Source organism: Melanotaenia boesemani, chromosome 5 (assembly GCF_017639745.1).
Source record: "Melanotaenia boesemani isolate fMelBoe1 chromosome 5, fMelBoe1.pri, whole genome shotgun sequence".
NCBI lineage: Eukaryota > Metazoa > Chordata > Actinopteri > Atheriniformes > Melanotaeniidae > Melanotaenia > Melanotaenia boesemani.
The window spans coordinates 32,455,344-32,743,701 of NC_055686.1; the positions used below are offsets into that span (position 1 = coordinate 32,455,344).

The window sequence follows — 288,358 nt, forward strand, 5'->3', positions numbered from 1 at the left end:
AGATGCATTTAGGTTCAAGCCAAAGAAGCTCATTTCAAGAAGCAGGCAATTAAAGATTAAAATTCAACACTGACCTTATTGATTGGACATTTTGTCAATCTTGTTATGTATTTATTCATTTTTTAAAGAATTGTTGTTTGTCTTGAACTCTTTGAAAAGGATTAAAACGAAGCCTGCTGAATAATTATTGGTATTGTTTGTTTAATTTATGGATCCATTTTCATTTACATATAACGCACCTATTTATGTATGTATATATGGCTTTCATTTTACTATGCCCTAATTTTCAGTTTTTTCCCTTAAAATCTTAACCTCAAGACTGTTCGACATACAAGTTGACATGTATAAGAAATTTATATGCTAATAAAATGTGTTCATTTTCACAGTAAAGTTTTGTTTAATGTTTATGTACTTTATTAGATTTGTTGTTTTCTGCATCTAAATGTCAAAATAACAATGGTCACTGTGAATCATTATCTTAAATGTCTGAGTAGTTTCATGGTTATATTTGCGAAAACAAATGTAGGATTTTAAACAGATCACTCTGATATATTTTTTTAACAATTAAAGAAAGCAACTTTTCCGTTGAACAAGCGTCTCCTTGAATTTGAACCTTATGTTGAAATCTTTAACCGGAAGTGGTGTCTGTCATTGCTGCCAACTTGCCTCCTCTGAGTAGAGCGAGAAACGGACTGTCGCTTGAGAGCAAGAAGACGAGCGAGGTTTGAGAAATAAATAAATAAATACAGAAAAGCTGAAATGGTGTAAACGCAAGCGAGTCCAACCCGAGTCAGGGGGAGAAACGAGGCGAGTGGACGCAGGAGGATTATAGTTGTTAGAGTAATTATTGTTAAAGTCACTAAACTCCCGCTTTTTGATGCTGTCCTCACGGAGGTTTGAGCCAATAACGGACTTATTGGTCGGCTGAACCATGCTGAGGCTGCTGCTCCTGAGTTTGGCGTTCAGTTTTCAAACTGGTAAGACTGCATTTATTTTCGTCTCTTTCTGAGCGATGAAAACGGTTTTAATAAGAAATTAAATGCAGATTTAAAAATCTCTTATAGCCGACCTATCTAATGGTTTTCAGTCTGAAATGTGTGTGTGCTGTGGAGAGGAAAAGGCATGTAACGTGATTTCATAGTATTTCCATTTGCGCCGCAGCAATTGATCACCTTTTACGCGTGCGCCGCTGCGTGTTCTGCACCGCAGAAACGGATTGCCACAGTTTTTTAATTTCATGTCGAAAGTATGCGCACGAGCGGGTCTGTATGTGTGAGTGAGAGAAGAAGACGACCTGTGCACGCGCGCCTAACGGGCTAAATGACCTTTTGCATATTATAGAGAGTCGGACTGGGGTGGTGAGGCGCTGAGGACGTGACGGGAATGACAGTGATTGACCGGCTGCTCTACATGCCAGCAGCACCTCCACGCTGCTTTGGCATCTGAATGGCTTGTCAGTCAGGGAGACCACCTCCTTTTTACTCTCGCACACCTGCTTCCTATCCTGATGTCCTGTACCTGTGAACAGCTCAGTTTTATCAAATGCACTTTACACAGGAAGGTATGCAGCAGGAGTATCGGTGCATGTGCCCCCCCGCCTTTCTTTATATAGGCCTACCTGTGGGGTGCCAGGTATAGGCTAGGCTTATGATAATCACAGCTGTAGCCGAGTTGCTAGGAGACAGGAGGCTGTGGGGAAGAGGAGGAGAGAGGATGAATGTAATTTCTCTAAGCTACCTGTTTGATTTGGGAATATCTGCATGTCCCCCCCACCGCTTTGTCTTTTTTCCTATTGTCTACTGGCTGCTGCTGCTGGCCGGTGTCCACCACTCCATCATAGGTAGGGGGCGTGTTCGAGGAAGGGAAGGTATAGGAAAGGGATGATGTCACCATGTCTGCCAGGCTTGTTGTATCGCACCGTTTCGCTCAGCATCCACCCAAGTGAGCGTTGACAAGGGTTCACATAATCTTACAATAAAATCCACAAATCCACCCCCCACCCACCCCCCGTCCTCCTCGAGACCCCCTGTAGTTATTGTCACATACCCATGTTTGTCTACTAAACCAGTCACACAGACACAGCCTATTACATCTGTGTCCTATTGTCTTTTGTTGCACTGTTACATCTGTGTAATCCGTTATTACTCCGTGTTGCGTTCTTGAAACACAAAGATATTTGCGCTCAGAGGTTTTCCCCAAGACAAGATTAGCGGGGCTGAAAATAGGTCTGATTTTGCTCCTAAGATTTAAAAATGATGTAACACATGAATTCACACATGTGATTGTTGTATTGTCCCATGAAAGCATTAGAGGATGAGATGTAATCTGCAGAGGAGGGAAATTATTAGTTTGAGTTTTGGAGTGTTTTTAAACCAAAGCAGCCCATACTTATTTCTTCTGTATTTTATTACCCATAATGTGCACATATGCAACTGAATGGTTATTAGCGGCATCACAGGAATGACTGATTTAATACCCCAGTCTTGGACATATCACCCTGGTGGCGAGTTCCAAGCAAGCGCCACCATTAGCACAGCTGTTAAATGTTACTGCATAATCAATCACTGCAAATTCTCTCCTTTAACTAAGTAATGAGTGGTAGAGTCTTGACCCTGTGCGCTGCACCTAACCTTGTCTTTGAATTAACATTTAAACAATCATGGAAAGGATTGCACAAACAAAGAAAGATGCCTTGTTCTGAGAAGTAGCCATGGATAACTCGTCCGTTGTAGTGCACAAAGCTCAGCTTTTATGAAATGGTTGCGGTGGTAAACCCTAGCTGGAGCTCACTCATGGAGAACTTGACCTGTCCACGTCCCCTTAACCTCATCCTGGTTTTAGAAAGCAAAAGGCATCCTACAGCACATGAAGAAGGGCGGAGTAGGCGGCAGAGCGGGTGGCGGAGTAGGCGGTGGAGCGGGTGGCCTGTACATTCGCTGTTGTTGCCCTGCAGCATCTGAAAACCAAACTTAACAACTTTTTTTCCTGTAACGCTAGGTCACGTTACAGCTGAGTTTTGCTTTATGGCACCCCGTCACACGCTAGCAACTGGATATCAACACACTGGTGTGCTCCTCAGTGACAAAAATCTGCCATAGTTCAATAGTGCTTCTTTTATTTTGTTGAAGTTCCTGCAAATCATAAATCCCCGGGTTTCAGCCAGCCTGTTTAGACGGATACGGAGCCTTTTGTCCTTATTCTGAGTCGGTTTTATGCATAATTTCCTCTGTTTTTGGGGTCCTTCCAGATGGAGCAAACGGATTAGTACTACTGGAAACCACGGTGCATAACTGTTAGGTAACTCACATTTTATAGTTTAACTAATGCTAGGACAATGAATGATAGCAACAACAATATCATACATCAAGTCTTGGGTCTGTACTCTGTGTCGGCGGATACCTAAACCCCTGGTGTCAGAGTCGGTATTAGACAGAAAAAAAATTTATAGAAACATCCCTAATAAATAGGCTTTTAAGTAAGTAAGTAAAATGCATTTATAAAGAACTTTTTACATATAAAAACCCTAAAGTGCTTAAAAAAATATATATAAATATGTGAAATCATCTTGATTTATTCATGATAGCAGAAGAAACATAAGCCAGTTGTGTAACACTAAATTCATCATAGTAAATTCAAAGACCTGCTATTTCCTCTTTATTTCAGTATATGGTCAGAGCCTGGTCTAGAAATGCTGACTCGGACAGAAAGCCTCCAGTGCAGGTGTTCAGTTTGTGAGTTCTGTCTAGATTTTTTATGCAGATCCAGGCCGTGAACTGCTGCTGCTGCCGGTACTCTTCGCTCCGGCTCTGAATCACACAGTCGTGAATCACCAACCTCAGACGGATTCCTGCCAGTTGTGCTCAGCAAAGGAAATATTCACATGTTGGAAGAGCCAAACACATTCGGGGGGCTTTTTACACCCAGAGAAAGAAGGGTTTCCTCCGGGGTTGTTTGATCCACCACTATATTTGTCATTTTAATGACATAAAAAGAGACCACAGTAGCTGAAATATAAATGAAACATCAGGAAAACCTCATAAAGAATATAGTCCAGTTTTAAAACACTACTGAACTCCAATGAAATTCCCATTTTGTCCCATTTAGCTTTGATTAATACACACAGATACTGGTAGTACATGAATCCCATTAGCATGCATGAAGAACTGGGTCGGTTCCTGTTGGTCACTGAAAGATGGGGGACATATTTGGCCATGGTAACCCATAAAACTGCACCTGTGAGAATCAACTCAGGTCCCACCTACTATGACTCAAACTTGTCAAGCTCCTCTGAGCGCGTCACCTCTTATAGAACTATTTATGGTGGCACAATGCTTTCTGAAAGTCCTGCACCAAGGCTAACGAACCGTTTTGCGGTGCTACACTGAAGCCGTTCCAGCTCAGAGTGTAGATCTGGAGTGACACATGTAGCGAGGCAGAAGTCTGTTTTTAATTTGGATCCCAGCGAGCTGGATGCAGCTCTGCAGCATCTCGCTGTTAATATGCGAATTCGGGTCATGGTCATAGTGAAACTGAATGAAGCCTATTTACCGCAAAGCATCTCTAATTGACATTAGCCGCTGAAAGCAATCACTGAACCAGCTGTAAAGCTCCACATGGGGACAGGGTCTGTAATGATATAATGTACGTTTTTTCGCCAGTTGTCCTCCATTGGGCTCCATTCAGTCGAGAAATTTTTGGCATGGCTATCCTGGCGGGTGTGACATGATGATTGCCTCTCTGAGCTGATATGTTTGTTTAAGGGCATTCCTTCACCTGCGAGTGTCCTATGATGCTTTTTTAAGTGGAAAGGCGGTGAGCCTCTGAAAACCTAGTGGAGCCACAGAGGTAGATATTTCATTATCAAACTTGCAGTCAGAGATAAATTCAATCAGAAGTGTACACATTTCCTTCCAGCGAGTGTTTCACAAGTGAAGCCCCAGGATTTAAAGACTCTGTAATCTGATTGTGTGTGACAGGCTGGGGGCATGCAAGTTAAAAAAGAAGAAGAAGAAAGAAAAAAGAAGTGGGGGGGGGTTCTTGTTTCTTTATGCAGACCCCACTTCGTGCAAAAGAGGAACACTTTATCACATCTGACTGAATCTGTTGGCTGTGTTTTCCTAAACTGCATGGCCACATTCTGCAGCGGGGGACAGTTTGGGGGTGACGGAGGAGGGAAGCAGTTTGGTGGAGAAGTGGATCACGAGGAGGAGAACAAAGATGAGTAGAGTTATGGGCAGCTGGGTGAAAACCCGACCGAGAGCGATTGGACTTCTGTTTTGGTTGTTTGAGAGTTGGGTTGAGGAGGAGGGGTAAGTTGGGGATTGTAGTGTGGAAGTAGGTTCGGGTGGATGAAAAGAAAAAGTGAGGCAGGACAGAGAGGGATGAGGACGAAAGAGGAGGAGGAGTTGGGAGGCCAGTGGCCCAGAGAAAGGAGCTATTACTCAGGCTTGACTGCTCCCTCAGTAGGGACAGTGTAGCTGCTCATTCAGACAGAATATGGTCGTGGCCAGTTCAAAGGCTACATTTGTGTTGGAATTGTGAGCGACTGAAGCCACATCAGAGGTGCCAGCAGAGCTCATCCCCTGCCCCCATCCCTGCTGAGCTGGATCTGTTCTGGACTAGAGTCCCCTTTGCAGGGGGCGGCATGAGATACGTACAGTACAGAAGATCTTTGCACACATTAGGAAGCAGCTGTAGCAACATGTAGCAGACCAAAATGATGAGGAGAAACTCATCTAAAAGACTCTACCAAGCACTGACATCCAAACCAAACAGTTCAAGCCCCAAGCAATTATACGGGAATGTAAACAACACCGTCCACTTTAGAGCTTTTGCAAATTCATCCACTTCAAGCAAACCACAAAAACAAGGAGTCATATGAAAGCAGAGACTCTGCTGATTACAAAAGCCTCGTTTTTACCAACGGGTGCGGGTCGGGACGGGACGTTTGGGGTGCAGATATGGTTTGTAAACTGTAATATCGCTGCGTTTCCACAGCCAACTGTAACCTCTCTAGAGAGGCGGAGTATCAGCCGGATAGTGATAGATGCCTCAGCTATGTGATAGCATGACGCCAATGCAGCGCCTTCCTTAAAGTAGAACCAAAACATGACTTAGAAACAAAGCGGCCATTCAACAGTTTGTTTCTTTCTTCTTGGTGGTGCTTCGTAACGCCATTTTAAACAGAGATTTAATCAACAAAATCAGGAGCCGTTCCTGCTTTGTTTTTATGCCAGGTCACACATGTGACTGTTTTTCAACAAATCAATGGCTCACGTTGTGTCAAACTCCACCCTTTCAGGTCAGATCGGTTAGATTTGTACCCCAACAGAAGGGTCCTAACAAAGTAGGATGGGTCAGATATTAGGGTACCCTTCTTCCAAGTTTTCGCATGTGGAAACGCAGAAAGTTTTGTTCCGTCCCGTCTTGAACCGTCATTCATCTGTTGGTGAAAACAGGGCTAAAGATGTCTGCCTCATCACTGTAGGACAGAAACTCTGGGAGCTAGCAACGTGAATTTGGGGGCTATCCCTGGATCCTCCTGACTCTGACCATTGATAGAGGTGTCCATCATCATCATCATCATCGTCATCATCATCATCATCAGCCGATGGCTTCATGAGATATTTACCTGCATAACGCCTGTATTTAAACACCTGGAAACCTGCTCAGGTTCACTTTTACCTTCTACTGCAGCACAGTTCCTCATCAGATATTACTTTACTTGTTCCTAGGATTACTTCACTCATTCCTAGCACTACTTTACTCATTCCTAGGATTACTGTAATCATTCCTAGGACTACTTTACTCATTCCTAGGACTACTTTACTCATTCCTAGGATTACTTTACTCATTTCAAGGATTACTTTACTCATTTCTAGGATTACTTCACTCATTCCTAGGACTACTTTACTCATTCCTAGGATTACTTTACTCAATCCTAGGACTACTTTACTCATTCCTAGGATTACTTTACTCATTCCTAGGATTACTTTACTCATTCCTAGGACTACTTTACTCATTCCTAGGATTACTTTACTCATTTCTAGGATTACTTTACTCATTCCTAGGACTACTTTACTCATTCCTAGGATTACTTTACTCATTCCTAGGACTCCTTTACTCATTCCTAGGATTACTTTACTCATTTCTAGGACTACTTTACTCATTCCTAGGATTACTTTACTCATTTCTAGGATTACTTCACTCATTCCTAGGACTACTTTACTCATTCCTAGGATTACTTTACTCATTCCTAGGATTACTTTACTCATTCCTAGGACTACTTTACTCATTCCTAGGATTACTTTACTCATTCCTAGGATTACTTTACTCATTCCTAGGACTACTTTACTCATTCCTAGGATTACTTTACTCATTCCTAGGATTACTTTACTCATTCCTAGGATTACTTTACTCATTCCTAGGACTACTTTACTCATTCCTAGGACTACTTTACTCATTCCTAGGATTACTTTACTCATTCCTAGGATTACTTTACTCATTCCTAGGATTACTTTACTCATTCCTAGGACTACTTTACTCATTCCTAGGATTACTTTACTCATTTCTAGGATTACTTTACTCATTCCTAGGACTACTTTACTTATTCCTAGGATTACTTTACTCATTCCTAGGATTACTTTACTCATTCCTAGGACTACTTTACTCATTCCTAGGATTGCTTTACTCATTTCTAGGACTACTTTACTCATTTCTAGGATTACTTTACTCATTTCTAGGATTACTTTACTCATTCCTAGGACTACTTTACTCATTCCTAGGATTACTTTACTCATTCCTAGATGAGCTTGGTTTCTGTTCTTTCACTGAAAGTAATGTGGTTTTCTTTTAGAAGGAGATAAACATTAGCATTTTTTACTGTGTTCTGTGTGAATTTACTCTGACACAGTAACACATACCTTAATTCTGACACTTGTGTAGTAATCTTAGGTGTCTCAGCTTTTTTGGACCCAGATTAAACATACATCTCTTGAAGATGTGAAAATCTACTTAATTTATTTTGGGGTTGTAATTTTAGACAGGAATCAGAACAACAGGCCTCGTGATTAAGAGTTTAATTATCATTAATCTGTGTTAACTGGTAACTTTCTTCTGCACTTTTTCGACTCTTTCCCAAAATTACCCCTTTTCTGCTTACCAAAGTGCATTCCTTCTCCCTCTCTGTCCCCTCCTGGACTTTTTTTTTTCACTAGGACCCCCTCCCCTTCTCCACCTCCTCCACCACCACCAGCAGCATTACTTCTTCTCTTTCCATCTACCCCTTCCTCTTCTCTGGCTGTCTAATAAGTTCCAGATGTGGTTATTGCATTCCTCTGGTCGGTGGAGAGAGAAAGAGGAGAGAGGAGGCGGGGAGGGTGCATGAGTTGGGGGAGGCTGTGGGGGGAGGGGACAGGAGGAGAAGCACATGAATTAAAACAGGGAGCACATGATGAGGAAGATGAGCCCGTGTGCTGTGGCACACGAACAACTCATGGTAACGGGAAAACATGCACACGCCTTCTGTGCTTGAGAGTCTTGTAACCTCAAAAGTTTTGGGACATTCTCTTTTTCCTCCTCCTATTTTTCCCCCTCCTCCTCTTCCTCGCCCCCTCCCTCTGCAGGAATGTGGCCGACGCTGATGATGTCACTTCATTTCTCCGATCTCCCAGTTTTCTCTGCTCCTCGGCAGGGGCAGGGGCTGAGACAGAGAGATTTGACTTGCTACATCCATCTTCCCTTTATGATAACAAGTTAGGGTCAGCCGTCTAACTAAATCGGTTACCGCAGCACCGCAACGCTCGCCGTCCCCCTTGTCATGTAATATAGAAGCCTGCAGGCTAAATTGCTGCGGACCACAAATAATGACTGAGCCTCATCTTGTAGCAGCAATAACCATCAATGGCTTTGAAGTCTAGTCATTAAAGCAATGCTTTGCAGATGCAAGGTTTAGCCAAAGACTGATTCTTTCGACTTAATACTGTGACCTCGAGGCACAACTTACCTTAAACCCAGTGTAAACCAGTTGGTAAATGCAGATCAGACTAAAGGCTCATTTATGCTCTGCGCTAAATATACATACAGATGGAGCCTTTTTATCAGTCTTCTGTGTCATCAACGTGCATATTTTGGTCTGTTTTCAGAGAGCTTTTAGAAGTCAGATGTAGCAAACTGAGAAAACCACTGGAAACTGAGGGGGCAGTGTTGTGCAGTGTACGTAAAAGAAAAAAGGAAGAAGAAGCTGTACATATTTAATGGCCCCACAGACCCACTGTCTACTGTTCTGCCTCTTTTTATATATTTTCCTGAGAATGTACATATCATGATCTCGTCCACTGTCACCATGTTTACTGTCAGAAACTGACATAAGGACTCAGAAGCAAACTCTGCATTAACATATATATATCTTTCATGTATGTAATGGAACATAAATTAGGTTTAGATTAATTTAGTTGATGGAAAATACACACTGAAGCCTCACGAATGAGGACTGTTGTTGTCTCCATTCTTTAGGAAAGGCTTTTTATAAGACTTTAGAACCTGACTGGACCTATTTGCTCCCATTCTGTAGTATTATGGAGATGGTCCGTGGTACCTCAAGTGGAACTGAGGTCTAGTTTAACCCAAAGGAGTTTTGCAAACTCTTTCACAATAAACCTAAAAATAATTTCTTAATGGTTGGAAATAAACATGAAAGTGTCTTTGGCCAACAACTTGCTCTTAATTATATGTGTTTATCATGGCTGCAGAACGGCATGGGGACAAATTTGACTGGATTCAAGTTCTCTGCGTTGTTGGTTTAATGGCCTGACACACAGTACCATCTGGATCCTGACCAGTGTAGTACACAAGCAAGAATGTGAACAATTAGCTACACAACCGCGAGGATAAAAGCCAAGTAGATTCTCAGCTTAAGGTTTTGTGAAAAGTGTAGTTTCTGTTAGCTAAGCTAAAAGTGATCACTTGGTGTAACTTCACCTGGAGTAAAATAACACAAATGTAAACAATTCTGCATCCTCTTCCACTCATTTCAACCATGTCCTCTACTATGTTTTTAGTGGGACCAATTGTTCACTTCAAAGCCCTTAAACACTGATTTACTCATTGCATCTGTTGCTCATTATAATCATTGAGTAAAAATGAAAGCACAGCTCGTCTGTGAGCACATTTTGATTTAGTTCAAGAACCAAACACCTTCCAGGAGATCTGCAGAATTTGTTGCAAAGGAAGTGGCAGCCAAAGGCTTTTATTATGGTGGAATCAGTTAACAGAAAAAGTATTTTTTTTTTGTGCAACAATAAACAAGAAATTTCATGATCATGACCAGGAGTATCATAACGTCTCAGTACTGATGTTACACTGAGAAAACATTGAAATTTGAAGTAGTAACATTGTTTGTTTGCAGTGTTTCAGAGAATCGATTTTCATTAATTTTATAAAAAAAAAGATCAAATTTTAAAAAATGCTTTCTATTGATATTACATATAGCTTTTTTTGTGAATGCTCATGGCAGCAATTAATTATGTAGTTAAAATCTGATTAGCAATTGTCTGTATGACCAAAATTACATATCATGATATTTATCCTCCTATTCTCGTAAATTTGCATATATACTTAAATGTATATATATATATATATATATATATATAGAGAGAGAGAGAGAGAGAGAGAGAGAGAAATAATTTTATTTTTAAGTTTTTTTACTATAATTTATTTAGTATAAGGAATTTATTTAATATTATTTAATTACATTTATTTCTCTTTTTTTTCCTTGTGTTACTTTTTTTCCTAATTTTTCCTAAATCCTTATTTATTTTGTTTTTATATAATCATAAATAAATTAAGGCCATAAAGGGTTATATTTCATGAAATTAGATAGTATTCTATCTTAGTTTTTCCACATTCATGATTGGGTATTGACCACAGAATTACTGCAGTAGATTAGCTAAGAATCGTTTATTCCATTGTCATGAAAATTGTGTAGAAAAAATATTAAGAAAAACATTTTCATGTCTTGATCCCGGCCCTGAGTATCTTTCTGCAACTGAACCGGGTCTTGGGTGTATGGATTGTGATGGTGCTGGTGATCTCCATCCACTGTCTTGCTTGCTGTAGACAGCAAACACATCTACAAGTGAAATCTGATTAAGGGTCGTCTGGATCTTAGTTTCATGCATGTTTGGTTTTTCAAAGCATGTTTACAGCGATGTTGGTGCATCCACCTGCTTGTGTTGCTGCCTTAGGCGACGACTTTAGCTTTATCTTTGGCAGGTTTTTGGTAACTAGTGGTTTGATCCATGTCTGACCTTTAAAAACCAACAGAAAACAGATACAACTCTTTTTTCTCATCAGCGCTTCAGCGTCTGCTACAGCTTAACTACTCAACGTCACCAATATAGCTGCTCTGCTTGCAGACAAGTTTAGTGGTGCAGCAGTGAAAAAAGTCCCCCTCAAACAGGTTCTCACTGCACCATGTTCCCAGTGGTGTTAGGCTGTTTAAACTGGTGGGGGTTTTTTTTAAAAGGATTTTAAGATATTCCTGCATTTTTGTGGAGTATAACATGAATTTCTTTGTAGAAAACTTGCAAACTCCGTGTGAAAAGATGACCCAAGGCATCTGCTCTGAGGTAGCTAACCGCTGCTCCAGTGTCCTGTTGTTCTTTATCTTCAGGTTACGTCATGTTGTATTCATGCCATATTGGTAAAGACTTCACAGTGTAGTGGTCTATATCCTTGAGCCTGGATGATCTCACCCCAGCCTCAATGCTTTCTAGCCTTTTAATGTGTTTGCTATCAGCCTCCTCTTCAAAGCGACAGTTAGCACTGGTGGTGATATTGCCACGGGGCTCTGTATGAATATTGCTGCACTTCAGGAGGTCAAGGCCTGAGCTTTTATGGGATGGTTTTAGTGACAGATGACATTGCGAGAGGCTACAGTACATACCAATAAAATTAGATTGCATCGGATTGAATTAAAGCAGACCTTGGAAGGAGGAGATTTATCGATGGGACACTACTTGTGAAATAGTCCTGCTGGATTCCATCTACTGCAACCTGATGGTTGCTTAAAGGTGGAGCTGCTTCAGGAATGGGGTAGCTGGTTACAAACGATGGGGAACCACTGCTGGGAATTATAGATTCATTATGATATTGATTGTTCCAGCTGCATTCAGTGGCAACTCACGTGCTGCGAGCTACATGCTGAACTGTTGCAGAGAAGCAGCTTGATATGTATTTTATCCCCTTGTTCGAGCTTATCCAGAGGACAGCTATTGTTAGTTCTGGTCACCCTTGGTTACAGCAGAGTATTCTTTGTCTCCCGCTCCGCATGTTGGGTGCACAAAGGCTTGTGGATTACCAGCGATGGGCCTCGGCTTTCCGGAGCTTGGACTATATTCATGTGGCCGTAATGTGTCAGATGCCTTGTTGGTGAATTATCATATTACCCACCACTGATCCTGGGGTTGCTATGGCCACTGTGTCTGTCATTGTGTCAGTGGTCCTCACTGGCTGCAGCCATGGCAATGGTGTCTGTAACAGAGGTACAAAATAAAGCTCTTTAGATGTGATGAAATGAGTGCATGAGAGGAGCCCCGGAGAATGGGGGATAGCATACTCACACATTCATGGAAAACTGGCATGCACACCTACACAGGAATGATTTTCCTTCCGACCCATTCAAAATAAACCCGTTTCCACAGCAACAATTTAGATAGTAGTAAAGGGAGGGAGTTAAGATTGAAGGAAACAGAGCTTTGAAGGGAAAAAAGGTGGAAAGTGGATAAGTAAGATGCCTGCTAGACAAAAAGAAGCAAACAGGAAATGAAAAAAACAAAAAACAAACACAAGAGAGCTTGCTAACTGCGAGTTAGGAGGAGGGGGGAGGACGGCAAGGTGAGGGGACGGAGGAAGGGAGTGAGCGGGAAGACAATGCAGCAAACAAAGGAAGGAGTCTCTAGGTCTTTCTCGCTCCTTCTCCTCCACCTCCAGGGAGACACCTTTGTGTTTGACTGACACGGTGTCAGAGAGCTCAGCGGGTCGCCTCCTTTCACTCCTGCCCTCCTCTTGCTCGTTCCTATGCTGCCGTCGTCATGGTGATGGGTTATTATGGCCATCCTGCCAGGCGGCCATGTTGTCAAGAGGAGACAGGCACAGGTGGTAGAGTTCGCACAGACGGGTGAATAGTTTGAGAATCTACAGACACTCCTCTCGTGCACAAAGGCAGTTTTACTCCAAAAATTCTGAGCCATTTTTTCTGCTATTTTTGGTCTGCCTGTTTTTTTTTTTTTTTTAAAGTAAAATTGTAGAACCTCAACCCTTTTAGACACAGTCAACATCCAGACATATTTTTCAAGACACCCTAAGTTGTCAGATTATGAGGCTAAAATGATGTAAAATGAATGTATCAATAGATATAGCAGCATAAAGGCCGATCAGAAGAAGAAAACTGAATTCATTACTAACAGAACTTTGTAGAAATAACACACAGATCAACAGTGACCAAGCCTTTTGTCATCTGCACGTCATTCTCTCAAGTCTTGGTTTTCAGGAGAAAAAATTATTAGCATTGAAACAAACACACAACAAAAACTTTCCATATTTCCACTTTTTCCTCATTTCCAGTTTTTCCTGCTATTATTTACCTGCTATCCTCACTAAACCAACTCCAGCTCAGCTGCTTTGTGGCGCCAGCGTGCATCAGAAACGTCTTCTTGGCTTTATTCCAGCCATAGAGGAGCATTATTTTTCTTCTTTTCACACACGCTACATCTTGTGGCTGGATTGTAGACCTCCTGGACGTGATAGAAATGCCTGGAAAACTTCTGTAGATCACCTAAAGGGAAACTATCCATCACACTTTATCCCACAGAGTTACACACTACTGTTCCTGAGACACTGTTGGCACACAGGGACGCTGGCCATCTAGTGGAGTTTAAAGGGTTAAATTCAAAAGGTCTTTGGTTGATTAATCTGGTAATTAATAAAGTCATTTCAATTTTATATAAATTTGAAGTGAATATGGGAAATGTAAAGTAACGTTTTTTATGCACATTTCATTATAATAATTACGTACATTCACCCTTCATTTCCATCTATATTACTACATGTATCCAAATCAGCTTTCCAGGAATAAAAACATTTCATTTCATAAATTAAGTGCAAACTCAGAAAAAATCTAAATGTCTGCATATGAAGAAGAGCTGCCAATGAGCCGACATGTATGTCATGTACAGCAAACATGGAAAGGTGGAGTCCGTGCTGCATGACTCCTACGGCTGCAACTTTGTCCTGAAACAATGATGTCATCCTCTATCACACCTCGCAGCTCGGTGTCTGTGGACCTCGCCGTCTCTTTGTTCTCCATATTGCTACCCCCCCCTCAACCGCATCCCATTTTCAGAGCTTCACAGCACCGACGTGTCGGCCACACGCAGCGCCGATATGGAATTAGACAGATAACAAAATCAATTTGGAGCATACTTAGTAATAGTGAAAAGAGTGAGGACCGAGAGAGGAATGAAGCGAGACCAGCGCTGGCTGCTTGGCTGTTACTTAAAGAGGTGGAGGGAGGATGAGGTCATTGAAAAATCTTTTCTCTTTTTTTTTCTCAGAAAAATGGATGTACCAAACACAAGGGAGGGTTTCATCAGACATACAGATGCACATTGGCAGACTCACTTGCAGACACGCTTGGACAGAAAACTTTTTTTTGGGCAGTTATTTTACACGTCAGCTGTTGCTATGGTGATGCAAGTCTGTGATCCAGCTGGAACAAGGGATTGGCTGGAGACGAGCGAGAGGAAGGCAGGCGGACTTTGGTGGAGGGGCATAGAAGGGTACGGAGAGATAATTAAATGGATGCATAACAATCCATACAAATGACATTTTATTTAATAGTGTCTGATTCAATGATATTGAAGGGCTACCAGTGGACTTTTCCCAAAAGCATTTACCACATGGCATCACTACCCACAATCCCATTTCCTGTCCCGTACAGCAGGCTGATGCAAGCATGCATTTAAAAGGTGAAAATGAAGCGTTCCCATTTAACGCTCAGAGCATATCTGCAGCACGCTCACCTAAAATAGCTCCAAACATCTTTGCAAGCGTGTACCCGTTTGGTCATATTCAGTAACAAATTGACGGTTTATTAACATTAAAACACCATCACATGACGTGAGAGCTGCTCGGGGGGGGCTCAACTCATGTGGCTGTTCGGTGAATGAGTGTGCTGCTTGCCTTTGGCTTTTGTGTCTGCTTTAACAAGAGGTTGGTGTCTCAGTGTCTGCCGGGGCTGTTGTCCCCAGTCCCAGATTAATCCTAATCCCTTTTCCAACTTTGACTGGGGTTGCACTTAATCTGGGACCAAACTGAGACCCATTCCCAGCGGAGACGAAGATGCTCAGCTGGCTCGGTGCTTCGCTCCAAGTTGTGGCGTGATCCATGTTCAGGAAACCGCCTCTGTGTGTTGATTACATGTTTGGGGTTCAGAGTGGTTGTGTTTGTGTGTGTGTTGACAGGAAATGGTTAGCCCGTGTGGTGAAGGTTAGGTCATCCATGCTGCCCGTTTTTGTTTTGCGTGTGCATCTGTGTGTCCATGTGCATGTGGTCATGGTCGTGGCCCTTTTGTGACCATAGTCTTTTAATGTGGACGGGGAGCTCGGAGTCTCTCAGTGGTGTCTTGGGGATCGGTGACTCAAGGAAATCAGGACACACTCTAAATTTGTCACTGCAGCATAACCCACATAATGAAAGAATACAAGCTCCCTCACACACTCTCCCCTGCTTTGCCTTCGCTCAGACTATGTGTGTGTGGATCTTCTTTAAACACACAGACACGTACACCCATGTTGACAAGTGTTAACCGGATAATATGGAAATCAGAAGGCGATGAGCACATGTTTAAATGAGTCAGTGTTTTCAGTCCTCAGCCTTTGCATGGGTGTTTTCTCTGCAGATAGTGTAGCCTCCACTCAGGAGCATTCAGTTCGGATTATGTTGTTACGGTTTACGGAGGCAGTTGAGGGAATACCTCCAGCTAGCATCTGAGATGGTGGAGGAAAGGATTTGTTTGCCCTCAGGCTGCTGTCGAGGTTGCAAGGTAGTTCAAACCCAGCTAAATTCTCTAGACACTATATACATCTCTGAAAGGGCTTTTTAAGCTTTTTATGCTGGTAATAACCCACACTGTACTATTTTGGAAATCCAAGTTTTGTCAAATTACTATCAAGATACATCTCTATAATACCTATCTTTATCTTTGTTAGAGGGCATTTCAACAGCTTTTACGTAGTTTTAAAACATCTTATGCTGATTTGGTCTTATAATAGACCTGAAATGTTATACTTCTGCTTTTTCAGCTTGATATAAAGTAAATATCATATCAGTTCCAGGCCACTTTATTAGCTCCACCTGTTCAGCTGCTTGTTAACACGATGAGCTAATCAGCCAATCACATGGCAGCAACTCAACGCATTTAGTCATGTAGGACGTGGTGAAGACGACTTGCTGAAGTTCAAACTGAGCATCAGAATGAGGAAGAAAAGAAGATTTAAGTGGCTTTGAACGTGGCATGGTTGTTGTCTGAGTATTTACACACAACCATCTCTAGGGTTTACAGAGAATGGTCTGAAGAAGAGAAAATATCCAGTGAGCAGCAGTTGTCTGGACCAGAATGTCTTGTTGATGTCAGAGGAGAATGGGCAGACTGTTAGCGATGACAGAAAGGCAACAGGAAGTTAAAAAAGCACTGGTTCCAACCAAGATCTGCAGAACAGCATCTCTAAACACACAACATGTCCAACCTTGAAGCAGATGGGCTACAGCAGCAGAAGACCACACCGGGTGTCTACTGTCAGCTAAGAACAGGAAACTGAGGCTACAATTCACACAGACTCACCAACACTGGACAATAGAAAATGGAGAAATGTTGCTGGTCTGATGAGTCTCCATTTCAGCTCCACATTTAGATGCTAGGCTCAGAATTTGGTGGAAACCTGAAAACATGGATCCATCCTGTCTTGGATCAATGCTTCGGGCAGCTGGTGTAATGAGGTGGAGGATATTTTCTTGGGCTCCTTCCTACGAACGTGGCCTGGTTTAACCACCACAGCCTACCTGAGTATTGTTGCTGACCATGTTCATCCCTTTATTACCACAGTGTAGCATCTTCTGATACTACTTCCAGCAGGATAATGCTCCATGTCGCAAAGCTCAGATCATCTCCACCTGCTTTCTAGAACATGCGATGAGTTCACTGGACTCCAACGGCCTCCACAGTCACCAGATCTTAATCAGATCACATCAAAAAGTAAACTCAGGGAACTTTGTGTTTGGTCATAAAGGAATTTAAATAGAAAAAGACGAATTTTAATTCTATTTTTACTCAATCGGCAAAGAGAAGCTTAACCTGAAGAAATAGGACTTCTCTTGTCAGTCCTCTTGCTTACAGCCCTGTAACCCTAAAGGTTTCAAACGTAAGGATCAGTTTTCCTGCATCACTTTGAAAGATGTTCCTCCATTTATCAATATTATGAAAGGTGAAAGAAGACAGGTATAGTGAACTGTTTTAAAGGATGTGTGCCAGGTAGGTGTGCCAGGTAGGCGGTATACAATATTATAGCCCTATTTCTCTCCTAAAAAAAAATAAAAAATAGAAACATTGCCTCTAATGTCTATTGGACTGGTCGCTGTGAGTACAGAAGATATGAAGTTAGGAATATGTAATACCTGTAAATACCTGTAAAATTCTGGGTTTTGGCTCAGCTGTAAATGAACTTTTGTTTTTATTTTCTGAAGTTCAAACAGCTGTTCTCTAATGTGCTTTTATATTTGGTAGAAAGTAAAGAGGTGAAAAACGTTTCTGACACATAAACTGGTACATAACAGAAGATAAACTATTTTATTTTAATTTTAACTTTTGTTTATTTGTTCATTTTGTTTATTGTTATTTGCACTTAAATAAAATCGTGAAAAAACATCAGTAAAAGAAACATGTTAATGAAACATGTTAAAAAATGTGAAGGAAGGTTCAAAAAGCCCAAAGACCTTAAACGCAACCCTCCCCATCTTAAACTTATTTCTAACTATACTTAATACTCGACACCTCCGTCCCCACCCCACACCCCTCCTGACTGACACACAGACAGAATCCACAACGCTGATGTGCATTTCTTCTTCTCATACACATATACATAAAATACAACATTAAACAGAACATATTTAAAAAAGTAATAATTCATTCAATCATTCATTATATTTTACCACTTCGTCCATTAAGGGTCGCGGGGGAGCTGGAGCCTAACCTAGCTTTTCATCAGGTGAGAGGCAGGTACACCCTGGACAGGTCACCAGTCCATCGCAGGGAAATAATAATAAAAATAAAATAAATTAAATACAAGACACAGTGATATAAAGGTGACTAGAGCATTTGTTGGGATTTTTTGAGCTTGGTCTTGAAGATTCTGTTAGATTTCTTATGTCACTGCACAGCACCCTGATAGACAGAAGAATTTAGCAACGGAGGTCCTTCAGAAAGGAAATCATTTCTCCTCCTTGAAAAATTCAGTTTTACATATTGCACTTATTAGTTTCACACACACATTCATCCACCATTTACACTCCGGTTAACGTATTGGAGGAAAGGTTGGGCTCAGTATTGTGCTCAAGGGCACTTAGGCCCTGGTTCCACTCATGGGTCTGTCTCGGTACGGTACGGGTTTGTACGCATTGTTTTGCATTTGCACAGGCACAAAGTGGAACTGGTGGAATAATATCAAGCGTCAGCCTCTGCCTTTAAAATGTGAAGTCTATGCGTAAGTGTAAAAAAATTGCATTTCACCCCTCATCCGCTAGGGGCTGGCTCCAAAACAGAGCAAATCCCCATAGATTCCTATGTTAAAAAGACCAACTTGACAGCAGAAATAAACATGTTTAAAGGCAAAATATACAAAAAAAAAAAAAGTTTATGTTTAATAGCTCAAGTTTGCCTTTATGACAACTGTGAGGGGGTTGAATTTTTTTCTAACTCATCTGTTTGGATCTTATTTATTCTTGAAATTCGGCAATATTAGGGGCGTGCCATTTTGATTGACAGGTGTCAGAAGGGCCGTCAGCGCTAGCTCCGTTGGCTAGTGGCTTGCATTAAGGAAATAAATTATTTCGAGTTACATGTGAACTTACCAATTTAAAACTTTCTACAGCGATATCTGGCAGCAAAGCGTTAGAGTGCAGCACAACCACGGTTTTCAGCCGGCTATCTGCTTAGCTTTAGCCCGCCTACCTCCATTAGCCGGTTAGCTCGGGATTAGCTCGGTTAGCTTTTAGCTACAGGCAGCTTGGAGTTTGATGGGTGTCAATCATCCACCCCCCCCTCACAGTCCCCCTCTCAGCTCCACCTCTTTGCCCATTTTTGGATTTTCCAGGAATGACGACACGCATGACGCTGCCAAGATGGCGACGGTGGGAACCTTCCAATGAGCTTCAATTCAGCTCTGCAGAAACCTACGGGTGACGTCACGGTGGCTCCGTCCATCTTTTATATACAGTCTATGGAAAATATCCGATCTGACCTGTCCTACTTTTTTGGAGCCTTACATTGTGGTCCCTACTTTAGCAATCTGACCCTAAAGGGGTGAAGCTTGACATTCTGCAATGTGTTGACTGGTCGAAAGAGTCATCACTTCCTGTGTGACTCAACTCTAAGAACAAAAAGGCAGCAACATGTATAACCCTCTGTCACCCCTTTAAAAAAATTCCTTTTTGCACCCTAACACACATAAATGTGCTTAGGTGCGATTAAGGGTTAAAGATACCGTGATGTTTTTTTAGTTATTCAAAGCCACTTGACAAGAAGAAAGAACACAAACTGCTGGATGTTCATGGTTCTCCTGCATTGTTTCTGTGTTGTGGTCCTCTTCGTTATACTTCAAGGATGCCGGTGCACCGCTATGACAATTTGCTACTTAGCTGATGCATCTTATTACTAACTTGCCGATACGCCGCCTACCAGCTATGGGTACGTTTGGTTGAGACACAACAGAGATCAGGGTTTAACAAACCAAACCATCCTGTACTGACCGGGACGTGTAGTCTGAGCAAACGGAGATCGAACCACCCTTCACTTCCTCCTGAGCTGTTGCCACCCATAAAGTTGACTGTGATTGATTATAGAAATCATGAATCAGATACTATCAGAATTAAATAGAATCTGAATTTGAATTAGAAAACGCTAATCAATCTCTTAACGCTTGCTGGTAATGTCACTGCATCCTGCGTCCATGACATTTAAATTCCACAGCAAAGAAGATTTAATTGATAAGCAGACTGACTGGATGCTCCAGTTTGTGATTCCTTTTTCTCAAGATTTGCAGTGAAACACTTCATAACCATCTCATCTCTGCTACCTTTGTTGCTTTGTTTACGCTCATTCATTGGTTCACCCGCTGAATTGGGGCATTCCTCAGGGAGCAAATTAAGGTGTAAATTTTTGGAGGTAGTTGAGCACTGAGTTATTCTAGGTATGCATGCTGCAAAGCGCCATCTGCATCCGATTCCCTCTTCCCTTTGTATCCTCACACACACACACACATCCTCTTTATCTTCAGAATATTAATGTGCTGCACTGTCAGGAACCATTGTTGTGATTTGGTATGGAAATCTTTTCTGCATGACTGGTTTCTTTTGTTTTTATCAGGCATATTCTACCTCTGCAAATCACGCTAAACATGACATGATAGGGGAAGGAGGGAGAAAGTGCATGCCTACATTTGGCTGAACGTGAGAGATGGGGACCACGGGTCATGTCGGGGGAAGTGGGAGGTAGGGAGAAGAGGCATATGGCAGTTGTTAAAAAAAGACAGAGATAGGAACCTTTGGAGAAGAGCTTGAGGGCTCCAAGGGAGACTTGTGAGGGCACAAGAGAGGTAGATCGTGAGGGTAACGGGAGGGTAAAAAGACTGAAAAAAGTAAAGAGGACAAGTGAGAGATGTAAATGGCAGGAGGTGAAGAAAAAAGGAGAGAGGGAAAAAGTGAGAGAAGAGAGATGGGTGAATGAGGGAATGAGAGAGATGGAGGGAGAGAGTGCTGGAGGGGTGATATTTAATGTGATAAATGAGTTGTGACAGTCCGCCTCTAACCCCCTTCCAACCAGCAAGGAGGAGGAACACAGAAATAGAAAGCATTATGGGTAAAAGGACATATACTCCATTATATATGTATATAGAAAGAAAACAGTGTGTACGTACTGTAGGAAAGGAGCGGTATAGGGAAATCAGTGCAGGCAAAAAGGACCTTCATAGACAACATTATAGATGAACAAAGTGAAGGAGGAGAGTGGGGTTGCATACATATAGCCTGTAAAAGCAGTGAGTGAAGCAAAGTAATTTGGGTAAAGGACATCCAACCTTATGGAGAGAGAAGAGGAGTAAGGGAGGGGAGCAATGCAGCAGTGGGTTAATGATCTACTGTATGAGATTCTTCGAAATAACAAGTTGGAGAGGAGGAAAAAAGGAAAATGAAAGCCAGAACCAAAAGTAAATCCTCCCCAGTGATTGCCTCTCGTCTATTTTACTCGTGTCGTGCCTTTAAGGGACTGCTAATTACAACTTGTTATCACACAGCGTGGAGCGGTAGGAGGGGTGGGCTTTTTTCTTCTGTTCGTCTTATATTGGATGGTCGGTGGGCCAGCTGCTGTGACCCTGTCCAGTAGACAATGACAGCCACTGTAGTGGGTTTTTTGGGGAGTGGAAGCCTGGGAGATGACTCATAGTGAGGAATGAAGAAACAGAGGGAGACAAGAGGGAGGGCCACAGACTTTTGAGGGAAATAAAAAAGTCAGGAGCGAGAAGAAACGGGGTGTTGAGCCGCCCTGTGGCTGAAGTTGTCTGTTTGATCTCCTCTGAGTCAGCTTTACCGTCTCCTCCACTTCATTCTTTCCCTTTCTTCTCCAACTCTGTTCTTATTTCCTCTTCTTTTGACGCCTCTGCCTCAAACTGGCTGGCCATTACTCGTCTGTGATGCTCGGTTATTGGCCTCAAGCCGCAGATCGAGCAAAAAGTGGGAATTATGTCATTCTGTTGCTGCTGGGGGAAATTTTTTTATCAGTTAACAATAAAAATGTTATAACATAATTCTAAAGCAGTTCATTGGTAACATGCATACAGTGAGAAAGTCCCTAACTTATCCTCTCTTTCTTTTCGTTTCCCTTTCAACCACCAGTAAGGACAGCGAGATTCTCTCAGGAGCCGGCAGACCAGTCGGTGGTGCGGGGCCAGAGGGTGATCCTGTCCTGCGTTGTCTTCAACTACTCTGGCATTGTTCAGTGGACCAAAGATGGCCTGGCTCTGGGCATCGGAGAGGACCTCCGGGGTGAGACGCCACACCGTCCCCAGGCTGCCTTCACTCTGTCGAGCATGAGACTTTGATGGTTTTCTGTAAAAGCTGATATGTTTGGATTGAAACTGCTGACGGGCAGCTTTTTACTCTACATGTTTTTTAAGCTCTTGAAGCTGAAATTTTAGAATATAAAAATATTCTGACCATTTACTCATATTTTCAAGCAGAGGCTGTAGAGTTATCCTTTGCCATGGTACCAAGCTTAAACTAAAGGCCAGCAACTTAATGCCAACACCCAAGAAAAACTGGACATGAACCAACACAGCAGGGCCTTGACCTATATGCTAATGCCATCGACGTGAATAGCAACCACAGGACCAACAGTTATGGTGTTTGGCTGCACAGAACATGCTTTTCCCAAACTGGGTCCTCTGTAAAACACTGCAAACTAAATACTAGTTAGCATGAGAAACTGAAACAGCTGAAATCAGTTAATAAATTATATATGAAAATGAAACATGCTGGGGGGAAAAAAAGCCTAATGCACGTCTTACATCTGATAAAAAAAGACACAGTGGAGTCAGCTGACTTCGGCTAAATCTCCCGTCTAGAAGCTCCTCCAGCATGACGGTGTAGATGGATTTAGAATTTTAACTAATCTAGGACTAAAACTAATAACTATTTTATTAATGAATTAATTTTCTGATTAACTTCTTGATTATTTGATTGCTTTGTCTAAAAATCAATGTCATAATCAATTTTGCTTTTTATTTCCTCAACCCTCAGATTCTCACATTTGGGAAGCTGGAATTTAAACTAAGCATTTTGTCTCCCAGAAAGTGTGGAAGCTGTGCGAAATGTAAATTAAAAACAGAATGCAATGACTTGCAAATCTGGTAAATACATGTTTTATTCCCAGTAGAAGAAAAACAACATGTCAAACTGCTGAAAAACTCATGGAAAATACTAACCCATTTTGAATCTGATGGCAGCAACACGGTAAAAAGTTGGGACAGGGGCAACAGAAGGCTGGAATAGTAATTGGTGCAAATCAAAAGCAACTGGAAGAGCATTTGATAACTAAGTAGGTTAACTGGCAACGGGTCAGTAACATGACTGGATATAAAAGGAGCGTTTCAGAGAGGCAGAGTCCCTCAGGTGGACAGAGTTTCACCAGTCTGAGACAAACTGATGCTAAAAATTGTGGAATAATTTCAGATCCCACCATCTACAGTTTATAAGACCATCAGGAGGAATCTCTGTGCGCATGGGACTTAAAACTTAATGAAAAGCTGTAAACTATAATGCAAAAATGAAATTAGTTCTATAATTGATTTGTGTAGCAACATCAAAATTGAATACTGTTTTTGCTAAGTCTGACCTATTTCGTGTATAAAACAGTCAAATTGTTCAAATCAATTTTTAATGTATTATCAGTAGTTTTGAATGTTGTACTGGAGCTGGCCATTTAACTGGATCCCCACTCTTATCCCTGCATACTTGTCTCAGGGAAATGTATGCTCTAACTAGCAGTGAAGCTAGTTAGCAATATGGCTGCTTTTAAATTGCGATTGGGCTTCTTCCAGCTGACGTTTTGCACCATGGACCAAAACAGTTGCCTAACAATTTAACTGGTGGCTTATCAGTCCATTTTCATTACCACGAAGAGCTGTAAATCAGACAAATTTACTGGTCTTTACCTTTAGAAGTGCTCTATGCTTTATATTTTTACAAAAAAATGCACGTCATCCTATGTGGTAACCTTTGTAGTTACCAGCTTCTTCTTCTTCTGTTCTCCATTATCTTAATTTGATTCTGGGTCAAAGTCTGGGACAGCAACCGTTATTGATTTTCACCAAGTGTGACAATTGACATTTAGATTAGATGCTAACTTGTAATAACTGGTTACAGTCAATTGTTATCTTAAGAAAATAAGAAAAGGTAGATATTCCCTAAGATACTGGAAAAAATGAACTTATCACATGAAAACGAGCTTTGTGATCTTGAGATAATGGAATAAATAACTAGTGATCTTGAGATAAAGGCATCAAAAATAAATTATAGTAAATTATAAATAATCCCAAATCAACAAAATTACATGTCTTTAAAACCTAGTATTACTTTACTGATGATTTTATTTTCAGAGCGGCCCCCACTCTAATCAACAGGAGTAAATCTGGCTAGCAGCACCATAATAACTGATGGAAAAAATATTCTTAGTATCCCTTAACATTTGCTCCCAGGAGCCCTCAGTGGTGTTAGACTTTAAAGCACTTCTGTGTTGGTTTCACATCCAGAAACATGATGAGAACGTCTATGTCTCATATACAGTCCATGTTCCAGAAGGAACATTGCTGTGCAATATAATAGAGGGATGAGGATGGCAACCTGCTGCATTTTTTAATATAAATGGCTAATTTCTTCCATTCTACACCAATGGAACCATTACAATAAAACCGTTATTGCCACTAGGCTGTGCTAAATGCTGCAGACTGGAAGTCTAAGTAAAGGATCTTAATTTTTCTCCACCACTGCACTTGAAGAGCGGCTAGAATGATTAATCAGACAAAGTAGTTTGATTCATTTTCACTTGGTCAAATAGTTTATTAATTAACCAAATGCCGTTGGTAATATTTGCCTCATGGTGCTGGAAATACCTCTTTTGAACATCAGCGCAGTGTTGGACGATATTGCGTGTTTGCAAGCGCGGTATCTAATGTATGCTGACAAATCGCTCTCGCAGCTGAATGTACTTACAGCCAGACTGAGTAAGCAGAGCATGAGTTAAGAGGGGCCTACTGTCGTGTTACGGTCATGTGACACCTTATATGCCACAGCAGATACCCCGTCACATCCTATTTGTGGTGAAATGTGCACATATTTAGGTTGACGCTGCGTTGGCCCACCTCCTGCACGTTTGACGGGAAATTTACGACTCCCCTGGGCACATTTTTGCACACCGACACCCTTCAGTTCGGTCAAGGAGCATCAGATCATCACCTCTGTCAGAGAAGCTTGGCAGACACTGGCTAATATCTGCTGTTCATTGAGGGCGGTGTGTTCTGTAAAGCACCTTACTGTTCTCTCTTAGCTGTTTCCCCGTATCTCTGGTGGTTTTTCAGTTTGATTTTGTCCACTTCGACAAAATTTGGGTCGAATGACTCATCTCATCGCTAAGTTACAACATTTGCAGAATTGCACTGATTAGGCCAGAGGGACTGATGCAGGGGGGGTGTTGTTGAGCAATTACTGGTCAAAACATGTGGGCATATTTTTAACCGATTGGCCTCGAGGGCGGTAAGGGGGGGCTGCATCATTCTTTTCATGTGCTGGCTTTGTATTTGCTATTGTTTGCCTGTGGAGACTGGCTGTTTTCTCAGTTTTCTGTGGTTCACTTTTTCCTTTCTCCACGGTGATGTGCTTTCTCCTCTCCTTCTTTCTCTCTGTCATGGCATCCCTCTGTGACCTCCTCATATAAGATCCCTTGTTCCTTTCTGTCCCTATTGCTCTCCTCTTTCGTCTTTCAGCTGCCTTTGTTGCGCTGAGCCCTCTCTTATACTCTTCTTTTAACTTGTCGGCCTCCTCTCTCATCAGCTACTTTCTCTTAAACTTCCTGCACTCATCTTCACATCCCTTCTTTCTCTTCTTCTGTTTGTCCTTCTCTTTGCTCCCTCTTTAGTTTAATTATATTATTACTGGAATGGTCTGTTACTTGAAGCCAAGGCTTTTAAAAATCATGTACACAGTCCTCTGTGTATGTGTGTGTACTATCTGTGGATAAATATACCCCCCTCCCCCCCTCATGTACCCTGATTACTCTACTTTTCATACGCTTCCTTGCCCCTCAACATTTGGCATGCAAATGCATGGATATGAAAGGCATGCACATGCACAAATGCACACAAAAGCAAGGACACACAAGGTTAGGCAAAGCTGCAAAGCTCAGCTCAGCTCAGAGGCAGCACATGTGAAACGGCAGCTGAGAGTTTCACATGTGATCCACGCCAGGGCAACAAACACGAATTCTGCACCGCGGACTTGAGTTGATTCGAGTTCTCTAAAACGCCACTGTCATAATGCACCCCCCCCATCCAACCACTGCTAGAGGAGAGCGTGGACGCCACCTGATGGCGAGAATGCACAGCAGTGACACAGCTGGACTGCGTGCTGGATTGGGGGAGGGGAAAGGCTGTGTGTGTGATTGTGTGTGCACGGTCCAGTGTTTATTTTTGTGCACATCAGTCACATCATGTGGCAGCGCATCTCTCTCGTGTCCTTTAGGCGGATGCTAAAAAGGACATATTTTTTTACCTTGTTGGTGACACAGTTCTGTTGTTTTCTAAACAGCATGGTGAAGCGTAACAATCTGCATGGTGTCGCAGACCACAGGGGTGTGTGTGTGTGTGCGTGTGTGTGGGGGGCTTAGGCGTGGGATATATTTGTATGAGGTGAATGTGAACCACAGATGTGCCTGTTTTAAAGACATGTGAAATTGAACTTTTGTTTTTGCTTCCTAAAACTTATCTGTGTGTCCCAGCCTGGCCCAGGTACCGCGTGCTGCGAGTCCAGGAACTGGGTCAGTACAACCTGGAGATCCTGTCAGCGGATCTGTCCGATGACTCCCTGTACGAGTGCCAGGCCCCCGATGCCGCCCTGAGGTCCAGGAGGGCCAAACTCACCGTCCTAAGTATGTTTGTGTTCCTGTGTGAGAGTCCATATGGCTGTGGGAGTTATATGAGCCTGTGTGTTTTTAACCACACTCTCTCCCGTTGCTTCAGTCCCCCCAGATGATCCAGTGATTGATGGGGGTCCAGAGGTCCTGCTGAATGCGGGGGAGTCCTACAACCTGAGCTGTGTGTCTCGAGGGGCTAAACCGCCTTCAATGATCGAGTGGCTTAAAGATGGCCTGCCTGTGGAAGGAGCTGTCAGTACCACCGTGAGTTAAAAAACCTGCACATGTATACACATTAAACACACACATTTGTCAACTCTTTTAGCATTGTATGGGCATTATTAGCCTCAAAACTACATGTCTGTCCTCTAATTACCAGGAGGTGCTTCCAGACAGGAAGAGGGTGACCACACGTAGCTACCTTCCCGTCCAGCCCGTTGACACCGACACGGGGAGGAACTACAGCTGCATGGCCTCCAACCTGGCCATTCCCACCGGCAAAAGCACAACCGTCACCCTTAACGTGCACCGTAAGACACATTGCTTCTGAATTCGAGGCTACATTTCTTTATTGATTAAATTATTTCTTTTAACTATTCACTCAACGGCCACTTTATTAGGTACACACTGGTACTGGGTTGGACCCCTTTTTCCTACAGAACTGTCTTTATTCTCGGTGTCATAGATCCAACAAGGTGTTGGAAACATTCCTCAGAGGTTTTGCTCCATATTAACATGACAGCATCACACAGTTGCTGCACATCCATGATGAGAATCTCCGGTTCCACCACATCCCAAAGCTGCTCTGCTGGACTGAGATCTGGTGACTGGAAGCCGTTGGAGTCCAGTGAACTCATTTTTATGTTCTAGAAAGCAGGTGGAGATGATCTGAGCTTTGTGACATGGTGCATTATCCTGCTGGAAGTAGCATCAGAAGATGCTACACTGTGGTCATAAAGGGATGGACATGGTCAGCAAGAATACTCAGGTAGGCTGTGGTGATTAAACCAGGCCACATTGGTACTAAGGAGCCCAAAGTGGACCAAGAAAAATTCCCCACACCATTACACCAGCAGCAGCCTGAAGCATTGATCCAAGGCAGGATGGATCATTGCTTTCAGAGATGGTATTCTGCACACATTGGTTGGAACCAGTGGGTGTTGGAGTTACTTTTTTACTTTTCTATCATGTCTACACTCAGACCAGTCTGTCTGGTCCATCTGATTGACTAATTAGATTTTTGTCAATCAGCTGAATTGGTGTACCTAATAAAGTGGATAGCGAGTGGACCTGGATGAAATGTAAAGAAAAAAAGTGTTTTATGATGTTATAATTTTAAGCGTGTCATAAATTGCTGTTTTTATATTTAGGACAACAATGAATGGTAGTGTGAAATGTGTAACATCTGCCTGCAGATAAGGGCTTTTAAAGCTGTTATTAAATAATGCATGGCAGCCATTTTGCATGGGATAGTCCTCTGAATAGCAGCATGCATTAAATAGTAAGTTTATGTGCGTGTCTCTCCCTTCCAGATCCACCAATAGTGACCTTGTCCATTGAGCCTCGTTCTGTCCTGGAGGGGGACAGAGTCACCTTCACCTGTCAGGCTCATGCCAACCCTCCCATCATGGGCTACAGGTTTGCTTCCTTCTCTTTTCTTTCACGCTGCAGTACGAGCAACTCGTCAACTTCAAGTTATCATAAGAAAACAGAGTAACACAGTGTGTGTGAATCGTAGGTGGGCTAAGGGTGGCGTGGTGCTGCAGGGCGCCAGGGAGAGTGTGTTCACCACCAAAGCCGACCACTCCTTCTTCACCGAGCCCGTCTCCTGTCTGGTTTTCAACGCTGTTGGAAAGACCAACGTCAGCATTTTGGTAGACGTTCACTGTGAGTCACCCGGTTACTCACCTTGTTTAATCACACACATCAGCCTGGAGTCAGAGGGAGGAAGTTCTCCGTTGTTGCATCACAACAAAAACTAAAAATCACACAATGTCTCTCTCAATCTGTCTCCAGTTGGTCCAATCTTGTTGGTGGAGCCGCAGCCAAAAACAGTGGATGTGGACTCTGATGTCACCCTCAACTGCAAATGGGCCGGAAACCCGCCGCTCACCCTTACCTGGTTTAAGAAGGGTTCAAACATGGTAAGAAGCTTACTGGTGACAAACAGCATCCTGTTATGGAGGAGAAGTTAACCAGACATGTCTTCTTTTTTTAATTTAATTTGTAAAGGTGGATCAAAGTTTGATTAGATGATAGATAACTGTACCCACCCCTGTTAACATTTCAGGTTTTGATGATGTTAAAAAACTAAACAATAAATCATTTCAAAACTATTCCCACTTTTAAAGGACTTATAACCTGTACAGTTCAATTAAAACGCAAACGGATCTGTCAGAGAAAAATATAGAAAATATAAAAAAGCTTGTCGCATGTGTGAACTAGCTGATCGTTTGTTTTTTAGCTGCTTGATTATAAATTACAGAATACCCATGAACTAAATAAATATGGCTGTAAAATAATAAAAATGTAAATGCTTTACACAGTAATAGATGTGACATTAGCAGAAAAAACCTCCTTGAAATAAACTCTTTGAATAAAACATTTCTCATATGTTTGTATTTAGATCTACTTTGGGATTTATCTCACAGCCTCATTTATTAATTTAAAGCATTTATTTAATTATTGAGTTTGGATCCAGATGATGTTCCATACTTTGACTTTTTATTGAGCTGGTTGAGTGAGACCAGAACTAATTACATGACTGTTACAGCACGGCGAGGTAAATCTCCTCTGTGGTCGGCTTGTTTCAGGTGTTTCTCTCTGGGTGGTTACATAGTTAACTATAATTTTCCCACACATCCTTTCTCTGATGGATTTGGTTGCTAGGCAACTATAAAACCCTTGTGATGGGTTAAAGCTGATGTGCATGTTAGGGTCAGAATGGCGTCACATAAATTGTTATATGAAGAACTTATGCAGGTGGAGTACACTCAGAACAATCAGCCTCCCCAATGTTGATTTTTATTTAGTTTATACTATTTGGTTTATTTCCTTGTTTATATTTGTGCTTGTTTTTTTTTCACTCCCCCTCACAGGTTCTGAGTAACAGCAACCAGCTGTATCTGAAGTCGGTGAGCCAAGCGGATGCTGGGCAGTACGTCTGTAAGGCCATCGTCCCACGGATTGGAGTAGGAGAGACCGAGGTCACGCTCACGGTCAACGGTCAGGGAAAATCCAGTTTAACGTTCTTCTGCTTGTAGATGGGAAACTTGTGTTTTTAAGAATGCTGCTTTGGTTGGTCACTGAAAAACGCAGCATGACGGCATCCTGAGCATTTTTTTAAATCATTCAAAATGATTTTTCCCATTTATTTAATTTGATCTTATTTTATCACATTTTCATCAATTTTAATTCAATTTTATTAGATTTTTTCAGTTTTATATTATTTATTATTTTTTTCTATTTCATATTTATTTTATTTAAATTTAGTTAAGTTTAATGAAATATATATATTTTTATCTGATTTGAATTTGTTGTATTTTACGTTATTTTATTTGATCATTTTTTGTTTGATATATTTTTTTTATTTGATTATTATTTTTAATAAATTTGATTGTTTATTTTATTTTATTACTTTTTAACTAATTTCTTATCCAATTTTGTGCAATTATATATTATTTGTTCTATTTTACTGTATTTTTTTATTTGATTTTCATTTTTATTTTATTTTATTTTATTTTGGGAGAACTCTCTTACATGTTCCCTGCTTTTTGTCCCAACAGGTCCACCCATCATCTCCAGTGATCCGGTCCAGTATGCTGTGAGAGGGGAAAGAGGAGAAGTGAAATGCTACATAGCCAGCACTCCTCCTCCAGATAAGATAGTAAGCCAAAAAAAAAGATGGGACAATGATTAATGAAAGCTTTCGCATTTTTATTTTATTCAGACTAGAACAATCCAACCGAGCTTTGACCGCAGGTGGTTGCATCTTTCAGTCTAACAGCAGTTTGTGTTTAAATCTCACTCCTTAGTGGCTCCTCTCCTGCATGGAGGATGCTGTTAGGCCCTGTCCCCTTTTCTTTCTGAGTGGTGACTCAGCCTCCAACTCTCCCAGAATGTTCCTCCATCCCATCACATAAACATACCAGGACTAACACTGAGCTGTCCGCTTTTAGCTCTGCGTCAGAAAGCAGGCCGGAGAAACGGTAGCGGTGGTAGCTCCTCGGCCCCCCCAACCCCCGCCTAAGTGACTGATCCATCCTGACTCGCTGTGCGCGCCCCTAATGCAAGTGGCGACAGTCTGGAATGGAAAGAGATTTATAAAATATAAAGGACCGGGGAGGAACAGTTGTCCCTGTAAACGCCACAGAGAAGGAGATTCTTCTTCTCTGCTATAAGTGGGCAGATTATAGGAACATGTGGGCTTATGCATAATTAACTCCCCCTAGTACGGTACTTCAGTGCTGAATAATAAAGCTGCTTTTAGTGACTTTAAAGGTGGAGAATGAGCAATATTCTTGCCAGCTCAGTCACCCACTGTGCAGTTTGCATGTTTGCGTGAGTTTAAATTTATGTGGACTGTTGCATTTGATGGCGCCTGTCATGTTATTTTCTAATGTGTATGCATTAAAAATACATTTCAAAGTATACACACCTGTTTCTGTCTGTGGTGTTAAGGAAAGCTGTTTGTGCAGCTCCAAAACATGCAAACAAGTTGAAAACTTCCACTTGAATAAAATTTTGTGGTTTTGTGTAGACTCTGTAGAGTCCTCATCAAATGGATCCATTCACAAGGGTTGGAGCTGCAACATATGGTCTGAAATGATGCATAAATGCTGCCTCAGAATGTGAAAAACACTGGGGAAAACACGGCACAAAGTGGTTAAAATGCAGAGAATGTGGCACATGTTGCATGAGAGCATCATTGAATCCACTGAGTTTCATCCCACATCCATCCCGGGTGTGATAAATCCGTGGCAAACCGCTGATTGGATGTTGTGTTTGCGTGTGCGCTGCAGGTGTGGGCGTGGAAGGAGAACGTGTGGGAGAAGGAGAAGGGGACGCTGCTGGAGAGGTACACGGTAGAGCAAAGCAAGCCGGCGGCTGAGGGCGGCGGCGTCCTCTCCACCCTCACCATCAACAACGTGATGGAGTCCGACTTTCTTTCCACGTACAACTGCACGGCCTGGAACTCGTTCGGCCCGGGCACCATGATCATCACGCTGGAGGAGACGGGTGAGCTAAATCCTCTTAATGTGTAAAAACGGGCCTGTTATTAGAGGAAATCTTGCTTTTGTCGTCACTTTAACTCACTGCTTTATCTCTACAGAGGACGTTCCGGTGGGGATAATAGCTGGTGGGACGGTGGGATCCACCATCCTCCTGTTCATCTTCCTGCTGGTCCTTGTTCTTATCTTCTACCGGCAGCGCAAAGGCAGTGAGTCATGCTCTCCGTATGCTTTGACACAGATTCAAAAATAGATGTATTTGTGCTTTTCATGGAGGTTCACGGCTTATACTCTTTGCTTAAGCCGCTGCAAACCAAAGAAAAACCAAACACCTCCAGTTTTCTTACCGGCTGTACGGCTGCAGGTCCCCCTCCGAGCTCATGAAAACACTCTTGACTGACAAGTGTGTGTTCTACATCTGAATTCATTCTGCCCGTGTTTTGCTTTCAGGCCGGCGCGGGGTCACGTTGGGCAAGCCGGACATCAAGGTGGAGACCATAAACAAGGAGACCCACAGCTTGGAGGAGGACTCCGGCAGTGTGTCCACAGCTTCGCGCATGGTCAAGGCCATGTACTCGGTGAGCAGCCGCGGGATGTTTGTGTTTGTCTTGGACTCGCTGCCTGTAGTTGTAGAAAAAATAGCCTCAGCATAACTCTGTAACCTCTCTCTATGCTGAGCTGTACCTTCTTGACTAAAAACAAACACATATTTCCTCTTTAATAACTACTTTTTTTTAACTCTTTTAATTCCATTTCTCTTTCCTCTCACACTCTGTTGCCTCCTTCCCTGTTCTGTTTCGTTATGGCTCCTTCTTCTCTCCTTTTTTTTTCCGTTTTGTTGTTTGACGGTTTAGTTTCTCCCCTCTGTGTCCTTCTCTCCCTCCAATCAGCCTTTTAAAGATGACATAGAGCTCAAGTCTGACCTCCGCAGTGACACCCTGGACACCCGCCAGGAGTATGACCTGAAGGTGAGATCATCCAGATGAAAGAATGAGTCAGTAGCATCAGTTCAGAGCAGATTTCTCTCTCTTTCAAACTGATTTTACAGTCAGTTTTTATTTTGGGAATTGAGAAATTGTGGAAAGTCAAAGCTTTCTCTTTCCATTCTGCTGACATGAATCATTTATACATTTTGACATGGTAAGGTTGGGCTTAGGTGATGAATGCATTTTCACCCGTGAAGCTGCCAAAATGTTCTTCTGAATAATCTGTGAGGGCACACAGACCTGCCCCCTTCAGCTGGAGTGCTGCCTTGGATCACTTTGAAGAAACATGAATCCACTGCAGGAGGTGGTTAGATCACCCTGAGAAATGCCTCAGCCAGACTGCTTTTTTGTTTTTTTCTTTTTTTATGTTCATTTTAGTTGCTGTTTTCCCTACTTTCTGTAATACCAAAGCAGTGAAACATAATTGGATGGGAGAGACCAGAAGGGATTCACCATGCTGAGCAGTCCAGGGATGAAACAGCTAAATAATAGTTTTAGATTTTTACTGTTGAGTTGAGAAAAAACGAGTGAAGACTTAGTTAAGTTTGAGCTAACATGACCGCAATCAGCCTGCGGTCATGTGAGAAAGAAAGTACATCCTCCTTTAAATCTAAGGATTTATATGTTAGGACATATTCAAAATGATCTGGTCCTTATTAGGTCTTAAAATGAGGGAAATAAAACCTCAGATAAACAACACATGACATTATCACATTATTACTCTGTGTCATTATTTATTGAACAAAAACCGAGTCCAGCCCATGATTCAGCAGCTTGTAGAGCCACCTTTCACAGCAGTAGCTGTGATCATCATCTTCTGTGCGACGTCATCAGTCTCACATCGCTGTAGAGGATTTTTGGTCCGCTCTTCTTTACAACGATGCTTAAGTTGTTTTTAAGGGTTTGTGGCATTGGTTTGGTTTCTGCACAGCACCCCTAGCGTCCCACCACAGGATTCCAGTCAGGTTGAGGTCTGGACTTTGGATCATGCCAACAGCTTGAATTTGTTCTTTTTTTAGTCGTTCTGTTGTAGATCTGCGGCTGTGTTTGGGATCTTTGTCCTGTTGCATGACTCTGTTTCGGCCAAGCTTTAGCTGTCAGACACATGGAATCACATATAGAATACTTTGGTATCCAGAGGAGTTCATGGTCTGCTCAATGGCTGTAAGGTATCCAGCTCCAGATTATCCTCCTCCACCAGTTGGTATGAGGTGGTTGTGTTTGGTTTTCTGGAAGTTTATGGTTTGTTTAGATCAGGGATCTCCAACTCTGGTCCTCTTGAGCTGCTGTCCTGCAGGTTTTGGATTCTACCCTGATGCAACACACCTGACTCAAATCACTGGGTCATTAACAGGCTTGTGCAGAGGTGTGTTGTAGTAGGAGACATCTGAAACCAGCAGGACAGTAGCTCACGAGGACCGGAGTTGGAGACCCCTGGTTTAGATGCTACTTTGCCAACATAAACCGTGCTGCCATGTTGTTTTTAGAGAGACTAGACTTTCTCCTGCAACCCTTGTTGTCTTTTTCTAATTGTACTGTGGTGAACTTTAACATTTAATATGCTAACTGAGGCCTGGAGAGTCTTTTTTTCCCCCAGTTTCTCTGAGCATTGCACGGTCTGACTTTGGGCTAACCTTCCTGGGACATCCACTCCTGGAAAGTTTGTCAACTCTTCAATGTTTTCCACTTCAATTCAGTTTAGCTTTATTTGTAAAGCGCCAATTCACAATGTAATCTCAAAGCACTTTTGCACACCAAGTCCAATTCAATCCAGTTCATAATAGTTAATTTATAATCCAGTTAAAACCTGTTAATATATGATCCACATTAGTCCAATTTAAAATTTACTGTTCATATCAAGCCAATTCATAAAAAGTTAAAAAATTGAGTTTTTTTTTTTTTTTTTTTTTTATTCTTTATATATACACTACCTTTCAAAAGTTTGAGGTCACTATATATATATATAAACACACACACACACCCATACATACACATACCCCATATATATGTACACATATATACATGCATATATACATACATACATACAATAATATACTGTATACCTAATATAACATCGACCTTCACATACAGTGTGTACACCCGTGCACATACAAAATAGAAAAAGAAAGAATAAAAACGTAGCTAAGGAACAGAGGCATTGCATTGCATCCGTCCTCCATCCTGAACATGCTCACGGCCGCATTGTTCTCCCTGTAGAATGATGGTCTCTTCTCACTTAGTTTGGAAATATCATGAACTTTAACATGTAACATGCTAACTGATGTCGTGTTTGGGCTGAACTTACTTGCACATCCTCTCTTGGGAAAATTAGCATCTCTCTTGAATGTTTTCCTCTTAGTGAACAATCTTTCTCTCTGTAAAATAATGAACTCCAGACAGTCTGGAAATCTCAGGTTGATGGGCAGCAATATTTGCTTCTCTGAGATCATTGCTGATGTCTTTCCTCCTTGGCATTGTGACACCACACACCTCAAACTGTTAAAACTTCTGCTTCTATAGAAGTTGATCACGATGATGATGATCAGTTAATCAGGCTGCTACCTAAACTCTTAATTCCTATGGAAGCAGTGAGGGTGAGCCTAGTTTTTCACATCTTCTTTTGCCTTTTTCGCTCATTTCTTGTGAAATAAATAATGACACAGTGAAATATTTCATGCACCTGGTGAGAAGCAGGTATGACGTCCTTATTTGTAAACATTAGAACAGATGAGGGATGAATTTTTCATGACTTTTTCACCCCCAAGAACGTTTTTTGTTGATGTGTTGTTGGAGCTGCTTTAAAGAACATGACTTCAGCCTGACCTCTCACCATCAGGAAACATTCTGTATTTTACAGAAATCTCATCTCTGACATTTTTCTTCTTGCGCTCTCTGCTTTTTGTTTCTCGCTGTCATTTCCCTTCAGGACCCCACTAACGGCTACTACAACGTGCGAGCCTCTACCCACGATGAAGTCCACCCCACCCCTCGTTCCACCATGCATTACTCTGACTACCGCTCCCCTGGAGGAACTCCAGGGGGGGCGGCATCCATCAGCAGCAGCACCGGAGGCTCTGGAGCCACTGCCAGCGGAGGAGCCCCCGGTCCCCTGACATCCCCTGGGCGCCCGCAAGCCTGCTACGACCCTCGACCGCCCTCCAGACTCTCCCACATCAGCTACGCCCAGTTCAACACTTTCACCCGTGGGGGCCAGAACCAGCAGCCCCCAGCTAACCCAGCCCCTGCAGCCAGTGACTTCCCCGGGGACTGTAGCCTCCTGGACTCCACTTCCCAGCTGGCCTACGACAACTACGGATACCCCTCGCACTACCAGACCTACCGCATGGGTTTTGCACCGTCCAGCCTGGCCCCTCTGGAGGCCGGCCCCTCTTATGAGATGTATGGGGTGGGATCTGGAGTGCCTAGCCCTGGGGTCGGAGTCAGCCCTGGGGGTCCAGCCCCTTCAGGGTCAGAGACTGGACTAGGGAAGTACGGCAGCTCCACTCGCTTCTCCTACACCTCACAGCACTCCGACTACTCCCACAGCCGGCACACGCAAAGAATGCAGACTCACGTGTGAGATGCGTGACCACCTCGCGGTCTGAGCGGAGCACGAGGAGGCATCTTATAAATAGCGTTGCACATAAAAACACACACAGTCACTATTTGACATTTACACTTTCCACACTATAACACACCCTACTAGACACAAAAACACACAAACACGCAAAGCCAGAAAACAACACCCGCGAGACAGGGAGAGGCAAAAGAGAGTGAAAATGAAGACGAGAGGAGTGTGGGATGGAAATTCCCTCATTCCTGATGTGTTTGTACATCCAAGCTCTGAAAGAGTGGACAGCGAAAGTCACAATCAAGACTGGATAAGAGAGATGCAGATCTGCGGAGTTCGTAGCCTTTCGCTAAGACTGACATTAGAAAACCATGAGCGGGAACGTCTTAACGCAAACTGTCCAATCGGGATAGGAAGAAACCTCAGCCAGTGGGAGTCATTTCTGGCCGCCATTTTTTATTTTTTCCTTTTCTTATTCAGTGATCATAGAGCACATATATGTTATATAGTGTCCCAGAAGGCCCATGTGTACAGTCGGTTGAAGGGGAAGGGAAGCGTGTTTTTTTGGGGGGTAGGACTTCATTTTTGCACTGCATCTACGGTATTCATGCTTTGACATCCCTTATCTATTATCTCCATTATGTCTTCTGTTTATTTGCACACCTGACTTAGAGCTTTGTATTCTATTTTTTAAACATTACAGAATTATTTTTGTCGATGTAAAAACATGTAAAAGCGTACGTATGGACCAAAAGTTTGAACATGAGCGCACATAACTGAGACGGAGTGCAGAGTCGTGCCAACCGCGGATGTATCTCTCATCAGAAGGCTGCATCAGTGTTAAAAATGTAAAAACAAAAAAAAAACAAAAACTAATAAAACCCAGTGCCAAGTGTTCATGTCGTTCTTCACCTCGGACTGTGTATATGCAGTAGAAAATCCTTCTATTGGCGGATGTTGCTTTATAAACCAGGCTGGGGCAGGGCTTGAGGCATTTTTTTTTTCTTATTTAGTTTTTTTTCTTCAAGCTCTGGACTTCAGGCCTGGTGCAGATGGACAGTAAAAGAACATGGATGATGGGTTTAGAGTGGCCTTATAGAGGAGCATGTCATACATTTCCATTTTTGAGTCATTCCTCATTGTCTGTCTGCCAAAAAAACGGCCAGAGGAGAATGTGTTCGGAGAGGTTTAATGAAGGCTTGTTCACAATATTGACATGTAGTAGTGTGTGTGTGAGTGTGTAAGTGTGAGAAAACGAGATAAAAGGGGTGCATCAATTTGTACAGTGTGTTTGTATAGGAGTGTGAATGACTGAATGCATGCACACGTATGTAATACGTGTGCATGCATGTCTGTGTTTAAGTGTGCAGGTGTGTTTCTGTACATGTCCATATCATTTCTCCCACAATCCTGTTACAGTACTTTTATACCTCTGGTAGGACTGTATCCTGTATTATTGTGTCTTTGAATTTAGGAAAAAATCCAATGTTTATCTTATTGTACTGTTCGTAGCAGAGAAAACTTCAACAGATGTACAACGAACATTATCAAACTCATTTTTTTATTTCATTATCTTCAATATTTTTTAAAAATGGTATGTAATTATTTTTCCACAGTATTACATAAATAAAGCACTGTTTTTTATAAGATGCTGAGTTTGTCTTCTTTACGAAAGATGTTTGTTTTAGTATACTTTATAGGGTTTAACGCCTGGTGTCGTATCAAGGTACTTCTGGCCTTTATTTATTTTATGTGTTTATACCTAGTTCTCTTTTATTTATTTATTTATTTATTTGCCTTAATTAACTCATATTTATGTATTTATTTTTATATGATTTATTATTAATCTTATTGTCACTGATTTATTTAATTCTAAATTAGACTTCATTTTGCTTAAGTCTTTACTTTTTCTCCTGATTTTTTTCCCTGTATTCTTTTTTTGTTTTTAAAATTGTAAATAAATTCAGGCTTTAAAGGTTTATTAGAAGAATATTTATACCCCAATCCCCAGGAGTTAGGATATAAAATATAAATAAAAACAGAATTTAATGCTTTTTTGATGGCAACAAATCTCTAAAAGCAAACACTTGTGGTGCAGTTTATCTAAAATGTATAGATAAAATAAATTTGTACTATATATTTAATAGGTATATGTATGAATATCTTATTATATGTAGTATGTTGTATACATAAGAAAACAATTGTTTCACTGGATAAGCATTAAGTTCCTTCTACTCCCCATAAAACAAAAAGTTTAAGAATATTATTTTTAATTGTTGCACAACTTTTAGACCCAGTTTGTTCCAGATGAACATCTCTTCATCTTTACATCTGAGAGACTCTGCTTCTTTCAAATGCTCATTTTGTACCCAGCAATGCTACTGACTTGTTGCTAATTAACCCAGTTGTCCAATGCTTCTCCAGTTACAAATCTACAACAGGATGACTGAAAATGAAGAGAAGTGTTGCAATGGTCCAGTTAAAGTCCAGACCTTAACCTGACTGAAATGCTGTGGTGGGACTTTGACAAGGCCATGTATAAATACAGTATATGCAGCAAATCTCAATTAACTGAAGAAATATTTTCAAAAATTGGACCCAAATTTCTCCTCAACCATGTGAGACGCTGATAACGTCACACAGAAAACTGTTACTTCAGGTTATAATAAAAAGTGATTTTATAAGCTGTTGAAGGACAAACTGACTTAGGTTTTTGTTAAACAGATAATCATAGACAGATAATGATATATATATATATATATATATATCACTTTTAAATGGAGCCACATTTTGTATGAAAAGTGCATTTGTAGGAGCAGCAGAGAGGAATGTGTAGGTTGTGCCTATAAAAAACTCACCAGGTTTATAAAGAATATGTTTTTCATACGATTTAAGAAGTTGTTTGCTTTTAGCCAACAGGTGGCAGCATCCTCTCCCACTGAGTTTCTAAATATAAAGAAGAAGAAACTCCTTTACGTCATCAGCCGGAGGTTGTCTAACAGCCAAGATGGCGGCGACAATGTTGAGGTCGCTGACCAAGCTAGGACGTCCTTCAACAAAATTAATAATAGGCAATAATGTGTTGAGTCCTGGCTGTACGGTCCTGCAGAACAGGTATGTGAACAAACACCCTGAGCGTGACATTTGGTTAGACCTTTATTCAGTTTGCTGTCTCAGCCTGAGCTCTGCACAACTTTGCAGGGACAAATGCTAATGCTAGCATGATGCTACATAAGCCAACGTCGTGTCTGTTTAAACTTGACAAGTCTACCACAGTTGGAGTTGTCACCGTGAATAGAAACATTTTTCTAAAACAGTCAGTCAACTAGAAAAGGGTCGCATTTATTCCTTGGCTGATTAAGCTTTTTTGGTGTCCAGTCGGCTCGTTTCTAGCTTCTGGTAAGATGTGATGGGTTGTCAGTTTTTACCTCACCTCACACATATTTTCAAAGAAAAGCGTGAACTGCGTCTTTCTGAGTGTCATTAATATAAAATCCTATCATTATGAATGAGAGATTTACATTAATAAAGGTGTTTCAAGTCTTTATTGAGCTTAGCTTTCTAAATCCCTGTAGTTTCTATGGGTTTTATGTCAGAAAGCCAAGGTGACTTAAACATATTACACAAGGTTTGTTATTGTATTACGTTACCATGTGTCGTAATGTAAAATCTAAGTTAATCTAGTTTTATTTAAAGACTTTTCATACAGAAATGCAACGAAAACGGTTTTACACAGCAGAGAAATACACGAAAAGAAATTAATATTAAGTGTAAAACCTATTAATTTAATGTGCAACAAATAAATAAAAAATAATTCAAAAACGGTAAATCAAGACTCAAAATTGGAAAAATATTCTCTCAGAATTTGGCTTTTCACATGACATCTTTTGATCAGTGTTCATGTTTGTTGCAAATTACACACAATTTTGGTAACTCAATTAACTTTATCACCAGAGTGACTTGTGGAAATGATAAGCACTGTTTTATGTACAAAGATTTGACAAACTATTGGAAGCACCGTGTTAAATAATAAATTAGTATTTGATTTAAACAGTCATTTGTGGCAGCAATAATTACTTAGATCTGTATTTGTCTTTGTACAATACAACAAAATTGAAGTGTCAACCCAAAGGTATATATATATATGCACACACACACATATGTGCAATATGTACAGTATGTGTATTGTCTCAGCAGCTTTTAAAACATTTATTGCAGTATGATAAAAGCTGTTTTTAGTCTGTCCTCATTTTGAGGCTTCAGAATCATCTGTGTGGAAGTGGAGTGATTTAGTGTTGTTGTGTATCCAGCTACGCAGACTGCCTTCACAGACGCTCTGGGTCTGACACGCTCCCGGTGTGAGTTGACATGCCGCAGAGGTTGAAACAAAACCCGAACACGGTGCACATGGACTCTGTGCAAATTGGCCGTTAGGTAGCTCATAAACTAGTAGGACTAGGCAACCATGTAAACAAACTCCACTTAACAAGAACAAAACAAACTGTAGGTAAAATCAACTCACATCTTTTGCAGTACACATGCTCTCTGTTGTGGTTTGAGATGGACAAGGGTTTGGTGACTGAGCGTGCCTGGGTCTGAGTTTTTGACTGGTTGGGAGGAAGTAATGACTGTAGTATTACGCTGCATGATATGCTATAAAAAGAAGGAAAGGAAACTTTTTCTATTGAACTTTTTATCAACTTTAGTGGAGGAACTGACTCAGCAGCCATGGCAACACAAAACACATGGAAGTAGGAGGAAGGACATGTATGACGATGTTTGAAATGGACATCCCTATTTGCGTACGTAAGGGAGCATAAACTGTCAAAATATTCATAGATAAGGAGGAAAAAGGGGTGTTTGGTGGTTCAGATAATCCTCCATCTCATGTAGAAAATATATTTTTGCACAAACACTGAACTGAAGCCGGAATTTAACAGATTAAATCACAATATTCGTCAGAAAATTGCAATAAATTTTTTTTTCTTTTGAAGAATCTTTCAGGCCTAGTAAGAAGAGACTATTACATTGTCATGAGATTTTTAGTTTATACAAAAAGAAAACACTTGAATGTCCACAGTGTCTTAATCTTCGCCCTGAATCTGTCTTTCTCCACAGATCTTATCAGAACCAGGTCTTTTCATTGATTGGTCATCTCCATCCACCTCTTCCTCTTTTATTGTAGTCAGTACATATAGCAAACACATGTACCAATGACATCTGACTTAAGTGTCCTCCAACTTTTGCCTGAGGATATGGAAGATGCTGATCTTAAATTCAGACATTTGTGGTACTTTAAAGTTTGTGTCTCCAGCTAAGATGGTTCAGGAAATTGCTTGTGTTGCCGCCTCCTGTCATAACGTCATCTCAACAGCACTTTCAGTAACTAGTAGTTTGGTCTACATCTGACCTTTTTATAACCAACGTATCTCCAGACAACAGACAGAGCTCCTTTTTTCTGTGTCATCATGTTCAAAGTCTGCCACAGCTTCACTTTGCTGCTCAACATGTCAAATAACGCAGCTACTCTGCTACAGATTTAGTGGTGTAACAATGAAAAAGGTCCCCCCTCAAACAGCTGCTCTGCTGCAGGTTTGCTGGTGCAGCAATAAGAAAGGTCTCCCCAGCTGCACCACATTCCCAATGTTGTTCAGACCGTTTTAACTGATGTTTGTGGTATGAGAGACATTCATATGAGAAAAAGAAAAACCAATTTCCTTTGTGAACCAGTATCCCATCCAGCATTACCTCCCAATGACTCTAATAGCCTTTTTTGTGAAGGTGAAAGTATGTTCAATCACAAATATGTGACACAAATTTTAAAATGATTTTTGGTGAAAAGCATTTTCTAGTAACAAGCTGTAAACAGACTCAAACAGTAAATTGGCAGAAGAACCCATTTGTAAAAGAGGCTGCTAGAAACGTTATGGTTTATTGTTAATACACTTGGCACTGGTACTGCGTGTTTTGCTGTCATATGACTGTATGTCTGTATACGGCATGTTTCCTGTATTAGCTGGATCTGATAATCTGTCATCAGGCTGGCAGCCAGTGTATAGCCCAAATGATGGGCCTCTTCTGTCTGCATCACCCACAGATTTAGATTAAAACTTCTCATCATCAGGAACCAGAGAAGTGTCCCCTAACTCGCACTTGAATCATTAGGTTAATGGTCTGGGATCTTGGCAAAGATCTCTGTAGGCTGGAAAGTCACCACCAGCTACTTTCTGCTCACATTAGCAACATGTTTACTGTTTTTTTACAGGCAGAAACAATGGCAGCCAGACGTGGAGTGGATGGAGCATTATGCTGGGGCTGTGATGTACCCCACTGCTCTTAATGAGAAATGGAAACCACCTCCATGGAATGGTACACACACAATAAAGTTATGCATAAATCAGGATTCAAAGCACGTGATTCGTTTTTATAGTCGATCTTTGTATGTTTAAACATATTGTGACAAAGGAGACGTTTTCTGTCCAATTTCTGTAAGAAAAAAATTTTTTTTTTCATCCTTTTCACCATTATTTCTTCATCCTTCAGACAAAGATCCTCCTGCAGAGAAGGATGTTTCCAACTTGACCATTAACTTCGGCCCTCAGCATCCTGCAGCTCATGGCGTGCTGCGTCTGGTGATGGAGCTGAGCGGAGAGTCGGTCAAGAAGTGTGACCCCCACATCGGCCTGCTTCATCGCGGCACTGAAAAGTTAATTGAGTACAAGACCTACCTGCAGGTACTGAACCAAAGGCACAAGTTTGTGCAGATTTTTCTTATCAGCAGACGTCTGTTAGATACCGATGACATGACAGAGTGTATGTGTGACTCTCTTCTCCCTCTCCCGTTGCTCCTTGAATCATGTCAGGACTGTTGGTGATGAGCTGATCGGCTTTTCTGTGCCAGCTCTGTCTCTCTTGTTGTTTGTTAATCGTTTAGCTTATGCTGAGGAGGAGGAGACTAGCAGGATATTGATGTAAAACAGTAGCCCGTTTTAATTAGATAGTCCAGATTAAACAAGAGGATTTCTTCTCTAAATCATTGGTGTTGTACAGATGTTGGATAGGGAGGTTTACCTTTTAGGAGCCATGAAGGTAAAATATGAACAGGTTCTGACCAATGAGAATTTTAAGGCCTAAATTTTAGTAAGTAATTAGGTAGTGCGTGTAATAATTTGAAAAAACAAACAGCCAATGATGTTTTTCAGCGTTGATGTAGAACAGCATGTAGGAGTTCATCACTGCTGCTACAGTCATGGAGTAGATCTATAATTCTGTAAACGAGTGGTGGTTTAACTTCGCTGTCACACGTTGCAATTTCAGCCTTTGTCAGACGTGATGGAAGTCAGATCAGATGTAGTGATCAGTGATGGATGTTCCTCCATCTGACATCAGCTTGCATCCATTGCTGGCTTGACTGTACTTAGGCCTCCCAGTACAGAGCAGCTACTGGTTACTGAATATTTGACCCAGTTACACTCATTGCTTATTTCACAATATTTGTGAGTCTAGATTTAGACTGAACTGTTAATGTGCTGAACCATGCAGCCGTACCGTATCTGATAATGCTACCAAGAACAGCGTGATAGAAAATGAGCATGAGCTCAGGTCGGACTCCAAACAGCCTAAATCTGCATTACAAATGAAGCCTTGCCCGTCTGCAGCACAGATAATTACCATGGTCACTCCTGCACAGGGTGTAGTATATTCACTCTGTCAATGATTACTTGGAAATCTTTACTTTTGGATATTAGAAGCATCACGTGTGAGGACCATATCGTAGTCACATGGAGTATTACTATTACCATGTGAAAAAGCCATGGATTAAACAGGACGTTGGTGTGTGATGTGTTGTGTTCGATAATATTTCAGATCAATTATAGCGCCGACCATTGAGAAACATCTTAAAAATGTTCAGGCTCAGGATTTTTTTTTGCCATCACATCATGTGTTGCTTAATTCCTGAAAGTTCCTCTTTTGTTTTTTCCCCTCCTTCAGGCTCTGCCCTACTTTGACCGTCTGGACTATGTTTCCATGATGTGCAACGAGCAGGCGTACTCTCTGGCCGTGGAGAAGCTGCTTAACATCCAGGCTCCACCCCGCGCACAGTGGATCAGAGGTGCTGCTCACAGACAGCTTTTTCCACTCACTGCTGTTCATTCAAACATTCATTTAGGCAATCTAAATTTAGATTGCCTAAAATAAATGTTTTAATTCAATAATAATAATAATAATAATAATAATAATAATGAATAGATGTTATCTGGGGTTCCCTCTGTGTGCCAGCAGCTCAGCTGGTGTCTGCCTAGAATTGTTTTTTAAATTTATTTTTTTCTTTTCATTTGATCAATTTAGCAGAAAATTTGACTGAATGGAGGAAAACAAAGGTGCCAAAATAAATTTCCCAAGAGGCTGTTAGTCTTGTTTTATGTTTAATGAACAGTAAAAACGTTTTCATGTTTTAAATGTTTTTTTTTGGGCTTTTTATTAGTGAATCACTGATTATTTAATCAAAATATGTCCATAACCTTTTTAGTTAGTTTGCCAACAAAGCAAAGCCGCTGAATACCTGAGCTCCGCCTTGGTGGAGTTGTATTTATGAATATATATTCAGGTGTGTTGGAGCAGGGATACATGGAAAACCTGGGGGATTGCGCCCTCGTAGGACCGAATGAAGTAGCCCTGCTCTAAACGCTGGTTGTGTTCTGCGCTGTGTTTCTAGTTCTGTATGGAGAGTTGACTCGCATCCTGAACCACATCATGGCCGTCACCACACACGCCCTCGACATCGGTGCCATGACGCCCTTCTTTTGGATGTTTGAGGAAAGAGAAAAGGTCAGTACAATGCCACATCAGTCCTGGACTGTGCTCAGATCGGATCATTTTCAAACAATTGTTCACATTTGTTTGACTCTTAACAGCCTGACAGCTGTTCTCTACACAGCTTTACTTTATAGGAGTAGATTCACACATGGCCAATGGAAAAAGATTCTGTCCTTCACTTGACGAAGAGTTGGTAGAATAAACGCCATCAGTCACTAGGGACGTTGAATTTAATCATTTCTACGATGCGTCGTAATGCAGATGTGGCGTGATCCATGTTGGAAAACTGTAAAAACTAAAGCTCTGTTTCCACTGAGCGGTTCGGTTCGACCAGTGCAGTCCAGGAAGCTATAGTTGTGTGTTTCTATTATAAAATGGGCCCATACAACTGAACCATACAGCGCCATTTATGGGCCTCCTTCAGTTATAGGTCCATAGGAAAATGCTATCGTACGGTTAAGGCGGAGCTACTGGAATCTAATGATAAAATCCATTGATTGGCAGACAAAAACGTCACCGCCCACGACAAAAGCAAGCGCGAAACAAACAGTGTTGCTGTTCAGTTCATGGTTCAGTTGGAAAGACGATAGGAAAAGGATGGCTTCAAACAACAGTAAGGTCGTACAATGCAGCATTTATCGTTCGTACAAAGAACCAAAAGCTAAGCAGAGCAAAAACGAGCTGATGATTGGTCTCCATTGATGTTTGTAGCATCACATTTGTTGTCGTCGCACTAGTATGACGCTACGCTGGACATTTAAACCTAGGTCTAAACCCTGCATGCCAGTAGCAGAGTTGCAGTGGAAATGCTGACCTGAACTGGCCGGACCATTAAAACAAAGATGTCTTATTAGCAGCTCAAAAAAATCCCTGGATTCTCCAGATTCTGACTTATATGGCATTATTATGTGTTTATTATGTTATATGAACTGGGCTTCTATCCTCTGGTTTTCACTTAAGGTAATTTGGTTTTCTCTTTGGGGGAGATAACCATTAACATTTTCTACTGTATTCTAGGTGAATTACAAGATACGTGTTACTCTGAAACAGTAACACTTATCTTCTGTAGTAACCTGACATGTCTCACCTTTCTGTAGAGAACAAGATTATACATACAGCCCTTGTAGTCATGGAGATATACTGCATTTATTTGGGTTTGTCAAACAGGAAGCAGAAAAAAGTAGGTCTCGTGATGAAGAGGTTAAACACTATTTTCCTAGTCTTCATCAATTTATATGTCGTAATGAGTAAAATTCCCAACTGAACTATTGAAATGTTACTTTACGTACTCTTTCCTTATTTTATTTCTTTCTTTAGTAACTCCCCCTTTATTGCTCTTTGATTGTTTCTTGAGTAAAAGAAGATTTAACATTTTTAGTTTAAATCTTAATTATAAACTTAGTTAAAAACATCTTGTTGGTGGTCTTTAGAGCCTTAAATGATCTTGACAGTTACTTTGGTTCGAGCCAGGAAATTAATAAAAAGCCTAACTCTGCTGAAAAAAACGCAAACCTGTCAGTTAAATAATTTAATCACAAAGCCAAAGAAGTTGTTTCTGTTTGTGTCCTTGTAGATGTTTGAGTTTTATGAGCGAGTGTCTGGAGCCAGGATGCATGCAGCATACGTCAGGCCTGGTGGTGTTCATCAGGTAGGAGAGTGTGTTGGATATTTCTCATAATCAGACCTCCTTATGTGGTCAGTGTGGAAATAATTTATTTATAAATCAATAAATGCTGCTTCTCATTTATCTGTTCCAGGATATGCCTCTTGGACTGATGGATGACATCTATGAGTGGTGCAAGAGTTTCTCTTTGCGAATCGATGAAGTTGAAGAGGTAAATGACACCAGATGTGACTGTTAAAACCTCGGTGGTTAGATGTGACTCAGCAGATTTGCTAAATGCAGCGTCATGTTGGGCTTTGCACAGATGCTGACCAACAATCGTATTTGGAAGAATCGTACTGTGGACATCGGGGTTGTCACGGCTGAGGAGGCCCTCAACTATGGCTTCAGGTAAATCCTTGTATTGGATAAATGGCATAAATGCTCACAAATGAAGTTAAATTGTTTTAAAAGGTGTTTTTACATGAATTTTTGCTATAAATCCTGTTTACAGTGGAGTGATGCTGCGAGGCTCAGGAATTAAATGGGATCTGAGGAAGTCCCAACCCTATGACAAGTATGATGAAGTGGAGTTTGACGTGCCAATTGGAAGCAAAGGAGACTGCTATGACAGGTGAAAGCATAATAAAAGACCCCCCCCCCGAATTATAAGCAGTTAAATTATTAGCTGTTCAGAAAGAGACATGCTGTTTGGCTTGGTTTCTGTCCCTGAAATTGGCTCCACTGATTATTTACATAAGGTACTAAATGTCTTGCACATAAATGTCAAAATCTCAGTGGCTTTCCCTTTATTGTTTATAACTTTTTATTTGTTTTATTTCATTTGGTGATCTATTCGGCTGTGTTGTAGCAAGTGGCATGACTTTTTGCAATGACTTTTCTTTTAGTCAGATCTTTCGAAATCCATGGTCTTTTTCCTTCGTCTTTTTTTATGCTCTCTGGATGCATTTTGCACCCTCTTGTGACCTTCATTGCCAAAAATATCCATGCTCAGTGTTCAACAATCTTAAGGCTTTTTGGACCCTTTAAATGCCAGTTTAATTATTTGAATGATTAATTATTCATTAAAATTTCTTATTTTTCCTGTAGTGTCAGAAATGCCCTCTGGGGATCTTCATAGCCTAAAGTACCCCAAAATACCCCATTGACTTCTGTTAAAACATTTTAATTTAAAAGTCGTTCCAATTTAAAGCCATTCTTTTTTTTTTTTTATATGTCAGCGTTTCAATTTAAAGAAAAGTAGTGATATTTGACATTTTTACTGGATTCCATCAGATTAAACTGGTTTCCTAATGTTTTCTCCTAATGTTTACCAGTTATATTATGGAGCTGTAGGACTACCAGGAGTTTATTTTATTTCCGGTGTACACGTGAAATTATTTCCTAATCAACACTTTAATAATCAGAAATTATTTCAAACTCACACACAATCAAATCACTCTTAATGCCCCTTAGTAGCTCCATAATATAACTGGCAAAAATTCAAGAATTTCTTGCATTTCCCTACAATTGGGCATCAGTTGAATCATTACATTACAGTCACTTTTTAGCAGACGCTTTTATATACAGTGGTTAGCCAGTAGTGTTAAGGGTCTTGCCAAAGGACCCAACTGGAAGGTGTTATTATTCGTCTTTAGGGGAATCGAACTCCTGCATGGTAGACGGATGCTCTACCAACTGAGCTATCCAGTCGAATCATGTGGAATCCAGTAAAAATCATCACTAACTTTTCTCCAAATGAAAGGCTGACATTAAAGAATGAGTGTTTCTAATCTGTGATGACTGTGAGATTAAAGTATGTAGTTTGTAGCATATTTTGCCACGAAAGTCCCCAGAGGGAGTATCTGATGCATAAAAAATACAAATGCAATGGAAACAGTTTTGCTTCTAATCTTTGACATGGTCAAGCCTCTAATCACCGTCAAAGCCCTATCGCCCTGTTATTTATTATTATGGAAAATAATAGTTTTTGTTATGTGTGTGTGTGTGTGTTTTTAATATAATAAATTATCCATCTGGTATTTCAAGGGCTACAATCCTACAAATGTCATTTTTTCATGGATTTGTGAAACTGAGCGTGCATCAATTTGGGCCCAAAATGATGCCTTGGGGAACTCCACGTGATCTTCTATTGAGTAGATATAGTTGATACGAAGCAGTCGCTGTCTTTCTTGTAGGAATCAAACCAGTTCAGAACCAGACCAGAGATTCACACCCATTGTCTAGGACAAATCTGCAGGAAGTCCCACAGCAGTTATCTCTTAGGATCTGGATATCTCCAAACTACAAGTGACCCAGATCTCAGTTCTGTGTTTTAATGTCCCCTGGCACCTGTACTATAAAACAAGTTTAACTAAAACAAACAATGGAGATCTCTCCAAGGCGTTCTATGATACTGAAAACCCTGGATTTCTGAGTCTTTATATGTATGTTGATGTAAAATGGGTGGAGCTGACAGCAGATGACCAATCACAATCATTTATTCCTGACAGTGGACAATCTGTGGAGTTAGCAGTCTCTGATTTAGGCTCCTCTGGCAATGCATTTCTGATAAAGATGAGTGAAAGTCAATCACAGAGCAGGTTCGTGCTCTAGCATCAGTTGCGTGTTGATACAACCCGAATAAATAATGAAACAGCTGTATAATAGCGGAAACCATCAGTTGCCCCTTAAGTTACCTTGAAAAGCCACAAATCTTAATTTGTAGAACTGGCCCTGAAACGTATAACACAACCGCTACGCACACAACTCATCATGTGATCCTCGAGTCATTTATCAAGCCTGGATGTGGGCTGGTTATCTGTTACATCAGCATTTATAACTCCCAGTCGTTTCTCTCTGCATGCATATGTGGTCCAGGTATCTGTGCAGAGTGGAGGAGATGAGGCAGTCCCTGAGAATCATGCACCAGGCGCTCAACAAGATACCGGAGGGGGAGATAAAGGTGGATGACGCCAAAGTGGCCCCACCAAAGAGGTCGGAGATGAAGGTGGGAAGAGCTTCCTCTCAGCTTTATTTATATATATATATATATATATATATATATATATATATATATGTGTGTGATTGTCTTGCTACATATATCTCATACCTGCTCTTTTGTTAGAATTCCATGGAGTCTCTGATCCACCACTTCAAACTCTACACAGAGGGCTACCAGGTGCCCCCAGGGGCCACATACACAGCTGTAGAGGCTCCTAAGGTAAGAAAAGGCCCAATAAATTAATATATGTAAGACCTTTGACATACACTCACAGGTCATTTCGTTAGTTAAATCTTGCTTATTTGCCATATAATTGGCTGATTAGCTGTTTGTGTTAACAAGTAAATAAACCGGTGAACCTTAATAAAGTGGCCAGTCAGGCTAAAATGAACTATAGTTTCCATTTCAAATGTTCCTCAATAAATGTGACTGGATTCTCCATGAATTTTTCTGTGGCAACTTGTCTAACATTCTTGACAGTGTATTTAGTTTTTGTTGTCCCTTTGTGTGGCCTTGCAGGGGGAGTTTGGCGTTTACTTGGTTTCAGACGGCTCCAGCAGACCTTACCGCTGCAAGATCAAAGCTCCTGGATTTGCTCACTTGGTGCGAATTTAAAACTTCACAGAATGCTGAAATGTTAAATACACTGGTTATCAATTATTTAGCAATCTTAACGGCTTTTTCTTAAGGCTACATTTACTTCATTAACTACATTTTCTTAAGTAATATAGAACATTTTTGAACATGCACAGAAACTCTTCTCACCTTCCTCTTCATCTCTTTAGCTCATGGGTACATGAAGTGTAGTTGAGCAGTCATTTGAATTTTGGTTTGCAAGGCTAAAAAAGTCTTTTACGTTGCATAAACAAACTATTAGAGGAGCTAGCATGTTGACTTTAGGCCACAACCTCATGAATAATGAAAATTGACTTTATATGAGCTCATCTAGCAGGCACAGTGGTTGCTGGTTGTTGTGAATGCTAATATGTTTTTTTTTTTTACCTCTTTCCAGGCTGGTTTAGATAAAATGGCCCAGGGACACATGTTGGCTGATGTGGTGGCCATTATAGGTAAGAAAATTATTGTTGTTTTTACAAAACCTGTTCCAGAAAGAGTTGTGATGCTGTGTGAAATGTGAGTAAAAACATAATACAATGATTTGCAAACTCATCAGCCTATAGTTACTTTCCAGTAGAAGATAAACAACTGAGATATTTTATCATTTCATGGGAAATACGAGCTGATTGTGAATCTGATGGCAGCAACACGTCTGTAAAAAGTAGTTCCAGGGTGATGTTTACCATTGTGTAGCATCCCCTCTTCTTTTTAACATCTGTCTGTAAACATCTGGGAAGTGAGGAGACCAGTTCTGGAGTTTTAGGAGAGGAATGTTGTCCCATTCTGGTCTGATGCAGGATTCTAGCTGCTCTACAGTGCTGGACCTGGGTTGCTGGATTTCTGCTTCCATGATGCTCCAGATGTTGTGTATTGGTGAAAGATCTGGACTGCAGGCAGGCCAGTTCAGCTGCCGTGTGAAGCCATGCTGCTGTGATGGATGCAGGATGTGGTTCAGCATTGTCTTGCTGAAATCTGCAAGGTCTTCCCTGAAAGAGACGTTGTCTGGATGGGAGCAGATGTTGCTCTAAAACCTCCATGTACTTTTCAGCATTGATGGAGCTTCACAGATGTGAGTTCAAGGAAAAACTTAAAAAATAGCAGCAGCAAAATAGAACGGGTCTGCTGTGGATACGTATTTGTAGGAAACTCTGAAATAGGTAAGAATTATGTAGCGTGTTGACAGTCGAAATGCTCCGAACAACAAGTTGTTCACGCAGATATTTGATCAAATTTGTTCAAATCTATTTAGTCTTCTTTTTCTGAATTAGTACACGTGCCAAAACATGTCAACAGTGTTAAAATCATATTAAACCTTTCCATCATGTAAACACACAACCGATGGATCCCTTTATTTAGTGTCCATGTACACATGTCAGCTGGAATCTCTGATTAGATTCATTTCTATTTGATAGATTAAATATTTTTCCATGTAAGCCTAGCTAGTGATTTCTGGACCTTTTCCTGAGCCCATGCAGTGATTTCCCGTAGAGAATCATGTCTGTTTTTTAATGCTGTGCTGCCTGAAGGCCTGAACATCACCAGGATCAAGTTTTGAACTTCAGCCTTGTCCCGTACATACAGAGATTCCTCCTGATTCTCTGAATCTTATGATAATATCATACACTGTATATGGAGGGATTTTCAAAAATCTGAGACATTTGTCTGAAATTGTTCCACAATGTTTTGTCTAAGATTGGTGAGCCTCTGTCCATCTTCCCATCTGAGAGACTCTGCCTCTCTGAAATGCTCCTTTCATACCCAGTCATGTTACTGACCTGTTACCAATTAACCTAATTAGCTGTTAAATGCTCCTCCAATTGTTCCTGATTTGTACCATTTAATTTTCCAGCCTTCTGTTGCTCCTGTTCAAACCTTTTTCAGACGTGTTGCTGCCATCAGATTCACTATCAGCTCATATTTCCATGAAATAGTAAAATGTCCGTTTCACCATCTGATGACGTCTGTGGTCTAATAGGAAGGAAATATTGCATTCTGTTTTTATTTACATTTCACACGATGTCTCAACTTTTTGGAGCTGCTGTAGGAAGTGAATGCAGAAGTTTTTTTTTATTCACTCGTTCCTTCATCTCTTCATTGCAGGTACACAGGATATCGTGTTTGGTGAGGTTGACCGTTAGCATAGCGCTGCTGACAATGAAGAGGCTTCTTTCTCTGTCACATGTCGCGCTCTTCCTGTTTTCACTCTAGTTTTCAACAGAAGTCTCTGCTTTATCATCATTAATGTACAACGTCCTAATAAATATTTTATCTCTGAAACATAAGACTTGATTTGTTTTCAGTGACGTCGTGTTGGTTGTAACGTTTTTCTCTTGACGGCTTCATTTCCTCGATCTGTTTGAATATTAAAACATGCCAGCAGCAGTGTCTTTTTTTTTTTTTCCTCTGGTTTGGTATTTAAAGGGGGAGTGGTCTGACGAGATCTGAGACAAGTGGACTTAGAGCTCCGACCACAACTTCCCCTCTTTGGTGTGAAGTATGCAATACTTGAGTCTTCACCAGAAGGCAGAGAGGAAAGAACACAGCAACAGGTCGTCACGTTTGCCGTCTGCTGAAGGAGCAGCTTGTTTGAACCCACGTTGAGACTCCGTCGCGATGACCGTGTCGGGTATGAACCCAGTACTGGTGGCAGTTCCTCTGTGGATGAGCTTTGGCAGAGCAGGTGAGTTGGAATGAAAAGTAAAAATAAAGTTTTATAGGTGGTGGCGTTTCCAAACAGTCTAACTTAGTCAATATGATCAGTAACACCTGCGATGTGTGTACGGTTAACCAGGATTAAAAATAAAGAAACTTTCCACTTTCCAGCTGCATGAAGTTAACCATATTAAATAATGTTAAGACATGTTTATCTCCAGGATATTCAGTGTTTTTGTCAGAGGGCAACACGTTGGTTAAAAACAGCGAACTTGTTCGACATTTGGCCTGATTACGTCCGTTGTAGGCAGCAGAGATGCAGCCGCCACAGCAGTTCCTGTGAAAAGAGAAACTGACCCCGTTGGCTTGTTGTAGCTTGTGGTGATGGACACACATGGTGTGTTTGACCACAAACTGCTGCAGTTATTAGCACACTTTTCATGCACATCCTTTACCAAACATACAGGTTCAGTTCCATCTAAGCCAAGTTAACGCTGCTATGTTTTTTGAAGTTGTATATTTGAATGCACTGGAAAAGAAAAAAAATTTTAAATGTGCACCAAGATTCAAAATTGCTTATTTACAAATAACAAACCAAAAACAAATGGAGATAAGTAAAGTTTATCTGTTTTTAAAGTGCACTAATTTGGTCATTTTGTGCAAATCAGTTTTCTCATGAAACAGATCAGGTTTTTTAATAGTAATTATCATTTACAATGATAAAGATTTGAAAAAATTTTTGTGTGTCTGGGTGTGTCAAACAGGTTTGTAAAGTATGTGAGATGTTGCACCTAAAGTATTTCAGTTTTTACTGTAAACCACAGCAGACCACCCACTTGAGGCAAATTCAGTTGGTGGCTGTTAAAAAAATTTAATAGAAATGTATAAATTCCCTATTAAAGCAAAGTATTAGGTGACAATGTCATTACTTAGAAGATTTGTTTTAATTTTGTTAATTTTGTGGCTTTAAATTGGTGCAAGAAGGAGAAAATACAGTAGTTTTTTAAAAAACTTGGTTTAACAAAAACAAAAGCAAAAAAAAAAAAGGTGTGATGAGCTGGAACATGTTCACATATTAGTGACATGTTCATCTGACACTATTACTTATTTTGAGGGGGTTTACTTCCTTTAAACCTGCACTGTTTGAGTCTTGCGGAAACTAAAGGAGATGTTGGTGCAGATACCAGACAGCACGTCGCATTTATGGAGGAAAATTACCAGCTGAGGAGAGCTCAGTCCAAACATTTCAACCCATTCGTTGGATTTGAAAGATGTTATGTTTGATTATCTTAACCGGGCCAGGTTTTCAGGGTAAAGTTCAACCAAATATAGAGTGGACCGAGTCTGAAAGTGAGTAGTAATAGTGGTGAAAAATCATGAGACTTTTAAAGAAGTGAATCATTTCCTTGAATTTATTTAGGGAAAAGAAAGTGGGTAAATGGCCTGTACTTATATAGCGCTTTTATCTAAAGCACTTTACATGTACATCACATTCACCCATTCACACACTGATGGTGGAAGCTACCATGCAAGGCGCTCAACCATGACCCATCAGGAGCAATTAGGGGTTCGGTGTCTTGCTCAGGGACACCTTGACAAGAGTTCTCTGGGCCAGGATCGAACCGGAAACCTTTGGGCTGCAGGAAGACCACTCTACCCACTGAGCCATGCTGCCTTTCTCCCATAGGAAAGGAGAAGAATGTACTTATGTAATGAAAAGTCCAAAGAATGTGCTTTGAGTTTTTAAAAAGGGAGTAAAGATAATGACAGCTTATTTTTTTCTTAATCTGCACACAGCCACCCACCCACATCACACTCTAATCAGCCTGTAGCAATCAGGTGTCTGAGCTGAAGTTTCTCATCATTTGGCCAACCAGAGCTTGTTGCATTGCCTCAGCTTTTGGTGCATGGTGCGCAGGTGAAGTGAAAGTTTCAAGACTTTTTCTTCTCAAGTTAAATTTAACATAAGTTTGACCTCACCAACAGTGAGTGAGATTTAGAGGTGAAGTTTTTCTTTTATTTCAAGGATGTACGTTTCTTTTTTTTTAATCTTATTATGTCCACTGCAAAGATATTGCAGGTTTTCCCTCATAGGGCCTGCAAATGACATATTTTTAGTATTTTATCTGACAGCATCTGTAGGGGGTTCACAGAGGAAATCTGTTAAATCTCTAAAACGTGATCCTTCACCTACTTTACCTTTCCTGCATTATCAGCAAGATTTAGTTGACTGTATAAAAGTATGTGATCCTAAAAAGTCCCATTTTACTCTTCTGATGGGAGTTATTGATCTATAATCCCTGATTTCCACTTTTAGTCTCCATAGCATTGTAACACATACAGTTTGCTTCATTGTTCCAGGAATGGCTGCAGGCTTTGTAATCTAAGATGGTGACAACGCTGTTGCCTAATAAGGCAGTTGTGCAGAAGCCCATGCAACGGCATCACCGTCACAGTCGCTTTTTAAAAGTGGAAGTCCAGTTCCAGGAGTCTGAGTCTGCAGCTGCTTTCAAATCCGTTTTTTAAACATTTTTATTTAATAAACAACCTCAGTGTTCAGTTTCTGATATTTAGCCGATATCTTTAATATTGTGAACATCAATCTTGTCTAATCTTAAAACTATGTGTAGGACAGTTTGTGACATTACCAGATAAGGTAATAGGTGCTCTTCTTGGGTTAATGTCATTTTCTTGTTCCCTCAGCTGCTCTCGCCGAGCCTGAGATCTGCTACATACTGGATGGCATCTTGTTTCTGTACGGCATCATCCTGACGGCTCTCTACTGCAGGATCAAGGTTTGCACTGCAGACACCGGCTTTACCCAAGCCCGCAACAGCATGAATATCACTTTTTCTTTTTTAAGAGTTAGATTTTAATGTAATGAATGATGGGCACGTGCAAAACTTAATAGATGATAAATTAAAGAAATACAAGTTAAATTAAAAGTTTAATTAACTGTAAATAAAAATTTAATAAAAAAGTAACAGCTAGAGTAAACTTAAAAATGAAAAGTAAGTTTAACTCTAAAATTAAAGTTAAAAGATAAACAAACAAAAAAAAGGAAAATAAAAATGTAAAATTTTAAATAATTAAACAATTAATTTAGATTAAAAAACAAAAATAAACCCAAAAGAAAAATTTAAATCTAAATCAAAGAAAACCAAAATAAACAAAAGCAAAAAATTCACTAAATAAAATGACAAGAAAAAAGGAAAAGTTTAAACAAACAAAATGAAAATTTAATTAAAAAATTTAAATGAACAAAAGACAGAATTAAACTCTCATAGTAAAAGGACGTGCAACAACAGGTTCTACATAAAAATAATCCAACACATTATCTGGGACGGAGTGTAAAATAGGTTGTGACGTGTCGTAAACAAACAAACGTGAAAACCTTATTACTTCCGTCTTCACTGTAGCTCTGTGGATGCAGCCATGAGTCTAAATTTAGCTTTCTCAGCTGCACGAAGGGCATGTTTGTTATGATCCTGAGCTCAGAGTGAAAAGGGAATTAACCCATGAGAAACCTGTGTGATCCAATTATTACCTCCACCAAGGCCGAGGTCATGTGTTCAGCAGAGCTCACTCAACGCGTTGTGGACGTGAACAAATGCTTAACTTTTAAATTAAAGATGCCACAAAATACTGGTCATGGCATTAAATACAGTTTTAGAAAGCCCTTTATCTAATTTAAAAACTGATTATTTTAAAATTTTGTGGATCACACACACACATTTTAAGTCATTTTCGGCTGCATCCACTCAGGCCTTCTGTATGTTTCACTCATCGGTTCATGAATTTCCCTGCAAGGGATTAATAAAGTATTTCTGATTCTGATTCTGATTATCTGGTTGTATGAATACAGTTTCAGATTGTTTCTCCACGTTTCAAATGTCATTTACTTTCCATAAAAAGAAGAAAACATGCATTAAATAACAGTGGATGTAGCAGCAATATCCGAGTCATAAATGCTCCTGTTAAGGCAGCATTTAGTTAATATTGACTTACTTTAATGGACGTGTTTGCCTCAGACGTTTTTAGAGGATGGCTGGTGCTCAGTGCTATAACTATGTCAGTGAAGTGAATTAATTTCTGTAGATGAAGTGACAATGAGTAGTAAATGTGACTAATGTGTTGAAGTTTTACTTATCTTAATATTTTCCTCTACAGATCTACAGTGCTAGAGAGGCTAACGCTGGAAAAGGAAAGCCAAAGCAGGTAAACATCATTACTACTCGTGTGGGTAGCAGATATACACTCATCGGCTACTTCATCAGGCCACATAAGGTGGTGGCATAGATTCAACAATGTGGTGGAAACATTCCTCAGAGGCTTTGCTTCATACTGACATGATAGCATCACACAGTTGCTGCACATCCATGATGAGAATCTCCAGTTCCACCACATCCCAAAGCTGCTCTACTGAGATCTGGTGGCTGTGGAGGCCGTTGGAGTCCAGTGAACTCATCGTCATGTTCTAGAAAGCAGGTGGAGATGATCTGAGCTGTGTGACATGGTGCATTATCCTGCTGGAAGTAGCATCAGAAGATGCTCCACTGTGGTCATAAAGGGATGGACATGGTCAGCAAGAATACTCAGGTAGGCTGTGGTGGTTAAACCAGGCCACGTTGGTACTAAGGGGCCCAAAGTGGGCCAAGAAAATATCCCACACATCATTACACCAGCAGCAGCCTGAAGCGTTGATCCAAGGCAGGATGGATCCATGTTTTCATGATGTTTCCACCAGATTTTGAGCCTAGCATCTGAATGTGGAGCTGAAATGGAGCAACGTTTCTCAATCTTCTATTGTCCAGTTCTGGTGATTCTCCTCTGACCTCCGACATCAACAAGACATTCTGGTCCAGACAACTGCTGCTCACTGGATATTTTCTCTTCTTCAGACCATTCTCTGTAAACCCTAGAGATGGTTGTGTGTGAAAATCCCAGTGAATACTCAGACGAACAACCATGCCACGTTCAGTCATTTAAATCTCCCTTTTCTTCCTTATTCTGATGCTCAGTTTGAACTTCAGCAAGTCGTCTTCACCATGTCTACATGACTACATGCATTGAGCTGCTGCCTTGTGATTGTGTTATTCAGAAATTAAGTAATGGCCTGTTAATAAAGTAGCTGATGAGTGTATATAAAAGACCACGGCACCTGGATTTTTCCATCAGCAAATGTCTTGCTAAACTTGATGATTTTTTGCAGCATTTTTTGCAAGTTAAACTTTAATAAAACCACCAGAGACGAAACTAATAACTTCAGCTTCTATAGATTCATTTTCCCCCCAGTTGGCTTGTAATTATAAATAGTTTAACATTTTGGTTTCCGATCACCAGCCACAAACTGCGCTCAGTCCTACCTTACTTTACGCACTTCTTTTGTCTTTGTCTCTAGCAGCCTGAAAGCTTTTCCTCACTACCCATGTTTTCTTACGGTTTCTAACCTTTTTTCTTTTCCTTTTCCATCAGAACGTTGAAGAAGGCATATATACGGTAAGTTTTATTCAATGTGAGTGTTGTAAAAGAGAGGAAAAGGCAGCAGAAGCAGTAAAATCCTCTTTGCTTTCTCCTCAGGGTCTGACACCTCATGCCACTGACACATACGAAACTATCGGCATGAAGAAGTGAAGGAAAGGAACTAGTCCAGTCTTCTTTCAAAACCCTTTATTTTTTTTCTTGTATTTAAAAACTGCACATCACACTGCTTTTGTATACAAGCATCTATTTCCCCATTTGCTTTTGTAGAACATGTACTGGACATTTTTAGGAGGACAGAAAAAGAGAAGTGGAGCTAAAACCTGGCAGATCTTTTTTAGAAATGCTCTGCTCCTCCTGTAGAACATACTTTTCCTTTCTTGTTACACATATTAAATTATTTCTTTTTTATTGTGATAAATATATATCTTTTATAAACATATGAGTAGAGGTTTGAAATGTCATGTTGTTGTCCGGACCGACATGCTGACTATGCCCCCTCTCTCTCACCGCCACCCCTCCTTCTCACCGCCACCACAGATACTTCCTCTTTAGGCCTTTTTGAAAGAAGTCTGTTTTTTGTGAGAAAGTCTATGGGCTTTAGACACATCGTGTGCCCTTTAAGTTTAATTCAAGACGTTCAGATTTTCATGTTAAAATAGGCTAGTTTTATGTTTGTACCTCAGAGTTTGTGGAAAAGATGGCCAGATGTGAAACTGACTGGGTGGAAGAGGAATCAAATGTGTTTTAGTTGAAATAACGCAGTGCTTTTTCACACCACATGATGGCAGTGATGGTGTCTATGGTGTGGACACATGTCATGGAGCTGTTACATGCATACACAAAACTTATAAGATGTTTTATATGCACATTAAAGATGGCCTCCTTTGAAATTAAAGCAGATGTCTCATTGAGATTTCTTTGTGAACTGAGCTGTTGCATTTTTCCAGCCTCAATAGGAAATAACTGTTTAATCGAGTGTACCAATTTGACTCAGATCAGATAAAGAAAAGCATGTCAAAGAGAAAAGATTAGTTTGCATCCAAGTAAAGAGAAAAATGAGGCAAAAAGCCGAGGAATTAATTTATGAGGTAGCGTGAGATCACTTTTCCTGTGCATTTGTGAGATTTAACGGACAAAACCAAGGCAGGTGAGTTTATTCTTGTTTTAAATTATGATAACTTTCATTTTGATCTTTTATGGGTTCATTCATTTTCTTTAAACCTTTTGTTTCGGTCTGGGTCTTCCTGTTTATGATGTTCAGTGTGTCATCTGGATGCAGTTTAAACAGGTTTTTGTGCCTGCTGTTTTCACCTGCCTCTCCTCTGAGCAGAACAAGTAAAGACGAGAAAATAACTGTCATGTTGCCTCAAACAAACCAGAAAGGCGACTTAAGTGTGTGTGTGTGTGTTTGCAGGTGAGAGAGAGAGAGACAGAGAGACGGAGGGAGGGAGGGAGGGAAGGAGGGAGGTGTAGCATAAGCAGGTGTATCCCACACAGGTAAAGCTGTGCCTTCTTTTTTTACTGAGTGCGAACATGATGGCTTTACTACACTGAAGGACTCAACTATACAGATACAAAACTGACTAATTTTGCCCCCTGGACACCACCCTAGGAAGGTTCTAAGATCTCAACGGAACAAAACACCACCAAGGATGATCTAGCTGCACGAGGAATGAGAGCGCCTCGTGCTGTATTGCCTGTTATTTAAGATCATATTACCTGGACTGATGAGCTTTAGTCCTGCACTGGAATTTTTCCAACTTGTGCACAGTTAGCAGCGACTGCTGAGGAGGATGACATCTCTGCTGAACAGACTCTCACTCTGTCTCTGTGTGCTTCAGATCATTGGTAAGATTAAGCTTTTCATAAAATGAAATATTCCTATAACTCTGTGGTATAACTCTTTAATGCCTCAGCAACAGTCTGGAGGTCTGAGTGTGTTGTGAATGGTCATTATGAACTAATTAAAACCGATAAAGATAAGCACATTTGAATAGCAGTTTGACATGCATATTCATCAGCTAGTTTCTGTTAAGTACGAGGCCTACCCCAGCCATCCAAAAAAACACTTGTGGCGTTGTCTGACATTTCAGGAAAAACAGGTTGCAGTTGCTCCATCTCACTCCTGATTCATAGAAACTGCGTGAACCGTCCCAGCAGGGGTGTGTTTGCATGCTACTTAAAATCAAGCTTCAGTTCTTAATCCCCTAAAAACACATTTGTGTTCCTAAAAATAAACAATAAAAAAAATCCATGTAGGTAAAGTTTTGGCAATGAAAAAGCAATGACCTTAAAATGACTCCAATATGACTCAACGTTTTCCTCTCTTATTGGTGTAAATATGTGTTTAAGGATCACCAGCTGTTCACTGTTCAGTCCACGTTGCCTTTTACATATTTTTGAATGCACACAACTCTTCAGTGTTGAAGTGTTTATTACACAGCATCATACTGTTCTCTAACAGGATGATTAACCACAAAAAAAAGAAGTGTCTAAACCGTGAGTCAACCTCTGAATGTTCTGTTTCAAAGACGACTTCTGTCTAAACAGTCCTCTTCATCATTATGTTCACATTTTGACATCTTCAGACCAAGACCACACCTAACATAAGTTATTGAGACATGGACATTTTTATGTTGTGATATACCCACCACTTGTTAGATTTTGTTGAAATACCTAAAAGTTGAAACACACAAACACACACACACACACCTTGAGCTATTGAGCAGGAAGCTGACTGACTGGGAGCGGTAGGTTGTAAATAGTGTTGATGTGGAAAGTGAGTATGAATAAATAACTTTAGACTTGTTGTCATTTACTTTTTGAATATCTTCATGTACGTATGTCTATATGTGGTGGAATACCCTTCTTCTTGTTTTCTTTTGTTTACTTGTTTATTCTTTGTATGTTTAAAATAAACCATAGACCAACCCACCAACATGACTGCAATAGTAGCAGCTAATGGCTAGCAGTATTGCACAATTTTGCTCTACAAGGAGAGAATGTAGTTAATGTAGTCATGAGTATCAAGCTCACTGATGTGTTCATGCAGGTGCAGAAACATTAAAATTTAGGTAAGAAAGCATTTTACTTTGAAGTTGTCTGTATTCAAATACAGAACATGCCAATGTAGTAGAAGAGAAAACATGGAAGTCAGATGAAGCCAAGCAAGCTAATTAACATACGTAATCCAGCTGCATTTAGCTGCTTTTCTCTGTTTAGGAGACTTTAGCTGAACTACATTACAGTTTAGCAACACTGGTGGCTAATGGGTAGCTAGAGCTTGCATCTCCAGTCCCAGCAACAAGCAAATGGCTGCAGGTTATGTGGCGCAGCTTATTCCTGGCCTAGTTGTTCATTCCAGTGGAATGCTAGCACTGTGCTAGCTACAGAAAGTTTAGCTATTCCTTTCTCAGATCTTAAACCATATTCTTATTTCATCGCAACACATGCTAAATTGCTAAAAGGCTCCACTCCACTGATAGTAGAGTGCTCCTATTATATTTGTGAACTTTGGAAGGTAGCTGTAGCCCCCCCCCAATCTGAACCCTATTGTCCATGATATGGTTATTGGTTTACGGCTGTATGGAAAAAGACCTACATACTATGCAAAATTTTTTTTGCTTATTCTTATCTATTATTAACCCTTTATATGCTAATAAGGTGAAGTTACATTTACCAAAATAAACTAATTAATGAAGCTTTAGTATAGTGAAACATTTCTATTCCATCTATAAAGGCAGGATAGACTGAAGGCTATTCCAGTAATGCAGCACAGGCAGATTCCTCTGTAGGCTGAAACGTCAAGGTAATAAACAGACACACACATACCCATGGAAAAAAACACATCTGTCTTCAAAAACCACTCACCAGCTCTGACGGTAAATACATGAATCACTGCCTTTCCAGTGGCACCCTTTCTCAATTCAGGGAATTAATCAGCTCCTGTGAGAGTTGCTAGTATGAAACTCACATTAAAAGATCACTTGTCATGTTAGATTGGTGCAATCATAGTTTCTCAAGTTGGACAGTTTGTGCAGTTAGTGTTGGTTTTAATGGTTAGTAATGCTTCTAAGAAAACCAGTGTGCATTGACAGTGGTTGTTATATTCCAGTGGGATATATTTGACAGAAATGTAAAATGACTTTAATGACTGGTGTCGATGTAGTGCTGGGTGGTATTGTTACAAAATTTTACCGGTTTCACTGTATTTAATTGTATTTTTTTCTTTTTATGCACGACTGGGTGTTAACCACATTCCCATGACAGTGGAATATGCTATTCTTAGCCATTAGTCTATTCCACTGTCATAAGAATTGTACATTATAAAATAAAAAACAAAACAAAACCTTGTCCATGGTATCTCTAGCAAACACACCTGTGACATGTGGGTTGAGTGTCCTCCAGCTTTTTCAGTTTAACCTGAGGATATGGAGGGTGCTGATCTTAGTTTCACACATTGTTGATACTACAAAGCACATCTGAAGCGAAGGTGATGGAGCTAATTGCGGCCTCTGGTGACAACTTTATCTCTACATCGTTTGCAGCAAATAGCTGTCTAATCAGTTGTCTGGTCCATCTCCAGACAACAGGTACGGCTCCTTCTTTCTGTCATGTTCAACTTCAATGCTTCACTTCCTGAACTTTCTCAGTTCATTTTTAATGCTCAGCATCTCCAATGACACAGCTGCCCCTTTGCAGGTTTAGTGGTGCAGCAGTGAAAAAGGTCCCCCCTCAAACAGTTTGCTGCTGCGTCATGTTCCCAGTGTCGTTGAGGCCATTAGTTTTCAAACTGGGGGTCATGAAATAATTTCAGGGGGTTGCCAGATGTTTTTTTTTTTAATATATAGCCTACATTTATCAAAAAAACTTGGGATTTTTTAATTTTTTTTTTTACCAGGGCTGTCCAAATTAAACTTATTGAGATTAAATTAAATTATTGGAGAGATGAATCTTTGAAATTAACACGTAAGTTTCTTAACACAATAATGCTTAAACAACAAAGTTACTACACATGCCATGTTAAAAATCAGAATTTTGCATTATCTATGAAAGAGATACTGATTATTGGGCAGACTACGTAGGGTCCAGTGTCCCCCGTAGTCTACACACTTGGAAGTCTGCTTAACGTTCGTGAAATTGGACAGCCTATCTAGCCAAGAAGAATTTCCCATAGCAACAACACAGGAGACTTAAACCTCTGAAATTACTCTTTGCATATCATAGAACACTTCAGTAAACCTTAACACCGACTGGGTAGTAATGTTAAAAAAAATGTTTGAGGCTTTGCTGTTTTCCAGCTGGTAGACACTTCCTTAACCCTTAAAAATCGACGAATATCAAATATTGCAAAATTTTAATGTCACCATTTAACAAACATGTTTTCAATGATCTTGATTTTGTCACGTTTCTACAAAGGTGTAGTTAAAAAAAAGTACTCTTGTGAGCTCTGTTGCTCATTCACCATCGTCTTGTGTGCAATGAATTCTGGGAGAAAAAAGGCCTTGAAGGAAGCATCACCAGCAGCCTTCATTTGAGGCCAAACGAAAGGCGGATTTGTAGGGTGGATTCGGAGGGGACAGTGCTTGCCGCACCGTAATGTTTCATGTAGCCTATGAATCTGCCCTTCGATGCCCTTCATGCGCACACCCTGAATTGGGACACAGCTAGAGTCTCTATGGTTTTTACAACCATCATAGTTTGTAAGTAGATTGTGATAATGTATAGTAGACAATGGTGGCCTGTGAGGTCAATAAATACATCTTAGCTTTTCTTCTTCCTTTTGATGATCTCATGTGAGCTATAATGTGCAGCACTGCATTTGCAAAATGAATGCAGAAGATGAACTGAAGTCGCTGTCTGTATTGTCATCATTTGCCCCATTGGTACCAGATATCCCATGTCTGGGACGTGACAGATGAATATATCATTTGTGCACCTACACACATTATACAGCATTGGAAAGCTTAATTCAAAGTAAGTTTTCCTCTAATCACTCAATAGTTAATACAAGCAGTTTGATAACATTTTTAATACTTGAAAATATGTGCACGTCTTAACTTGAAAAGGTCAAAAATGCATGTAGGTCATAATGAAACTAAAGCTGCACACATAGACAGTAAAATATGAGAGAGAGAGAAAAAAAAACAAACAAAACAAGTAATAGAGCTTTTACCAGGAATTATATTTTAAATGTAAATGTATTTCAGCTGGGATACATACAGGAGGCCTTTATTCTGTTAAGTTATGGATCTATTATTTGTCTGAGATTGAATTCATTTTGCATGAAAATATCTAATGTTCTTTCTTTCTTTTTTTCTTTTATTTTTTTTTGGCCATAACCCTTATTTGTGCTATATGGGCATAGAACTCTCTGGCACACAAAACAAAACAAAACAAAACAAAAAAAAGAAGTCACCAGTAATGCACCAGCTGATGAGCAGTAACATAATAACTCGGACAAACATGACAAAATAAGCAAAAAGTCCACCAACCTGCATTCTGTTTCATTTTAGTAGCATGCCTCCAGGAAAAAAGCTCTGCATGGTGGTGTGGTGGTTAGCACTGCGGCCTCACAGCAAGAGGGTTGCTGGTTTGAGCCTCTGCTGGGGGGAGGTTCGAACAGTGGTCTTTCTGTGTGGCATTTGCATGTTCTCCCCGTGTATACATGAATTCTCTCTAGATATTCTGGCTTCCTCCCGCTGTCCAATGACATGCATGTTAGGTTAATTGGTCTTCTAAATTCTCCCTTGGAGTGAGTGTGAATGTGAATGTGAATGGTTGTTTATGTGTTGGCTCTGCCAACTGGTGGACTGGTGACCTATCCAGGTGTACCCTGCCTCTCACCTGCTAAATGCTGAGTTAGGCTCCAGCTTCCCTGCGACCCTTCATGGACAAAAATATCCACCTGATAGGTGCAACAGGCTCGTGAAGCTTAACAAATAAATGCAGATGCAAGTCTCCTCGGTGTGTGTGTGTGTTTATTTAAAGCTGGCCTAAACAGAGACATGATAAAGAAAGAAAAAATAGAGAGATGCTTGTGGTTTATACCACTGTGCTGCCACGTGGCAGCATGAGACACACAATACGGAGTGTATGCAGACTTATTCAGCCTTTGTTTTCCAGCCCTTTGACTGTTTGCGTAGTCCAGACACTGATGTAAACTCTGAGGTGAAGTTTGCTTTCAGAACTAGTTAAACTACATATCTGCAGTGGTTCTCATCTTCTCTGATACACATCCTGTTTTCTATCTCCTACTTCTTATCTGTCTTCAGTGTGTGGCTTAAAAATCCTTCTTTGCTCCCCTGAAGTCGAATGAGGTGGGGAAGTGAAATTCCCTTCTTGCCGATATCAGAGGATCTGGCAGGTTAAAAAAAAACAACTTAAACTTTGGCTGAAATCCACACAAGACTGTAACCCTGATTAAATGCCTCAGCTTACTTACACTCAGGGCTTATTTTTTGTAAAGATGCTGGTGTAACTAAAGTAAGGCCTTTTAACATTATTATTAACTATTTATGCCTTACAGTTTCTATTTTTTACTCCTGTGTTATTTAGACTAAATTCTTATGCTGTATTTATAGCTTCTTACTGTCTTATTTGTATTTGCCTTGTTATTAAAATGCCCAGGGACTGCAGATGCAAATTAGCTTTAAGCTAACTCCAGTGCAATCATGTGATTGTGCATTGTCCCTGTCAAATAAGCAATAAAATAAAATAAAAAATGAAATGATGATATTTCTCTTTCTCAACATGTTGTGTTCAATTAAGTCAAGCATCATTGTCACTGTATGTCAAGTAGCAGCAAGTCCTTGATGTATAAGTAGATCGGTTTATTTTTGTGTTTTAGTGACAGCGATAAAAGGAGAGTTTGTGGATCTCCCTCCAAAGAATTCCTTACAATCCTTGGCGGAAGAGGAGACTGTTCTGCCTTGCCGCTACCAGCCCAGTAACGGCAATGTGGTGGTGCAGGTCACCTGGTTTAAGAAGAACCGTGATGCCACCAAAGACCAGATCATCACTGCTCATCGTGAGAACGGACAGACAGGTGGGTTCACTGGCACCGTGGTCTCTAGCTTGATGTTTTATGTAGAGGAAAATATAGTGAAAGTTCAAATCTTCACTTTGAGAAATGTCTCCTTTATCGTCACACCCAATCTTACCATTTACGCTCATTCTACCAAGCCAAGTTTCTGTTTGTCAGTTTCAGCCGAGGTGAGTTTGGAGGATTTGTTTCTGTCTTTGCAGAACTTAAAAAGCTTTAAGGCAAATGCTAAAAACTGCGAGGGGAAATATTTCCAGACTCTGATCTTTCAAAGCTTATTTGTGTTGTTGTTTTTCCTTTGTAGTGATTTAAGAGTTAAAACTTACAGCAGATGTGAGTGTGCAGCATGAGACTGCAAGCTAAATGCCCACAGTGTACTTTAATGTAATTTAATGTCAGGGTGCAAACTTGCACATTGAACTAAAAGAGACAAAAGAAACCCTGGGGTCTGTTTGGAAACTCAGTGGACTTATTGTTTGAAGTCACTTCCTTACATTTACTCTTTGACAGTCTCTCTCTCTCTTTCTCTCTCTACTCGTTTTTTCCCCTCCCCCTCTCCATCTGCAGGGTTTGGGTTGTGGGCTCAACGCGTGCGCTTCAAAAGCAGCGAACCTACCGTGGACTCAACCCTGGTCATCATGAGCACAGGGCTCTCTGATGAGGGGATGTACATTTGTCACATCAGTACCTTCCCATCTGGCAACTTTGACAATGAGATGTCCCTCATTGTTTGGAGTGAGTTTTGCTGTAGAGTAGAAAAAATTATGAACCCAACATGAATGATGTGTTGTATGCCCTTTATTTCTCAGGTATTTTCTGGAAAAGTTAAACATTTACAACAGTTCATAATGTAAAAATCACTGGCACAAAGAAGTAAACATTTATTTGTACCTTTAACCAATTCATTAGAATAATTTCTGTTACAATTCCTATTAAAGCTTCAATCTATTTAGCTCTTATCCATCCATCCATCTATCCATCCATCCATTCATCCATCCATCCATCTTCTATGACCGCTTTTTCCAATGCAGGATCGCAGGGGAAACAATCAATAGAAAATTACGTTTTTTTTTTTCAAATCTGAATCTTTTATTTGGCCCTTTAACAAAATGTAAAATTAAAAAATAATTTGCATTTATGCAGGGTATATGTACTGTAATGTCAGAATTATTGAGGTGCAAAAAGTAACCAGAGGGCAGAAGACGGCTATCATATTGTATGCATCAGGGTTCTGAGCCGAGTTTTTACCAGAAAGAGATGCAATAAGTCTCAAAAACTGTATGTATCAAATATAATACTGTAGGCAATAAAGGGTTAAGGATCCAAAGTTTGTTAAGGAAATAATTTTATATTCTAGATAATACACAGATAAAAACTTCAACATATAGCTAGTTTTGAGCATACATTTTCAATTTTTCTGCCTTGGCTTTGGCTTCAGGCAACAAATCTTACAAAATGTAGAAATGATTTATTTGCAATTGAAATTTTTTGCATTGTTCAGATATAACTTTATCAATCTGAATTAAAACTGAAATGTTCCTGAAAATATACCATAAAAATCGTACATATTTAATGATACTTGGAGCAGGTTATGGACCAGGGAGTTTAGGTTTACGGTAGGATTCAATTCAACTTGTATTTGATACATACAGTCTCTGAAACCTATTGCATTATCATACATTAAAAACTTTGTTTTAGTTCTTTTCCAGAGAACACTATTAAAGATACCTGTAAAATACTATTATTATTTTTTTTATTGCTGGAACAGATGATGGTGTGTTGGTGATATAAAAGCAGTTTGGACTTTATTTCGTGGGGACTTTAGTGTTTCACAAATCTTAACAAATTCTCCAAAGCACTGGATATATAACCTGAAACTGTTGACGTTGTAAAGTTGTTTAGATAGAAAATTTATGGACTGCAAAATTGTAAGAAAAAGGACATAAATGTTTCTAAATCTCACAATATAAAACCAGTACAAAAAGTTAATTAAAAGATATTGTGTGAATTGTGCTACACTGTTGATAAATGTGAGGTTTATTCACTTGTTATGAGAAAGACTTTGAGATCTTTTTTCTCAATGATCAAACACTGTCACTTTCACCCTTCCAGCCATTCCCATTTCCTCCTTGGATCCTGTTGTTGTGGTGGAGGGGCAGGCCTACCGGCAGGTTGCCTCCTGTCGCTCCATAGGCCACCCACCACCCCACCTCTCCTGGGACACTGAACTAAACGGCCAGTCCATCAATCGTTCCTTAGACAACGGGGCGGTCTCTACATACTTCTCCTTGCACCCCCTGAGGAGCATGAACGGCAAAAAACTGGACTGCCTGGTGTGGCATCCGGCTTTTCCAGGCCCACGCAGGCTAAAAAACAACCTGGTAGTACACTGTGAGTGGTCATTAAAGTTACACAAAGGCAGTTCAGCACAATAGAAAGGAGAGCTCTTTCCTGTCATAAACACTGCCTCCTTTTTTCTTTCTCTTGTCTTCACTGATTAAAGCTTGTAAATGACTTCTTCTTTCTTCCAGTCCCTCCAGATGCCGAGGTGTCAGGATACAATGGAGACTGGTTTGTTGGTTTGGAGAATGCTGTCCTGACGTGCGCGAGTGGAGGAAACCCCAAACCGCACAGTTTCACTTGGTCCAGGTAGAGCAGCACACTCCTCCCTGTCTCACTGTCTGGTGTTCGTATGACTAACTGTCTGAAATGTGTGGTTGCTGATACTTTTCTTGGAACTACCAGTAATAATGCCAATTACTTGTCAAGTGAGTTAATGAATTGCATGCAATGCAATGTGCAGTGTCTTTAAGATTTATATTACAACATTCATTAATAAGTCTTGTGATTTCATATCCTCAGTAGAAGCTACAGACGGTAATTTTGAGTTTTTATGAAGTCTGGAGCTCAGCACCACAGAAGCATTTCATGAATCAGAGTTAGGGTGTTGTCATGCAAGGCTTCTTAGTTACATGAACTCGGGTTATGGTCATTTTGTGGGATGTGTTGTCAATATTTCATGAATTACAACTAAGGTTTGATATGTAAGCATTTCAACCTGAAGTTAAGGGACAAGTGTGCGGTGTTTGTCCAACAGCAGAGCTAACGAGGGAGTCTGTTAAGTCTTTCATTGATATTCACAGAAGTGCATTTCAAGAACTGTAATAATGTCAGGAAATAGTGGTGAAAATAAAGGATGCTCGCAACGAAATCTAGATGTCATTTAGGAAAAAAAGTGGACTGGAAAGGCTGAATCAGGAGTAAAATGCTTCATCTAATGTCTGGTTGAATGGAAATATTCCCATACCTACAATAGTGCCCATAACAACAGGTTACAGGATTTGGCACAAATAAGTTTTGATAATGAAGTATATTGATTCAGGGTGTTCATATAGAACCAGTTAGCAATGCAGTTTAAAGAGAAACTAATACAGTCCAATTACTCCAATTAAACTCATCGGCTACTTTATCAGGTCCACTTTGCTGGTACCGGATCGGATCCCATTTTTCCTTCAGAACTGCCTTAATTCTTGGTGTCAAAAATTCAACAAGGTGTTGGAAACATTTTGAGAATCTCCCATTTTACCACATCCCAAAGCTGGTATTGGACTGAGATCTGATGGCTGTGGAGGCCGTTGGAGTCCAGGTAACTAACTGTCATGTTCTAGAAAGCAGCTGGAGATGATCTGAGCTTTGTGACATGGTGCATAATCCTGCTGGAAGTAGCATCAGAAGATGTTACACTGTGGTCATAATGGGATGAACATGGTCAGGAACAATCTTTAGGTAGGCTGTGGTGGTTAAACCAGGCCACGTTGGTAACAGTTGGTACCCCATCTTAGCTGACAGGAGGCACCCGGTGTGGTCTTCTGCTGCTGTAGCTCAGTTTGAACTTCAGCAAATCGTCTTCACCTTGTCTACATGACTAGATGCATTGAGTTCTTGTCATGTGATTGGTTGATTAGTTATTTGTGTAAACCAGCAGCTGAACAGGTGGACCTGATAAAGTGGGCAGTGAGTGTAAATCTTTCAAAATGAACATTTGATGATGAAGTGGATGAATTGTGTAATCTTTCCTGTACCAGGATGGAGAAAAGATTCACTTAGATGTGCAGTCATCCGCTTTAACTTACGTTTTGTTGAAGTTGGGAAAATCTGTTTGTATTTCAGATTTCTCTTTTTGTGAAGCATTATTCTCTGAGGGTCTGTGGACCAGAAGAATTCATACTTGTTTACATAAAAATCTCCAGAGTACTCCCTCCTTTTAAAGTCCTACATCAAAACCATGAATTAAATTTTAAAATGATCAGTTACTATACAGTGTATAGTGTATAGTATGATATGTACACCTTGAGTAAAAATAGGTTTTGACAGCACTGCAGAGGAGGACCCTTTCCACTTGACTTCACCAAACAAGCCCTGACATTGTCACCTCCTGATCCTGCTGCCTCAATGGAAACTGACAGATCTACATATTGCGTGTGTCACATAACATGCTGCGCACTGCTGCCCGGCTCTTAACCCAGATGAGGGTTTGACTCACATGCCTGACTTCTTCTGCTTGAGTCACACGGTGTCTCTTTAAGACCATTTTCTTTGCCACATTAGATATTCTCAGGGTGTGGTACTTGGAAAAATATGTGCCATGAAAAGAGACAGGAGAAGAGTGACGGCTCTTGGTGAAGTATGAAAGGTGACAGCTGGGCCCAAAGGAGGGAAATCCACACAGCAGGGCCGCTTTTGCAGCTGAAGTAAAATAAAAATCGATTATTTTGTTTTATGGCCAAGTGAAATGCCTTGTTATTGATCACAAACACATCTTGAGAAAGAGGTTTTGTGAGTAATGCTCAGACACACGCCATCTACAAAATCATATCTCTGGTTACAGTCAACCACACTGACTCACTTCACATGAACACACACTCGAGCTAAAGCGCGCAGCTACAGCAGCAAGAAAACCTGTTATCATTAATGGCAGCAGGTGAAGTCATGCTAATGTCACAGTGTCATGTTGCGGCTTGCGCCAAAAGCAGACAGATGAGACAGTTTCACACGATGGCGGGAGGAAGGAGGGGGTGAGTGGAAAAGAAAAGGAAAGGGTGAGTAGTAAGGAGAGAGGTGAACTAGTGGGAGCAGGCGGGATAAAAAAAAAGGGGGTTAGAGGAGAAAGGGGAAGCAGAAAAAGGTGTGGATTTGTGTGAGATGTTATCAGAGTGAGATGCAAATTTGAAAAAGTAAGTTCCTCTTTCACACTTGTGATAGGGGCTGTCTGAAATAGGTGCTGTAGAAACACTCAGAGCATGTAACGTGAAGTTAAAAAAAACAACTAGAGAACACTTGAGCAACATATTCCACAGAAGTTAAAAGACTGAGTCATAAATCTATTATATAAGAATTATTAATTTAATGAGAATTTAAGCACATTTTCTTCTCTCACTTGCTTCTAAAAGTGAGGAAATTACTGCTGTGGGTACAAAGATGATGCATTTTTTGTAGCTGTTGTTTTTTTCCCTATACGAAGCTATTTCTTGAAGAAAACACTTTATGTTCGATTGTCTTTTTGTGCACAACATCCCCGTCTGTTTGCCGTCATGTTTGTTATCTGGCTGGCACCTTGTGCAGTAGATTCCTGAACATGTATTTCTGCACATGCAGTTATTTTATTTATCTCTGTACTTCTGGTTTGGAGGCTTCCAGCCACTGCCTAACAATGAAGTATACAGTAGGCTACTGACTTTAGTACAAACAGCACTATGCAAAAGAATTGAGTCACATCTCATTTTTAATGATTTATTTTTGCTTCTAAATATCTAGATTCTTTTGTAATCTTTTAAATATGGGATTAAGGGATGGTTCTCCAGGATTTTCAAGATTTTCTTTGGACATTTGCTGCATATTCAACCTGTACCTGAGAATTTTTAAAGGATTTTTTTGTACAGCTACTCAACGCTGAATCAATAATGTATTAAAAAAGAAAAAGCACAAGAATGAACCAGTTGTGTTGACACATCACAGAGAAATTTCACTTTACTATAAAATGCTCTTTAAAATCAGTCTTTTAAATAAATCACATCTAGAATCTTATACTCTGGACTGAAATTCTTTTGTGTTTGTTCTGCTTGCAGACTGGGAGGACATCTTCCAAAAGATGCCATTGCCGACCCTAACGGATCACTAGTATTTGGGCGACCCCTCAACTCCTCAGATGAAGGCATCTACCAGTGTGAGGCAGTGAACGAAGTGGGAAAAGCGAAGGCGGAGGTGGAGATTCGTCTGACAGGTAGACAGACAGAATCAGACTTTTCACGGTAATGTCAGTTTATATTTGTTTATGTATTCCATTTAATTTCTCCCTACACAGACACCCAGCGAGAGCAAACACAAGTCAACAGCATGATGATGATCATGCTCGGGGGTGCAGCCGGTGGGCTGCTGCTTCTGATGCTCACCATTATCATCACCCTCACATGCTACCACAAACGCAAGAACAAGAGACTGAAGCAGGAGCTGAATGACAAAAGGTACGAGATAACGTGTTAATTAAGATGAGATACGATGAGATGAAGTTAAATAGCCTCCACAAGGCAGATAAAACCAAGAGAAACTCCATTAACGAAGCAAGTCAGGGCTATTAAGCATATTACAGCTGACAGTATCAACATGACACTAAAGCACAATGACAAGATGTGCATGTAAAAGTGGAAAATTCAATAAATCACTGTCAGCAGAGACAGAAAAAAATATGTAACATGAGAACTTTAACTTGTAGTAACACATAATTCACACTAGAACTATATTTAATTGTCTAATTTCTTATTTTTTTCTTTTTGCCGTCACAGGGAAGAAATAAGCACTCTCTCCAGGCAAGCTTCTTTCAGGAGGGTGAACTCTTACAGCACTGATGCTAGAGGAGCGGTACTCCAACTTAATTACCATCCCATCCTTTATGTTTCCTGTTGTCTTCATGCATCAGGGTTTACATTCTGAGGGTCTTTGGTTCCATAGCTTAATATTGTAGCAGAAACATGCTAACTATCATCAGTCATTTTGGAAGTCTTTTAAAGGGTTAGTCTGTCTTTTGATCTCATACCATGTGTTTGTTTGAACTGCAGACAGAAGAAAACATCCCCCTAAAGGTGGAGGGAACCCTGAGGACCAGTCTGTCTTCCCTGGGGGTCAGTCTACGTATCTCTCTAAATCTGCATGCAAGGCCAGGGCCTGGGACTGAGGCTTTACTGTCCAGATGCCAGAGGGCTAAGTTCTGAGCTTCAACAGTTCAAATGTGAATGTAGTGCATCATAGATAATGATATTAACACGCTGTGTTACTGAGGATATCTTCAGGCAGCTCATTTCTTTTTCTATGCTTCTATGACTCTTTCATTTCTTTAAGCATGCTGATTTCTCTCTATGCTCTGCATGGGACTTGGAGTAAGAGCTGGAGTGTTTTTACTCTAGAAAACTGACTCTGCACTTATATACTGCATGTCTCTTAATCTTAAACTTGATTAGCTTAGCTAAGCATTTAGACTGGAAACAAGAGGCGTTGGTTACACTGGCTCATTCCAAAACAACAAAATCTGCAATCCAGCAGTTGTAAAATGACCTAACTGACCAATTATATCATGTTTGATATAAAGCTGATTGTTTTAAAGGAAACAGAGGTCAAAACTCTAAAATAGCTCCACCAGAAGGGGCTAATAGCTAGCTATTTCCTGTCTTTTTCTTAATTTAAAAGGATATTGATTTGTTTATTTATTTATTTATTTTTTTTGTGGTGTTGTATGAAATACTTATGAGTTGTGTTTTATCTGCAGTAGACGGGAGTCAGAACACTCTGTTTAGAGAATCTCTGCTGTCCTGACAGGCGAGCTAACAGCTAAGTGGAAAGTAGCCAACAGAAGAACACATTTTTAAGTATTTAAAACAACTCTGACCTTTAAATTATTCATAGAGGTTTGAGCAGGAAGTACGTTGTGGATATTTGCACCTTGTGACTTCTGCAGTAGACGGTTGTTTGCATTTCCTGCAGAACGTCCTGAAGCAACAAGGTTTGCAGTGCATTAAAAAAAAAGTCCAGTTTAGAGAATTGTGTGGCTTTATAGGCCCAGTTTGAGGCAAAAGTGACACCTTTAACATATCCATGACATAGCTCTCCATCAAAGCTGCTGTAGTTTAGGTTGTTTTAGATGGTAAGAATATTAGTTTTTCTTGGCGGCTTCCTTCTGAGTGCCTTTTACCAGGTAAAATAAACCCACAAAAAGAAAAACAAACAAACAAAAAATCCCTTTAAGCTGTTCAACCACTGGTTAGCTTCATGGTATACAGACATGAGCAACACACTCCCATTTACAGTTTAAATGACTACCTTTAACGAACAAATAACTAATAAATAACTACACTTTTTGGCTATTAGATTTTTAACATGCCTTCATTTTTCATTACATAAAACTGCTGCTCACTATCACATATGTAAAAATGACATTTTTAGACTGATTAAAGTTTTATAAATTTTTCATTGTAGCAAACCAACAATTTGCAAATAAAGATGTTTAAAAGTAATATTCTTCTATTATTAGATAAAAAATGGCTATAAAGAGACTAGAAAGGGATGGAGGGAGGTGCTGCACTGTGGACAGTCCTGCTACAGAACTAAATTTGAACCACGTCTGATCATTATTGTCTAAAGACACTTCTTACATTCACATTTTTCATATTTGGCGGCGCTGCTAAAATGATTCATTTTAGGCATCTTTGCATGTGTCCATTTCATGTTGATATTATTCCATGTCCAAAAAGTTTAGGACCCAGATAAAACAAAGTAATTTACTTTAATTTAATTTATTTTGGATTTTCAAATTTCTTTTATTTATATTAGTTTTATGTTTTAGAATATACTTGTTTATGCCCAGATGCCAGCTTTGCATTAATCCTCATACACAGTCTGTATAAAATCCATTAGTTAAGTGCACAATTCTCTCTTTGTAATTGTGACAACTACTAAATTAAGCTATAGACATTTTTCCAAGGATTAGAAGAAATCACAAGGGAATATTTGAATATTTCAGATGCATGAAAAGTGCAGTTTTGTGATGTTTTTATATATCTTTTTTGTTTTTTAGTCGGCCTACAGAGTAGATTGTGTACATTTTGTTGTAACTGTGCAAACACAACATTACTGATGCTGATAATTTGGGGCTTTACGGTAAATCGGCCAGCTGGTTCCTTCTGTTTCCGGTCTTTCTGCTAAACTGATATAAGTAATAAAGTTGCTGCTTTTTTCCACCAAGTGCACAGTTGGGAAGCATGCTTTTAAAAATGCCAGTGTGTGACTATGAGCCTACTTTTAGACAAGTTAACTACAATAATTAGTAAATATTTTATTTTAATTTGTCCTGTTTTAAATAATAAATGCTCTAAGGAGAAACTCACTTTAAAGGAAGAGAAGGAAACATTTCTATCTGATCATCTAATCAGTGTATTTTCTCTGCAAGCCGGAGCAGCCTCACTGCCGTGACAGCAGATCTACGATCTCAGGTGGGCGGGGAGGAGGGGGAGCGTACGACTCCCTGGGTAGACCAGTCCTGTACAACAACTCCCGGAGGGGAAGAGACAGGTTTCTGGATAGAGAAGAGGATCATCGGCTCAGAGTGGAGACATATGTGAGAAACAGCAATATGTCCTTGGTAAGTGTGTTGTTTTTGGGCATGCCCAAGCTTGATTTCACCAAACTGTAGAATTCCTCTCACCCAGCTTACTAACCTCTGAACACATACCCGATGATAATGACGCAGTTATTCACGTCTGGTCTGTGTCATTGCAGCAGGAAAGCCGTTTCCACCCTCCTCTCATGCCGTCACCCTTCCCTCCACTGCACTCCACTGAGATTTTAAGACACCTGAATGGCAGCGCCCTCATCCCAGTGAATGGAGGCTCACGACAAGGAAGTATCACTAAGAATTACCTTCCTCCTCCCATGAGCAGCAGCTACCCTCCACTACCAGACGACGAGGATGAAGTCGATGAAGGCTTGGGCGGGCCTGCCAGTCAAGAGCATCCTGATGATCAAGTCAGTGAGGCCAGCTGTTCTAATGTGTCCACGGCAACCAGCACTCAAAGCTCCAAACTGAGGATAGCAATGCCCATTCTGGAGAGTCCCCACAACACCATGATCCACAAGGCCCAGATTGTTTAACAGGTGGCAGCAAAATGACAAGTTAAGCTACAGAACTGGGTGGAGAAAATCAGTCTGCACCTTGACTAAAATGCTGCATCTTCTATTTTCTGTACTAGGTACCAACAGATTGCACATAGTTTGGGGATCAATGTAATATTGTATTCCTCTGGATTATAAGTACAGACAGGGACAAATTTCCGCTGCAGCTATGGGATTTAATCACCTAGCTTTCACAATACAGATGTTGGTCTAATCAGCTGCAGCTGACAGGTGAATGTGACACACCTTGTGAGGGGAGATATCGAAAGCGCTCAGACACATGAGGCAGAAAAAGGACCGTGGGAACGATGATAAATCACACTAAAGATTACCACATCTCATGTTCTTTTTTTGTGATCAGTGGAAGAGTAGCCAAGCTTTTGAGAAGCTTCTTTACACAAGAGTGATTGGGGTCTGATCCAAATCTTTGCCCTGTGCATCGCTGACTACACCTGAAACATACGTACCTCCCTATAATGTCTCACTGTCTCTCTGTCTTCACCTCATGCACTGAAACAAATGGAAATCTTTGCTCTGCATGTGTAGTGGTCTGTAAATCTGTACAAATGTGCATATGAAACCTTTTTTTTTTTTTTTTTTATCAAGGTCATGCTCTGAAATATTTTTGTAATATAGTCCAGATAATATGTTTCTAGCTGTTAGGTCACACCCATATCTTTCATATTTTGGACAAAAATTGACATTTTACAAATGAATTTTTACCTCTTCTCACATGCAAAGTGGGTGGAAGCTGGACAAGATGACATATCTTCTTCCACGGCCTTGCACACTGTTTTATGCGGCTGGATTTCAACACGCATCTAAAGTTGCCACAACCACGGACATGCTGCATCAACACACTACTGGTGACAAGCTGGAGTTTTTCAGCAATACCTTTCCAAGAGTAATGTGACATGAACTTTAATACCAAGGCAAAACCAAGCATGTATTTTTATAAGATATTCTGAGAATTGTTGGGTTCTGTTGCAATCCAGATGTGCCAAAGGAAATTTTCTATTCAAATTTTAAACAAATATGAAGTATTAATATGTTCTCTACCCATGCTATTCTGATACTGACTCATTATATCTGCTGCAGACATGTTTGCTCCCGAAATAAGAGTCAAATACCGACTAATCTTTTAATGTTTAGATAAAGGAGAGTTGGTGACTGACTCAAAGTCATAACTACAGCACACAGCAGTGAAGAGCTGACATATGGTTGGGTTGTTTTTGAGGCAGGCAGTGCCTCCTCGTGGGTAGAGTTGGAAATGACAGGGACCTGGATGAGCCTATCAGTGGTTATGCATTATTCACTATGATTCTGGAGATCTTCAGGATCGAGTGTCATTATTTGTGTTATTACTTGTCATTATTTATCATTATTTGGGTCCTTGCATGGGCAACTGTGTTGATGGGTAAAAATAAATGTGCATGCTCTTTTTTATATATATATATATATATATAAAGGTACACTCAAATGTCCAAACATTTGGATTTGCCTTTTGAGCTACGAGTTTTTTTTCCTCCCCCCACATTGTAGAGTAATACAGAAGACATTAAAAGTTTGCAATAAATTTTTCAAAGTTGCAAAGTAGCTAGTGTTTGCTTTCACAACAGTTTGCTTGCTGCATCATGAGGTTTTTTTAAATGGGCCCACAAATGTTAATAATATCGTGGGAACGCCTTCATGCTCTGACCATATACTGCAAATAAAACCTTCCTTTATATGTTTACATGACTGCTTTTCAGACAGAGCGCTGAGGTTTTCCGGTTATTAACTGAATAAAAAACCAAAAAATAGTCTCCCATAGGCTCAGACCAGAAAAGACAACGTGAGATGTGATGTTGTGGTAGCCATGCTGGTAAGTAACTGTCAAAAAGCCAAAGTAGGCCAAGAAAATATCCCCCACACCATTGCACCACTGGCAACCTGAAGCATTAAACTAGGCAGGATGGGTTCAGACCACACCGAGTGGCACCTGGTGTGTCTTCTGCTGCTGTAGCCCATCTGCTTCAAGGCTGGCGTGTTGTGTGTTCAGAGATGCTGTTCTGCGGACCTCAGTTGGTCAAGCAAATCGTCTTGACCCTGTCTACATGACTAAATATATCAAGCGGCTGCTGTTAAATGATTGACTGTTTGGCTATTTGTGTTATCAAACAGGTCGACCTGATGAAGTGGTGAGTGTACAATTCTTAGTTTCACTGTTAAAGGCGCTTGCGTTAGCCTGTTGTTCATATAAGTGACGTTTACACATTTTGGTGCTTTCTAGGGCTGCATTCATGTGCTGAACCAGTCACCGAACTAGAAGTTTTACTGTGGAACTACTTTGCTTTCAGACTGTGGGAACTTTGTATAATTCTTTTCATTTATTTTAGGTCGTCTGCCATTTTTTTCTGTTTTTGTCAGTGTAGTTCATAGAAGTTATTTTGATGAGTCTTTTAGACCTCCAGCCTCAGGAATGAAGCTTTCCCAGTATGTCTGATACTATCTGTGACACAACACTGCAGTGACTGATCCAGAAATGATTGTTTCTGACCATGTAAGTATCAGGTTGTTGCTCTAATCATTTTGAGGCTTATTTAATCTTTTTAACCTTTAAATTTTTTTTTCTTTTAACTTCACTGTTACCCTCATGGGAATACTCCATGCTGGGGGCTTTACCTGCTTGATCCACAGGGTCATTGCTATATATATATATATATATATATATATATATATATATATATATATATATATATATATATATATGTGTGTGTGTGTGTGTGTGCGCGCGCGAGAGAGAGAGAGAGCGAGAGAGTAGATTTTAAATCATTGTTATATTATTTTCATATACAAAGCAGTCTGTGCTGCTTCTGCATGAAAAGTACTTCATAAATAAAATCTGATTTTATTTGACGATGGGTCGAGTGTACAACGGCCCATTGATACACATCGATACTTCAACAACTTTTTTAACGTTTTTATCGTTAAGCTTATTACTGTATACGTTTAAGCCGTTGTTGTAAATAAATAAATAAATAACTAAATAAATAAAATTTGTGGATGCCTCCGCTCGGAAGTGTGTAATTAATGAGGTCATTGAGAAGGAGGAAACAGAACTCGACAGCTAAGATGGCGGAGGAGCAGCAGGAATCATCACAGGGAGAGATCGAGGGTGAGAAAATCAGTCATAACACAACATATCCATCCCAAAGCGCTGCCATTTCTTTGATAAAAATAAAGCCTATATTTATTCTAGCAAGTGTCGAGCGTTTCAACTGTTGCCCTCTGTTGTGTTTGAGGTCACTGACTTGCATCGATTGGGACCAGTCAGAGGCCAGAGCTTCTTAGCTAACGTTAGCAAACCACCACTGCTACACAAAGAGAAAAAGAAAACGCTTCTTTAGTTATTTATAGGGAAACGGTGCTTGACAGTTAGAAAGTGATATACTTTAGGGATCGCTTAAATAATTTGTTTACTATTTGAGACGGGATTTGTTATAAATTCGACTCCGTTACGACGTTTTTTACCCGCGCCAAGAAATTGTTTTTGTTTTCGAGCTAGCCAAAGTGTAGCTGACTGACGGTAGCCAGTGTTGTGGATAAATTTGTTTCCATGTTATTTGGTGACTACGGGTAGAATTTTGATATGGTTGCCAGTAGCAACATGAGTTACTGACTGTAGGAAGGAAAATGTGTTGGGCTTTGTTTTTAATACTTGATTGCCAACATTTAAATTTAATTTTTGCATTTTAATAATACAGATTGTTCAGCCACATGTTTTATAAATACTTCTTGAAAGTCAGAGTTACTTGTGAATGCAAAATCAAGACTCATGTGGTTCAGATTTTTTTTATTATATGAAATTTTTTTGATTGTGCAGTAAATGTTCAAAACCCATTTTTCCTGCATAACTGAAAGTAGAACTGGTCAATATGGCCAAAAAGTGATCATGCTATTGTTTTCTATAATAAACTGTTGATTTTGATAACTTTTTTTCTTATTTAACTACTGGCAGTTAGAGAGTGAAACTTGGTGAGTTCAGGGTTAAGCATAAAAAAACAAAACAAGCTTTTTCAAGGCAAGTAGAAAAAGAAATACACTTATTCACACCTATTTAAAGTAGTGAGATATAAACATTGCTCAACAGTTTACAAATATATAAAGCAAAATAATTCAAACCATATTGAAACATACAAAGACTGAGAATACTATACTTGCTTTTTAACCTGACGTTTCCAAATTCAACCAGCTCCGTTGTGAGAGTATATTCTTGTCTACACACTTGTTACAACAGTATTCCACTAGGGGGCGCATTAGAGAACTTTGGATAGAGTTGCTAAGTTTTCTCGAATGTAAACAAAACAATCATGGAGACAATAGAAGACGTTAGTGTTTGGTTAAATTAGTCTCAGTAGACCTGTGTTTGATGAAATTGCTGAGCCATCCCGGATGAACTGATGACTGGTGAAAAAAACGCCCCATCAGCATCGTTTCCACACCGTTTCTCCATCATCATCATCCTCTGTGCACCATCTCAGACTTGTTTCCACTTACTCTTAGCACGTTAAACACTCCTAGCCTTCAGTGTCGCCATCGCTGGTGTATGAATGTAATTGAATGTTCTGTGGTGGTCGGAGGAGGCTGTAGGCGTGAATTCTTCTTCTTCTTTTTATTATGCTTATTATTAGCATTATTATTATTATTATTATTATTATTAATTTAAATGCTAAAAAAAAAATGTCGATGCACATAAAAAACTGTCTATGTGTGGACATGGATCTATATCACTTTGGCCATAAAGTATCACCAACAGCAAAATATGCAGAGCCTTTTTGGCTGACATTGACATTGGTCTTGGAGGATAACTCCCTCGCTGCGTTATGGCCAGCATCGCTTTCACTGCCCTTGTCTCTGGGTGCATTCACACCAGGATAGTCCACTAGACTCGGTCCGATTGAGGACTCGGTTTAGTTAGGGGTGCAATATTCTTCCAGACAGAGATTGCGTTCATGCTGCACAATTTAAACAAATCTGATCCTTTAAGGAGTCATCACCTGGAGAATTTTCAAGTTAAATCATGTGTATTAGTGTTGGACCGATATGTTAACTTCCCTGAAAGCCTTTCTTTTTGAGTTTTTCAGGCTATTTGAATAAGCCAGTCCCTGACTTTAGGCGTGAAATGATAAAATGACACAAAGTAGGGCTGCAATGATTAGTTGACAACAAAAATAGTCGACAATGAATTTACCCGTTGACTATTGTAGGCAAAAAAAAAACAAAACAAAAAACTACAGTGAGACATCGTCTTCTTCTTTATCTCTGCTGAGAGTTGCACATGCGCAATTAAGTCTGCCCGGGGAAAAAAATGGCGGCTGACCAGGGAGCAAAACGGCAGCAGAAGACGTAAAAAGTCACCACGGAAGTATGTCTGCTGTGCTCGAACATTTAAAGAGGAGGAACGCTGGACTTGCATAACAACCTCATGCAAGATTTCAAAGCTGAAAGTGAAATAAGAGCCAGTCGTTTTAATAGTCGGTGACTAATCGACCATCAGAATAGCCATTAGTTGCAGCCCTGCATGAGACAAAGTATGAGCAAAGGGTGAGAACAAGGTTTATGTTTGATTTCTTTTAATACGTTTTCAAAAAATATTTAAAGACACTTAGAGGACAGTGGATGCATGAAAAGACCAGGTGATGACACCTTTAAATAATGTAGGCCACTCTCTGCCAGAGGTGCACCAGGAATCACTGAAGAAGAAGAGAAGACAACCAACGAAGAAGAAAAGTTGTTTAGCTATTGGTTAATGCAGAAAAAATTCAGTTTCTAATACATAATGGCAAAACACAGAGCTGCATCCGATCCTAGCAGTCTTCGGTTGACCTTATTTCTATCCAAACTTTTCCAGAATTCTTCCACATCTGACCGCGAGCCATTTCTGCTGTCCAGATCCACCTATCGTCCCACACATGCTGATTTTTATGCTGCATGCTGAACCCTTGCACTTTGTTTTGTAGTCTGCTTCCTACGTTTGAGCCGAGACCAGTGTTTGTAGGCGCACTGATGGTGCATTCCAGTTGTCTCGGAATGCCGAGTGGCTGAGTCATTACCAGGTAGTTGGTGTTCCAGCTGCACCAACAGCCTATTTGTGAGCGTCTACAAATGCCGCATAAAACTAGAAAGTCACAAAGCCATCGTAAAAATGCAATGCCAAAAGAAATGGTACTGGGCGCGGCCATCTTTAAATCTGGTATCTCGGGTTCATCTGAAGCTTGTTAGTTCACCGTTCACTTCATCATTTCTGGCAAAAAATTCTTTGGAATTCTGAGTTCCGAGGTCATCTGAAAAGCACCACATGTCTGCTTCATTGATTCAAATCAGAATTGGTTTGCGATTTATGATCCAAACAAAGCGGCATTTTCGAGCAATGGGACTGGGATTTGTATCAGAAAGGTCTGCTTCCTGAGCAGACTGCCGTTCATGCTGCACAACTCAAACGAATCGGACCCTTTAAAGCTGTCCGTCGTTCCTAGCTTTACTTCTAGACTCAGAATGCCAGTTATAAGAATTTCTGCCATACGTGATCAAGTAAATATGTCCAAAACTGTTCATTGTAAACCACCTGAATTTTTCACTCATCATGATCATGTGATCAAGCAGCTCTAAGTGAGAGCTGCAAGTATTTAGTGCAACCATTGACTTTTTTTGCCTCTTTTTTATTACAGCTATCGACTTTGTTTTCTTTTTGTTTTTCTTTCTATTTGCTACTTTCTGTCATTTGTACATCTAAAGCACTTTCAACATTGAATCACTGCAATGTGGAAATGTTTTTTAATGTTCACTAAATATTTAATAAAAAGTTATAGATCACTTGTTTTTTTTTGTTTAATTTTCGAGTTCCTGCTTTCAGGGCTCGAAAGACCACTAGTAAGCTTGTGCATGTAAAATTGGGGTGGTGCATGTAATTTTTGCCTGCATGTGCACCTGTGCTTATTTGGAAAAAGACTTTGATTCAGTCACTATATTAAGTGATTAATCAAACCCCTCTAGCAATGCTTTTTTTTTTTTTTTTTTTTTTTAAGCGACTGGCGACACATCTAGCAACTTCTTTCCTTCCAGCTGCAGTCAGAGCAGACGTTCACCTCTGCACCACGCCCAGCCTGAAAATAAAACGAGCATACATACACAAAGCTGCCTGGCTTATACGCTCAGATGTGAATGTCCATTAACGCAGACTGTAGACAAAAACATTTAAAAAGAGAAAAATGTTTTACTGTAAAATGTTGTAGACTATTAAAAATGGGGCTGGGCACATTGATGCATCGTTATGGCTTTAATGCGTTTATTACCCCGAAAATTATTTTATTGTGTGTTAAGGCAGTTTTTATTTTTTCAGTGCGTTCCTCGATGACTCTGACTGCACAGAGAAGGTGCAGGTCTCAGTTGGGTTGGGTGGGGGGTCGGTTCCCGATGTACAGAGATAATTTTACAAGATTACTACGTTTAAATCTTTTAAGATATTAAGTTTTAAAATAGTTAAAATAACGTTTATACAGGTTAAAAATGCCATCGCTTTTACTATAAACGTTGAATAATAATCTAGCTCTGAATTATCACTGAATTTTGTAACGTGATTAATTTTGATTGTTGTCAAGCACTAATTAAAAAACCAAAACAGACTTAAGAAACCGAAAACACTTATGTGTTTTAATTTTTTATTACATTTTATAAGATTAAAAAATGGTTGTGCACCTAAATTACTTTTGTAATAATGTTTTTTTGTTTTTTTTTGCACCTGTGCACTTTCTAGCCCTGTGCTTGTGAACCCCTCCTAACCTGCTGGCCTTGTCTTACAGGAGTGAACTGCCTCGCGTACGACGAGGCCATCATTGCTCAACAGGATAGGATTCAGCAGGAGGTAAAAATTTATTTCTTTGCTTTTTTAACAGCCAGGTCAGACTTCATTTTGACAGCTGACATAAACATAGCTTACCTTTCAGCTGCAGGATCAGCAACTCAGAAGTCAGATAGCTGTTGGTTTGTGGACACAGCTGGAAACATTTCCATGCACTGCAGAACTTAATGCAGGTTTTTCATTCTGTTATAGAAAAATAGAAAAACTGCTGCATTGTAAGTCACACAAAACCTGACCTTTTTATATAAAACTGCACAATACATATAGAACTGCAGTGGCATTGCTGCACAGTCTACAGTTTGCCAAAACGCTCTCCACGAGGTCGGCTGCCTCTGCATGCACTGATTGTGACTTTCTGTTTGCAGATAGCCAACACTAACCCTTTAGTGTCGGATAGACAGGACCTGTCGGTGCTGCAGAAAGAATACGCGGAGGATGACACAGTTTATCAGCTCAAGATCAAGGTGAGTCACCGCCTGTTCTCGGGTTACTGCACCCACATCCAGCTGCACCTCTGCCTCAGTCAGAGTCTGTTTTACCCTGAAGACGGCCTGTTTTCTCTGTTCTCCAGTGTGGCTTTGTGTTTGATTTTTATGTGTGGTTTTCTCTGCATCTTTTTTTTTTTCCGTTTTGTTGCAGGACCTTTACAAAAAATACTCGTACATTCGGAAGACACGACCGGACGGAAACTGCTTCTATAGAGCGTTCGGATTCGCACATCTGGAGTCCCTGTTAGATGACAGCAAAGAACTTCAGAGGTGAGCGTGATCACAGCTTCAGTTTAATTCAGCTTTATTTAGCAAAAAATTCACGACAGCCATCTGATTTCACACTTTTACAGAAACAGTCCAGTCTAATTAATTATAGTCCCATTATAATCTAAGCAATTTATGATCCACATTAGTCCAGTTTATAATAATTGTGTTCATATTAACCAGTTTGTAAGAATAATGACCTAGCTAAGGAAACCAACGGATTGAATCAAACATTCTCTTTGATTCAATACTCCATCCTGAGCTGCACGAGGAGACAGTGGAAGAGGAAAAGCAGAACCATGGAGGGCAGCCATTAGCCCGGTCCCGTTGGGGGTGGAGAGGAAAGGAAAGACGGGTCAGCAAGCACCATAAATCTGAGCCAGGGATACCTGCAGAGAGAAAACAAGAGAAACAAAGATTAATGACAATGTTAGATAGGAGGTGCTCAGTGCATCATGGGATGTCCTCCAGCAGTCACCAAGCCGGCCTGAACTAATCTTATACGTAGTGAGGGTGTCTGCTTCCTGAACCCAGACTACAGATAGTTCTTTCAGTCATGCAGCTCCGGTTCTTACTCCGTTCTAGAGTCTCAGAACTTTTGGTGCTTTCTGGCGCACCGTCCCGCATTCACACCAGTTTAACCAGAACCAGTGGGAGTAAACTTCATCATCTTGGAAATTTGGGCCTAAAGGTTGATGCTTAAGTCATCAGGCTCCGTTGTAAGGTGTGGTTTCCCAGAATACCAAGGGAATTTCATAAGGTAACAGGGAAGCTTCAAGGGAAGCTTAGATAAATCTAGCCTGCTGAAATCTTAGATATGTTACCGGCAACATAATGCAGCAACATTCATGCTTTACTCTAAAATGTACTCTTCATTAATGATTCGTCTTGAGTTAGTCTATATGAGCTTTATTTTCAGCAGTTGGACTGTAGTCAACTCTGTCTTCACCTATGGGACTGGCATGGATCCCTGGCCTAACAGACTGAGCTGATATTCTACTTTTAGAACCTCTAGGAACCACAAGTAAACCTGCTGTCTTTAAGTGAAGTTTGAAGTTCTCTGTTGGGAAAATACGGAGCTGTGAGATCTTTAAGATTCAGCGGCGCTCGGTCACTAAAGCCCCGTTTCCACCAACGGGACCGGCTCAGGACTGGGCGGTGTGGTTCAGTAGGCCCTGATCTGTGTTGCATTTCCTTACCTGGTAGGTGACGTATAAGCCAGACAGCAATAGACGCGTCTGCTATGTAATAGCGTGATGTCCGCAGTGCAACGTCTTCTTTGAATTATAACAAAGAAGACAGCAAAACAGAAACAACGGAGGAAAATGGTGGCCATCCGGCATTCACACGTGGGTCAAGCTCCACCCTTTTGGGTCGCCTCGTTAAGATTAGGACTAGACTTGGGTGATATTGCCAAAAAATGATCAATATTGCGCATTTGTTTTCTTTTCGGGGCAAGGGGGTTTCAGGTTCCCTCTCTAGAAAAGGTTATGCTGTCTTAACAGGGTGGTGGAAACAGTCGCGTTCTGTGAGAAGGAACCGGAGCATTTGTCCTGCTCTGGTTACACCGAGAACATCTCGGGAACGCACGCAGCTTAACAATGAATCTACGTCATTGTCACTCTGAGGCAGGATGTCCCTCATTTAGGCAAATGTGATAATACTTACTGTATTTATTTGTCATAATTTGACAGATCTGACATGAATATGCATACAGCCACTCATTAATTCAGCCTGTCCTTTTTTTCTGTGTTCAGGTTCAAAGCAGTTGCAGCTAAAAGTAAACTGGACCTGGTTAACGAAGGTTTCACTGAGTTTACCATTGAAGACTTTCACAACACAGTGAGTGTCCCCCCAAACCTCAGTCAGTCTTTTTCTTGTGGTTTAAATTTGATTTCCTTTTACTTTGATTTATTTTTCTATTTTTGTGTATTTTTATATACATTATATGTTAATTGTTATTTGTTTATTGCGTTTTATGTAATTTGGGGGTTTTTCCTCATTTTTTTTTTTTTTACTGTAATTACTTTATTTTTATATCGTAAATAAATAAATTCAAGCGTTAAGGGGTCTGTGTGATTTTATTCTTTGATTAATCTGGATGTTCATAGCGCTTTGTTCTTATAGGATGTTTTGGATGTTTCCTGGTGTATTTTTCTCTTTGTCTTGGCTTCTACTCATAAAAGTTGCCAGGAAGTTATGATTTTGTCCAGCTTGCTAATGATGCTGCAAACTTGACTGATTATCTAAAAGACTGGTCTCCTCCTAGTTCATGGACTTAATCGAACTGTGTGAGAAACAGCCGAGCCTGCAGGAGCTGCTGAACTCCTTCAACGACCAGAACGTGTCGGACTACGTGGTCGTGTACCTGCGGCTCCTCACCTCCGGCTACTTGCAGCGAGAGAATGGCTTCTTTCAGCATTTCATTGAGGGAGGACGCTCCGTCAAGGAGTTCTGTCAGCAGGTGGGGAAAGCACTTTTTCTAGGAGTCTGTCGCCTAAAACTAAAACATTTGCCTAGACATGTGCTTTGTGATGAACAGAAATTAACTTCTGCTCTCGTTTTGCCTCAGGAGGTAGAGCCGATGTCTAAAGAAAGTGATCACATTCACATCATCGCCTTAGCCCAGGCCCTGAACGTTTCCATTCTGGTGGAGTACATGGACAGAGGAGAGGGAGGAACTGTCAATCACCACGTCTTCCCTGAAGGCGGAGACCCACGCATCTTCCTGCTCTATAGACCAGGCCATTACGACATCTTGTACAAATAACACTCCCGCCCACTGCCCTCTTCATCCTCCTGCAGCGCCCTGCAGCGGCACATTCAAGGATAACGTCAGCAGCCGCGTTGATGAAGAATACATCTTATGTACGAGATTATACTCATTTATTTGGAAAAATAAATTTAAAAAATCACATGACATGCCTCCCTTACCCCACTTGCTCCCAAACCCCCAAAGTTATCCTCAGTTGTCACAAAATGGTTAACTTAAAAAAAATAAAATTAACTAAAAAAAAAGTTTGGAAAAATAGAAGTGACTCCAGTCATTTAGAGTTGTACAGGTTTTTTTTTTTTTCTTTTGTGGTTGTAAATGTTATCTACTTGCTTTGTTTGATTCTTTTCCTTTGTTACACTGCGTTTCATTGAGTTTTATTAAAGCGATTTACATCTTATGGGTTGTCATGTTTTTTACCCCCAAGATACATAGATGGAGGTTTGTCTGTACATGTATATGTGTGTGTCTAGATTATTTCAAACACTTTACAATATTTACATCTATTTCCCTCACCTTGTTTATGGAAAGTAGTAGGTTAGGAGTATAAACTTCTATGTCCCCATCCCATTACTGTAAACACACCACTCACTTTAACAGTTTAATTCCCCGTTCTCCTCCTGCATCACAATAACCGACTTAAAGTAACTCATTTATACAATAAAAGAACAAAAACGAGAACATTCCAATATTTCTGGCTTTAAACACTGTCACTGCAATCCTTGATTAAACTACTCTTCAAGCTTTATTTCTAATTCAAATTGATACCTTTTTTGGGACAAAAGATGGTAAATGTTTTTACTTTGCTTTTTCTGTTAAACTTCCAAATTTTTACCTGATATTGAAACACATCCTTTGTAAATATTTGCTCTTGACACCCTGCGTTTTACATGAAGTTGCCCTCTGAAATTATACCCTGCTTTCTCTGAAAACAAATTATTTTTTCTGGTTCGACATATACATTTTCAAATGCACTAATGCAAAAGAAAGAGAACTTGAAATCAGCAGACTGATTTATAATAAGTGTAAACAAAATTCCTGCATGTTTTGTGCACTTTATGCTTGAAAATGATTCCACTAAAAACATCGCTAGGTTTGGTTAGTGTGTTTTTCTTTTGCTTGCTTTGCGTACACGAGGACTTTGTTGACATTGCAAAAATTTATGCAGTTATGACGTACAAAGATCGTCTATATAAGCGAAGATTCGTTCTTGATAATGCTTCGTTTGCCTTTAGCCAACCCCTTAATACCTTCAAAACCGCTCAGAGTGAGACTTCTCATTTGAGCTTTGGAGACAACCTTCCAACATGTCTCCGTTTGCAAAGTCGTTGACTCTGTCAAGGAGAATATTATCTGCGTGTGTACGGCACCACTCGTCTCTGACAAGTACGTCCAAACCTCTTAAAAATGCGAGTTTGTTTTTTTGAATGTTAACGTTGCAGTGATGCACGCGAGTGTTGCTACAGGCGGCTAGCGGCTAAGTTAGCAACGGTGGGCTAGCTTAAAGTTGAGCAAAATGCTACCAGCTGACACCGAAAACTTGACTATCATAGAAAAGTACCATTTAGCAGAGACGTTACACTTAACTGCAACTCATGCAGTTGTTAATATATTTCCATTGACCAGGTATGCATTTTTATTTTTTTATTTAACCTTTATTTAACCAGGTAAAAAAAAAATGTTTGAGAACCAGTTCTCATTTGCAAACATGACCTGGTCAAGAGGCCCCAGCAGGAATAAATAACGTACATATATGCATACACAGGACCACAATGCATCTACTTTGCTTGTTCTTAAAGGTCAAGTATTTAGTCCATGATTGCTGTAAACCTGCTTTTTCTTTTGGCAGGATGCATCTAATGAACTGACAAACGTTGTGACTTGAAAATATCTTTTAAGTGAATGGATTTTCTTCATGCTTTTCAGTTTTGGTTCTTATGGTTTTGGTGTAGCTTTCAGTTGGCTGTATAAGAGAAGCACATGCTCCTTTTCTACTGCTAATCTTTATAATTCATCTACCTGTTTTTCTGCACAGCTGAGCTGATTGAAAACATGGATAAGAAATCGACCTGGGATCGCTTCTACACCGAGAGCAGCAGCAGAACCGCCACCTTCAGAAACTTTGAGTGGTTCTTTGGTTTTGATTCTGTCCGAGACTTTATCATGCCCCTATTGCAGACCACGTCCCACCCAGACACAGCACTCCAAATCTTAGATATGGGCTGCGGTACATCTGCATTGGGCCCCTCTATTTACAGAGACTCTGTCTTCCCAGTACGGGTCACTTGTGCTGACATTTCCCCTGTAGCTGTGCGACTAATGCAGCAACAGGTTGGATCGAAGGCCATTCAGCCTCACAATCTGTCCTCGCAGCTTGATTTTGTAGAGCTTGACTGCACACAGCTGGACAAGCACTACGGTTCTAACAGTCTGGACCTCATTATTGACAAAGGTACCACTGATGCCTTGTTGAGGTCCAAGGAGGGGAAGGGTAAGGCCGCCTTGGTGCTGAAGCAGTGTTTACAGGCGTTGAGGAGTTCAGGATCTCTTCTCCAGTTCTCAGACGAGGATCCTGATGCCAGGCTTTTGTGGCTGGAGACAGCTGCACAGCATCAGGGGGTAGCAGCAGGTGTTGGAGTGCAGGAGGTTGGGGAGCTAAGAGGAGTGTGGTACTACTGCTACCAAGTGACTCCTCATCCTGTTGAAAAGCAGTAATTTCCTGCTGGACGGTCCTCGTATCTGATGAGTAAATGAACTGTGTACGACTTCAAGACAACAGATAGCTGTACACATTACCTGTAACAAACAAAGCTGTTACCCAGATTTACCCAGAACATTACTATCACATTTACATGCTAACTGTAAATCTACAGAGCTGTTTGATTCATTAATAACATAAATAAAATGTACATTTTACAATGAGCTTATTTATTTCAGGGGATTTTATTTAATAAGTGGTATTTGTTTCATGAGACTTATTTTCTGAGTATATTTATTTACAGAGTATGCTATCAACGAAATAAAAAGTGCATTGAAATAAATTAATTTTGCACAGAAAGTAAAGATGTTAGTGGTTGGTGGATTATTTGTAATGATGCTTCTTGACAGTAGATCTAAACAGATGGAAATTCAGTTATTTTTTTAAAATGGGGCCACATCCATCCATCCATTTTCTGCTGCTCGAGCCACAGTTATAAGAAAAACGCATTAGTAGGATGAGCAGCAGTGTTGATTAGGGAGCTGGAAAAGATTTTTTAAAATGGTTTTCATTAAAGTCTTATTTATATGCCTTACCTAATGACAAAACAATTACTATTTAAAAGTATAATCAAACCTTTAAATGAACATTATGACATTTGGAGTCGATATCTCCACTTTTTTCTGACGCTCTTGTATTTGAATCCCTCTCTTCATCTTTCTCTCTCTTCAGGTTGTCATTGTAAATGAGAACAAGTTCTTTTTGACTCACCTGGTTATAAATAAAGGTTACTACTCTCTCTCTATCTGGCCTGCACCCCTACACCTCCTGTCTCTTGAGAGTCTGCCCCCCTTCCTTCAGTCACATAAAGGTGTGATCCTAGTCTGTCCTGCATGTGATATGATTGCCAGCTCATCAAAATAAAGTCTTGCCCCTTCTAAAGATCTGGCTCTACCTCTTGGGACTCAGCTCTTCTTGTTGACCAGAAAGAACTGGCTCGTTTGTAAGCAACACATCACTAGTTTTGAGCTTCTGACAGACAGTGAGCAGTGACCCTGCCACAGCGGTCAGTTGGTGTCAAGCATGCCGTGTTGGACTGATCTGGATAGGACCTTATGGGATAGGGCAACCTCAGCCTGGTCTTCTGCAAACCAAGTTGTAGCATTACTTGGAGTGAGGCCTGGTACCATCTCCACATGAAAGGCTGCATGAAGCTTCCATGAATCTGCCATAATTGCTCTTCACCTTCAGGCTTATTTGCACTGGCGTTGGCAACGTGCGCACTGGAACTGGACATGTGGAGGAAGGTTATGTTCAGCAATGAGTCCAGATTCTGTCTACAGCATCATAGGGTGATGAAGACAGAAAGCACTGTGCTGATGGCTGTACCAGTACGGTAACAGCTTTTGGTGGAGGCAGTGGTGGAGTCGGGCGGGATCTTCCTCACTGGAAAAACAAGGCTTGTCATCCGTGGAGGGAATCTCGATGCAGAGAGATATGGAGATGAGATTCTGCAACCCAGTGCTGATCCCATATCTCCACAGCCTGGCGCCATTGTGGCCTGTGCAGGGGTCTTCATACTATCAAAGCCCCTGTTTAATGAACGAAGTGTTAAGCTGCTAATATGTCATGTTTCTTCAGACTTCAGACAATCCAGTAAACATCACCAAACAAGAGTCAACAGCAGAATCAGCTGTTTGGCAGAGAAACCCACAAACTCAACTCTGCTGCTCATTCCACAAGTGCATTTTTATTACTAATGTAGCTCCGTTTAAAAGGGAACTTTCAATTTATTGCCAAGAAGCTTTGTTACACCAAAGAAAATATCCACCAAACCAAATACTGTCTATGAATGTATAAAGTTCATCATTTCTTGCTGTCTGCTGCCATCTAGTGGCCACCAGAGGAAGGCAGCGTGAACGAATTCCTCGGTATTATACAGTTGAATAAATTTCACTAATACAGTTAAATCAATTCAGTTTAAGTAAATTCTTTAATAAAATTAAATGAAATTTTGTAATAATTAATAATAATGATTAATGTGGGTTCTGTATAATGTTTCATTCATGTCAAAACTTGTGCAAGAGAAATTAGACTACGCATATCTGTTTCACTTTGTTTATTTTAATGAAAGTAAATACAAAGATTTATGGCTTATAAAGAATATTAACCTTCCACCAGATGTGTGATTATTTTCTCCCTGACTTACAAACTTGATCAACTTTTCAATTAGTTCAGGTGAAGAGTGAAGATTTAGTGCAAAAAGACGTACACCGCTGCATTTCTGTCGCCATTTAAAACAAGCTGAAAAAGGTTACTGGATCCTCTCCGTCCTCTTCCTCAAGCTGGGCATCCACACAAAAAGATGGTGGGATCAGTTCTTGAGGATTTGGTATTCCGAGGACGTTGTTGAAAAAGCTGCAAAACAGATTGATGAATACATCAACATTACATGTGAAAGACACAAAAATATGCATGTTGGAACCGAGAGATTTTACAATGTAAAGGACTGATTAACCATTTCTATCTGCTTCAGTAAAAACCCTTTGAGGGTAAAGAAATGGATAATGTGCAGTCAGATTGTTGTTCGCTATGCGAAGAAAATGCAACATAACATCGATATGCACACACAGTCCACTTTATCAGGTCCACCTGTTTAATTAGGTGTTAAAACAAATATCTAGTCCACCAATCCCATGGCAGCATTTAGCTTTGTACACATGATGAAGACGACTTGCTAAAGCTCAAACTGAGCATCAGAATGAGGAAGAACAGGGATTTAAGTCACTTTGAACGTAGCATGGTTGTTGGTTTGAGTATTTACTGATATTGTCACACACAACCATCTCCTGGGTTTACAGAGAATGGTCTGAAGAAGAGAAAATATCCAGTGAGCAGAAGCTGTCTGGACCAGAATGTCATGTCAGACTGAATGGGCAGACTGGTTGGAGATGATAAAAAGGCAACAGGAAGTTAAATCAGCACTGGGTGTAGGTAGGATGCAGCAACTGTGTGATGCTATCATGTCAATATGGAGCAAAACCTCTGAGAATGTTTCCAACACCTTGTTGAATCTATGACACCAGGAATTAAGACAGTGCTGAAGGATAACTGGTCAAACCTAGGACTTAAAAGGTGGAGCTATTCAAGTAACTGGTGAGTGTAAATCATGTGTTAATGGTTTGCATGTGGTTGGAATGCAGAGATGTGTTTTCAACAGACAGATTAACTAGACGTGAGCGAGCACTCTGGTATGAACATGACTGACAGAAACATCCTTCGTGAACTGACCTGGTCACCACCCATCCACTTCTATCGGTGTGAAACAGAGTGCTGACAGGGATGCATCCAAACTCAGTGGTGGTGCTCAAGTACTTTGCTGTGGAAACAGAAGTGGATCACAAAAAGAGAGCTGAGGCGGAATAACTGGTCAAACAAGAAGTACAAGCAGGAAGAGAGGAAAGTCATGCGCCACCTTAGACCACATGACTGTGGAGATTTTTTATTTTGTTGTTTCACTTCCTCTCATTGTACCTGTTCCCCCCTTCTTCATCTGCAGCTCCCCGGTCCATGAGTTGACCAGAAGTCCCTGCCCAGGACCAGAGGAGCTGCCCAGCACGGCCTGCCCCAGCAGGGAAGCATTCCTTGGGACTGCAATTGGGTGGAACTTTGTATTCAGCCGCTTCTTGCAACATGTGTGGTTCCTGTAGTTTATCTTGTACAACACTCCCTAGAGAACAGATATCATTACAGTGATTTATGCTTTAGTTGACTCTTTAAATTTAACTGTTTTTGTTATGATTACCTGTCTGAAGAGTAGAAGGGCATCAGTGTGAAAAGTCTTGTTGTCGTAAGATCCAAACTCTCTGAAGTGGATGATCTTTCTCAGTGCATCATAACTGAACTTAGCGAAGGCAGACAGCTTCTCACTTTGGGTCATCTTTGAATTGGAAGAAGTTTTTTTTTTTTTTTTTTATAAACAATGATAGTTTTTGCTCCATATTTATTTTGATGTTGAACAAAAGAGAGAAGACTTACCACAGAAAGGCTTCCAGTCAGCAGTGGTGGAGATGCTGTCAAAATGAGCAGAAGTCAGTATCCTCACTGCTGAGATTCCTCCATATAAACGTGTGTAACATCTGTACTTACCGCACGGCTGTGGTCTTTGAGCCAGGCAGCACACTGACAAACACACCAGCAGAACCAGCGCTCTCATGTTGTCAAAACAGTTTCCTCTGCAGCAGTGGCAATGATCTGCGAGCTCACTTCCTTATAACAAACTGGTGACATTCCTGGTCTGCAGCCACTGCCGGGTTTTCTTTGATTCGTCAGCAGAGCCTACACCAACCCTGACTGTGTATATTTATCACAGAGACTATTTATAATGACGTTGCAGGTCCTGGTGACTCAGCTGGGAGATATTTAGTGTTTAAATCTGGTCTGATAAGTACACGAGTCCCCGTTGTCTCATTTTTAATATAGAGGAGATGATCTTTACATAAATGGATATAGTTAACCTTATAATGTTTTAGACATAATCAGAGATACCTCATCCTTCAACCCGAGCGTCTGATTTCCAGATAATGTTCACTTCCTGCATCATTAACAGTCCGTGTACAACCTCAGTTCCAAAAACAGTTAGGAGGCCATGTAAAATGTAAGTAAAAACAGAATGTAATGATTTTTAAATCTCATGAAATATTTTTTTTTTATTCCCAATAGAAGATAAACAACATATCAGATATTGAAACTTAGACATTTTACTATTAATAGAAAAGATGAGCTGATAGTGAATCTGATGGCAGCAACACGTCTGGAAACAGGAGCAACAAAAGGGTGGAAAAGTAACTGGTGCAAATCAGAAACACCAGGGGGATGATTTGACAACTAATCAGGTTAACTGGCAGAAGGTCAGTAACATGACTGGGTATAAAAGGAGCATTTCAGTGAGGCAGAGTCTCTCAGATGGAAAGATAGACGGAGGCTCACCAACTTCAGACAAACTAGAATTGTAGAATAATTTCAGAAAAAAATGTTCTTTTTAACACTGCAAACATTTCTAAGATTCCACCATACAGTTCAAATGATCAACAGATTCAGTAATCGGTACGAATCTCTGTAGAAATGGGACAAGGCTAAAGGCTAAAGGTTCATTGCTAGATGCTTGTGATCTTTGGACCACATGGAATATCTGCTCCCATCCAGACAACGTCTCTTTCAGGGAAGGCCTTGAAGATTCCAGCAAGACAATGCTGAACCACATCCTGCATCCAGTTTTCGAGGAATGTTTTCAAGACCTAAACTGTGAAGAATTAAGGCAGTTCTGAGGACAGAAATTATGGAACAATTTCAGATGATATTATATACTCCCCCCCCCAAGAGAATTAGGGAGAATCTCTGTGTGCTTGGGACAAGGTTGAAGGGCATCCACTGTGAAGGCGCCATCATGAGATTTAGGTTTGACAGATTTGCAAACATTGTGTTCTGTTTTTAATTCTATTTTACAGAGCATCCATACTTAATTTTTTTAAATGAAGTTGTGGAGACAGTTTAAAATGTCCCTTTTGGATACTGAACTAAGAAAAGGATAAATCTTTATTGTAGAATAAAATTGCAAGTGCTACATCTGAAGGTATACCAAACACATACAAATAAGGCTGATGATGAAAGACCCTCAGAGATATGGGTTCCCACAAAAAGGTACAGACCATCCATCCATCCATCCATCCATCCATCCATCCATCCAAGCCACCCATTCTGACTCAGGGTTGGATGAGGGTACGAGGCTTTTCTGCCCATTTCCTTCTTGGGAACAGCTGTGTGTTATTACAAAAGCCCAAAGCAGGTGTGACCTGCTGTATTTAGGCTTTATAAATATATAAAAAAAACACGATAAACTTCATCTTCTCAACATCCATTTCTTTGAATTTGTGTTTTTTATAAAAATGTGTAACAAAAACAAATTCTTGTTTTGCGCTAAATATTTATTAATAATCAGTGTAAATGCACCAAATCATGGTTTATATAGAAAATCCATCCACAACAGACTCAACACAGAAATTTGATCCACAAACAGCTTCAAAAATTGTCAGTAAAAAACATGATCTAGCGCTACAGCTGTAATCATCACATCAAACCACATTTCTGGAAACAGCCTTGTGTTTTAAAACAAGCTGAGGAAGCTCATTAGATGCTCCCCCTCCTCTTCCTCCAGCTGGGAATTCTTACAGAATGCCGGCGGGGTGAGATCTTGAGGATCTGCCAGTCCGATGATGTTGTTAAAGAAGCTAAAAAAACACAGATAATTCATTAGCATAGCCACTGAGCTTCAGAGATGTTTAGGAGATGGTTGTTGAAGGTTTTTATAAACAGCATCCGGCTCCACTTTGTAAAGAACAGGAGCTTATCACTACGTTAATTCAATGAGCACTGATCCAAGTAGGAAAATATCAATAAACATGGATAGTCATTTATGAAAGAAAATATGAAATTGTTTGCACTTTCTTTTTGTTTTAACCACAATTTCCCATTTTAATCTGATGAGGAAAATGCTGATATCCAATAAAAAGGTGAGTAACTGTGACTGTACAGTAACAGACTGTACTATCTTGGTTATTCTAACTTCTAAAATATTTGATTTGAGACTCTAAATACAAAAAAGGTTTACATTATATCCTGAGCTCAACAATCAAAATGCAGTTCAGTTTATTTTTGTTGAAAGATCAGATTGTTTTTTATTTAAATGTCTGATTAAACTCAGGAAGAAAATAAGATTTTGTTATTTTGGTGATGTGATCAGAGTGGAAGTGATCGTGTTAAATCAACACGTGATATCGTCTCATATCGATCGCTGGTCTGAATCAAGCTGAAATCGTATTGTGGCAGAATTAAAAAAAAATTGTATTCATTTTGAAACTTTCACAGAAGAACAAACACGCTCACAAAACATAACAATAAAGTGAAAAAAAGAGAAGAAAAACATATAGAAAATTAAGTGAAATAAAAATGAGAATTAATAAAGGGGTGTTGGCACAGTCTAACATACAACTAATGGGAGAATGCACAAATAAATTAAAAATAATAACTTTTAAATTTTACTTCAAAGCTAAGAGTTAGAAGATACATAATATAATATAATATAATATAATATAATATAATATAATATAATATAATATAATATAATATAATATAATCTTTTATTGCTAATATAATATAATAAAACAAACAGTAAGTAAAAAATATATTAGAGTAGCATTTACTGATCACAAAACTCAAATTAGTCAAGATGTAAGACTTTAATAATCAGCATGTAAAACTTTTTTGTTTTAAGTTTCTGTAAATGGTAAACTGTATAAAAATCTATATTAATTTAATGGGTCAAAAAGGTTTAATCGATGACTTTCATTGTGTTGTCATTTCATTCAAATGTGCATTAAGTCAGTGGTTCCCACATCGACATCAATGTCAAGCCGCCCTGATCCCACCACACGCACCTCGATGCTTACAAAGAAACATGTGAAGAAATGTGCGATGAAATAGTCTTTAGTTTCCTGGCTGCTACTTCGTTAACAATAGTTAAACCATATCAGTTGCAGAAGGAATCAATCCCTCTGCTACAGTGTGATGCATCTAGAAACTGCAAACTGCTTCAGGTGAGTTGAGCTTTCGATGAGACGGATGCTCCTTTAGCTAAAAAACTTCTGTATACGACAGGTGAGTCGTTTATTTCTAAAGTAATCAACAGGCTTTTCTTTGTGTTCAGGATCAGTTTGAGGACCACTGCACTGAGTCAATAAGTCAGCATGCACAATACCAGATTGGGATCATCTGCACTAACCTGGCCACCACCCATCCTTTTCTGTCCGTGCTGAACAGAGTGCTGACAGGAACGCATCCAAACTCTGTGACAGTGCTCAGATACTTTGCTGCAAAAGCAGAAGCAGATCACAAGGTAACCGAGGCAGCACAACCAGACAAACATGAAATGCAAACGCAGGCAAAGTCACGCCACTGTCACCACTTTAAACACATGATTTATTTCCTCTTACTGTACCTGTCCCCTTCTTCATCTGCAGCTCCCCGGTCCACATGTTGACCGTGACTCCCTCCCCAGGAACAGAGGAGCTGCCCAGCACGGCCTGACTTATCAGGGCAGCGTCCTGTGGGATGGCCAGTGGGTGGAAATCTTCAGTCAGACGCTTCTTGAGGCATGTACGGCTCCTTTCGTTTATCTTGTACATGACACCCTGGAGACCAGAACGTTGTTGTAAACATGATCTCATGGTTGTACATGCTGGGATATCATTGCTATGTAATTACCTGTCTGTAAAGCAGGAGCACGTCAAGATGGAAAGTGTCATTGTGATAAGTTCCCAACTCTTTGATGCGGATGCGTTTTCCAATGGCGTCATAACTGTACTTGGCAAAGACCAGCAGCTTTTCGTTTTGGGTGGACTTCAAGATGGAGAAAAAGTATTTTAATGAAAATTACTGCTCCACACTGGTCAAATACCCAGAAATCCACTGGTTAACTGGTGGTGAACGGAGACATGTTGAATGTTTAAATCAGGAAGAGATTTAGACTTACCACAGAAAGACCTCCAGACATCATCTGTGGGGATGCTGCAACATAATAAAAACAGGATTTTTAATCTTATACTACAGACATCTGATGGTTACTTAATCATTCTACATTCCTGATGTGAGAAATGTCCCACAGATCTGTACTCACAGCATGGCTGTGGTCTTTGAGCAAAGCAGCTCACTGACAAACAGACAAGCAGGACAAGAGCTTTCATGCTGACGATCCTCTGAAGCAGTGGCAACGATCTGAAAGACCCCGTCCTTAAATACGAATCAGCAAGCTTTCCAGTTTACATCCAGTACAAGTAACAAAGAGACTCTTTGTAAGGGTGTGAAGGTGGTGTGTCCCGGGGACTGAACTGGGGGATATTCTGTGTAAAATTGGGCTGATTTCAAGATTTGGGGATATAACTTATGTACGTCATGCATGGTTTTTTACAACTTTGGTGTGGTTGCTTGGTCACCATTTAGTCACATTACTGTCTCAAAGTGGCAAATTAATTGGAAAGAGGGTTCAATACACATGTGGATGAGTTATTTTAAAATAAACTTTATTTTTTTATTTATTACCCTTTTCCTGCCGAGCATCATGGAAAGCAGAAAGATGCTCTGGCAGCTGTGTGGTGACAAACAAACTAATTATTTCATTTGTTTGCTGCTGAATTACATACTATCAGTGCTGGACCTGATCAAGGGAAAAGAGTGAGTGAAAAGAAGTAAAGAGGAAATAAAGAAAAACAAAGAAATAATAACAACAACAGCAATAACTATACAATCAAAACCAAACAGAAAAACCAGACAACCAGCTGCTACACCTGTAGAGAAACCTTGTTAGACAACACAGCAGACAATCATCAGGAGCACCTTCAGGAATTCTAAAATGTTTATTCTCAGTGATTTAGGGGTTTTCTTTGGCTTTTCTTTTGTTGGGTTGCGTGTACTACTTATGAATAATCTTGTACCTGGAAGAAAGCTTACAGATTGCTTTAATTTAGGAGAATCAGGTGGTTTCCTGACAGACAACGTTAGGTTAAACCCTTCTTAGAAAAGAGCCACCAAAAGTCCCAATGTGCAGTGAGTCCATTAGATGTTCTATGCTACGCTGTTGCAGCCGGGGGCAGTTTCCTTACTATGCCGCCGCATCGACTTTGTGCAACAAAGAAAATATAAACCAGTGCAAAAATCCACAAAACAGCTCCTAAATTAATTTTTCAAATGAAATGGAAAAAAACCAACACTTTTTAAGCAGTAAAGGGAAATTATAGACAATATAATTATAGGTTATATATCTACAATTGATATGTTTTATTGCAGGGACCCCAACTCTGGTCCTCAAGGCCCACTGTCCTGCAGACTTACCATGTGTTTGATGTTAGTGCGCATTTGGCCTCTCAGTTAGTAATTTTTGGTTTTAGTTCGCCCTTAGGAAACCATCCAGTTCACTAAACCCAGAGCATTCTGCAGATAAAGTTGTCTTACCAGAAAAGATAAAACAAACAAACAAACAAAAAACTAAAAGAAACTGGTAATTACTAGAAAACGGAAATAACTCTTCTTTATAAATTACTTCAATCTCTGGAAATATTTGGGATATATAATCAGGGAAAATAAGGGACGAGTATAAGAGCAGCAAACTAGAACATCTGTGGTATACAATCCAGTGTGCTGGATCACCAAACCCACCTTAAAACACAGATGAGAGGTTAGTCACTGTAACATGAAGCTAACAGTACAATTTTTGAAGTTGTGGGAATATTCATTGTAGTGCTTGGACGTTGCTTCTGGCATCCCCCAGGGGTCAGTATTAGGTCCAAAACTGTTTATATGAATGACATGTAAAGTTTAAAAATGTTTAAAAAGTTTACATTACTTTGCAGAGGTTTGGGGCAATACTTACAAATGTACAATACAATCACTCTCCATACTGCAGAAAAGACCCATTCATCATTCCGGTTACAGAGATCACACAAATTCTTAAATTAAAAACATTAAAATTCATTGACCTGCTTCACTTTCAAACAGCACAAATCATTTAGAAAGCAACACACAATCTACAGATGTGGGGGTTATAATCAGAGGGGGGAGTTGAACGTAAAACAACATTAAAACGTTTTTGTGTTTCTGTTTGTGAGGTTGTGTTTTTATTGGATTTTATTTGTCATTTGTTTTGATTGGTTTTTATTGTGTTGAGTTTAGCTGTTCTTATATGTCATGTTTTTATTTCTATTTCTATTCATTTTACTTGTGTGCAGCACTTTTTTCAGCTGTGGTTGTTCAGGAGAAAATGCTATGAACTGCAGTATTAGTATTTAGTGTTAGTAAAATTTCTCTGTGGGTCCAGATGGATTTTGGGTTACATTATGTTAAACATATTTACTAATCTGAATAAATTTTCACATTCATCTGCAGGTTTTCCGAATTCAGTAAAACAAAGAAATCCTCCAGAGGAGAGGGGCAGAGCTTTTGTCAGTAGATTGGAGCTGTTAATAAATGCTGGTGGATAAAGGGTGAGTACAGATTTTAGATCCCTTGGATGTTATAAATGCTGGGTTCAAAGCAGACCAGACGGCAGATCACTCATTACAACTAAACATCAAAGACTTGAGACTTGAATTGGACCTGCAAAAAATGAGGTGAACATCTCTGATGTCTATATAAGCTATACCTATATCTATTACATAATCAGAAAGTCAGAGGATGCAGTGAAGGGTACTGTCATTGCAGTTGTGACCATATATGGAAACGAACTTTAAACATTTGGATTTGAACAAATTCTTTTATTGTGCTTTCATGAGAAAAAGGATGAAATCATCAAGTTTTTTCAATATGAAATGTAAAAAAATGTAAAAAAAAAATCTAAGAGATGCTGATTTTAAAAATCTAATTGAAATGATCGATATGGTGAAGTGATTGATAAAACAGATTTTGAGAAACTTGGAAATGATCTTTAGTTCTTTTAAAGAAACAGGCTGTGGAAGTCTTTTGGCTCTTCTCCGCTCTTTGTCTCTGCATCTGCACAGAAGTCTGGAGGGTTGAGCAGAGCAGGGTCTTCAAGCCCAATCACGTTGTTGAAGTAACTGAGGAATAAAAAATAAGTGACTATGGAGTAATTTGGCTTCAAATAGTTGTATTAGTTGCTTTGATGCTGACACTAACCTTATTACCACCCATCCCAATTCCTTAGTTTGATAGCTTGTGCTGACAGGAATGCATCCAAATTCAGTGACTGTGCTTATGTACTTTCCTGGAGAGACAAGAGAAAGAAAATTTGCTCTTAAAGAGGGAAGTAATGAACAACCAAGACAGCTGTAAACATTAAGGTGCTCTCTCACCTGATTTGTCTGGCAGATCTCCCATCCAGGTGTTGACCAGGAGTCCTGCTCCAGGTGCAGACGAGCTGCCCAGAACAGCCTGACCCAGCAGGTTTGCATCCTTCGGAATGGCCAGAGGCTGGAAGTCTGCTTTCAGAGGCATCTTCTTGCATGTGTGGTTATGATAAGAAATCTCATACATGGCACCCTGATGGACAAGTTGTGGGGGAAAAAAAAATTTATTTCATAATTGTTATTTTTTAGACTTAGCCCTTTTATGCATAATTTCTTAAAAAAAACAAAACAAAAACAAAAAACAAACAAAACAAAAAAACAAACAAACAAACAAAAACTAACAGTGCCTATAGAGATACCATAGAGATAATTTAAAATATCATTTTATATAATATAAATATTTTATAAAAAATATAGCAGTAAATTTGATAATTATATATATATGTGCTAAATTATCTATTTATTGGTTGGGAGTGTTTGAATGGCTCACTTATGTCCAATTAGGTGACCAATTTACAAATAGACCACCACCCTTATTAATATACTAGAAACTCATACATATACTAGAAAACAGGTGTCAACTGTAGTGGACACTATGCATGAAAGGGTTGAATAATACAGCTTCACATCCAGATTAAAACTCATGTCACTCTTTAAACTTTTGTCATTAAACATGATCTATTACTCAGAAGTATCCGAACTTGTGCATTTACAAGTACTTTTACTTGTATTCTGGTCAAACCAAGAAAGATTAATGCAGACCGTTTCTCTCATTCTGTATGCCTCAGCCATAGGTAAATTATTTACTATTGTTCCATTTAATCCGTTACTTTTATACACTTTTGCCTTAGATTATTGCCTCTTTATATTGACCTATTCTTGCTGATAAGTACAGTGATGTTATGTTGTTAAATATTAAAAACTAACTTTACACCTGCAGAAAAATGTTATTTTATGATGTGGAATCTGAACGTTTCTCCTCAGATCAACTAGTTAAACACTGTGGAATAAACAACTGAGATATTCCTGTCGTTGCTTTGGTCACCTCTCTGAAGAGCAGCAGCACGTCGAAGGTGAAGGACTTATTCTCATACGTCCCCATCTCAAAGAGCCGTACTCGCTGTCCCATTGCATCATAAAGGTACCGAGTGTAAGTCCACAGCTTTTCACTCTGTGTAGCCTGGAGAATCACAACATGAGTATGTTTAAATCTTTACCTTTTAGTTAAGATCTGACTGACTTTGTACACAAAACAAACACTCACCACAGTCAAGGCTCCAGAGAGAAGTGGAGGACTTGCTGTGTGGATCAGAAAACCCAGTTATTTCCCAAACATCATTTCAGATAAGTCCAACAACAAGTTTAGGTCAGCACAGGAAAACAAAGCATAAATGGAATGAAAAATATATGAGAAATTCATCTCTGGAACCACAACAACACTGAAAACAAATCAGGTATTTTCCCAAGTTGTACATACCACACGGGTGAGGTTTTTCTGCCGGGTGAGGTTTCTCTGCCAGGCAACCTGCCAGCAAACATACCAACACCACAAGCTGTCTCATTTTTTTGAAGATTCCTTGCTCTCGTTCAGAGGCAGCTGCAAGCTGAGCTCCGGTCTGAGACTCACTTCCTTTTAAACCTTGACACTCGAGCTCCAGGAGCTACTTCCGGATTTTAGTTTCAACTGCTGCAGCTTCAGGAAGTTCATGTCTGATAAATAAAACTTCTCTTATCAGACTGATAACAACGCACCATAAAAGCTGCCACTCCTGCAGCATTTGCATCAGAACTTTAATGTTTTTCAAGCTGCTTTTGGAACCAGAGTTTTATATCTTAACTAAATTCAAAACCTTTTATCTCAGAGAAAAGATAGAGGTTGTTTTATTGAGCACAAACTTAAAAAAATGCTCCGTTTTCCTGTCCAGATGTAGTCAACACAGGGCTGTTTACTCAGTGGATGGACTGTGATGACTGTGCAGTGGGTTAGGGGTGAGGAATGTTGCTTGTTCACAAAGGAGGGAGGCTCTTAAACCAGATCTGGATTCAGGTTAAAAGCCAGCGGTGGCTTTTATGCTCGTGGTCATACGACACCAGAAGCGCGTGACTGCAGTCATCTGACTCGCTCACCTGGATGGAAAACACATGCTCTCGCTGCATCGCTTTATCTGATCACCTCACAAAATTATTTCTTTCCTACATCCATATGAGCTGCATGAATTTATAAATTCAGGTCAGCTTCACATGTTAGTGATCCTTTTAACATGAGTGACTATTCATGATTAATGATTTTGTTATAGGAACAAATGTTTGTGATAAAGAGATCATAGAAAGGGTTAAATGATCTTAAGCTGTTAAAGATAAATAGTGCAATGTAATGGCTACTAGAATAAAATGCTTTGTTCTGTTAAAGACCCATGTTGCTACAAACCATTCATTTACTGTACACCCTTGTTACATATAACAAAATAGCACACTGAGGTAGATGCAGTGTGGCTCAGCTCTTCATGCTTCTCCAACCTTAGAGCTCTGAGCATTATTTACTGAAAATAAGACACTGACCATGGCAGGACTAATTTATTATTCTTGTTTAATTGTGCTTACATATGTTCATTGTACAATGCAACACTGGAAAATGTAGTATATGTGTGTAAAGTTTTTTTTTTTTTTAAATAATGTAATTGTAAAATTAAAAGTAAAACGCTATAAAAAAAGTATTCACCCCTGTTAAATGTGTCACTCTTTTGTTTCTTTAATAAATGAAATCATAGTCAATATAATTTGGCTGCTTTGGCCAGAAAAAAAAAACCAACAATTAAAACTTCTTTCAAATTTTTCACAAAATACTTTCAAGTAATTATAACACCCCGTATATTCACCCCGTTTAGGTCAGCATGAAGATCCAGCTTTGGCAGAGTGTGTGTGGATATGTCTCACTAGCACATCTGGATGCCGCCATTTTTCTCCATCCTTCCTTGCAAAACAGCTCACGCTCTGTTGGCTTGCTTGGGGATCAGGCGTCAACAGCTCACTTCAAATCCAGCCACAATTTCTCATTTGGATTGAGATCTGGGCTTTTACTTAGCTAATCCGGAACATTTACTTTAACTTGAAACCATCTCTGTGCAGATTTTGCTGCATGCTTGGAGTCGTTGTCTTGCTGGAAGATAAATCTTATCCCAAGTGGTAGTTGTCTACCAGACTAAGTCAGTTTATCCTCCAGGATTTGGCACTATTTTACTGCATTCATGTTCCCCTCTACCTTGACAAGTCTTTCAGGGCTAGCTGCTGAGAAACATCCCCAGAGCATGATGCTGCCACCACCATGCCTCAGCTTAGGGCTGGTGCGTTTGTGGTGATTTTCATAGTTTGGCATCTGCTAAACATAGTATCTAGTCTGATGACCAAAAAGGGGATTTTTTTGTCTCATCAAACTAAAGAACCTTCTTCCAGCTGACCTTGGAATCTCCCGCATACCTTTGGCCAAATTCCAGGCGAGTTTCTCATGAGCTTTTTTTTTTATTTGAACGGCGGCTTTTTCTTCCATACAGTGTTGACAGGTGAAGAACCCGGGCAACAGCTGTATGTACAGCTTCACTCATCTGAACCACAAGATGTGATTGAACTCTATCCAATGAGGTGGAAATCTTTTCGTAGCCATCTCCTAACTTACATTTAATAATATTTTCTCTGAGTTGCTTGGACTGTTGTTTTGTCTTGATGTTGCAACTGTAGCAGGAATACCGATGAACCAGACACAGGTGTTTCTGTTCTACAATCATTTGACACACATCACTGCACTCTTTGTGATACTGCTGGAATCTACTAGATCAGAGATTTTTAATCCTGGTCCTCTGGGGCCAGTGTTCTGCAGGCTTTAGTTTACCTGCTGCAGCACTTCTAAAACATGCAGGACACCGAACAGGAACAGGATTGAGGATTCCTGAAGCAGATGGACCTCTGTTCAATTAAGTCACTTTAAAGGGGGTGAACATTTATGTAACAACTTATTTTGGCTTATATATATAAAAGATAACACTAGTTTAATTTAGTTTATTCACACACACATAAAGAAATACAACATTTGAAGTGTACATTATTACAGTGGAAGGAGTGTGCAATGGTTCACCCCAGGGGGGTTACTTACAGCTTATAAATAGGGGGCCCAGTTTTCTACAAACTACAGAGCACACATGGTAAAATGTTTTCATAAAGGCACAACTTTCCACTCCAGACTATTTGTTCCATATGAAGTAATTCTTCTACTCTGGCTCCAGTTAGACTGCAGTCCATTGACAGAGTGATGAGTCATTGATTGCATGATACAGACAAGACTTTTGTTATATAACTACAGCAACAGTGGCTGTAATATGTAATTTATAACATAAGCTACTTGTAAGATTTGGTAGCTTTACTGATTTTTATTTTGGATTTGAACGCTTTTTAAATAACAACCAGTAAATTGTCATTTAATCCAAATTATGTAAACTCAAGCCAAAACGTGGATCAAGCTCACTAAAATCATATTTTCAATATTCCTAAAAATAAAATTGTTCCAGTAAATTTTTAGCACACTATAAAAAATTAAATAACCATAATTACCACTCATTTATTATTACAGTACTTTTTTAAGGAAGAACACATGGCCGTGTGGGGAATGGACGGAGTTTGAGCAGGCGGCAAATCTCATTGCACTCTGGTCCGTGTTGCTCTTCCAGGAAGTACCTGAGCCCCCTGTCAGCAAAGTTAGCGGGACCTTTGGGGGTCCTGGTAGAGTGAATCTGTGGGTCGGTGAGGTAGGTCAGACCTTTGCCGTTGGCTGTCACCCATCCTGAGAAAATAGGACAGTAGCACCATATTAACTGTGTGGTAAAAATGCATCATAAGGTTATAGCAGAAGCATCTCACACAACAAGTCGGTTAGCTTACCCTGCAGGTCTACAACAACTTCCTCGCCATCAGAGAACTGGTAGGTGAAGTGTCCAAAGGCGAGACCATAGTCAGTAGCCTTGAATCTCATGTCCTTCACCCCAGCGTTGTTTGTCAGTTTGACAAAATCTCCGAGCATGTATGGCTCCACTGTTACACAGCCAACAATCTCATCTCCATTCAGAATCTACTCACATGTAGAAACACATTTAGAAACATTTTATGCCCAAGTTGTAATACAGTACAATTATTATGCAGAAGAATGATGGTTTTCTATTTTCAAGTAGCTGTTTTATCCATCCATTATCTATACTGTTTCATCCATTAAGGGTTGTGGGGAAGCTGGAGCCTAACCCAGCGTTTAGCAGGTGAGAGGCAGGTACACCCTGGACAGGTCACTCTAAATTCTCCTAGGGAGAAGACATGAATGTGAGGTTTTCTTGGTCACTGTAAATTCTCCCTAGGAATGAGCTGTTGTTTGTTTGTTGGTTGTTTGTCTCTCTGTGTTGGCCTGCGATGGACTGGTGACCTGTCCAGGTGCCTCTGACCTGTTTATTATTGGGAGAGGCCCCAGCTTCCCTGCGACCCTGAACTGAACTATGCAGTATAAAAAATAAAAGAATAAACCATGAATGTTCTCAATAATCAAAAGTACATAATTCCTGAATAGTCTATGTTTTCCACAGGACCAAAAAATGTGAGAATGATTGGCATTAATTTGTCTACACTGTCTCCAACACTGCTGTTGTGGGCCCATTTGCTGTTTTTCTGTGTATGTTTTAAAGCTAATTGAAGATTGTTGAATCTTAGTTATGGAATGTCAATTACGCTCCAACAGTTTAATCTCTTGTTTCCTTCCCATCTTAGTTAGTCCCATTTCACTGAATTAGTATCAATTAGTCGTCTTCAAGCTCATTTACAATTTGGAAAAAAACGTTAATATGCAGTAGGTGCATAAATCACGAGTTTGATTGATACAATAGGATGTAGTACAATACAGTAATGCGACAATAGGATGATACAATGGGAAACTGTACGATACGGTATGATACAATAAGGTACAATGCAATGTGCTATGGTATGATACCATACAATACGATACCGTACCGTACCATAGGATAGATAAGATGCAATACGGCTAAATACAATATGTTACAATAAGATACAAAAGAAAATTTGATGGTTCAATATGATCTGATGCAATGTGATATGATACAATATGATGCAATGCAAAACAATGTGATAATCAATATAATGGATCATGATCCAATGTTTGAAATCACATTCTATCATTATATGATTTAGATTCTCGTAAACCTATTAAAAATCTTAAACTAAATATTTTTGGAATCTAGGTAAATGGATGGGCAATACCAACATTTTTCATGTCGATATAATACCATTATTTTATGATACTTTTCATCGATGATAATACAGATATCGATACTTTTTGCCCCTTAACGAAAACTCACAATTGTACAGTGTGCATAAATATCTGTATTGTAAGGGCAATATGACATATAAATAAAACTCAAGAACACAAATACCTGAAAGAAATATTTTTAAAACAATAATAAATAAATTATAATAATGAGTAAAAAAAAAAATTTTTTGTAAATTTAAAATAATTAAACCACAAATTAATATAAGATCATTTATATTTATTAAATAGAAAATAATAAAATATAATATGTAATAGTAATAAATATAATAAAACATAATGCACAATGACCTACAGTATCATCACTAACAGTAGCAGCTTCATCATGACATCTGATAGGCTTCTGTGTCGCATCATAATCATGTGACACAGAAGGAAAACACTGTGTCTTCATATGCAATTTTATTGCCTAAAACTCTTAGAAGTAAAAAGAAATGACATGTTTCTATCAGCAGAGTCTTTATATATTTAAAAAAATATTGAATCTGGTATTTTGACTGGCTGATTGAGAAGTATTGACTCCAGGTTTTCGATACGCCCGTCCTTACCTAGTTAACCAAGTTAGGACAGTCTAACATAATCATTGTTACACACCTCATCTTTGGAAATCAGCATTTTTATCAACATTTTAGTTGTAAGAACAAAACAAATGTAAACGATTCCACGTGTTCCTTCTAGAGTGGGTCTCACAAAAGAACAAAGTTAGATTAATATTTTCAATGTGTATCAATCGAGTTGCCTCAGTCATCATTTAATCAAAGTTATGTATTGATATAGACTGATTTATTGTTGCCCCCAATTAGGAAGTAGTTATAACTGTAATTACTATATTTCCTTCCACTGAAATCCCCTTTTTAATTTCAGTATTATAATATTGTCTCAGCTGAAGGAATCTAAATAGATCTCAGTTCTCTGGGCTAAATTCTTCCATAATTTTCAATGGTCTAACAAGGATTTTCCCCTCCATCGTTGTGCATACAGATGTGATTGCTCTATCTCCACATTACAAAACTATCATCTATCATTGCTGGCAACAAAATCCTGGCTCTGTTACTGTGAAGAAAATTTAACTTCCATAAATAAATTGTGGTTTAGAAGATAGTGTGATCTTCCTTCAACTAGAAGGTCAGCTGTTTGAACCCCAGTGTGTCTGTGTCCTCAGGCAAGAATCTGAACAGCACGTTGCCAGATATGTTAATCAGTGTATGAGTGTAGATAAATTTATATGTAAGAAACCCATTGTAAAGCTAGATAAGTGTGACACAGCAAACTGGAGGATATAGTAAGGTATTTGATTTTAATATTAACTAAATCTTTCCAAGGCACCTACAGGCTTTTTTATTCACTGCATCCTCTAAAATTATATATGTCTTCTATTAAAGTACATTTGAATATACTAATATAAATATACATCTCTGCTCCAGCTTAATGAAATGATATTTTTTTCAGCTATTTTATGTCCTTTGTGTTTTGCCTCTGTATTAAATTCCAACGTTGCCTCACCAGCAGTGCTTCTGAGGGAATGAAGAAGATTTGAGCCATGTCATCTTTATCGTAGAGACTCTTGTTAAATTGGGTGACGTAGTACTGGGCTGTCATCTGTCTTTCCACGTCTTTCAGGTGAAACTGGATTCCCCTTGGTTCCAAGTAATCTTTCCCCACATAACTACAGACATTATTACAGAGACAAAATTAGACTGCTGGTCAATTGTCAGGCTGCACAAAGACGGTGCTACACACCTGCTTAATCTCTCCTCCTGGTGTAAAAACTGAACCCATATCGCTGCCCTCTGCTTGCCTTTCAACCCCATCAACTCTCCAATGTAGACGCAGGTTTCTCTGGCTGTCCACAGTCCAGTGGCTTTGGAGAATTTTAAATGAAGGGCGCCTAGTGAGGACAATTGACAGTGATTACCAATGCAGCAATGTTTTATTAATTCTGTCAAACATGAAGTAATTTCTTTGTAAAAGAAGCTTTGACTATCTGATAGTAATAGTGGGAAAATCTAACTGGATTAAATCAACTGGAAATTGTTAGCATTGTTACATTTTCTGACATTCCAGTACATGTTGAAAATGATTATTTGAACACAAACAGTCTCATCCTCTAAGGGTACATTCACACCAGGATAGTCAATTGGCTTTGGTTCAACTTGGTGGGACATTACCCAAAATTTCCCACCTTGATTTGGTTTGGTGTGTTTTCACACTGCACTTTACTGAAGTTTACTAAACTGTCTGAACAACATCACTACTTGCTAGGGGTCATAATCCCCAAAATGATCACTGGCTAAAACTAATGAAGAAGAAAATCTAGTTTACTGATTGGGCAGGACCGAAAACAGTTCGTTCATTGCAAGCAAACAATAGAGCAACATTCAATTTATTCAGCCTTTGGGTTTCTTACTTTGGTGTTCAAACTAAATATTATTTTCCCAAGAGATTTCTTCTTTGGTCCGCACCAGAGTGAGTTCAGAGTTCTCCAAATGATCCGTACTATCAACGGATGCAAATCAGGGTTAATTTAAAGCAGTGTCAATGTGAATGTCCCTATTTATGCTCCCTTACGTACATAAGGGATCATTCCTGAGCCTCTTCTTCTTCTCTGGTTTGTTTCTGGTCGCATGTCAGCTATTCTGCTCAGCACTGCCCCCCTGCAATTTTCAGATGTATCGCTCTGTCTTCTGCATCAAACGACGGATAGCTAAGCTCCGTGAAAATGGATTAAATTACGGGCAAAACTTTGCGCTGAGCATAAATGGGCCTTAAGAAAAGGAGGACTGAGGACTTCTGCCCCCCCAAAGTTAGCATCCTTTCAGCTAACTCCAATAAACCCCGCCCTGCTACGTACAAAGTTTCTTGTTTAGTATAAAAATCTGGTGAGTTGTTCATTGCACATAAATACCCACCCATCCCCCTCAGTAATCCCTGCCCCATCGCGGATGAAGCCTCTTACGTCTTGTGGTGTATGTATTGACCAGACCAACACAAACAAGGTCTCTAGAAGTGGAACTGTGAACAATTTCCCTTCTAAGGGCTGAGATTTACTTGCTGTGAATGCAAGCGTGCATGTCAACGTTCTACTATTTTTAGTTAAGGCACAAGTGTTTATCATTGTGCAACGGATGGGAAAAAGTCATAAAGATGCTGGTAATTACAGACAAAGTCCGAGAGATGGTCTTCAAAACTATTCGCTCTTGTGTTTACCTTGGAACTGTTGTGTTCATGCTCTTGTTCGCATGAGTGCCACTAGGATTCGAGTCAATATTGCAACCTACTGCAACGTTACCTTGTGTCAACGCAAGTGCCAAACGAACGCTAGGAACGCATGGCAGCCATGATATATATGCGGGCCGCTAACAGCAAGTATATCCCAGCCCTAATGAGACCTCAGGTGAGTCACAATTCTCAATGACGGTCACAGACTCTAAAATCATCAGTAGTTTCACAGGCTACTTTAGAGAAATCTCCAACTATCTCCTGCAGAACAAAAGAAGCTCTTAGATAAAAGCTAAATATTGACTTAACTAAGTTAAAAAAAACATTTCCCAATCCTTCCTTCTGTTTTAAATATACTAAATATTTCCATGTGACAGATTTATATGAACATCTCAAGGGTCACACTTCTACTGTGTTTAAAACTACATATATAGAAGCTGAAGACAAGTTTCAGATGTCATTAAAACACACTTACTGTAAGCAGTCTGGTGCTCACTGAGTTGGAATTTTCTCTTGTCACTGTATAACCTCCTCAGCAGACAGTCATGGCAAACTCCAGCTAGTAGTGCTTGGTAGTCTTGCTGGGATAACAAAAACTGTTGGACAGCTACCTTGCTGGGGTTTAAGCAGCTGTAACACAAAGGGTTCATCTCAGGGACTTTTTTGTTTTCTGTAGAGGTCACTGAATTTGGTTGGTGTCCATTCTGATTCTCCTCCACCTCCAGCAACTCAAATGAACTCTCTGTGGAGGTTTCTGTGGCTTCGTACTGATTTGGGACAGCCTGTGATTGCTTGCATGGGGCCACTGAAGCTTTGGAGGTTGCAGGTTTTGCAGGTACTGAATCAGTTTCTAGCTTCGTATCTAGGTAGACATCACGGCTCTGCAGGGGTTGTGGCTTGGGTGATGCTTTGACTACCTGAGCAGATTTGTGGTTTTTGTATGTGACATGAGCTAAATCATCGGTTTCAAGATCAAGTGTTTCCATGACAAAAAAGCTCTCATCAGAATCTGGAGACTTGTGACCTTGAATTGTTCCTGCTTTTGGTAGATTACTAGGCTGTGGTTTTGTATTCATGGGGGAGTTATGCTCATCTGAGATTTTCTCCCACGATGACTGGGAACCGAAACTGTCACCAAGCGAACTGGACAATGTCTTGAGAGTCAGCTGTGACAGGGACTGTACTGCGTCTTTAACATCTGATTGATTCTGTGCCATTACAACATCATCCATCCAGTCCAGATCAGTGTCCACTGTCTCTTTTCCGGCTTCTGAATCATTTTGTGATTTGGAGGAAGTAATAGGTATTGCAGACGCTGAAGCAGCATAGGAACTGAAACCAGGGTTACAACCCTGTGGGTTTTGCTTCTTGTTTTTAACAGGAGACTGAAACAAACCATCTGACATGTCATCGTAACCCTCAGTGATGACACAGCTCTGATCATTCGCATCTGCTGCATGTCCAGTGGGAATGCTTCCTGTATAGCCACTGCTGCTAGGCCGAGGTGAGCCTGAACTACTCAGGGAGATCTTCTGCCATGAAGAGCCAAGGTTGTCTTTGCTTTTACAAAGCTCAGACTTTTGGGTTGGGTTTGGCTTAGCTCCTTCTGTGCTGAGTGTCCCTATGGTTGTCCCCACTGCTGTTAAACACACTTCTGCCCCATCTGTCTCATCTTTAGTCCCCTTACAACTTCTGGTTGTGGTTTTGCACAGCGTTGCATGATACTTTTGAAATCTCTGCATTATCTTCGAAAAACCCTCCAGGGTGAAATGAACAGAAGAATCTTTGACACTTCTATAGCTGTCAGGAATAAAAGACCCCTTATCTGAATTAGGCATAGGGTCCACACCCAACAGAAGCTTAACTTGAGCGATGAGATGCATGACTTCAGCAGAGAGGCCATCTTTTTTCTGAGTACCGACGTGACAGTAATTGTAGAATTTTTCTAGACCTTTTTGACAAATTTGAGCAGCCTTCGCTACAACCTCTCGAGGTGTGTTGAGCCATTTCTGAACGACGGTGATGGAGTAAGCAGCTTTGAGGAAGGTATGAAGTTCCTGCTGGCTGGTGACCAGATCGCCCTCTGTTTTGGTGAGAAGGCCAATTGCAAATGCTTCTCTTGCCTGCCTGAGGTAGGACTCTCTCTGAGAGGAAGGACATTCCAGTGAGAAACTGTATGATAGCAAGCAGGTCCCTTGAGTTGTCTAAAGAAATACAGAAACATGAGGAGATTTAATATATTAACAATAATCATGATCTAACTTGTTAAAACATTTTGATTTTCACAGCACAGATTAACGTTTCTCCGTGTGGTTCAGTTTGAAGTGTTCAAACAACTACTACTATTTGCCCTGAGGCAAAGTCTTTAAGTAGGGCAGCTTCATCATCAAAAACAGAAAAGACATTCAGATAAGACTGTGAAATTTGGCATGTGCTACAAGTTCACCACAAGCAGTCATTCGGTTAAAGAGTGCGGTTTTATGCTGGATCTGATGACATAGCAGCAGCGACCCCTTTCCTTACCATTTACCTCTTTCCCTTTGATATTCTTATCACTTTCTTTCTCTGTATTATTGGACATAAGTCCTTTAGAAAATGTAATCACCCAAGGTCCTCTTTATCAGATTTAATGCCTGTTAACAGCCCTATGATGAAAGTCACAAGATCTTTTCTTTTCCCACAACATGGGTGCAAAAATTGTCAGACCACGTCATGAAAATATAAATGATAAAACTCCAGAATAAAAAAGAGTAAAGGCAAAGTTTCCTATATTTGTTATGATTTTTATTTCACTGCAAAGAGCCCATGATAAATCAAACATACTAATTAGGTTAAATAAATAATTAAATTAAGAATGATGCTGTCTTTAGCAGGTAATGTCACCAGATTAGCATACACAAAAGTTGACAGAGGATCTCCAGTATGACAACAAATTCATGAGAAAATCCTCCACAAAGTAAGAACTGAAGGGATTAGGATATTTATACCCCTAAAGGAAAGGAGTTTAAGCCTAAATTGCACATCCGTCATTTCCAATCCCTCAGACAGCACTGAATAAAGAGCCATCATTCATCAAGGATTACTGTGGGAAACCTCTACAGTACAGAGTTGTATTCACAAATGTCACTTAGACCTTTATTAGCCAACATTTAGACTTATGTTAAAGTTCTCCAGAGGCAGTGTCAAAGTTCCCGGGCTTGGAGGGACCTGGGATGGACCATCACAGAGTGGAAATATGGATTCCACGTCTTTTTTTTATCTGTACCAAAGACAGAACAGAGGATCTAGACTGTTATGAAAACCAAATAGTTTAACTAGAAGAACATCCAAGATGTTTTTCCCATGTTTTGTTAATCAAGCCTCCACAGAACCACATTCTGCACAAATTATGAAGGCAACGCTGAGGAAGAAGAGGATACAGCTACTAGACTGACCTACTGCAGTCCTGATGTGTGGAAAGACAAAAAAAAAAAAGAAAGAAAAAAGTAACAGTGACAAATACTACACAAAAAACAATAACACCCAAAACACTGGTATTTTCAATGCTGGAATGAAACTTTTTTTACTTGCAGAAGTTATGCATATGCTGTATTAAGAAAGTTTTAAGCTTCTGTTTCTCCTTGAGATTTTTCACTTGTCTCTGTTTGGAAATATTGGCATTTTTAAATTTGGTTTAAGGTAATCATGAGTATCACCAGAGATGATTCAGTGGAACAACTTACCACATTGGTCAACACGTAAAGTGAAGTGTACTGACTGTATATCACGGCCATCTTAGCTGCCTGAGCGGCTGAAAGAAGGCGATGACTCCCATCCCCGAGTAAAGATGGCTAAAGTAAAAACAAACAACCATAAAATAGAAACTAACACAGGAATACTTAAGAATATACACTCACTGGCCACTTTCTCAGGTCCACCTGTTTGACTGCTTGTTAACACAATATCTAATCAGCCAATCACAGGGCTCAACACACAACTCAACACATTTAGTCATGTAGACATGATGAAGACGACTTGCTGAAGTTCAAACTGAGCATCAGAATGAGGAAGAGAGAGGATTTTTGTGAATTTGAACGTGGCATGGTTGGTCTGAGTAGTTGCTGGGATTTTCACACACAACCATCTCCAGGGTTTCCAGAGAATGTTCTGAAGAAGAGAAAATGTCCAGTGAGCAGCAGTTGTCTGGACCAGAATGTCTTGTTGATGTCAGAGGTCAGAGGAGAATGGGCAGACTGGTTGGAGATGATAGAGGCAACAGGACTGGTTCCAACCCAGGTCTGCAGAATAGCATCTCTGGACACACAACACGTCCAACCTTGAAGCAGATGGGCTACAGCAGCAGAAGACCACACCGGGTGCCTCGTGTCAGCTAAGAACAGGAAACTGAGGCTACAATTCACACAGACTCACCAACACGGACAATAGAAGATGGAGAAACGTTGCTGGTCTAATGAGTCTCCATTTCAGCTCCACATTCAGATGCTATGCTCAGAATTTTGTGGAAACATCATGAAAACATGGATCCATCCTGCCTTGTACCAACGATTCGGGCTGCCGGTGGTGTAATGGTGTGGCGGATATTTTCTTGGCCCACTTTGTGCCCCTTAGAACAAACAGGGCCTGGTTTAACCACCACAGCCTACCTGAGTATTGTTGCTGACCATGTCCATCCCTTTATGACCACAGTGTAGCATCTTCTGATGCTACTTCCAGCAGGATAATGCACCATGTCACAAAGCTCAGATCATCTGAACCTGCTTTCTAGAACATGACGATGAGTTCTCTGGACTCCAATGGCCTCCACAGTCACCAGGGGCCTCATTTATCAAGCTTGCGTAGGAACAAAAAACGGCACTGCACCTCCATGGCCAAATATAGCCAACTTTTGGGATTTATGAAAACCAAACTTGACGGGAAAATGTTCCTACCTTAATGCAACTCTTACCCAGGCGTACGTACATAATCTAGAAAAAAGGTAAACAGCGACACCACCGGTACAGAATAAAATCAAGAAATGATGTGAAATGTAAGACATTTTTTCACAATCCCCTATTACCTTTCACTCCACATGTTAGATATTAAAGCTGTTTGCAAAAATGAATAAAGACGCACATTCAATATTAATTCTTCCAAGAATGCACGCTCGGAAAAATAAAAAAAAAAAAAAGGATTTTCAAGAAAAAGGGAGATGAAATTAATAAGAACCTCAACCACTAAAATAATTTCTGTCATTGTAAAACAAAACTTACATGTTATAAAATACATCCAGCTAAATAAGGTGGACAGTCAGTGTGAAAAGTAGCTTTGGTCTTTCATTCCAGCAGAGCGGGACGTAGACTGGAGGCTGGACGTCTAGAAGTGATGCAGCGCTAATGAAAACACAAGAGGTGGATTTCCTTTTATTTATTTATTCTTACACAATCCTTTTTAATTGTTGTCCTAACTTCTGTCCAGACGGTGTTTATTTTCTGCAACTCCTTGGCTACCTGGTTAATAGTGATGATTGTGTCCCTCTGCACCGCCCACCCAGCTGGAGCCCCGCCCACCCAGCTGGAGCACCCAGCAACTAGAAAGAAATATGATTCAACACTAAGTATACTGGTACTAATCTCAGATATATCGGTATTTATAAATTAAAACAAATGACTACATTACTGTCATTTAGCAGACGCTTTTCTCCAAAGCAATTCTCCCCAGTGGGATTCAAACTTTGGTCTCCTGCATGGGAGACGGATGCTCTACCGACCAGCTGCACCATCCGATGCCTCTGGCGTGTCCTGTGTTCTGACACTGCGATGACAGCATCTGCCACCTGCTGCCCTCCTCTGCCTTTCTGACACAAGTAATGCCCACGCCATGCCCACCAATTAAACATGTTTACGTTTGTAAACGTGGTCCATCAGGATCTCTGTCTTACATCCCTAAAAATTACAATTTATCGTTCTTTTCTCCTCCTGAGCCATCATGGAAATGATGTGATGAATATTTATTATAGGTGGTCACCTGACCTTTTATGGCCATCATGTGGAAGTTGCAAGGTCCCCGCTTTAGAGTTGTTTCTGATTTATAAATGGAAACAGGCACGGGATCTGAAAGTTTCCCATTTTCCCTACACACGCCAACTATAGTTTGCTTTGCTACGCACAGTTTGATAAATGAGGCCCCTGATCTCAATCCAACAGAGCAGCTTTGGGATGTGGTGGAATGGAAGATTCTCGTCATGGATGTGCAGCAACTGTGTGATGCTGTCATATTAATATGGAGCAAAATCTCTGAGTAATGTCTCCAACACGTTGTTGAATCTATGACACCAAGAAATATGGCAGTTCTGAAGGAAAAGGTATCCAATCCGGTACTAGAAAGGTGGACATGAAAAAGTGGCTGGTGGGTGTAAATGATATAATAATAAGTGCAGAAAGATTTTGCAGTCTGGACGTACAAAATCAATATCTGAATTAGTCCTAAAAGCATGGAAGTCCTCATCATTCATAGACACCAGTATGTTGGCCAGTATTCCCAAAGAGGTTCCAATACCCTGGGAAAAATCACAAAAGTGCAAAACAAAGGTTTAAAACAAGCTGTAAACTGTGCTGACCAAGTTTACAACTTCATATCATTGCGGCTGTGATGACAGCATACCTTTTTATCAGGTTGAGGAAGTGAGTAGTACCCAACCAGAGAGGCCCAGATTAGCTCTGCGGCCTCAAGCCACAAGCCTGAAACAGAGGCTTGTGGTAAGAAAAACAAAAAGAAAAGCAGAAAAACAATACCACCCAGTATGGATGATCTTACCGAGCTTTTGCAAGATCATTCCACGCACTTGAACACTGACAGCCTGCACAAGAGCTCTGTCACTTTCAGACTGGTAGATCCAACAGCCTGGATGTCAAAGATAAATCCCATTGGGTTATAATTTAACTCGTTATTAAAGGCATTTAAAGTGAATAATGAGGGAAAGTACCTGTTGTTCCACTGTTGTTAATCAAACTGCTCAGGATGTATTCAGCTTTCTGCAGTTTGCCTAAGAAATGATGAACAAATGCACATGTGAGACAAAATCCCATTAAATTATCAGGTAACATGTTTTACCCAAAAGACATTATAGCATCAGCTTTTCCTTACCAGAGTTGAGATAGACCCTGGCCTGCCGTATGACCAGTTGTGGGGCTATGGGGGTATTGTGGTGGTGTTGGTGGAGCAGTCTGGCAATCTTTAGCAGCCGGATGGACTCATCGGTCCAGTAGAAAAAACGGTCCACTAAGAAAACCACCGCCAATGCCGACTGTGCCTCCTGAGCCATGATGGCTGCCTTTAGAAGAGCCTGGAGGTGCAGTACGCACATCTAATGACGTTGTGCAAAAAAACTAACATGATAGGATGGTGTTCAGTCATTACCAGAAGCTGGGGTAGATGCTCCCTAATGAGGTCATTGAGGTTGGTCTTGTCATTGGCGTCCACTGACTGCTTGTACTGCCACTTCTCCGGTGCAAAGGGCCACTTCATGTCCATGGCCTCCTGCAGCAGAGAAGCCAGTTCTGCACATAGAGAATCTACAAAGACAAAGAAAAGCTTTTTTTTAGAACAACAAAGCTGTGTAGTGAGGTAAAGATAATTGAAAAGCTTTTTACAGGAAGGAATAATCACCAGCTATTTGGCAAATTTATTGGGAACATAAATTCAGAAAGTGGGAACAAGACACAGATCTCATGTTAAAACTTAAGCTCAATCTCTGGTCTTCCGCTTGACACTTAACCCTCCATTTTAGAGGGTTAAGGTGCCCTTCTTTTTTTAATAATTGCCATTTAATCTATCAACTGGAGCATTCGTGGCCATTGAATGGTTAGATGTCCACTACTTCTTAATCTTTACAGGTCATAAAATTCAGGAAATTGAGCAACCCCACTTTTGGCCAACTCTACTTTACGGTGCTGCTTAATTGAGCGGTGCTGGCAGCATTTGTTTTTGCACAGCTCTTTTAACGTCCCACCCCAGCATTTCAGCCAGATTAAATTCTGGACTTCGACTGGATCATATCAACACCTCGATTCTTTTCTTTTTCAGCCATTCTGTTGTAGACCAGCTGTGTTTGGGGTCATTGCGATGTTGCATGAGCCAGTTTCAGACAAGTTTTGGCCTCACATCTGAATTCATGAACCTCAGGAGTTCATGGTCTACTCAATGACTGCCAGGTGTTGGTGACCAAATGTCTCCATATTGGTCTGATCTGTCCAAAAGACATTCATCCAGAAGTCTTGTAGTTTGTCTCCATCAGATTTACGTTCTTTTTAGAGAGAAGAGACTTTCTCCTACAACCCCCCAAACTACCCAAACTAACAGTCTTCTAATTGGACTGTCATGAACTTAAACATGTCGGATGCTTACAGGTTTGTAGAGTCTGAGAGGTAGTTTTTGGGAATTTTTGCAGTTTGTGTGAACATTGCACGGCCTGACTTTGGAGTGCACTTGCTGGGACGTCCACTCCTGTTTGACTGGCAGTCGTGTTGAGTTTCCCACTTTTGAATAATCTTTCTCTCTGTAGAACCATGGACTCCAAATAGTTTGGAAATCCTCTTATAACCTCTCAAATATTGATGGGCGGCTTCTCTAAGATCTTTTCAGATGTCTTTCCATGTGGGGTCTTTCCTTGGTATTGTGTTAACACACACCTGAACCCTGTAGACCAGAAAACTGTCTAAACTTCTGCTTTTATAGAGATTCATCACACTGATGATGATCAGTTCATCAAGTAGTAAAGACATACTTAATAAAAAAAATATATATATTTTTCCATGACTCTATCTGCAGTCTAACAGAAGAACCTGAATGGATTATGGCTCCAGAAGGTTTTACAAAAGTAAACAAACTAGCAAGACCAAACATGTCGAGCACATGCAGGTCAAAGCCCCAGCGTGGCTGTCTACCACAAGTCAATACTGACCAAATAGCACCATCAAGTGTCTAACCTCTGCATCTACAGTAGTTTAACCGCACTCCTTCAGACGGCTGAGTAGACGGTAGAGCTGCTGCAGCCCTGAGGCAATCCACCAGTAAATCTCCCGCCTCCATTCTGGCAAAAACATGCAACAGTTGTTTCCAGAGAAGAGAGGATTTCCTCCTTTTTTGCCCTCTCACCACCGGTCCTGCATTAGGGATGTAAGAAAGGAAAATCCATAACATGTCTAGAGATGTTGCACCATCATGTCTGTTTCAGAAATTTCACAATGATTTAGAAGCTTGTGTTCAAATGATAAAAGGGGAATTTTACATGTATTCAAGGGTGGAAAGAAGAAATTCTCCACTCATACTAAAACATTTCCTCAGATAATAAAGAGTTTTGTTACGGTTTAATAACGAATGTACATAAATAATTTATTTGACTTTAATATTTTGATTAAACAGATAAACTAAGGACCAAAGAACACAACACTGTGGAGGGTAAAACTGCACTTTGATCTTAACCAGACAAAAAAACAAACACACAAACAAACTATTTGGAGATCCAAATACAAACAAGATCATTACAGAAACTATTATAGCTAACAAACACATGTTTAACAACAGTCAACATTTATTTTATTTAACATTACTTTTCACCATTAAACTCACCTCCGATTCCGTCTCCGTTTCTTCCTGGTAGGGCAGAGCTACAAAATGCTGCTTTCAAAGCCATAGGAAATATCATCACTATGGCTCTCTTAACGCCTGAAGTCATTTACCATTATATATTTAATATTAAATATATGAACAAAAAATAAATAAATAACGATAAATAATAAATAATTTATTAAAAACTCAAATAAATAAGAGTAAGTTAAAGAAAATAAATTAGTAATAATAATAATAATAATAATGATAAAGTTTGGTGGAAATAATAAAACAGGAGCCTATCCAGCAATCAGCAGGCAAGAGGCAGCGTACAGACAGATCGCCAGTCCTTTCCAGGGTGATAATAGTAAATGAATAAATGATACACAAATTATAGTAAAAGAATACATAAAAAATAATAAATAAATAAATAAAAATGACCACTCCCTGAGCCACCACCTTATTGCGGTGGAGGGGTTTGCGCATCCCAGTGATCCTGGGAGCTATACTGTCGGGGGCTTCATGCCTCTGGTAGCATCACATAGCAAACAGGTCTCTAGAAGGACCAGACCAAGCACGACTTAAAGACTCCTATGATGCACAAAAACATTGAAGCCAAGTTCCCCTTGTTTGGATGGCTCTCCTTGGGAGCCAGGCCTGGAGGTGGGGCATGGGTGTGAGCGCCTGGTGGCCGGGCCTCTGCCCTATGGTGCCCGGTCAGGGTCAGCCCCAAAGGCTGTCCCGCGAAATTTGTTGTTTTGTAGTTAAACTATAGGATCCAATACAATCCTATAATTCATCTCAATATTTAAATAGAATTACATGATATTATATCTATCAATAAATGTGCACTTAACTAACAACTACAAGTTACTTTCCTCCTTCCCATGCATTAATCTGTGGCCACAATTTAATAATGCACAGCAACGGGATAACTTCTTGTATGAGGTATTTTATTTTTCTAGTAATGACACTATAGGGGATCCATATTACTCTGTTTTATTTCTTGTTTGCTGGTTGCAGTTTTCATGAAAATCGTAAAGGAAAAATCAAGGGAAAAAAACTGCAAAAACAAAACAAACAAACAAAAAACTGAAAACACAAAAAACTCAAGAACAAAAAAAAAAACAAACAAACAACATTTAATCAACCATTTTATTATTTACAGGAGAAAGTTCTATCAGTTTGCGTAAGAGTCTCATTGCTACTTCACTGCCTTGATCCGTGAACACCACCTGTGACGCTAGAAGAGGCAGAGCTGTGCACAGCAACAGGTAGCTGGACTGGGATGTGTGCACAATTTCTATACAAAAGAATGAAGTCCATTTAAATGTAGAAACACTTATAGTGGAATATATACCATTTAGTCTGGCAGGATGTGTAAATGTAATGTCTGCAGAGCAACAGGCATTTTTTTGCACGTTAATTAAAGGAATAAATTAATTCCGCATTCCACCACTGCAGCAGTCTGCCTCTTATGGCTATAAATAAATAAATAAAGCATAAAACAATGGCACCAGCACGTGAACACAACAGGTAAACTGGTGCATTTGAAGGCAGGGATCTAGTTATATAGCGGACAAGCCAACAGATTATAAACCACGATGATTTGGTGCGTAACGGCGCGTGTATCTGCTCGTACACAACCGGAACACGGACGGACCGTGGTGTTGCTGTGATACTACCAATAGGCGGGACTGTGGCTCCGCAGTGTGACTTATGAACCGCACAGCTGGAGCGCGAGCAGAGGGGTTGGCACGCGTTCCAGCTGCGAACAGATGACTGAGCTGCACATCGGCACACACCCACAACTTGCTTCCGAGGAGTGCGTGAGGACAAGACTTTAGAGGTTGTTTTGACAATAAATAAAAAGACCCGCATGGTCCGCACAGAGAGCCAGCACCAACTCAGAGGAAGGAAAATCCTCTGATGAGTTTTTGTGGATTCCGATTACCCCTGAACCCTGTTAGAGGAAGACTCTGGAACCAGTTGGTGAGTTCGGCGGTGCCAGTGATGTAACGGTTTTAAATCTCAGAGCTCAACCATTCATCACTGCAGCCTCTCCTCCTCTTTGAGCATGGGACCCTTCAAAGTCTGAAGGTAAGAAATGGGTCATAACTTGCATGTTAGCACACTGAGGCAGGTAATCTTTTTTCTTTTTTACACCGACTTGTGCTTCTCATGACGCTCTGGATAGATCCTCTACCTCCGGATTAGGTGATTCACATCAGTGTAAATGTGATTATTGCATTGAAACAGCAACACCTGACTCAGACTCGTCCTGTTGCACCACCATCATCATCATCATCATCATCAGCTTTGGGAATTGTGATGTTTACTCACCAGGGACTTGTGTGATGGAAATTGTGCTCAGACTCAGTGGCGGAACTAGACTTTTAAAGATAGAGGGGGTTGGGGGGGATCAGCAAGTGAAAATATTTGCAATAAGTTCAATAAGATCCAATGAAATTTAAGTTGTTTGTTTTAGGTGCTGTATGTGAACCTTGGTGTGATAGTGGGGGGATCAATGGCTCTCTTCCTTAAGGCGGTTAAACACTAATCGGGCCGATTTTTGTCCCGATCTGCCTCTTACCATCAAAGCCAGCAAAGGCCCAACTGTTGGATGTTTGCAAACAACATCATGTCCGATTTTCTTGTGGTGTGGAATGTGCTGAGTGATTTTATCTGGTCAGATCCACTTGGAAGATCTTTGAAGGAGAGATTGTACATAATGAACACACTAATATTTGCGACTAGAAATCCTGTAGTGTGTGGGGCGCACTGAGAGGAGCCGAGCATGCACAGTGTGCAATGTCACGTGTATCGGAACAAAAGCCAATCAAGGCGCGAGCTAACTCTGCTAATGGACAGAAAAGGAAGTAAAAACAAACAAAAAGCATGCTTCTCGGCTAGAGAGCTTCAATTATAGCTTCAGTTACAGTAACTGGACACATTTTGGCTGTAACAACGTTATATTGATGGGAAGAGTGATCATTTAGATTTCTTATTACTTTAAAAAGGAGCGCTGTTAGTAACGCTGTTATTTAAAACGCTGTTATTTATAACGCTGTTATTTATAACGCTGTTATTCGCATCACCTGTTGTTTTTCTCTTTTTGTGTTTTGTGTTTTTGTGAAGGTTGGAGGCCAAAACAACCATTGTTGTTTCTTCCTGTTTGTTCACCATATTTGTTTACACTAAAGTTTCATTTGACTCATTTGATCTGGATATTGAGTGTGAAGAACCTGATATTCTGCTGAAGAACTGGTTAGTGTGCTCCGTAGTGCACACCACACACTATATAAGATCACAAGAGGAATATCTTGTGCGACCTGTCTTTTGTTATCATCAAGCGTGTGGTCTCTAAATCTGTGAAAGTTTAAAGAATCCTGTAATGTGTGCTAGCCTTTAGTAGTTCTGGCTGAAATGGTGACTGGTTGTGTCCTTCCTTGCTACAAAAAAAGTCAGAAATATCTCCTTTCTCTTCATTCTTATATCTTCCTCTACAAAATCAGACTAGTTACAGAATATTTCTCCAAATTTTCATGCTGTGACTTACTTTAAAATCAACTAGCAGCCTTGCTAGCCTCCCGTTTAAATGAAACTGGATAATGTAGCGCTAGCTTAGTTAGCACTAAGTAAAGCTTGTTACAAACTCTGCAACAAATGAGAACTTTCTTCTAGGTTTCAAGGGTGCAAGAACAAAATAACATAATTTATTCTTATGGGAGTTCTTGCAGTTTATTCTTAACTCAAGCAGAACTTTTTTTTATGCTCTGAAAGGTTCAACAAGGTTGAACAGATAGCTTTAAAGAACTGATGAGAAAATACAAAAATGTATGCAACACGTATAACAGAGAAAGTGTGCACAGCGGACTGAAGTTTCTCATGATGTAACCGAGCCAAGTGTACATTGCACATAAAGACATGAACACTCTCCTTATCCAATATGGTGCTACTTATAACTATTTTAGCACTGCTACGCAGTTTCATGCTAACATCAGGTAAATTGCCTTACATAACATTAGTAGTTCTATGTGCACAGGGACTAAATCTCTTCTAGAAACATGCAGCTACATCCATATTTTTAAAGAAAGACTAATTAAAAAACCTTCTTCAAAATGTACTTTAAGGTGGTGTAGTGAGACTGGTTATCTATGCATGTTTGGAGAGACTCCTCCTGCAGTGACCTGCCAATCACCTGAGGTGGTACCAGGAGTGTCCAGCCCAAATGTAAATCAAGGTGCACATCTGCAGAACACACGACTGTGTGACCAGCTCTCAACCAAAGGAATGATTGTGCGAGTTTATAATCTTTATAGATAATAATAGGCTCTAAGCAGCCATAACCTGGAGCTCAGGTGCTTCAGCTGCTCTGATGAGACATTAATACCTGGCTTACAGCGATCTGAATCCATAAATGGAATTAACGAGCCTGAGTGTGTTCATTTTCATGAAGGCAGAGCATCAGAGAGCAGCATAGAGGTGGATGAAGGATGGCCTGTGCCTAAAATTAGACCAAGGGAGTGGCAGGGTCTTTATCCTGCTTTGACTAGCACTGGTTATCTGTTGGTATGTAATGTTAGAGCTTAAGATGCAAACGCAAAACTGGAAGTACTCACGTTGACTTTTAGGACCTTTGGCAGCTTTGTTAATATCCGACGGACACTCCAGTTTATTGTGATTCTGCTGAATTAAACGTGTGGGAGGTTGGACTTACCTTGCTTTTTTACTTTCCTGCAGCCAGCCCCCTCCTGATGTCTTATACAGTCTAACAGCTGTCTCGACTGTGGTGATTTAAGGTGATTTTCTACAACCACGATCAGAGCAGCAAGGATTATGAAGCATTTGAATGCCAACTTCACCCCAGCTTTATCTACGCATGTTCTGGCCTTAGAGCCAGGGGATTTGACTTTGTAACATGTAACTGGTTTCCTGTCTTGATGTTTGAAAGCATGAGCTGTAGTTGTGCAGCTCGTGTCTTCCTTAGGATGTTTTCAGTGCCGATTAACTGCGCCTGTTTTGAATATCGGAACAAGCTCGCTTTTGTGCGCTCGTTCATCCAGGTCTGTGTCTGATTCAGAGGATGCAAATGAGCTCAGGCATCTGCATCAGCAGGGTCTGTTTAGATAAGTCTGTCAGTAAACGCATAATAAAAAAAAACCTCAGTTCCAAAATAGTTGGGACATTGTGTAAAATAGAAAATAAAAACAGAATGCAATGATTTGTAAATCTCATCATCTCATATTTTATTTCCAGTAGAAGATAAACAACATACCAGATGTTGAACTGAGATATTTTATCATTTCATGGGAAATATGAGTTGATTGTGACTCTGATGGCACCAACACGTCTGTAAAAAGTAGTTCCAAGGTGATGTTCAGCATTGTGTAGCATCCCCTCTTCTTTTGACAACGGTCTGTAAACGTCTGGGAAGTGAGGAGACCAGTTCTGGAGTTTTAGGAGAGGAATGTTGTCCCATTCTGGTCTGATGCAGGATTCTAGCTGCTCTACAGTCCTGGACCTTTGTTGCTGGATTTCTGCTTCCATGATGGTTCAGATGTTGTGAATTGGTGAAAGGTCTGGACTGCAGGCAGGCCAGTTCAGCAGCTGGACTCTTCTCCTGTGAAGCCATGCTGCTGTGATGGATGCAGGATGTGGTTCAGCATTGTCTTGCTGAAATCTGTGAGGCCTTCCCTGAAAGAGACGTTGTCTGGATGGGAGCAGATGTTGCTGTAAAACCTCCATGTACTTTTTAGTATTGATGGAGCTTCACAGATGTGGAAGCTGCCCACGCCATAGACACTAATGCCGCCCCATCCCATCAGAGATGCAGCTTTTCACCTGTCCACTGATAACAAACTGGATGCTCCCTCTCCTCTTTAGTCTGCAGGACACACTGTCCATGCTTTCCAGAAACTAGTTCACATTTTCATCCAGGTTTCCACTTTGGCTCAGACCATTTTAACCCATAAGAGCCCGACGTGACATATATGTTACTTACAGTTTGAGACATTTAGCTTCAATTTATGGTATAAACTTTGCTCAAAATCCTGTTGAACACAATCTGATTCTTGTCTTCTGTCCCCTAAGAGAGACCCAGAAGCAGAAAACTGCATTATAATAATTTTAATGGATCACATGGTAATAAATGGTAGATATCCCTCCCAAAAAATGTTAATTTTTGTTAAATTTTGTTAAAGGGCATATGAAGACCTCATTAAAAAAAAATTAGACTTTTCTTACCATTTTTTCACGGGTCGGGCCTTAATAGGTTTAATGAGCTTTGGTCCAGAGAAGACAGCGCTGGTTCTGGATCCTGTTCACATCCGGCTTCTTCTTTGCATGATGGAGCTTTGACCTGCTTTTGTGGATTTCAGGGTGAACTGTGTTCACATACAATGATTTCTGAAAGTCTTCCTGACTGCATGCAGTGGTTTCCAGTAGAGAATCATGTCTGCTTTTAATGCAAAAAATCACAAGCATCCAGTTTAACCTTCAGCCTTGTCCCATGCACACAGAGACTCTTTCTGATTCTCTGAATCTTTTTTTATACACTGTAGATGGTGGGATCTTCAAAGTCTTCACAATTTTACATTGAGGAACATTTTTCTGATATTATTCCACAATCTTTAGAGCCAGTTTGTCTCAGATTGATGAACTTCTGTCCATCTTTCCATCTGAGACTCTGCCTCTCTAAAATGCTCCTTTCATGCCTAGTCATGTTACTGACCTGTTGCCAGTTAACCTGATTAGTTGCCAAATGCTCCTCCAGTTGTTTTTGATATGTAGCAATTTCTTTTCCAGCCTTTTGTTGCTCCCGTTCCAACCTTTTTACAGAAATGTCTCTGTTTCAACATCTGATGTTGTTTATGTTCTACTGGGAATAAAATGGGAGAGATTTGCAAATCATTGTATTATGTTTTTATTTACATTTCACAGCGTCCGTATGTTATTGAAATTCAGGCTGAATCACACGCTGACTTATTTGTTCATCAGTTGTCTCAAATGTCCCATGGACTCTGTGATCTCATACACCTAAATGGCTGAAGAGGTGCTTGACTTGAAAAATGTGGTGCTTTAAAAAGACGGGACTTCAGGGATTCAAAGGGCTCATAGGATGCTGGGGAAATCAGCTACAGAGGAGATTAACACACACACACACACACACACACACACACAAAAACCCTCTGCATCTCTGGTCTTTCTTTTCTCGCCTCTGTTGCCGCAGTGCAATTACTTCTGGCTTCTGGAGCGGCCACCCTTGATATTTAGCATCACTCCCAGCCTCCTCCTCCATCTCAACCTGCAGCCGACTTGCACTTATCAGGAAGGCTGGCCATAATTGGTTCCATTGTGGGAGGCTGTTGCTTTATGCCAAAGGACCACTAGAAAGGTATTTGGGAGGAGGAAGAGGAGGAGGAGGAAGGAACAAAGTAGAGCAGAACAGAGGATCTTAGCAAGTAAAATTGATGCACACCAGAATAAAAATAATTACAGAGAGCAGACAAAGAGCAGCAGCTCAGACATGTGGGCTGGATGTTGGTCATCAGTGGGGTGAACGGTCCGGTGCACACTCTGCCCATCAGCTGCCTTCCTTAGTTTGCTTTTTATTTTCTAATCCAATCTGCTCCTCCGCAGTCCTGGCACTACATTCCTAATCAACCACACTCAGCCTATGTCAGCTTTTCAGCTATTTGTTTGGAGTTTAACAGGTTTTCAAGACCAAAAAAAGAAAATTTACAGGCTCTAAGGCGTAGGATGAGCTGGAATCACATTCAGGTTTGACTCCCACTTACTTGGCAGAACTAAGGCAATCCTACAATTCCAGCATGAAGTGATGATTCTTATGTGAACTGGGTCACATATTTTTCTTAATCCTACTCTCGTGTCTTTGAATGTGAACAAAGGCTCAGCTTAGATCTCCAACTTTTCTCCTCTCTGGAAACCTGGAGGAGTGGGAGAAACTTGTTTGTAGGGGCATTCAGACTTGAGGAGATCTAGAGGTCAAAAGCGCTGTTTCCACCAAGCAGTTCGGGATCAGACAGTGTGGTGTGGTTTGGTTTCCACAGTCGTCATACATGCAAGACACCTTCCTTCAAATATACTAAAGAAGAATGTGACACAGAAACAAAGCAGGAGAAATGTGGACCTCCAGCAGTTTGTGTTTTTTTTTCTCCTTGGCATGTGGCTTTAAATGACAAAAAATCCAAGGTATATTTAAACATGGAGCTGTTCCCACTTTGTTCTTCAGGAAGTGTTGATTCTTTTAACCAATCCGTGGATTGCAACAAGTACCACCCTTCAGGATCAGATCGGTAAGACTGGAACCAGGACAGAAGGGTCCTCTAAAAGTAGGATGGGTCAGATGTTCTGGCATCTTTTCCAGATTTTGCCTGTGGAAATGCAAAAAAATGGGTACTATTTAAATACATAATTAATTATTTGTTGTTTAAAGTCACATGCCAAGAAGAAAGAACACAAACTGCTGGATGTCTGCTGTTCTTGTCCTTTGTTTCTTCATATATTTCAACACAGGTGTTGCACCATGCAATTACATAGCTGACACATCTAGTGCTATCCAGCTTACACCCAGCCTACTGAGTAAGGGTACAGTTGACTATGGAAATGCAACAAAGATCAGGATTTACAAAACCAAACTACACCAAACTGTCCTGTCCCAAGCTGGACCCCTGTGTGGAAACTGAACTAGAAATTTACATCTGCCAAGCCTCCAAATGGGGGTTAAATTCAGTTTGGCAGGTATAAATAAAAGCTTACTCACCACTTTAGTGGGTGAAGAAATGATGATTCATCTTTGAGACAAATGAAAAAAGCTGACTTCCGTCAGAATGAGATGAATGTTCAGCCGCTGCTGTTCAGCAGGTAGGGGCGGGACTTTAGTTTGATGGGCACACCATGCGGCCTTGCTGGAAACGGGGCTATGGGGACCTCAGTGAAGGGTCCCATAACAGGCTGCCTTGGATCTGATACTTTGGCACCCATCCCAGTTTATTGCCTGTGAAAACGCAAAAAAAAAAAGGGTAGGGACCCAACCTGGACTGACCTCGATCATTGGTGTAAACTTGGCTAAACAGAACTGTAAATAAACCTGGTGGGAGAGAAGACTGAAACTTAGTGGTGAAGTTTCCCAGAAAGTAATCACTAAAGGTGGTGGATCGCCTGTGATGACAGCTGCAGAATCATGATTAGTCAGTTTCAGCTGTTTGGCAATCTGTACTGCAGATGTTAGGTGATCCCTTTCAGAATGGGAACTGAAAACCTCTGTGGTATGTTGCACCTGTAATCAAAGTTGCCTTCCCTGCCTTTGTCATTATGTTCAGACTGTTTGCAGTTAATCTATTACTTTCAGATCAAAATCTGCTCAGTCAATGGTGTTTTATATGTTCAGGAAATGAAGGGGTTTGTGGTGTGCTCAGGGATCTGAGCTGTTTTAGGGAGGACTACATAAACAGGAAGTAGCAGTGGCTGCTTAACAGCTTCTTTCGAGGAGGAGGGGGTGGATGGGGAGGTTGCCACGGTGAATATGAAACTTCCAACATTCACACTCAGAAAAAGCTCAGAATGATGGTTGCATTAAGACCTCAGAAGGAAATGAACCAGATTAACACTGAAAAGATTAAGTTTAGATTGTTTGTTATTCTGCATGTTGAAAACTAATAATGATTCTGATCATCTGCACAGTAACGTGAGAAATCTTCAGCCTGCAGCTTCACATGTCTGAATTCGCCTGTGTGAGAAGAACACCCTGTCACAACAGGATGTGAGATTCCTGACTTAGCTTTGCAGAACATTAAAACTGAACCCTGACTGATGCGTTGGCAGGAATCGTCTGGCTGTTTGCTGAAAGGAGAACCCTATTGTGCTGTTATGAGAGATAATATATCAGGTTTGCCCTATTACTCATCAAGCTAGAGGGTATGCACTTGTAATAAGTTTAGACATGCACATACACACTCTGCATTTCACATACCAACACACCCTTCCGGTATTTGTTATGAAGCAAACTCTCATGTCTGTTAAAAGGACAGATGTTTGAGCAGGAAGCCCCAACACAAAGCACAGCGTGACTCATTGTTGTATTTTGGAGGCTGGAGAATGTACCCTAACATGTCTTTTTTCCCCCCTGCTTCACACATTACAAGTTTTGTTTGCTACATACAAGCCCACCAGATCTGGAGCTGGATGCGTGAGTTTTTGTGTTCTGGAGAACAAAATAAAACATTACACACTTGGCAGCTGCTTTATCAAATTAAAATATTTTTCTCCCTCACTCCCTTCAGTTATCTGTATGACAATTAAAAATGTGCTGCTTGCCTTGCTTGCATACACTGTTAGGGCGGCCTTCTTGGTTTAACAGACATATCTGTGTTATTATCTCATAGTTTTTCCCCATGAGTAATTCCCCTCCTACATCTTCAGTCAGCAACATCTTTCCATGTTTCCTGCCTCCTGGATCCTCTCCTTATCTCCAGGTCTCCCATTCATCCTCTCCTCCCTCTGCTTCAACCACTTAGCTCCCTAAGGAGAAAGTGTAGCTGCTAATCTCTGTTTGCAGCCGGTCTCTCCCCGTCACGACCAATGTGGCATTCTGTATGTCCAGGGAGAAGGAAATGCTTCTCTTCCTGCCCCCAGTAGCCTGGCCTGAAGTCCGTAAATAGAGGCTACCACCAACCACTGTGTTGTCCCCTCTGGAGAACTATATCTGTCCTATCACACAGCACCCTCACTACAACTTCCTGAGGCAAACTACAGAGTGTTGGAGAAGAGATAGGTTAGTGTGTCTATGATATGACAAGTAGTGTTTAGATGTGTTTTTACAGCCAGTTAAGGACAGAACGACGAGATAATGCTAGTAAACTTAAAGTGAGAGCTTTGTACTGTCAGACATCAGGCCGCTTGCCAGTTGTTTCCTGTTGTAGTTTTTCTAGTACATTTTACACCAGTCATGTGAAAACAAATGCTCTTTGAGTTTGTAGCTGGAGCATTTGACGAAAGCAACCGCTAATCAGTGATTCGTGGAAAACTTGAGTGCATGTGTGTGAAGGCAAAGCAGTTTTGTAGCCTAACTTTTATGAGCCTTTTCCTGTTGAAATGGAAAATGCATGCAAAAACACATGTTCATCAGTGTTCATGTATGTGACATTAAGTGTTTTATTTATTTCTTTTGTTAACCTTGAAAAAGAAATATATTGTGTACACCAACCAGCCCTTATTTCAACCATGGACTATCAATTATTGAGACTTACACAGTGATTGCACTCTACGAGACCCAGCTAAAGCTAAATCTTTGCATTAGCCTTTATGAAAACATGCTAACAACAGCTATGCTAACAAGCTGATGTTTAACGTGTAAAATGTTTGTCATGTTGATTTACTTTAGAATTTTACTTGCTATGCTGATATTAGCTGCAAGAAAACATGTTAGCAGTAACTGCGCTAACATGCTGGTGTTTGTTGTTGCCCATTAATCTGGGAAGACTTATAAGGAAGACTTGTAAGGCCATTTCCAAGCTAGTCCACCATTTTACAGTGAATATGAATATTCTCAAGTAGAAAACATTCAAGACAGCTGGCAGTCTACCCAGGAATAGACGTCCCAATAGGTTCACCCAAACTGTGCAATGCTCAGAGAAACTCCAAAAAACCCAAGAGCTACATCCCAGACTACCCAGTATGGTCCAATTAAAGTCTTCTTCAAGTCCTCTTTTGTTGAACCTTAAGAGAGTTGTGCAGAAACAAATGCTGCAAACCTCAATGAACTCAAGCAACAATGTAAAGATGAATGGACCAAAATTCCTCCACATCCCTGCAAGAGACTGATAACATCACAACAAAACAATTACTTTAAGTTATTTCTGCTAAAGGTGCTTCTATAGTCTATCAAATCATGTTCTTCATTTTCACACATTTTCACACACTTCTGCATTTCGGATTAGCTTTTGTTTTATACATAACAGAGTGATATGTTGTGTGCTGTTCATATGATGATATTTTATCGTGTTTGATATGAAAACCTTAGAATTGAAAGTAGGTGGGCTTATTAATTTTTATAAGAGACAAAACAAACTATTTAACAAACTAACAAATCATTTAAATGATCATAGGTAAGTCTTTAAAAACGCTAATTAGAACAAGGTGAGCTGTAGATTTTCCACATCTTTAGAGACTGTAAGAGCAGAGACACCAAAGGCAGCAGTGTGTGTCTAGCCAGAGTATGTGACATTTTCATTGCCCAGTAAAGCAGCAGCATACTGCAGATCCTGCTTGGCCAGGATTGACCAGGCACCTGTCAACTTCCCTTTATCCCCGCTGCGCCCCCATCCCACCCCTTAATCTGCCTGATCGATGGCCCTGGGTCGTCGTCACCAGGCAACCAAGGATGACACCAAAGCTCTCACACTGTGAGCTACTTCCACTCAATCCACTGCTTTACAGCCACAGAAACAGAATCAGAAATGAAACTATGCATAGGGCCGAAAAAAAACAAACAAACAAACAAAAAAAAACAGACAGAGTGAATGTATTGAGGATAAATCAGGCTGAATTCTCCTGAAAGCGCAGAGAGAAAAAAGCTTTCTGGGTTGCGACAAGGCTTGCTTGTCAGGGAGATGATGAATGGTGCATTCGCTTGGAATGGCAAGATAGTATCATCATAGAGACGGGCACAGCTTGTGCCGCAGTGCCAGACTAGACCAGTCAAAAACAGACTCAGCCTTTACAAAGGTGGCACCCTGGAATTTATTATTCAGTCTTTAAGCTTTTGAAGGCTTTCTACAAAGGCACCTCTGCCTTTGTAGAGATGGCCAGTTGTAGACTCTCATTATTGATAATAAATCTGTCATGGTAATATCAACCCATTTTGCTTCCTTCAGTCGTTTACAGATAGTGATAAAGATTTTGCTGACTTTTGTGAGCTGTGTGATGCAGGGGTCCCACAAGCAACAGTGTTATTCTCTGAGGTTTCTCTTTTAGGTTGCAGTTCTGCTTCATAACTTCTGGTTGCGGTGCAGAACTTTTATGTCTATTTATAGCCACTAGGGCATCTTTATTTTAAATTGTGTCTACATTCCTTCTGCATTTTATCTAGTTGTTGCCATAAAATCACACATTTGAAGCTTACTATTCTAGTTCTCATCATCACTGTGACTTTGACTCTTTCTCGCTGTGTGATATTTATCATGACCGAAGAGCTTTCAGATTGTTTTTCCCATCTTTCTCTTTGTTTTCTCTTCTCTCTATTCCCACACAAATGAGCGTTACTGCGACAGCTTGTGAAGCCTGTAATTGAGTGTGTCCACCCACCGTGTTGCAGCAGAGACAGTGCGGTGAAAGGCTTTGTTGTGTCAGGCACAATACATATGTACATATACTTCTCATACCCTTCTCAGGACCACGTCATTCAAAAGCCATTAGTTCAGAGAGGCAGCAGCAGGGAGCACTGATGTTGATTTTATTGTAAAACTTTGCTGGTCGGGTGTCACTATCACACTTCTCAGCACGAGCCACAGTAGTCTCGTTTACCACCAGAATGAGATGTAAACTATAAAAGACAGGAAAAAGTTTCAGACACAGCTAAAGTACATGTACTATGGCATAAAAATAGTCTTCAAAGTCTGATTAAACTCAAACCAGCTTTTCTAAAACCACCTTCAGTCTAAATGTATCTTCAAACTAATGTCATCAACACATTTGATGTATTAAAAACTGAAGTCACATGTGTTTAAATACAGCACTAAAGCATGTCGGGGCAGATAAGTTTTGGTTTCCTGCTGATTGCGCTTGTGGTTTTCTATCTTTGTGTTAGACAAGCCACACATATATCTGTCTGTTTGCCATGTCTGGGTTTAAAGTTCACAGTCAGAAAGCAGGCGTGGATGTAGAAATGCTAATTAGATGTTGTACAGTAACTGCTGAGCCATAACAACCAGCCAATATGACCAAGGTATTTCTGATGTGTTACTCTATGATAGTATTAAATGATATATCACTCATCGTTTCAAGATTATTTTATCAGATAAGACTGGATATTTCCTAATAAGGGGTCGGCTTACGTTGAGCCCTTCCTGGGTGTTGTTGATACTTGGTTGTTGATTGTGTTACGTCACTGTGACTTATGATAATATCAAACACATTTGATATTGTCACAGACCGGAGACTAGGGAAAGACTGACATGAAACAGTGCAGATTTCCACCTTAAACCTAACAAGCAAGCTGCGACTCCAGTAAGAGGCGTAAGATTTCCTAAAGACTTCTGTCTGCGGTTGAAAATCGTTAGGTGTAAGCCCAGCGAAAGACGGACTTTAGCTTGACTACTTGACTTTAAACAGCACCAAATACGAGCATGAAAACATTTTGTGCAACAATCACCCCAACCAGAGCAGAAGAGGCCGGGATGTTTTGATTGATGACCGAACTGTTTATCGGTCATGGTGCTTTGCACTTTACAAATGAAAAACAAGTCAAATCTGACTTGCTATGCCACCCAGCCCTTGATACAGGTATTTTTTTTTATCTCACTTTGACTACTGCAATGTTTTTTCTCTGTCTCTGAGCTTGCAGAGTGATATCCTTACAGACCATCCATAGCACAGCAGTTTGCTGTTTGATCAACCAAAAAGGTCACATGTTACACCACTACTCATTGAACTTCCCTGGCTGCCCATGGCTACCCCGATCAAATTCAAGTCACTCATGCTGCCTGCAGATTGACCTCTGGGTCAACACTCAGTTATCTCAAATCTCATACAGGATTACTGTCCTGTTCCTCCTATAGTAACATTATCAGTTACTGTCATCCCCACTTACAAAGCTGTCTCTGCACAAACTGTTGCCCTTTGTAGCTCAACTATGGTGAAATCAGCTTCCGTCAAACCCATCAGAGCAGAAGTGTCCCTGCCTATCTTCAAGAATCTATGAAGGACTCATTTCTAACACACCAGTACTAACACACACTTCCTTACACTTCTGCACTTCTTTGTACAGCCATACTTCTACTCTGTTCATACTTATACTTTGTGTTTTATTGGGTTTAAATTGATTTGCCACTTTATCTAAGGACCAGGGTTTCTTACTACAATTATGCTCGAAGTTGCTTTAGAAAAATGTAAATGCAAACATAATATAAACTCTGCAGCTTTGAGCGGGATGGAAGATAACATTCAGTTACAGCTGTTAAATTCCAAATTTTTTCCTCATGTTTTGATTTTTTTTATTTGCTTTTTATCTTTTTATGTGTTCAGTGAACATCACAGCAGCCAAACCACACAAAGGAAAACAAGGGAAAAGCAGAGAGAGAGGACAGGGACGATGGAGTCCATATTGTCTGAGCAATCTGCCACGGTGGACGAACTGGTGGAAGCGTGCATCCAAGCCTTTGGTAAGTTTAAATTGGTTATTAAAAATTCAGAAAATGCTCTGCTACGATATTTTACATTTCAGCAGCTGCCCAAAATAGATGGGCTTTAATGATGAAGTTTTGCTTTTAAAGACGAGAAGGGCAATTTGAAGGATGTTTCCTTGGTCCGGATGTTCCTCATGATGCACCCTTGGTACATCCCTTCGGCGGACATGGCTAAGAAGCTTGTGCTCAAGTATCCTTTAACTCTGCTCTACATGTATTGCATGTCATTTGTCTTTGAACACACCAGTTAAAGGCAAGTCGCTAATAAGGATTTTGGGATGGGAGAAGTACCACGAAAAAGAAAGTTTTATAATTATTGTTCTTCCAAATCTCTACAAGTTTAATGAGGTTTGAGAGGAAGTTGAAGACAGATGCAGGTATGATGAAAATCAGCTTGTACCTTGACTTGCGTATCAGATCTCAAGACGAGAGCTGCACTGGCGAGTGCCAGACAAGAATATGCCACCTTGTCAAGTAATGAAGCATTTTCTCTGCCTGACATTTATCCCATCTCATGCTTCTTCTTTCCAGTCTTTGTTCTTTCCATCTGTCATCTCTTAGTCTCCTCCATTCCTCTTGTTTCTCTTTAGCTGGTCTTCTTGATGTGTTTGATTGATGTGTTTTACTGCCTGTGTTGACATTAATAACATCCCTTAGAGAAATCCTATGATTTGGTGAAAAGTACCATTTTAAAACTATATAACAAGCAGGGTCGATAAAAATCTCAAACTTTAAAGGCACTGAACTTGTAAACAGGTCTATTTTCCTATAGTTATCTCATATATGTTCCTATTTGTTTGATCATCTGCCTTTGGGCTTTTTTTTTCCAGGTACTGGATCTCTGAGTTTCCCGCAGAGTTCAATCTGAACCCGGAGCTTGCAGACCAGATCAAAGACTATAAAGACCTCCTGACCACTGAGGGCAATGAAAGCCAGAGTCAGCTCATTGACCTGGACAGTGTGTGAGTGAATTGGCTGTTAAATGCTGTATGTCTGTGTTATGCTGGGCTCACACCAAACGATTTTCACGGTCGCAGACTAAAAACGGAAGTCTTTAGGAAATCTTAGGAGTTTTGCTGGAGTCACAGCGCGCTCCCGTCATCTCGGTCGTTAGGTGTGAGCTGGTAATCTGGCTGTTTAACTTCAATCTTTCTCCAGTCTTGGATCTGTGACAATTTCTAACATGTTAGATATTATCGCAAGTCGCAGTGATGAAACACGATCAAGAAAAAAAAACAGACGAACAAGAAGCGGTGATGAAACGTCGTCGGTGGACCGTCCAGAAAGAGGAGCGGGTGGATATTAGAAGTAAATGTCTGCTGTGGATCATTTATGTGTTACAGTATAATGATCTAACAAATAAGAGAATAAAAACTCATTCATCCCTCCAGATTCTGATGAGTTGGTGTAAAACCTGGTGGAGATGCAAAGCCACACTTAATAATGATGATGTGTAATTCCCTCCTGGAGGGAAACGCTCTCCTTGCTTGCTTTACTGTGTGCAGATCAGCCCTGCTCCATATCAACTGTCCAACATGTCACAAAAAATGCTAAAAGAATCTAGTTGCAGTCTTGTAATTTGTGACCCTATAGATTCACAGTCTTTGTCAAATCTCAGACTGAGACTAGGCTGAGACTTAAGACTCTAAACATTAGTCTTTAGATGTGAGCTGGTAGTCTTCAGAGTCTTGTGCAAATCTTTTACAAGTCTTCTGGTGTAAGCCCAGCCTGTGGATGACTTGTCAATGTCATTTATTCATAAAAAACATTTCTATGTGCCCTCAGTTTTCCTGCTCAGTAAAAAAGGATGAATGTGCAGCTAACTACCCTTCCTAAAATAAATTCTACAGAAAAAGGTGGACAGCAATATTTTGTGGAGGTTTTAATGAGCTTTTTGTATCATTTACTGGGGAAATGATGCGGTTATTTTGGTTTTGCTACTACTTTTTGTTCTGGCTATAAAGGCAGTCCTGGTAAAGTCAGTGAAGAGAAAACAGTTTATTTCTTCTTTCTCTCAGGCCATCATATAAATGGAAACGGCAGGTGACTCAGCGTGTCCCATCTGTGTCCAAGAAAAGGAAAATGTCCCTGCTGTTTGACCACCTCGACTCCTGTGAACTGGCTGAACACCTGACCTACTTGGAGTACAAATCCTTCTGCAAGATCCTGGTCAGTTTGAGCTCAGCTTTCGACGAAGCTGCGTATCTAATGTGATGTTTACATCTCAGGGATTCTTATGATTCTCAGGGAGCTCAGTGTTACATGCCACAACAGCAATGGGAACAGAAAATAACATTCACCAGGCAGTGATTATGCTCGTAGTCTGGAAACATTTTTGCTATAGTTGGAGCCAGAGAGCGATTTAACGTTAGAAGATTAGTTTAATTTATTTTAGATAATATAGTCCATTGTGGTGGCAACAAAATGGTGGCAGTGAGATTTCTCCAAACTATTGAGTCTCCTCTGAAATAAATTCTACATTAAAATGAATTAAAAAAAAAAAAAAAAAAAATCTTTCCTGCTTGTGTAATTGTGCGTTAATGGACTATTTTTGCATTCAGATCACATGCAAAGTAAAGTATTTCTGGAATTGACTGATTATTGTGATTAAATGTTAATCATCCATGAGGCTGGGGAAACAGTCATCAAAAACAAATACCAGCGGACCTGCAAATTACAGTAAAATTACCATTACAAATTATCACTACAATAAAACAAAAACCTCTAATGACATGACAGAGTGCAACTTTTTGTCTTGGTTGCACTGGTGCGTCTAACATTTCTCAGGTCTAGATGTAGGACATTTAACTCCCCGAAGGTCTATCTGTGTATTCTTTGTTCATTCCCTCCTTACGCAAGCACAGGGTAGAATTTCCTATCCCAGCAATTAACAGGCGAGAGGCAGGGTACATCCAAGACATGCCGCCAGTCCATCGCAGGGCCAATACAGAGACATAAAAACCTCTCACACATTTACGCTTGCTCCTAAGAAGAATTTAGAAATGACTAATTAACCTGGAGGAAGCCGAAGTACCCGGTCAGAACCCATGCATACATATGATATATGATACATGATGTATCATCATATATAATATATTATTTATAATCATATGTCACATAAAATGTAATATATATAATTATATATCATATATAATATATCTTCATTTATTATATATAATATATCATTCATTCATTCATTCTGTATACTGCTTAGTCCAGTTCAGGGTCGCTGGGAAGCTGGAGTCTCTCCCAGCAATTAGCAGGCAAGAGACAGGTCAGTTGCAGATAAAATATCATCATATATAATATTTTTATATAATACAAAATATATCATCATACATAATATATATCAGGGGTGCCACAGTACAAGAGTTACTATCCTGCAACGTCTTTATGCATCCCTACTCCAACACACCTGAATCAAATGGCTGAATTCCCTAATGCAGTGTTTCTCAATCCTGGTCCTCGGGGACCACTGCCCTGCATGTTTTAAAGGTATCCATCTTTAACACACCTGACTCAAATAATTGACTCAGTAGCAGGCTTGCAAAAAACTTGACAGGCAGTTATATTCATCTGAATCAGGTGTACTGGAGTTGGACAAAACTAAAACATGTAGGGCAGTGGTCCCTGAGGACCAGGATTGAGAAACACTGCCCCAATGCATGTGATTCAGCTCTGCAGAGGACTAGTAATGAGCCATTTATAGAATTCAGGTGTGTTGGAGAAGGGACCATCTACAAGTTGCAGGATAACTCTGAATGACTACAGTTGGCCATCTGTGACATATATCATAATATATATGTTAGGAAAATTCCTCACATGAACGACAGGCACTCAGATCGGTGAAAAGACACAGCTGTTTACTGCGATCACAGGAGTTCAAACACAACCAGAAGACAAGTAAAAACTCAGGCCAGCCGACAATGTTAGAACTCAAGTCCAGTCTCAGGACACATACTTATATAGCCCATTCCCCTGGGAACAATGGTCCCTCTTGGCCTCTGGTGCTGGACCATTGGAGTGAGGTCCATGTTGACCGACCACAGAAGAAGGCAATAAAGTCCTTTGATGTGTTTCTACAACTGTATTCACTCCCAGGGGCTCTAAAGGTAACAGTGTCCTGTAAAAACAGTCCTGATCACAAGCTTTAATGACTAGCTGTGTCTCTCACAGATGGTCACTTTCTCATCAATACATTATTTTCCCATCAATATAATATATAATATGTATTACAGGGCTACTCAGTTCAGTCCTACAGGGGCCGCAATCCAGCAGGTTTTCCATGTATCCCTGCTCCAACGCACCTGACTCAAGTTATTGAGTCATCGTGATAGGCTGTTAGATTGATTTGTTTTGATTCAGGTGTGTTGAAGCAGGAATAAATTGACAACCTGCTGGATTGCGGCCCTCTCAGGAACGAATTGAGCAGCCCTGTAATATATTATATATCATCACATATATAATGTAATATTCTGCATAATATATCATTATATATACATATATGATAAATAAATATATATTATAATTTATAAATATAAATACATATATGATATATGATGATGTACAAAATATTGTGTCATAAAATATTTATTATATCATAAGTCTTTGTATATAATATATCATAATCTATATGAACAATCACTGGGTTGTGATTGTTTTTCTTTAAATAGATGACATTTCTGAAAAGCTTCTCCTTTTAGTTTCAGGACTACCACAGCTTTGTGATGCACGGCTGCACGGTGGATAACCCCATCCTGGAGCGCTTCATCACGCTCTTTAACAGCGTCTCCCAGTGGATCCAGCTTATGGTGCTCAGCAAGCCCACTGCCCCACAGAGAGCTGCTGTCATCGCCCATTTCATCAGAGTGGCACAGGTCTGTTTGCTCAGGCTCATAAGATCAGCTTCAAGAAAGCTGTGAGGTTCAGGAAGCAAAGACAAGCAGACCAAGAGAAGGTGATTGCCTGGGGCCAGAGAGGAAGAGGAGGAGTTGTGAAAAAGAAGAAAATGTGTGTGTGTGTGTGTGTGTGTGTGTGTGTGTGTGAGAGAGAGAGTAGGTGGTGGGATTAAGCATTTCTGTGAAAACCAAGAAATACAGAGGGAAGGGGAAGAGTCCCTCTGGAGCTTCACTAAGATGTGCACAGTCAATATTAAGCACATGATTTCCCATTAGATGGTTCTAATTGTGAGTAAAAGAAAAACAGTAGTTAAGACCCAGATTTTGTCTCAAACTGCCATCATGTGGACGCCAAATGTCTCCTTTTCTTTTCCTATTTAATTGTGTTTGCTATAGACATTGCTGTATCAATCACATTATATAACTTTTGCTCAAAATTTTCAATTATGTTTGGCCAATGTACTGATGCAAAGTCAACCTTGAGATTTTAAACCAACCTCTGTTCTGTTTCTCGCAGCAGCTGCAGACAGCTGCTTTAGCATTTTGCAGCCACTTAAGAGTCAGTATTGGAAATACGTGGGATATTCTGAGCTGTGGACTTCTCTTCGTTATGTTGCTGTTGTTGATGCTACTTTAGCTTTGCTCTGAGTATAAACATATACTTGTCTGGGTTATTCACTTGTACTTATTTGCTATTTATCTTCTTTGATGTTTCATCTCTTCCTTATGAAATCAGATCATGATAGCCATAGTTGTCTTTCTCAGCTTGAGCTAACTTTAAGCCAAGAGAATAAATAGGATCCATCCAGCTCAGTGTGTTACTCTTTTAGTCTAGTTTTTTCTAATTATCCCTTCTTTGATAAAGATAATACACGTTTAAATAACATGGTTAGAGTTCCAATTGAGGTACATTACTAACTTAGGGTGACAAAATATATATAAAATTGCTTGTGACTACTATTATATTCCATCAAAGTTTTTTAAGGCATGGATGTCCAATTCCTGTCCTCAAGGGCCACTATCCTTCAGTTTTTAGATATTTCCGTGTTTCAGCTTACCTGATTCAAATTAACTGTACCTCCCCAGCAACTTGTAAATGTCTGCACAGGCCTTTTATTAATCTCTCCATCCATTTGAATCAGGCACGTTGAACCCTGGTCTTCGAGGGCAGCATTTTTAAGGTTTTAGATGTCTCCCTGCTCCAACACATCTGATTCAAATGAAAGCTTATCAAGTTCTGCTCAGTGACTCGTTTATTTGAATCAGGTGTGTTGAAACAGGGAAACAGCTCACACTTGCAGGGCATGGGAAATTGAGGACCAGAGTTCCCCACCCCTGATCTAAAACCTGCAGGGTAGTAGCCCTTGAGGACTGGAACTGGAACTGGACCTGGTGTAGGGGTAGAGTTCCATCTCACTGTTTCCAACAATAGCCTACAACATTTTCAAATTTAAAGTCTTTGTCTCTTTAAAGTTTTGCTATTCCAACAAGAAATGGTTGACTAAAACTCATGGTCAGTCTAACAAACCTAATTACATAAGATTTTTAATCCTTCTAAAGCTAGTATGTCGTCTACTTTACAATAAAGGAAGCTAATGGTAGAAAAGACATTGACTATGCCAGTACTCTGGTCACGTGTTATCAAACAGAACATTAAATTTGGCTAATGATCTATCACCAATAGCCCTGCAGGTTGAACTGCTGTCTGTTGATGAAACTGGGTCAGAAGTATCAATGCATTGGCTTTTTACATGAACTTTTCTTTCCAATATTTTGTTGTTTTTAAAGAACAAATGATTGATTTTATGATCTTGAATGAGGCAAGGCACAGAGCTCTGTGGATGTTGGCTGGGTGATCAGTCTAGAGATCAATGTTCTACTGCCTTCTGTCTTTAAAAGATAAATGACATTTGCATAGCGTGTTTATTCTGGTCCCCAGTCCTGGTCCTCAAAGCCTACTACCCTGCAGGTATTAGATGCATCCCTGTTGCAACACGCCAGATTTAAATTAAATGGATTTCTGACAAGCTCTGCACAAGTCTGCTGTTGAGCCATTAATTTGAGTCAGGTGTGGTGATGCAGGGAAACATCAAAAGTCTGCAGGCCTTGATGACCGGAGTTGGAGATCTGGTGACTGTGGAGGCCACTGGAGTCCAGTGAACTCATAGTCATGTTTTAGAAAGCAGGTGGAGATGATGTGAGGTTTGTGACATGGTGTATTATCCTGCTGGAAGTAGCCATCAGAAGATGCTCCACTGTGGTCATAAAGGGATGGACATGGTCAGCAACAATACTCAGGTAGGCTGTGGTGGTTAAACCAGGTCACATTGGTACAAAGGCTTTGGTTGTCATGCAGTGACCCAGACGAAAAAGTTGCATAGGGTTGGTCAGGATGCTGCTGGACAGCTGCGACTCCAGAAATGCACATAATAAATTTGACTGTCGGAAGACAGAGTTTTAAGGTCAGTAAGTTACGGGTGGGTCTTTAAGTTGTTTTATTTTTTTGTTTTGTTTTTTTTTTTTACTTAACAGCTTCAAATAAAGGTAAACATTTCCCTACACCATATTACTCTCAATAATTTGAATAACCATAAATGTCTATATGTATTGATCAAAATAAAATCCTTAAAATGTATTAAAATGTGGCATAGAGAGCGATGCTGGGAAAATTGGTCCTAAGACCCCCCCTCACCATTATACCGCCAGCCTGACTCATTGCTAAAAAGCAGGATGGATCCATGCTTTCATGTTATTTACACCAAATTCTTCTCTTGTCCAGTTTTGGTGAGCCTGTGTGAATTGTAGCCTCAAGTTTTCCAGTTAATATCTGTCATGAATCATCAAATCAACACACGTCATCATGCTGTTAGTTAGACCCACTCTTTCTGGTCAGGTATCCTGCACCAGCTACACGTGCTTGTCCAAACATGTTCATGACCAGCTACAAAACCTGCCAGACGAGGCTTTAAATGGACAAATCATTTCGAGATCCATCAATCTTTTATTTGCAGCTCATCAAGTGTATTCAGCTGTAGTAATCTACAGGCCAAGATGCTCCATCCTAATCAGAACATAACCTCGTCTGTCCCACAAATAAAAAACAGGCATTAACTTCCATTAAATAGTTCTCTAACCATTTGTTTAGGGTCTCTCAGCCTTTAACTAAACAAACATTTATTTAAATGGCATCCTGGGCTTCACTGTGGTTGGTTTCATCTTGGCTTGATGCTATTTGCCAGAAGGGCTGAGTTTTTCCTCAATTCACTCATCTGTAGTGTAAAAAGGGAGTTTCAGTCAACCACAGAAAGAGCACAAGTATTTCCATTTTAATAGGCTGCAGTGCTGTGTGAATGCATCCTCATTATTTGTTTTCATCATTATAAGAAGTCTCATACTACTACCATTATTATTATTATTATTATTATTATTATTATTATTATTATTATTATTATTATTTCATTTTCTATCTGCAGGTATCAGTCATTCATGATTTATTCAGCAGAGCCTCAGCAGGTTTCCTCACCTCTCTCTGTCAGAATACATCAATGCTCCATCACCTAGAGCTCTTGTCAAGGGAGCCAAGCGGAGCTCTCCCAAGTGTCTCCCACTCATTGATAATGATCACTTTGACTTGTTCTAGTGTTTCATGAAGCTGTGACACTGTAGGGGATGTGAACAGATGCTGGCGATGACCAGAGGAACAACTACATATCAGTTCTGCTGATTGATTATGTACTGGACTTTCTGTGAATTTTTCAATTAGGTGTATGAGAAATATCTGTAGGACAAGGTCTGCAAAAAAGCAGCCCTAAACACATCCAGCCTTGAAGCGGATGGGCTACAGCAGCAGACAACCGCCAGAACTGGACATTAAAAGATAGAAAAACATTGCTGGTCTGATGAGTCTCCATTTCAGCTCCACATTCAGATCCTAGGCTCAGAATTTAGTGGAAACCTGAAAACATGGATCCATCCTGCCTTGGATCAATGCTTTAGGCTGCTGGTGGTGTGATGGTGTGGGGGATATTTTCTTGGCCCACTTTGGGCCCCTTAGTACCAGCGTGGCCTGGTTTAACCACCACAGCCTAGTTGCTGACCATGTCCATCCCTTCATGACCACAGTGAAGCATCTTTTGATGCTACTTCCAGCAGGATAATGCACCATGTCACAAAGCTCAGATCATCTCCACCTGCTTTCTTGAACATGACAATGAGTTCACTGGACTCCAACGTCCTCCACAGTCATCAGATCTCAATCCAACAGAGCAGCTTTGGGATGTGGTAGAATGAGAGATTCTCATCATGGATGTGCAGCAACTGTGTTGAGACTCTGAGGATGTTTCCAACACCTTGTTGAATCTATGACACAACAATTAAAGCTTTTCTTAGGGTAAAAGAGGGTTTATACTAGTGAGGTGGACCTAATAAAATGGCCAGTGAATCTATGTGAAAGAGTGTATTTTAGTTCAATTCATGGTGTTTTTGAAATGTAACCAAATACTCTTGTATGGCTCATGGATTGTGGAAGGGTTGCACAACCTGCTATGATTCGATTATTGTTGCATTTCAGTTCTTACTAAGATGCAAGCAAGGCAGGGTCCTACATTTTAATTAGATCTTGAAATACTTCTTAAATAGCACTTGAAAAATTTGTGTAAAGTCTGTAGTTGCTGTTCCTTTATTTTCAAATTAATTAGAACACAATTATGTTAATAAATATTTTTTTCTCTTTCAAATACTCAGCTTGTCTCCCTTTAGTTTTTAAATAGCATAAAAGGAGCTAGTATATGTGGTTGTTCCTAAAAACATATCTGGAATCTATTCTGTATAGATTATTAGTCATGTCATTCATACATTATCAGCGATCATATTAACTGATGTCTGACAGACACCATCCCACAATAATTCTTGTTTAATTTAAAACAGCTTCAACCTTTGTTAAGTAGAAAAAGTATTGGCACATGCAGGGACAAAAATGAAGTTCAAGCTGGTTTCGGATGTATTTCGAGGCAGCACAGAAGGCAGTCTTAAAGCACTTGACATTTCGAAAGCTTCCCTCAGGGTGCGCTGGTTGTGTGGCCTGATGGCTCCCTACGGGGAATGCCTCGTGTTCATTTTCTTGACTGCAATTAATATTATTAAAAATATAGCTTTTTTTTCCACAATGCAAATCTCAGTTGCAAATTCTTTGTTTAAACACAGCATACCTTCCCTTTCTCACAGCCCTGTTGCAGATTGTTGCATATTTTTCCACATCCTTTCAGGAAGAGCTGACGAGGAAATGTTTCTCCAGCTTTATTGATGCTCATGTGCACGTGTGATGCAGCTAAAAGTCATACTCGGAAATTTAGGGGCTGCCTTTAACGCACTGATTTGCAAATTGATTCCGAAAGGGTGTTTGTGATGGATCAAATGATCCCCTGTGGCAGCCCCTCCCCCCCAACTTAATTTGCAGTGAGATGCCAGCAGGTTGAAGGGCATCGTGGAGCCCTGCAGAGTGCCATTCATTAAGAGTTGGCCAAACTTTGATAGAGAAAGGAGGGAAAGCTCATAGGGAACACGTTAGATTAATGTGCTGAGGTGTTTTTCAGCTGTGTGCCAGTTTTCCATATATGTGAAGCATGAACTTTTTATTACATCTGTCTGCCTTTCTGTGCAACCCCAATTCCAAATATGTCAGGACACTGTGTAAAATGTAAAATAAAAACAGAATGTAACGATATGTAAATCTCATGAACCCAGATTTTATTTCCAAAAGAAGATAAACAACATACCAGATGTTGAAACTGAGACATTTTATCATTTCATGGAAAATATGAGTTGATAGTGAATCTGATGGCAGCAACATGTCTGTAAAAATTATGTAATGTTTAGCATTGTGTAGCATCCCCTCTTCTTTTAACAGCTGTCTGCAAACATCTGGGGAGTGAGGAGACAGGCTGCTGGAGTTTTAGGAGAGGACTGTTGTCCCATTCTGGTCTGATGCAGGATTCTAGCTGCTCTACAGTCCTGGACCTTGGTTGATGGATTTCTGCTTCCATGAAGCTCCAGATGTGTATTGGTGAAAGGTCTGGACTGCAGGCAGGCCAGTTCAGCAGCCGGACTCTTCTCCTGTGAAGCCATGCTGCTGTGATGGATGCAGGATGTGGTTCAGCATTGTCTTGCTGAAATCTGCGCGGCCTTCCCTGAAAGAGACGTTGTCTGGATGGGAGCAGATGTTTCTCTAAAACCTCCATGTACTTTTCAGATGAAGCTTCACAGATGTGGAAGCTGCCCACGCCATAGGCACTAATGCAGCCCCATCCCATCAGAGATGCAGCTTTTCACCTGTCCACTGATAACAAGCTGGATGCTCCCTCTCCTCTTTAGTCTGCAGGACACGCGGCCCATGCTTTCCAAAAACTAGTTCACAATTTCATCCATCTGACCACAGAACAGTTTTCCACTTTGGCTCAGACCATTTAAATGAGCTTTGGTCCAGAAAAGAAGAGAAGATTTGCTGCCATCAAATTAGAAATTAGCTCATATTTTCTATGAAAAGATAAAAAGTCTCAGTTTCAACATCTGATGTTTCTATTCCAGTGGGAATAAATACAGGTTAAATACTGTTTTTATTTTTATTTTGCATTCCAGCATCCCACTTGTTGGAACTGTACAGTCCTTCATTTTTCCTAAAATAGTTTCTCATGGCCGACTTTCTTTTGGCAGTGATTTACAAAATCACAACTCTTCCCGTTTTCACCTTCTCTCTAAATATTTCTCCGTCTCTCTGTTGACAGAAGCTGCTGCAGTTGCAGAACTTCAACACTCTGATGGCGGTGGTGGGCGGCCTCAGCAACAGCTCAATCTCTCGTCTGAAAGACACACAGACTCACATCAGTGCAGAGACCAACAAGGTGCAGTAGCTGCGCTCATCCTCCCAGTCATCCCTGATCTATTTCTGGCATTCGCAGCCAAAACCCTGCCAGACAAATCCAATGTTCACCACACATCGATGCACTTAGCTAACATGTGATATTGAATCTTGATTCTGCAAACCACATCTCCTGTGTGAGCTGCCAGGCTGCTCAGCAGTGCCCATTACTCCTACGTCGTGTCTTTTTAGAGCTATGAGTTTCAGCCACTCGACTAGAAAGTTGGATGCAACAGTTGGGGGAGTTACAGTGTCTGTTTGGTTATGTAACTCCATCTGGATCAAAGTTTCACTGAAAATTTGTGCTTCTTCTTCAGAAATCTCCCTAGAGACTATGTAAAACTCTCTGTTTGATCACCCTGATGTCATTCCTTTCCCTTAAAATGTATTTTATTCCATTTGTGTTCACTCAACAACAGGTTTTTAACAACTTAATCGAGCTGGTGACCTCATGTGGAAATTACAGCCACTACCGTAAGCGTTTCTCTGAGTGCTCGGGATTCAGATTCCCCATACTCGGTGTTCACCTAAAAGACCTGATCGCCGTGCACGTGGCGCTGCCGGACTGGGCTGACAAAGAGAAAACTCGGGTCAACCTGGCAAAAACCCAGCAGCTGTACGCCATCCTCCAGGAGCTGGCGCTCATCCAGACCACGCCGCCCAACATCGATGCGAACACAGACCTGCTCAACTTGCTCACGGTGAGTGTAGAGACTGGAAGGAATGGGTCCAAGATAATGATTTGTTTGAGCAGCTGCATGAGGAAAATCACATCCTGAGTAAGAGGGATGAAAGCTGGTTTGTCTTTATGAAGCGCAACAGAAAAAAAAGCATTTCCTGATCAGAAAAATGTTTAAAAATACGAACGAGTGGGTGAAATGGTCAGACGTTTGTCTGGATCGTGTTCAGACACACTGTTGCAGCCAGATGGGACAAATCTGTGCACAGACTTTGATTCTATGTAGCCAAAATATTCACAAAACAAACCTTTGATTGCAATGTATTCAAATGAAATCAGAACAGTGAGAGAATCACTTTCAGAGGAAAAAGAAGTTGCTTTTAACATGCAGAATTTCTGTTATTTAAAGTTTAAATCTGATCACACAGAGAGGAAATGGTTTAACTAAAAACTACAGGTTGTTTACTCTAAATTTCAAATTTAGATGATTTTTTCTAAAGTAAATGAAACCCTAAGGATAAGCCCTGACACCCCTGTCCAGTACAGTCGCAGGTTAGTTTAAAAGGAATCAAAACACATTTGTTTTGTTTTTTTGTTTGTTTTTCTAACTGAAATTTGTGCATTTGAGTAGAGCTGAAACATCTTTTTAATGATTGAAGATGAGTTTGTAGGAATTTAATCAATACCAGGAGAGGAACTTTAATTACAGAAAAATTTTATTGTCTGTTCCTTTTCTGAGTTAAAAATGTTGGCTCTCAGCCGCGGCTTCGAAATGACATTGAATACGATTGATGAAAATCCTTTTTGTTTGCTACCACAGTTCCTGCTCTAATTGCTCAGTTCCATTAGTTTGTTCTGTGTTTAATGATCATTTGCACTTGTGAAAAACGTGTTTCTCGAAGTGAATGAAAGAAAAACCCTCATGATATCTTATTAAAACATAAAAAGCAACCATTCCTCAGAGCATAATTAAGTTATATCAGACTTTTTCCTGTTTGATCTGCTTCTCTCCTTTTTATTGCGCTCTGCTGCAGAGTTCAACATCTGTCAGACACCACAGGCCATTAGAGCAGCAATGGAAACTCCACCAGCAGATAAAAAGCTCCCAATGCACGTTTAAAAAAAAAAAATTAAATCTGTTTGTGTTGAAATGTGACAGTCTTTAAAGTAAATACAGGAAGGTGAAGGAGCTGTTGAAGCATCACTGCTCCACAGCTCCTGTGTGTGTGTGTTTGTTTCTGTGTTTTTGGGCAGATGTTTCCTGTATTTGAGAGGGCGAGCTTAAACAATCCCAGGAGATCAATTACTCAGCCTGGCTGCCAGCACTGGTGTGAGGTTGCTACTGGCCTTCTTTTTTTATTTTTATTTTTTTAGAAAACAACTTTATAAGATTTGAATGTGAGAAGCACATTGAAAGTTTGCTGGACAGTCAATACACAATTACCTCATGTCGGTACTTATTGGAGTTCATCTGATTCAAGTCTTGTTTGGTTTGCAGCAATAAGATGGAGGGAAAGTCGATAGAGCCCTCAAGACTCCAATAAGGAGGGAAAACCTCTGCTAGGAGAAGGAAAACACACAATTTTACCTTGTTTTCATCATATATATTTCAAATAGAGCACAAAGCAGCACATACACATCAGCCGCTTTACCAGGTCCAGCTGTTAACACAAATATCTAATCAGCCAATGGACAACTCATTACATTAGGCCGTGTAGACATGGTGGAGACGACTTCATGAAATTCAAATTGAGCATCAAACTGGATTAAGATAAGTGGAGGAGCATTTGACAACTAATTAGGCTAATTCACACAGACTCACCAACACTGGACAATAGAAGATGGAGAAACGTTGCTGGTCTGATGAGTCTCTATTTCAGCTCCACGTTCAGATGCTAGACTCAGAATAGAAACCTGAAAACATGGATCCATCCTGTCTTGGATCAATGCTTCAGGCTGCTTGTGTAATGGTGTGGGGGATATTTTCTTAGTTTCCTTAGCACCAACCTGGCCTGGCTTAACCGCCACAGCCTACCTGGGTATTGTTGCTGACAATGTCCATCCCTTTATGACCACAGTGGACCATCTTCTGTTGACTACTACTGTTGGCTACTACTTGTGGAGTGATGGACATTTACTGCTCTGGTAACTGGTCTGGCGGTCCGGCCGGCCTCCAGCTGTCCAATGGCACGATCCCGGCCAGGTCGCCCCAGTTGTTGCATTCTTCAGATTTTATCTTCTCCATACCTGTAGTGCTTTTTTATAGAGTTGAGTGGGATTAGTTGGATAAAGCCATATGTTAAATGAAATGAGTAAAACTTTAATAATTCCAGGGAAAAATTGTAATACTGTAGTATTTTGTTTTGGTGGGGGGGTTTTATCATAAAACCAACCTTACGTGCGTTATGTACAACTAGTTTTCTTCATGAAGAATTGAGCCATAAATAGTCAGTTACTAAATCCCTTGAATGTCTTTAAGCCTGTAAAATGAAGTAGTTTCTGTTTTATTTTGAATTTTAAGAAGCAATGAAGTTAACCTTTTTCCTGAAACTGTAGAAACTGCACTGCATCACAGGGTGAAACCAGAAGAAAAGCCTTTTGCCCTTCCTGGTGAACCACTTGAACTCAATAAAACACAGGAAACACAATTACAACAGGAGAGTAGCTCCAAAGAAACAACCAACAATGCATACAGCGGGTGATTATGTGAGGCAGCTGGCTGTAAAAAAAAACTAATTAAATAAATAAATGAATAAACGCTTCTCTGTCACCGGTTGCCACAGTACAATAAGCAGAGGAAGAAGGCTCTACTTAACAGTTCACACATGGAATAGAAAGTTAGATTTGGGTTATACACGTGACTTTTAAGATCATAAATATATATAAAAAAGCTGAATTTTATTATTGAATCAGTAAAATCGGTAGATCTTAATTTCAATAAGGAGAGATCAAGCGAATGGTTGATGGAAGTTTACCGGTGACCTCTGATGCTAGAGCATGACATGAGGGAGACTAGACAGGGGTGGACTTTTTATACAGAGAATTGTATGTATTATGTTATTGATTTACTTGTTTATTTTAATTCAGTAATCTTTTTTTTTAACCAGGAAATGATCCATTGAGATTAAAAATCTCTTTTACAAGGATGTCCTGGCTGTCCAGGATGTTATTTATTTTAATATACTTAATGTGTCTGTGCCAATGTCCTAATGTATGTTTCTGTAAACGGAGTGCCCAGTAATTTTGTTGCACTATTATGTGTAAAGACGATTAAGGTTTTGATTGATTGATTGACGTCAACTCTACCTTATTGAACTTAATCAGACTAAAACAGGCCTCAAATTCTCCTTATTGTGTTGTGTTTCTGTAAAAGTTGGGACAGGAGCAATGGGGACAGCAGTTTTTAATCTGCATTTGTGGATTTCAGGGTGAACTGTGACTTGTGGAAGTCTTCCTGAGCTTATGCAGTGGTTTCCAGTAGAGAATCATATCTATACTGTAAACGTTGTACATGGTGGGATCTTCAAAGTCGTTGAAAATTTTATGTTTAATAAAATTTTTCCGCTGTTTTAGACCCAGTTTGTCTCAGACTGGTGGACCTCTGTCTGTCTTTCCACTCTGCCTCTCTGAAATGCTAGTTAACCAAATTAGTAGTCAAATGCTCCTTCAGGTGTTTCTGATTTGTACCGGTTACTTTTCCAGCCTTTTGTTGCTCCTGTTCCAACTTTTTACAGACGTGTTGCTGCCATCAGATTAAAAAGGAGCTCGTATTTTCCATGAAATGATAAAATGTCCCAGTTTTTGCATCTGATCTGTTGTTTATGTTCTAGTGGGAATAAAATGTATGTTTTTTTTTTACATTTTTACACATTTTACAGAGTTTTGCTTATATTGGGCTTGTATTTTGTCATTTTGGGGGCATATTTGTCTGTTCTGATTTGTTTTGCTACAATCAAAAAACACAGAACAAAAGCATAGTCAGCTTATGATCAAACCTTTTTGTCTTATTGAAGCATGCAGCAGCTTTAATTAGTCACTTTTGTTCCTCTCAGTAGTTTAAATTTGGACTAAAGGCATGTTATTGTGTTTATTTCAAGGTCTGTAATTAATACTGAAGTTAAAAACAGACAAAAGTTTGTCTGAAACAGTTACAGCTCCCTACTTTTACTTTAACTTGCTGCACCGAATAAATGAACAGAGACTGAGAGGCACAGATTTAACCAACGTCCCGAGCTTTCTACAACATCTGATAAATGTCAGCTAATGAAGCTGGTTCAGGTGACGTCACGTGACTAAAGTAATATGAGAGAGATTTCAGCTGCTGCTAACATTCAAAGTCGCAGCATTAGATTACGTAAAACAGGAAACTGTCACAGTAGTAGAAGATGTAGAAAGAGTTAAAGCAGGTGGGTACAAACACCAGTAAACCTTTAATTAAATTACATAAGAACAAATTAAATAAAAAATTAATAAAATGGGAGCTTTAGTAAAACAACACAAATAACAAAGAGGAAAACGTAATTAGAGGATAACAGAAAGAACATTTTAAGTAACTAAGAAGCACCATCTAAACCCAAAACATAAAAACACACATACACACATGACAGAAGCTGCAGTTTAGTAGCTGTTAAATACACATTTCTAAATTAAACATTAGCTGGTCTGAAAAGGTATTTTATTCGACACAATCTTACTTATATAAAACAGAATGTATACAATGATGTCATTTTTCTTTGTACGCCAAATAAACTTGGTAAATAAGTAAGGAAATGAATGTTTGGTGGATTAGTTCTTTGTTATAACAATGTTCTCAGCAATACAAAAACCATTGGAAAGTCTGTTAATTTACCTTTTAAATGGAGCCACATTTGTAAGAAAAATGCATGTGTGGGATGAGCAGCAGAGTATGTGGGTTGCACCCATGAAAAAGTTGCCAAATCTTCTCTACAAAGCAGCTGATTCTGCTTAGGCAGATGATTGACACCTGAAGAAACAAGACATTTTGGTATTTTAGGTTTTAACTGGGGGGAGGTGTGTGGCGTTTGCATGTTCTCCCTGTGTATGCGTGGGTTCTCTTCGGGTACTCCGGCTTCCTCCCACAGCCCAAAGATGGTTTATTGGTCACTGTAAATCCTCCCTAGGGGTGAGTATGAGTGTGAATGGTTTGAGAGTTTGTCTCTCTCTGTGTTGGCCTAGCAATGGACTGGTGTCCTCTCCAGGGTGTACCCTGCCTCTCACCTGTTAAATGCTGAGTTAGGCTCCATATTAATGGACGAAGCGGTGTAGATAATAGATGAATAATAAATGAATGAATAACAAACAGTAGCACACACTCAGAAAATAAAGTAGCTAGTTTTAAGAGAACAAAGGATTGTTGCTGTGTGTTACTTTCCATATGCTGTGGTGTCGTGTTACTCTCAAAGGTACTGCTGATGTACCCTCAGTAGGGAGTAATTACCTGTATCCTTGCAGTTTGTACTTGACTAGTATAGTCTGATAAGAAGATGGTCGAAGATGCCCCCAGAGGTACAACACTGATACAACAGCAGCATCTTTGAGGGAACAACCCTTTGTACACCTTAATATACAATTAGGTACTTTATTTTCTGAGTGTGCATGTAGAAGAACAATACCAGTAATATGGATCCCCACCACTGATCTGCTACCAGCAATATGACACATTAACGATACAGTGAAGCCCCTGCCGATACAATGCGATGTGATTCATTAACGACTCGACAACGATTTGACTTTATACTTTATACTCGCATAACGCGATTAGGTTCGATAAATTTCATGGCGCGATTCAACACAATACAAAGATTTCACAGGCCCACATTTGGTTTCTAAGTAACATCACAATTATTTTACCTTCTCTCTCTTCCTGTGAAAGTTGTATTTGATACTTGATTGTTTTCTATAAAGCAAACCAATAAATCCAACTTAAAAACAAGATGCAATTCAGTATGGTATGGACAGAGGCTTGTTTTATTTCTAATAAAATCTTAAGTCTAATTTTTACACTAAAGCTACCGGTGCCTTTGCATCACAGACATCTGTCTCGGACCACCGATTCAAAGTGGTAAATCTCTCCACCCCTAAACCCTACACAGCCACAACAGCTTGGCACCTCCTCCTCATGCTGGTCACACACTGCTGTGGGATCCCATTATTCAACCTGCATTTGTGGCCAGTCAACCAATGTGGTTGTGTTGGACATTGTGGCATGAACAGCACGTCTAAGCTGATCCCATGAGTGTTCAATGAGGTTGAGGTCAGGACTGCAGGCAGGTCATTCATCCACTGGAGGTGGTTTCTGATAAATTCCACTCTGTTGGGGCCAGTGTCTTCATCTTGGAGACTATAGTTTGGTCCCAGACTGTGGAGAAATGGGATTGCCACTGGTTGCAGAATCTCGCCTCCATGTCTTTCTGCATTGAGATTAGCACAAATGACGATGAGCCTTGTTTTTCAAATCAGGGAGATGCTGTCCCACACCATCACACTGCCTCCACCAAAACTTCTCATCGTACTGGGGCAGCAATAGCTGGATTCATCACTGAACATAACCTTTCTCCTCATGTTCCAGTGCACATGTTGCCAACACCAGCACAAACGGTGTAGGACAGCCATGGCAGTTAATAGCAGAATCAGCTGTTTGGCACTGGCAAAGATGATTTGGCAGGTTTTTCATGGGGAAAACCCACTTCACTCTGCTGCTCATCCCACAAATGCATTTTCCTTACGAATCCGCCTCCATGTAAAAGGGAAATAAACGAGCCTTCCATTGGTATAAGATTTATTGCCAAGAAGCATTGTTACAATAAAGAAAAAATCCACTGAACACTAATTTCCAAAACATATTCAACATGATAAAGGTGGAATTTTGCTGAATGTCATATGAAATGTGCGATGATTATCCTGATGATTGACAGTAGCTTCAGTTTTCATACAGGCCTAACTCACACAGACTCTTGATGCAGGTTTCTTTGGACCAGTACCACACAGAGGAGGAGATTTATCAGATGTCTCTACAAAGGGAACCTCGCAAGCCAGCAGTAAGCAGCACATTCTGTGTGTCCCACTGTAGATTTTTACAATGACTTTCCATGTAGGACAGAAACATACAGATGCCCAGAGCAGCCATGCCTACTGTTATTTTCTTTTGCTCGTTTTCACTTGATAACAAGTTAATTTGTCTTGTTATCAAGACAAATAATCACTTACTGTAACTGGTTATGAGGTAGATCTTTATTTTCTCAAAATTGTGAGATGATCAAGGTGAGTCTGAAAGTTGATGGCTTGTGTGTTGGTAGCAAATTTCAATGTTGATTGTCTGATTTTGGAGCAATGTATCAATAAGTTAAAGCATGTATCAGTTCAATTCATTCAGTTTTGGCTTTCCTGAACTATAAGAAGGCCCTATTTGTTTTATTGTGGTTGGTCTTTTTTGCTGATATCCACAACAGATGACATCAACATCAGTGCATTTCAAATTAAAACACCCAAAGCCTTTTCATCGTCTTAATTTCAGAAAGATTTTGTGTCATTTCATGAGATCCATGACTAAATAATTTAAATATGGCGGTTTTAGCATTGTACAAAATTTTATAGGTTCAGAAATGCACATTGGAAAGTTTTTATTTTTTGCAAGATCTTCTTGTGTTAATATTGACCTCATAGGCTTTAATTTTCCATTGCATAGCAGAACTCTAGCCCCTCCCCTGCACCTGAACCCAAGCCCTCTATGATTGATGAGTGGGCTGTGTCGGTGAAGCCCAACGCCGACCCGACGATCATCAAGAAACACATAGAGAAGATGGTGGAGGTGAGTTTGTCAGCACCCTCACACACTTCTCTCGCTCAGGGCTTATTGTGACATTTAGGGTCTGTAAAGTACTGGAAGGATATGGATGAATTATTATCTACCTCTACTCAAACACTCTTTATCTTTGGCCAAAATGCAGGGACATGCCTTAATTTTACATCTTAATATTATGATCTGGGGAATTTAATTACAGAAAGTGGACTTCTTCACTTTACAATTCATGGGAAGTTTCCAGTAGTAGATTCCATTCACAGCTGATTTAAGATAAACTACATTCAGTCTCAAGGTACAGGTTATTATATTTACACATACCTATAATAACACAAGGTATACTGATAGTAGTGATAGATCCTTCTCTGTTAAGAGGAGGAATTTCTACTGTTCCACAACTTCAATCCTGAATGGAGTACCCCAGGGAACCATTTTGGGGCCTTTTTTTATTTGCATCATAATTGCTTCTTTAGGCTCTATTTTCCACAGACAGAGTGTCTCATTTCACTGGTGTGTCAATGACATGACATGTAATTCTCCACATTCTCCATAACATTATAAACTGCCTTAAAAAGCTAAAGTGCTGGAGGGAAAGCTAAATGATGACTAAACAGCTCTGTAGTTTGCAAAAAGTCAGCCCCAGTTGTCTCTTCTGCACCTAGTGAAGAGTACTGCAGCAATACTTCTGATTGGTACTACAAAAACATGTGGCATTACTCAAATTCTAACATCTGTCCACAAAATTAGTTTTAAACGTGGCATATCCAGGAAATTAGTGATGGGGTGGCCAAGGAAAGACAGAAGTTAGTGTGGGTGGTCAGCCAATAGATATTACTAACTGCAATGTCCAACAGGATCATTGTTAATGTTGGTCAGAATCAGTTTGTAAATACAGGGATACTTGAGTGTTGGGAAATCCTTAAATAAGAGCTTTGAGTCCTTTATAATGTCAAAAAGAAAACTCTCTACAGATTTTAAAGATTATACAGTACATGAATTTTAATACAAACATAAAAGTTATCTCATAAAGGAAAGAATAATTTTAACTCAGGTTTATGTAAACACAGAGTAAACACACACAAATACCAACGACCATTAACAGAGCTGCAGCTGTTCTTGTAGCTGCTGTAATTTACTATCTGAAGTGTGGTTTTGGTTTTAAGGAAAACAGAGGGTTACCCACCACTCTATTGAGCAAATACATCAGTAACATTTGTGGATAGTTATATATATATATATATATATATATGTATATATATATACATATATATATATATATATTTTTTTTTTTTTTTCAAGGAGCTGTAGTTTTCAAAATACTTAGTTGTCTCATCAAACTGTGTGTTAGCTGCTGGAGCCTTTTTGGTCTGGTATAACCAGAAGCAGCTCATGCAGATAGATATTGCTGTTAAACATTTAACCACAGTTTCCTGTTTCTGTTGTATTTTTCTGTTTGTGCAGTTTTTACAGTTTTTCCCGTTCACTTGTGGTCTTTATGTTCATCCCTGGGTATGTTAGATGTGATTTCAGCACAGCTGCTGTCAGTGTTCCCTTTTTGTTGCAGACCTCCTGCTGCACTCTTTGAAACTTGAAAACATGAGGCTCAGACAATCTGTTTCACAAATTTATATCACTGGCTGCACCTTCCAACAACCTTACAAGTGTTTTTACGGATGAACAAAGTAGTAAATAAATACTTTGTGACAGTTTTACATGGTGCAAACGTAGGTATTCCCCAATTTTTCCTGGCTTCATGAAATAACGTAGGAAAACATACAAAATTGTGTCATGTTTTTTGCAGTTTCTGTGTATCATCACACATCATAACATAGATATAACAAAGCAAGTCATGTCACAAATTATAAATGCTGCATGAACCTTTGTTGATGATAAATTTCATGTTCTCTTACAGTCAGTCTTCAAGAACTTTGACACAGACGGCGATGGCCACATCTCCAGGGATGAATTCGAAGCAATCAGGAACAACTTCCCTTACCTCAGCAAGTTTGGAGAACTGGACAAGAACCAGTGAGCATTAACAAGATTTTATCCACGTGCTTTATATAAACTGATCCAACATACAGTCTGCAGTAGGAGGCACTCATCTCTCTTTTTGACTGCTCTTACAGAGATGGGAAGATCAGCAGGGAGGAGATGATAGACTACTTTATGAAAGCTAGCTCTCTACTAAACTGTAAGATGGGTTTCATCCACACTTTTACAGAGACCACCTACGTGAAGCCCACATTCTGCGAGCACTGCGCAGGCTTTGTAAGTATTTTGATTAACCCTCAAAACTTCCTGATATCGCCCGCCTTCAAGAGTGCATTCATATATATTGTCCACAGAGTTTCAGGAACAGTAGTGTGTAACTCTGTAGGGTAAATTATGATGATAGCTTACTCTTAAGGCAATCTACAGAAGTTTTACCCAGCATTTATATTCTGTCCGGGGAGACTTTATATCAGGGGTGTCAAACTCCAGCCCTCCAGGGCCACTGCCCTGCAGGTTTATGTATTTTCCTGCTTCAACACACCAGATTGAAATTAATGGGTCATTGTGCAGAACTTGACAACAAGCTGTTGGTGTCATTTAATTTTAATAAGGTGTGTTGGAGCAGGGACACACCTAAAACCTGGAGGACAGCAACCATTGAGGACCAGAGTTTTAACACCCCTGCTCTGGTAAATCCACAACAATAACACCATTATTTATCCCATTTTCATCATAAAAAAAGATCACAATCACTACTATGTTGCTAAGAGACCTCTATTATTACCCAGAAAATATGATGAAGCCACTTCCTGTCAAGCTTTCAAGCCAATAAGAGAGCTGAAATTGATGGTAATGTCCAATCAGGAACAGCCAAGTGAGCAGAAAGGTCTATGTGTGTCTGAAAAAGACAAATATAATGCTCCTCCATGGCTGGAATAAAGCCGAGAAGACGTTTTTGATGCATGGTGGCTCCAAAAAGCAGCTGAATTAGTTTTGTGAGGATAGTAGGGAAATAGTAAATAAATAAATAGTAAAAAACAGCTGGAGGAAAAAGTGATATTTGTAAAGAGAGAATGATGTGCAGATGAGAACAGGCTTGGTCACTGTTTATCTGTGTGTTTTTTCTACAAAGTTCTGTTAGTAATAAATTCTGCTTTCTTCTTCTGGTCGGCCTTTATGCTGCTATATCTATTCATACATTCATTTTACATCATTTTAGCCTCATAATCTGACAGCTGAGGCTGGAAACATGATGTCTGATGCTGAATAGGCATTAATATCTGTGGCCATGATCATCCAGCAGCAGCTTCCAGTCTGGTCCTGGAGCAGAGGTGAACATCTGCTCTGGAGCTGGTACCGATGAAGTCAGAAGGACCGAGGCTGAGTGGTTTTGGATGGAGGGTCTGAGTCAGCACTGCTCCTAGAATTGCTAGAGGGGTCTGAAAACTAGATAAATATAGCGTCCAAGCTCTGATGTACCGGAAACCGAGCACTGACAAACTTTCCCTGTTCTTTGGAACACATAATGGAATTAAAACATTATAATAAATCAATTGTAATTAATGCCTTAAAGTCCCACCCCTAGTTAAAATATTTCTCTTAAATCTCATCTTAAATATTATGGGATGGGGGGAGGGCACTGAGCAGCGCTGACTCCGCCCACAACTCAGAGGCAAATTGTTAATGAGCTACGAGCTACGAGCTACTCTGAGCTACGAGGTCCTCTGCAGAAGCAGAGTCCTGGAAAAGGGCACAGGTTTTGTGATTTTTACCAAAAACTTTAAAATCACAATTTAAAGACCACTCAGAATATTTTAAATAGTTCCAAATAAGCATTGGAGTGGGTCTTTAAAGATGGTTTTAAATGTCCAATCAGCTGATTAAAGTCCTCAGTAAACATCCGTATTTGGTTTTCAGAGATGATTTCTTCATTGCATCAAATAGAAATAACAAGAATTTGTTTCAAAAGGTCAAAGGTCAGTTTTGCTCATCATGAGTCTCCACAGCCACGTTAGCTGCACAGACTATTTGCAGCTCATTATTTGCCTCAGCAGCAGTGACAGAGCATCTCTCAGAGGTTCATTCTGTCAGGTCAGTCAGGGCAATGACAATTACTTTGAGTCAGAGCCACACACACACACACACGCACTCATACACAGACATACATACACAGTTGCATTCTGGGAAAAATTGGGAGAAAGGTAATTGGGCGAGATGATGACCTTCGTATGTGACATTGTTACTTCTGTGTGTGTGTGGAGGTGTGTGTCCTCTTGCTCTCCACATTCCCTCAAGGAGCTGTCTTGTTGTTTGGACACAAGTGGTGAGTCAGCACTCCTCTGTGAGGAGAACAAGTCTATGGCTTTCAGTTTGACTGAAGATGGAGAGATGCCTTCTCTTTTATTCCTTTGTAAGCTCATAGAGAGGTTTTGGCTTAGATTAGGCGTACAGACTTTTATGAGCACTCAACACATATTTTCTCTGATGAAGTTGGCATTTTCATGTCATCTTGAGGGGGAAATTCAGAGTAGAGAGCAGGCAGAGATAAGGGCTCTGGCAGCATGCTTTTTCCCCTTGAATATATCTGTGTGTGTGGCAGAGGTAGATACACCAGCCACTTCCTCATCTGCCTGGTTTGTACTTTCCTCTTGGCTCCTGAGCAAAAACAATATTTTCCCTCGGCCCGTTTATCAGCACTCGTCTCACATATGCTGCAAACACTGCAGAGTTTGCCCGTTTCCCAGTGTCTCATATGGATCTTTGTCATCCTGTGATGCTTTGCCTGCAGCTGCCTTTAGTCTTACATCTTAATTAATGGCTCACAGATGAGTTTTGCTAAATGCAGAGAGCAAAGAGAGATAGTGTAATATGTATCTCTAGAGGATGGAGTGTTTAGCCAACGGCTCAGAGTGCTTTTTCAAAACAGGCGTCTCCTTGGACTCTTGACAGTCTAGCTTTATAGAATCAAAACAAGCTGGCTAGACTTGGTCCACACATATTATTTACTTTGATGTTTTCATTCAACATGACAGAGACTCTTTAGAATATTTGAAAATGCTCTCAGTGGGAAATGCATCTTCTTGCAGTCAGACTCTCCAAACTGTTTAGACATCGTATCTTATAGTACAGAAATGATATACTTTTTTTTCAAGCTCCAGACTTTCCTAACTTTAGCAAAGAAAAGGAGTGGGCCAGACCCAGTTCATCTCTGCTTCTTTTTATTGTTAGTAAATAACAATGGAATTACCTGTTCTTGCTTAAAACATTGAAATCTGTGTGCTGTATGATACCTGATAATGATCTGTAATTAAATTTCCAACATAGGCAGGACATTAGGTTAATGCACACTCTGGATGTGCACCCACTGGCCTATTTATTAGGTCCAGCTTGCTACCAGGTTGGACCCCATTTTACCTTCAGAACTGCTTTAATTCTTGGTGTGATAGATTTAACAAGGTGTTGAAAACATTCCTCAGATTTTGCTCCAAACTGACATGAAAGCATCTCACAGTTGCTGCATTTGTCGGCTGCACATCCACGATGATGGTCTGGTTATCTCTGTTGCATTTACACTTCCTGGTATGCAGAGTATAAGCCGGACAGTGAGAGATGTTTTAACTACATAGTAGCATGACTTCATAGCGGTGCAACACCTTCATTGAATCATAAGAAGAAGAACGCGACACAGAAACAAAGGAGAAAAATGGTGGACATCCAGCAGCTTGGGTTCTATCTTCCTGTTGCAGGCTCCAACCTTTTGGGTCGGATTTGTAAGATTGGGACCCCAATGGAAGGCTCCCAAAAAAGTTTAAAGCATTGGGCTGGATATTCTGGCACCCTTTCCAGTTTTGCCTTTGGACATGCAAAATAATGTGTACTGTCCCATACCGAGCCTTGCCTATTGGTGAAAATGGGGCTAACCCATATCATACCATACCGACACCAACCATACCACTAAGTGGAAATGGGACTTTAGAGGGACTAACTTTCAGTTCTCCATGATCATCTAAATTTAATGCATTGCAGAGATGTTTGCATGTGTCTCCACAGCGCAATAAAAATGATTTATTTCCAACATTAAAATTAAGAAAGCATTTTGTGCTTGTTATTTTAAATGTGTTAACATTGCGTGCTCTCAGCCTATCTTTCATGTCCATTCGCACTCAACATGCTGATCCAAAGGATCATAGAGGTCTGTAACTGTTTCAGAAAAGAGGAAAACTTAGCTACGTCACAGAGTGATTCATGTTAAAAGTGTAAGTATAGCCGTTTAAAGTAGCACTTTTCTAGCAGCTTCCATGCAGTTGGTGTGTTTCCAGCTCTTGTTTGTAGTTCATTGTGTTCCAGCGTCTGTAGAAGCGGTAAAGGTCAGTCAGTGTAGGCAGAGCTGTGATGATAGTCCTGATGATAACCAACTTCTCTTTGTTGCACTGCTTCTGGGTGTGTATACAATGTGTTGCTGGCGTGTATCTGTGTTTATGCCTGATGTGTAGGTTTTGTGTACATCCGAGGTGTGTGTGTGTGTGTGTGTGTGTGTGTGAAGAGGTCAGGATATTTTGTGCCTTCTCAGATGTGCCAGTGCAGTGTGTGATCTCCAGCGCTGCTCTTTCATGTCATTGTTCCCCCCACTGCCTTCGTCCCGCTTGATCTCGGTTCCCCTCCACCCTGTCCGTCCCATCATCCTCCTCTGTTCTCCCTCTCTTCTTTTCCCTCCCTCTGGCTCACCCTATATCTGAGTTTCATTGTACTTCAGCATCAATGGTGGGCATCAAGATATGAACAGAACAGATAATTCAAGATGGTTTAGCTCATAAAAATCTAATTGAATATGCGTTTCCCTTCACCGCAGCCCATTACCAGTGCATATGTTTTTAGATTAATTCGTTTCAGGATGTTTTTCTTATTTCCATTCTTTTCACTTAATGGCCCAGTTTAGGCAACGGACACACACCTCAAATCAAACATTTCCCCAGTGGGCTGGTGTGTGTTTTGTCCTACACAGTTTATTTATTGGTATGACTGGTCCATATGTGGCCCAAATCCACCAGCTTGCTTAGTTTTTTTTTAACACCACCCCGACCACCAACCCAGGCATTAACCTGTGGCCCACTGGTTCTGTTCTTCACTAACACCAGTTTGAACCAGTTAGACACTTTAAACCCCTTCAGGTTCTGTACCAGTAGCTGCAGCTACTTGTCACAACCATGGAGAGAAAACAGAGAGGAGGAGCATAGAAACTGTGCGATCACTGAAGTTTTGCTCTGATTAAAGAGACCCATTACTCCCAGTAAGTCTGATACACACTAGCCAGTTAGCGCTGAACATGCTAACAGTTAGCAGTGAACATGCTAGCAGTTAGTGTGCACATCCCATCTGTTTACAAAGTTATGATGAAGTGATGAAAACATGTCAATAAAACAGCTGTTTTATTGCCATGTTAGTTTTTTGCCTTACATTTAAAATTAGTTGATGATTCCAGTAGCTGCGTTTACATAACCCTTGGAATTGCGCAAAACCTAAATATTACAATAAAAATCTGGTAATGGAAACACCTACATTTCGAAAAACCTCTCAAATATCGCTAACGCTTTTATGCCTTCATGATGTGGTTTTTCAGAAATGTTGATATAAAAATATGTCACAATGTCACTTTTTTTGTAAAGTAAAGCTTGCGTAGATGAGTAGATGCAGGAGGACACAGAAATCTTTTTACAAATAATTAAAGAGAAAAATATAACTGCCATTCCTTAAAAAAAGAGTTTTACAAGAAAATAGAAATTTCCATCCTCCTAAAACTGAATCTTGCGAGACGAGATTTTAGGAGAATTATGGCTGATGCGCTAACATTCAATGAAAACACCTGCAGATCGCAATTGCACTTTGTCGAAGATTTTGAGTTAATGCTTTTATTTTGTGAAAGCAGTAGTGAAAATGCAGCCACTGTTTCCAGCAGAGTAACATCGGGTTAACTGGTTGTGTTTATTAATTAAAATAACAGAACTAAAGTTATGTTATTTTATGTCATCCTGAGCTAAATCATCTCATTGAAAATGAAAATATGATTTTTTAACCCTCATTCATCAACATTAACAGTGAGCCAGCAGCTTTCTGATTTTCCTTATTAGCCTGTTTGTTATTGGTTGTGGGCTGGTCGGGTACTTCTGGGTCAGAATGTGTTAGAGGCAGCTTCTGTGTAGGTGTTTATGGACAGTATATTAGATTATTTATTTATTTACATATTGTCAATATGTTATGTCGATATGCTATAGGCTACTGATGCAGTCAGTTGGAGAATCCAATAAATCTGGGCCTGACTGCATCATTATGTAAAAAAGAAAATAAATAAAAAGATTGTTTTTTGGCCTAGTCTGCTCCTGTAGGCAAAGAAGACACTCTTTAATGGTTTAAAATTAGTTTTTTGTCTTCACTATGGAAATATTTTATAAGCCTAATTCCAAAATAGTTGGGTCACTTTGTAAAATGTAAATAAAAACAGAATACAGTGATTTCCAAATTATTTCCAGATGGCAGCAGCACATTTGTAAAAAATTGGAACAAGGGCAACAAAAGGTTGGAAAAGTAACTGGAGGAGCATTTGACAATTAATTAGGTTCATTTGCAACAGGTCAGTAACATGAAGCAATTCAGGAGCATTTCAGAGAAGCAGAGTCTCTCAGATGGAAAGATGGACACAGGTTCACCAATCTGCAATCTTCATCATCAGTCTAAAAATTGATCCCCTTGGACTCAAATTAATGAGTCATTGTGCAGAACTTCATAGGCTGCTGGATCCATTTAATTTGAGTAAGATGTGTTGGAGCAGGGAAACACTGAACATCTGCAGGACTACGACCCACATGGGACTGAGATGAATAGCTCTGATCTGTAGTGTAAACAGTGTAGACATGATTCTCTACAGGAAATCACTGCATGGACTCAGGAAGACTTCTAGAAATCACTGTTTGTGAGGTTAAATCTCCATCATGCAAAGAAGAAGCCATATGTAAGCAGGATCCAGAAATACCATTGTCTTCTCTGGACCAAAGCTCATTTAAAATGGTCTCAGACAAAGTGGAAAACTGGCATCAGATTCAAAATGAGCCCATGAAAAGGTATTGGAATTGAAATTGGGAATAAAATATGAATTCATGAGATTTGGGAAACATTTAACTAGATGCATTTTCATTGCAGTTTTTCGCAAAATAAAATCAATATTTCTAAAATTTCGACAAAGTGCAAGTGAGATTTGCAAGTTTTTAGCGCATTAGCTGTTATACTCATAAAACCTCATCCCGTGAGACTCCACTTTGAGGAGAGTGGAAATTTCTTATTCTTTGTAATACTCTGCATTTTGCTGTTGTTTACTATCTATACTATTTAATTGTTTGTCCAAAGATTTCCATGTCCTTCTGTGTATACTCATGCCGTGCCATCTTTACTTGAAATGAACTGGTCACGTGACCCCATACGTTACCTCTGGAGATGTGTAAATGCGAAAAAAGTGTTTCCATTATACTTTTACGATATATTTCTATATCGACATGTCTGAACAAACAACCTCATGAGAGTGTAAAAACTTTTTAGTTTGTGTGGAAAAGACTGACTTCATTATATGAAACAGTGCTGAAACAACTGTTCCATCACATCTAACAAGTGACACCTGGAGGTTTGAGGGGTCTGGGGATTTGAGCTGAACACAACTCTCAAGCTGGAGAACCACCAAAATTAAGTTCTGTACAGGAATCTAAGCCACCATTCTTTTTTTTTATGTCTTCATTTCTTCATAGGAAATTGGAAAATTGGTGCAGTGATTAACTGAAATGTGCAAACATAAATGCAAACAGTAAATATGACAAAACTAGTTTGTTCACTTCTAATTTGGTTGAAAGCCAATGTTTCTGTACCATAGTCTGAACCTTCTTAAACATGCTTTCTTGAAATTTCCAGGCTGGCCTTCAGGAATCGTTTTCCGGGCTTCTTGAAGGACTTGTTAAAGCGTTTGGATGTTTTCTGCTTTTTTTTCTGTTTTTTGTCCAGACGATCCCACACTGCTTCATCCCTCAGACCTGTTGCCACTGATTTTCAGTCCATTTCTTGTGTCATGTGGCATACTGTACATCAGCATTTTCTCCCTGTTTCCCTTCATGAACAATGACTTAATGGCAGCTACGTTTCCATAGAGACCCTCAGATGAGGTTTCGGCCAACTTTAGACGGATCAGATGAAGGTCTAGCTCAGGAGTGGCCAGTGTCAGTCCTCAAGAGCCACAATCCTGCAGGTTTTCCAAATTTCCCTGCTCCAACACACCTGACATTGCTGGATTTGTTCATATTTCTTCAGACATCACGTTCAGATCCTGTTCATTCCAGATTTCTTTATATAAACACTTCTTCTTTTGTTTGCTAAACAAACCAAAAAACAGCATATTTCTCTGTAAATGGCCAAGTGCAAGAACAGGACTGAAGGTGTGAAAAATATCCAAATAAAACTTGGAAAGACCTTCTGAAATTCTGTAGAACTGTTTCTCAAGACCACTTAAAAAGATTACAAGAAACTCTGGCAGCTTGGAAAGAAATGAGGGCTGGAGCAAGACATTTGCAGGTGTAAATGACTTTGTTCCAGGATTCCTGTTCATTAGCTGCATACGCATTTTTTTATTTGCACTAAAACCAGGCTGTATATTCATATGAGGACTTTATGACAACTAGAACTTACTATAGCTGTAACATTTTTGCTGATAAGTTGTATTTAAATAGAAATTTTGCTTGTAGTTTTGCAATTATTTTTCCTGACAAAACCTTTACTGCCTACATTGTTATAAAAAAGAAAGAAGGAAATAGAAACCTTCCTTTTTGCCTACTGCAGCTGCTGTGTCACACTAATGATCTTGAACATACCCCCACTTTTCTGCAGGGAAATGGAAATCCGTCCTAATTAACAGCAAACCCCACTGCCCTTTCCCTTCTTTGTCTTTTTTCAGATATGGGGCTTTTACAAGCAAGGCTACAAGTGTAAAGGTAAGTGAGCGATTCATTTGAGATTGTGTTCTACGTCTGCTGCACAGATGTTCTTGTTCCACCCGGAAGGCAACAGCCTCCAGAGAGTCCGCGATTTCTTTTTGACGCCATTGATTTCCCATCCGACAAGCACATACACACAGTAAATGTCATCAGCATACACAACACAGAACCCATGGCAAATATATTACATTGCTTTACTCATGAAGCCCTGCTCACCAACAGCTGGATACATCAGCTGAGACCTCACTAAACTCAGCAGCCAAATATTTACCATATCAGGCCTCTGAAAGAAGCATTGTTTGAAGAAGCTGGCTCATTTCTCAAATGTATACACCCTGGCCAGCAACCTGCAGCATCTCCCACCCTGCCATACTTAAGGTCATTAGCTTCATAAACACACACAGCCCTCTTCTTCCCTCTGTGGATATGCTGTCAGGGGTCTGTACAGTATGTGATAATCCGCAGACATTGTGCTCTCAAAATAACTTACAGTACATACGTTATGTTCCACCCCAGCTGTCAATGCAGAAAACTTTTGCCAGACCTCAAATGCTAATCGAGCAACTTTTCATCTGCTGGAGTTTTTCAGGAAATGATTGCAAACAGATGAATAGGCAGACATTTCACTGTCAGCATTTTGCTTTGTCATTTTTATTAAAATATTTTTTTTTCAAATTCCTCATTCAGAATTAGCTGACCACGTTTCATTCCCTCTAAGAGGATATAACGTAGAGCTTCCTCTTCATCCACTTGGTTAAAAAAAGAAAGCATTTTAATCACCAAATGTGTCTTGTCTTTTTGTATTTGTAATTTGAACTGCCTCCACATTTACTCCTGCTCTGGTTGGCTAACCATTGCTTATTAAATAGCTGGCAAGCCATCATCAAACATCGAGCTGCATAGCAACTAGAGTAATTAATGCTTATTGGGCTAGTGAGGTCTAAGACTAGCAGCTTTTACAACAACCTGCACCTTGTGTGTAGGAAAAAAGAGAAATTTATCTGATCATAGACTCATTAGCTAATTTTTCTGTGTCCAGCAGCAGCAAAAGAAGTCTGTAATTTAAATGTTAAACAAAAGTCTGGGAGGATCAATCAGGTATTAAAGAACAGTCATGACCTCGTGATTGGTTTTTGCTTTTCAGATGAAACGGGGCTAATGGCAGGTCAAACACAAGCAGGCCCACTGAAATGTGTGTCTTTGGAAACACTCCCATAGCTTACTAATGCCCCACACTTTCTATTTTCCTCTCCACTCCAATGGACTGTAGTCTGATGGGGAGTTTTGGAGTGTTCTGGCTCGTTCCATTAATGAGACCAGAGGAAGTCAATGAGAGAGCCCCACAGTCATTCATCCCCATTATCATTGTTAGCCCGTACTCAGGGAGGTAGACGGAGCGCCAGAGATGTAATTGAAATGAATCACCCACAACAGTGCAGTGCAGGAGTGTTAGATCTCTAAATGTGTGTGGGTTGTTGGATGTGTGAGATGTCAGATATTTAGACTTAAATATAGGAGAAACTTAGTGTAGATGGGCACTCTAACTTTTACATTAGAAACAATTCTTCATATGTTCTTTGCCCTTTCAATCGCTTTCAGCCTTATTTAGCAGAGAATTGCATGATACCATCCTTTTATCTGTTGATTTAACATGAAGCTTTGAGTTGTTTGGGGCCTGCTCCATTTGTGGCTGTGTTATATAGCCCTACAAAGATAAAAGGAAGGTTTTTAATAGCCTTTACCTCAGCTGTGGGATGGCATTTCATTGTGAATAAAGTGAAGTACTCAGCCATTTCAAGGGGCAAGAGGTTAATAGTTCTCAGATGAAGTAGAAAAACAGTTTTGTCCTTTTAACCAGCATCAATATCCCATGAAGAGGTGGTAAAGACATAGAATTTAAATTTCCAACAGAGAGTTCTGTTGGAAAGAAAGGAAAACAATTAGAAACTAAAATAATTTTTTTTCTGGGTGCGAGCAGTGAGGTCCTTGCTTGCATGGATGAAACAATGGCTGCTCTAGGACATGCTCTATGGGGGCAGCCATCATGGAATCATTTAGAAAGAAGGGGGTGCTGTGTAACTGGTTGCTATGGTGATACCTGCCTGGCATCATGGGGAAGGTGTTGGACAGAGACAAACACAAATTGCCCAATGCACAAATGTTCGCTATTTCAAAACTTTAAGTTTTTTAAAAAAAATCTTGAACCGTGACACAAACTTCTGCCAAAAACAAGGATGTCATTTTTATGATTTTACTGTCTTCCATGTAATTGTTATGGGAGGTTGAAAAGACCCCTCACCTCTTGATCTGAGACATAATGGGAGTCATTGAGAGAATTGTTGGGCACACTCTGCTTTGAGGTGATTTGAGAGAAAGATGTGAGACCCACTGAAGTGTTGGTCATATAGGGGGAAAGAAGATGAAATTGCCTACATTTTGCTGAGTAACTTGCATGCTTACAGGCAACACTCTGGACATGAAAAAAGTTTGTTTGAAATTTTTTTTTCTGAATGATTTTCAGAGCCAAAATTGAGTATGACATCATTGGTCTCTACCATGAAAATTCTGTAGCAAAATCCCAAAAGTCCATAAAACCCAAACTGCAGTTGTGTTGAAACTGTTAAAGACATCAGAATGCCCTTTCAGATATTAAAGGTTTTATCTTTTGTGACCCATTTAAACTCTAAATGAAATTCCTATATGAAAGTAAGCCTGAGTTAAGGGACTCCAACGTGGGCATAGCTTTTCACTTGTTTCAGCAGAATCCCATTAATTTCTATGTGGAAAATTTAGCTTTTTTTTTTTTTTTTGCCTTTTTAATAAACACTGTTTGATGAATTGCTACCAAAATGTCTAACATGCTATGCCTAATAAATTCTCACATTTTGCATACCTTTTATTAAAATTTGTGACCGAAATGGAAGGAATTAAATATATAAGTGGAATAAGTATGACCAATAGTTCCCCCTTAATTCCTTTGACATTGGCACCCAGAATCAAAACATAGTGATTTTAATGGTAAAAAGGTTCGTTTGAAAATACATTCACACTTTTCTTGCTTCGTTGACCCATCATCTCTTTCCTCTTAGACTCCGTTCAGTTGACAGAGTTGTTGTCTGGCACAGTGGGTCTTACTCTGTGTGTGTGTCAGTGTTCATGTGTCTGCATGGGGTGCCAAAATACCTTACTTTCACCACTAGCGTTCCCGTTCGCCCCCATGTTTCTGTTTGCATCCGTCCCTCTGTCTGACCCTGTTTTTCCACCCCATTCTCCCTTCTCTTTTCGCACCCGGCCCTTCCCTTCTTTCTTCCCATCTCGGCGATTCTCCCTCCCTCTCTTCCGAACTCGCCGTCCTCTCCACCTGTCCCGAAACCTCTCCCTGCCGACGTCCTTCTCTCTCCACATGAATCCTCTGGACGCAGCCTGCGGGGTGAACTGCCACAAGGCCTGCCGAAGCCGACTGGCTGTCGAGTGCAGGAAGAGAACGAAGAGCATCAGCCACGAGACACCACCAGCCCTCCAGGCCAGGTCCTACAGCTTCCCCCCACCTGCTAACACACCTCCCAGCCTGCAGAATACAGGTAAGAAGCATCCACATGCTGGGTTTACTTTATAAGTGTAAAGACTCAACGGAAGGATATGAACAGGCAACATTTTGTCAGTGTAAAAGCTGCAGAAAGGAGGTGTGAAAGATACCCTCAGAGTGTGGTTTGCAATGGAAATGTAATTGACCAACCACAGCGAGGCCTGTGGCCAGTGTTCCATCAGACCTTGGCAAAAGTGGCGTATAGATTGGCTCTATTTTCCATCACAATGAGCCTTCTCGATCAGTGGGCCAGACAAAACTGCCAGGCTAATGAACTTCACTGGCGACTAGATGAAGGCCACACTTCACATGATCTTTAGGAAGCTTTTCGCTTTTCCATTTGATCTTATCCTCGTCTCTGCATCTTCACCCTCTCTGTTCCCTCCAGTAATTGCTGAAGAGGATCTAGAGACAGTGGAGGAAGGAGTATTTGATGTCCATCTATAACCAGGTGAGACTTTTTTCTTAATGACGTGACCTTTTATATTATTTATTGGTTTTCACTTGAGTTAATAAAGTATTTTGCTCTGAAGAAGAAAACTGTGTCGGGTTAATATGTGGACTTTATTCGACTTTTGACTCAGGGTTCATTGAGTGAAGTTACTTCAGGAAATTGATCAAAAGCGTAAAGGATTTACACAGCTTTTTCTCATATCCAGTACTCCAGCAACAATCCTGTTTAATATTCATTGTGGAGTCAGGTTGGTGTTGGGACGAGGAGTTTGGCATTTGTAAGTTGTTGAAAATCATATTTATGTTGCTGAGCTCTTTTGTCATGATGCAACATTGACACACATGTTAGAAAATAGATTTCTGTCCTTGATTATCTTCAAAACTGGCTTATTAAAATAAAGATCAATATGTGTCCTGTAATAGCTGTACAGGAAGTAGCTCGAGGTGTTTTAATGACCTTTCTGGCTTGTGGCCCTTTGAAAAACATGAATGCAGGCTTAGAGGCTGAATTAACAGCCTGAATATGAAGATGAGTTAGAATAGCTTTAATCAAAGAGCAGGTTTCTATTTGCAGGCTGTTTGATTTAAATCATTTTTAAAGGCCCTCACGAGTAAAACCAATCAGAGTGTTAAAAGAAAGAAAGAAAAAAGCAAGCGAAGATAATGGGAAAAATTAAGCTTAATTTCCCTTTGAAATAATGATTCTTCTTCTTTTGTCTTACGTTCCCCTAAGAATGATCTTATTTCTGGGGTGGGAGCTGCTGTTCTCTCAAACTGGCTAATTAAACAACAAAAATGCAAAGATAAATGACCAGAAACAACTTTAAATGGGTATTTTTGGAAAAAATCTGTTTACAAATTTTTAGTACTGGGCTTGTGAAGGTCTTAAACATATAAATGAAGATAATTTTTTCACATGCTGGTAAATTTTATATGAGACGCAGGGAAAGACGAGGTTTCTGTGTCCACTTGAAAGGGCTGCTGCATCACACTGACACATTTTCATGTAAATATTTTACTACAGGTTTCAATTTTACAATTAATACTAAATTTCAATGTCTCACATCCATGCAGGAGCCTTTAACCGAGGAGTGGTTTGGATGAAGAGGCCAGTGACATTCCTCAGCTCTTTATTGTATAACCCCCCACCCCACCCACCCAATCTCTGCGGTCGGTGAGGAAGAAGCCAATTCAACAACAGTTGGGAGCCAGCCAGAGAATGTGCTACAGTGTGTTGGTTTTAAAACCCCTGGCAGAGGGGAGAAGTTGCACTGAAAACATGCCAGGAAACCCACATGCTGCCACACAGTGGACTCACTCTGCAACAGCATCCTCTCCGCCTGTGTATGTGCATCTTGATTCTATGTCAGCCAACAGTGTTATTGTATAATCTTACTGTATTTAAAACAAAAAGAAAAAAATCCACAAAATTGTATTTTCTTAGTGGGAAGTCTGTGTACCCTGCAGCAGATAGGAATGACTATGTCTGTTTTTTCTTTCTTAAGACATAAAAGAGGTGCTGTTACTGCCAAGAATGTAAAGCTGCCACCCAGACTAAGCTATTATCCCCTTTATCTGAGATGCTCTGCCTTTTTTTTTCCTCTTTTTGCTTGTCATATAGTTTGGAATACACTTCTGTGGACTGATGAGAACCAATTTAGATGTCCGGTGAAATATTGATTTGTGGTGACCTTTGTCTACAAGAGATAGCTATAATTAGACGGAATATTGAACAATTATATATTTTTGTCACATTTACCTGAGTATCAGTAGCCGTCTAGTTGACACTGTGTTGTTTTCTGTATGCAGTACTGTGAATGAAGCTAAAACAGTGAAATTCTGCTGTCAGATGAAGGAGACTTCTCTCCTGACAGGAGAGAGAGGGATTTCTCTTTTTTTGTCTTCTACTGTCAACCGAAGAGAAAAAGAAGGAAACAGAAACTGAAGTCGCTTAATGAGGCTTCTCATTTGACAGCAGCTTATAAAAACATATTCCTTAGAATCTGTTTTAATGCAAGTTGTGTTTTGCTATTTTAATCCTGCATGCTACCTCCAAACATCTGTCGCTTATGGTTTTTATCAGTTGTAATGCAGCGCAGCAAATTCTCATGTATTTTGGAGCCATTACGGAGGAGAAGCTCCTGTTTCTTTGTGACTGTGGAGAGATGAATTCAGACTTTGAGCGGCAGGTTGCTAACTGCTGCTTTGTCATTAAATGAGACTCCTAACACAAAACAGGTATTTAAAAAATGCAGGTCCCTTCTTCTGTCTCTTCTTGCCTAACAAAGTATACTTCTTGTTTTTCTGAAATCGTTTTGTGCTGTTTCTTGTGCTTCCCATATGAGTCATCAGTATCAAATGCAGCAGGCATCTTTCAAATGTGTTGCTGTTAAACATGCCTGTGACTAATGACAATAATACTGGAAAAAAATGACGTGTTTGTGTTGTATTCAGTCTTTTGCTAAGCTCTTTTACTTGACCTCGCTGGATTAAGGAAAGATGCTAGAAATTCAGTAGGAGCACGCTTCAGTGGGAATCTGACAACACTTAGACTGAGCTGTGGATCTGCAGCACTGAAACTACAGATGTTCAATAAATATTTTACAAAAAGTGTTTAGTCTCATGCAATCTTATTAAACTGATACACAGAGGTTATGTCATACCACACTTATGTCCGCCACTTTATCAGGTCCACCTGTTCAAACTGCTTGTTAACACAAATATCTAATCAGCCAATCACATTTAGTCATGTAGACACAGAGAAGACGACCTGGTTCCAACCAAGATATGCAGAATAGCATCACTGAGCACACAACACATCCAACCTTGAAGCAGGTGAGCTACAGCAGCAGAAGACCACACCAGGTGCCTCCTGTCAGCTAAGAACAAGAAACTGAGGCTACAATTCACACAGACTCACCAACACTGGACAATAGAAGATGGAAAACGTTGCTGGTCTGATGAGTCTCCATTTCAGCTCCACAGTCAGATGCTAGGCTCAGAATTTGGTGGAAACATGAAAACATGGATTCATCCTGCCTTGGATCAATGCTTCAGGCTGCTGCTGGTGTAATAGCGTGGAGAATATTTTCTTGGTCCACTTTGGGCTCCTTAGTACCAACATGGCCTGGTTTAACCACCACAGCCTGAGCATTGTTGCTGACCATGTCCATCCCTTTATAACCACAGTGTAGCATCTTCTGACGGCTACTTTCGGCAGGATAATGCACCATGTCACAAAGCTCAGATCATCTCCTACTGTGGAGTTGGAGCAATATAAGGAATTTTTACAAGACCTTGTTGAATCTATGACACCAAGAATTAAGTCAGATCTGAAGCAAAGAGCAGGTCCAACCTGGTACTAGCTGGACCTGATAAAATGGCTGGTACAATAAGTTACAGTATAAAAGTATTTTACTGCTATCTTTAAAAGGAAAATGGAAAAGATTTTGTGGTTTCTTTTTATACAAGTTGGTCCAGTGTATTCTTCAGTTAAAGTAGATCATAGATTCTTCAGGGTCATTTCATTCAATTAGGAATATTCCTGAGCAAAAAAATCTATTTGACCACACACGGGAATTCAGAAAGTAAGTGGTCCTCTTTTTACTTTTGCTCAACAGAATCTTCTGCTTTGATCTAAAGTATTATACGTTTTTACTTCAGCTGTACAATTACCATTAATTCTCCCGAATAAGGAAAAAAAGAAGCTGTTTTCCTTTGTTCCTAAAAATGGGAATATTTCATCCTTTTTTTTAATTGTATTAACAGCAGCGACTGAGCTAAATAAAAGATTAGACAAGATGGTCCAACAGAAGGAATTATGAGATGATTTAGTTAACAGCAGCTGTAATACTAATAAATAGGAGAACATTTTCTCTACCAAATTGCCCCATACTGCTTGTATAGCCTGCAGCATGTTAAAATATTGATGCAAGTATTTGCCATCATTTCCAAACTCAGTCCTTTCCCTGCAGAAAAACATTTTGCAGCACAATGTAGAAAATAGAAGAATCCTGCAAAAGTGATCATTTCATCACCTTGCCGTTCACGTGATCACGATCCAGTGCCCTCTGCCTGCCTATTATCAGCAGCAATAACCAGTCCTGAATGATCTCTGGAGTCAATGCCACATCTAATTACTCCCAGAGATGAAGGCAGTGGAGGTCTGTGATTGCCTGGTCCTGACACTGATCCGGCCATGTTCAACCTTTTGGGTCGGTTCATATCTCATCCAGTGCTGCTAAATGCTCTCATGTGACAAACAACTGTGATTAAATTTAGTTCCTGTTCCAAAAAAAGGACTGCTTTTGTGGCTTCACTTGACTTGTTTGCAAACTGAAGCATAAAAAATTAACCCAGAAACAAGAGGAAACAGCTAAACAGTACGCAGACTGCGCTCAAGTATTGATGATGACTGAACCCTGATGCAATATCCAATTTAAAATACCGTACTCCCCTCTTTTCACCACCACTCACCCCACAAAAGTCAGCTCAATTGCTCCACACAGTCTATGTGATCATTTTCCACATTGAACGTCTCTTTCAGCAGTGACTGATACCTCCCCTTGAGCTGTAGAAAAAACCCTCCTAGCAGGCGCAGCTATTTAGCCAGCAGCCTGAGTGATATTGATCTGCAAAGTCTGAAATGAGGGAAATTGAAAAGCACCGCAGCTAATTGTATAGTAATGAAGGCAGGAGGGAAATGGCCTCACACATTGTTAGCAATCTCACACCGTGACCTCATCTGCAAGGAAAAGAAGATTTGGGGCCTGATAGATGAAACACATTCCAGCTAGAACGTCATTTGCCCCCCTCGACAAATTACACAGGTCTATTTCCCTGTTCGGTTTGGAACAGATTCGATGCATAGCACCCTGATGGGCTGCAGAGGAAACAGGTATTTGCTGTCTACTAATTGGGAAAGATTCCTTTTAGCATCTGCCTGTAGTAGATTCACATGAAACACTAGCATGGATGGAGAAAGGCATCTGGTGCTATGAGTAACCACATGCAGTATGGATTTTCTGAGGAGCAGATCACTCTTAGATTTGCTCACGTAACACTAATGAACAGATCATTGATTTGATGTCTGCTCATCAAAAAACGGGACCGCAGCCAAGCTCTGTAATAATTTTACGTCAGCTCATTTTCTTTGATCCCAGTGCGATCTGCAATGCCATCCCCGCCGTGGTGCACTGACTGCAAGCATCTGGAGCTGTTAACCTCCCGGAGATGAAGGGAGGTCATGGCTCTTGTCGGCCACTTGGTGGTAACGTTGAGCTGCCTAAACGCAGGGGCCGTGACAAGGACTGGCTCCCTAGCAGGGAGGTGGGAACACTTCCAGTGATGTGGCAAAAACAGAGTCACTGTCAGGGTGTATGGTGAATCACAATGCTGCACCACAATGCAGATAACAGCACAGTGTTTGTTGTTTCTGTTGCTTCCCATCAAAATCAAACCTGTGCAGAATGCATAAGATGAAACATACTGTTAATCAAATCTTCTATTGCTTCGCTGTGGTCTCTTTGGCTTATGCACTCATGAACTGGCAGGGTGAAGATAAGATCCTCCAGTGGTATCTGAGCAAGAAATGGGTTACATTTGAGGCTTTATCATCATATCACATGAACAAATCCCCGGTAGTCTTTAAACATATACAAATTTGATTGTAAAGCAAAAACAAGCCAGAAAGGCTCCACTGAGGGCGCCTGCAGCATTCAAGCTCGCTCAACTGGTTCTGTCAACAAGAAAAAACACAGCTTGACCATCTCTCAAAAAGTGGAAGAGGTTCTGTTCGATGGATGTGGCCTTAATTGCATTAAGCTCATTGCTGACTCTGGTGAAGCACTCTGTGCCATAGGGGGTTTGAATCCTCATTAGAGTAGAATCAGTTATGATGAATATTGCTTTAAGAAAATTTTACTTATGCATAAGAAGCCCAGTAGGACATTTTTACTATGTAACTATAGAAAAAAAAGAAACACTTGTAAAGTCAGGTTTAATTCTATGTACTTTAAAACTCAAGGGGATATTTAATGTCTTACAGAGAACAACACATAACAAACAAGGTTATATCTCCTCCAGCTGCTTTGTGAAATCGGGTGTCAGTAAGAAGAGGCTAATGCTAGCTCGGTTCTTCAGCTGCAATGGTATTGATAGATCTTACCTCACCTGCAAATATGAAGCAATTCACAATTAGAAACTGGCCAACCCTTCACCTCTTCTTCCATTTTCTTCACTTCTGCCTGGAGAAGTCTCATTTAGCTGTTGCTGATACCAAATTAAATTACTGCGGCTTGGATGATTGACACAAAATCAATGGCATTGCATCTGCAGCGGCCACCGCTCACATATTTAATATTCCTGAAGCAGCAGAGCAAAAGGGGAGGAAGATGAGGGAGCGAAATAAAGCTCAGCAGCAAGTGTGTTTGACTGATGGACCTGTAGATTGTATCTCGTGACCCTGGCATCGTGGATAGCAAGGTGCCTCAGACTCTGCTGTGTGTATAACCTGCACAGCCAGGTTGTCCCCCCCCCACAATAAAAAGATGAAATACAACAAGATTACCCCTTGCTGTACTTTACATTTGTTTTGCCTTTCAGTCCCTCTGTGTTTTTGAAGATTCCTCTTTGGCACATATAACATTCCTGCTTTGAGGTATTCATGAAAGCCCAGATATGATGGGCTATAAAAGTATGCATGCATAAATGAGTGCAATAAAGAGCTTTCTCTAAATGCAGGCTATCATCTCTCTGAAATGGGAGTTATATTTCATCAGTGAATGCATCAAACAGTCTACCTTCAATCCACAGCATCTCAGAAATCCTGTGTTTTCAGCCTTTATAGCTTTTTGTCCTTCTTTCATTTTTTCATTTGTCTGATGTTTCTCATATAATGAAGGTCACACAGTTGATTTATAACTAAAGGACATGAATTAGTTTTAAGTATTTGCTATTCTTTTTTCCCTTTGTACAAACAAGAATAAATAATTCACTCATACAGTACATTTAAAGGCACATTAAAGACTTTTGCTGTTTAAGAATTCAAAATATGTAAATTATTTTTTAACTGAATACTAATGAGGACTTTAAAAATGGAATAACCATTTGGGTGTTTTCCTTTCCTAATAACCAGTTGTAATCAGTAATAGCTTTCATGTCATGCACTGTAATATTATTGTTAAGGAATTTTGGTCCACTTTTAATTTTTGATTCTGTTTTTTGAAGTTTGCAGCTTTCTTAAAATCCCACCACAGTCTTTCAGTCAGATGCTGAAATGGTGGCTTGAATCAAAGAGAAGATTTGATGTAATCCACTGGTTTTCCTTAGCTAGTTATTTGTTTTTTACAAATAGGCTTTAATAAGCACAGTAGTTATAAACTGGACTAATTTTGATTTGGTTTAATTGGATCACAAAGAACTGGCTCAAATAAACACCTGGATGAGGGAGAATTTCCTACAATTAAATGAAGACAAAACTGAGATTATTCTGTTTGGTAGCAAAGAGAAGAGGGTCAGCATTGGCAAACTCCTGGAGACTCGGGCTCTTAAAATCACCAACCAAGTTCGTAACCTGGGAGTGTTGATAGACTCATACCTGACTTTCAGCAGCCATATCAAAGCTGTCACTAAGACAGCTTTTTACCAGCTCAGAAACATCAACAGAATTAAAAGTTTAGTTTCCCAGAAAGACCAAGAGGAACTCATCCATGCGTTCATCTCCAGTAGGCTGGATTACTGTAATGGTCTTTTAACAGGACTTCCTAAAAAGAGCATTAAACATCTGCAGCTCATCCAGAACGCTGCTGCTAGAGTTTTAACCAGGACTAAGAGATCTGAACACATCACACCAGTTTTAAAATCTTTACACTGGCTTCCAGTCAGTCACAGAATAGATTTTAAAACCCTTCTGCTTGTTTACAAAATCCCAAAATGGTTTAGGCCCAGAATACATCTGTGATATGTTCAGAGAATATAAACCTAGCAGAGCTCTTAGATCCAAAGACTCTGGTCAACTAGTCCAGACCAGAGTCCAGACTAAACATGGAGAAGCAGCATTTAGCTGTTATGCTGCAAACAAGTGGAAGAAACTGCCAGTGGAGATTAAACTTTCACCAAATGTAGACATTTTTAAATCCAGGTTAAAAACATTTCTTTTCTCATGCATGAAATCTGCACGGTAACTTTTTTACCTTATCTTGCTTTTAATCATTTTAATGTAATTTATTATTTTATTGTGATTATGTGTTGATGCCTTTTACTATTCTAAATATCTGTAATGTCTTTGTTTTATGTAAAGCACTTTGAATTGTCCTGTACATGAAATGTGCTATACAAATAAACTGCCTTGCCTCGAATCAATTAAGTGCCTTGGAATGACTTTGTTGTGAATATCTGGTGTCCAGATCCAGATCATCATCCCTCCACCATCGTGATTGCCAGTTGGTGTTTGTGGTAATATGCTGCTTGGCTTCCTACATTATAACTGAGCATCTCCACTTTGTACTGGTCTGTCCGAAGGACATTGTTTCAGAAGTCTTGTGGTTTGTTTAGGTTGGTTCTAAGTGATGCCACCATATTCTTTTAAAGAGAAGAGTCTTTTTCCTGAAACCCTTCCAAATGAGTCATACTTCTTCAGTTTTTCTCATTGTACTATCATGAACTTTATCATGTAGCATGCTCACTGAGGCCTGGAGAGTCTGAAAAAGCAGCTCTCTCTCTCTTTTTTATTTTTCTGAACAGTGTGTCTGATCTTGGACCAAACTTGCTGAGACATCCACTCCTGGGAATATTGATAGTTGTGTAGAATAATCTTTTTCTTTTGGAAATGGCCTTACAGCTTTTCCCACACTGATGAGCTACAGCTATTGCTTTTCTAAGATTATTGCTGTTGTCTTTCCTCCTTGGCTTTGTGTTAACACAGACCTGAATGCTGCAGAGATGCAAACTGACAAAACTTTTGCTTAAGAGCTCACACTGATGATTAGTTAATCAGGTGTAATTGATCAGCAGCACCTGGCTGCTACTTAAACTCTTAACTCCTATGGAGGCACTAAAAAGTACAGTGCTTTTGCATGATGGCTTAATTGTTGTCAAACAAATAATAACAATAACAATGATATGTGTTTTGTGCATCTGAGGTTGCATTTACCCAAATCTAAGACCTGGATGACCAAATTATCTTTTGTTATGTCCTGATATGTACAACTTCAGAAGTGAAAAAATCTTGGCTTCATATTTGAAATGACTGAACTTATTCTGTGTGGTGGCAAAGCCTCCAAACCTGCCAAGGAAGCTGTCTTTTTGGACTTTGATATCGTGGGGAGGTGCCTAGGTTATTCGAAAAAAGAAAGCTTGCAGTACATGCGGTCCTGGAAAGAAAAACTTTAATACAGCTAAAGTTTCACAATGCCACAGAAATAGGTTCCTTTTCTTTTCTTTTTTTTTTTTTTTGGCAAACTATCAGATGATTCAGGAAGTGGAGGCAGAGTCTTGCCTAAGCTGTTCCCAGCAGGGGATGAGACCTATTGACCCCAAGTGAGTATATAGTAAAGTAGAGGGAGGAAAATTCTGTGGAATTCCTCACATAGCTCCCTCACACTTGCTGTAAGGGAATCAAAACTAAAGATATTACAGGAAGCATTCACCAACTCTGTGGCAGAGGTCACTGCGGTAGCAATGGATGTATAGGCACTGACAAAGGGCTAGTCGTGGATGATGGATATTACTGGGTTGTTTTTGTTTGAATGCCTTTTCAAAGTTGCAGTCTGGGTTATAGGGTCACGAGCAGCAGACAGAACGAGACTATAGTATAAAGAAGTCAAAGCAATCTTCTTAGGCAGGGTGACGGGCTTGACCCAGACAGCTTACTAAACCTGCAATAAGACTGAGTCAGTTGTGGCGATTCTGAGAAATGATTGACTTACTTCTGAATCCTTTCCCATGTTAGCAATGCAGTTCTGCCCATTTTGAAAGAGACCCTGGGGCAAGCCCAGAGCACAGCAGAGGGGATTACATATCTTACTTGGCCTGAACACCTCCTGGGATGCCCAAGGAATTATGGAATATGTGGAAAAATATCTCCAAGCTACCTCTCTTTGCATGCTATCAGTGATACCTGCAAATCGAATTGAACAAGAAACAAAAAGATAAGTAATGAAGCTTAACCTCCATAAATAATTGTCTTCACCAATTCGTGAAAGTGTTTTTGGTTTTGTCTAATTTAAACTGGAGGCAAGACACCCCCGCCTGACGCTTCTTAAGCAAACACAGAAGCCCGGCTCAAAATAGTTGCTTTGTCTCAGCCTGTTTAGTTGCGTAACCCACCTTGACGGTGGGCACAGAATAGCAAAGCAGCGGAACTAATACAAGTATCATAATGTCTCAATTCTGAACAGGGAACACTCATAAGTTATTCACAGTACCTCCCTTTTTCTCCTGCTTTCACTCTTATCAAATCAGGCTCAGGACAAATATAGACAAAGATGTTGAGTGACAAAAATGGAATGGAAAGTCCAATAAAAAAAAAAATGGAGGGGTAACAGGGTATGTTAGAAAAATAACGTCATCTAAGGGCAATTATTCAAGGGTTATAGAGCTTTTAGAGGCACAAAAAAGTCTTCTGAAGACATTATTATAGTCACTGTGGTTAGAGAAGGATGCTAAAGATTTATAAGGCCGTAAGAGAGAATGATTCTCCAAAACCTTTCAGGTTTTTATGAGAAGATACCCGAGATGCATATAAAACTTACCTTTATTAAAGACTACTTAAGCTCCATTTATGAAGCCCAAGAGCATTTGCTAATAGATAGTCTTAACCTTGCTTTACGTGGTTTTATGAGATTTACAGTTCATGGCTTTGGACGCATGTCAGTGAGCATTCATGGAAGAGTGAAAATGCTGTTTTAGTTCAACGAGTCATTCCTGATCAGAATGTGTTGTGAGGCTGAAACTCATCCCAGCATGTGGCTGTGGGCGGGTAAACATCCAGCAGGAGTTGTCGGCATAGCGCAGGGTAAACATGGTTAATAGAGGGGATAATGCTTCAACCTCAACTTCACACTTGCCAATTTAGCATCTCAGAAATCACCTGATATTAAATGTGAAGGGTTGCTCACAGAAAGTAAAACCATCAGGAAGAATCCCCTTCTTTTCCTTTTGTCTGAAACTTCCAAAGGGACAGTAAAAGGAACGAGACATGCCCAAGCATGGTGCTTGTCTAATCCCCAAGAGAGGTCTCTGTTTGTCCCCAGGCTCCTAGGGAGGCTTTCAGATCAGAGATTGGAAGATATTCTACTAAGGGGCCCCCTACTTTCCAAGGCATAAAAAAGACAAATCTACAATATCTGCTTGCACAGACAGCCAAGTCCAAGTGGCCAAGCAGCTGGTCAGGCCGATCTCGCTCTCTTTCTCCCTTTCAATTCCTTTTTCCTCTGCTCTCATCCCACTCTCTTTGCCTTGGTTTTAATTGCTTTGAAGCTGAGTGCTCACCTCAGGGAGCTCAACAGGATGTTTTACAGAGCTTTGGGGAGACTGACTATTAATAAATAATACCTCCCTTCTGTCCTCTTTCTTTACTGGGCTCTCTACACTGCAGTGAGATGGCGGGAGCATGTCAGGAAGCAAACAGGTCTTGGTAACCTGCAATGCTCTCTTGTTCAAGGATAGGAAGCAGAACCAGAAGAGTAATTCAAAAAGAAAAGGAGAAAATGGAGAAATTCTTCTTATTTTTGTATTTAATATCACTTTCTACCTCTGCAGTTAGTTCATAATTCAAATCCCTCCTTGAGGGGTAATATTTCTATAGACTATATCCTGAGTATTGCATAAAACATAACTGGGCACTGTCAAACAACTTTACACTGCCTGTTAAGACATTCTGCAGTGTAACAGAGAAAGTAAAAATCATGTTGTCTTGATTACTCTGCAGTCAGAACTTCATGTGTAATTATCATCCTAAATGAAGTTGGCATCACCCCTTAGAAATAGGCTCAAAACATCTTCTATTCTGACTCACAGTAGCTTTGCTGCTACACAGAGCTTTGAGGATTTGCTTTGTTGTTGCCCTGAAAGGCATCAGAGTGTAAGATTTTTACACTCAGTTTAGAAAAGAATGTTATGTGTCTCCAAAGCTTTCATAGCTGTATTGACCTTATAACAGAGCTAAACGCTGAAGAAACAATAGCTCCCATATGCCCTCTCTAAAAGCCTGCCATTTCATACTTTGATTCACCTTTATCCAAAGGGTAATGCTCGAGTCAGCACTCTTTAAAGAAAACATTCACCTGAATACTGCACTAATATCAATATAATAGCTCTGCACGTTGTAACCTTATTCACAATGCTTTCAAGGCATCCAACTCAAGACAAGGAAGTCTATGATGAAAAGCAGATTGCAAGATATTTGGGGGCATAATTTAGTTGCATGTCACCATGCAAACACCAAGAAGAGGCATGTTCACACAAATATAATTAACAAGTCATTTTAAAATGACCTTTTAATTGCACAAAATCCAAACAACATATTTAGTGATTTTCAAATGTATGAAGACACTTTCTCTAGCTGCCCTTTATACAGTGAGTAAGACTTAACTACTACCAGAGCCCACCACGGCTCTTCAGACCTGTTCCTGTGCTCTACTTCCACTCCTGCCGTTGCCATTACAAGTATGCAACTAATTAGGTGCTGTAATGCATCATGATAGAAGGAGGAGATATTGAAGTTTAAAAAGGAAGAGGAGGTGTGAGATTGATCTGGTCCTAAATGATAGAGGAATTGATCACGCTTGAACGTGGTGAAGGGAGCGATAACGTTCCCTAATGAGGAAGAATAGCCATTAGTGACAGAGCTAACAGATATGTGGGCAATCTCTCACGCTGATTAAAAAGGCTTATGAGCGCCGTGATGCGTTTGTCCTCCAGGAGAGGGAAAGACCTGAAGGGACAGTGATAAAGCCAGCAGACATTTCTGGATTTGGTCCCAACCTGTGGAAAGAAAAATAACATGCTAGCTTGCTTATTTTGATGCAGTGGCTAATTATTGCAAAGTGTAAAAGCATACTGGCTCTCTGGGGGGTTATAGGAGATGTAAATAGACTAATAGTATGAGTGCATGATTTATGCATATCGCTGAAGGTATATGTTTGTCCTAAGAACACAAAAAAAGTAGAAAAGTTAATTAATTACAATAACAAGCTGTGGATTCAACAGTTAGCATGCAGTTAGCACTTTCATAGCTACTGGCAGTGTTGTTAGCTGCCATCCATAATAATAATCTATACTGATATAGCATAGAGCTTATAAACACTACTCTTTGTGTATCTTGTGACTCTTATTTGGAGTATATAGTGGATGAAAAGTTAAGGTTGAAATTTGAACAGCATTACAACATGGCTAACTCACACAGAGACATTATGAAGAACAAGTGAAACAGTTGAACACTAACATGTTAATAAATAAATAAATAAATAACAACTTGTTAATAAATGTTTTGTCTGTATTTACAAATCAGTTTAGAGGTTTAGGTTGTGATATGTAGAGAAAATAGGCAGTAATTGAAAATTGCAAACCCTCCCTACCTCAACCTTTCTTAAACAAACAAAGCCTTTGAACTCAAAACAATAAATATTAGCCCAATATCACATTGTAGTACAAAAATTATTATCATAATTAATTAAAGTATGCATTTTGTGTTGGTGGGTGCTGTGCATGTGAATGAAATTATATATACATTTCTGGACTGGAAGGCAATCTATAAATAATGTGGTATGATGTTTATAAAGTTAAATCACTTCAAAGTAATAATTGAGTTAATGACACAAAAACTGAAGTTTTTGATTAATTTGAAATAAATTCAGCACACAAACTGCAATCAATTTGCAATTTGTAGGGGTCTATTCACAACAAAGTCAGGACAGAGGCCAGTTCATCGTAGTCCAGTTATAATCCAATTTAAGCACATAAGATATGTATATAATATATGTATCCATAATAGAATAATACCTGGCTTTGGAAACCAAATGTTTCCCGTGAATCTTTTCTTTGATTCAGACCTCTATCCTGAGCATGCATAAAGCGACAGTTGAGAGGATAAACTCCCTCTTAACAGGAAGAAAAGGCCTCTAGCAGCACCTGAACCAGGAAGGGCGGCCATCTGCCTCAAGCAGCTGAGAGTGGAGAGGACACGAAAAGGGAGTCAACAAGCACCATAACTCTAAGTCAGAAAGAAAAACAGAAACACGACTGACAATAATAATTTCATATATTTATACATGTAAGAACTGAAAGAGAGAAGTGTAGGGGGATGCTCAGTGTATGGGATGTCACCCAGCCATCTGAAGGGCCATTCATGCTGTACACTAAAGACAGATATGCAGGCCTTCTTCCATCTCCTGCATCCTTGACCTGCATATGTTTCCCCAGATGCAGCAAACAGAAAAATATCTCTCTTTTTAAGAACGTAAATGGTCTGTACTTATATGACACTTTTATCCAAAGCGCTTTACATGTACGTCACATTCACCCACACATTTACACACTGATGGCGGAAGCTGCCATGCAAGGCACTCAACCACGACCCAACAGGAGCAATTAGGGATTCAGTGTCTTGTTCGGGGACACCTCGACAAGAGCTCTCCAGGCTGGGATTGAACCAGTAACCCTTGGGCTATAGGACGACCACTTTACCCACTGAGCCATGCCGACCATTTAGACCATCATGAGTTCCTCCACCATCACCAAGACTGAAAGTGACATTGCAACTCGGTGGTGAATTCTTAACTCTGGTGGATGTATTGCCTGACAACCATGCCAACATACAGGAAGCATAGAAGGATGTGCCTATTTATGTACAGAAAAGGAGCATAAATGAACCTTAAACTGATAGCAGCATAACTAAAGGCAAGACTAAGAGTCACCAAGCCAGTCCTAACTATAAACCTTTTTTATAAGTACAGTTATAATCTGTCCTAAACGCAAAGCAGGAGCTGATTCAACAGAGAGGGGTCTGAAAACTTCAAGTTCTGTCTCCCATTCTACTTTTAGAACCTCTAAAGGCCCATTTATACATTGATAAATTACGCAAGTAATTTGGTTTGTTTTCAGGGCGCTTAGCTATCCGTCACTTGATGCAGAAGACGGAGCAATACAACGGAAATCGTGGGGGCAGTGCTAAGCTCAATACCTGACATGCGACCAGCGAAAGTAAAAAAACAGAAGAAAAAGATCAGGAAGAGAAAAAAAAAGCAGAAGAATGAAGACGAGCACAACTGTAGAAATTGTGCGAGCTTTTGAAGAAAGATTATATGCAAGTTTTTAGGGCATGTTGGGCAGTCGTATAAAAATTATAGAGAAGCATTACCGCTGACAAACGGTGTCTGAAACTGATGTCGGCTCATGGGAGTGAACTCTGAACTCAGCAGTGCCTGCTAGTGGAGGAACTGACTTAACAACCAAACATGCATGGAACTATGAAGACGGCGACGTTTGACGTTTGAAATCGCTATTTACAAACATAAGGGAGCATTGATGGGCCTTAAGGACCACAAGTAAACCTGCAGTCTGAGCGTGAAGTGCTCTGTGGGAAATTATCATTATTAAATAAGGAAAATTCAATCTGTTTACAAACCAGAAAAAAACTATTGGAATAATATCATTAATGAAAAGGGAAGATAGTTTTCTTTTCAGGTGTTTGACATAAGGTCAAGATTTTTTTCAAAGGTCATATAAAAAATGAAAATGACTAAATATACAATTTTCTCTGTATTTTTTTATGTCAGGCTTTACAGATTTAAAGCATGTATGCACCTGTTTCTAACAAAACTACAGAAGATCAGAATGGGTCAGTGTTGGTTCATCTATTCAGGGCTACACCATGAACATGGTGAAGCATTTTGAGTAGGATGACAGACAGCATCATTGAGTAATCAGGAGTATACTGTGGTTGCTCGTATAAGTCTTATATATTTAACAGTAATCAATTTTTTTCCTCAGATGAACTTGGTGTTTCGCTTCAGAGTCCCCATGTGTGTTGATAATTTAAATAACCATTAAAATCCCCCAGTTTTTCTGAGTCTAACCAGAAAACATGGATGAATCCCAACTCTGTCCTCTTATCTAACCTCCCTTTGTAGTGAGGTGTATCTCGCCTGACAAGCCACTGTTTCCACACACTTTTCTATGTGTGAAAGGCTTGCTGTCAGGACAGTTTCCACACACACACACACACACACACACACACGATGCGCACATTTATCCCTGTGATCCTTTTCCCATCCTCTCTAACGCTGACAACTCGTCGCGTTCTGCTTTATTTTTTTCCCTCACAGACACTTCTAAGCTTTTCCACGTCGTTAACTTTTATGTGTTTGTGGAAATAAATTGACTTCCATCTCCGAAATTTCCGTCCCCTCTCTTCTGTTTACTGCTTTAATGTGCTGAAATAATTGCAGACTGTGGAGGCTGTTGCTCAATACGTTGCATTATATCGCCAAGGAGACAGTCGGAATTTACTTCTTACATTGTTCCAAGCTAAGACCGAGCTTTCTGTGTTAACAAGATTGATGTATCAGATACAACCACACACACAGACACACAGGAAAAAAAAAAAAAAAAATCAATGGATAGTTGTTAGCATTTATATGGCTTTTGCTTGAATATAACTGGTTAGGAGGTAGGCTGCTGCAAGCAATGGAAACAAAATAAAAAAAGGCAATGTTGTCCACTTAACGTAGTCCATTAAACACCACTCTGCTCTAAATGGTTAATGTTTTTAACACAGATTCATAGCTTTCATAAATGTTTAGTGTCACTTTAAACCAACCACGAACCAGTGTGAGGACATCCTTTCTTTCACAGAAATGGATGCAGATTGGGCCTTTCTTATAGAGATAATAAGAGATGTTGAACCTGCATTTACAGTGTTAATATTTTCTTTGCCAAAGTGTTTTCTGCTACCTAGGCTGCTAGGCTGAGAAAAGTGCTTATTCTACCCAATACCAGCATTAAATAGGCCAAACTTAGATCACAGGGTGATAGTCTGTATCCACCCCCTACACTTTTCTCCTCTCTGTGGAGTAGTCAGATCTTAATTTTTTGAAGGGAATGTAGGAGGAGACGTAGATCATAAAAAGAAGATGAGAATAAAAAAAGTTAATCATAATCTTAAACTATTGGATCTTTTATTTGGGCAAATTTCCATCTGCAAGTGAATCAAAGGGTCTATTTGTATTTTTAACCGATGAGGTTTTAATTTTAATAGATCTGAGGTTAACTTCAGTTCATAACACTGTCAGAAATGGAAAAGATCTCTCTTTATTCCTTCTCATATCTTTCCTCCATTTGTTGTTGTTGTATGTACATGTACAGTAGGTGACAAGAATTAGAAATAAAAAATTAAACTCTAAATGATGATCTCTTATTTCCAAGATGAGCAAAATAAAGGCTGGAAAAGAAATATGAACAAATTAAAACAACTGGATGAGTATTAGACAGCTAATAAGGTTTATCGGTAACAAGTCAGTAACATGAAAGGAGCATTTCTGAGAGGCAGAGCCTCTCGGATGTAAAGATGGACAAAGGTTTACCAATATGAGACAAACTGGTTCTAAAAACTGTGGAACAATTTTTTATGTTTTTCAACATAAAGTTATGAAGATTTTGAAGATCCCAAGATCTACAGTGTATTATATCATCAAAAGATTAAGAGAATTAGGAGGAATCTCTGTGTGCATGGGACTTAATAACAATTAATGAAAAGCATGTAAACTATAATAATAATAATAAGACAAAAAATATATATGTTAAATGTATATATATATATATATATATATATATATATATATATATATACATTCTAGAATCAATTTGTTTACTGACAGCTACATTTAAAAAGACGTCATTGGTCAAATTGAAGTATTTTGTGTTTTTTTCCTTTTTTTTAAAAAAAAAAAAAAATCTTTTCAGTGTATCATCAGTAGTTCTGAACTTTGAATTTTCGGTTTGTTGGACAGCAGCTGTCTTTAGACTGTTGGCATTATAAAAGGTTTGTGTATGTTTTGGTTACTGGATTTTCTGTTCAGAAGTGAGGTTTATCGTTGATGTAATTTTTCATTTTAGAATGACAATGTTTAAAAAAATCCTTTTTCCTTTTAGCCTTCAAAATTTAATTATCAACAATTTAAAAATGGTTTGATTTGGGCTTTATAGGTTGCAGAATGGGAAATAAAATCACTTAAATACAAACAAAAAATAACCCAGTTTACTATATTTCCAGACCAGGAAGTGCTGGTTTATGTGGGCGAATCACAGAGAGGCTCTGCTGTGGGACAGACTTACAAAGTCAACAGGTCTGAGTTTCATTCAGACAGGGCAGAGCGTCAAGTATTAACTAACCATTTTAGAAGAACCCATTTCTACAAACATTCCACAAATGTCTCTAGAACCATACTCAGAAATGATTTTTGACATGGCAAATCAGAAATAGCTATTTCCCTCAGGGATTAAAAAAGTATTTTTAATTTCACAGCGAGATCTGCAAATTGTACTTATTTTTTTGTTTTTTGCTTTGTTTTTTATAAATACAGTTTTGACAATGTCCCAGATTGCTTTGGAACTGGGTTTGCATTTGGACAGATTAACTATCTCTTTTAGTGACTATGCAAGTCCTACCCTGTACTCCACTGAGAGGTGAAAAAAGAGAAAGAGAAAGGAGAATTCTGCCCAGATGGTGTTTCTGCTTCACTTTTTTGTAACAGTTCTATCCTTAAAGCATCATTTTTGACGTGATGCACCAGCACAACAAACATTATTCCTTGGAGGATTTTCACTGTTTTTAACAACATCTTTGGGTTAAAGAACAGGTAAAGTCCCACGCTGCTCAGCACTCAGGGACAGGCGGAGGCAGGGGAGGTGGCGGCAGCCCGAAAAGCAATTAACATTCACAAATAGTGCTGGGAAGCTATCCACAGAGGTTACACTGGTGCTGAATGTCACCAACTGCCTGGGCCCCAATTCCTTCATACAACCCTCCCATAAGGGCAGACACACTTAAATACATATTTGCATACAAATGCAGTGATTAACCCTGTAAGTGCATTAGCTGTGTGGCTTTATGGAGCTCTAGCGTGAATATCTCACTCACCGTTTGTCTATGTGTGCTTGAAATGAGGTGGAATAATGATCCTTTATTGACTTTGTTGAATTGACTCCCTTTGGTTTCCTCTGGCTGTTTTGTTTCTGAAATTTCTGAAATATATTATTTCTCTTCCTCAACGATAAATCAAAGCTCCTGCTTGCTGTTGACATTATGACAAGTGCTCTGTCTAAATAATGCATTTCTATATTGCATCCAATACGGCAGCAAAGAAAAAAAGAAAAAAAAGTCAAACGATCCCATCATTACAAGGCAAATGCTAATGGATGCTGAATGTAAACTTTATGTATGGGTTTTCATCAAATCATTGTAGCAAAATAGAGAGAAATTTCTTAAAATGAAAAGAGCACACATAATTTCTCACTCTTTTGCAAGCTATGTTCTGTTTACAGCAGATGAACAGTGACATACTGGGGGAGAGCCAGCGAATATGCCAAGGGGCTGATACGTTCCTACTCTGCTGCTGAAGTTTGTGTGTGCAATACACCCAGGCAAGGGAGCCTGGGTCCAGATAGGCAATGAGGAAGCATAAACACAGAAAAAGAGGACAGAACGAATTTTTTCAACAGTGAAAGTCTTCGGTCATTTTTTTCAAGTTACAGTTAATGATCTAAGAGGTTCACTTTGAGGGGAATATTGACTAAATCTACAACAACAACGAAATAGACATATGTGCTACAGCAAAACCTAGATAGCTTATCTGAGGCTAGTAATATAATTAATTGAAGATGGGAGCAACTGAGCGACATCTAGAGTTCGGTTGCTTTTCCCTCCGTTTGCCTGGCCATCTCCATCCTTCTCCTGTCTCCTGCATGTCTTCCTCCCGCCTCTGACCATTGGCAGCGCACACAGCCGTGAGCAGAGCTAATTAAATGCTTCTAAGTGAGTCGCCTCAGCTCTCCTGCCATTCCAGCCTCAGCAAAAGGTCATCCTACTCACAGGCACAAGGCAGACATTTCTCATGACTGTTTTCCTTTTGAGAAATTTAGCAGATTGTTAATTATCAGATTACAAGTTTGCCTTTTTAAAGGCCAGTGCACTGCCCCCAGTTGAATGGCTGGATGGAGAAAGGAAGGAGACAGAGAAGAGAAGGAGAGGAGAGTGGATTTAAGCGTTGAAGATAGCTCTGGGGGTCCGGCTTTTCTCCTCTTGGCTCGAGTTAAGTGAGGGCTATGATTCGTGATCAGGCAGAGAGAATTTGAGATAAGCAAGAGAGAGAGAGGGAGGCTTTCTGACAGTCACCCCTGTGCTCTATCTGATGCTATCAGCTCCTGGCTGGCATTCCTCGGACTCTCTTTCATGTCAAATAAATTCAAGTAAAGAGTATTAGAAGAACAAAAATGGGCGAAAAAAAATAAAACATCTCATAAATTTAATCACTGCTTTTAAAGAGGTATAAAGAGTCGATTTGTATTAAACATGCAAAACTTTGTTTCAGTGATTTTCCCACACACAAAACACAAGCTAAACATCTATCTTTATGGTCGAAATGCTCCCCCTGATTATCACCATATGTTTCACTATGTATTTGCAGATGAGCCACAAGACTTCTTAAACCTCCATTTGCAGAGAAATGCTCTGCTGTCTTCCAGATTGCTCATGTTAAACAGTGTTTCAGTAGCTGGATCCCTCAGTGCCCCTGGGCTTACTGCTTTTCATAGCTATCAATCTATAAATTGATATGGTGAGTTAATGAACCAATAATTGAGTCGTGAATCAGCTGTGGAAATGGGCAATGCTAAGTCATTGATGGAAGATCTTTGCTTTATACCCCCTGGCTCAAAACAAAGGAAACAAACACCACCCACTGAATAAAAGGCAAATTTCTCATTATGCTGCCCCAACCAGCAAAACGACATGACTGTTTATGCTGCACTATTTAAAGGAGGTTAACACAAACAGTGTTTACATGGGTGAGCCTGAGTTTATGTAAGATGCTCTAATCCACTAAGATGGTCCAATTTCAGGAACATGACATTAAAATTATTAGGAATCTAAAACATTTATTAAGAATACAAATAGCATATGCAAAAGATACATTAAACATTATTTAGATTAGATTTATATATTTGAAAGGTGCATAGTGTAACAAAATCAAAGTTCAAAGACAAAAACAATTAATGCATCTTGAAAACCTGTGTTTCTGTTGTTATGCAATCACTTTACTAAAATAACTTGTGTTTTTAATCTCATAGAATGATATATATATATATATATATATATATACATATATGTGTGTGTGTGTGTGTGTGTGTGTGTGTGTGTGTGTGTGTGTGTGTGTGTGTGTGTGTGTGTGTTATAACTGCCTGAGCTTTAAAATGCAGCACCAGCTTTGTTCAGGTGCTAGAGCACTGTTTGGGATGAGCAATATCTTAAAAGGACTGTCGAAGAAGACAGCAACATTGAAGTAGTTACCTGTAGTGCAGACATTGCTGCACCTGAAGCCACTTTACCTCTATGTCTGTAGTTCTTATGCATTGTGGCATTAAATGTGACAACTGTCAATTGCTTACTGTTTGTTAACTGTTTAACTGTTTTTAGAGAACAGTTAACCTGGAATAAATCAAACTTTATTCTTTTTTTTTTAAGCAGCAGCCATCTAATCATACTTATATCTGACTGTGTCATAGTTTAGGTACCAATGGAGTGATGTTACAGGAAGGGCCTGACATGTGAAGTCTCCAGTTGGACCCAACTCAAGTCTGAAGATGCTGGTTAAGTTAGCTGTAGATGGAAAGCCCGCCAACAGTGGTCTTTCCCAGTCCTTAACCAAGTGGTTTTGTGTCCTGGTATGCACCATTCTGAGAAATACCTGTCTGGGTAGTGCAGAGCACAGCTGTAATTGACCTTGATCCATCAGTCATGTTGACAAAACATCTTGTAAGATAAATTCTTTTTGCAAGATAAATATGAAATGTTGGACACGTGATCTGTCCATAGTGTACTGACCAGGGACAACAGGGTTAGGTACCTGTCCCCCTGTGGCAAAACAGCATAAAACATGTATGTCAAATGGATAGATGAAGGTAAAACATGAGAAGAGGGTCAGAATTAGGTGGAAACAACATGAAAGCATGGATCCATCAAGCCTTTATCAGCAGTTTGCCCCAGCTGTCGCTACACATGTATTTTACCATCACTAGGTATGAATGATGAGTGAATAAATAATGGACTTACACTAATGTCACACAGCTCAGATCATCTCCAGCTGCTTTCTTGAACGTGACAATGAGTTCACTGGACTCCAATGGCCTCCACAGTCGCCAGATCTCAATCCAACAGAGCAGATTTTGGGATGTGGTGGGACGGGAGTTCCCATCATGGATGTGCAGCAACTACGTGATGCTGTTATGTCAATATGGAGCAAATCTCTGAGCAATGTTTCCAACTCCTTGTTAAATCACACCAAGAATAAAGAAGCTCTGAAGGAAAAAGGGGGTCCAACCTGGTAAAATGGTTGATGTGTATGAGCAGTTTGAGTTACTTCTTACTCTATGCTCCATTTCAAACATGGAATATATGTGAATAATGCTTGATAAATGCTTAATGAGCATTTTAATTAACCAATAAATTTTTCTGCATCTGTCGAGCCAAAGTTTGTTTTCTAACAACTCGACACAGTCCAAATAATCTAGTGCCAGGTTTATGACAGCACTGTGACAAAGCCCATCCCAGCATCTTATCTATTCATGTGTGAAGTACAATCTGCTGCTATTACACCTGCTCTTCTGTTTCAGTCCCATTCTGAATGTGAGATTTTGACATGTAATCTTTTTACTTTATGCTATTTCTATTCTTAAATGACTTTATTTGGCACTGGCACCATTTTCTTTGCAGCTAATTCTCAAATCTTGGATGACCATTCATCCTTGAAGGACCTATCATGGAGAGTTTATTTAGTCCACATTGAAGGTTAAAGTTACCGCAAAAGCCTTTCTGTGCAATGTCTCAGCAGTTCCCATCCTCTCATGCTTTTCCTTCACCTATTTCCTGTTTTCCGACCTTCACCCCTCATTGGTGATTTGTAACTAATGTGCATAAGATGTTATTTGTGTCCCTGCCCGGGGCGACCAATGCTCTCCGACCGAACAGCCCACTGCCCAGCCAACTAAGTAAATAAATGGGACAAGAAGAACAAATGAATAAGAAGATGGATGTTCCCTTCTTGAAGACACAGAGGCCTAATTTGAGCTAATAAAGGACCACATCAAGTGTGACCCCTTGCTGAGAATGGAGGGTCGATGGAGTGTCTGAGAAGCTCAGGCAATCTCAAGTCAATTGCTCACAGGCTCAAAGATCACGTTAGGTTTTTATTTTACTTTTCTTTACAGAAAGGAGATGTTGGGAGCGGAAAAGAGAGAAAGACAATGATGGAGAAAGACAGCTGATGGTTTAAAAACAACACTGTTCACCCTTTCAGTGTTAATCTGAAAAGAAGCCACTTAAGATATTGTTAATAGCACCTTCAATCGATGGATGACCATTATCGGGGCGGTGAAATGACGGGAGAGCTGACGAGTGGGAAAAAAACCCTGCAGATTAGTCTCTAGCCCTTTCTATCCTGGCCATCTTCAACTCTCTGTGGACTTAGCCCCTGATCTGTAAGGTTGGGGGGTTATGCGTAATCGCCAGAGCCCTCCCAGCGCCAACTGTGATCTGATTAGTGGCAGAGGGAGGGCAGCCAATTACAACCATTGCGTCACTTTGTGCAAGACGGTTATTGCCTGCAGGGGGAGAAAGGGAGGGAACAAGGCAGAAGGAAGGAGAGGGAAAAGCAGAGAAAAGGGATTAGGAGAGCTTGGACAGATGGAAGGGGGTGCAGAAAGAAAGAATGATTATCAGTAACATTATAAGGACTTAGATGCTGAATATATCTGAAGGGGTGTATGATGTGCTTATTGTTTGGCAACTTGCATGTATTACTAATATCAACGAAGCTGCTTGAATTTAAGCTATTAACACTGACTGTGCCATTTATAGACAGAAGGAAAATGCGATGCTATATTTTGACTGACATGATGTGATTATTCATTGTTTAGTTGCAGAAAACGGAATAATTTAAAGTATGCGAACCATTTTATGTTTTGATATTGCCAGATTTTAATGTCTTTAAATGAAGAAGCTAATCATGGTTACTAGCTGTGAATGTTGTTAGCCCATTTAAAGGAGATTATTAGACCAGTGTCCTGGCAAAATGGTCAACAGTCATGAAATAAGGGGAGAAATTTAGCAATTTATTTAATTAAACCAAGAAAAAAATCACTCTGGTGTCACAGGTCAACACAAATATTTACTGTAAGTTTTCAGTGTGCCAAAAAATTGAAGTGGTATACACCTACCGGCCACTTTAGAAGGTACAGCTGCTCCACCCTTCCTGAGTTTTGCTGCTGACCATGTCCATCCCTTTATGACCACAGTGTTGCATCTTCTGATGCTACTTCCAGCAGGATAATGCACCATGTCACAAAGCTCAGATCATCTCCACCTGCTTTCTAGAACATGACAACTGTACTCCACTGGCCTTCACAGTCACCAGGTCTCAATCCAATAAAGAAGGGGTCTTCAACATTTTTCAGGTCAAGGCCTCCCCAAACAGCTGCAGAGGTGGAGCAGGGACCATCATACAGCTGAAGGGCATGTGTATTGCAGTCTTCTATATTACTGTTAAGCTGTTAAGTCTTTTTTTTTTGCTTCGAGTAAATATCAGTAAGATATGGCAAATCCAGACTTCAGATAATTATCTCTGTATTTTCGGGTCTTCTCTCATTTGTGGCTACATCAACAGCAGGTGCCCCTCCCCCCCTCGCCACTTGCATTTTCATCTGGGATTTCTAAGGTAGAGGATACTCATAAAGTTGTTTGGTCAAGCTGCAAAATAATCCGTACAACTGCCAATCACAGGGAACCTGGCAGACTCAGCATGCAGCATGCAGCCCTATGATTGGTACAGAAGCAAAGGCGGCAACATGAGCCTCCACTTTGTATGCAGAAGGCTTGAAGGGACTGGTCTAGAGTAATGTTGTGCAGTGGTGCTCAGTTTGAGAAACCTCCTGTGTGTCAATAAATAATAATGATGGATTGGATTTATAAAGCTCTTGTACCCAAAGTGATTTACAGTGAATCCAATATTATTCATACTTGGTGATGGTAAGCTACATAAGCAGCCACAGCTGCCCTGGTTACACAGTCTGGGGCAGACCGACAGAAACGTGGCAGGCAATCTGGCTTCTTCGACAACCACTGAACATTTGTACACATTTGCACCAACACTGGAGGCAAGGACGATAAGCGTCTTGCAGGGACCTGACTTTCCATCTCAAAAACCTATAACACACTGACAGTTAAAAACTGGCATGTCTATATCTAAGATAACGAGTGATAAGATTAATTTAATTAACTAATAATGACAATTGATGCTATCCGTAGGGTAATGTGGGTGTCATCCCTTTTCCACAAGCTCATGAGATGTCTCTAAAATCTACCCATTGTGACATCCAATATAGCAAAAATCCTATTTGTTAGGCTTAAATGTGAAACCAGATAGAAGGTGAAAAAAAAAGATCAGGAACTTATTGCTTTTAACCTCATCATAAATGAGGAAGAGCACTGCAAACTGCAGCATGCCACATTCCTATTTCCTAAGTTAATTTCCTCTCTATACTCCCTTCATTAGCACCCATGTTAAGCTCTGCAGAATTGCTAATAAGTTAATTGAGGGCTTCTTAAGACTGTGTAGGTGACATTGAGGAAGATTGGCCTCACTGTGTGAGAAAGAGCTTTGCATAATATTTAATGGCCACTCATGCTCCACATAGTGTAGCTGTGGCGACTTCTGGGCTTGTATTGTCATATTCAGACACACACACACTAACAGGGAATTACACAACGACACCGACATACTTTCTTGCTATGAATATGGTGTCAGTGTTAATTAAACATGTTGTCACCCACTAGGGGAGAAACTGTGTGTGTAGCTGTGTGTGTGTGATCAGTCACCTTCCTTTTCATGGTCCGAGTAAAGGGTTTAAGTGTGAAATCAGCTATATCTGAGTTGTGAGACTCTTTATTGCATACACACCCATATATATGCATAGCCTGTAGTTGAAGGTCTGTTTTCATCATATAACATGTGTGTGTGTGTGGGCAGACAGGTTGACAGTGCGTGCTGAAAGTCGGAGAGAAAGTCAGGCAGGCAGCAGCTGTATAGGGACTTCCCTTTGGGGCCAAAGGTTTCCTGCCTTTCTCTCTGTATCTTTGCCTCTCTCTCCTCCTCCCCCTTGAGGCTTTGTGTAGACAGGAGAGACTTCCATCTACACACTCACTCTTCTTCCATCGCAGACCAATTTTACACCCACCAACAGGCCGCAGATGGTTGTCTGAGTGTCAGAAGAAATACGCTGTAAAGTGAAATATTGAAAGGGAAGTCTGGTATGGTAATTCTGTCTCTGGAGTTGCTGTTTGGCTCCAGTGATGTGTGTGTGTGTGTGTGTGCATGCCTTTTGGGTATCTGCAGGACAGCTTGATTGGCTAGCTGTCCGATGTCAGAATTGCATACAACAGATCAACCTTGAACAACCTTTCCGTCCACTTGATAAGGTCCACTTACCTCGAAAAGCTCTTATCTCATTCACTCATTCGTCGCCGTGGAGAAAATGAGGAGAGAGATATCGCAGACAGGCTCAGGTTTGAAAGCTTTTTATATAAAACTCTATAACGCACTGCAGTGGTGGAAAGACATCTGAATATTTTGTTTTTTCTTTTCAAACAGGCCCATATTTCACCACAGCTGCAATCAACAATGCGATTTTATTAAAACATTTTTCATTAAAACTGTTGTCATTCAGCTACATTACACCTCATAACTTATTTATTGGTTTAAGACATAATGCAAAACTGAAATTTCGTAGGAGATGATGGAATTTGGTGGAGACAACATGACAGCATGAATCCATCCTGCCTTGTATCGGTTCAGGCTGCTGGTGGAACAGAGGATTCTCATCATGGATGTGCAGCAACTGTGTGATGCTGTCATGTCAATATGGAGCAAAATCTCTGAGGAATGTTTCCAACACCTTGTTCAATATATGACACCAAGAATGAAGGCAATTCTGTGGTGGTGCTAAAGTGTAGTGGTGATGTAAATATTTTTACTTATGGAGAAACTTAAAAATTGCTTGATCCTTTAAGCTTATTGACCCTGATGAGGGCTGAAAAATTTACATTATCTCCCATTGTTAAAAAAAAAAAGGAAAATAAAACAGAACACTCTTTTTTAGTGCAAACATACATGTTTAGAAATGATTTTAATAATGAGATTTGTGTGTGTGGCATCATTGTAAGCACAGTGCTATTCTTTGTCAAACAAGGTGGGAAAAACAGGTGAGAACAGAAATTTCACATTTTCTCTCTGGTTTAATGCAATTTACTCAAGTTTAGTAATTGATGTGATATTTTAGGATTGTAAATACATTATCTGAGGTATTTAGATGTTTCAAGACATCAAGGCAATTGTCCATTTAAATTTGGGTATCTCTTTTTAGTTTTTTTTTTTTTTAGGGTTAGGCATGGTGGTGTTTTGCTGTAAGAGATAGTGTGCATGAATGAATTCATTACAGAGCCAGGACTCACAGTAATGACCAGGATTTAATATAACTTTAGAAGATCAAGAAGTTTCTGTTTAGACCATTTAAATAGAAACAGAAACAACTAATGTGATGATAGAACAGTAGAAGGCCCAGTTGGGAAGATTTGAGGTTAATGCTGGAGAATCTTGTTTAGTTTTTATTTAATTTCTCTGTTTGCAATTTTCCTATTCTTAATGTTTCTTGTGAACTTTGCTTTGATGCTTTTAATATTTTATATCAAGCACTTTGAGTTGTCCTGTACATGAAATGTAATATATATTTTAAACTTACTTTGACTTGTCTTCTTAACCCATGATACCAGCATGACGTCATTTCACAAATAAATATGCATTTTACTTATCATCCATTCCAAGTACCTACGGATGTTATAAACCGCTAGAAAACTAAGATTCTTGATATTTAAATAACTTATTTAGTTAGTTTTCCAGTGGTGCAAAGCATATGTAGGTACTTTGGACCTAATCTGATTTGTAAATAATTAGTGAAAGCAAAGTTGTCAGGTTAAAAAAATTAAAAAAGTCCAAAAGATGGTATTGGTTATAAGCCTTTATTAAATTTACAAGCAGAGAATTGTAAGAAGTTTAATTCAGGTAAAATATAACTCAGTCATTTAATACATCCCTCTAGTATGCTGCATGTTCTCTCTGAAGTTGACATATGATGCTGACCTATAAAAATGAAAACCTGCAGCAGATTGCTGTTAACCCTTTTACATCAACTACAGACACAGTCTCAGGGTATAAAGACAGATGCTGATCTGGGTAAAAACCACCATCATTTCATCTTTTACAAAAAAACAAAACAAAACAAAAAACAAAAAAAAACAGAAAGGTGGCCAGCAGAGAGAAAGAGTGAAGATTTCACTACAACCAAACTCACATGTTTCATTTTCATTGTACTGTAAATGGTCATTGAAGCTCACTGACACTGAAGTAACACTTACTCTTATTGTATTGGGAGCATATACATCAGCAACACTGCAAATAAGAAAAACTCTACATTTTAATCCACAGCACGACTGATCTGCCCAGAGGTGGCTCAGTTTGGGTGTCCTTGCTACATTTGATGTTCATCTACATTAAAATGCAACTTGAATGCTGTCTTAGCTCCAATTTTTTACATAACACTAAGTGGAAATGTGTGTTTGAAAAGTTACAAATCAACTTAATTTATTCTCAGTGTTATGTCAAGGAAATTTTCAGTTTGGTGGCCAAGATAAAACAGATGTTAGTGTGTGCTGGCCAATGTTCAGCAAGATCATTGTTAATTTTAGTTGGAAACAGTGTGTGAAAACAGGGATTACTGGGTGTCTGGGTCTGGATAACCTTTAAAAAACAGCTTTAAACGCTCCCTAATGTACAAAAACAAGTCTGTTAACAGATTTTACAAATATATAAAATACAAACTTTGAAAAAGAGCTAATTGGTATTTAAAAGACAAAAGGTCATTTATCTCACAGAGGAAAGAAAGGCTTTAAACATTACTTATATTGCAAAGTAAATTTGCAGAAAGAACAATGATCAACCAATTAACACAAGTTCAGGTGTCATTGTAGCTTGTGGAATCTACTGACTGGTGCATGGCTCTGTTTTTAATCTATAACCTCCATTTTTTGTTGGAGGAACTAAGTAAAAATATCAATAAACAGGCAAAAATGTACTCAAGTGTTAAAGCACCACATTAACCTTTTAACTTGAGAAAAAGTAAGTAGGTTGCTTTTAATTGAACTTAAAAGTATTAAACGTAGAAGTACTTGCTGAATGTTTTGACTAATGCATAGTCAACAGTATCATGAAGTGTGCTGACTAGATATATATTTTAATACACTATCGTTCAAAAGTTTGGGGTCACTTCCCTATTGAATCCCATGGCAAAGTGACCCCAAACTTTTGAACGGTAGTGTACATATGCTGTCTTGGTATGTACATGTATGGGCCCCTTTTATTACTGATCATGTAAATCTTTTCAGAACAAAACAGGATGCATTTTTAAATAATGACCATCAGACTATGCATTATCCTGTTTGTTATACAGCTATTTACCAAAAATGATACAAGAAACTTTACACAACATTTCATTTTAATGATTTTATTGTCCTCTCATGGCTTCCGCTGAGGAAAATAGTCTTTCTAGTAAACACAAGTTTAAAGTTACAGGAGTTGCAGCAACATGTTAGATTAAAAAAAATAATCATAAATTTCTGTAACAATGAGTGAACAGACATCTGGGGGAATGATATGAAGGGGGAGAATCAGAAGCTTATAGCAGCAGTCATTATAAAAATATGGACTGCACCCCTGGTCTACATGACTCTGTCACTCTCTCTATCTGACTCTCCTCCTCTGCCTGATTTTCTCTCTGGCTCTCTCTGACTGACTCTGTCTCTCTCTATACCTGACTCTTTCTCTCTACCTACCTAACTCTGGGACACTCTCTCTACCTGAATCTGTCTCTCTCCTCACCTGACTCAGTGTCTCTCTCTACCTGAATCTGTCTCTCTCCTCACCTGACTCAGTGTCTTTCTCTACCTGACTCTCTCTCTCTCTGACTCTATGTCACTCTATCTCTCTCCCTACCTGAGGCTTTCTCTCTCTCTACCTGAATCTGTCTCTCTCTCTCTAAATGACTTTCTCTCTCACTCTCTACCCGACTCTGTCTTTTTCTCTCCATCTGACTCTTTCTCTCTCCTTACTTCTCTCTCTCATTGTTTTTCTATACCTGAGTCTGTCTCTCTGTCCCTACCTGATTCTGTGAATCTCTCTACAACTGACTCTCTCTCTCTCTCTCTCTCTCTCTCTTCCTGAGTCTGTGTCTCTCTCTCTCAAAATGACTTTCTCTCTCACTCTCTGCTTGACTGTGTTACTCTCTCTCTCTATCTGACTCTTTCTCTCTCTCTAAATGACTGTCTCTCTCACTCTGTCTCTGACTCTCTTTCTCTTGCTACCTGACTCCGTCTCTCTCACTGTCTGTCTGACTCTCTTTCGCTCACCTGTCTCTCTCTTTCTACTCTTTCGTTCTAGCGGATTTTCTCTCTGCGGTGACGAGAAAAAGGCCAGGTCATGCCCTTCCATCGCTCAGCTGGTAGAGCGGTGGACTGTAGGTGCTTGGAGACAGTATTCTTTAATCGCTGGTTCAATTCTGGCATTAAGGACGTTCCTTTCTTTTTAACCATGTTTCCACACAACACTAGTGCTCTTTCATATATCCAAGCTGACTACACAGAACCATCAAAAACTAGCCAACAGGCTCTGTGCATGCCATGAGGGAAGCTGTGGCATGAGTTATCACAGGGCTAGTGGCACAATGGATAATGCATCTGACTATGAATCAGAAGATTCTATGTTCAACTCCTGGCTACCTCGAGGAAGCCTCTCTTTAGCTCATCCTCTGGGTAACACTGGAAAGGAATCTCTGTCCAATTCTATCCCTGATCTAAGTGTACCCCGGGACCCTTACCCAAGAAAAAACCTCATGCAACAAGGGTGTACTTATAGTGCACGAGGAAATCCCTCTTACCCTACCACTAAGGCACAGCGTTTTAACTCACACTTCTTGTGTCTGTCTCCTCTTAAACATTATGCTCAATATATGCAAAATATGAATGCGTGCACACACATGCATGCATATACACCCAGACGCACTGACCCAACGTAGCTGTGGTCAGTACTCAGGTCGCAGGTAAGCTGGAGCCTATCCCAGCATTAGCAGGTGACAGGCAGGGAACACTCTGGACAGGTCACCAGTCCATCGCAGGGCCAACACATAGGGGACAAACAACCATTCACACTCACAGTGAGAATTTAGAGTAATCAATTACCCTAACATGGTCTTTGGACCGTGGGAGTAAGCTGGAAATCCCAGAGAGAACCCACACATACACGGGGAGAACATGCAAACTCCACACAGAAAGGCCACTGCCCTCAAGGTTCGAAACGCTGTCTGTCCAGCGTGTCCTGGGTCTGCCCCGGGGCCTCCTTCCGGTGGGACGTGCCCGGAACACCTCACCAGGGAGGCATCCAGGAGGCATCCTAACCAGATGCCCGAGCCACCTCATCTGGCTCCTCTCGATGTGGAGGAGAAGCAGCTCTACTCTGAGGCCCTCCCGGATCACTGAGCTTCTCACCCTATCTCTAAGGGAGAGCCCGGCCACCCTGCGGAGGAAACTCATTTCGGCCGCTTGTATTCGAGATCTCGTTCTTTCGGTCATTACCCACAGCTCATGACCATAGGTGAGGGTAGGAACATAGGTCGACCGGTAAATCGAGAGCTTTGCCTTTTGGCTCAGCTCTCTTTTCACCACGACAGACCGATGCAGAGCCCGCATCACTGCGGACGCCGCACCGATCCGCCTGTCGATCTCCCCCTCCATCCTTCCCTCACTCGTGAACAAGACCCCAAGATATGTAAACTCCTCCACTTGGGGCAGGACCCCATCGCAGACCCGGAGAGAGCACTCCACCCTTTTCCGGCTTAGGACCATGGTCTCGGACTTGGAGGTGCTGATTCTCATCCCAGCCGCTTCACACTCGGCTGCGAATCGCTCCAGTGAGAGCTGAAGATCACGTCCCGATGAAGCCAACAGAACCACGTCATCCGCAAAGAGCAGAGACCCAATCCTGAGGCCACCGAACCGGATCCCCTCACACCTCGGCTGTGCCTAGAAATTCTGTCCATAAAAGTTATGAACAGAATCTGTGACAGAGGACAGCCTTGGCGGAGTCCAATCTGCACTGGAAACGATTCTGATTTACTGCCGACAATGTGGACCAAGCTCTGACACTGGTCGTACAGGGACCGGACAGCTCTTACAAGCGAGTCCGGCACTCCATACTCCCGGAGTATCCCCCACAGGAGTCCCCGGGGAACACGGTCAAATGCCTTCTCCAAATCCACAAAACACATGTAGATTGGTTGGGCAAACTCCCATGCCCCCTCAAAGACCCCAAAGAGGGTGTAGAGCTGGTCCACTGTTCCACGACCGGGACGAAAACCACACTGCTCCTCCTCAATCCGAGGTTCGACTATCCGACGGACCCTCCTCTGCAGCACCCCTGAATAGACCTTACCGGGGAGGCTGAGGAGTGTGATCCTTTTTGTCCCCCTTTGTCCCCCTTTTTGAAGAGGGGGACCACCACCCCAGTCTGCCAGTCCAGGGGGACTGTCCCCGATGTCCACGCGATGCTGCAGAGGCGTGTCAGCCAAGACAGACCTACAGCACCCAGAGCCTTAAGGAACTCCGGGCGGACCTCATCCACCCCCGGGGCCTTGCCACCAAGGAGATTTTTAACCACCTCAGCGACCTCAGCCCCAGAGATAGGCGAGCCAGCACCAGCTACTCCAGACTCTGCTTTCTCATCAGAAGACGTATTGGTGGGATTGAGGAGGTCTTCAAAGTATTCCCTCCACCGCCTCACAACGTCCCGACTCGAGGTCAGCAGCCCACCATCCCCACTGTACACAGTGTTGACGGAGCACTGCTTACCCCTACTGACCCGCTGGATGGTGGACCAGAATCTCCTCGAAGCCGTCCGGAAGTCATTCTCCATGGCCTCTCCAAACTCCTCCCACGCCCGAGCTTTTGCCTTAGCGACCGCCGAAGCCGTGCTCCGCTTAGCCCGCCGATACCCATCAGCTGCCTCTGGAGTCCCACAGGCCAAAAAGGCCTGATAGGACTCCTTCTTTAGCTTGATGGCATCCCTTACTGCCGGTGTCCACCAACGAGTTCGGGGGTTACCGCCACGACAGGCACCGACGACCTTACGGCCACAGCTGGGGCTGGCCGCCTCGACAATAGAGGCACGGAACACAGCCCATTCAGACTCAATGTCCCCCGCCTCACCTGGGACATGGTTGAAGCTCTGCCGGAGATGGGAGTTGAAACTCTTTCTGACAGGGCACTCTGCCAGATGTTCCCAGCAGACCCTCACAACACGCTTGGGCCTGCCAGGCCTGACCGGCATCCTCCCCCACCATCTGAGCCAACTCACCACCAGGTGGTGATCAGTTGACAGCTCCGCACCTCTCTTCACCCTAGTGTCCAGGACATGCGGCCGCAAGAAAACAATCCAAGAAACTCAGATAGAAAAATACATAAACAAATTAAATACACACCTTGCTCAAGCCAAAATCAGCCAGTATGTTTTGTCTGTGCTGAAGACTTGGTAGTCGCGGTCATGGTCCTACCATGGCGTCTGTGTAAGGTTGTAGAGTAGAAAGTAAAGATATTTGCTGTAAAATGTAGAGAAGTAAAAGTCAAAATTATCCACAGCTAAATCTAGTTAAGAAACATACAGATACTTGAAAAACATGCTTATGTACACTGTATACTTTGTAATTTGTTGCATTCCACCACTGCTATTTAGTCATGTATAAAGCATTGGTTCTACTGAACCAATACACCTTCATGTGTATTTATGACTTTTTAGGGATGTAAAAAAAATTAAATCTATATTATGCATAAAATGAAATATATCATTTTGTTTTTATGCATTAAGGTTTCATTGATATGTGAAGTGGTACATAATGGGCTATGTATAATTCAACTATAGGCTACTCAAAGGTTAAAATGTCATGCTGGTCTGATTCCATCTCCACAAGGACTATTGTTATGGTGTGGCTTTACATAAGCTGCAAAATCTGAATATTTCTCTCCCACTGGTCTAGCATATTAAAGACAATGCTATTATTACTATCAGGCAGGGATCTCTGGCACAGAAATCAGCACAGTAATTTGAAGTGATAAGACCCAATTTGTATGAATTTGTTCAAGTTGGAAATTAAGCTCATTATGCTTGAGGTCTTGTTCAACCCAGAATGAGAGAAGGAACATGAATTTGAAATGCTTTTGAAATACAGAAAAGCTCCATGTTTCTAAATGAAAATGTGAGAGCCTTGCAAATCAAATCAGGACTACAGCAGTTAAATCACATCAGTGCAGCACTAGAATTTTTCTCTTCTGACATTTTATTCTCTATGTAAAGAGGCATATACTGTAACTCCAATAAATGCACTATGCATGATCACCAGCTCTCTTAGTGAGCTTTGCTGTAACATAACTGTGCAAGATTACCAATTCCTTGCACAGCTGGAAGGCCTGTCGTGAATTAAACTTGCTGCAAGTACAGTAATTTTGTTAAGTCAAACTATGCTTTCTCTAACAAGACCAATCTCTGTGGGTCTGTCAAGCTGGACAAGTAGTTAGTGAGCAAAAGATTGAAAGTAAGAAAGAAGAGATAGGGTAAAGAAGCTGGTGAAAGGGAGTGAGATGGAGAAAAGTGAAACAGCAAGGGCTGAAGAAGAGTGCTGGGAAAATGAGAGGATGACAGAGTGACGAGAGAAAGAGGAGTTGGGCTAATAGGAAGCAAAGAGCGCTATGGAGAGATGGATTTGACTGAATAAACGAAAAACACAGACTGACAGAGACAGCAGACGCAAAGTGAGAGATGCCTGGGGAGGCAAAAGATGTGGTGGAAGGAAAGGGGCGGACAGCTCAGCTCTGCTGCTTGCTATTCCAGGTGTCATCTTTTCCAGTTGCTGCTGATTAGTGCCTGAACATATCTCCTGGGAAGAAAATTAAATATTGATCTATTTTCTCTCTTCATTCTAACCCCCATCCTCTTTTTTTTTTGTACAGAAAAGAACCTGACCAATATAATTTCAAATGTGACTGTTCAGGGGAGAGATTTTCGTTTGTTAATAAAAAAAAAAAAAAAAAAAAATCCAAAGCTTCTCCCAAAGTGTCCTTATATACACTGAGAGAAAAGACATGCGATTTTTTGTACATGCTGCTGGGAGACAGTTAAATTTGCCGCATCAAGAGCATGGCCACACTGCCTTGGCATGCTTAATGACAGAAAGACATCCAGGAGGCCAAATTCTGAATCGACCAGCATTTGAATAATTTTCTGGGAAAATAGGTCTGAACACACTGTTTTTTTCCTGAACCGAAGAATGTCTTCTGCTACCAGAATCTGACCAAAAACAGTTTCTTCTTCTCTACATAAAGACTTTTGCCAATGTTTTTACCCCACAGGAAACAAGGAATTCACAATTCTGGTGAGAAAAAGTTGTTAACTGATGTTGGCCAACATGCTGTTCCTCACATACCATCCCTACATAATCTATGGTTAAAGCCATAGCGAGTTCCTCCCACAGTTCAAAAACATGCATGTTAGAGTATCTGGTCACTGCAAACTGACTGTAGGACTGAGTGTTCAAGGTTGTTAGTCTTCTTTATCGCTCTGTTGGACTTGTAATAGACTGGTGACCCGTCTATGGTCTACCCTGCCTGATGGTTAGACTCTGGTTAGGATGGACTCTAGCTTCCCCATGACCCTTAACAGAATGAAGTAGGTAGAGAAAATTCAAATGATGTATGGACAAACAGATGGGCAGATAGATAGATACAATAGATGGATGGATGGATGGATGAATGGATGGATGGATGGATGGATGGATGGATGGGAAATGATTTAACACTAAAACTCACTGCAGTCTTTAATAGAAAATGTAAGTACTTTTCACTATACACAATGCAACTTCAAGGTATTGGGATTAAACACTGTGTAGCCTTAAGAAAACCACTTTTGAATGGGGTTAATGGTACAAAAAACAAACAAACAAACAAAATACTTTGAGACTTTGCTAGGGACCACAAAGTTTGGACTGTGGAAGAATGGAAAATGTCATGTGGTATAAGGAGTCCAGATTATTCCCTTTCCAGAATGATAGGGATACAAAATAAGAAGACTGGTGGATGAAATGCATCACTTACCATGTCTAGTGATACAAGCCTGTGGGTGCTGTGTTATGACCAGGGGTTGCTTCATTTTGGTCAGGACTGGGTTCAGCAACTTTATGTGTCCATAAAGAAGTGAAATTACCACCTGATTAGAGTGAATGACCAGATTTGTCTGCCAACAAAGCTTTTCTGCTCTGACGGCATGACTATATTCCAACATGACAGGATTCATTTAATGTTTCAGAATGTTTCAGATTCTTTACGCACCTGGACTGGCCACAGAGTTCAGACCATATTGCCTCTGGGAATCTTTTGGGGTGTACTGGAAGAGACTTTTGGCAAAGTGGTCCAACAGCAACACAATACTGGTAATGCGAGTATGTAACTATTTTTGTTTGGCCAAGCAGGATAGAAATCAGCATGCTAAGTCCTTAATAAACCATTGGAAGTTAACAGTTGTCTAAGCGTAAACATTCCCCATTGTACTGATTTCTTCAGAAAGTTACACATAGTCTGAAGAAGATCGTTTGATCTACAGCATCATGCACTAAAGACTAATTGTTAATTTCTCTAATAGTTACTATAATCTCCGGTGGTAGCACAAATCTTCCCTATGCACCCAAGTCCTCCTAAGAGGAGCGAAAAAAGAACAACCAAGCATTTAAATTCTCCTCTTTGAACCCTTTGTCGCTGCTCCTTTCCCCATCATCTCGTTCTTCTCTGCAGAGCATTGGCTTTCAGTGTGATGGACTCAGCTGTGAGGGCCCAGAGTAGTTGTGACAGGCCAGGATAGCGGACGTTCCCCGCTGTCTTGGAGGATTATGTCTCTGTCTTCAGGATGACTTGGGGATGTCTCCTTGCCCCCATATGAGGCCTCTATAGTGTCTTCTCCACTTTACAGGGTGGATTTGGCTAGTATAGAGTTCCTAAAACATAAACAAGAAAAATTATGCAGACAAATTCAGAGCCATAATTCAGCAGAATTCAGTGTTCAGCTAACCCTCTGGTTATCTGATTAACTTCCAGCTGTGACGTCTGTTGATTATTAAAATTCCAAAGCATGGCTGTGTAGGTGTATGTCTCTTCTTGTTGCACTTCTTCTCACCAGATGTCGCTACAAAATAAATTTTGATTATATTTAATGACTACTACCACTACTACTATGACCACTAATAAAAAGACAAATAGCTAGCTAGCTTTGAAATAGGAGAAAGCTGTGTGAGTTCTCTCATTTATCCCTTTACAGCCATTAAGACTTATTGTCCTTGAAATAGTAACTACAATACTGGTGCTTGAAAAGCAGTTCCTACTTTTTCTCCGATGGACCTCTATTTCCCACATTGGTGAACAATCACTATGAAAAAGTACCTGACCTTTGGTTTGATGGACCATTCACAGTATGAAAAAAGGAAAATGTCACAGAGTGATTCATCTAACTACTGTGTTTCCTTAACAAGTACTTCCATAAACAACATTTAAAAAAGCACTGAAAAAGGCCTTTGTGGTGTGTATTTATGGAAAACTTTATCCACATATTGCACTGGAACTTTCATGCCTCATAAATAGCCACCAGTGGACATCGTAAACTTCTGAGATTTAAGAAAATAAAGCTCCTAAACAGAAAAGATGACTCTAAAACACTTGTTTTGCTCTGCTGACACAGCCCAAGGCCTGTGATCAGACTCCATCATGCTAACCAGTCCACTGTAGAGGCCACAAAAAGGTACAGCAAGTAAATCTCGAGCGGCTGAGATTCAAACATCTAATTATTCAGTGTCAGGGAAAAGCCTCTCCTCTTCCCAGCCTGACTTTATTTGAAAAATTTGAACAGGCCAAACAAGAAATGTGCTTTCATTTCCAGAGGCAGCCGAGAGCCAAGACTGAACGCCATTTTAATGAGCTTTCCCAATGAGGTGCCACCTGCTTTATCCAGATAATTGGATGATTGGCCACCCTTAAACGACCCCTGCTTGGCAAGCAATTTAATACCTTTCTTTCTTTTTTCCTTTCTTCTGTCTCACTCTCATTTATATACACACACATTATAAATCTAAGAATAACCATGACAGACACATGCAGAGAGCATATTGTTGTTGAAAGGACTCAACAGGTGATGAGAAAACCCAAAGCAGACAACAAACACTCATCTTTCACACACACAAATCATCCCATCTGTTACTGAAAAGCTTGGCTTCACAAGAAAACAAAGATTCTCTCTGACTCCTCCACATGCAGTATATGATTTCTACAGCTGTGGGAAGCCAGAGTATCATTTCAGAATAGCATGACATGCCACATTTTGCCTCAATTAGACTGTGGAGATGTCAGCGCTCACTGGTGGCTTAAATATTTGCTTTACTGTTTGCTGTATCAATATAAATACATTTACTGTAGAACAGACTACTTAGATAATTGATATGATTTAATCTGTTTCACTGTGAACGATTGAACAACAGTCTGTGAACTTAATTATTTTCTCAACGCTGTTTCATACAGCGGACAAGGTCAGCTGATGTGCTGCTTTTAACAGAGACGGAAGTCAATTACAATCTCCTGCAATCATTCGGAGAGTATTATTGACAGGCAGCGCCACAGTAGGGGATGTAGTCACCCTTAGAAGCAAAGAAACAAGCTCTATTACAACAAATGAACTCCAACTGTGAGTAGATTTAACAAAAATAAATGCATTAGCTGTGAAATGAGAATGAAAGAACATCCTCCAAAAGTTTTATGTTGATGTGCATGGGGACATAATAACCAGGTTTTTAAAAGTAGGTTAATTGCATCTACATCTACAAACTTGACCAAAATGCAGGAAAAGTTACTGTAAGACTAAAGACACCTCATGATTCAGTTGCATTATCAGATTCTTACGTCATTTTGGAGGAATTTGTGTCAACTCGTCTTTAAAATGTTGCATCAGCACAGTGAGATTTGCACCACCGGTTTCTGGTCCCAATGCATCATTTCAGTCAGGTTGAGGTCTGGGCTTCGACCGGAGCAGAGCAACACCTTGAACCTTTTCTTTTTCAGTTATGCTGTTGGAGATCTGCTGCCATGTTTTGGATGATCTGTTGCATGAGCCAGTTTCAGCTGTCAGACAGATTAACTCACCTTTATAGAACACTTCGGTTCATGTGCCACTCAGTGATTGCAAGGTTTTCAGGTCCTGATCATCATCTTCCACCACTGTGCTCAAGATAAGATAAGATAGGATAAGCTTTATTCATCCCCTAAAAGGGGAAATTTCTTTGCCACTACACATCTCATACATACACAATGACGAAAAACATGAAAAAGACCTTAAAGACAAAGACACACTACACTGCAGACACACAGTTGGCGGATTTGCTGCAGTGGGGCAGCGCCTCAGATGAGAGGGTAAGGCTTAATAGTTGATATGAGATGTTTGTGCTGATATGCTGTGTTTGGCTTTCTGCATTTGTAACAAGTTAAAAAGATGCATTTCTGCAGAGATAAAAAAAAATTGCTTCGACATCATATCCTCCAGCTGTGCGGTTATGCTGTTCCGACGGAACACAGATGGTAGAGGTTTCCAACCTATCCACCTTGGTACCTGGTTTCAGACACGATCAGTTTCATGGAGGCTAATCCCTGGTTTCGTGGAGATGAAAGGGTGGATTGCTAAAATACTTTTGCGGTTTTACTGCAATTTTGTGCTGTGGGGATGGCCCCTTGGAAGCATACTTTCTCCAACACACCTAAATGAATGACTGAATTACCTCATGCATGTCATTCAGCTCTGTAGAGGCTGGTAACAAGCCATTCATCTGATTCAGCTGGCTGGAGTTAGTTTGTTCCAGATTGCTCCCCAGTTATGTCTCAGTTTGTAAGCACATAAAAGTTTTTTAAATTTAGAGGGGGTTTTATTTATCCCATTTAAAGACCCAGAAAGGATCATTTTATTTATCTATTTATTAATTTTTTTTTATTTAATCATAACCACATAATACCCTAAAATTGAAGAATTTTCCTACTTTTTTAGGACTTTTATCAGTAAAAACAGACTTTATTTTCTGTTCTGTGGAAAAAAAAGCTAAAATATCTTACCCTATAAATATTGCATTTATAAATGTTTTACATCCAGTACCTATCTAAATTAACAATTTAGTCACACCAGTGTTATAAACACTGCATGATTCAAATTTATTCAAGATGAATTGCTAAACTTTAATAATTAAAAACACTCAAATAGTTGGTCCTGTAGGTTAAAGCTGCTCAGGTTAAAACTGCACCACGTGCAGATTTGGCGTTCTGCCATGCAGGAGAGTTAAAATCACCCAACCATTTTTGTCATTATGTTTTGGGAAGAGACCTCTACTTCTGTCAGAGGTTTATATTTTGGACAACATGCAACACACTAATAATTATGACTTACTGCAACACTTGAGTTATTCTAAAGAGTATAATAATCAGGGACTACCAGTCCTTCCTGACTGGGGATGTGACCTTTTCATATAGCTGCTCCTCAATTTGCCAGCCCACAAGACCATACAGGCATTTAATAGGCATCCTCAGGAGTCTCTATGTGTCTGTATAGTCAAGCATAGATACAGACAAGGACACACTGTACTGTGGATGTGCATTCAAATGTCAGATATATTTGTTGGTGAAAAGACACAGGATCAGCTGGGTAGTGAATGTGAAACAGCTGTTAATAAATGCAAAAATCCAGATGACAGGTTGGTGCAAGTTGTGAAGACAAAGATTCAGAAACCAATCAATAAAGTGGAATTGATGAGGCGGGCTTCATATTATGGCAGATCTCAAATCCTCTGTTAAATGAGATGTTGCACACTTTATGGAATATTTTAATAAAGAAAGTTAATAATATTATGAAGTCATTTATCTGCAAAATATAACGATTTTTTTTAGTACGTATCAACTTTATTTTTAGCTGTTCCACAGATTACATTTCAGACTGATGCAGCTTCATTGTTTATTTGTGGCCTGTGTCAAAGAGGCCAAATGGTGAGCTGAAACGGATGCACTGCTGGGGTGTTTCTGATTCGCCAAGAAGATTCTACTACACTAGTTTTCTCTTTGTAAGCACACACTGTCTCATGGTCTCAGGCAGGGATCTCAAACTCTGGTCCTCGAGGGCCACTGTCCTGCAGGTTTTAGATGTTTTCTGCCTCAACATTCAAATTAATGGATCATTGTGCAAAACCTAACATGTTGGATTCATTTAACCTGAAGATGTGGCTTTCCTGAACTGTCCTGTCAATCATCCTGGAAAGATCTCAACAAGCCTTTCAATACATCACTTACTAAGCTAAATTCCATCTCTTCAGCTGAGCATTTACAAGATTCTTAGCTGTCTCATTCGTATCCACAGAAGAACCAATGAGAACCCAGGGACTTGTGTCTGAGCCTTTATCTTTACCCAGTTCCGTCTTGTCTGTGAGATGAGTCTGTTAACCTGTTACACACTGATGTGGCACTGAGTCGCCTTTGATCTACTAAGGAGAAAGAGTGGTGGCTCAAAGACGTCTTTGGACTGATATAATAAACCACAGTGTAAATTTTTTTTTCTTTTCTTTTCATTTTTTACTTTAGCTACTTCTTAACAAAAGTTAATCCAGTTCCTACTTTTTTTTTTTTTTTTTTTCAGTGCTTGGAATTGATGCAACTCTCAAGTCAATCTAATGACCCCAAATACTCATCTCCTATAACCAAACCATTGCAAGATCACATAATTATGCCTTTTTTTTGTGACTGGATGTTTTATATTTGTAGTGGAAACGTTTTTATGGCAGATACATTTAAAAAGCAGAGTTTGTTTTGTGTTGAAAGGTGTAAAACAGCAATAAGACCAACATTCAAATCAGTCCACCACGATAGACCAGATAATATTAATGACTAGGAGGTGTGAACACCAGTGTCTCCGTAGGTTAAGAGGTGCAAACAGATTAAAAAGAAAATCTGCCATGAGCATGGAAACATTACTCCAAAGTCATAATGTGGAAATGCAGACACGTTGTACACCTCATGTTACCTGTGCTTATCTTTCACTTCATTCTTGGTTTCCATTATCATGCCTGCTGCAGAGGGCTTAGGCTCTTTAATGTAAATAAAGTTGTTTGGTACACCGATCAAAACGGCTGCTACCATTTTTCTTAAGGGAAGAAAATTGATAAATTAGATGAGGAAGATTCTGAACCCAAAATTACACCTGGTCAGAGTAAATGCTTTATATGTGACATTACTACTTTGGTTAATTCAATAATAAATATGTATGAAAGACTGTGTTCTCTGCCGAGTTTAATGGTCTGTTTTGATATGTTTCCATCATGTGGATGTCATGACATGTACCATCCACATAATCAGCTGCAGAGCAAAAAACTTCCCATTCTGGCGGTCCTCCCCAGTGAAGTTAATCCCCCTCCAAAAAGAAAATTTATATATATATATATATATATATATATATATATATATATATATATATATATATATAACGATTTATTGCGATTAATCGCATTGTTGCACGCAAAATAACTTTGTTCTTTAAAAGAAGGCCTGCTGCTATATGAATAAATTGTAGTATGTTTTAGTTACAAACACTAAATCAGGGGTCTGCAACCTGTGGTTGCATTTTTCCATTGGGAACTATGGACTTTTTTTTTCTTTTTTTTACATCATTTTCCACTAAAATATGTGTAGATCCTCTTTTTACAAAAGTTTTGTTTTTATTTACTTAAAACCTAATAATAGAAATAAAATAAATATGTGGTTCTTAAAAAATGAAAATAAATGTTGTTGAGGATGGGTCCTGGCCTTGTAGGCATAGAAAACCACGCCCACCAATGCATATGAAGGGATGTGAATTTATTTGGTGTAGATTTGCTAGTTTCAGACTTCGTTTTTTTCCACAGAGTTTCTGATTAAATATTCCTGCAATAGGATAGTTTTGTGCTTTTGAGCGGTGTAAAGTAACATTGGACTTTATTCTTTACCTGCTGATCCTCATCTGGCGACAGACAGCAGCTCAAATCGTAGCAGCAGCAGCTTACAGCAGCACTTCCTGCAGCTGCCACAACCTGCCGCGAGTCTCCACAGCTCTCCAGGGCTGCTAGAGCTGCTGAGAGGCCAGCGTAACAGTGCTAATGGCTCAGACTTATACGCTTCAGGACCACCTGGTTCATGTGTAGCTGAAGAGATTCAGGACGGGAAAGTCTTCCACCTCAAAGACGCTCTGTGTTGTAGCTGCTTTGTGAATCTCACTTTGCATCTTGCTAGTGAGCGGAGCTGCTGTCTGTCAATCATTTCTGCCTGTGTATCCCGACCCACCCACTCTCTGCTCACCTGATCACCCCACACCTCCCACCCCAGCCCTTGCAGTTTCTGGAATTTTTTAAATTTGGCAGTGGGTGGAGTTGTGCACAAAGTAGGGGGTGTAGCTTTGCTTTAAGTGGCAGAGAGAATATGTTTTTTTAATATTATTTTCATTTATAATTAACAGTTATTTTTTTATAGTGATTCTAAATTATCAAAAGTAGATTCAGTTCTCAGGTTTTTTTTTTTTCGCATTAAGAAAACTTATCTTTTGAGATATTCACAAGTTGTGTGTTTGTTTATTTGTGTGTTTTATTGTCAAATCCTGGAATAATTTAAAGAACGTATTATGTTCTTTAAATTATCGCAATATTTGACGCGAAGTCATTAACTGGCTTCAGTGAAGTGGTAGTAGACTGGTACCTTTGGACAATGGACATAAGAAAGAGGTCCAATGATAACGTGAAGAAAGGAACACGTGCCAGGTGTTGAAACTCTGTCAGACTTGTCCTTACTAAGTGTAGTAAGTTGTAATTACATGTTTAGTATGTCTGGTTTTTGTCTGTTGCAGATTTTTTCTGATGTTTTACAGAGTTAAAGTTGCACAAAGTGAAACAGGATCATTTTGGTTAAGCCCGAGTTTCCTTTCTTTAAGACGAACTGATGTAAACTTGTGCAGGTTAGAAGTTTCATGAGTGTTTCGCCACGGTTCCTCTTTGGCTGGGATGTAGAAGTTTGCTGAGGGACCTGAGCATGATGAAAACATCTGCGTTGTGCTGAACGTTTGTTGTTTTATGTAAAATTTGATCCATGGATCTGAACGTCTCTGACATAATGTTGCTGTTTAAATTCTTTCATCAACTGCTCTCGACTTCTGACAGTCTGTCATTTAATTCAAAAGTCTGATTATTGGTTGAAATGACTAGACTGAGTTTGTTATTCATAAATTAAATGTCCTATTTTCTGTTAAATCTGTCCTGTTACATCTGATATCTGCTGGATCCAATTTTAAGTGTCGGCATTTTTTTCTTTTAATTTTTAATTTTTTTATTTTTTAATTGTGTTTATACCTAATCTGCTTTGGCATGGGTAATAATGCTGCAGAATAATTTAACTGGAATCAAAGGAAAGTTGGTGGAACATAAAAGTTGAGTCCTTCCTCAAAATATGGCAATGTGTGAGATGTTATGAGTATAATGTTTGTGATTCAAACATGTTTTTTTTTTTTACATTGTTATATGTTTAACAATCATTGGGATCTAGTGTCCTTCATTGTTTAGCAGGTAGATGAGAAAGAGCTTCAGGAGATGTCGCGATTGAACCTGATCTGGCTGCATTTACGGGACGGCTGCTGTACCAGGTGAACTAAACAAAGCACCCACAGAAGAGTTCAGCAGCAACATAACCAGTTGTTTTCCTAATTTTCTTGTCTGGTATTTTTGCTCCTGAAGCAACATTTCTTTGATGGTTTAGTAAACGTGCTGCTCTGGTTGGCTGCCTCCACTATCGGTCAAAACTCTGACAGAAACAGCTGGTAAACTGAGCTCAGGTGTCGAAGACAAGGTAATTACTTCTGAAGCAGCTAGCCAGCTTCAGGGTTAGCTCCCTTCATTTTACCCAGCAGTGGTGAAGCAGACACAGGACTCTGCTGGAACTAGCAGAGCTCTGTGGTGTTGGTAGCAAAACATTCACCCCTAAACAGGTAGTTCCTCACAGCTAAATTTCTCTGATCCCGAAAGCATTACTTTTTGTTTGTTGCTAAAAATCTGAATTTTGCATTATCTCAGTGAGAGGAGCTTATTTTGGCATGAAGGTGTTTTGTTACAGTGGTGAACCAAATCCACCAAAAACCACTTTATTCTCCTTTTTATATGAAGATTCTGACTGTTTTCCAGCTTTACATTTAGAAGATGGCTGCAGGATTACCCTGATCACACAGTACTTATGCAAGTACTTGTATACTGAAAAAAATGTGGTATCAGTGCATCCCTAATAAGGACAATTTTAGAAAATGTATGTTGGGTTAAATTCCCCACTGATTTTCAGCCAAACACACCTCCTCCTCTAACCTCTGCAGTCATAAGTATTCCTCACATTCTCCGAATCTCAGAGTTGGAGTCTGCAACAATTGTAAGATATTAACTGGTGTAATTTATCCCCCCCTGAATCCCTATTAAAGGGAACAGAGACATGTTTCACACACCCAAAGCAGAAATAAATGGGAGCAGACTGCAGTGATGGGATGAATTCAGAAAGAGGTAATTATATGTTATGTATAGTCTGCAAAGATCATGCATTCGGTTTGCAGGGACAGAAGAATTCCTTTATTAGTGTGCATTTGTGTTCTCATATGCTTGAACCTGAAAGTTGGACTCACACACACACACACACACACACACACACACACACACACACACACACACACACACACACACACACACATTTAGTTTTCATAATTTAGTGCTTAATCCCATCAAAGACTGCTTCATGCCATCTGCTTCTTCCATAATCTGTCCATAATTACACACTTGCAGTATTAGACTGTCACACACACATATAGTTTAGTGTATAAAGTTGATCCTCCACAATATATAGAAAAAAACAACCTTTTTAAGTAAGTCTTTAAAGACCATTCATCTTAATGTTATTTATAATATTTAACGGCACATTTTCATTGTAACATTATGCATGTTAGGCTTTTTGTGGCCACTGCTGAATTCTCAGGTGTCCACTCATTAACATCCGATATGTTCTGGATTTTACATGGTTACAGTGAATTTGAGGATGACTTCTTAACATTCAAATATAAAATAAGGACAAATCTCTTCTCTATTTTCTTTATTTTATTTTGTGCTATCATACTGATAGCACAAAGTCTAGCCTGTGTCCATGGTGTGAAACCTGCAGATCAATACCTTCAGTCAGATTTTAGTGTGTTGTCAAGTCACTCACTTGATGTGACTATGTCATGTTTCAGAGAGACATTCAGTGGCGTCCGTGTTTAGTTTCAGGTTGTCTGCAGAGATACAGAACCATTCGTCTGTCACTGTGATATATTTGCTACACAGTCTACGAAATACACTCTTAACCTGTGGGTCACTGCAGTGAAAAACAACACTGACACATCTTTGATCAAGCTACTAAATAGCTGCAACAGGATAGGTGTCCCACATAAATCCTAAATGATCCTGCAAACGGGGGAAAAAAAGGAGAGAAAAAGAGGTGTTTTTTTTCTTTCTTTTTCACAAGCTGGCATGGCCAAGGGGTGCAAGCAGTGATGCTAGTAAATAATATGGTAAATACTCAGTCTTTTATTCCTGAACACTCCCATCTGTTTGGCCCAGGGAGTGGAAATAAATGCTGGTGGACTGGAAGAGAGAGAGAGAGAGAGAAAGAGAGAGAGAGAGAGAGAGAGAGGGAGGGTGATGAAGCAGTTGGGCCTGCAACACATTAGAAATGCAGACTTTTAACTAGAGGCACCCAGAAACCCAAAATCCGTGGAAAATAAGTATTTAAACCCTCTCTGCATCTTCAGCTATTATCAGTATGCCCATGAGTAAAGCACTTCATTCTTGAGATTGCTTCTTCTAGCTGCTGGTGGTTAGCAGATGACAGTAGTTCCCATTAAATCTTGTGGAAAAGAGCCACTAGTCTTCGATAGAATATTGTGTCCGAGTCATGTTAGGACTTTCCCAGGTGTGAAAACCTCAGTTTGTTGCTAGTCTTTGCAGAGAAAGTGCAACAATATTCTATTATTTAGTGGAGCTAGACAGATGCTTATGTAGAGATCACTGAAATGGTCTATTGGTGCCCAAACCAAGATTTTTCATGAATGTAGAAGTGGTTTTACTGAATATGGCAATGTTGTGCAAGTTCATGCTTCGTTCAGTTCCCACAGGTTAAAATGAATAGAGTGCATTCAGAGTTCAGTATTTCAATTTTGAACTAGTACAAAGTTCAGCTCATTTACATTTTTTAGGTTAGAAGTAAGAATGAAAGACTGAACTTGAGAAAGAAAATAATTATGTATCTTGCAATTAAATCAGTTATATTAGAACAAAAATTCTACACACATAATAGATCTGATGAGGAGCAGATGTGTGGACAGAGGACAAAAATGGTTTGTATTTTTGCTTTATTTGTCTGAAAAGCCTTTGTCATTGTAATACAAGGTCAATTTTGTCAAACAACTATTTTCAGCTTACCTCTTCCCAAAATATTAAAGCAAGAAAAAAAATGCTGCAAAGCGTCGACTTATTATAAATATAAATCTTCGCACACTGGACAGATGCTTTAAATCTATGTCCTTTTAAATTAGAAGTTCACGAAGCTGTAGTTCTGACTTGTTTTCTAAGTGCAGGCCGTAGTTTACACAGAAATGTTAGATTTAATTTCCAGACAGTACATAACATTCCTGTAAATTGTCATAAGCAGATGACCTAAGATGATGTTGCACACTATGTTTGCAGCTTCTCTGCACCAGCGTTGCCATGGAGCTCTGTGGTTTGTTATGCTAGAGCATTGTGGTTAACATAGTATGAAGTCGGTAGCCCCGGGATAATGTATGCAGTAGCTATTGCAGGACCTCATTATCTGAACGAGTTCCTGGTCATGATCTTTATTTGCAAATACATTTAGTTCAGATCAACATTCATAGAAAAAATGAGGGTGTTCAATAAAAGGGGGGCACAGCCGGGAGAGAGATCTCTCTCCTAGGCAGCCAACTCCTCAGCTGGCTGCTGTAGGCGCCACCGCCTCCCCAGGACCACCCAAGGGCAGAAGGGCAAAGGCCCGGCCAAGAGCCCAACACACCAGTGCCCCGGACGCCCACTCACCCTCGGCAGCCCACGCCACCACACCAGGGGACCAGAGAGCCCCAGGTTGCACACACAAGAATTTAATAATTAGTGTGATTATTTCAGATAGAGAGGTTTGTGAGTTCTGGAGGAATAGTAAAAAGTCATCAGCATAAAGACTTATTTTATGAAATATATTTTTGGACTGAATGCCTTTAATAGCTTGATTTTGTCTAATTGCAGCAGCTAGCAGTTTAATAAATATAGCAAAAAGTGGGGGGGATAGTGGACAGCCTTGTCTGGTGCCCCTATGTAAATTCAAACTTGGAGAGGTTTGACCATTTGTTCTAACACTTGCATTAGGAGAACTGTATAAGATTTTAATCCAGTTAATGAAAGATGGTCCAAAGCCGAATCTGTTTAAAGTAGCTAGTAAATATTCCCAGTTAACACGATCAAAAGCTTTCTCTGCATCTAAAGAAACTATTATTGTTTCCAGGTTATTAATGGTAGAATAATCTATTATATTAATTAGTCTCTGCATGTTAACAGAGGAATATCTGCAGTTTATAAAGCCTATTTGATCAGGGTGTATAATGAGAGGAGTTACTTTCTCTAACCTTCCCGCTAATGCTTTGCAGATTATTTTAAGGTCAGCATTTATCAGTGATATAGGTCTGTAGCTAGATGGTATTGTGAGGTCTTTACCTGGTTTTAACAGTACAGTAATGGTGGCAGAGTTTATGTTTGGGGGTAAGTAACTGAAAGATTTTCCTTTATTTGTGTCACCATTTTGAAAAATGTAGGGGCCAGTGTTGACCAGAATTCTTTATAGAACTCTGTTGGGAAACCATCCAGACCTGGGGCTTTTTTACAGGGCATATGTTTAAGGGTTTCCTGTAGCTCCACTACTGTGAGGGGGGAATCTAAGGCCGTGACTTGTTCCTGATGTAAACCTGGAAGATCTATATTGTTAAGAAAATTATGGATATTGTTGTCTGATGGATCTAAATGTGATGTATACAGAGTTTTATAGAAATCTCTAAAGATGTTGTTTATTGCATCTGGCTCATGCGTAATATTACCTACTGAATCTTTAACAGCTGATATGGTAGATTTTTCTTTATTTATTTTCAAGTGATTAGCTAAGAATCTTCCAGATTTATTATTATGTTCAAATGTCTCCAAGCGTAATCTTTGCACCAGAAATTCTGTTCTCTTGTATTTCATTTGATTCAAGTCTAGCCTTCCTTATTTGGGTCATCGTTGGTTTATCTGGTGAAGCACTGTAGGCGTCCTCTAAGGATTTAATTCTTGGTTCTAATTCTAATATTTTTGAGTTTTCTTTCTGTTTTTTATGTGATGCAAAAGAGATAATTTTTGCCTCGCATTACTTCCCTGCTTCCCACAGAACACATGCTGAGACTCCTGGTTTGTCATTGTTTTCTAAGTATATAGCCCATTCTTTTGTGAAGTAGCTGATAAAGTCGGGATCTTTAAGCAACGCTGTATTAAATCTTCAGTTTTTAGCCAATGGTGTGATTCTTGTGTTCCTCAAAGTGAAGGAAACAGGTGCATGGTCGCTGATAGTGATGGGGTGAATCTGGGTCTCTGAAATCTCACTCACCAAAGAGCTGCTAACCAGAAAATAATCTAGCCTAGAGTATGAATGGTGAACTGAGGAAAAGATGGTGTACTATCTGATATTAGGGCGATAAGACTGCCATATATCGCAAAGTCCAAAATCTTCCATATATTGTTTATTTATTTATTTATTCAACTTTTTTTAACCAGGAAAGTTAAAAATCAAGACTACAGTACGAATGGATGGATATGAAACTAAACATAAAGTATAGACAAGGATGCAAACAGAAATCTGGAGCATTCAGTTGACAACAAATGTGAATATTATACAGAGTATCAATCTAACAATATGAAAATGAATGATGGGGGAATTTCTTTGATCCACTTCAAAAGCAGAAGTTTGAATGGTAACATTTCTAAAATAAATAATTTATAAATTAGCATAAACATAGCTTTGCTATCATAGCAGTAACAGAAATATGGTTAAGAAATGAAGATGTGGATGATTTTTAAAGGAAAGATATGAGATGTATTTTGTGAATAAAAGGTATAAAAATGGTGGAGGTGTAGCTCTGTATGTTAGCACAACTTTAAAATGTAATTAGATTTGTAAAATAACAGTTGAGGACTGTATTGAAACGGTTTCTGTGAAAATTATAAATGAAAAATCCAAAGATGATAATCAGCTGTGAGCAGACCGCTGGGTTCCTGTGTAGAGACTTTTCTTGATAAAATAACAGAATTGTTTGACCCTTAGCAAAACAAGTTAGTTATTCTTTGTGAATATTTCAATATCGATATTGGTAATCCAGATGATTTTAATAATGCAATGTATGGCTAGGCTTGACCCCAATAATAAAACCCAGTAGAATCACTACCCAGGGAAACAATGACTGATAATATTTTTACCAGTACACCTTATGAACTAGTGAGAAGTGGGCTATTTATAACTGACATAAGTGGCCATTTATCTGGTTTTATTATATACAAAATGGATCTGTGTACAAATAAGAATGTTAATACATAAAAAGTGATAAGAGACAGATCAAAAGCAGCCTTCAGGCATTCAGAACAGAGTTAAGAAGCAAAACTGGAACATTGTATGTGTGAAGGATGCTAACACAGCTTATGATTCATTTATCAAAACAGTGACAGAGGTGTAAGAGGAAAAACTTTAAATTGAAGAAAATATTTGGGAAAAGAATGGCTGATAAACCTCGGAGGACTGGAGGACTACAGAATGCCTCTAAGAAGAAAAAATAATTTTTTTTATTGTTTATTTTATTTATAAAAAAAAAAAAATAAAAAAAATATTTGTATAGGCAGTTTTGGGATTTACGACCAATGAGGCAGGAGACAGAAACATAAAATACAAGAATAAAAAATTAACATGGATAAAAAAAGGATAATCAGTTATTAAATAAAAATAAACATGAGATGAAAGAAACATGGGGAATAATTATTAATGTACTGACAAAGGATAAGGCAATATCAACTCATCTAAATAAAAGAAAACCTGGATCTTTATGATAAAACTGAAATAATAAAGGAGTTCAATGATTGTTTTGTGAATATGGGCCCAAATTTGGCAAAGAACATAACCAAAACAAACACTGATGGCACATGTACAGCAACGGAAAATGCTAATAGAATCCTTCTTACTAAAGCAGGAAAAGAAGTACTCCTAGTAGTATAAATAGTCATCTACAGACTGGCCTGTAACATATATTTAGTTAAAAACATAATAGATCTGGTTATTGAACCATTCACTTACAGCTGTAATCGTTTTCAACAGCAAGTAGCTAAAGTTATTCCACTTTACAAAAAAGAATTAAACATATTTTCTTTAACTATAGTCCAGTATCTTTGCTTCCACAATAAGTTATTTGTTAAACATGTTGGCCAATTCTTTTAGATAAATATAACATTCTATGTCATAGTTTGCATTCTGGATCAATCACATCAACTAACTGAATTAGCAGAAGAACTAACTACAGCAACAGATAAATAGATAAATAGACAAAAAGCATTTCTGTGTAAGCATCTTTATTCACTATAGATCACACCAAACTGCTTAAATAATTGGTAAAATATGGTTTCTGAGGGCCGGCATATCAGTAGGTCAGAAGTTACCGACAGGCAACATTTACAGATAGACTAAATGAAATCAGAACTGAAATATATTACATACGGGATTCCTCAGGAGTCAGTACTTGGTCCAAAACTCTTGATCTTGTACATAAACGATCTAGTTAATATTTCTCAGCTTTTAGACTGAATTCTGTTTGCTGATGATTCAACCTTAATACAGGAGAGTTAAAAAGGTGGAAAGGGAATTAGTACTGATAAAAAGTTAAATTGATTCAAATAAATTATCACTAAATACTAGTAAAACTTACTATATGATATTCTCTAACAGAAACATTGACACAGATATTCCCATCAATGTAGAAAGTATTGAAATCAAGTAAAAGAAACCAATTTTCTTGGGGTGAATTTAGATCAAAAATTGAATATAAAAGTGAAAATGTCTGTGTTCTATAAAGTAAAGAACCTGTTGAATGACCAAGCTCTGTGGATGTTGTATAACAGTCTGACTGTTCCCTGTCTCTCCTATGGTACCAAAGTCTGGGAAAGTGCAGGTAAAACAGTCATACAATCAGTTTCCATTTTACAAAAGAAAGCCATTAAGTGAATAGTAGGAAACCGTATAAAGAGCCAACAAATCCAACAAAAATAAAAAGAAGAAAAAGATGAAGGTTTGTGAAAGGCAAGTGCAAGCTGTTGAAACTGTGCTGTAAGGAAGTCAGACCAGTGTTCAGGGATGGACTGGAGGTGTACAAACTGGTATCGTCCACATACAGATGAATGTGAGAATTACCTGCAACATGAGCAATAACATTACTGTAAATTTAGAAAGGGTGTAGTAGCTGTTTGTCTCTTATTATTTTACAGTTGCTGATGTTGCTTTTGATCTTTTGTCTCCCTTTTCTTGACTTTGCACTTCACTTTTTTTCTTCTATCTCCTTTCACTCTGTTCCTCTTGTCATATCAACATTTCAGTGTTGAAGAGTAACCAAACTGAAAAAAATTAAAGAACAATACTTCAGTGTCAAGCAGAACCTCATATCCACAAAGAAGCATTTGCTGTATTTGCATTAAGTTTTCCTCAGGTATAGCTAATTTGTTCACCACAACACAACACTCAAACTATCATCTGCTTTACAAAGATACTGGACAGCACAAGTAAAAAAAAAAAAAAAAAAAAGGTAGTATTATAACCACTATATCCATGATGATTAAATCCATCTTAAATATATCAGATCTTATTGCTACAATTTTTATATGAAAATACTCTTTATATATTTCAAAATTTGGCTTAATATGTGTCTAAAAACTAACAAGAAACACAATCTGTCTTCTGAAGTTGAAGTTGATGGAGGGGCCAGAATTTCCAGATGAGAGGACAGGAAAACTAAAGGCCTGCCACATATAAACACCCACCAATTGCATTGGGGACACGCATGCAGTCGCCCACACTCAATCAAAAGGTGGAGGGGGCCAACGTGCTTGGTGGCCAGGATGACCCCTTGTCTTGCTCAGGTGTCTATTAGCTGAGACAGAGAGCGGGGAAGTGAGAGGTTGGGGGGGCGGAGGGGGAGGAGGCAGATCACGGCGTGGCAGAGCGGTGTGGCCTCTGGCACCGTCACAACAGCAGCTGCAGTCGTTGCTGCTGTCAGATGACAACAGGACAAAGAAAAACAGAAAAACAAGGGAGACTTGGGTTGGGGAGGACATTGCTCCTGACTGGAAATACTTCCAATATTTCCTATTTTAAGTAGCAATTCTATCGCTGTTGTATTATTTTTCTATAATGACATGCAAATTCACTCAGAATATTCATAGCATATTGCACCAGCTTGTCTGTGAGATAATTATATTTTGAGTTAAGCCATTTAATATCTGTGTCAATATTTCATAGCAGCACAGTCATGATAAACTGGAAGAGGAAAACCCCAGTTTATAGATTCTCAGAGATCTATTGATGTCTTCTAAAGTCAAGGTTGATGCTAATGTGATCCCACTTCGTAAACTAGCTCACTTGATAAATATGCATTTGAGCATGAAATTCTGTCGATCTGACAGAAGTGGTCAAGAAGCGTGTCAATAAATAGGTTTGGAAAACTGCTCTTTTCCCGTAAGAGGTGTTTTTTAGAATTTTACAGTGCTTCAGTGTTATGTTTGTGATAATTTGTAAAGAATTAGACAAAATCATGAAGATACAGATCATGAGGTTATGACCTTTTAGTTTTCATCCCTTACTCCAGTGTTTTATCAAAGCTCTGAACTTCAGAAGGTTGCCATCAGAAACTGTCTACAGATGAGGGATCACCGAATCTGGACCTCTTCATGCACTGTCCTGCAGGTTTTCAATGTCTCCCTGCTCCAACACACCTGACTAAAATTAAATAGATCAAACAGCCTGAATTCCTGCACAAAGACTAATTCATTTAAGGCAGGTGTGTTGGAGCAGGGAGATTTGAAAGCCTGCTGGATCATGACCCAAGATGTCTGGATTTGGTGTTTCCTGCTAGAGATGAAGAAGAGACAACCTCTGTTCTTTTACAAGCATTTCAGTAAATTCATTCAGCTTTCTCTTACTTAGGGAAGAGCATGATAAATGCTTTCACCCCTTGTTTAAAGCTTTGATGTAAGAGGAGGGCGTGAATCTGGAGTTGCTGACAAAGGTAATGGGGCTGGAGAAGCTTTGAGGGTTCTTAGAGCCTTTTGAGCTGTTGCAGTTGGTATGAGTAGAAGTTTCAGAGGAGACTGTAACCAAGTTTTCAGACCCAGATTCAGACCTGGGACCTGTTGCACAGAAGCAGGATTCAGATATCCAGGATAAATAACTAAAGCCTGATACACACATACGGAATTTTGGGCTGTTTTTGTCCTGATTTTGCCTCTTCCCACCAAGGACGGCAAACACCTGTTTATCTTGAATCTTATAACATTTCCCTGTACAATTATCATTTGGTCTGTGGTGTGTTACGAGCAGATTTGTCCGGATAATCCGCTCCGAAATGGATCGTAGCTAAGAACTGGTAATATTGAACATGTTCAATATTCACGACCCGATATCTTCATACGTGTGAGGAAAGCCGACGACTCATGAATTGTGACAGTGTGGATGGTGACATGGAACGGAATGTAACCAATCAGAAAGCAAGCTGGCTGGGGAACAAGGAAGTATAAGGAGTCCGTGTTCACGCCGTCTCCAGTCTAGTATTTTTTTCAGCTCTGGCTTTTTCTGTTAATAGTCCCAAGACCACCATCATTCCCTGGTCCTGTATATCTTCTTCCATGCTGTGTGTTGTGTTTTCCGGTCGTTACTATGTTTTTTCTTCTTCGTTTGTTGCCGGTTGTTGCTATGGTTCTTCTTATACATTTTTGTTAGATTTGGTCACGTGACATGTCCGGCTCGGAGGACTAGATTGTAGATCAGTTGCGGGACGGCATTGTTATGTGTGTGTTGTTCTGTGATTAAATTATCGGAGCACACCACACACGTTATTATCAAAACTGTTTAATGCCTGATTTTTTATCTACACGTGTGAGGTCTCGGACCAATAAACAATCTCATAAGATTAAAAAAATCCTTGTGTGCGTACCAGGCCTAATCTGGGTTCACAGAATCCAAAACAAGAGCTTCCAGTCTTAATTGGTTGCACAAAGAGCAAGCTAGGATGAGCAGAGACAGATTCATCATGCCAGGTGAAACTAATCCTGGATCAGTGCACGCTTGCAGCCTCCTCAACAGACCCTTGTGATCTATTACAGAATCAGTGATCTACCATCACAATGTCAGGGAAGGATCCTCTTGGAGCTGTGAAGAAGTCCTGGAGCAAACAAAAAGAAGGAAAACACAGCCACGGTTAAAAAAACAAAGAGAGAAAGTGCTGCAGACCACCTGAATGTGTAAGTAATGCACAAATATGAACTCACTCCACTAAAACCATCCCAATTAAAATTCACATAATTAACATCTCTGAAAACGTAGTTTGGCCCTGATTACAAATCCGTTAAAACTGCAGGTGAAATTGATGCAGATGTGATGTAAATGTGTGTGTCTGGCTTTTAAAGCTCTATTAGATGACTTTTTCTCCTGGACATAGAAGACTTTGCAACATCAAAGAGGATTTTATAGGATTGCAGGTAAGAGAAACTGCAAAGACACATGTTATTAGCCAAAGTAGGATACTCATTGCATTGTGTTACAGGTTTCTCTAATGTGATTGGTGCACTGGACCACACACTTATCAAAATACAACCCCCATGAGACACCAATGAGTGGTGAACAGGAACTCCTCTCCTCGCATTAATGTTCAGGTGAACATGACTTTTTAACATTGTCCATTAGTAACCACTGTTCATTGCTTGTGATGTGGTTTGTGATGCGATTGACCTCTGCAATCTATCAGCGCCTATTACAAGGAGAACCACACAACCTCTATTATTAATCACACTAACATCATGGCTGGGTCAGGAATGTCTCTTTATTTATGAGGTTTTGATGATGACATTTTGTCATCACAGGTGAATTCTCTGGTTTATAGCTGGTGGACAGAGGATAAGCATGCCAGCCTTTTCTCCTGACACCATTTCCAGACTCTCAGGAAGCTCAGCAGCTATAGAATAAAACCCATGCCAGGACAAGGGTAAGAACAGAAATGACCTTTGGCCTCCTTTCAGTGTCTTTGCCACTGATGGGCTAGCCCAGGCAGGACTTGGGGCATCAGTGACCTGTGCTGTCCTCCACAATGTAGCCTACCTGAGGAAGAAAAGGACCCTCCTGCATTCATTTCACCTTGCAGACTTGAGGGGTGTATTATATACAGAGCTTTATGAATTTTAATCTATTAAGTAGTATAATATGCTTTTATTCATATCTTTCTCTCTTGTTGAGCACTGTGTGACTAGTTTGAACGGACCTCATGGTTCAATAGCTTTGATTTATCCTTGTTCAATAAAGGAACATTGTTACTCTTTGATGTGTATTATATGTATCAGTATCAGAATACTTTATTAATCCCGGAGGATTAATATATATATACACACACACACACACACACACATCTCTCTCTCTCTCTCTCTCTCTCTGATGAGTAAATTGGGAACACATGATATAAATGTTAATGAATACCTGAGTAATCCCAGCTAATCACTCAGTGATAAGGGGCTGTTGGTTTAACATGGTCAATAAAATGTACTTTGGGATTAATAATACAGCTTAACTTCCATTTACTTCAAATAAAGTGGTAACTGTATCCAAGTCTGTAGATCTGCCCCACAGATGACATCAGGAGAAGGCTTTTGGCACGGCCTTAATAATTACTTTGTGATATAAGTTAAGGACATAATAACCTTGTTAATATGTCCTTATGTTAGAAGAGCATAACTGGGGATTTCTGCTTTGAATCAGTAAAGCAAGGTTGGACAGCCTTCATGTTCTACACAAGAGACAGGAGGAACCAGTTCTGACTGCTTTTGAGTGAGACTTCATAGTTAATTAGCATGCACTGTGAGGAAGAGGTGATATAAAATGCTAGTGCAAGCTTGGTGAAGAAGAAAGCAAAAGTGTGGACAAAGAAGAGCCGCAGCTGTTGGTCAAACAGAGAACAGCGCATGTGGAATATTGTTGAAAGTGACAATAAGCTGCACATATTGCTGTTATGATACATTTATTTATTTATTTACATACCACCTTATAATTTAGCAGACAATTTAGTGTCTCTCATTAAAGCCTGTTCAGAATACACCTATTACAAGTGGCCATTGAGTAGCACAAAGACAGGGAGGCATTGTATTTTAAACTAAACAAATGCTGTGAGGTGCTGAAGAGGAAGGACCCAAATGCAGGATGACGAGGTAGGAAGTAAGATTACTAAACAAAACTAAAGGAGCTGCAAAGGCAGGACAATTAAAGACAAGAGCCAAAACTAAACAACAAAAACTCCCAACAACCAAGAAATAACTGACAATGAAGAAATTAGGACAATCCGGACAGGATTAACAAGGATATGATAACAAACAAAACCAAGGAGTATTTATACAGAGGTTGCCAATTGCAAACAAGGAAGAAGTGTGGTCATCAGAAAAAAATGAAAACCAGGTGTAACAGAGCTGGAAGCAAACTACATTCAATACACAGAGTTATAGACTAGTAACAAGGAGTACAACCAAACCAGATAATAGTAATCTTTAAACACAGAGATTACAGACCAACATAAGGAAAAAGAACTATCAATACTATTTGAAAACTGATAGGTAGTTTAAAGTCCACACAAAAAGTTAAAAATGGAGACTCAGTGAGGCTGCGCCTTGCTGCCATGTCGTCTTAAATTGGTCACGTGTCCATCGACCCCAGAGGGTCAACATAGATCACAAATAAGCCTAAACTTTATTAAATTGCAATATTGCAATAAAATACTGCAATATTTTGCTGGGAAGGCCTAAAATAAAAAAGGCCTTCCCAGCAAGAATAATGACAGTCCCATAAAGGTATAATATCCATTGCCATGGCATGATATGGATCTACAGTTTATTAAAAGGTTTTGGTGGAAATGGCAACCCACCAGCAGAGGTAGGATTATTAGCAGATAGCCATAGTGGTGTAATGTTGAACTGCTGTGAGAGAGACAGGACATACACTAGTTTCTGTTCATACACTTACCATAGGGGAAAAAAAAATGTTGCCACCAAAATATAAAAAGTGGCAATCTATTATTTGTTGGACCATCTATAGCTTTGTTTACGGCAGTATTCACACAACATCACAACATTTATTTCTGTCCAGTGTAGAATTATTTTTTCACCAAGATTGTATATTGATGATGGAGAGTCTGACCACTGCGCAAAGCCTTCTCCTGCACATCCCAGACTTGCAATGGGGTTCAGGTATGGACTCTGTGGTGGTCAATCCATGCGTGAACTAATGATGTCTCCTGTTCCCTGAACTACTCTTTCACAATCTGAGCCCCATGAATCCTGCATTATCATCTTGGAATATGGCCGTGCCATCAGGGAAGATTTGAATAACCTGCTTATTCAATATATTCAGGTATCAGCTGACTTTATTTTTTGTACACATAATGTTGCTGAACCTAGACCTGACCAAATGCAGCAACCCCAGATCATGGACTTCCCCCACAGGCTTGTACTGTAGCACTAGGCATGATGGCTGCATCACTTCATCTGCCTGTCATCTTACCCCGATGCTCCAGTCACTCTGGAACAGGATAAATCTGGATTCATCAGACCACACGACCTTCTTCCATTGCTCCAGAGTCCAATATTTATGCTCCCTAGAAAATTTAAGCCTTTTTGTCTGGTTAGCCTCACTGACCAGTGGTTTTCTTATGGCTACAAAGCTGTTCAGTCCCAAACCCTTGAGTTCCCTTCCTACTTCCTACTTTTACTATTACACATACCTCTTAGTTCTGCAATTGATGTCCTTTGATTTGATTTAACCAAAAAATTAAATCATCACCAATCATTATCACTCAGGAATCTTTTTGACCCCATTCCTTCCTGGACGGCTCTTAACTCAGTGTTAGTAGTTTCTGCATCTCCTAGATGTTTTCGCTGCTTGATGCCCATAAGTTGACCCTTGTGAAACAGGCTAACATTTTCTACGGCCACAGGACACATCTTTCCACATGGTTGTTTAAGAAATGAGAAGCTACTCATTACATCAGTTGGGGTTATATAACAGCTAAAAGATAATAGCCCATGCAGTAATTATCCAACAGAAGGCTCCTACCTAATTTCTAAGTTAAATCCAGGTGGAGACTTTTGTTTTGGCCAGGGGTGTACCTGTTTTTTTCTTCCCTGTGTTTTAAGGTAAGGTTTTAATACAAATAAAAAAAAGGAAAAAAAATCTGACCTCACAAGTCAGCTGCTCTTTAATGAGACAATGACAGAAAAATTTTAAAAGGCACATCCTAAAGTTGCACATCACACCTTTGCTGACAGACAAAACAAGAAATCCTACATTAAATTCTTCACTCAAGCATATCAAACCAATACATGCACAAGTATGCCCACGCACAAGTGCTGGGGACGTTTACATCACTGTTATTCCAATTAGCTGTTTTCACACTTGGCTAGTTAGCAGTGTATGCCTGTATAAACTTCCATCTGTTTATGTATCACAAGTTTGTGTTCCTCATACCAGCTTTCACAGGTCATTTAATTTGCCATAAGGGTGTCAAGCTTTCCCAATTTCTCCAAACAACTCCGTTGTCATTGTGTTATTGCAGAAACCTCCTTTGACAGAGGTTATGGGCTTACAAAGATGGGTGATGCAGCTGTTCTTGTCGATGAGAGTAATGCTTTAGCACGTTAGCTTCTGTGGGAGCTACAGCTGCTGGAGACGGGAATGTTTTCATGGGCTGACATGAAAAGACTATATTTAGTTAGGGGGACATTTGATGATTTGATGAGGATTTCTGTGTCAGTAAAGTTTTTCTTTTTCAGGGGAGATGACATGGAGCTAATCCTGTAGTGAGATGGTTGTCTTACTGTAGGATCTGTCTATCCACGGGTAGACAGCTCAAGCTTCATGCAAGGTCTCAGAGAAATGGCAAAATCCAAAATCTCCACACTTGTTCACAAACACATGCACACAAGCAGACACTATTAATGATAACCACAAAAGTGGAAATCATCATCATAATTAAATGCCATAATCAGTATTTGAGCGGCAGATAAAGGAAGTGGCAGATGCTATAAATACACACTAACACACGCACCATTTGCATGTAACAGACTTGCAATTTATTCAATAACACAAGCATAAAAATATTTGTATGAGCATATTTTACTGCTTTCTTGCTCTTATGTCTGGGAGTTATGCAAACCAAAGTTTCATGAGAGAAATCCACTAAACATTTAGAAAATGTGGCTGATGTGATATTGTGATGTCATTTGCTGGACTTATAGGACACTGAGGTTTAAAGTCCCATTAAAATCATTTGATTTTCCTATTGATTTAGTTATTTTCATGCTGTTTCTTTTCAAGGCAAGGCAAGTGTTTTTGCATAGACACTTTATGTAGACCTACAAGACAATTCAAAGTGCTTTACATAAAACATTAAAAGCATTACAGTGGGGTCCATAAGCTATACAAGTCCATTCAAAACCAATTTTAAAATAAATAAAAGCAATTAAATTAAAGCAGAAAGAAAAGCAACATAGTGTCTAATTATTAGCATTATGTAGGTAGTATAATAATATTTAGATATAAGAGCAAATGTAGGCATAAGGGTCTGGTTCTGGTATCACATGAACACAGCAAACACAATGACCTTTAGAGGAGGCTATATCACATGAGTTTGGTAAAATCACTTAACCCTACAGAATTCAGTCATGTGTCTCCATATGCAAGTCTCATGACTGGTTCCAGATGTCAGTTTAGGAAGGCTCTTTGTTTGTGAACCCATATAAGGCCACTGATACGAATGGTCAGAGAAGTTTTCTACAGCTGGCTTCAGAGACCTCAAGACGCTGCAGATCTGTTTAAGATGTCACTTTTTGCAATAAACCTTTTGTATTATACACCAAGCCCCTTTTACCTCTCAAGTATTTTCCACATCACTTGCCTTAAGTAATTCACATCAAAATGGCATCACGATCTAGAAAAGAAGGTCACAACACAATGATGCCACCTCACAGTGACTACAGCTAAAATAAAATAGATAAAATGCAGTTCCAGTGTGGTGACTTTAACAGTTGTTTTGATAAAAGGCAGTAAATAGAAAAGTTTATAACCCTGATTTTAAACTGCTGAGAATTTCAGCAGACCTGCAGTTTTCTGGGAGTTTATTCCACATGTTTTTTTTAAATTAAGTAACCCTAATAATCCATTTATAGAACAAACACTCATCCTATATACATTTAGCAAAAAAATAGCAATAAAAATTGTAAACAAACCCTCCAACATAGGACAAGCTAATCAACTCTTTATCAAATCAAAAAAGCTAAAATTTAAGGATTTACCAGCCTAAATGTTAGGCTGAGCTCAGGCAGGGGACCCAAAAGCAGGACTTCTAAGTCAAGTGAAAGTTTAACTATTTATTCCATTACAGGCTTGGATTCTGATCAGGTTGTCAAGCAAGAATGTCACATGGAACATGATGTAATGATCTGCCAACAGGCTAAGGAAAACACAGATTATATACAGAAAGGAAGAAATGGATCGCAGGTGAAATCAATCAGTGCGGACCGATACAAAGGCAGGAAAGGCAAGACACCTGAAACGAGAGGAGCATTAGAACTTTAAAATAAAAACACACAAACCAAGACCGGAAACAAGCTAGACAACAGCAAGCTTAACAAACACGACAGGACACAACACCAAATTATGTAGAGCAAGAAACCATTCACTGCCTCATGAACTCAGAGGAGCTGCCATGTTTGATACACCAGCTGTAAGAACCAACACAAAACACCACAGCATTATGGGAAAAGGGTTAGTTTGTGCAACAGCTGTACAGAGGAAATGAAAAACAATTAATATGTCTGAACAAGTGTTTAAAAATTTGAAATAAAGAGATTTTGTGGTAAGAATTGTCCTAGAAACCAGTCTGATAATGTACCTTGTTAAGTTTATATGTTGGTAACTTTGATGTTGTTACCGTTACCATTGGCTATGTATGACTGTATAAAGTTGCATGGTAAATGGATGTGTATTTATATAATGCTTTTCCAATCAGCTTGCCCACTCAAAGCACTTCACACTACCTGTCACATTCACCCATTCACACACACACTTATATCCTGATTTAGGCACATCAGGAGGCAACTGGGTTGGAAATCAACTAGCCCAAGGAGTGACAAGTGTCTCTTCCCTTGTCACTTAGGGAAGCCTGGAATCGATCCACCGACCTGGCGGTTGGAAGAGGACTGCTCTTTCTCCTGAGCTACAGGTCATGACGTATGACAAACTTCTTCCTACTCTTGTTTCTGACATAAAGTCCACCTGAATCACATCGATGTCTAAAAGAAACTTAAGGGATGTGTCTTGTTTTAGTATTTTTTTTATTTAATTTATTTTTTGTTCTAAAATAAAACAATGCTTAGATTAGATTTAGAAAAAAAATTATACTTGGAACTTAATGAAATGTTGTCCTAATGATAATGATAATGATGATGATGATGTTGATGATGTTGATGATGACGGCTGTCTTTGTTTGAATGAATGTGTGAAAGAAGCACTGCTCAACAGAAACAGCTCTGATAGTAATTTAGACAATTAGACAATCTGTGGAGTGTACTAATTGTACAAATGTGATTTTCAAGAATGCACCATCCCCGAGAGCAACCAGGAAGCACAAAGACAACTTTCCCTTTAAAGGATCTTCACTATTTTTCGAACAAGAGCCACACTCCAAGACAAAGACAATGCAAGCCACTTTTACCATCAAAAACCAACCATAATATTAAACATATTCTTGCTTCCAAACATAAAAATAAATTGGTCTGTCTATTCTTTTAATTTCTGTGTTCCTCTTCCTTTTTTCCTTGTAACACTTGTTATTTACCATTTCTTTCCCACTTTGATGTCTTCTAATATGTTTTCAGATGCTTTACATTTTTCAGTCTGTTATCAGATTTACCTTCAGAGTAAATACAGATGTGGTGATGTGAGACTCAAACTACCTGTTATTTTCCAAACATCCAGTTTTGTTCTGTTGAACATGGTGATGCCCACGGTCTTAGCATTAAGCAGAATGTGGAGACTAATAGGCTACAAATAGTTTACACATTGCCACTTTTCTTTATTTATACTCCAATAACCCCTTAAGCTGTGTTGCAACAGTGTTTGTGTAGTAATTGCTGAGTGATGCTTATATCAACATAAATGTCACACATTCATTTAACCAGAAGAACATCAGCTGATAGATAAACAAAACCAGACGACATTTTAAACCACAAGCACTTAGATCAGGGGTGGCCAACGTCAGTCCTCGAGAGCCACAATCCTGCAGGTTTTCCTAAATTCCCTGCTCCAGCACACCTGATTCAAATTAAATGGATCCAACAGCCTATAAGGATCTGCACAATGACTCATTAGTTTAAGTCAGGTGTGTTGGAGCAGGGGAATTAGGAAAACCTGCAGAATTGTGGCTCTCGAGGACCGACGTTGGCCACCCCTGACTTAGACAAATGTCAAAATCAAGAAAACCAGGGCTTAAGGCAAAGATGTCATTGCCTGTCCTCGCAGGGCCACAGTCCTGCAGGTCTTGTTTTTCTGCTCCAACACATCTGATTCAAATTAATGACTCTCCTCAAGTTCCCTCAAGCATGTTAACCCATTAATCTGACTCATGTTCGCTGCAGCAGTAAACACCTAAAACCTGCGGGACTGCGGCCCTTGAGGACCGACTTTGACTATCTCTGGTTTAAGATGGTAAGAGAAAATTAAAATTTGCAAATATCTGCTGTCCACACACGATAAATGAATCTGATCCGTGGGTCTACATGGATGAGGACATCAGAGTACTGCGAAAAAATCTGGGTGTGTTAAACTGATTTCTAATAATCAGATAACTGTCTTTCTAAATCTGATAAAGCATATCAAGTTAAACTGTTTACACAATCACTTAAATAATCTGATAACTCAGGAAATATGATCAGATCTTTGGTGTGCATGTAAATGGCTTCACTTTCTCTCTATCTTTTCCTCATGTCCTCTGATAATGTCCTTTTGTGTTTCTTTGCTGAATCAGCTACGGTGTCCATTTAAAATGGCCAGCATTTTAATAAGCAGCTGTTGCCATGCGGTGCAGTGCCACAAAGCAAGGATCCCCAAGGCACATCATTTTGCAGGTATTAGATGTTGCCCTGCTGCAACACACTTGATTCAAATTAAATGGATCTCTGATAAACTCTGCACAAGTCTGCTACTGAGCCATTGATTTGAGTCAGGTGTGTTGAAGCAGGGAAACATGGAATGTTTGCAGGACAGTGGGCCTTGAGGACCGGAGTTGGAAATCCTTGCCATAAAGCAAAAATGTAGCTGTCACACGATGCCCTGGGCTGGAGGGGGAAAAAAGGCTGAAAAATGTAGTTTCTCAGCCTTGGGATGCTGTTGGCTCCAGGAATTAACATAATGAATGTTAGTGTACCATCAAAACCAGTCAGAAGCATGGAGCAGAAGTTTTATCTGTGTGCAAAAAAAACATTTTCCAGATCAAATTTAGGAGGTCTTGTGTGAACTGCATTCTTAGTTTGAATTACTACCATGTTTAAAAAAAGAGAAAGACCAAGAAAGGGCCAATTATTTGGAAAAAGTTGTAGATTAAAATATTACTTGAAGAATGCAGAGATGTGGAAGCTGCACGTTAGCTGCTGAGCTTCAGGCATTCGAGTGTGGGGGTTAGACATTTCATTACTCGGCCTGATCAAACGCTTCTTTAATTACCACATCTACGAGTACGCTGGGGCCCTTCTGTCAGCCGTTTTTATTACAGCAGATTGGGATCCTGAGCTTTCATGGTGTTGACCACTTTGTTCAGGCTGCTGTCCATCCATTTGCAAAGCAGTGATATTGTATCTGTTGCTTGTTAATTTTATATAAGGTTTAGTTGAGCCATCAGGGCATATTTAGTCAGTATTCAGGGACATTGCAAGCAGGCTTGTAGTTTTTTTTTCACATAATGCCCATGAAAGATAAGCTGTACAAATAATGTTAAAAAAAAACACTGAGCAGATGATTGCAGGAGGTCATGGATAAGCAGTGCACCAAGCTCAAGCTTCTGACTTCTGTCTGGTAGATACAGTTTCTGTTCTATAATTGATACAAATAGCAAACTATTTGGATTTCCTTTGTATTGTCAAGCACTAACCACCATTTCCTGTACTGTCCAGGCAGCCACACAATGCCTTTGTGCATGTGTCTACTGTCTATATTTGCACACATGCATAAGTGTGTCCACCTGTCTGTTCCTGAGTTCAGTGTGTTGGCAGGGCTACTGCCATTACACTGCGACTGTTCATCAAAGCCCTGCTCCCAGACAACCTTGTCGCCTGGCAACACAAGAGAAGTTCACTGAGGGGAGACTTAAACCAGGCGCGAAGGGAGAGAAAACAGAAGGCAGAAGAAAAGGGCAGGACGTACTTGCTCCACCTCCTGCTTTTTACCTTTTAGTTGTGGAGCTACAGCTTCACTCTTTGCCAGCGTTCACTTTCGGGCTACTCAGTTCTGCAGTTTGGCAGCATATACTGAAATCAGCTTGTAATTACAGAAGCCAGACAGGGAAAGGTGTCAGAGTCATTTTGTTTGTGGCTGGTAGCTCAATAAAAAAATAAATCTTGCTCCATATAGATAAAGCACAGCATTCACAATCTGAAACTCCATCACCCACCACCATGTGCACGTGCATCCATACCGGAGGCGCAGTGATCGAATGTGAAATGCGTCTTCATTTTAGAGCTGTTACACCGTAGAGCTGCAATTACCCACTGATGCCTGCTTACTGCCAGGCAATCAACACTCCATTAGCCCCTCCACACTCAGCCGTAAGACACACATATGCACTGACATCCACATTCTCACACACACATGGTGCAGGCAGACGCAAGTATGCACAAACACACTCCCCTCCCAACAAATGCGATTCTGGAGGGGGACACAAATCATTACTGACTGTTGCAGCTTTTTTTTTTTGTTTTGTTGATCTTGTTTTCCTGTCTCTTCCAGCATTTTTTTCCAATCCTTAAAATAGTGCTGCTTCTGTAGCTTCTGCCTCCTAAAGGAACAGAGATTTTTCCATTTTTAACATATCTTGGCAGAGGAAACTGATCATGTAATACTTCGCCTTGGGTAGAGAAGAGAGTAAATGTGTTATTCATGACCAAAGGCATTTCTATCATGTTAAGTGGAAAATCTGCTGCAGAGAGAGGTAGCTGGGATGCAGGTGGCTGCTGAAATGAACACAAGCAGACACGCATGCTCACACACACTCACTGAAGCATGTTTATAAATCAGCACACTCCAACAGATGCATAAAGTACAAACAGACGCAGTCATAAATAGTGGGGCAAATAAGTAAATCTCCTTGCCTGGTTAGAATACTGGAGCTCTGCACAACTCACATTTTAAGACTTATGTATTCCTGTTTACTTTTGCACACATGTATTCTGTTAGTATCCACCTTCAAACTTTGTTAGGCACTCAGTGCATTTAGTCATGTAGACATGGTATAGATGACTTGCTGAAGTTCAAACAGCATCAGAATGACAAAGAAAGAGGATGTAAGTGACGTTGACTGTGGGATGGTTGTTGGTCTGAGTATTTCAGAAATTGATCATCTCTTGGGATTTTCCTACTCAATCACCTCTAGGATTTACAGAGAATGGTCTGAAGAAGAAAAAGTATCCACTGAGCAGCAGTTGTCTGGACCAGAATGTCTTCTTGATGTCAGAGGTCAGAGGAGAATGGGCAGACTGGTTGGAGATGACAGAAAGACAACAGGAAGTCAGATAAGCACTGGTTCCAACCAAGGTCTGCAGAATAGCCTCTCTGAACACACAAAATGTCCAACCTTGAAGCAGATGGGCTACAGCAGCAGAAGACCACACCGGGTGCCTCCTGTCAGCTAAGAACAGGAAACTGAGGCTACAATTCACACACACTCACCAACACTGGACAATAGAAGATTGAAAAATGTTACCTGGTCTAATGAGTCTCTATTTCAGTTCCACATTCAGATGATAAGATCAGAATATGGTGGAAACATCATGAAAGCATGGATATATTTTGATCCATGTTTTTGGTGTATTATGTAATATCTTGAACATAAGTTCACGATACTACAGTGACGTCCACAGTTACTAGATCTCAATCCAATAGACCAGTGGTTCAGATTATATTAGATTAGGCAGACCTTTATTCATCCCTTACTGAGGAAATTCTGTGCTGCCGACAGCTGTACATAGTATACACAGTATACACAGAACCAAAATAAAAAACACACACTCAGCTGTGTTCACATATATAATGAAACAGAAGGTAGCAGTGCAAAGGAAAAAAGAGAAGTTTTAAATACTGCCATGTATAAAAGCAGTGCAAAGTGATGTTATGGACCAACTAAAAAGGTGTAAATGTGTATATGAACAGATATTGCACATTGGTGTGCTTTGTTTTGTGTGTGGTGGGGTGGGGGGTGATCAGCTCTACTGGGAGCAGGCCTAATTATGGAGTCTGACAGCAGAGGAAAGGAAGAACCTGCAGTAACTCTCCAGCGTGCACCATGAGTGAAGAAGCCTGCTGCTGATAGTGCTTTCCAGGGCTCTAACAGTCTCATGTAGAGGGTGGGAGGCATTGTCTATGATTGATGACAGCTTTGCTATCAACCTCCTGTTGCCCACCACTTCTACAGGTTTGAGACTGTGGCCCATAACAGAGCCGGCCTTCTTCACCAGTTTGTTCAGCTTCTTTCTCTCTGCCACTGTGATGCAGCTGCTCTAGCAGGCCACATAATTAAATATCACTGAGGCCATGATGGAGTCATAAAACGTCCTCAGGAGGCTTTCCTAAACACTGAAGGACCTCAGTCTGTGCAGTTGGTAGTCCAGTACTGTTTCTCTTTCAAGTGCACACCCAGGTACTCGTAAGACAAAGCTAAAAAGAAGATAAACCACAATAAAATGGTCAAACACAAAAAGCAAGAATACTACAAACAAGTTACACAGTAAAATTTATAATAAGCAATAAGAAGATGCTATTATTTAAAGGTGGCATTGCTGCTGACAACATTTAGAAGTCTTATGGCCTGCGGTATGAAGCTGTCCCTGAGCCTGGTGGTATGGGCTTGAATGCTGCAACTCAATTGGACTGACCACTGTTGAATAGTCCACGTAACTGGTCCTTGACACTTCAATTTCTGTCTATAGGAAGGCAGCAGCAGAACTGAGGCGTGATCAGCTTTCCCAAAAGGAGAGTGAGGGAGGTCCTTATATGTGTTTGCATAAGTGGTGTAAAGATGATCGAGTGTGTTCTTGCCACGCGTTAAACAGCTGATGTGTTGGTGGTATCTCAGCAGGACTTTCCTCCGGCCATGAAGTCTCTGCTCTGTCGATAACTTCAAACAGTTCTTCCATGGCCTCGTTGGTTTCATCGTGTGGCGGAACATATACTACTGTCATGACAACCAATGTGAACTCACATGGAAGAGGCCGGCATGTGATCATGAGGTGCTCCAGGTCCGGAGTACAGCCCGTACAAATAATTCCCACATCTGAGCACCATTTGTTGTTCACCATGAAACAGACACCACCTCCCTTACTCTTTCCTGAATGTATAGTCTGGCCCAGCTGATAAACGGAGAGTTCTCAGGAACAATGGCCTAGTCTGGGATCGAGGAGTCAAGCCAAGTTTCCGTTAAAGCAAAAACGTTACAGATGTTAATCTCCTGTTGAAACGCCATCCTGCTCTGAAATTCATTCAGCTTGTTGACCAATGACTGAACATTTGCCAGAAGAATACTTGGTAGAAGAGGCCGATTCCCCCATTTCCTCACCTGGACCAGAACTCCAGCTCATGATTAACTTTTCCTCCGCCACCTCCACCGCTCAGGTACAACAACAGGTATGTGCCACCATGGAGATTCCCCGCTGTAAGCTGGTGGAGGTGGTGGTGGCAATAAAAAGTTTTTCCACCACTGACCTGATGCATAGTAATTATCTTTACCATATTGTATGATAGGGCTCACTATAGCAGGTTGCATAACTAAGAAAAAAATTAATAATAATAGACTAAATAGAGGCTGAATAATGAAAAAAAAATGTTAGGGGCGAGAGCTTGAGATGCAGCAGCCATCCTTGGCGCCATCTTCAACCACATCTGTTCACGCCAAACTACAAAGTTCTGGTTAGGTGCCTGGTACTCTTTCTCATCCCCGTTGTTGATGAGTCCAATGATAGCTGAATTGTCCGAGAACTTCTGTAGATGGACATTTGTGGTGTATTGAGTGAAGTCAGTGGTGTATATGGTGAAGAGGAGATGAGCCAGAACAGTCCCTCGAGGCATCCCAGTGTTGCAGATCACCATGTCAGACATACAGGCTCTGGACCTCATAAACTGTGGCCTGTTGGTCAGGGAGTCCTGGAGCCTTGCTGTCACTCAGTGGCACACTCCTGTAAGGTCCAGATTTTCCCTCAGAAGTTCTGGCTGGATGGTATTGAAAGCACTAGAGAAATTATAGATCTTTATCTTCACAGTGCTTCTAGACCTCTTCAGGGGCTACAGGGATCTCTGCATGAGGAAGGTGACACCGTCTTCATCCCCAATGTTTAGGGGGTAAGTGACCTGCAGAGGATCTGCTGAAGATCTTACCACAGGACACAGGAGGTGGAGGATCAGTTTCTCCAAGGTTTTCACCAGGTAAGATATCAGGGCCACAGGGCAGTAGTGATTGAAGTCAGTGGGGCTAGACGACAAGGTTCTCAACCGTGGACCTCCTGCCCCTCCCGGTGCTGAAACCATGCTTGGTTTTTTGCTTTCATTAGTGAGATTCTTACCATAAATGATGGATTCGGGCTGAGTACTGTCCTTCGAAAAAACAAAATAGCCTTACTTTTTTTTTTTTTTTTTTTTTTTTTTTAATATGGACAAATCATCTGCCCTGTGGTGTTTCTCAGACATGTTTTATTAATTAAATGGAAAAATCAAGGTTACCAGGAAAGACATAAAGTGCTTCACTACTGTAGCGCCACCTCATCACTGACCTCACTAAACCCCAGTAAAAGGATGGAAATTAATTGGATACACAAGTTGTAGGTTTATAAGTGGCTTTGTTTTTCATTTTATAGTGACTAAGGATACATGTATTAAAATAATGATCATTTTGGGATCTGGTTTAAAAGATTTGTCTTTTCAGGCTCACAGAATATCAGTTTCATGTGAACAAAATGTCCAGATGATTAAACAAAACAAAACAAAACAAAACAAAAGTCATTAATTTTTAATGACTCTGGGACCCCCTCGTGCTCTTTGGGTGACCCCCTTGGGAGGTCTCAGACCCCAGGTTGGGAGCCACTGCAATAGAGCAGCTTTGGGATGTTGTGAAATAGGAGATTCTCATCAAGGATGTGCAGCCGACAAATCTGCAGCAACTGTGTGATGCTGTCATGTCCATACAGAGCAAAATCTCAGAAATGTTTCCAACATCTTGTTGAATCTATGGCACCAAGAATTCAGGCAGTTCTGAAAGAAAAAGACGATCCAACCTGGCACTAGCAAGATGGACCATTAAGCGTAAGTGGGTGTAATTTCCACCTCCAGAACCTTCCTGATCAGAAAAGTAAGTGTGCTGATGTTACCTACCACCCATTAAACACTCAAAGTGAGGAGCAGCCTGTCCCTCAATCTCCTTTTTTTCAAATTGCTGGTCATTTGGGGACCTGTGAACAAATATTTAGCCTAGAGTGTCATTACTCACACTGGAGGTTCATAGACAAAGAGACAGCCTGTCAGAACACTGACTGATAGGAAAGCAGTCAGTGCCTCATATGGTGGTAAATCTGTATGTAAATCTGTAACTTAACATAAAAACCTCATAAATCAATAGTCAAGCACAATTTAAAAATGTAATGTCTTACTGTAGAGCGAGTAAGAAACTCAGGGACAGTAGCAGACTGTAGAAGAGTGACAGCTTTTGAATGAAACAGACTATGAAGCATAAAGCTGCTCTTCATTAGCAAAAGCATCCGGGGTCCTCAAAATTTAATTAGTCAAAAATAAGCTCAGAAGTTAATATTTCCTGTATGTTTCAACAGGTAGATGTAAATAATTACTTATGATAAAGCAGAGCTGTTAGCTTTATTAAGCTACTGTATTTCAGATTAGGACATTTAAAGGTCCCATATTATACACTTTATTCCCAATCTGAGACCATTCATTAATATCTAAATGAAATATTTCCGCCATGGTATGGACAAATCGACCCTCAGTTTGAGTGCAGCGGCTTCTCTTCACCTCCCTCTTTTTAGCAGCTTCAGAAATGTGCCGTTTATGGTGGGTGGAACCCTGGTGGAGCAGCTCAGCTGTTGGCTCCGCCCATCGCATCGCCCGTCATGAGGTGATTGACAGGTTAGGCCTTAGCGGTTACTAGACGCTGATTACAGCGTAGTGAAGGATAAACAAACGCCGGAACACCGGAACCCATTCCTGAAGCCCCCATTCCCGACCCAAACCGAAACGCACGGAGAACACAGCTAGCTACGCTCATCAATCTGATGCACAATGGCACCGGATACAAACAGTAGAAACAGTGACTTGGCTACATTTACAACAGTGCTAATATATTTTCAAGCTATCAGACTAATAAGGCCGAAACGATAAAATAACTGCCAGCTCTTACCTGCCAGCTGTGTCACGGACAGTTGGTATTGAACCTGGCTTCAGCTTCAAACGGTTGGCGAAGCCTGCTTTCCATGCCCCCATGTTGTGGAAACAGTCCTCTTTGAAATGCTGGCCACAGACATGCAAAACCTTTGGAAGTTTTCCGGGTACATTTCCTCCAAAAATAAAATTAATCCACTCAGTCCTCGTGGGTTCAGTGGATGGAAGTAAAAAAACGTTTTCGTGTTCATTTATGCAGCCACAAACAGAACAGTGCTTCTGTCGCTTAGCCATGTCCGCTAACGAGGGTTGCTGAAAAGGATAAACACTGGGCGCTAGGTGATTTTTAGAGGGCGGGCTTTGAGAGCCGGTAAGCGGGTCCATCGCTCTGTGGGGAGTGGTTATTGTCCCTTATGACGTCATAACGTACACGCTTTCAAACTCGCTCACTTCAGCGTTTACTTCCCTAGAGGTGGAGCAGGGGGGAGAGAGAGCGCCTGAAAGAGTTTCACACTTACGGGTCTCCTACACATGCGGGGGGACCAGTATGACTGTTCCAAAACCATTAAAAAGTGAATTTTGCATAATATGGGACCTTTAAATCTTTATATTTTTTCTGACACATTTATCTCATAAAATAAAAAAAAAACGTACTGAGCTTATGAAATATTGTGCAAAGATTTTGTCATTCATTTAGTTCAGTTAGAGCTTTAGACACTGAGATGAGCTGCAAAGATGTTTCACTGAGTTCTACCCGATGCCAACATAGGTTAATGTTTACGATTAATTGACTCATCGCTAAACAGGAGTCTTTCTCCCAAAACTGATTCCAGAGGTTGATCTACTCATGTAACTTCATATTCAACGATTATGCAACATGTAATCTTATCTCTAACTAAGGACTTTTTGTTTCTACAGAGCCTGTCTTGTAACAATGGAAGAAAAATATCTTCCACTACTTGGCAGTGGGTTACTATTGCATTTGAAAGAGATAATTAAGTCGTGGCCACGCGCTACTAATTTCGAATGTCTGCATTTTGTTTCATTATAAACCATGTGCCTTAAGCACTGGAATTAAGTGTCATATTAATTATGATAGTGCACCCTAAATTGTGTTTTTTGAGCTGTAAACAACATAGTATTATTTAACTGTGATGAAAACCCCCTATACAGTTGTTAAAATGAGTACATTTTTTTTTTAAATTGCATGGGTCAAAAATTACTCAAGAGGGTAAAAGTAGATTTAGTTTTTTCATGACAAAGAGGTAAACTTTGTGCTCCTCTATGTCACAAGAAAAAAAATGAAAACATCCCAGCCCCCTCTCTCCAGATGCAAAAAGGCAGGTTTTGGACAGGGGATCCAGCTAAGACAGTAACTTTAATCAAAATGAATGGTCACAAATATGTTTTAACACTTTTAACACTCAAAAAGAATAAGACCTCAAATATGCTACTAATACAGTTCAAAATTCTGCATAGAACTCTCTATACAGGAAAAAGTATGTTCAGGATGGGTCTGTCACAATCAAATTTTTGCTCACATTATACTGACAACACCATCGAAAACTACTTCAGTGCCTTGTAGGCTAGCACACCTGTCTGCAGGCTCTGGCTTCAGGTATGTAAAGACATGCCAACATGGTTTAAATGTGATATTCCTGCAAACAACACACTGTGCCTACTAGGTGACTTGGATGAAATTAACATGGTAATTAACTTACACATGATCCTCATCATCTTATGCATCACAAAACAAAACAAAAAAAAAACAAACAAACAAACAAACAAAAAAAAAAACTGTCCTTGTGAACTGGAAAACCAGAAATAATTTGTGTATAAAGCAGTTTAGGAACCTCTTACTAGACCACATCAGGATCGAGACAATGTCTAGAATCAGCTGAATCAGCTAGAATCAGAAGAATCAGCTGAATTTCTTTGTGGACTGCAGCAGCAGGAACTGTCTCCTTCTGAATGTGAATGAGATGGTTTTTTACTTTAGGAGGAGGAAACCTGCACACCATCAGGATCCTGGGTGAGGAGGTAGAGGTTGTGGACAGCTATAAATACTTGGGTGTGGACTTGGACAGCAGACTGTACTGGAGGATCAACACAGATGCTGTGTACAGGAAGGGGATGAGCAGACTCTACTTCCTGAGGAAGCTCAGATCCTTTAATGTCTGCTGGAGATGTTCTTCCAGTCTGTGGTGGCCAGTACCATCATGTATGCTGTGGTGTGCTGGGGGAGCAGCATCAGCTCCAGGGATGCCAGCAGGATAAATAAACTGATAAAGAAGGCTGGTAAGATCATTGGACACAACCTGGAGATACTGGAGACAGAGACAAGAGGTCCCTGAACAAACTGGTCTCCATCATGGACAATTCCTCACATCCATTACACCGCATACTGTTGGAGAAAACCTTAAAAATGCACAAGTAATAAAGAACAGGTACTTCATTCCACATTATTAAAATAGGCAGGTACTGATTTCCCACTTTCCTAATTAATCAGGTACTGTTCCACACATTTTCTTTATATCTTTCTCTTTAGGTTCTTCTCCTGCGTGTTCTTTGATGGATCAAAATATGACAGACTACTTCTCTCAGTTAACTAATTTATTAATTGCAATCGATATGAGAAATGTGCAAATACAGAATTCTGGATTTGTGTCATCTGTCCCCTGGACTAATACCACATGGAGTCTGCTGCTGTTACATTCAGAACTCCCTCTAACTGATCCTGGAATCTTTATATATGGGTCTGGCTAAACACAGTTTTGCTGATGAATGCTGCAGTTGCAGAAGTCGGGTTGGCTACAGTCACAGGTCCTGTGACCCCATCTGCTTGTGTCCTAAAAAACAGGAACAAGAAGACAATACACAGACAAGTAGGAGATTTCCTCTGGACTCCGATTAGCTTAGACATTTCCTTTAAGCGTAACATTCCACATGTAGTTTTACCAGCAGACACAATTTGGCCGCCCCTACATGTTCTTCTCACTCACCCCATATGAAGAGTCTCACAGTTGCTTAAGCACAATGTTGGTAAGTATATGAGCTTAAAGATAAGATATATTTAATACTATTAACAGAGTAAGAATAGAAATGAAAATACGTAACACACTTAAGTAATTCCTTAATGAGTATCCCAATAAATTTATTTAGAAAACTGGAGGGACAGCAGAGCTCTTTCTCTAATTGATGCTGCAGCTCTGTTCAGGAAATCTTACCTTCCTTTCACAATGACTCTGTACAATGACACCTCCATGTGTGAGAGGTGATCATCTCTGCATTGTACCCATAAATACTCAACAATCCATAATCATAATTGTATATAGTCTCTGAGTTTATGTTTAATTTCTTATTATGTTAACCTTTTTTTTCCTCATACATCTGTTCATTAATCCCTCATGGGATTAATAAAGTACTTGTCTCTATCTATCTATCTATCTATCTATCTATCTATCTATCTATCTATCTATCTATCTGTCTGTCTGTCTGTCCGTCTGTCCGTCCGTCCGTCCGTCCGTCCGTCCGTCCGTCCATCTATGAGACATGAATGACTCTTAGCACATGCAACTGTGCAACTTATCACCGAATTTCATTATAATTAATACAAAGTTTAAAACAAAATTGCATTAAACTATGTTTCATGTGCTTCTCCTTTGTCTTGTGGTTATAGTTTCACTATCACCTCCCACACATATGTAATGCATGGCCACAACTAAATGAGCTCATTCCCATGAATTAGTAATCCGTGGCCATGAATTAGTAAAGGTAAAACATGACCACAGACTAAAGTGTTTCCAGGCCATGTAAAATTTTAAATCCAAGCAAGTGACTTGATTAAATAATTAATATCTTCCTAACATGTTGTATTGGCCCACCAACAAAGCAACCAGCAAAATTAAATCTAAGTGATGGTAAAGTGATGGTGACATTGAAAAAAGAATTTATTTATTATTTTATTTATAAGAGGCAGCAAAGTTAATTTTCTAACCCTAACTAATTGATGTTATAGCCGAAACCCAATTGATCATAAACAACAAATTATGTTCTTTATGTTATCATGAGACAACATAAAGGACATATGTCCCAATTCAGGGTCTACACACTTCGGAGTGCACAGACTACATAGGCTGTGTTCTTCGTAGCCTGTGCACTCTGAAGCTGCTTACAATTTGTGAAATTAGACAGATTACCTAAATGACAGGAATTTCTCATAGCAGCACTGTTGGACATTCAATCACTTAAACCTCTAAAATTCCTAAGTTTTACATATAAGATATTTTAGTGAACATTAACACTGACTGAACTGGCTCTATCTTACTTTTTTAATTAAATAATTAAAAAAAAAAAAAAAAAAATCTGAGACTCTGGTGTTTTCTAGCCAGTACACACTTTTCATTAACCCATATCCAAGAATATCAAATATTTCATAATTTTAACACCACCGTTTAGCAAAGATGTTTTTTTTTTTGTATTTTGTTTTGTCACATTTCTACTAAAGTGAGATAAACAAAAAATGTACTCTGCTGAGCTATTTTGTTCATTCGCTGTCATCTTGTAAGAGATGAATTCTGGGATAAAAGAAGCCGCGAAGGATCCACCACCAGCAGCCTCCCAAGTGGGACAGCGCTTGGCGCGCTACTGTGACATATGGAGCTGACGAACCCATACACACAACGTGCAAATATCTCACCAGTTATATATGGTATAAATAAAAAATATATCTAAAAGTAATTAAAAAAGGCTAGCTCCTGGATGAGAGGGCCTGATTTGTGAATAGGAAGGCACAGCCGGCCATTCAAAAATCATAGTGCTGTTTCTGTGTACCGTCATGTGACTTTGTTGTGCACGTAAAAGAGCAAGCAAACAGACACCAGCCAGCTGCACATGCACCACCAACTGGTAAGCAGTGTGGACCAGAAGGTCAGATGTGACGACTGATTGGTTAATTGTGTGAAATATCAAATGGGTCATCCTGCAACATCCTCTAAACATACGGCTTGAAAACTGTCAGACAGTTAATAAGGATAAAGTGGTTTTTGGTGGATTTAGTTAACTACTGTGACAAAGCACCTGTATGCCCCAAATCAGCTTCTCTCACCGAGATAATGCCAAATTTGAGTTTTTAATATGGTGTAATAACTTTCTTGTTTATGAGTTAATAAGAATTACAGATTAATCTCTTTGCATTAACGGGTTAATTTTGACAGCCCTATTAAAAAGTATTGGTATTGACAATAATAGCCCTTTATTTACATGGTATCAGATTGATACCAAATCTTGTAGTATCGCATACCACTAGTTTTAAGGGAGCTTGCAGACGTGGCAAACAGAGCAGTACCAAGGGAGATCATGGGGTCAGTAGCTGCGTTTCCATTACAGTATTTCGCAAAATAAAAATGATATTTCTAAAATTTTGGCAAAGTGCAGCTGCGATTTGCAGCTGTTTCCATTCCATTCTCATTCCACGAGACTCCACTTTGAGGAGGAAGGAGATTTTTAATTATTTGTAAAACTCTTGCATTTCGCTGTTGTTTGCTATCAAGGATGACAGTTATAGTTTTTCTTTGTAAAAAGATTTCCATCTCCTCCTGCATCCTCTCATACCGCACCATCTTTGTTTGACATGAACTGGTCACGTGACCCCTTCCGTCATGTCTGGAGACGTGTAAATGCGGAAAATGTGTTTCCATTATACCTTATCTTAAACTTTTATACCTCATGAGAACATAAAAGCTTTTTAGCGATATTTGAGTTTTTTGAAATGTAGGTGTTTCCATAAAAGTTTTTTAAATTGCGATATTTAGTTTTTGTGCAATTGAAGAGGTAATGGAAACGCATCCAGTGTTGTGCAGTATAACTTACATGTAACCCGCAAAATGAACTAAGAAAAGGAAGAAGCTGCTACCCTAAATGCGGCCCTGTGATATTTGCATGGATGCTTAGATGGACTTTAATTACCTTAAAAACACATTCCTTTATGGTGTCTATGAAAAAGAGCATGTTTTGTTTTTTCTTTCTGTACCCCTGATCCTTTTCTAAAGTCCCTAATCAAGTCACAACAGAGATGACAAAGTTATGTCACAATGCATGGTGCTTATGGCCGGTTTTAAAATGGTGTCATTTTAAACAGTTACAGACATTGTAAAAAGAATTTTACCTGAAACCACGATGGTTATCTAATTCCACTGAACTTGTTTTTGTGTAAAACCCAACCAGGAAACGCAACACTGATTTTGTAGAGTGTTGTCACACCACTGATGGTCTGGGCACTGGTCTGGATCTCACATCTAGAGGCTCAGGGTTGAAAATGTAGCATTTAGCTGCTCCATCCAATCAACTTTCTTTCTCCTTGTGTGGATTATGTAGCTTGTTTGGTCCGATGTAGAAGTGCTTATAGGGTGTATTTCACTCATGCTAGACTAGAATTCTGAGTAGTATTTAATGGTATGAAAAAACAGTTGGAGTACTTGTTGACTCTACGATTTGTGTTTCCCATGACAATTTTATAGTGCTCGATCAAATGGGTTGATTGGTGTTTCTAAATTCTCCCTAGGAGCTAGTGTGAGTGATTGTTTGTCTCTCTGTGTGGACCCTGTGATGGACAACGTGTCCAGGGTGTACCCCGCCTCTCCATTAGTAGCAACTGGGATAGGATCCAGCTGCTAATGACCATGCACTGGAATATGTGGGCAAAGATAATGGATGGATATTGGTATTTTAGTGGACTTGTGTTTGATCTTCCCCATCATTAATCATCTGCGCCTCCAGCCTCCTACAACTTCTATTTTATTTATTTTTTTTATTTATTTTACCTTTATGCATTTGGGCTTCACCCCAGCCAGCTTCATTTTCTGTCATTGCCGTCTTAGTTTTTGTAACTTTGAACCTCCTCTTTTATGAAAAAAGCCTGTTTTTCACTTAGCATAGAGAGTGCCTTTTGGTGTCATGCTCTCGGTTCTGCACCTACAGCTCTAAAAGAGGTTGTTTTTTCTTTTTTTTTTTGGATTTATGCTTTGTGAACATAAGCCATGACCATAGATCAGGATAAACATATTATATATTAAGTAAAATCTTATATACATTTAGACATAAATCATTTAAAGGAATAACAAATATAACCTTTGTAAAGTGGTAAAGTTAAAAAAACAATAACAAAAAAAAAGTCTTATGTAGCTGTGGCTGATCACTTTGAACTAACCACAGCACAAAATGAAAGCAAGTAGATGAATAGCCACAGAAATAGGACACTTGAAGCACTATTGATTGTGCCTGTCAACTTAACTGCACAGTATCAAGAACATAATTTCACCATACACTGACACTGATGCCAAATGCTCTTAGTTCCTGTGGCTGGCATGTCTTTGTGGTTCAGTTCATTCAGGTGTTCAGTCAGCTCTCAACAGGGTTGCAGGGTAAATCCCTTCAATGTCTCTGCTAATGCAGATATCTGAAATATGGCCTTCAAACTCCAGTATGCTAATTCAGATATGCCAGGCTGAAGTTGTCCCTGAAAAAAAATTGTACACGGGTTAATTTGGATTAATGCTGTAGCCGTGCTTCATGTTAAACACGGGTCAGAATGCTTCAGGTGGAGAGCAAACAGATTAATTGCCGTGTTTAAAGCTGGTGTTTTGTAATTCCTCCCACCCACTCACCTATCCAACACACACACACACACCCACACACACACAACATATATCAAATAAATACAAGCACTGTTTGATAATTCCTCAAAAAAGGTGAATTCAGTGACTCAGGTACTATATCTTTTAGACTATTGTGGTTAATTCCTGTGACTTGTGGCCTATATACAATATGTTAAACTATTTATTTTAATTGGAGCATAAATAAACATGCAGAGTACAAGTCTCAACAACAGCTCATGAAGTCACAAGCAAAAACTTTTTTTTAAAAATGTCTGTAGAAGATAACTGGTAGATATTTAAATTTTGTTAAGTGTTTTATAGTTAGACTGTATATAAATGATGGACGGAGTCTCTGTGACATCACCCGAAGGTTTCTGAAGAGCTGCATTGAAGCTCATTGGGAAGTTCCCACCGTTGCGATCTTGGTAGCGTCATGCGTGTTATCTTTCCCAGAAAATACAAAAATAGGCAAAGAGGTGGAGCTGAGAGGGGGACTGTGAAGGTGGGGGTGGATGATTGACACCCATCAAACTCCAAGCTAAGAGCCAACCGAGCTAACCTGGAGCTAATGGTAGCTAACCAGCTAATGGAGGTAGGTGGGCTAAAGCTAAGGCGCGCTGTTAGCTGGCTAAAAACCACAGCTGTGCTGCATTCTCCCTTCTTGCCATGGATATTGGATACCTGTCAATCAAAAGGACCTGCCCCTAATTATGCTGAATTTCAAGATTAAATAACATCCAAACGGATGAGTTAGAAAAAAATGATTCCCCATCACAGTTGTCATGAAGGTAAACATGACCTATTAATCCTAATGTTTTTTTTTTTTTTTTAACCAGGCGTTAAACATGTTTATTTCTACTGTGGAGTTGGTCTTTTTAACTGAGGAATCTATCGGGATTGACTCTGTTTTGGAGCCAGCCCCTGGTGGATGAGGGGTGAACTGCAATCATTTGCACTTTTGCATAGACTTCAAATTTTACCACTGGAGGTTGCCGCTTGGTGGAGAAGCTGCCAGCGGGCTCTCTGAGGGGGCGGAGGCGAGCAGGGCAAGAGCCTTGATGAAGAGAGGGAAATGCCCGGTCAAAGCTCCGTCCAGTAACTGACTGTTCAGAAACAATTCAGAATGAAGGAATTTTTAAACACATGTTGCTAATGGATCTACTGTCTGACCCAGAGTGCAGTCGTGACCTCTTCTGGCCTTTATAGCAGGCAGCCACTCTCCCATCTTTCTGGTACTGCATACTGCCAGTGATTCTTTTAGTGGTACACAGTACCAGACTGTACCGGCTTACTTTCATCCCTGGTCCTAAGCCAGTCAGAGCTTTATAGACCATCTACATAACTTTATTGTCTATTGTCTGACAAACAGGCAGCTAGTGTAAAGACTTCAGAGATGGACTGATGTGATCTACTTTCTTGATCTTAGTGATGACTCGAGCAGCAGAGTTCTGAATAAATAAGCTGCAGGTGTCTAATTGATTTTTTAGGTAGACCTGTGAAAACAGTTAAATATTCAAGCTGTTGAAAGCTTGGACTAGTTTTTCCATGTTCTGCTGAGACATCAGATCTTTTATCTTTGATATATATTCTTAAGGCGATAGTAGGGTTACTTTGTGATTCCCTTAATGTGTTTTTCAAAGTTTAGGTCTTAGTCTATCAATACACCCAGATTTCTGGTCTGGTGGGTGGTTTTTAGGTGTATTGACTGAAGCTCTGTGGTGCTCTTTAATTGTTTCTCTTTAGCTGCATTTCCATTACCCCAAGAATTGCACAAAATCATAATATTGCATTAAAAAACTGAAAATGGAAACACCTAAATTTTGAAAAAGCCTCTCAAATATCGCTAAAAAAACATGAGGTTTTCCAGACATGCCACTATAGAAGAATATTGCAAATGTGTAATGGAAACACATTTTGCATTTACATGTGATGTAGGGTCACGTGACCAGTTTATTTAAAGACAAGTTGGAGCAGTATGAATAGATGCAGGAGGAGAGAGAAATCTTTTTACAAATAAAGAAAAAATATATAACCAGCATCTTTGATTGCAAAAAACAGGAGAATTCAGAGTTTTAAAAAGAATTAGAAATCTCCATCCTCCTCAAAGTGGAGTCTCACGGGACAAGACTTTAAGAGATTTACAGCTAATTTGCTAAACACCATTCAATGGAAACAGCTGTAAATCATAATTGCACTCTCAAAGTTTTAGAAATGTCGTTTTTATTTTGCAACAAACTGTAATGGAAACACAGCTTTAGGCTCCAAAGACAATCACCTCAGTTTTCCGGGACAACGAAGACTGACATTTTTCCAAAGCAAACATTTATCAGCATCATTTGTCATTTATCACAGTCCCTTCAAAATCAGTAAGTCCAGAGTGTGTCTCTTATGTGGGCTCTGTTACATCCTGAGTCAGCAAAAGTCCACATTGTTACTCAGGTCTTTAGCTCCTTTGTCCTAAGGGTTGCCAACATGGATGTTAAATTCACCAACAATAATTACACAGTCAAAATCAATGCATATCATTGTACAAAATATAGACCCATGCATACATACATTTACATCACACTGATGAGTTTACATTGTTCAGTTTAGGACTGACTCTAGACTCAATAAGCTGAGTCTTATCGTATCCATTCATTCTGATTTTCGGACAAGTTCAAGATCAAGTGCAAAATTATAAATACAGTATATGTTTATAGGTGGATTCAGACCTTATTAATATTTACATTTGCATTGACTGTCTCTTTGTCATGTTGATACCCTCTTATAGGCTTGCAAAGACAAAAACAAACAACAACAACAACAAAAAAAAAAAAGAAAAAACTGACCCATGCACGGTGGACAAAAGCTCTTTATGAAGCTGCAATGCATGTATTCAAATATTGCTCATGATTACTGTTTGTTTGTTTGTTTGTTTATTTTTTTACATCTTTACATAGTTACATTATTCTGTGTGTGTTTGTATTAGGGATCTTATTCTGCATTGTATGCAGGGGACAAGCAAGGCTCTTCTTAACGAGGCAATAAACCCACAGCAGAACCGCCATCCAACATAAATAAGTAACATATACAGTAGACATGAGTGATTTCCTCACTGGTTATGCTGTGGTATTGCAGCTTGGAATATTTATGGAATATATGCATCTGAGCCTGTGGTGACCTTTGCATCTGCTTTATGAACAAAGTGATAACAGCTATCAATAAAGGTGTGAGGCAGTAAAGTGTCATGTACAAATAGACTTTTTTTTCTTATAATTTAAGGTCACACCATTTGTTTTTAATGTCAGCTGGCTCTGCTTTCTTGCTTTTCTTTTATTGTGCTGCACAAACTTATGCACAAACTTGGTTTTTCACTGTTTGTTTGTGTAATTGTTGTTGCCTGGTTTTACCCTCCAGTTTATTACTGTGATCTGACAAAATGTTAACTAATCTTCTGCATTCTCTATGAATCACACATCTAATCAATATCAGATATTAATGTAGCATGAGGAAGATTTCATTCATTTCTTTGCTTATATTTAGCTAACTGTCCCTTTAATTGTGCGAGATGACAGCCAATCATTAAGCTTGTCAGCCTATAGCCGATATTATAACTGAATTATTGGTGTCTAGATTTATGTAGGCTTGCGCTGACATCCTGACATTTTAAGGAATTCATTCTGTTGTCTGCATATCATTTTTGGGAAACTGTAATAATGAGTCAACCCCTAGCTTTCCTGACTTTACCTAGCATTACTTTACTGGCATTAATGTGACCAGGATCACCAGAAAGCACCAAGGTTCAGAGACTCCAGAATGAAGTGGGAGACACATCCAATACCAGTACCAGAACAGTGTCTGAATGCACTCAAAAAGGATCTACCTTTATTATCCATGTTTAAACTTAATAATGTTTTATCTAATGTTCTTTCTTCTTCTTTTATCTGTTGTTTTTAATTGTAAATTACTCTTACTTTCTGCTGTGTGATTATGTTTTAAGGTCTCTGTAAACACTTTGAATCACCCTCTTGTTGAGTTGTAAACTTGGTAAATAAGAAGTGCAGATGATCATGAATCTCTTATAAATCAGCAACATGAAAGCAAGGATCCATCCTACATTGTGTCAGTGGTAGACTGGAGCTGTAATGGTTTGCAGGACATTTTCTTGGCACACTTTGGGCCACTTAGTCCCAACTGACCATGACCATGTCCATCCCTTTATGACCACAGTGTAGCATCTTCTGATGCTACTTCCAGCAGGACAATGCACCATGTCACAAAGCTCAGATCATCTCCACCTGCTTTCTAGAACATGACAATGAGTTCACTGGACTCCAGTGGCCTCCAAAGTCACCAGATCTCAATCCAACAGAGCAGCTTTGGGATGTGGTGGTACGGGAGTTTCTCATCATGGATGTGCAGCAACTGTGTGAGGCTGTCACGTCAATATGGAGCAAACTCTCTGAGGAATGTTTCCAACACTTAGTTAAATTTATGACACCAAGAATTGCAATGGCCTTATCAATAGCTACATTTATATGGAGCATCTTTAATCAGATCGGAATCAATCAGAATAACAGGGGATGCGGTCGATACATTGTTTTTGTTAGAAACTGAAAGATTTTTGAGTATTTCAACAGTCAAGAGGTTAAAAAAAAACCTTCTTCTTCCGAGCTAGCAGGTCAAAAGCATTAGATCGTATTAAATGTGTCTGTCATGTAAATGCAGCTGATCAGATCACTCTATCTAGTGTGCATGTAAACACAAAATCTCTGATCAGATTGATTTCAATTGGATAGATTAAATATTTGTCCATGTAAACAAAACTAATACCAGAGGCCTTATTTTGCATATTTACTTTTTAGAACTGATCTTCTGTACTTGATCATGTGACACCTGCTAGACTAAGCTCTGTCCAGCTAACTATCTACTTAAAAATGGCATCCAAGATCACTTCCAATCTGGTTTCTGTAAAATGCATTCTGCTGAAACAGCATAATAATAATTCACATGTTTTTAGTGACATTTTGATGTCAGCAGACTCTGGCAAATGCAAAGTCCTGGTGTTGTTAGCTCTCTCCTCAGCTTGGGAACTCAGACTTAGGGACCTCATTGTAATGTCTGGCTCTGTTCTGAATTGGTTCTCTTCATACTTATCTGAAAGGAGTTTCAGTGTGCTTGCAAATCAATTAATGTCTGAGTCTTCTGAGCTGTCATGTGGAGTTCCTCAGGGCTCTGTTATGGGGCCTGTTTTGTTTTTGTTTTATATGTTTCCCTTAAACCTGAAAATAAAACATATAATATCTCTTATTATCTTTATGCCTATAATTTACAACTATACTCATTCAAATGCCTACTTAGGCTAGGTTCACACTGCAGGCTGAAGTAACCCAAATCCGATTTTTTGGCCCCTATGCTTTTCATGACAGTCTGAACGACACAGATCCGATTTTTTCAAATGCGACCCAGGCCACTTGGATATGTGGTCCTAAATCTGATACGTATCTGATCTTTTGCCACGCGACTTCAGTCTGAACAGCCAGGTTGCATTAATCCGACCTACCCGTCATACACATCATTGTTTATAAACTCTTATCTGTAAAGGCGCTCACATCACTCCCATCATTCCCATCACTCCTGACTGCAACTCCTTACCCACACACTTCTCTGTATAGACGTTGCTGCTGCTCCACAAAATGCCATGGCCAAAAATCTGGCTCTCCTCTTTTGCAATCTCCTCTTTAAAATGATTTCATCAAAAATGTGCTGGCTACGGTTGAATAATAAATTAAAAATTACAACATAAGCTCCGTTGTTACTGTCTATGTTTACTCCCACAAACAGGAAGACGTCACACGCACACTCACTGTTGTCATGTCTTCTACACATGTGGGACATTTTTGGTGTGCATAGGGTTCATACAGGAGATTACATACAAGTCGTATTTAATTGGAAATGTGAACGGACTCTCAAAAAAATCGGATTTCACAAAAAAATCTGAATTGAGCATTATGGCCTGCAGTGTGAAACTAGCCTTAGTTAACTCTCTGATGAGGATTAAACAGTGGCTGATGGCAACAGTCATCTTCAGCTAAATTCAGATAGAACTGAAAAATTGATTATGGCACCAGATAATGCCATCCCTGATATTAAACAGAACATATTAGATAGAGCTTTCTGTAGAGCAACATGCAAAACTAGTTTATAAAGTTGCTTCACTGGTTTTCAGTTTTAGAATTCATTTTAATATCTTGATTGAAAACTTTACTGCTCTTGCTGACCTGCTTCGGCCGTATATGTCCTGTTGAAGTCTGAGGTCGTCCAATCAGAATCTTAACAGTCCTTGCTCTCACTTCAGGGCTGGTGGCGACTGATCTTTCCAAGCAGTGGCACCCAGATGGTGGAAAAACCTGCCCCATCTTCACGTAGCCTGGACTCTGTGGATATTATTAAAATGCAGCTAAAAACATATTGATTCCAGCAAGGTTTTTAATTATTTTAAATTTTATACCTCTATTTTGTGTGTTTTTATTTTATCTACTGCTTTCTCTGTGAAGCACTCTGTGATGACTGTATGTGAAAAGTGCTACACAAATAAACTTTACTTACTTAAGTCAGCTAAGTAAGTAACTGTCTAGCAGATATGAAAACTTTTATATACATAAGACTCCTGACTCTAAGATTGGTAACATATCATCTCATCAACTCATGTTGATTGGAACAAAAATGCACTTAAAGACAGAAACAGAAACTCAGTTTTCACATTTTCCACAATTCGCTTCCTCCCTCACTCCCTCTTTTACTACTCTTCTCACTGACACCAGCAATGTAAATAACGACCTATCATACTGAAAATGGAAACAAAAATGGAAAATAGAGAAAAAATCTCCAACACAAACATCTCATGAACCACCATCCTGTCAAAATGAGCCACATTCCTGATTGCTGTTTTCGATCTGATTGTCAGTGTGTTGCTGAAAGTAGCAATTAGGTTGTCATGGAGAGAACATGCCAAAGATACATAATAAGCACCACACACACACAGACTCTGGAAGGGACAGCTGGGGGACGAAAGAGCCATTATGAGTAAGCTGATGGCGGTGACAACGGTGTGCTGTAAGCTTTTACCTCACTACTTTAGCTTTCAAAACACAAAGATGGTGGATATTATTTTATGTCCCACGTACCATATAAACCTTTTAGATCCAAATCTATAGCTAAAGAGCACTGCTTTTACAGAGTTGCTACACTAACATGTCTTGCAACTTTAAACATTAAGATATTATTTGGATTGGAGGTCGTTATTAAAAAACGGAAAACCTCAACAGTATTTCAGTTTAATTGTTAATAACTTGAATGTTTCCAAATCCAAACAAGTATAATTGAGTATTAAAGCATAAAAAAGGTTAAATCTGATTTTCATTCCATTATTCCTAAATCTCTTGTAGATATTAGAGATGAGTGGGCTGCCTTATGCAAGCATCTGGGGAGTGGTTGGGCAGGTAAAGTGCCTTGCTCAGCAGCCCACAGTGGTTCACCTTTTAAAGATGCATTGTGTAACTTTCCAACCTGAAAACTCTGCATTTCAGACTCATTTGATGGGACAGTGACATCTATCATGCGCATTTCTGGAGCCGTCGTTGCCTGGCAGTGTCATGAGGCTGCGAAACTGCACTATACAACTTTTTCATCTGGGATACTGCATGATGTTGCAGTCAAGTTTTGCTCAGCGCACTGCGTCATAGCTAACAGAAATAAACACACCGGCCCTTTGGAACGTGCACCGTGGCTGATTCAGGAAAAAAAAACAAAACAAAACAAATCCAAACAATAAAAAAAAACTCAAGAATTGTTATCGGGAGAAGAGGACAAGAAAGCGAGAAAGGCACAGAACAAGAGCTAATAAGAATTTTACTGGCTGGAGAGCTCTCACAGTACAAGTGGGATGCAAGATGGATGCTGAAATGTACCAACAATAGGGGGATGAGAAAATTGCAGAAGTGCTGTAGTGGGTCTTTAAGGCCTGTTTATTCTCGACACTATAAATGGATATGGAACATGTTGTCCATCTTCTGCATCACATAATTTGGTCCATTTGCAGGACCCTTGCAAATCCGTACCCTGATGCAAATAGAGCAGTACCACCAGAAACCCTTGGGGTCAGTGTAGAGCGTTATAGCTAATTTGCAGCCTGTGAAAGGCACAACAAGAGGGAGAAGCTTTGATGGAGGTGGACAGACCGCCTCCATCATTGCACTCCATCATTGTCTCTTTTTATAGTCTCTTTTTGAGAAGGAACATTATCATGTTTACTATTGACTAAAACTGATGTTGAGACTCTGAGTTGAACTTCGAATTCTGCACTGCCCTCTGGTGGATGTATTGGCTATGGGTGAGGGCAGTGAAGTTTGTAAGAGCTGTACCGATTTATGTATGTAAAGGGAGAATACATGGGTCTTTATTCCGCCCTCTGCATGCATAACTCTCCACAAATTGACAGATTGCTATATAGGTGTACTGTGCACTCAAGGTTTTAAATATGACTGGGAAGTGAAAGTAAAGCTCAAAGCTTTTACTTGTCTTCATCATCGATTGGCTTTCTTACAGTGCTTTTCCAGCTCTGTTGTGAAACTAAAAGCAAACAAAAGAAAATGTTCTTTCAATGTACAGTGATATGAACACAGAGAAGCACATGCTCAAGGTAGATTACTATATTGCATGTTAAAGCAAAGAGCCACAAAAAATATTTCACATGTTAAATAAAGACAAACTATGTATCAATATGCATCCTTACTTTTTGCGTAACTCCCAATTTTTAAAAAATGCCTGCAAGGGTTGGGGTGGAGAGTGGGCAGGTTGGGAAACACAGACAGAAATGATTGACAGACAGCAGCTCAGCGGACACTGGCAAAATGAAACGCTAGATTCACAAGGCACCTGTGTCACAGAGCGATATTTGATGTGGAAGACTTTACCCTCCTCAATCTCCTCAGCTCAACTCCTGAACCATATCAGTCTGAGCTGTTAGCGCTGTTATGTTGGCCTGTCAGCAGCTCTGGAAAGCTGTGGAGACTCGTGGCAGGTTGTGGCAGCTACAGGAAGTGCTGCTGTACGTTGCCGCTGCTATGATTTGAGCTGCTGTCTGTTGCCAAATGAAGATCAGCAGGTAAAGAATAAAGTCCAGTGTTACTTTTAATAATAATAATACATTTTATTTATAAAGGCGCCTTTCTCACACTCAAGGTCACCGTACAATAAAAACACAACAATGAATAAATCCAATAAAATACAGGAAAAACATAAAACAGTGATTGCAACAATGTACATTATAGTGAGTAAGCCAGTTTAAACAGATGTGTTTTCAGTTTGGATTTGAACAAATGAATAGAATCAGAGTTGCGGAGGTCAGGGGGGAGTGAGTTCCACAGATGAGGAGCAGAGCAGCTGAAAGCTCTACTCCCCATGGTGACAAGGCGAGCGGGGGTGAAGATGAGGTGAATTGCAGAGGAGGATCTGAGGGAACGGACCGGTTTGGCAACACAGAGGAGATCAGAAAAATATGGAGGGGCGAGGTTGTGTATGGCCTTAAAGGTTAACAGCAAAATTTTATAGTGAATGCGATGGGTAATGGGGAGCCAGTGGAGCTGCTGTAAGATGGGGGTGATATGATGGATGGATGGGGTTCTAGTGATGATTCTGGCTGCTGCATTCTGTACCAGCTGAAGTTTATGAATTGATTTCTGGGGAAGACCAAACAGAAGGGAGTTGCAGTAATCCAAGCGTGATGTGACCAGGCTGTGTACAAGTATGGCGGTGGTGTGAGGGGTGAGAGAGGGGCGTAGGCGGTTGATATTGCGGAGATGGAAGTATGCGGACCGTGTTATGTTATTAATGTGTGATGTGAAAGAAAGAGTGCTGTCGAGGATGACACCCAGACTCTTTACCTGAGGGGAGGGAGAGATGGAAGAGTCATCAATGGGAATGCAGAAACTATCAGATTTAGAGAGGGTGGATTTGGTGCCAACTCATAACATTTCTGTTTTACTACTGTTTAATTTGAGAAAGTTTGAAGTGAACCAGGACTTAATGTCATGAAGACAATCTGTGAGTGAGGTTGGTGGGAGAGTGGAGTTTGGCTTTGTGGAGAGATAGAGCTGGGTGTCATCCGCATAACAATGGAAATGTATGTGGTGTTTTCTGAAGATATGACCAAGGGGGAGGAGATAAATGATGAACAACAGGGGCCCCAGGACTGAGCCCTGGGGCACACCTGTGGTGACTGGGAGTGACTGGGAATGGGATGATTTCAGCTGTACGAACTGAGTGCGGCCAGAAAGGTATGATTTGAACCAGTTAAGAGGAGTGTGGGTAATGCCAATAGAGGAGAGTCTAGTCAGAAGGATGGAGTGGGAAATAGTATCGAAGGCCGCACTCAGATCGAGAAGGATAAGAATGGATAATAAACCAGAGTCAGCTGCTAGAAGGAGATCATTGGTGACTTTTAGTAATGCTGTTTCAGTGCTGTGGAGTGGACGGAAACCAGATTGAAATTCTTCATATAGATTGTTAATGGATAGATGGGCTCGGAGTTGTGAGGAAACTATTTTTTCCAGTAGTTTTGAAATAAACGGCAGATTGGAGATGGGACGAAAGTTATTAAGGTTGTTAGGATCCAAGCCGGGTTTTTTAAGTATTGGGGTGATGGCAGCAGTTTTTAACAATGGGGGGACCAGACCAGTGGTGAGGGAGGAGTGTATGATGCAAGTAATGAGCGGCGCCAGTGAGGAAGCAGATGCTTTTACTAGGAAGGTTGGGATGGGGTCTAGTCGACAGGTGGATGATTTTGATTTCCTTATTAATTCAGTGATGGCAGTGATAGGGGGGAGAGTAAATGCAGAAAGAGAGATGGAAGGAGGCAGAAGGGGAGGTAATGGAGAAGGATTAAACATTTGGAGCGAGATGTTGATGAATATTCTGGATTTTGAATGTGAAGAATGAGATTAGACTGTTACAGAAAGCAGATGAGGCCATGTGAGGTGGAAGGGAGTCAGGAGGTTGTGTAATATTGTTCAAGAGAGAAAATAGAGCCTTTGTGTTACCTTCATTAGAATTAATTAAACTAGAATAATAGGTGGATTTGGCAAGTTTGCAGCAGTCCCTATAGTAAGTGATGTGGTTTTGATACATTTCCTGGTGGATAGTTAAACCAGTTTTCCTGTAGAGTCGCTCCAGTTGACGTCCTTTGGTTTTGAGTTTTCTGAGAGCTGGGGTAAACCAGGGTGAAGAGCAGTTGAAAGTGACTGATCTAGTTTTTAGAGGGGCCAAGTTATTGAGCAGATTCTGAAGACTGTTATTGTAATGTGAGACAAGATCATCAGGGCTAGAGAAACTGTCAGGGTGGGGTAGAGCGTTAATGGCAGTAGAGAGAGTGTCCAAGTTAATGTCCTTAATGTTACGGAAGGATATGTCACGTGAGCGCTTGTTTTTTGCAAGAACCAGACTGACAGAAAAAGAAATGATCATATGGTCAGAGAAGGGGAGCACATCTGTTTTGCAACCAGTGGGAATTAAACCTGAACAGCAAACTAAGTCAAGAATATGACCTTTTGAATGAGTTGGAGCAGTAATAAACTGCTGGAGACCAAAACTGTTAAGACAAGACATAAAATCCCTGGTGAGAATATTATTTACATTGTCCATATGGATGTTAAAATCTCCAAGAATTATTATGTTGGGCGATCGTGAGGAGAGATCAGCCAGAAATGCAGAGAAGTCATTTAAAAAGTCCTTATTGGGCTTGGGTGGACGGTAAACTGTAGCGATGAAGGTTGGAACAGGACCAGGCAGCAGTAGGACCATTGATTCAAACGAGGGAGCGGAAGGGGCAGAGACCTGTGAGACTCTCCACTTCTCACGGGCAAACAGCTCGAGACCACCTCCACGGCCGGAGTCACGTGGTTTGCAATAGTAAACAAACCCAGGCGGGTTAGCTCCATTTAGGCAAGTGTAGTCATTTGGCTGCTGCCAAGTTTCAGTCAAACATAAAAAATCCAACTCACGGTCGACGAGAAGATCCTGGACGAGATGTTCCTTGTCAGTTAGTGAGAGGATATTCAGAAGACTGAAGTTTACGGTGGTGTCAGAGTTGGTAGCCGACCTAGCTAGGTGGGCTAGCACACTGTGATCAGCAGCACGACCGGTGTTCCGATGAGGGCGCCTGGATGTGGACCAAATGGACTTTATCTGTTTGGAGTTGTCCGAGTGGAAGTTCCGCCGGGAACCCCGGTGAATGGTTCTCCGCCGGGGAAAGACAGCCAGGTCAGGATGGAGGTGAAGCACAGATGGTGGCGTTCCAGTCTGCTGGAAACGCAGTCGGAAGAGCTCTGTCTCAGAGTACTGGAGGATTCCAGACACAGGGAGATGGAAGGATAACTGGAAAACCCAGGCAAGCACCGAGCAGAGGTAGGTCCCACCAAAGTTGAAGGTAGGCTGCATAGTTAGCCGCAGGTTAGCTACTGGAGCCGTTGAAGAGGCAGTTGTTAGCTCCAACTTAGCTCCTGCGAATCCGGGTGGTTGGTGAGTCAAACAGGGTACTGGATAAGTTTGGAATTACTTGGATGTAGTGGAGTGCCGTCCAGTAGAACCAGTTTAAAATCCAGTAGAGTTAAATAAGAATTATTTAAGAGTTAAATAAGAATTAAATAAGAATTAAAATCACCGGAGAGCAGCGGCAGCAAGTCTCGCCAGCGTTCACTCAGACCGGAACTACTGATTCGGCCTTTAAGACATCATTTTAAACACCTCAAAAGCACAAATCCATCCCATTACAGGAATATTTCATCAGAAACTCTGTGAAAGAATAGAAGTCGGAAACTAGCAGATCTATACCGTATGAGTTCACATCCCTGCATATGCGTTGGTGGGTGTGGTTTCTATGTCCACAAGTCGAGTTGCATATGGAAGGAAGGGTTGGGAGGTTTTTAAAATATTTGGCTCCAAGTCACAAAAACCAATACCCGGTTTTACCCCGTTGGGGGCGTTATGAGCCATTTTTAGCTGACAAAATCCCTAAATAAATAGGGATAAAAAAAGAAATTAAAAAAATACTAATTTTATCAACAGTATAGGTGGTTTTCAAAACAATTAAGTAATAGTATGTTGTTTACTGCTCAACTACCTTCTAGCAGCTATCAGTTACATAAATGGACAGGCAGACTTATAGACATCTCTCAGTAAATAGCCATGCAGAAAAAAAGGTTTATGAGTGTAGGTTTTTCTTTGCGACATTTTACAGCAACTTCAAAAATGAATGAGTCAAATTGAAAAAAAAAAGGCAAAACAGAGTTTAGTAGTTTATAAATGTCTTCATGATCTTGGGCCTTCTTGTTTATCCGACTTGCTTTTAAATTATGAACTCTCGCGGACCCTGAGGTCCTCTGGTAGCGGGCTATTAATTGTTCCAAGGGTGAGGACCAAGACATATGGTGAGGCTTAAGACCTATCTTTTTAGCTTAGCTTTTAACTAAATTTTATTTGATCTTAAGCTTATTTTTTCAAAATTTTATATCTTGTTATTTTATTTTCATTTAACTTTACTCGGGGTGGGGGGGGGGTGTACCTGCTTTGTGTGTTTATATGCATGTTCCTGCGTGCAACTGTAGCTGTAACTGTTATGTAGTTTCTTTTTGTCTTAATTTGCATAAATTGATTTTTCATGTAAAGCACTTTGTGTGGGCCCTGCATGAAAAGTGCTTTATAAATAAAGTTTGATTGATTGATTGATTGATTGAATGTCATTTCTTCAAGTTGTCATAGATGACAAGCTGAGTGCTCAGAAAAGCCTCCAGCTGATCCAAAATGCTGCAGTGAGGGTTCTGATGAGAACTAGCAGCAGAGATCAATCTGTATTTACCCCATTTTATCTTCTCCTCACTGGCTCTCTGTTAAATCCACAGTAGAATTAAAATTCTTCTTACACACAGACTAAAGAAAAGGACCTGCTCATTTGCATCCGGTGATGATGCTCTTAGTGACCGAGCACCATTACAGTGATACTTAGTCCTGGTCAGGCTTGCAAAGAATTTGATGAGCAGTTCAGTTAATCCGAATCAGGTGTGATATAGTTGGAAATACCTAAAACATGCAGAGAAGACAGAACATATTTTCTCTTCCCAGTTTGGTCTCAGGGACCTTCTCTGCCTTTAAGATTTGACTTCAAACTTTCCTTTCTGATAAGGCTTATAGTTAGGGTTGACTTGATGGCTCTTAGCCATCCCTTTAGTTGCACTACTTAAGCCTCATTTATTCTCCCATTATATACATCAATAGGTTTGTCTGATTTAAATGTTGTTAAATGTCGCTGCCCACAAACTCCAATGCACACTTTATGTTGGCATGGTTGTTAGGCAATATATCCACTAGAGGGGAGTGCAGAGTTCAGAGTTCACATCTGAGTTCTGAGGCATTAATCTGTGTTGCCAATAAATATATTGCAGCTTCTTCTTCTTTGTTTCTTTCACTGGTTGCACTTCAGCTATACTGTACATCACTGTCTCTGCAGTTTTCAGTGGTACTTCTCTGTTTGCTGTGTCTAGGTATGCATCAGCAAGCTCTCTGAAAATGGAGTGAAATGCAGGTAAAGGATGCAGAAGACTGAAAAAAGGCTCCATCCTTATCAACATGCATATTTAATGCAGAGCATAAATGAGAATTTGGACTGTTGGGTGATTTGCCAAGATATCCTGACATCTTTCCTCTACTTTTGTTGTCTTTGCTCTTTATTTCTATGTACAAATATTTGACGTTTTTGTCATTTAATTGTGTTTCACTTTTTCCGTCTCAGTAGGTTTCCTGTTCTCTCCATTCTCAATCAGTTAAGGCAGTTGGGCACCCTTCCTGAGTCTGGTTCTGCTTAAGGTTTTTTGTTTTTATTTGAAAGTAAAATCTTTCCTCTTCATTGTCACCAAATGCAGCATTTCCCCTAAATTAGGGGGGTGTCTCACGCCCCCAACGACAACCCCTGCCTTCCCAATAGGTTAATTTTATCCTCTGCTCTCTATATTGCACATGATGATTTGGCCGCCGTCATTAGCAACGGGCCACTGCCAACAATCGTCACCGATTAATCACCTTTATCAGCAATCAACTGCTGCCGTCTTCTACAACTTCTTTAAACTGTAAGTAAACAATTTACCAACAAAAATGCAGTCTGGTTTCTGTTAGTGTTTGCTTTCTTTGGTGTTCAAACCTAATATGGTTTTCACTAGAATTTGTCCAGAATGAGCAGCAGTTGAGGCAGTTAGCTGACACGTGGTGGTACGTTGCATCATACATCATTTTGTCTGTTTGGTCTAATGATTTTCAAGCAGAAAAGGGTTTGCTTCTTTGGTCCACATCAGAGTCTGAACGCACATTCCCACTGCTTCAAACGGACTCGACTATCCATGGAAGTGGACTAAACAGTGCCAGTGTGAATGCCCTCTCAGAATGAAGAAATGAATTAAAGAGATAATTTGATGCAATCTTTTTCTTTTTCTTTTTCAAAGCAAGTTTTATGAATTGCCTTATATGAATATTATTTTTACAAATTGATCTAATGAGGATCATATTGGCTTTGATTAATTATAATTGGGCCCCAATGAATTGGATTGAATTGGATTTTATCTTTAAAAGGGCTTTGCTTTGAAATGATTTTGTTGTGAATTAGTGCTACACAAATAAAACTGAACTGACTTGAACTGCGTTGTCCCTTGGGAGGTAATATAGTTGCTGTTGCACTATAGTTGCAGTACACTGAGGGAAAAGACACACTACTACTAGCTTTAGGACTACTATTTTACCTTTAAATAAAAAAAAAGAAGTTAAAAAAAAAACCCTATGCATGAAGAAAAGGTTTGTGGAAGTGAGACAGAAGAGTTTAAGATTTAAGGATGATCAACAAGATATAAATCAGAAAAATCTTAATGTTTTGCATGTTTATTCGCCAAGTTGATGACTTTATAATCTCCATGAAGTTATTTTTTGTATTTTGAATATCTAAGGATTCATTTTTAATGTCTCTCTTCTGCCTTTCTGTTCCCATTTCCATGGGAAGAAGATGCCCATGCAGCGACTACAAGCTGCAAGCTCTGCTCGCCAGCCTTTCTCTCCTGATTAGTATCACAGCAGAAGGAGGCAGGAGGGGAGAAGGAGAACAGGAACAAGGAGTAGGTGGAGGAAGGAGGAGAGGGCATCAGGGGAGCTCTCTAGGAACACACACCAGTTGACTCTGTTACACCCTTCACAGTGGGAGCTGTCAATCCAATTATGCCCACAGTCTGGTCCACAAACACACACATACAGGACACTCTCTTCACCACTATGTCCACACCCACATCGGCTGCTCATGCACGCATGTGGTAATGTGCACGCCCTTAAACAATGTAGACATTGAAAGGAACATGAACGCAATGGCTGCCTACTCACGCACACATATATACACACCTATAAAGACAGCTCCAGCTGAGCCTCTGACAATCACCACATCCCCTGCTTGGAGAGGGTATCACAGCAACAACATGTGCAGCAGGGGGGTGTGAAACTCTATCCTTCTAATCAAGGCATGTAAGCACCAGTATCCCTACACATAGCCAGACACTTCAAAGCCCCACTGTTGTGTGTTGTTTGCCTGCCTGTTGTAAACTCTCGTTTCAAATGCTAGAACAAACCCTTTGAACACCCTTCCTGTCCCATCTTCTCATTCTAGTCTATCTCTTCATCTCTACTTTCTGTCTTGGCAATCCACCTCTTTCATTACAGCTTGTTTACCGTGGAGTTAACCCTCTCCATTCCCAATTCAAACATAGGCTTTCCTTTGTGTATTGCATCCTATTGCGTTGCCTCACTGTTGTAATCGTGTCCTGGAGAAAGCATAGCGATATCTATTTTCTACCATCCTCAAAGAAACATGGCAAGTTATTCTGTTTTCTGTGCCTCAAACAAGGGGAACACAAGTAATCTCATTCCAAGCAATTTATTTTTCAATCAAAACATGGCTTATACAATTGAAATTGAATACACTGTAAGAAGTAATCTTTTTATATACATGGGAGTCTGAGATAAAAAAAAACCCCAAAAAAACAGGCTGGCAATAGCACTGGGATTTCTAACACTAAATACAGATACTCTCTATCCACACCTTTACTGCAAAGTTTTTATACCTAACAGGTGCACTGGTCGGTAAAAGAACTCAGCCACTCTCTTGGTTAGAGGCCAAGCAGCTCATGTAAAAGGATGTGTAAGCTTCTCAGAGCCTCAGCTTAACTTTTAAGTATTATATTAAATAACATGTGACATAGACTGGCATTTTAAATGTAAATTAGTAATTAAAGGAATATCTCCATCCATCCTTGACGTAAGACTGGAGTAAAAAAGAAGGGAGATGCGTATATATGACAGACTTTTACGTATACATCTACATGGAGTTATCTGTCTGGCCTTGGGCATATCTGGTATCATCTCTCTCAATCTCCACCTACACGTTTTGTGTCAACTTCTCTTACAGTGTCCCTGGGGCTGAGGGCAACATGCAAAGCAGATGGATCTGTCAAGGAGCCAAGACATCAAAGGAGGTGGAGGTGGAGTTTTAGGATTGTACATGTTACACTCACCAGAAACTCTACTAGAACCACCTTGCTGGTACCAGGTACCATTTTACCTTCAGAATTGATTTAATTCTTGGTATCATAGATTCAACAAGGTGTTAGAAACATTCCTCAGAGATTTTGCTCCATATTGACATGATAGGATCACACAGTTGTTGCACATGTATGGTGAGAATCTCCCGTTCCACCACATCCCAAAGTTGCTCTGTTGGATTGAGATCTGGTGACTGTAGAGGCCATTGGAAGACAGTGAACTCGTAGCCATGTTCTAGAAAGCAGTTGGAGATGATCTAGGCTTTGTGACATGGAGCATTATCCTGCTGGTAGTAGCCATCAGAAGATGCAACACTGTAGTCATGAAGGGATGGACATGGTCAGCATCAATAATTCAAGTTCAACAGCTACAACATAAAACACTACACAGTAAAACAATAAACAATAAAAATCAGTGTAAAACAAATGACTCAGGTAGGCTGTAGTGGTTAAAACCATGGCACGTGGTACTAAGGGATCCAGAATGTGCCAAGAAATAATCCCCCACATCATTACACCACCACCAGCAGCCTGAAGTGTTGATCCAAGGCAGGATGGATCCATGATTTCACGATGTTTCCACCAACTTCTAAACCTGAATCTGGAGCTGAAATGGACACTCTTTAGACCAGACAACAACCTCCTTAAACATCTGAGAGCCAATCATAACACAGTATATAATGAAATTATGATGAGGAAAAGGAAAAGAGAAGGGCAGGTACTGCAAGGATGATAGACATCATTCTTAGAGTCCTTTGATGGAGCAGGCAGACACCATCAGGTACTATCCACTATTCTGGTATAGAGGTAGAGAGCTGTTTAGCATTGGGATTTTTATCTGTCTGCTTTGTATAGTTTTTTGTGTTGACGTTCCAACAACAGGAGTCCCTCTCATTCTTATGACTAAGGGATCCTGTTTGATTCCTGCTCCCCCAGTAAGACACTTCACCCTCTTTGCCTCCAGTGTTGGCATTGCATGTTTGGTGGTGGGAGGAGAGGCCGTAGACACAGATTGGCTGCCATGTTTCCGTCAGTCTGTGTCAGGTAGCAGCTGTGGCTATGCATGTAGCTTACTATCACCAGCTATGAATGAGGAGTGATTGAATAATGGATACAAGTGCACTTTGGGTGACTTGAAAAATATAATTATTATTATCTAAGAATGTACATTATCATGATCTCTTCTACATCATCATGTTTGCTCTTGTCTAAAACTGACATCAGAACCCAAAAGTTAACTGAGAACTCTTCACTGTCCTCTGCTGGATGCATTGTGTAACAATCATGCCAACATAAAGGATGCATGGGAGTAACTGACAAAGTCAAACAATTTTTCTTCAAACCACAAGTCATGCAGGATTATATGGTCTTGGTAAGCCACACTGTATCCACATGTTAAACAGATGAACTTTTAGTTTAAACTAGGCCTCCTCAGTCTTATAGGACTAATTTCCTACACCACTGTTTTCCAGACTGCTGTCAGGGTTGCAAAATTTTGCCTCAGTATGGTTTCTAATTTTAGCTGAGCATCAATGAAGAATACAGATGCAAAACAGTCTTCCTGAATAGCTAAAAGTGCTACTACAGAGACCTTATTTTCCTCCTATTTTCTAGTTATTCTCCTATTCTGCTGTTTGTTTGCATACAACATGATTAAAAGCTTTTGTCTGCATGACTGTACGACATGTCACAAAGTTTTATATTAGGATTAATTGTGGCAAAGCTTTATGGTTTCATTGTTGCATATGTGCATATCAGTAGGAATGACAGCTTAATTACTTCTTGATTAGACTGGCGAAAACACGATTAAATGAATGAATGAATAAATGTTTGAGCACGTCTTGTTTGGAACTACGTCACCTACAGTATCAGCATCACTTACCTCTCTACCTCTCTCTTTACCTCCACCATGTGAATCCATCCATCCATCCATCCATCCATCCATCCATCCATCCATCCAGCCATCCATCTATTTTTCTGGGTCCCGAGGCTTTCCCAGGCCAGCTGAGAGATGTAGTTCCTACAGTGTGTCCTGGGTATTCCCCGGGGCCTCCTCCCAGTTGGACGTGCCCAAAACACCTCGCCAGGGAGGTGTCCAGGAAGCATCTTGACCAGATGTCCGAGCCACCTCATCTGGCTCCTCTCGATGCAGAGGAGCAGTGACTCTAATTTGAGCCCCTCCCGGATCACAGAGATTCTCACCCTTTCTCAATGGGAGAGCCCAGCCACCCTGTGCAGCAAACTCATTTTTGGCCACTTGTTTTCGCGATCTCATTCTCTCGATCACTACCCACAGCTCGTGACAATAGGTGGGGGTAGGAATGTAGATCAACTGGTAAATCGAGAGCTATGCTTTTTGGCTCAACTCCTTCTTCACCATGACAGACTCAGGCACAGATCTGCCTGTTGATCTCCCGCTCCATTCTTCCCTCACTCATGAACAAGACCCCATGATACTTGAACTCCTCCACTTGGGGCAGGACCTCTTTCCCAACCCAGAGAAATAACTCCACTGTTGAGGAACATGGTCTCGGATTTGGAGGTATTATTTCTCATCCCAGCTGTTTCACACTCAGCTACAAATCGCTTCAGTGAGAGCTGAAGATCCCAGCCCAATGAAGCAAACAGAACAACATTGTCTGCAAAGAGCAGAGACCTGATCCTGAGGCCACTAAACCGGATCCCCTTAACACCTTGGCTGCACCTAGAAATTCTGTCTCTTGTACAGGGACAGGATAGCTTGTACAAGGGGGTCTGGCACTCCCTACTCCCAGAGCACCCCCACAGGAGCCTCTGGGGGACACAGTCGAATTCTTTCCCAAGTCCATAAAGCACATGTAGACTGGTTATGCAAACTCCCATGCCCCCTCCAAGAACCTGAAAAGGGTTCAAAGCTGGTCCACTGTTCCACAACTGGGACAAAAACCATACTGCTCCTCCTCAATCCAAGGTCGACTACCCGATGGACCCTCCTCTCCAGGACCCCTGAACAGACCTTACCAGGAAGGCTGAGGCGTGGGATCCCCCTGTAGTTGGAGCACACCCTCCGGTCCCCCCTTTTGAAGAGGAGGACCACCACCCCAGTCTGCCAGTCCAGGGGAACTAGCCCCGATATCCATGCAATGTTTCAGATGTGTGTCAACCAAAACAGCCCTACAGCATCCAGTGCCTTAAGGAACTCCAGGCAGATCTCATCCAACCCTGGGGCACTGCCAACAAGGAGCTTTTAACCAACTCAGCGACCTCAGTCCCTGAGATGTTTTGAGAAGGTCTTCGTAATAATTCCTGTAGTGACCAACAACGTCCCGAGTTGAGGTTAGCAGCTCCCCATCCCCACTGTAGACAGTGTTGATGGAGCACTGCTTCTCCCTCCTGAGCCACCGGATGGTGGACTAGAATCTTCTCGAACCGTCCAAAGGTCATTCTCCATGGCATCTCTAAACTCCTCCCATGTCTGTGCTTTTGCCTTAGTGACTGCCAAAGCCGCATCCTGCTTAGCCTGCCAATACCCATAAGTTGCCTCTGAGTCCCACAGGCCAAAAAGGCCAGATAGGACTCCTTGTTCAGCTTGACAGCATCCCTCACTGCTGGTGTCCACCAACGAGTTCGGGGATTACCGCCACAACAGGCACCGATAACCTTATGGCCATAGCTCCAGTTGGCCACTTCAACAACAGGGGCAGAGAACACAGCCCACTCAGACTCAATGTCCCCCGCCTCAACCGGGGCATGGTTGAAGCTCTGCTGAAGATGGGAGTTGAAACTCTTTCTAACCAGGGACTCCGCCAGATGTTCCCAGCAGACCTTCACAACATGCTTCGGTCTGCCAGGCCTGACCGGCATCCTCCCCCACGGTCTGAGCCAACTCACCACCAGGTGACGATCTCTTCACTTTTTAATTTCTGACATTATATGAATATGCAGTTCAGAGGTCAGCTCTCTTTGACATTTTAATGTGTGCTTGATGTGATATTTGACTGAAACTGAACTTACGCTCCACGCCTTGTGTGACTTGTGATAATGAGTTCTATGTGCACCGACATCTCCTGTCATACAATGATAAATGTGGGTCTTCTCTTAGACAGATTGATTTTTCTAATTGGGTGATTCCTCAGTTTTAAATAAAGCTGCGAGTGCCTCCTATTCTGCTGCCACTTTATTAGGTAGGCCAGTGTCAGTAGTTAAATGGCTTGAGATTAAACAGTCCTGAGGATCACCAGCTGTCCACTTCTTCATTTTTAAGCATTAAAATTTAAATGGCTGCAGTGACTAATTTAACAAGTTTCATAACACACAAGAGATTCCTCTCATTCTCTCTCAGTAATCTCAAAGCTTAGCATCATGAGTCCTTTGGCAATGTTGGTTTCATAGCACACAGAATTTGCCATCGTAATAGTTCTGGTTTTTGTACCTTAAAAACAAGCTGTGGCACAATGCCGAATGGAGTAGTGGCTATTGGTGGATAAATGCTTGTCATGGTCTGTCTTGAGAACAAACTGATTTCTTCAGGCTTCACTTAATAGCATTTTGATTGTAGTAAAATCTGTCACAGTTTCCTGAAAAGTAGTCAATAAACCTTGGACACATCAAAGTTTTTAATGCAACAAATTAAAAAGAATGTGATTGAGATTGAATAATTCCAGGAACTGTATGATTGTCCATAGAATGCCTCAGACAGATTTATTTTCACTGTGTTAAGATTTTCTGGGAATTCCTAGTTCATTTATCCATCTATACATTAACCATTGATTTCTATAATTTCTTTTTCAGATTGCAATTGAAATAAATGTGTGATTCTTTCAGATTTCTTCAGTTGATGGTCAACATCTGGTCATATTTGTTCAAAACAAACTTAGGATCCTTGTAATTCTCAGTGGATAAGATAAAAAAGATTTTTTTACCATTAAGCCTTACAAGACTATATAAGTAATAACGACTGCATTGTAAAAATACTTATTGTTAACATTTTTAGATCACCTGTCCAGGGTACAACCTGGACAGGTCACCTGTCCAACACAGAGAGACGAGCAACCACTCACGCTCACTCCTGGGGGAATTAGGGAAGCAGGTCTTTGAAGGAGACATAGTTTTATGTATAACAGCTGTTGCATTGAACATGTATGCAAATAGGTATGGTGCTATAGGAAGGCAACCCTTTACACTCAGCCAACAAACTTAATAAACACAAAAACATCCTCATTTCTTTGTCTCACTCCTTTTTCTCCAACATTTTCCCCAGCCACCCCAGTCACAAGGCTTTCCTCTACATGTTACTCCTCATTCAGCATCACGTTGTTCAGGATGGTTGTAGCAAATAAAAAACAACATTTCACACACTAAACTAAACACGTAGCTCATGGACATATAACTTATCAAGGAATAATGTCCATGAGAATTGTAGTGATATCACTGCCAGGGTCAGCAAGGATCCAGTAAAATAGTTGGTCCACAACAAGTCTTTTATCCATAAAAAACTATTTTAGGCAATAAATAAAGTATTAAAGGACTTAATTTGAATATTAACGAGGTGTTCTATGGACAATCCAGCACAAATCTAATATTTAATATCTAATAGCACAGGATGATTTTAGTTTACATCTGTGTAGAGTGTTAGTGAAAGATTTTAGGATCTTAAAAGGTGGCAGATTAACTTATTTACTAAAACCAACAGTGAAAAAAATTTGGTGTGAAGTCCTTTCTGAGTCATTTATGCCTGCTTCACTGAGCAATGCATTTCAGCACCAGCTGCTCAAAAGAGCAGAGGACTGATGCTGTATCCACTGGTTTGTTATCCACACAAAGGACAGAGTCCAACAAAAAATCAGAGTGCATGTTGCCATGTTTGAAATGCATCAGTCAATTCGGAGACTCATTTACATATTTGCTTAATTTGTATGAGACTTCTTTTAATAATACAAAGATATTCCCTTTTTTTTAAAGGCAAATATGACTTTTTTATGTAAATCACAAGGTTGAGTTCTATTGAAAACACTGATCCATGAAGCATATAATAATGCAATGCAATAAGACAGCACTAGAGGCATTAACAATATATCAAGCAGAGGTGTGTGAATCTGGTAAGTGTAAAAATTAAATAAAAATGATTTTCTTTGCTTTCTCTTGCCACAAAAGCCCATACTGTTGAACCCTCTCAGCCTTCAGCCAATGAAGAAAACATTTTAGATGTACATCAAATGATCCTTGGTGCATGTTGTGCCTGGGGGGCTCATCAGTGATAAATGGCACCCAACCAATTCATTCTGAGACATAGGTGAGAAAAGATCTGCTCTCAGGACTCTGATGCCTCATCTGATCTCATCTGGTGGTCGTGTCTCTGTGTGAGTGTTGTAAAAGACGTGACGAGGCTCATGAAAGATCCTGTGGTGTTGGATCTTTATAGTCAGGTATTTGCCTAGTTACTGCTGGCTATGCTGTTGTAGCATATGGCCACTTGAACTTATTTATGTATTGAGTAAATTATGTATAGGTCTGGTGTTGAGGGAATATGCTGGTGGCAAGTGTAATATGTGTTTTATGTGTGCAAATCATTGTCTGTGGTGATATGTGCATGCATGTGCAAAATATTAGTTCATATTTCAATTGCCTTGCAGTGAAAAAACACAATAAAGTGAGTGTGTTCACTTCATTACATTCAAGCCATTTTTTTCTGCATCCACTTTTACATACGTATGTATCCATAATCCACACTTCATAACTCTGAAAGCTTTTCTGTTTGGGTTTAAATTGAATTTAAAATATAACTATCAACCCACATCATGAAAATAAGAAGTCAGTTCCACTCATATTCTGTCTAATTATAAGGTGTGCCTTATAAAAACTTTATAAGGCACACCGGTTTAATTGCTTGTTAAGATTAATATCTAATTAGCCAGTCACAAGGCAGAGAAAATATCCAGTGAGCAGCAGTTGTCTGGACTAGAATGTCTTGTTCATGTCGGAGGTCAGAGGAGAATGAGAGAACTCGGCTAGCTCTTAGCTACAGGCAGCTCGAAGTTTCATGGTTGTCAATCATCCACCCCCACCTTCACAGCCCCACTCTCAGCTCGACCTCTTTGCCCATTTTTGGATTTTCCGGGACTAAAACCACACATGACGCTACCAAGATGGCGACAGTGAGAACACCCAACGAGTTTGACTTTCGCTCTTCAGAAACCTACGGGTGACGTCACGGAGGCTCCGTTCAGCTTTTATATACAGTTTATGAATCACTCCCACACCTTGCACCCCAATCCTCACAGTTTCTGGCATTTTTCAAAACTTGGCAGTGGGTGGAGTTACACAAAAAGTAAGAGGTGTAGCCCCCTACACTAGCCTTGAATGTGGACACATTTGCATATATCCACAAGTGATACATTACAGTCTTACAATACCATCGTTTAATTTGCTGATACGACCGTCATTGGTCTGATAACTGGTAATGATGAGACGGCCTACAGAAAGGAGGTCAGAGGCCTGACATCTTGGTGCCAGGACAATAGTCTCCAGCTTAACGTCAACAGAGGAGGCAGAGGAAGGAACACAGCCCCTTTCCATCAATGGGGCCACAGTGGAAAGAGTCAACAGCTTCAGGTTCCTTTGGGTTCACATCAGTGAGGACCTCACCTAGACTCATCACACTGACTTTATCACAAAGTCAGCCAGACAAAGGCTATTCTTCCTCCACAGGCTACGGAGGCTCAACATGGACTCAAGGAAACTCCGCAACTTTTATAGATGCGCCATAGAGAGTATCCTGACTAGCTGCATCACCACCTGGTACAGCAGCTGCACCACCCTCCACCGCAAGGCCCTACAGAGGGTGGTGAAAACTGCTCAGCACATCACCGGGACGATCCTGCCATCCATGGAGGATCTCTACACCCAGCGGTGTAGGAGGAAGGCCATCAAAATCATTTAGGTCCCCAGCCACCCCAGTCACAAACTGTTTTGTCTGCCACCGTCTGGCTGACGGTTTTGCAGCATTCAAGCCCGTCCCACCAGGCTGAGGGACAGCTTCATACCGCAGGCCATAAGACTTCTAAATGCTGTCAGCAGCAACACCACCCCTAAATAATAGCATTATCTTATTGCTTATTACATAGTTTATTGTATTACGTATTTGTAGTATTCTTTCTTTTTGTGTTAGACTATTTTCATGTGATTTATATTCTTTTTAGCTTTGTTAGAAGAGCCTGAGATCTAAGAATTTCACTGCCAATGATTATTGATGTAATTTTTCTGCAATGACAATAAAAATTCATTCATTCACATCTGATAGCAGCTGTGGTAGGAATCCAGCTCCCCTGTAACCATGAATTAGATGAATCCTTTAATGGCGTGTGTATCATATTTGATAGATACACTTTCTGAGACCTTTTGTATCACTTTATGGTAAAAACTTTGCTCAAAACCCTGTTGAACACAATATGATATTTGTCTTCTGCCCCCTGGTGTCAATGACTTTGACATATCACACAAGTATAAACAGTAAATATATAAAAATTAATTTGTCATTCTTTTTATATATATCTTTTTAAAGGACCAAATAAAACTAAATAAAAATAATAGACTTTTCTTCCCACTTTTTCTTCAGTCATACTCTAAAGGTTTAAGCAATCATACAAAAAGAATGAATGTTTAAATGGTTTGACATTATGGGTATACCGTACATCTATATATATCCTTTCTTGAAAGCACAAGCCAAAGACATGCATTACAAGACTAAATTTAGACAAAAATACTGCCATAGAAGATTAAATACCACGTTAGCGGTTACACTTCAGAGCTACACATGCCTTGCTCGTGTTGCAGCTTTGAAATATATATTGTGCTAAAGGATTTTTCAAAAATCTCCTTTCTATATAAAGCTTAATATAAATATCAAAGAGTGTGTCAGAGAATAAAACATACCCTGTTGCTCAGTGCAAATCCTGCTCTGGAAATTAAGATGCCAAATAAATAGGTCTATCATAAGTAAAATGACAAGAAGCAATTACAAGAGTTCAGTGTTATGCAAAACATTGGGGACATTTTTTTTCATGTCAAAAAGAAATTCTGTTTTAATGTTCATTTAAAAGATATCCTTATCACTGCTTTTCTTCCCCCTCAGGCAAGAAGAAAAGCAGTGAGGTAGGATCAAAATTAACCTGCATATCTGTCAGCTATGAGTGCACAGACTGAATATTATCGCAAGCGGTTTTCAGTGACTCACACCACATGCCGCCGCCTTCAATAACACAAAGGCAGAATGACAGAAATAGCATTCATTTATGTATTCCCACTTTTGATTCTGCTTTTAATAGGTTTTTTTGTGCATTTTAATGCTCGCACCCTCTGCTTTGAGATGCAGACGCACAAATTACAGACTCTTTCACTTATACAGCCAACGAGAAATTCACAAAGTCCTTTTCCATTGATTTCTGCTTTTCATTATGCTGGTGGAGGCAATGTACTTTTTATCGCATGCATTCTTTTATGAAATGGAAATTATAACCGTGGGAGAAAAGTGCTTAGTCGTGTCTGAGCTAGGACTAGTTATGTCCGCGGGGATACATGCAATGGCATACTTCAGGCCAGAAGACACATCCACACTCATGTTCCTTGCTTTGACTGATAAGTCGCTCCTCAGGATTCATGATAGCGATGGCTAAAAGAAGACTTAAACATGAAAAAAGAAAGCGAGACAGGCTGTGAAGTTATTTCCCTTAACTCAGTGCTTTGGAGATTTTGCCTGCATTTCTCCCCCACTTCTGCCTGTTCTTCATTTTAATCATTGTTTTCTACTGAATTCCTGCTTTTCTTTTGCAGGATCCTAAACAAAAAGTCCAGCCTCCTCTTCTTCTTCATCATCCTCACTCCCACGCATCTTATTCCTGACATCATGCTTGCTTTCTTTTTGTTCCCATTGCTTCACATACACTATCCTCTGGTGAAGGGTTTCATGTATGAAATGGACTGCGTGTTAACACAAATATCTAATTGCATGGTCTGATGAGTCTCCATTTCACCATGTTACAAAGCTCAAATCATCTCCAACTGCTTTTTTAAACATGACAATTAGTTCACTGGACTCCAACAGCCTCCACAGTCACCAGATCTCAGTCTAGCAGAGCAGCTTTGGGATGTGGTGGAACGGGAGATTCTCATCATGGATGTGCAGCAACTGATGCTGATGCTATCACCAATATAGAGCAAAACCTCTGAGGAATGTTTCCAACAATCTAAATAAAAGAGCGTACTGCTGCTTGTAAATTTGTTTCTAATTTCTTGCTTCTGTAAGATCCGTCCAGTTGTTTCAACACATCGTTTGCATTGAGCTGATGTCTCAGTGAGATGAAGTTATTTCTAATAATGTATTTACTGTTTGTGGTATGAGAACATTTCATTCTTTTTTCTGATTCCAATCATTTAAGATAAGGCAAAGCCACATGGATCTAAACCTGAGTGTAATGGAGTGTGATGACCACCAGGAGACTGACTCATTGGATAAGTACATGAAAATGTTAATAGCTAAGTGTGGTAATGTCATTATACAAAGACCATCCTAGTAGAGTAGATGCTGTAAGCTGCCTTTTTTTATCAAGCTAGAGCAGCAGCCACTTCAACTGTGCATGTTCCTGGTAGCTCGTATGAAAGTCATGGACACGTTGATGTAGTTTTGTATTCTAAAAACTCATGTATGAACACAGTTATAATTATATAATTATATATTTGCTTTTTGTCTTTTAAATGTCCATTTTCAAATGTTTCAGATGAAATGACTCAGTAAAAGAATGTTTAGAATGAAAGTGCTGATGAACTACGGCCTCGTGCTGCTTGTACTGAGGCCAATTAGTACTTGGAACAAGCACTTAAGTCTAAAAATAGAAGGAAAAATTCGAATGAGCACAGCCTTTAAATTTGAAGAGAATAAAAGGTGCTCCTTACTGTGAACTGTAGTCAAGCGGTCCACTCTTTTGCCAACACAGTCATCATCATCCAGTGGAGCTTTTCTCTCAAAAGAAAACATGAGTTCAAGTGTAGATCGTTGCTATGTGGGTAAATTTCCCAAAACTAAATGTGACTAACTTTCTGCTGGGAACAAGCTACAATTACCAAAATATAATTAAATGGTTCCTCACAACAAAAACTTTATTAAGACCACCTTGATATTACCTTGTTCACACCAAATTTACACATTAACAATTAAATCAACAAGACGTTTTGATTCAGACCATGCCACATTCAAAGTCACTTAAACCGCCTTTTCCCTCCATTCTGATGGTCAGTTTTAACATAAGCAATCTTCACCATCTTCACCATGTCTACATGATTAAATGCATTTAGTTCCTGCATTGGGCTGATTAGCTATTTCTGTTAACAATGAACAGGTATACTTGATAAAGTGGTTGGTGGGTTCAGTTAAATTAACATTTTCCCACAACAAAGCTGAAAATAAATAACAAATTGGTTAATAAGCAGCTTAACAGTCAAAATGATATTGCTGGATTGTAAAGCGTGGTACAAAATTCCTTCTTTTCTGGCTTTTCTAATTTTTACTATCACTTTTAGACATATTTTATTTACCCCCAGCCTCTGCAAGGTTTATTTAACCGCAACTTTTTTGGATTATCTTTCAAAATAAAAAGCTCACACTTATGTTAAAGATCAGTTTATTTAAAAACTGCATACAGCTAAAGTACATTGCTTACATTTAATTGTCAGTAATAATACAGTTTAAAAACCCTAAAAAGTTGAAAATCCTCTTCCTGAAAAAATAGACCTATATATTAAATTAATTATATATATATATTATATGAAATAGTTGTTTATAGCTGTGTCCCATTTCAGGGTCTGCGCACTTCGTGTGCAGGTTTCTTGGCTACATACGTCACTGTCCCATTTGGAAAGTGCCTCCAAATCCACCCTACAAATCCACGCTCCGTTTGGCCTGTAGCGAAGGCTACTGGAGGTGGATCCTTCGTGGCCTCTTTTCTCCCAGAATTAATTTCACACAAGATGACGGTGAATGAGCAACAAAGCTCCAGACAGTAGGTTTTTCTTTAACCTCACTAGAAATGTGACAAAACCAAATACATTGAAAAAACATGTTTGTTAAACAGTGGAATTTAAACCATTTCATATTCCTTGATTTTTAAGAGGTTAATCAAGAGCACATACTGGCTGGAAAACAACAGACAGCCTCAGATAGCCTTTTTTAAAATAATTTATTATTTGTTTATACATTATTCTGTTTAAAAAAGGTAAGAGGTTGCAGCTTGGTTGGGACACAGCTTACATTTCATTTGGCAGCTTGATGGCCCTTACACAGCAGTGTCCTTCAGCTCTTCATTGTGTTTTTTGTTCTTGTTTTGCAGTTAAGGTACATTAAAACAAAAACAAGCTAAAGTTTATTGAAAGTTATCGGCCTTTAAATTCAGCAAGTTCAAAGAAAAAGCTAGCAGAAGATTTCTCTTGACATGTAGCCTATACTGATGGTAAGAAATTTCTTATTTAGAATGATTCAGTGTTAGTTATCATAGCAGAACTCAACATTACTCCAAATAAAGACAGTGTCCAGCTTGCTAACTAAGGTAGGATGCTGACTAAAATTAAGGTAATACTGTGTGACCTGATGCAATCAAGACAAACTGTCGCAGTTTTCGTATTTAGCTTATTTTTGGTTCTGAAGCAGTTGTACAGTCATGTTCTCAAGCTTGTGTCCAGGTATTTTTATCTTAAGTAATTTTGTTTTTAGGGTTTATGGTGATTAATGTGGATCTAATATGTGCTAACAACGGTTAAAAAACTTTACATATATTTCCCCAATCTGGAAGGGCACCTCAGGCAAAAGGGCAAATGAGCTGTTGCAACATTAGCCCGTGGCTGTGTACGTCTTCCGCTCTACTCTTCTTTAAAAAAACACTGTTACAAAAGTACTGGAAAATGGACAGATGTACACTATATTTTAAACAGTGTGCCTTAGCATACAGTAGCTTTATTTTTCTTTCTGTCATATTAGGAAGAAAGGACAGTTTGTAAAGCTGTCAGAAAAATTCAGACTGACAGATTGAACCAAAAAACTCAAACTGAAAATGACAACATATGAGATGTTAAAATGGAGACTTTTGTCTAAAGTATATATGCTTATATTGAATTTGATGTCAGAAACAGTTCAATAAATAGTTTGAGCAGATGCCTGTTTACCACTGTGTTGCATGATCCCTTTTTGTAGCAAAACACTAAATGTTTGGTTACTGAGTCCTTGCTGCAGCTTTGAAAACAAATCATATGTTTTCCCCATTATTCCTGATTACGATTTCACCTAATCAACATTTGCTTTTTATGTAAATATTTTATAATGCAGCAACTATTACTACAGTTGTAATAAGATATATTGCAGATGTTGACATTAAAAATGCCACATGCACTAATATGTCCACTCACAATATAAGCAACTTTTGCTGTTGATTTGTTCAACAATAAGTAGCTGGACTTTCAACCTTCCCAATACCCTAAAGGCTGCAAAGTCCAACATTTCCAAATATTATGTGATTTGTGTCTTTTACATTTGTGGATTTAGTGACAAACTGTATTTATTAGTGTTCTTGAACTCATGCAGGGATTTTAGCTAATTCTGTCCGTTTTTAATGCTGTTAAATAAGAGTCTTTAGACCGGAGCCATGCAGTGCTGCTTTTATGGCTTTGTTTCTTATATCGCCAAAGCTTTTTTCTGAATTCTCTGAATCTTTTAATGATACTATCTACCATAAATGCAGAATTCAGTAAAGGCTTTGAAACTGTATTTTGAGGAACTGCATTTTGAATTTGTTGAACTATTAGTTCATACAGCCTGTCAGGAAGTGATGAAATCCCTCTATTTTGTTTGGAAAGATTCAACCTTTTCGGATTGTTCTTTTTAAATGTATCCATGGTACTGACTTGTTGTCAATTTCCGAAACTAGTTGAGAGTCATTGCACCAGAGGCTTTTTTCCCCCTCACACAGCTTTCCCAGTTTTCAGTAACCGTTGTTTAAATCTTTTAAGGTGCATATTAACATTTGATTTCTTATCTTATAGCAAATCCTTATAGCAAAAAAACGGGTTGGTTTGCAGCAGTCTCTGTGTGGAGGTTGTATGCTCTGTCTTTACATCCTTTCAAGAGAATTTGTGCTTTTTGCTTCCCAACACTGGACTATATGATGTAAAATCTCCACTAGTTTGCAAGGGTCCACCGGGTCCTATGGCTGATTGCATTAAGCCCAAATATTTGTAACGTACCACACAAGGAGGTATGAAAATGAAAGAGCAAGATGGATGCTTGTTTTGAGTAGACAGTTGCTGGAAAATCAACATCACTGACATCTCTGCAGAGATGTGCACAAGTCTGATAACATGTCTGTGATGCGTGCCAGTGCACAGCAAGCTTTGATCCAACTTACCCAAATGGTACCATGAATACTTTGCACATTATGGCAGACATAAAAGTAAAACCTACCTCTACTTTTTCCTAAGTCAATTGATATTCCTTCTTGATTTCTAGTCATCAAATATTGTATGCTGCACAAGTTGATAAGCCCATTGTACTTTGCTTATAAATCACAGAAACTTATGCACACCCTGCAGAGACTCCATCATGCTCAGGTATCAGTCGCATGTTGATTATATGTGTAAGTGCTGCAATCAGCACAATCAGTCACAAACTGTTCTTTAAGATGTGTTTAATGAAGTATGTTAGCATAAAAGGGCAGCTAATGAAACACAGTATGTGGTTTGTGAGTGTTTGTTGGGCTAAGGCACTGTTATGATTTTCTTCGTTAGAGGACCCACATGCAAACTAAAAAAGGAAGAGAGGCAGAGAGCAAAACAAGAGTAACTGTAATAAAGCTTAAGGGAGGCGGAAGCTAAGCTTTAAAAGGAAACAAACAGAAAGTGGACATGGAGAGAGGAGGTTAAGTGAAATGCCCAAAGAATTACAAACCGATTTTAGAAACACAATCTTGGACACAGGAACGCTGGGATCAAGCGGGATGGAAAGACTGGTAAATTAACATACAAACTGGCAGGTGACAAAGCGAACGATGGAGTTATCAATACACTGACTTGGGAGAACACAATGAAACAATTACAGGGACAGCAAAAGGAAAACAAACATTCACGCTCTTTTCTGAGGTAGATAAAAACTGAAAAAATCTATTTATTCTTGCTCTTTTTCTACTGACTGTTTCCTCCATCTCCTCTGTACCACACACACACACACACACACATTTCAGCAGCCTCCCTGTCCATCCTGCTCCCCTCCATCATACTTCTCTGCACGGAGCTGCCAGCAAAATGGCTGTCTTTTAAATGGCCCACTCAGCATGTGAAGATGACTCGCTTATCATCAAGGTCTGCTCTCTGCACAGACATCACACTCGCATGCAAAAACACAACAACACAACACAGGATTTATGCAAGGCTGTGCATTTGCATACCCCCTCCACACATATATCCACACACACAGCCACACACTCTTTTGTAGTGCATTTTTTTAAAAAAAAAAAGAAACTTTGTACACAAATGCTACAGACACACACACACACACACACACACACACACACACACACACACACACACACACACACACACACACACCTGCCTGCTCATCATCATTTCTAATGTCTTCCACAAGTGTGCCCTTCCCTCTTCTCCTGCCCTCCAGGCTCCACCTCGTCTGCCCCGTAGGGGAGATTTCACACAGAGTGAAATACAGTGTTGCCAACATATGTCTCTAGCAATCAATTTATGCCACCAGACTCTCTCTGCTCCTTCGGCTTGATAGACTACCAAAGAGGGACTGAGTTCAGACTTCACTCTCATCATAATGTAAAGGCAGAGCTCGTCAGAAGGAAGTGTTTGCATTACACTGTCTGACGCCGCGTTGCCTTTATGGATGCACTGAAAAATGATTATACAGCCAGCTTCAGTGGCGAGCAGAGTCGCTGAGGCTGATGTTTTGTGTCCAAGAAATGCTGCCTTTAGTAATTTAACTGAAGCAGCATGGACATTTTAATCTCTGGCCCAGAGCAGGTTAAAGAAAGTAAAGAATTGTTTTTTGATATATGAGAAAATGGTGGTCAACATTAAAAAGCAGCTCATACCCCCTCCTCCTGATTTGCTTCTGGCATCTTCTCTAAGTGTTTTGTTTTTGAAGGTAAAAATATGTTGTTAAAATGGTAATGATGGTCAGTCCAGTGTAATGTTTGCGCTCCCTGTAAACATTGTGTCAGCCTGCAGCCCACCAGTAATTCCTTTGTTTCAGCACCAGTGGAGTGAGCAACTCCCTGTGAATTTTTTCCTTTTTGGCTTTTTCTTTTCCAAACTGACTAAATAAATGCTCTCTTTTAGGGTGACAGCAAAAGAAAAAAAGAAAAAAAGGATGGGGAAGAAGAAGAGAATCAGAAATTTTAGTGAAAGGCCGAGTAGATAATCTAAGACAGTTGGATCTTTTTTCTTTTATTTACTGTTTCTAGGATGAAAAACATCTCAGGCCTTTGCTGTGATGCTGGATCATTAATTTGCCTGCTTCTTCTCCTCGTGCTGAAGCCTGCCGTTTCGGTCGATTGACTATAGCCGTTAGCAGGCAAGATGGAGGGAGGGAAAAAACAGCAAGGAGATGGAGAGATGACGAGCAGATTTATATAAAAAGACTTGAAAAGGACACATACAATAGGTTGAAGGCACACACACACACATGCACGCACACACACACATGCATGCAAACTGCTCACCCGCGTAGTAAAAAAAGAAATCGATTCCTTTCATTATCTGACATGCACATACTGTATGTGTACATGTGCCAGTATAATCACAGCTACTGTGTTAAATGGAAACTCAAATAAAAGACTGGATGGGCTGTCTTCATTATGTTCCAGTGGAGAGGTTTAAATCACTATAATCCCATCCCAGTGCCATTTCACTCTAACTTTTAAGTTGCTTTCTTGCCCAGTGTCTTTGTATCTTCTTCTATTTCTGCATGTCAAATTAACCGTGTGAGTAAAATTGGCCCTTTTTTTTTGCAGTTTACATTTTTAAATGAAGTTTTTTTTTTTTTTTTTTTTAAAAAGAGGATGAAAAAGCTTGCTCACAATATTCTACTTCATCCATTTATCAACAACTGGCATGGATCCCTGCTGATCCATTCAGACTCTGGTTTTACTCCTATCAATTAGCAGTGCACT

The 288,358-nt window shown here is 40.0% G+C and overlaps 11 protein-coding genes across 15 annotated transcripts; 7 read left to right on the plus strand and 4 right to left on the minus strand.

Annotated features, from left to right (window-relative positions):
- Window positions 1-674: 674 nt before the first annotated feature.
- On the plus strand, window positions 675-38,442 carry kirrel1a (kirre like nephrin family adhesion molecule 1a). Of its 3 annotated transcripts, none has more exons than XM_041985431.1 (15): window positions 675-977; window positions 22,219-22,368; window positions 26,873-27,022; window positions 27,114-27,271; window positions 27,387-27,537; window positions 28,540-28,645; window positions 28,746-28,894; window positions 29,024-29,151; window positions 30,106-30,232; window positions 30,793-30,893; window positions 32,029-32,245; window positions 32,340-32,447; window positions 32,689-32,816; window positions 33,093-33,206; window positions 36,151-38,442. In XM_041985431.1, exons 1-15 carry the CDS (start codon window positions 932-934, stop codon window positions 36,802-36,804), a joined length of 2,487 nt encoding a protein of 828 aa, XP_041841365.1. In that variant the 5' UTR covers window positions 675-931; the 3' UTR covers window positions 36,805-38,442. The 3 variants fall into 3 exon arrangements, with proteins under 3 accessions (XP_041841365.1, XP_041841366.1, XP_041841367.1); XM_041985432.1 differs by having other exon boundaries at window positions 33,129-33,206; XM_041985433.1 differs by lacking the exon at window positions 33,093-33,206.
- A 1,338-nt stretch (window positions 38,443-39,780) lies between these two features.
- Window positions 39,781-53,114, plus strand: ndufs2 (NADH:ubiquinone oxidoreductase core subunit S2). The gene is made up of 14 exons (XM_041985448.1): window positions 39,781-39,909; window positions 43,061-43,164; window positions 43,339-43,529; window positions 44,788-44,908; window positions 45,512-45,624; window positions 47,186-47,260; window positions 47,370-47,447; window positions 47,541-47,626; window positions 47,730-47,849; window positions 50,096-50,225; window positions 50,343-50,438; window positions 50,739-50,822; window positions 51,232-51,289; window positions 52,938-53,114. The coding sequence occupies exons 1-14, from the start codon at window positions 39,803-39,805 to the stop codon at window positions 52,973-52,975; spliced, it is 1,401 nt and encodes a 466-aa protein (XP_041841382.1). The 5' UTR covers window positions 39,781-39,802; the 3' UTR covers window positions 52,976-53,114.
- Window positions 53,115-53,328: 214 nt separating this feature from the next.
- Window positions 53,329-59,868, plus strand: fcer1g (Fc fragment of IgE, high affinity I, receptor for; gamma polypeptide). Its single transcript, XM_041985520.1, has 5 exons — window positions 53,329-53,517; window positions 56,193-56,284; window positions 57,660-57,707; window positions 58,965-58,988; window positions 59,070-59,868. Exons 1-5 carry the CDS (start codon window positions 53,451-53,453, stop codon window positions 59,121-59,123), a joined length of 285 nt encoding a protein of 94 aa, XP_041841454.1. The 5' UTR covers window positions 53,329-53,450; the 3' UTR covers window positions 59,124-59,868.
- A 625-nt stretch (window positions 59,869-60,493) lies between these two features.
- nectin4a (nectin cell adhesion molecule 4a) lies at window positions 60,494-78,820 on the plus strand. Its single transcript, XM_041985443.1, has 11 exons — window positions 60,494-60,821; window positions 66,823-67,020; window positions 67,585-67,752; window positions 69,130-69,408; window positions 69,549-69,666; window positions 73,143-73,297; window positions 73,379-73,538; window positions 73,857-73,932; window positions 74,130-74,192; window positions 76,511-76,702; window positions 76,840-78,820. Exons 1-11 carry the CDS (start codon window positions 60,767-60,769, stop codon window positions 77,209-77,211), a joined length of 1,836 nt encoding a protein of 611 aa, XP_041841377.1. The 5' UTR covers window positions 60,494-60,766; the 3' UTR covers window positions 77,212-78,820.
- Window positions 78,821-80,287: 1,467 nt separating this feature from the next.
- Window positions 80,288-89,060, plus strand: LOC121639899 (ubiquitin thioesterase OTUB1-like). The gene is made up of 7 exons (XM_041985496.1): window positions 80,288-80,389; window positions 85,074-85,135; window positions 85,498-85,596; window positions 85,772-85,890; window positions 87,645-87,729; window positions 88,157-88,351; window positions 88,460-89,060. Exons 1-7 carry the CDS (start codon window positions 80,305-80,307, stop codon window positions 88,655-88,657), a joined length of 843 nt encoding a protein of 280 aa, XP_041841430.1. The 5' UTR covers window positions 80,288-80,304; the 3' UTR covers window positions 88,658-89,060.
- An 826-nt stretch (window positions 89,061-89,886) lies between these two features.
- cskmt (citrate synthase lysine methyltransferase) lies at window positions 89,887-92,157 on the plus strand. 2 transcript variants are annotated; one of them, XM_041985497.1, is made up of 2 exons: window positions 89,887-90,046; window positions 90,696-92,157. In XM_041985497.1, exons 1-2 carry the CDS (start codon window positions 89,968-89,970, stop codon window positions 91,373-91,375), a joined length of 759 nt encoding a protein of 252 aa, XP_041841431.1. In that variant the 5' UTR covers window positions 89,887-89,967; the 3' UTR covers window positions 91,376-92,157. The 2 variants fall into 2 exon arrangements, with proteins under 2 accessions (XP_041841431.1, XP_041841432.1); XM_041985498.1 differs by lacking the exon at window positions 89,887-90,046 and adding an exon at window positions 90,055-90,286.
- Window positions 92,158-93,462: 1,305 nt separating this feature from the next.
- On the minus strand, window positions 93,463-95,655 carry LOC121639913 (ependymin-like). Its single transcript, XM_041985515.1, has 6 exons — window positions 95,508-95,655; window positions 95,397-95,431; window positions 95,164-95,298; window positions 94,893-95,088; window positions 94,650-94,737; window positions 93,463-93,776 (listed from the first exon to the last, which is right to left on the minus strand). The coding sequence occupies exons 1-6, from the start codon at window positions 95,572-95,574 to the stop codon at window positions 93,653-93,655; spliced, it is 645 nt and encodes a 214-aa protein (XP_041841449.1). The 5' UTR covers window positions 95,575-95,655; the 3' UTR covers window positions 93,463-93,652.
- A 1,746-nt stretch (window positions 95,656-97,401) lies between these two features.
- Window positions 97,402-100,156, minus strand: LOC121639915 (ependymin-like). The gene is made up of 6 exons (XM_041985516.1): window positions 100,090-100,156; window positions 99,946-99,980; window positions 99,678-99,812; window positions 99,412-99,604; window positions 99,196-99,283; window positions 97,402-97,645 (listed from the first exon to the last, which is right to left on the minus strand). Exons 1-6 carry the CDS (start codon window positions 100,154-100,156, stop codon window positions 97,522-97,524), a joined length of 642 nt encoding a protein of 213 aa, XP_041841450.1. The 3' UTR covers window positions 97,402-97,521.
- Window positions 100,157-102,697: 2,541 nt separating this feature from the next.
- Window positions 102,698-104,933, minus strand: LOC121639909 (ependymin-like). Its single transcript, XM_041985510.1, has 6 exons — window positions 104,745-104,933; window positions 104,532-104,566; window positions 104,313-104,447; window positions 103,274-103,460; window positions 103,098-103,185; window positions 102,698-103,018 (listed from the first exon to the last, which is right to left on the minus strand). The coding sequence occupies exons 1-6, from the start codon at window positions 104,827-104,829 to the stop codon at window positions 102,898-102,900; spliced, it is 651 nt and encodes a 216-aa protein (XP_041841444.1). The 5' UTR covers window positions 104,830-104,933; the 3' UTR covers window positions 102,698-102,897.
- Window positions 104,934-107,302: 2,369 nt separating this feature from the next.
- alpk1 (alpha-kinase 1) lies at window positions 107,303-122,480 on the minus strand. Its single transcript, XM_041985426.1, has 14 exons — window positions 122,460-122,480; window positions 121,817-121,993; window positions 120,249-120,403; window positions 119,976-120,174; window positions 119,815-119,874; window positions 119,646-119,732; window positions 119,493-119,569; window positions 119,293-119,388; window positions 116,576-116,683; window positions 113,329-115,057; window positions 111,375-111,522; window positions 111,138-111,300; window positions 108,194-108,380; window positions 107,303-108,095 (listed from the first exon to the last, which is right to left on the minus strand). Exons 2-14 carry the CDS (start codon window positions 121,917-121,919, stop codon window positions 107,893-107,895), a joined length of 3,315 nt encoding a protein of 1,104 aa, XP_041841360.1. The 5' UTR covers window positions 121,920-121,993; window positions 122,460-122,480; the 3' UTR covers window positions 107,303-107,892.
- Window positions 122,481-123,990: 1,510 nt separating this feature from the next.
- Window positions 123,991-175,836, plus strand: LOC121639867 (RAS guanyl-releasing protein 2-like). 2 transcript variants are annotated; one of them, XM_041985444.1, is made up of 17 exons: window positions 123,991-124,538; window positions 137,703-137,839; window positions 137,951-138,053; window positions 138,281-138,337; window positions 138,694-138,825; window positions 139,882-140,032; window positions 142,567-142,740; window positions 149,541-149,657; window positions 150,094-150,375; window positions 157,337-157,411; window positions 158,059-158,181; window positions 160,085-160,200; window positions 160,302-160,443; window positions 169,148-169,184; window positions 172,610-172,768; window positions 173,162-173,224; window positions 174,301-175,836. In XM_041985444.1, the coding sequence occupies exons 2-16, from the start codon at window positions 137,770-137,772 to the stop codon at window positions 173,218-173,220; spliced, it is 1,797 nt and encodes a 598-aa protein (XP_041841378.1). In that variant the 5' UTR covers window positions 123,991-124,538; window positions 137,703-137,769; the 3' UTR covers window positions 173,221-173,224; window positions 174,301-175,836. The 2 variants fall into 2 exon arrangements, with proteins under 2 accessions (XP_041841378.1, XP_041841379.1); XM_041985445.1 differs by having other exon boundaries at window positions 158,062-158,181.
- Window positions 175,837-288,358: the final 112,522 nt, after the last annotated feature.

Bases quoted from the DNA above. Each gene is read 5' to 3' on its own strand.
- alpk1 (XM_041985426.1), bottom strand. From the start codon at position 121,919: ATGGAGGCGGGAGATTTACTGGTGGATTGCCTCAGGGCTGCAGCAGCT. The intron at 119,875-119,975 runs GTAAGGAAAAGC...ATCATTTCTTAG, and splicing joins CAGGGTCTATCTCAACTCTG to GCAAACTGCAGAAAGCTGAA. The intron at 108,096-108,193 runs GTAAGCTAACCG...CTATTTTCTCAG, and splicing joins AGTTGTTGTAGACCTGCAGG to GATGGGTGACAGCCAACGGC.
- LOC121639899 (XM_041985496.1), top strand. From the start codon at position 80,305: ATGAGGTCATTGAGAAGGAGGAAACAGAACTCGACAGCTAAGATGGCG. The intron at 80,390-85,073 runs GTGAGAAAATCA...CTTGTCTTACAG, and splicing joins ATCACAGGGAGAGATCGAGG to GAGTGAACTGCCTCGCGTAC. The intron at 88,352-88,459 runs GTGGGGAAAGCA...GTTTTGCCTCAG, and splicing joins TCAAGGAGTTCTGTCAGCAG to GAGGTAGAGCCGATGTCTAA.
- LOC121639867 (XM_041985444.1), top strand. From the start codon at position 137,770: ATGGAGTCCATATTGTCTGAGCAATCTGCCACGGTGGACGAACTGGTG. The intron at 157,412-158,058 runs GTAAGCAGCACA...TCCATTGCATAG, and splicing joins GGGAACCTCGCAAGCCAGCA to CAGAACTCTAGCCCCTCCCC. The intron at 160,201-160,301 runs GTGAGCATTAAC...CTGCTCTTACAG, and splicing joins GGAGAACTGGACAAGAACCA to AGATGGGAAGATCAGCAGGG.
- LOC121639915 (XM_041985516.1), bottom strand. From the start codon at position 100,156: ATGAAAGCTCTTGTCCTGCTTGTCTGTTTGTCAGTGAGCTGCTTTGCT. The intron at 99,981-100,089 runs GTGAGTACAGAT...ATTATGTTGCAG, and splicing joins TCAAAGACCACAGCCATGCT to CATCCCCACAGATGATGTCT. The intron at 99,813-99,945 runs GTAAGTCTAAAT...TCCATCTTGAAG, and splicing joins TGTCTGGAGGTCTTTCTGTG to TCCACCCAAAACGAAAAGCT.
- nectin4a (XM_041985443.1), top strand. From the start codon at position 60,767: ATGACATCTCTGCTGAACAGACTCTCACTCTGTCTCTGTGTGCTTCAG. The intron at 67,021-67,584 runs GTGGGTTCACTG...CTCCATCTGCAG, and splicing joins TCGTGAGAACGGACAGACAG to GGTTTGGGTTGTGGGCTCAA. The intron at 76,703-76,839 runs GTAAGTGTGTTG...GTGTCATTGCAG, and splicing joins GAAACAGCAATATGTCCTTG to CAGGAAAGCCGTTTCCACCC.
- LOC121639913 (XM_041985515.1), bottom strand. From the start codon at position 95,574: ATGAGAGCGCTGGTTCTGCTGGTGTGTTTGTCAGTGTGCTGCCTGGCT. The intron at 95,432-95,507 runs GTAAGTACAGAT...TCATTTTGACAG, and splicing joins TCAAAGACCACAGCCGTGCG to CATCTCCACCACTGCTGACT. The intron at 94,738-94,892 runs GTACAATGAGAG...CTGTTTCCACAG, and splicing joins GATGAAGAAGGGGGGAACAG to CAAAGTACTTGAGCACCACC.
- cskmt (XM_041985497.1), top strand. From the start codon at position 89,968: ATGTCTCCGTTTGCAAAGTCGTTGACTCTGTCAAGGAGAATATTATCT. The intron at 90,047-90,695 runs GTACGTCCAAAC...TTTTCTGCACAG, and splicing joins GCACCACTCGTCTCTGACAA to CTGAGCTGATTGAAAACATG.
- LOC121639909 (XM_041985510.1), bottom strand. From the start codon at position 104,829: ATGAGACAGCTTGTGGTGTTGGTATGTTTGCTGGCAGGTTGCCTGGCA. The intron at 103,461-104,312 runs GTGACCAAAGCA...CTTGTCCATCAG, and splicing joins TGCTGCTGCTCTTCAGAGAG to GGTGCCATGTATGAGATTTC. The intron at 103,186-103,273 runs GTGAGAGAGCAC...TTGTCTCTCCAG, and splicing joins AGATCTGCCAGACAAATCAG to GAAAGTACATAAGCACAGTC.
- kirrel1a (XM_041985431.1), top strand. From the start codon at position 932: ATGCTGAGGCTGCTGCTCCTGAGTTTGGCGTTCAGTTTTCAAACTG. The intron at 29,152-30,105 runs GTAAGAAGCTTA...TCCCCCTCACAG, and splicing joins TTAAGAAGGGTTCAAACATG to GTTCTGAGTAACAGCAACCA. The intron at 32,246-32,339 runs GTGAGCTAAATC...TTATCTCTACAG, and splicing joins CATCACGCTGGAGGAGACGG to AGGACGTTCCGGTGGGGATA.
- ndufs2 (XM_041985448.1), top strand. From the start codon at position 39,803: ATGGCGGCGACAATGTTGAGGTCGCTGACCAAGCTAGGACGTCCTTCA. The intron at 43,530-44,787 runs GTACTGAACCAA...CCCCTCCTTCAG, and splicing joins AGTACAAGACCTACCTGCAG to GCTCTGCCCTACTTTGACCG. The intron at 50,226-50,342 runs GTGGGAAGAGCT...CTCTTTTGTTAG, and splicing joins CAAAGAGGTCGGAGATGAAG to AATTCCATGGAGTCTCTGAT.
- fcer1g (XM_041985520.1), top strand. From the start codon at position 53,451: ATGACCGTGTCGGGTATGAACCCAGTACTGGTGGCAGTTCCTCTGTGG. The intron at 57,708-58,964 runs GTAAACATCATT...CTTTTCCATCAG, and splicing joins GAAAAGGAAAGCCAAAGCAG to AACGTTGAAGAAGGCATATA. The intron at 58,989-59,069 runs GTAAGTTTTATT...CTTTCTCCTCAG, and splicing joins TTGAAGAAGGCATATATACG to GGTCTGACACCTCATGCCAC.